The sequence below is a fragment of the Rhinolophus sinicus genome, chromosome 3 (genome assembly GCF_057876585.1).
Source record: "Rhinolophus sinicus isolate RSI-liver-muscle chromosome 3, RSI-T2T, whole genome shotgun sequence".
In the NCBI taxonomy this organism is placed as follows: Eukaryota; Metazoa; Chordata; class Mammalia; order Chiroptera; family Rhinolophidae; genus Rhinolophus; species Rhinolophus sinicus.
This window is the reverse complement of record NC_142503.1, coordinates 201,127,459-201,400,031: the sequence shown is the minus strand read 5'-3', so window position 1 is coordinate 201,400,031 and position 272,573 is coordinate 201,127,459. Positions and strand designations below refer to the sequence as shown.

Sequence of the window (272,573 nt, the reverse complement as noted above, 5' to 3'; positions counted from 1 at the left end):
CAACAACATCTGCCCCGCAAATACCAGCACTTCCTCCTCCCCACAAGCATGTCCCTGACTTGTTTCCACACCGGACTGTCCCCTCCAAGGGGCAGACACCTGCCGGCCAGGTGTTTCACTGGTTGTGTTCCCTGACGGTCTCAGGCATCTACACTCGTGCTGGTCACAAAGGTGGCACAAACCAGGAGCAGAGTGAATGCCTAGCCCCACAAACAAATGATGGCTGTGCACTGTGCCATCCACTGTGCCAGGCCTACACGGAAGGGAAGGGGACAGCTAAGTGCCTGTCATTGCCCACTCGCCCCAAAGTCACACCGACCTCCCATCTCACAACACTGTCCAGTTCTGCCCAGTCCCGACACCCAGGACCACCCATGCCCCTGGGTGTCCCAGGGTCACACTGCTACCAAAGGCTCCTCTGCCCACCTGCTGGCTTGGCCCACACCTTGGGGAAGCACCACATCCAGAGGGCACACCAGCCATCTAGGCATTGCTGATGGCAGCTTCCTGAGCTCAGGCCTCCATCCCCAGGGCTCTGCCGGGGGTGTCCTGGGGCAGGCACTGGCTCGGACCACAGCAAGCAGCTCTGACTGGGCCCGGGGCTGGAGCCCAGAAGGGCCTGTTTGCACAGCTCCCTGAAAGAGTCGGCCTGTCCGCAGGGCGCACAGAGGGACCAGGGGAGCCAGCTCACGCCGACCTTCACCTCCTCCCTCCAGGGCCTTGACCTCCAGCTGCACAAGCACTGCCACCCTCAAGTGACACCTGTTTTTCTTTCCGTGCTCAGTGACAGGATATCTTAGAAAAGACCATCCATATACAACTTCTTTGTGATTTCCCATGGGTGACTGGCCCCAGGCACCACCAGGAGCACACAGGCGGGCTGACCCTGTGGGTTGAGAATGTCCCTCCAGGGCACGGGGCCGAGTCCCCCAGGAGATCCCTCTCTCGCACCCCCAGCACTCACATTGAGACCTGGTCACTTTGTTTCAGGTGAGCTCGCCGGGGGCGGGCAGAGACTGACCATGGCTCCAAGAGGGAGGGCCACAGCCAGGGCATCAGCTGTGCCACCGGGCCCTCCCAGGGAACCGTACGACCCAAAGGTAGCAGGGACTTCAGGAGAGACAACGCTCTCTTTAAAGATAAAAACAAAGGCCTCGTGTCCATTTTGTCAATCAACAGTATAAACGCAGAGTTGCTATAAACTATTAGCCCCAGTTGAAGTTCATTACCAGCATTTGTGTGCAGACCCAAGGCCTGGTTCCTCACCACCAATCTCTAAGAGATGACGTAAGGTGGGAACATCATCAGTCACCTGCTGCACTGGTACTTCTTGAAAAGCAAACCTAAAAATGTTCTCATAGCTGAGAATGGGCTGAAAAAGGAAAGAAAAACATACCAAAGTTAGGAGAAATACACATGTCATGTCACCTGATTCCAAATACATACTTTCAGTACAAGTAAAATCTATAAATGATTGTACTGTCACATGACATGTTCATTCCCCAAAGTCACTGTGCTGTGCACAACCACGTAATGAAAGCCACAGGGTGTGTGGGAAGAGCGGGATAGGGCACAACACTCAGACCTTGAGGCGTGAAGAAAGATAGGCGCCAATCAAAACTTTAGCACCATTTCCCTGTGTTAAGTGGTTGAGCTCCATCCATACAATAAATCAGGCACTTCTCGGAGAAAGACCTGAGGTCTACAGGTTGTGAGGTGCGGGAGGGAGGGCTGTGAGGCAGGTGGGACCCTCGCCCCAGGTGGTGACGGGTTGGGGAAGCTGAGAAGGCTGGGCAGCGCCTGGGACCTGAGAGCGCAGGCAGCTTTCTGCATTCACCTGGTGTTTCTGCAAAGTGTGTTACGTTCAGACTGTTCCCTGATACATCAATCACGGTGGAAGCAAGTCCTGCTTCCAAAAGAAGTGTGATTGCAGAGCTGGCTAGAGGGTCTAGAACCAGCCAAAGATTTTCTCCCTTTTTCCTCTTACTTTTCTTGTTCTTACGGAGTTCGGGATAACCATTTGGGAAGAGATGGCAGAGAAAGGGGGTAATGGAACAAAGAGGAAGAGGAAGGATCAGAGGCAGTCACAACACAGGTGGATACTGGTGGTCAGGCCGGGAAGGGCAGTGGTGAGGGGCGAGGGGACAAGGCCTGGGCTGAGGGCAGCTCCAGCGCTCCGTCATGACACACACTGAAATGTGACTCTGGGTGAGACTAATAAGTAGCTGGGTGATTCAGACAAAAAGCTCCCCCCACCACCCCTCTGCTCTGAACTGGGGCCAGGAAAGCATAGCCAGGTGGATGGGGAGTGGGCGGACTGCAGGGTGGAGGTGAAAGCAGGGAGAGGAGGGAGGGAGGCTGATGGGGCTGAGGAGTGTGCATGGTTGCGGCCCAGCCCGAGTTGCCCCCCCACCCCGGGGGCAACCATTTCTGCAGCCTCATTCCTTCCCTGGCTCAGGAAGATGGGACTGCTAGCCACGTGGCCTGGGACAAAGGCCAGACCCTGACCCTGGTCAGCGCACCGCAGCCTGAGATCCGCTGGCCTTGCAGCATAGAAACACCTCCTGCATACTCTTTAGAAATACCTCAGAAGGTGAGATGGCAGCAGTCCCTGTCACCCAAGGTCCGCCCTGGTGAGGTTGCTGAAAACCACACTCCTTTTGGGCAGAAGCAGTTCTTGGCGGCTCAGGTGCTATGGCCCTCTCCGGGAGTTCAAAGAACTGAGAAAATTGTTCGAACTGGGCTGAAGATTCCTGAAAGCCTTCAAACTGCCCCCAGGCACCGCTGTGTTCCCCTGGGTCCAGACCACCAGAGGTGTAGGTGGAAAAGCCCTCACTGAGCCCAGAGATCTCGGCTTCCCCATCTGATGGAGGAAGGTGGAAGCGCATCCTCACCCACTCCACGTGGGCAACACTCTGTCTCCCAGGCACGTCGCTTGCACCGCTGTCTTCAGAAGCCTGGTGGAGGGAAACCTCGCCTGCAACCTCTGCGAGGTCACTGAGAAACCTGCTTAGAAGGGGCATCTGGCCGGGCGCTCCTGCCAGCTCCTGCGGGCCTTCCATGTCGGCGCTGCCAGGCCCGCACAGACGGGAAGATGCTCAGGAGACATACACGCTGCTGTACTGGAAGGCCCAGGGCTGCACGCGGCCTAGGGGGCCGCCCGCTTGCCCACTGCCCCGGTGCTGATGCCTGGTGTGGGTCCAGCGTCGCTGTGGGACAAACACAAACCACGTACACAGCCTGGTCACCCAGGGAAAGTGACCGAAGTCGCCGCCGGGAGCACAGAGGCTTGTCTTAGAGACTCACTAGAGGCTGTGGGACGGCCCGGCCTGGGAGGTGGACGAGCTGCGGGGTCCTGCTTGGGCCAGGTGGGCAGAGGTCAGGAAGGCCCACTCTGGCCAAAGCGGGGGAGAGTCCGGCACCCGGGGAGGTCAACGCCCATAAGTGCCCTGGCGGGAAGGGCCGGACGGCAGCCGAGAGTCGGGGTCAGGCGCGGAGGCCCCCACGGGGGCCCGGCCTGCGGCTCCCGAGGGGCGGGCTCGGGGGCGCTCGGGGCCCGGCGTCTGGCTCCGGCCGGCACCCACCTTGGCCGCGTCCGCCCTCCGCCTGCCGAAATCGCCCGCTGTCGCTTCGCCTAAGTCCGGCCCGTTGCCCGGCAACGACGCGCACCAGCCCCGCTTCCTGCGTCGCGGCCGTGACGCCAGAGTTCCGGCGCCGCGCGGGGCGTGGCAGCGCCAGGCCCCGCCCCCTGAGCTCCGCGCGCGAAGTGAGTGGCTCGGCGTCCTGCACGCCGGCACCTCCCAGACGCAGCGGGAAGAGGGCCTCCGATTTCATCGTGCGAGTCGTCGTGCCGCAGCCCCGCACGGCCCCAGGCCCGGGAGTGCCCCGACGCCGCGCTGCCCCGCGTCACCCCGCGTCACCCCGCGTCACCCCGCGTCACCCCGCGTCACCCCGCGTCACCCCGCGGCCCTTGTACTGCTGCACCGCTGCACTGTGCTGTCGTGCGGCTGTGATGTCTGTTCCGCAGGCTCCGGGAGGACGGCGACCTCTGCCCTGCAGACTCCAAGAACCAAGTCCTTCCTAACGTGTGGAGAGATGAGGGTCCGCTGCTTGCAGGGGGGATAAGGGGCGCCGCCCCCTCCCTGCCGGACCCCATGTAGTGCCCTGATTGTCGGTCTGGTCACCAGCCCTCCTGCTGCCACTACTCAGGGCAAGGGGCACCAATGAACCAGCCTTGCCCTCCTGCCAGCTCCCCTCCCAGGCATTCCGGGCTTTTCCCCATCAGCCCCCACCCCAGTCTTACGAAATCAACTTTGATGTGTAAGGTTCATTCCAGCCTCCCCAGAAGGGACCATTAGGCCCTGGCGGAAGCCCTGATCCATACCTCGTCCCCCAGGGGGACTACCTTCGTGCTCACATGTCCCCACCCTGTGACCTTGAGCCCTGCCTAGGCCCTGTCCTACTTGCATGAACCACCCACTCTCTCCCTGGTCCTTCTCAGCCGAGCTACTGAAAATACTAATTTTAAATATTACCAGATGAGATCATTCTCTGAAGCCTGGACCACAGCCTCCTGCCCCCTCCCCTGCTTCCTGAGGGGCACAGCAGCCTGCACTGCAGTGTGCGAGCAGTGCAGTCAGGCTGCCAGCACTGCTGGCTCCCTTTTGCCTCACTCAAGACCACTTCGTCCACAGTGGTCCTGCTGTCCACCCACTGCTTGGAGCCGTCCTCCACTCTCCTTGCCCTCCTCAAGTCCAGGGAGTTGGAAAGGGATAGGAGTGTTGTCCTTATGCAGCTGGGGAAACTGAGGCCCAGGCCCAAAGACCTGAGTGAGAAGTGTTGCCAGAGCTGGAACCAGCTCTTCCACAGCTCCCCACGCCCTGTCTGAAACTCAGTGAACAGTGAGGAGGGCATGTGACCCTCAGGGTGCAGGATGAAAAGATTACCTGGTGTGGCAGCTGATGAGTGCCTCCCAGCGAAGGCCATGGCCTGATCCCCAGAATATGTGAATACAGGATCTTCCAAGGTAAAAGGGACCTTACAGACGTGTTTGTATTAAGGCTCTTGAAATGAGAAGATGGTCCTAGGATATGCTGTTGAGCCCAGTGTCATCACAAGGGCCCAGCCCTGGCTGCAGGAGGAGTGGGGGCAGCCCAAGTGACTGACAGGTGGCCTCTGGCTCCTTGGGCCAGCATCTGAGCAGACTAGGCATGACATGGGGCACCAGCCGAGGGCCAGGCCTCCAGGAGGGTGGGCAGAGCAGGGAGCTGTTCAAGGTTAAAAAGTTTTACCAGCTGGGGGGACTGGCCGGAGGGGCAGGTCCTCATTAAAGTGCGGGTGCAGGGGGTGCAAGCCATGACTCCCCAAGGGGCCAGGGAGGGCGTGGGTATGGTGTGGCTCTCCCGGGCACCTCTCAGGAGGGACGCCTCGGTCCATCCCTGAGCCCCAGCCCTGCTGAATAGGGAGAGGACAGCTTGTCTGCCGCCCCTGAGTCAAGCCTCCTGTCCTAGCGTCAGGAGGCAGGAGCAGCCTCCCTCCAGAGCCCCTCAGTGTCCCTGATGAGTGATTGTGAGGGATCCCTCACCCCCAGAAGCACTAGGTGTCCTGCTCCTCTGGGGTCCTCACCACACTCCTTGGGATGAGTTGAGGAGGGCGCTTGTCCCCAGGCTGGGAGTGGGCACTCAGCTTGGGGGAGAGGGGCCAGCATCCCTAGAGCCCTCCCGACCACCTCTGTGCAAAGGGCCTGGTGGGAGGACAGATGGCAGCTGAGGAGGGGCAGGTGCCCAAGCCACCCTGTTGTGCCCTCTACCTGGGCTGGGCCACGGCAGGGATGATGGCAGCAAGAGCTAGTTTTGCTTATGCTGCTGTCTGCTTCAAGGAGGTATCAATCACTGATGCCCTGGGCATTCCTGGGGCAGCCGGCCACGGGGGCTGGGGGGGGGCAGTTGGGGTGTTCTGCGGAGGAGCTGGGCCCGCCAACATGTGGCTGGCAGCCCCTGCTCCTCACCCAGTCCCCACCAGTGCCCTGCACTATAGTACCGGTACCCAGGTACCCAGCCTTGGGAAACTGTGGGCAAGCCTGGGACCCCGGCCAGGGCCAGGGCTGGGTGTGGCACCCGGTGCCCCTGGTTTAGTGGTCCCAGGGAGGACGTGGAGTCTGTGCGAGTCAACTGGAGAGAGTACTGCTGAACCACCGCAGGCCCCCACCCCATGGGGTGGTACATGGAGATGTGTGGGGCCTTGTATGCGCCAGGGATGGCCACAAGTTGGGCCCTTGTCTCCATGCCTCTGGGGGGCACAGCAACTTCTGAGTCATGCCCAACTACTATGGCCTTCACAGTGGGGTATCTATCCCCAGAGGGGGACATCAGGATAGGGCTAGAGCTGGGCATGATGACAGGAGCTCCTGGCAGCATAGAGCTCTGCGGCAGCCTCACTGCCAGGCTTCGGCTGGGGTAGAGACAGTCGGGGGTGGCACAGACGGGCTTCCTAGGTCTCACCCAGGCAGCTTTCTCCCGTCTGACCCTGGGATCTGGGGCCAGGCTGGGACTTCCGAGGCCTATGCAGGCAAAAGAAGGGTTGGGGAGGGAGGAGGAATCCGGCAGAAGTTGGCAGGAACCAGTCTGGCAGGCCCGGGGGGGGGGGGAGGGGGCAAGGGCCAATTTGTGGGCAGTCTCCCTCTGCATCCTACAGCTGGCCATCTGTGGGTTACACTGCCTGGGGGGTCCAGGCCCTTCCAGAGATGAAATGGGGCCCATGGGGGCGAGCGCAACAGGTGATGCTAGCCTTCTGCCTCAGAGCAGGAGGCGAGGGGAAGGGGCAGCCCCTGGGTTGGGGGGTCCCTGCCCACCCCCATCCTGGGGCCCAACTCTCCAGCTTCAGAATAAGCAAGGCTCCTGCAGGACAGTGTAAGCCAGCCCAGCCCTCACCAAGGCCAAGGGCAGAAGTGCCCCTGGGAGGGCACCTGCCCCAGCGTCCCCCAGGCCCTGGCTGGCCAAGGCTCCCAGGGACCACTTAAGTGCACAGGGGCCAGCAGTGTGTGGCTCTGTTACTCGCTCAGTGGCCATGTTAAATCCCCTCTTCCTGGCCTCTGCTTGGGTGGGGCAGCCCACCAGCCACCCTCTCAGGACCCCATGTTCCCCCTCCCCAGAGCTGAGGGGAGCCCCCTGTGCATTGTGCCTGACAATTAGGATATGTCACATTGTCACATGGAGTGAGGCCACTTCATTTTGATGGGGCCCAGGGTCCACGCGGCTTTGCCAAGTTCCCATGGCTAATGGGGCAGGGGGACACAGAGCTGGGTCTGTGTCTGAAGGTCTCTGATTGCACAGGTCTGCCCCTTGTTCCCAGACCACCACAGCCAGACAGGCAGGCTGAAACCCCTGACAGACGGTGGACACACCCAGGGACATAGACAGCTCTCCCCGCCCCCCACTCTGGGTGCCCACAAGGGACCGGCTCCCTTATGGGCAGAGCAGAGCAGGTCTCCAGGGAGGGAGGTGGAAGCAGGGTCTCTGGCCCCAGGTCATGCTGTCCAGCCTGAGAAGAGACAGCAGGGCAGGAGAGGTGAGAGCCACCTGAAGGACAGGGCTGTGCACCGTCATGCCGTGGGTTAGGGACACTGGAGGCTGCCAGGGCCTCTTCCCGGCACTGATGTGAGTGCCTGTCTGACCTGCTGCTGGAAGGCTGCCCGGCCGCAGCCCACTAACGGGAACTGCTGAGCATGAGTCATCCATCGACAGGCTCACCTGGGCCCTGCTGGCTGTGTGCATCCCAGGGAACCCAGGATGGTGTGCACCCGTGTGTGCACATGTGAATGTGTGTGTGTGTGTGTCCTCAGCCTGCTGTGCAGGTCCCGGCACGTGGGCCCGAGGGGGTGCACGTGTGTGTGTGTGTGCCCATCTCTGAGTGCATGGGGACATGGCCAAGTAGATCTGTGTTGGTGTGTGTGTCTGTGTCAAGTCTGTGTGTCTGGGTGGCCCTCCTGTTGCAGCCTGGCCTTCAGGTAAAGGTGTATGTCTCCCTTCATCCATCTCCGCACCATTCCCGGGCAGCCCTGGGAATGGCCCTCCTTGGCAGGGTCCGTGCCCTCCTGGGTGTGTTCTGGCCCAGGCTCCCCACCCCAGTGTCCTTACGCCAGCCTGAGCCTCAGCTAACTGCCTACTTCCACAGAAAGGGAACTCTCTGGGGGCCTACCCACTCCCTGCCCACTCCCCCAGCCCTGCCACCCTCTGCACAACCCCCAAGCTAGAGCCCAGGGTGGCCCCCAACCATCCAGCTCCAGCTCTCACCAAGTCCCCTCTGCCAGCTTCTGGAACATCCTGGGACGGGCCAGCTCCCTCCTCCCGTGGTTGCCCTGGTCTAGGCCTCCTACTCTTGCAGGGCTCCTGACTTCAGCAGTGCCCCCAGGCACACCCCCAGCTGCCTGGTGGTCTTTCCTCAGCTCCCAGTGCCCAGTCTTGCTGCCTCCTGCCCCATGCACCATTGGGCCTAACTTTCAGCGGGTGAATCAGCCTTGGCTCTCTCATGCCCGTCCTCTGCACACGCAAGACCCGGTTGTCTCTGCCCCTCTGTTCCCTCTCTCCCGAGGTCCTAATTTCGACTGTATGCCAGGGGCCTTCCAGGACGGCTTCCCATCCTCCCACCCCCACGGCTGCACCTTGCTACTCCGCAGAGCACATTTCCAGATCGGGAGGCTCCAGGGCAGGGTCAGATCATAATCCACAGCCTCTTTCCTTACTGCCCCTCCCCCAAGGGCGCCCCGCATCCAGTTTGTGGTTAAAATGTCTGTCCCCGGCTTGGGAGGTAAGACTGCGGCGCGCGGATCGAGTCCGGGAGCCTCCGCACCGCCACTGGACACCCCTCCTGGGCAGGGGTCCAAAGTCAACTCTGGACCGGAAATACTGGGCTGGGGGCACGGGGCTGGGCCAAGTTAGGGGCGGGGCGGGCCTGCCGCGGGCACCCGGCCGGGGGCGGGGGTCCGACCAGAGAAAGTACGTGGGCGGGCCTCGGGGGCGTGGCGTAAAGGGCGTGGCCTGGTTCTGGCGGGGAAATTGCCTGGTGGAGGCGGGTCTTGGGCAGGGCCTGGCCGTCTGGGGGCGGGATCAAGAATACTGCAACCAATGGGCTGAATGAGGCCGGCGGCACCGCCCGTTCTCGCTCCGCAGTGGCGGAGCGCGCGCTGGGCGGGCCGGGGCGGGGTCCCAACAGTGGCTGGGTCGCTGGGCGCGGGCTCTGTCCGCAGTCCGAGGCCGGCTGTCAGCGGCAGCGCAGGCCAGCTGAGGTTTACTGCTGCGCCCGCCCGCTCCCCGGGCCCCGGTGCGCAGGGGCCGGACCCACGACTGGACGCGACGGGCCGCCGCCGGCCCGCATCTCCCCGCCGCCGCGATGTGCGACTGCTTCCACATGGTTCTGCCCACCTGGCCTGGAACCCCCGGCAGCGGTGCGCCTCCTCTACGCCTGCAGCCTACTCCCCCGGGTCGGGTGGGCGGCGCAGGGGCGCGCGCAGGACGGGTCTGGGCGCGCAGGGCGAGCTGAGCTGCGGAGCTGGCCGGGGTGGGGGTACCTGGGAGACCGGCCTGTGGTCTCGCGCGCGTCTCTGCGCCTCGGTGGCTGCTCGGTTCTCTGCCTCCCTACTCCTGCGTCTCGCCTTTTACCTGTGCCTGTCTTTCTGCCTTCCACGCCTCTCCGCCGCTCACTTTGTCTCTCCGGATCGCTGATTCATCTCTACCACTCTGTCGCTCCGCGCCTTCTCTGTTACTCACTGTCCCTGTCTGTCTCTCCCTCTCTGTCATTGTCCCCCTGCTGTAATCCTCTGGGAAGTTGTCCTGTCCCTAGAAGCGGCAGCTTGGGGAGGGCAGCATGTGTGGGTGGGGCAAGCTAGCCGAGCGTCGCCACTCCTGCCCTCTGACATGTTTTAGGAGAGAGGAGTTAGAGATACTGGCCTTGGTCCAGGGCTGTTAGGCTGGATGGGGTATGGTCCATGGTGTAGCTACTGTATGGCTGGGTCACTGGTTAGGTGGGGGCTTTGGCAGGACTAGACCTGAGGTCTGGGGCTTGGTGAGGGGCTTGAGTGGGGTCAGAACTCAGGCCACAGGGTCCCCAGTGCTGGGCAAGGGAAGGTGGGTGTTGCCCATGGGGCAGTATCCCTCCCTGTGCACCTCTGGCCACAGAATGGGAACCAGGTGCTCTTTGTGTCTGGCATCTGTCTGGCACTGGGCCTGGTGCCAGGGCCTGATCATCTCAGCATGTTGGAGGGCAGGGTGGGGCAGGACAGGGGCAGTCCTTCCAACTCCAGGTCAGTAATGCGACAGCCTGGCCACACCCAGGCCACCTGGCCAGCTGCCTGCAAGGGGTTGGGGCCGAGCTGCATTGGCGCAGTCTGGACCCCACTCCTTGGGGAAAACAGATCGATGATGATAATGGCGCTACTGATGCAGAGGGGGTGGGGTGCCCCTCATCCTGGGCATGCCCTGCAGCTGCAGCAGGAGCCACCATGGCCTCTACTGTTGCCCATTTGTCTGCTCAGCACTGAGGCCCAGCTGACCTCCTGTTTGGCCCCCCCTTACCCAGATGGGACCCTGATTCTTCCTGGACAGCCAGCAGGAGAATGATGGCCAGTGTTGGTTGGTGGGTCCCCAGCACCCCACCCCAACTGTGCTGGTCCTGGCCCACCTCACTGGGGCCCCTGGGGATGGTGGCACATCACAGGGAGAGGAGATGGGGCCCGAAGGACATGGATTGTTGCTCTGCCTCCAACTCCCATGCTGGCCTCTTCTTCATTCACAGGCTGCCCAGAGACCCCCCCAGACTGCAGGGTGTAGGGTCCATCTCACCCACCCTCCAGCCTCGCAGAGGCCCTTGTTGGGCGCCCCTTCCCAGCTGACGCCCTTATTCTCCGCTTGGACTTAGTGGTTCCCCGGCCTCCTTGTGTCCAGCCTATAGCACCATCTGCTCTTAGAGAAGAAGCTCAGTGTCTCTCCTGGGGCATTGGTAGGAGACCTGCTGGATCAGAGCAGGGGCTGGTACAACATACAGATTCCCAGCCACCTTTGCATGAGGCAGGGAACATGCATTCCTGATAAGTACCCTGAAGATTTCTTTGGTCCAAGCCTTTTCCAGCCACAACTCCTTCCTAGCAGGCCAGGGGGGGCTTCCCACCCTCGTCCTTCTGCCCAGTCCAAGCCTGCCCACCTGTGCCCGCCATGTCAGGTCCTCTGAAGACCCCTCCCAGAGCCTGTCTGCACCTCTACCCCAGGCCTTGGGGACAGAGACTCTCCTGCCTAGCCTTCACGCAGAGGCTGCACCCTGGTGGCTGCGCCGGGAACATACCAGGCATCCACCCAGCCTGGCCCGCTGGAGCACCCCTCCCTCCCAATGGCCTTCCCAAGTGACCCTTCCTTGTCCCTATGTGGGAGAGGAGCTCCACCTGGGTGCACCGCCCCAATGCAGGGTACCAGCCACTTCATCCCATGATGGGCACCAGCTGTCACGTCTTCCTATCCCAGCGCCCGATGGTTCCTTCCAGAGGCAGTGCAGGGTCCTGGGCAGCTAGCCTCCTGACTCCTCCCGGCCTGAGCCCCTGCCTTACACCTGCAAGCTCCTGGCTTGGCCTGAGACCACCCCATCCCCACTTTGAGAAGCCCCCGCTGAGGGGGGGTGCCTGCCACCCATCCATCCCTCTGTGTGTTCCAAGGGCCCTGGGACTTGGGAGATCATACATCAGGGAGCAGGGGCTCACCATTGTTCATTCAGCAAAGGTGAGTCAAGTGTGGCTTCCACCATCAGTTCAGCCTCAGGTACGTGGAGGAGTCAGGGAGGGCTCCCTGGAAGGGACAGCAGCACATACAAGAGGCCTGGAGAGAGGCAGCTGGTGAGCAGCAAGGGGATTAACAGGGTGGGTCTGGGGGTAGGGTGGGAGTTAAGAATGGAGAAGGGCAGTGACCAGGCTATTAGGAGGGAGAGCTGTGGTTTGAGGGCACCAGGGAGCTCCAAATGGTTTTAGGGAAGTTCCTGTGGGAAGAGAGGAGGCTGAATGAGAAGATCTGGGGGCTGAGAGTGGGAGGTAGGGTGAGCCCAGAGGGGCACGGGTGTGGACAGGGAGCCTGAGCTGGACAGTGAGACCTGGAGGCACTCCCTGACCCCATCCCCACTCCAAGATGGGCAGCTGCCCATCTTGGCTATGGGTCTGGTCAGAGCCCTCAGGGGCCTCTCTGTCAGGCCCCACACCCCCACTGCCTCGACCTCCAGGTTTCCTTGTTTTTCTTTTTTTGGAAGCCACAGGCACCGGGAGCCAAAGGTCCGCCTCGTTGGGATGAATATTTAATAGAAGCACTTTCGAAAATGGAAAAGTGGAGCTGGGCCCAGGAGGCCTGAGGGGCTGGCACAGGTGGGAGGTGGTGATCCCTGCGTCTGCACCTCCCCCCACCCCACTGGGCACTGGTTCCTGCCCTGCAGGGAGTCAGGGAGACCCTGCTGACCCAGTGTGCGTATGTGAGGGGTGGCCTTGGGCCCCTCTCCAGAGAGCTTTCTGGAAGGGACCCAGGCAGGCACGTCCTGCCCAGGCGTGATGATAGAACTGTGAGCAGAGCTGCTGATTCCCCAGCAGCCAGCAGAGGCAGGCTGGCAGCGGCCTCCTGGGTCAGGTGGGAGTCCTGGGAACGGTCCTCGAGCCACACTCCTGCCTGGACATGGTGCCAGGTGTGGGTGTCCACTGCTGAAAGGACAGCTGAGGCTCAGAAAGGAGTGGGCCTGGGACAGGAACTTGGTAGGGTCCTCATCTGGGCAGAGTGGAGTGCACCAGCTGGCTCAGGCCCACTGCCTGCTGGAGGGGCTGCCCAAGCACTGGCAGCTGGGTGGGCCGGAGGCTCTGCCCCTCCTTCTGCCCCTGAGCCCCGGATGCTCTTGCTCCCCACAGCTGCCAGCCTGGCTGGGCCCTCGGGGGTAGGAGGGACGGCCTCCCAGGGCACCTGGCTATGGGACCCCTGAGGGTGGGGGGGAGGATAGCTTTCTGGGGCATCTGGCTGTGGGACCCTCAAGGGCAGCCCCCTTCCTGTCGGGCCTTACTCCTGGGTGGTGCTAGCACCCAAGGCCTCCTCGTGACACATCCCTCAAGAATGCCATGCTCCACCCTGGCCCTCTTGCTAGCTGATTGACTGTCAGCTGCCCCTGGTCCTGCCCTGCCCCAGCCAGCAGCCAAGTTCCCATGGTGACTCCAGGCAGGGGCCTGGGTTCCAGGCAGCTTTGAGCTACAACTGCCGGGGCAGAGGGCACTGCAGGCACGTGCTGGACAGCTTGGATCTCAGGACCCCTGGTGCCACAGCTTGGCACATGCCCGGTGACTGCCCCTTCAGCTGGTCCAGCACCTGCTGCCCCCTGGGCCTGGCCACCTGGAGCCAGGGGTCAGGCAGGTGGGGTCCCTGGGAGCTGAGGCAAGTGGGCAGGGCCTTCCTCGGAGCCGTTCCCTGCTGCGGGACTGGAACCAGCCCAGGGCAAGGTGTGATAGGCAGCTCCCTGGCTCTTGCCCCTACAGCATGAGAGTGGTCCTGACCCAGAGCCCAGTGCTTCCAGCCAGTCTGCTTGTGCACCTGCCACTACCCAGCTCCTGGCAGTCTGGGCACCACAGGTACACCAGCCCAGGGCTGCTGGCGCTGGCCGCCTGACGGGAGAGTCCAGGGTCTGAGCTGGGAGGACGCTCCAGGCAGAACAAGTGGCATGTGCTTGTGCCTGCAGTTGGGAGAGGGCATGTGGGGGGCGCAGAGCACGGGGGGGTGTGGGGGTTGGCATGGCTGGAAGAGAGGTCCCCTGACTGTTTGACGTGGGGGCCCCACCAAGGCAATCCCAGTGGTACCGGCCAGCAGGCATGGGGCAATAGGGTTCAGGGATGGGTGTGTGGCTTCCCTGGTTTGGGCACCCAGGCTCAGGAAAGAGGAGGTGTGGTGACCCTCTGTGCCAGCATCTTGCCCCTCCTTCTAGCTAGGCTCAGCCTCTGGCACCTGCTGAGTCAGCCAGCCAGGCCCTGCCCTGGCGGGGCGGTGACAGTCTGCTGGGATGTCAGGCAGTAAACAAAGAGTTCCCAGGTGAGAACTGCCTGGGTAGAGGGAGTGGGTGAAGTCACTGGCCAGCGCACCTGGCCAGCTTCCTGTCTCACTGCAAGTAGAGTCGTTTGTGACCATTAGGTTTTTAGGGCCAGGGGAGGCCAGAACGGATCTGGGGTTCCCTACCTCCTTCCAGGGCACACCCATGGCACACCCCAGGGCCTCTCACTCTGTTTGCTCACCAGTGGCCCCTGCCCGGGCTGGCTGGGGCTTTCTACCTGGGAGCCCTCTGAGTGGCCAGGGGCCCTTCCCTTGCTGTCACCCCCTCCGGCTATTCCTTGCTTCTTGTGTCCAGGGGGGGCCCAACCCCCAGCAGCTCTTTTCCGTGCCTGCTGTCCTCAGCTGCCCCAGGAGCCCCCAGCTCTGCAGCAACCATTGGTGACCCTGGCCTGTGGTGGGCAGGGCTGTGGGTGCGGAGCGTCCCATCACCGCTCCCCCTTGGGCTGGGCCTAGCCCCTCACTGCCCTCAAACCCCAGGATGGGCACCTCAGCTGTGCCAGCCTGCTCAGACCTGCGTGTGGGGTGCAGGTGTTTACAGCCAGCTGGGCCCCACCCCACAGGGCCGTGGGGTGCAGGGCGGGGTGGCCCTGGGACCCAGCAGATCTGCAGCTAGCACAGCCTGTGCAGTCCTGCCAGGGCCTGCAGGACTTGGAGCTCGGAGGGTTTTAGGAGACAGAATCGCACCCCTCGACCCCCTCAGCCCCCCACACCCCCACGCCTGGGGGAAACTGAGTCCTGGGGGCTGGCCGGGGAGGTGACAGCAGGTAGAAGACCAGGTAGTAGGATCTCTGGGGAGCTGGGGACTTGGGGGTGTGTTCCTCTGCCACCAATTATGTGCAGGTGCCTTAAGGGGGGTGAAAATGCTGGTTCCAGGGCCCCCACAGCCGGTACATCAGACACCTGGAGCTTTGTGCTGTGGGGGCTGCTGAGTTTCAGCTGAGAGGTGTGGCCTGGGTCATGCTGCCCTCAAGGGGCACAGGGAGGTGGCCGGTGGCCAAGGCCACTTCGCCCAAGGTCAAGTGGGTGGTCTTGGTCCAGCCCTGCTGTGGCCTTGGTAGTCCTGGCTGTGGAACAGGCTGGCTATGCCCTGGACAGAGGTCTCAGCAGAGCCCGAGGGTCCCTGTTGCCCCGAGGTCCCCCATGGAGCAGGGATCTGTGCCCATCTGAGGTCCCTCTCAGAAGGGCAGCCACAGAGAAATTGAGGCAGAGAACCTGTGCACAGCCTGCCTGGAGGGTCCTGTCTGATATCTGAGTGTGTCTACCTGTCTGTCCACACAGCAGGACTAGGCTGGACTGGACTGGACCGGACCAGGCTGGGCCAGGCGGGTGGTGGTGACTCAGACATCCCCGTGCTGGGCGGGGTTTCCTCCCCAAGTCAGCTGCTCAGGCTGGGGGGGTACTCTGGGAGAGGGGTGGGGTCCCAGCTCGGGCCAGTAAGGAGGCCCACTCCCTCTGGTGGGGCTCTGGGCCAGCCTGGGAGGAAGCCTGAGGGCGGGGCAACAGAGGGAGGGACCTGGGAGGGCAGCTGCTAAGCCACGAGCCGAGCCCGGGCCCTCACTTCTGGGCAAGCAGGCAGGACATCGGCCCCGGTAAGCAGCAGCAGCTGTCCTCTGTACCCACCCTGCACCCCTGCCCCCAACCCCTTCCGGGTTCAGCCTTGGGCACCTGCCACCTCACCACTTAGCAGGCCTGTGGGGGCCAGGTGGGGGGGCTCAGGGCGGGGCACACGGCTGAGCTGGGCATCTCCCTGCTGCTCTGGCCTGCCCCAGCCCAGCCTCCAGTTTATGTTGGAGGGCAGGCTTGTCAGTTCAGCAGCACCATCTCAGTCCCAGGACTGGACCAGGTAGGTCCCAAGGCTGGACCAGGTAGCCTGGAGGCGGGGGGGGGGGGTCCTCAGATGACGGTACCTGCCTTTTTTGGTGCGTCGGGACTCTGGGGGGTGATGGGGGGCAGTTCAAACAAGGCTGCTTATCTGCAGGTGCCAGGTGGGCTGTTGGCCACCCCAGCAGGGGCAGCGCTGTGCTGGGTGTCTGGGGTGCTGGTTCCATCTGGGTGGACAGGACCTTGGGGCCGCTCCTTTCAGCTGCCAGACCCTTTGGAGTTGGTGGGCTGGCATGTCCGCCCTGTGCCTCAGTTTCCCCAGGGACTGAAGGAGGTGCGTTGGGCCCACCTGCTGCCCCTCCCAGCACCTGTGCCCTCAGGCTGGGCAGGGCTCACTCCTTTCCAGGAGGGCTGCCTGCTCCTTCCCTTCCCCCCATCTGCCCCTGCACAAGCTTTCATTATGCACCACTTTGTACTGGGCTCTGAGTACACGGTGAGCAAGGTGTTCTGGGGACCAGAGACCAGGTGGTGGCCAGAAGCAATAGCGGGGTGGCCAAGTTGGTCTGTCAGCTGGTAGAGGAAACATGTGCGGAGTGCAGAGGCCGGGGCGAGGTAGGAAGGCAGGAAGCCTGTGCGTGGAGCTGCGAGGGGCTGGGGCGCAGGCTGCAGCAGTGAGGCTGCATAGGCTGCTAGGGGTGCTGGGCCAGGCTTGGAGGAGCTCCTCTGAGGCCAAACTGACAGACGGACTGACCGACAGCAGCACCAGGGAGCTTTGGAGGGGTGCTGCAGGAGACAGTGCCCCCAAACCTCCTGGTTGCAGCTGGGGCGGCAGTGGGAGTGCCTGCTGGGTGGGTGAGGAACCCTGGGCCCCAGGCCTAGGGGGCCGAGGCTGACTCCCACCTTCCTGGAGCCTAGGAGGCACAGCAGCACCTGGCCAGCCTCCCCATGCCAAAGTTACCTTGAGAAATGTCTGGGAGGGGTGGGCAGACCCTCAGGCACTGCCTGCTGTTGCTTCTGAAAGTCTGAAGGTCTCATGACTTATCAGCCCAGCCTGGCACTTTCCTCATGAATTTCCAGGATGGGCTGACGCCCAAGTGTCCGCATGTGCCCATGTGGGCGCTGGGCTCTAAGCCCGGGAGCTCCACTCCCACGGCTGCCTGGCCAACTGTGCACTCGTGTTTGGGGGAGGGGGGCCCAGGCCCAGACACAGCCCGTGGACACACACGCACATGTACATTGAGGGTGGGCCTCTCCAGCCACCATCTAGGGCCCCCTTTGCTGCTCTCCTCCCTGCCAGTGACATATTCCCCAGTGCCACCATTGCCCTGGTGACATGCAAACTTGCCCCCTACACCTGGCCCCACCTGAAGTCCGGCCCCACCAGGGCCCTAGGGGCAGCCAGTTTGGATGCAAACTTGGGTTTTGCTTAAGCAAAATTGCCCCACCCATGGGTGGCCCTACTCTGGGACCCCCCAAGAACTCCAACTTGGCTGGTGCTGCTGGGAGCGTCCCCAACTTGGTCCAGAGCTCTGTGGGCAACTCATCCTGGGCATAGCCACCTTTCTGCATCCCCTCCACCTGGTCCCCCAGCAAGCCTCCAAGGGTCCTTGGCCCCGCCCCCCTCCAGACTCTTCCTGGAGGCCCCACCCAGAGGACTGCAGGCCCTGGACTACACCTTTGTGGGGGGGGGGGTGCCCAAATCCCGCAGGCCCTCCTCCCCCTGCATTTAAGGCCTGACGAGGTGGTATCTGAGGCAGAGGAAGGGTTAGGGGTCGGTTGGATGGACACGCAGCCCAGCCAGGGGCTGGGCCTCAGTTGGGCCCTGAGCCAGGAGGAGTGGGGCAGGCACTTGGGAAGGCACAAGTGCCAGCAGCCGGACCTGCTGGGCCTGGCTCAGTGTCACCTCCACATCCTCCTCTATAAAGTGGGGCTTGGTGACCTTATTATTATTATTCATTACCTGAGGTGGCTGCTGGGGCTGGGCTGTGTACAGAGCCTGTCTGTGGGGCTACCAGTGTGGGGTGGGCGCACTGGGCCAGCTCAAACAGGCTGATGGGACAGCTCCCCTGCATTAGGGACTGAGGAGTGGCCCCCTCAGGACCTGGGGACTGGCAGCACGGTGCTCTGGGGGGTCCTGGGTTTCCTCCGCCCTCTGCAGGGCACGGGTTGGAGGCTGGCAGAGCTGTCAGCTGCCTTGCCCCATGATAGGCAGGATTTCCTCCTTCCTGTTTGTACATCCCTAGATGAGGCTGGGCTTCTGCCTTAAGGGGCACAGAGGAACCCAGAGCTTGAAGCTACAGCTGGCAATTTTCCAGCAGTGTGGCCTCCCCCAGCCCTCTCTTCTTCCCCACGGGTGGAGGGCCCTGCATGGGGCTGTCTGGGCCTCCCCATCACAGGTTCCCAGCCAGGGTATGCCCTCGCCTCCCAGCTGTCAGCACCGTCCTCACTAGCCCGTGATGCCCAGAAGACTCCTCTGGAGCATATTTGGGGGTGCAGCTTCTCAGGGACTAGGGACCTGCCCGACTCCAGGGGTCTTCCACTGTGGTGCCCCCAGCACACTGCACCCTGCTCACTAGCCTGGTGCAGTCCCTGCCTGGGTCCCAGAGCCTTTCCCTTTTCGACGCTGCCCCTTGGGGACATGCCTGCCTGCCCAAGAGGGCGGTCACTGGCTCTTGTTTTGTTGTCTGACTCAGAGACAAGGCTATGAAAGCTGGAGGGGGTGGGGGCTGGGTTTCTGGGTGGGCTGGGAGCTTCCAGACTGCCCCCACCCCCTGGCCACAGGCAGGCAGGGACCCTCAACTACCCCAGCCAGGTGAAGGGCAGGCAGGGCAGGGCAGGTCCAGTCCTTGCTCCACCCCTTTTGGCTGGGCCAACTTGGGCAAGGGACTTCCCTGTTGCAGCCTCAGTTTCCTCATTGCTTACCCACAGCGCACCCACTTTGGGGATCAGAGATGAGGGTCTGGATAGAATTGGAAGGGAAACCAAGGCCAGAGAGAGTGAGGTTAGCTGGTGGCTTCGGCACAGGAAGCAGGCTTCGTGTGGAACGGGCTCCAGTCTCCACCATTCTCTCCTGCAGGGCAGGAGTCAGGGGCGGGGGGCGGAGACTCACTCCCCGCTCCCCTGCGCAGCCCCTCTGTTCTGGACGGGCAGAGCAGCCCTCTGACATCCATGGGGAAATCCAGGCTCCAAGAGGGGACATGCTTGCTGAGGGTCACACAGCAAATTGACCAGAGAGTAGCAGCCCCGCTGCACTTCTCCAGAACTGGCTTTCCTGCGTTGGCTGCATGGGGACAGGGACATGTCCAGGCCCTGTGCAGAATGCCCACTCATTAGGTCACCAGCAGTACATGTTCCAGAGCTGGTATGAGATCTGCGCAGTTTCTGGGAATATTAGTACAATTTGGGGGAGGGGTGGGGCCTGGAGTGTGTGTGTGTGTGTGTGTGTGTGTGTGTGTGTGTGTGTGTGTGGTGGTTTAAATAAGTGCTTGATTGTTGAGTCACCACAGAACTATTTCAATTGTCTGTTTCTCTCCTGCAGTGTTGGCAGGGTGTTTCTCTAGGAATACATCCAATTCGTCTAAATTTTCAGATTTATTGGTATAAAGTTTGTAATTTCTTCACTTCAATTTTATGTAGAATTTAACTTTTTGTTTTTCTTGAAAAAGGGTACAAATCTTAAGTGTGTAGCTTGTGGCGTTTTCCCAAGGTGGGCACTCTTGTGTAACCAGTCCCAGGCTCGAGAAGCCGGCCCTGCCAGCCTCCCCCAGGCCTCCTGACTAGCGAGCAGGATTGTGCGGGACTGTGAGCCGCGCACAGAGTGGGTGTTGGAGCTCCTGCACCACCAGGCACTTTATGTCAAGGTCATGTTCAAGGACTTGGTCACGTTGCACGCGCAGGTGGTTCATTCGTCGGCCTCACCATGTAGTATTCCACTGGACAAAGCCCACGCATCCCACCGCCAGCTCCGTTGTTTTTCATTCTCCTGTTGATGGACACTGGAGCCTTTCTTGTTTCTGGGCACTGCAGTAGTGCCCGGTGGACGTTTGTGTGCCCACCTCTTGGGGCATGTACTTCTGCATTTGTGCGGGCTGTGCACTCGGGTGTGGAGCTGCAGGGCTCAGCCAGACGTGGGTAGATATTGTCAGGCTGTTTTCCAGAGTGACGGTTCCAGTTCGGCTCAGCCGGCAGCACCGTGTGCAGACGCCCTTCCTGTGGGAGTGGACTGGTGCCTGCTGTGGTGTCATTGGCATTAACCTGATGACTAAGGGTGCTGACTGCCTCTGCAGGTGCGGACTGGCCCGCTGGATGTCTTCCTGTGTGAACCGCCTTCCCAGGGGTTTCCTGCCCGGATGCCTAGCGGGTTGTCCATCTTTCTCTTTGCTGTGCGGGAATTCTTGGTGCCCTCAGGGTAGGAGGCCTTCCCCTGGTCAGTGGGTTGTAAGTTTCTGCCGGGTCCAGGGCGCGATGTCACTCCCTCAGTGGAATCCCTTCCGAACAGAAGCTCTTCATTTTAACATCGAACAGCACTTTATCAGTCATTTCTCTTCAGGCTAGCTTTTTGTGTCCTTGTTAAGAATTGTTTCCCTGCCCCCAGACTCATTTCCACGTATCTTCTGGAAGCTTGATTGTTAAACCATCCACATTGGCTCTATAATCCACATGAAATTAATATTTTCTGTGGCTGATGTAAGAGTCGAGATTAACCTTTCTCCATGTGGACATCCAGTGGACCCAGCAGCAGTTATGTAAAGACCTTCCACCTCCCAAAGCTTGGTATCTGGATGAATCTGCTTCTGAAGCTTTTGTTCTGTTCTGTTGGTTTTAGTTTGCATTTCCTGATGACTAGCAATGTTGACCATCTTTTCTTGTGTTTATTGGTACATCTTTTGAGACGCTTCTGTTTGAATCTTTTGCCCATTTTGGTGTTTTTTTTTTAATGGGGAAGGGGAACAGGACTTTATTGGGGAACAGTGTGGACTTCCAGGACTTTTTTCCAAGTCAAGTTGTTGTCCTTTCAATCTTAGTTGTGGAGGGTGCCGTTCAGCTTCAAGTTGTTGTCCTTTCAGTCTTAGTTGTGGAGGGTGCAGCTCAGCTCCAGGTCCAGTTGCTGTTGCTAGTTATAGGGGGTGCTGCCCACCATCCCTTGCAGGAGTCGAACCGGCAACCTTGTGGTTGAGAGGACGCGCTCCAACCAACTGAGCCATCTGGGAGCTCAGCGGCAGCTCAGCTCAAGGTGCCGTGTTCAATCTTAGTTGCAGGGGGTGCTGCCCACCATCCCTTGCGGGACTTGAGGAATCGAACTGGCAACCTTGTTGTTGAGAGCCTGTGCTCCAACCAACTGAGCCATCCGGGAGGCAGCTCAGCTCAAGGTGCTGTGCTCAATTTTAGTTGCAGGGGGCGGAGCCCACCATCCCTTGTGGGACTCAAGGAGTTGAACCGACAACCTTGTGGTTGAGAGCCCACTGGCCCACGTAGGAATCGAACTGGCAGCCTTCGGAGTTAGGAGCATGGAGCTCTAACAGCCTGAGCCACTGGGTTGGCCCTCTTTTGCCCATTTTTAATTGAGTTTTTTGTCTTTCGTTATCCAGTGGTAGAAGTTGTTCTGGGTGCAAGTTCTTTGTCAGATGATATGTTGCCCTACGAATGTCTTTCAAGATTAGGAGTGTTTAATTATGATGAAATATAATTTATCCAACTTTCTTTTATGTATTCTAAGAAAACTTTGCCTCCCCCAAGGTGGCAAAGAACTTCTCCTATGTTTTCTTCTCATTCTCTAGTTCTAGGTTTCACATCTAGCTCTGTGATTCATTTTGAGTTAATTTCTATGTGTGATGTGACGTAAGGGTCCAGGATTTCCCCCCCCCCCCCAAATAAATATCCAGTTATCCCAGCTCCATTGTTGAAAAGACTGTAATTTGCCTGTTGAAATAATTTGGCTGCTTTGTCAAAAATCCATTGATAACACAAAGTATGAGACTCCTAAGGATTTTATCCCGCTCACTCATCTTTCTGTTTATAACATACTGTCTTGATTCCACTGGGGTCAAAGAAAATGCGCAATATGATTTAAATTATTTTAAATTTATTGAGCCTTTTTTTTTTAAGTGTGTTTTTCTAGGACCCATCAGCTCCAAGTCAAGTAGTTATTTCAATCTAGCTGTGGAGGGCACAGCTCACTGGCCCATGTGGGGATCAAACCGACACCTTGTTGTTAAGAGCACCATACTCTAACCAACTGAGCTAACCAGCTGCCCCTGTTCAGGCATTTTTCAATGTCCCAGCATATAGTCTATCCTGGTGAAGGTCCCATGTGCACTTAAAGTAATGTGTATTCTGCTGTTGTCAGGTAGAGGGATCTTTAAGTATCTCATTGGCTGATAGGTGAGTGTTCTCACATGTTCTATTTTGTGAGGCTGTGGGTTACTGAGAGGGCTGTTAAATCTCCTGCTGGAATTGTGGATTTATCTACTTGTCCTTTCTGTGTCACCAGTGTTCACTTCAGTGTCCCTAAGCTCTGTTAGCAGGTGTACACACACTTAGGTTTGTGTTGGAGGAGGTCATCGAGAGGACAAGACTGCTGGTTGACCCTCGAGCTGGACCCGGGTGCTCAGTCTCGTCACCACCTCCCCCATCCTTGGAATATCTGCCCTCCCCACCGGCCCCACCATGGGAGCCATTTTCAACGCCAGCCTGGAGCAAGCAATGTGCTGTTGAGACTATCTGGGCGGGATCTGGGACTGAGCTCAGTGGAGGCCTCTGCGTAAACTTTAAGATTTGGGTGGGTGGCAGGGAGATGGACTGGTCTTGCAGTTGCACAGACCTGACTCTTATGTAAGTTCCCTTGCTAATGAAGCCTGCCACCTACAAGTCTGGAATGACCTGCTCTTTCCTCAGTCTCTCTCTTGCACTTCCTGTAATTGGGGCCTGTTTCATTTATACCTGGGAAGCTCCCAAGGTTGCAAACTAACAGTTTATTATGTGTCTTTTTTTTTTTATGCATTATCCCCTATTTATCATTATGAAATATTATGATTAGTTTTTGCATGCTATATATTTTTCTTTGCTTCCATTTTTAAACTATATATATTTATAGTCCAATTCTTGTGCGTAGCATATAGCTAGGTCTTGAACTTTTATCTCGTCTGACAATCTCTACCTTTTGATTGGCACTTTTGAACCACTGTGCTGAATGTAATTGCCCATACGGTTGGCTTACATCCTACCATCTTGCTAATTGCTTTCCATTTTATCCCATCTATTCTTTGCTCCTCTTTCCCTCTTTCTTACCTTGTTTTAGGATTAATTAAATATATTTGCATATGTAATCACTCAATAACATAATTATATATACATTACATATATTTGTATATAATGTATTTTTAGTATTCCATTTTATTTCCACTACTGGCTTATTAGCTATGTGTCTTTTTTTAATGGTTGCTTTATGATTTATACTATGTGGTTTTTCCTCATGATAGTACACCGTCCGACATTACACTACTGCTTGTATAACGTGAGAACGTCACAGCAGTAACTTCCCTCCATCATCCCCAACCCCGTTCTTCATACTGCAGTTGTCACACGCTTTACGTCTACGTATGCGAAATTCTACACTTACTGTTTTTGTCTTATGCAGTCAGTTACCTGTTTTCCTTAAGCTCTACTGGAGTATAATTTACAGACCATAACCCCACCCACTGTAAACGTGCAATTCGAACATTTTCAGTAACGCTGCAGAGTGGCACAGCCAGTCCCAGCACCCCCACCCTCCTCAGATTCTCCCGCACCTGTTCATGGTCAGTGCCACTCGCACTCCTCGCCCCAGGCAGTGCCTACCGGGCTCTGGTAAAACGTAGAGACTGTCGTCCAGTACACCTCCTTTTCCTCCCCGCTGTTTCCTATTACTGTCACACGCATACTGCACTTCTGTATCTTACAGTCCCCACAACATGGCATGAGAATTCTTGCTTTATGCGAGGAGCCGACAGGCTCTGGCCTGTGTGCTACGCCCGGCCGGCTGCCGGTTTTGTGGATGATGTTGCACTAGATGCAGTCAGCCTCACTCATTTGCATGCTGTCCACAGCCACACCCGAGCCACCGCCCTGGGAGTGCAATGCACAGACGTGCAATAGCGCCTGTGGGGCTGAAACACTTGATGGCCGGCCTTTGACAAGACGAGTCTGCTGACCCCTGCTTTATAAAACCTCTTGTCTTTTAAAAAGAAGTTAAGGGATGGAATGAGGGAAAAGAAATGTCTGTAGCATATTTTATATTTGCCCACATACTTACCATTTTCTTCATTCTTCATTTTTTCCCTGTGCATTTGAGTTAGTATCTGGTGTCAGGTCCTTTTCTTTAGCATTTCTTGTGAGGCAGATTGGCTAGCAATGGATTCCCCGAGTTTCTTTATTTGCAAATGTCTTTATTTTGCCTTTATTTTTGAAGGATATTTTGCTAGATAGAGAATTCTTGGCTCACGTTTCCTTTCAACAATTTGAATATGTCGTTCTATTTTCTTCTAGCTCCTATGTTGTCAGATGTTAATTGTATTGCTGTGCCCTTACATGTGGTGGGTTGTTTTTCACTTGTTGCCTTCAACGTTTTTCTCTTTCTTGCAGTCATTTTGACTGTGATGTGTGTAGGTCTGGATCTCCTTGTGTTTGTCCTGTTTAGGATTTGTTGAGCTTCTTGGATCTGTAGATTATTTTCAGTCATTATTTCTTCAAACATTTTTCTGCCTCTTTCTCTCTCTCCTTTCCTCCTGAGACATCGACCACACACAGCATTGCTATTCGTAATGTTAGCCCACAGATCTCCGATGCTCTGTCACTTTTCTTCAATCTTTTTCTCTGTTCTTCAAATAGGTTAATTTCTATTAATCTACAAGATTTTCAATTCTTTCTTCTGGCACCTCAGAGCCAGTGTTGAATCCCTGTAGTAAATTTTCACCTCTGGAACTGCCACTGGTATTTTTTATAATTTCTGTTTCTTTACAACAGTTGCCTTCATTGATCCATTTTGTTTTCCACTAATTCTTTAAGCATGGTTTCCTTTAGTTTTTTGAACATGTTTATAATAGTTGCTCTGAGGTCTGTGCTAAATGTAGCCTCTGTGGACATTCAGGAAGTTTCCATCCACTGCTTTGCTCCTTGACGCAGCACACACTCTCCTGCTTCTGTGCCAACCATGGCATGTTTGTTGTGCGCTGGACGTTCTATGTTATACATTGTAGCAGCTTGGGTTCTGATTCCCCTCAGGGTTTGGATTATTGCTTTGTTGGTGTGTTTGTTTAGCAACTTTCTTGGACTAAATCTGTGGAACTTGTCACTTTGTCTGGGCTCCTCCCCATTCTGGCTCACTACCCTCTGACCTGATGTCACAGCCTCCCTAGGCCAGTGGCTGTGGATCCTCCCCTAATGCCTTCATGTGCTCTAAGACCCAGCGTTCAGAATGGGGTGACAGCATCTCCATGGTGCACATGCTCCCCTGGTCCCCCACCCACACGCCCCCACCCCGGGTCTACCATCTGGCCCACCCCCAGACCCCACCCCTGGTTCAGCATCTGGTTCGCCCCCAGACCCCACCCCTGGTTCAGCATCTGGTTCACCCCCAGACCCCACCCCTGGTCCACTGTCTGGTCCACCTTCAGGCCCCACCCGTGGTCTACCCACCTGCACGGCTCCGCTGACTCAGCCTCTCTCTCAGCAGTGTCCGGCCGGCAGCTGCAGCCTGAGGAACCAGATGCAGAAACCGAGGAGGACCATTCTGTGAGTGAGGACGACAGGGGCCCATGCCCACTTCATGCCTCCCCCATCCTCTCCTGGGCCTGGGCAGAGCCCGAGTGGCTGAGGGTAACCTGATTCTCTCCTCCTGCAAGGTGACTGAAGGGCCCGTGGAGGAGATCATTCGGCCACGGCCGCAGGGGTCTTCACCTGTCTATGAATGTGTGACTGAGGGTGCTGGCTTTGAACTCCTGGTAAGCCTGCTGGACAGAGACCCATAGGCTGAGGGAAGACCAAGGTGTGGGGCCACAGGCAGCCACGTCTTCTTCTGTATCACCCTGTGTGCACAACTCACATGCTTGTCTGTTCAGCCACGCCCGCTGCCCTACTGCCGGCTCAGCCATCCTCTCTGACTCCTCTGCCCCCTCCCAGGACCCTCCCTTCAGCTGGCCAAAACACAACCAAGATGGCGCATGTGTGTGTGCAGTGTGTGCATGTGGGGAGCAGCCCTCACGGTCCTGCATGTGGTGGGGCATGAGGTGTGTGTGCACGCCATCTCTGGAGAGGAGATGCAGACGGGGTCCCCACAGCTCAGCAGCTGGGCTCCCTCTGCACGCAGCTGTGCTCTTGGAGTTCTCAACCTTTGAGCTGAGGCCCCTGGCCTCCCAAGACCTTCCCATCCTCTGGGCTGCGGCAGGTGGGTAAGCCTCAATGTCTGTGGTTATAGGAAGACACTTCAGACAGGCAAGGCTCTTCAGGGAGACGGAGATCCTGGTGGAAGCGGGATTCAGGGGACTCACGGACACTGTCCAGGATGAGTCATCCAGAGGTGGGTATGGTGGGAACTGGGGGCCAGGGAGGTGGACGCCTTCACCAGGGCCCCAGCCAGGGGGTTGGAGGCCAGAGCAAAGAGAGAGGAACAGGGAGGCTGGCAGAGTGCCACTGTGCCCTATGGAATGGCAAACCCATCCCTTGTCAGGCCTGAGGGTGGCAGAGGCTCTAGAAGTCTGGCCCAGGCTTCTGCCAAGACCCTATGTGCCCATGATGAAGACTCCTGGCCAGGGGGTTGGACTCCTTCACAAGGCCCCAGCCAGGGGACCTAGGTGCACAGACCTCAGTGTTCTCAGCTGTGCATGGGCACGGCCGCTGCCTGTGGTGTGTGGGCCACAGAAGGTGGTAGCAAGGCGGGCACTGCCTCCTGAGGCAGACTGTCCTGGCATTGGCAGTCCCGGCACTTCTAAGGCTCCACCAGCCCCCAAGGCCCCATCATGTCTGAAGTCAGGCCAGCTGCACTGTTGGTTGTATTTCCCTCAGCATTTATGATGTTCCATGGTTTCAGCAATAGCTGCTTTGTTTGCGATCAAGCTTGGAGCATGTAAAGAATGAACAAGGAGCAATGGAGGAAGGCTCTGACCATTGCCAAGTCCTGCTGTGGACAGGCTGCCCCTGAGTCCTGGCAAGTGGGGGTGGGGACAAGAGGAGGCTACTCCCACCGGAGGCGGCTGCAGCTGGCTTCCTGCAAAGCTTGCACTCAGCAACCCCGGCCATCCTAGCTGGGGGCCCTACCCTTGCCTGCTGTCACCTGGATGATGGGCAGGGCTGTGGGCTTCCTGTCCTCAGGGGAGGTAGCACCCCCAGGACTGATGCCCATCGTAGGACAGGTATGCTTACCATGGACTTTATGTGCTTCTGCTCCGTCCACGCAGGAGGCAACAGACGTGACGCTGAAGACCGAGGTAGAGGCTGGAGCGAGTGGCTACAGTGTCACAGGTGGTGGGGACCAGGGCATCTTTGTGAAGCACGTTTTGAAGGACTCCTCAGCTGCCAGGCTCTTCAGCCTGAGAGAAGGTGCCATGGCCGCCCCATCCCTGGAGTCCCCGTGGTCCCCATGAGGATGGGAGGGACCAGGAGGGGGCCGGGCCATACCTGGAGCTCAGGATAATCACCTGTCATGCTGGGTTTTCCCACCTGTGAAACAGGTGGGCTCCTTCCCACCCAGGGCTGAGTGGAGGGAAGGGCTGGGCAGCGTGGCAGGCATCCTTCCCTTCCATGCACCCCTGTAGAACCCTCCATCCCAGCAGCCATGAGATGGGGTAACTAAGGCCCGAACCCCACTCTGTCTTTGTCCAGGAGATCAGCTACTGAGTGCAACCATATTCTTCGATGACATGAAATATGAAGATGCTCTGAAAATCCTTCAGTACTCAGAGCCGTACAAGGTTCAGTTCCAAGTCAGACGGAAAGTTCCCACCACAGTGGATGTGGACAGGGCTGCCAGTGGAGCTCAGCATGTCCCAAAGCCGACTGAGAAGCAGGTGAGGCAGCTGGCTGGCGCCGAGGCTGGCATGGGCCCCACCCACCCCCCTCTTCCCCTAAGCCCAGGGCCACAGACTTTCTGGACTGGCACCAATAAGTTCACTGTCTTTCTGTTTCAGGGAAAGGACGTCACTGATGGGGGCACAGCCACACCCACGAAGACGATGGAAAGTGATGGGGACCAGGAGAGACTCATCGCCAAGCCCAGGGATGGCAGAGGCAGGAGGCCCCAAAAGGACAGGCTCTCGTGGCCCAAATTTCAAGCCATAAAGAGCAAGGGTGGGCGAGGGCCCCGGAGGTCACACAGTTCCTCGGAGGCTTACGAGCGGGGGAAGGTGCCTGCTGTGGGCCCCACAAGCTCAGACACCGAGGCCGAGTTTCCTCCAGATAAGCAGGAACAGGAGGCAGGGACAGGCAGCCGACGCAGGAGCAGGTTCCTCAACCTGAAGTTCAAAGTGGGCTCAGGGAAGGGCCGATCGCTGGCAGGGCAGCCAGACACAGGGTCCCAAAGTGGCGCTGTCCATTTCAGAGTGCTGGAGGAGGCGGGGTCCTGGGATGCCACCCAAGAGGCCACCTGGGCTGGCGCACGTGGCACAAAGGACAACAGGACAGCAGAGGCGCAACAGGGAACTCCAGCTCTGAGTGTACAGTGGCCCACAGAGCCTGCCCTCTCCTACGAGGCAGACTTGGGGGGTGGGTCCAACATGGCAGCCAGACCCCGGAGGAAGAAAACGGAAAGGCAAGTCCAGGAGGAGACAGTGACCCAAGGGAAAGCCAGGGCAGGCCGAGTGCCCACACAGAGCAGAGGATGCACTAGGGAGGGAATGCAAGTGCTGGACATGGAAACTGCCCCATTGCCTCTGCAAGACAGGGCGGGTGAAGGCCACACACAGGGCCACCAAGCAGACGTCCAGGTCAAGATACGCAATTTAAAGACACCCAAGTTTGGATTTTCCAAACATAAAGTGCTGGGGACAGAAGGAAGCATGGCAGTGCTGGAGCAGGGGCCAAGGCAGGGGAGGTCAGGCACCAAGATCGTGATAAAAGGTGACAACAGCCCAGACAAAAACAAGGACCGAGACCTTGCAGTGCATCAGCCCGACTGGGATAAAATGAGAGCAGAGACATCCATGGCAACAACGAAAGGAGGAGATAAAATAGGTTGGGACCAGAACATAGAGGAAAAGGAAGAAAACATGAAAACACTAAAGTTCAAATTGCCGTCATTTGGATGGCCCCCAGAAAAGGACGCAAAGTCAGTCACAGAAACACAGACAAGAGAAATAGAAAGGGAAAATCAGAGACACACACTTATCAAGGAAGTAAAATTGGACTTTGATATAGAGAGTAGTGATGAAGATGAAGGTAAAGAACAGAGAGGACCATCAAAAATAAAAGAAGACCAGGAGAACGAAGAAGGGAAAGAAAGGGAAATCGCCCCGGGAGACAAGGAGACGGCCTCACGCGACAGCAAGTTCAAAATGCCCAAGTTCAAGATGCCCTCCTTTGGCATGGCGGCACCCAGCAAGGACTTGGGAACATCCATGGACGTGCCCGTGCCCAAGATCACAGGGGAGGCGACCCTTCCCTGCCCGAGCGGCGAGATGCAAGCCCCGGAGGGCAGCGTGCAACTGCCATCCGCTGAAATCGAGCTCCCCGGGGCTGAGGTGGAGGTGGCCCTCCCCGAGGGGGAGGTGAGGCTGGGCGAGCTGAAGGGCAAGGCAGAAGGGGCCAGGTTCAAGGGCCACATGCCCAAGGTGCAGATGCCCAGCATCAAGATGCCCACGGTGGACATCAAGGGCCCCCAGGTGGACATCACGGGACCCAAACTGGACCTGAAGGGTGCCAAAGGCCAGGTGGCAGCCCCCGACGTGGGGGTGTCGCTGCCCAGCGTGGAGGTGGACATCCAGGCGCCGGGCGCCAGGCTGGAGGGCGACGTGGCCCTGGAAGACAAGGAGATGGCCGCCAGGGACAGCAAGTTCAAAATGCCCAAGTTCAAGATGCCCTCCTTCGGCATGGCGGCGCCCGGCAAGCCCACCGACGCCTCGGTGGAGGTGTCCGGGCCACAGGTGCAGGCGGACGTGCGCCTGCCCTCCATCCACACCGACGTCAAGACCTGTGACCTGAGCATAGACCTGCCATCTGCCGACGTGGACGTCAAGCCCGGCGAGCTGGGTGTGAAACTCCCGGAGGGCCATGTACCGGAGGCAGAGCTCCAGGAACGCGACGCCACAACCGGACTCAAAGGGCACCTGCCCAAGGTGCACATGCCCAGCATCAAGATGCCCAAAGTAGACTTCAAGGGCCCCCAGGTGGACATCTCGGGGCCCAAACTCGACCTGAAGGGTGTTAAAGGCGAGGTGACTGCCCCCGACGTGGCGGTGTCGCTGCCCAGCGTGGGGCTGGACATCCAGGCGCCAGGCGCCAAGCTGGAGGGCGACATGGCCCTGGGAGACAAGGAGACGGCCTCACGCGACAGCAAGTTCAAAATGCCCAAGTTCAAGATGCCCTCCTTTGGCATGGCGGCACCCAGCAAGGACTTGGGAACATCCGTGGACGTGCCCGTGCCCAAGATCACAGGGGAGGCGACCCTTCCCTGCCCGAGCGGCGAGATGCAAGCCCCGGAGGGCAGCGTGCAACTGCCATCCGCTGAAATCGAGCTCCCCGGGGCTGAGGTGGAGGTGGCCCTCCCCGAGGGGGAGGTGAGGCTGGGCGAGCTGAAGGGCAAGGCAGAAGGGGCCAGGTTCAAGGGCCACATGCCCAAGGTGCAGATGCCCAGCATCAAGATGCCCAAGGTGGACATCAAGGGCCCCCAGGTGGACATCACGGGACCCAAACTGGACCTGAAGGGTGCCAAAGGCCAGGTGGCAGCCCCCGACGTGGGGGTGTCGCTGCCCAGCGTGGAGGTGGACATCCAGGCGCCGGGCGCCAGGCTGGAGGGCGACGTGGCCCTGGAAGACAAGGAGATGGCCGCCAGGGACAGCAAGTTCAAAATGCCCAAGTTCAAGATGCCCTCCTTCGGCATGGCGGCGCCCGGCAAGCCCACCGACGCCTCGGTGGAGGTGTCCGGGCCACAGGTGCAGGCGGACGTGCGCCTGCCCTCCATCCACACCGACGTCAAGACCTGTGACCTGAGCATAGACCTGCCATCTGCCGACGTGGACGTCAAGCCCGGCGAGCTGGGTGTGAAACTCCCGGAGGGCCATGTACCGGAGGCAGAGCTCCAGGAACGCGACGCCACAACCGGACTCAAAGGGCACCTGCCCAAGGTGCACATGCCCAGCATCAAGATGCCCAAAGTAGACTTCAAGGGCCCCCAGGTGGACATCTCGGGGCCCAAACTCGACCTGAAGGGTGTTAAAGGCGAGGTGACTGCCCCCGACGTGGCGGTGTCGCTGCCCAGCGTGGGGCTGGACATCCAGGCGCCAGGCGCCAAGCTGGAGGGCGACATGGCCCTGGGAGACAAGGAGACGGCCTCACGCGACAGCAAGTTCAAAATGCCCAAGTTCAAGATGCCCTCCTTTGGCATGGCGGCACCCAGCAAGGACTTGGGAACATCCGTGGACGTGCCCGTGCCCAAGATCACAGGGGAGGCGACCCTTCCCTGCCCGAGCGGCGAGATGCAAGCCCCGGAGGGCAGCGTGCAACTGCCATCCGCTGAAATCGAGCTCCCCGGGGCTGAGGTGGAGGTGGCCCTCCCCGAGGGGGAGGTGAGGCTGGGCGAGCTGAAGGGCAAGGCAGAAGGGGCCAGGTTCAAGGGCCACATGCCCAAGGTGCAGATGCCCAGCATCAAGATGCCCAAGGTGGACATCAAGGGCCCCCAGGTGGACATCACGGGACCCAAACTGGACCTGAAGGGTGCCAAAGGCCAGGTGGCAGCCCCCGACGTGGGGGTGTCGCTGCCCAGCGTGGAGGTGGACATCCAGGCGCCGAGCGCCAGGCTGGAGGGCGACGTGGCCCTGGAAGACAAGGAGATGGCCGCCAGGGACAGCAAGTTCAAAATGCCCAAGTTCAAGATGCCCTTCTTCGGCATGGCGGCGCCCGGCAAGCCCACCGACGCCTCGGTGGAGGTGTCCGGGCCACAGGTGCAGGCGGACGTGCGCCTGCCCTCCATCCACACCGACGTCAAGACCTGTGACCTGAGCATAGACCTGCCATCTGCCGACGTGGACGTCAAGCCCGGCGAGCTGGGTGTGAAACTCCCGGAGGGCCATGTACCGGAGGCAGAGCTCCAGGAACGCGACGCCACAACCGGACTCAAAGGGCACCTGCCCAAGGTGCACATGCCCAGCATCAAGATGCCCAAAGTAGACTTCAAGGGCCCCCAGGTGGACATCTCGGGGCCCAAACTCGACCTGAAGGGTGTTAAAGGCGAGGTGACTGCCCCCGACGTGGCGGTGTCGCTGCCCAGCGTGGGGCTGGACATCCAGGCGCCAGGCGCCAAGCTGGAGGGCGACATGGCCCTGGGAGACAAGGAGACGGCCTCACGCGACAGCAAGTTCAAAATGCCCAAGTTCAAGATGCCCTCCTTTGGCATGGCGGCACCCAGCAAGGACTTGGGAACATCCGTGGACGTGCCCGTGCCCAAGATCACAGGGGAGGCGACCCTTCCCTGCCCGAGCGGCGAGATGCAAGCCCCGGAGGGCAGCGTGCAACTGCCATCCGCTGAAATCGAGCTCCCCGGGGCTGAGGTGGAGGTGGCCCTCCCCGAGGGGGAGGTGAGGCTGGGCGAGCTGAAGGGCAAGGCAGAAGGGGCCAGGTTCAAGGGCCACATGCCCAAGGTGCAGATGCCCAGCATCAAGATGCCCAAGGTGGACATCAAGGGCCCCCAGGTGGACATCACGGGACCCAAACTGGACCTGAAGGGTGCCAAAGGCCAGGTGGCAGCCCCCGACGTGGGGGTGTCGCTGCCCAGCGTGGAGGTGGACATCCAGGCGCCGGGCGCCAGGCTGGAGGGCGACGTGGCCCTGGAAGACAAGGAGATGGCCGCCAGGGACAGCAAGTTCAAAATGCCCAAGTTCAAGATGCCCTCCTTCGGCATGGCGGCGCCCGGCAAGCCCACCGACGCCTCGGTGGAGGTGTCCGGGCCACAGGTGCAGGCGGACGTGCGCCTGCCCTCCATCCACACCGACGTCAAGACCTGTGACCTGAGCATAGACCTGCCATCTGCCGACGTGGACGTCAAGCCCGGCGAGCTGGGTGTGAAACTCCCGGAGGGCCATGTACCGGAGGCAGAGCTCCAGGAACGCGACGCCACAACCGGACTCAAAGGGCACCTGCCCAAGGTGCACATGCCCAGCATCAAGATGCCCAAAGTAGACTTCAAGGGCCCCCAGGTGGACATCTCGGGGCCCAAACTCGACCTGAAGGGTGTTAAAGGCGAGGTGACTGCCCCCGACGTGGCGGTGTCGCTGCCCAGCGTGGGGCTGGACATCCAGGCGCCAGGCGCCAAGCTGGAGGGCGACATGGCCCTGGGAGACAAGGAGACGGCCTCACGCGACAGCAAGTTCAAAATGCCCAAGTTCAAGATGCCCTCCTTTGGCATGGCGGCACCCAGCAAGGACTTGGGAACATCCGTGGACGTGCCCGTGCCCAAGATCACAGGGGAGGCGACCCTTCCCTGCCCGAGCGGCGAGATGCAAGCCCCGGAGGGCAGCGTGCAACTGCCATCCGCTGAAATCGAGCTCCCCGGGGCTGAGGTGGAGGTGGCCCTCCCCGAGGGGGAGGTGAGGCTGGGCGAGCTGAAGGGCAAGGCAGAAGGGGCCAGGTTCAAGGGCCACATGCCCAAGGTGCAGATGCCCAGCATCAAGATGCCCAAGGTGGACATCAAGGGCCCCCAGGTGGACATCACGGGACCCAAACTGGACCTGAAGGGTGCCAAAGGCCAGGTGGCAGCCCCCGACGTGGGGGTGTCGCTGCCCAGCGTGGAGGTGGACATCCAGGCGCCGGGCGCCAGGCTGGAGGGCGACGTGGCCCTGGAAGACAAGGAGATGGCCGCCAGGGACAGCAAGTTCAAAATGCCCAAGTTCAAGATGCCCTCCTTCGGCATGGCGGCGCCCGGCAAGCCCACCGACGCCTCGGTGGAGGTGTCCGGGCCACAGGTGCAGGCGGACGTGCGCCTGCCCTCCATCCACACCGACGTCAAGACCTGTGACCTGAGCATAGACCTGCCATCTGCCGACGTGGACGTCAAGCCCGGCGAGCTGGGTGTGAAACTCCCGGAGGGCCATGTACCGGAGGCAGAGCTCCAGGAACGCGACGCCACAACCGGACTCAAAGGGCACCTGCCCAAGGTGCACATGCCCAGCATCAAGATGCCCAAAGTAGACTTCAAGGGCCCCCAGGTGGACATCTCGGGGCTCAAACTCGACCTGAAGGGTGTTAAAGGCGAGGTGACTGCCCCCGACGTGGCGGTGTCGCTGCCCAGCGTGGGGCTGGACATCCAGGCGCCAGGCGCCAAGCTGGAGGGCGACATGGCCCTGGGAGACAAGGAGACGGCCTCACGCGACAGCAAGTTCAAAATGCCCAAGTTCAAGATGCCCTCCTTTGGCATGGCGGCACCCAGCAAGGACTTGGGAACATCCGTGGACGTGCCCGTGCCCAAGATCACAGGGGAGGCGACCCTTCCCTGCCCGAGCGGCGAGATGCAAGCCCCGGAGGGCAGCGTGCAACTGCCATCCGCTGAAATCGAGCTCCCCGGGGCTGAGGTGGAGGTGGCCCTCCCCGAGGGGGAGGTGAGGCTGGGCGAGCTGAAGGGCAAGGCAGAAGGGGCCAGGTTCAAGGGCCACATGCCCAAGGTGCAGATGCCCAGCATCAAGATGCCCAAGGTGGACATCAAGGGCCCCCAGGTGGACATCACGGGACCCAAACTGGACCTGAAGGGTGCCAAAGGCCAGGTGGCAGCCCCCGACGTGGGGGTGTCGCTGCCCAGCGTGGAGGTGGACATCCAGGCGCCGGGCGCCAGGCTGGAGGGCGACGTGGCCCTGGAAGACAAGGAGATGGCCGCCAGGGACAGCAAGTTCAAAATGCCCAAGTTCAAGATGCCCTCCTTCGGCATGGCGGCGCCCGGCAAGCCCACCGACGCCTCGGTGGAGGTGTCCGGGCCACAGGTGCAGGCGGACGTGCGCCTGCCCTCCATCCACACCGACGTCAAGACCTGTGACCTGAGCATAGACCTGCCATCTGCCGACGTGGACGTCAAGCCCGGCGAGCTGGGTGTGAAACTCCCGGAGGGCCATGTACCGGAGGCAGAGCTCCAGGAACGCGACGCCACAACCGGACTCAAAGGGCACCTGCCCAAGGTGCACATGCCCAGCATCAAGATGCCCAAAGTAGACTTCAAGGGCCCCCAGGTGGACATCTCGGGGCCCAAACTCGACCTGAAGGGTGTTAAAGGCGAGGTGACTGCCCCCGACGTGGCGGTGTCGCTGCCCAGCGTGGGGCTGGACATCCAGGCGCCAGGCGCCAAGCTGGAGGGCGACATGGCCCTGGGAGACAAGGAGACGGCCTCACGCGACAGCAAGTTCAAAATGCCCAAGTTCAAGATGCCCTCCTTTGGCATGGCGGCACCCAGCAAGGACTTGGGAACATCCGTGGACGTGCCCGTGCCCAAGATCACAGGGGAGGCGACCCTTCCCTGCCCGAGCGGCGAGATGCAAGCCCCGGAGGGCAGCGTGCAACTGCCATCCGCTGAAATCGAGCTCCCCGGGGCTGAGGTGGAGGTGGCCCTCCCCGAGGGGGAGGTGAGGCTGGGCGAGCTGAAGGGCAAGGCAGAAGGGGCCTGGTTCAAGGGCCACATGCCCAAGGTGCAGATGCCCAGCATCAAGATGCCCAAGGTGGACATCAAGGGCCCCCAGGTGGACATCACGGGACCCAAACTGGACCTGAAGGGTGCCAAAGGCCAGGTGGCAGCCCCCGACGTGGGGGTGTCGCTGCCCAGCGTGGAGGTGGACATCCAGGCGCCGGGCGCCAGGCTGGAGGGCGACGTGGCCCTGGAAGACAAGGAGATGGCCGCCAGGGACAGCAAGTTCAAAATGCCCAAGTTCAAGATGCCCTCCTTCGGCATGGCGGCGCCCGGCAAGCCCACCGACGCCTCGGTGGAGGTGTCCGGGCCACAGGTGCAGGCGGACGTGCGCCTGCCCTCCATCCACACCGACGTCAAGACCTGTGACCTGAGCATAGACCTGCCATCTGCCGACGTGGACGTCAAGCCCGGCGAGCTGGGTGTGAAACTCCCGGAGGGCCATGTACCGGAGGCAGAGCTCCAGGAACGCGACGCCACAACCGGACTCAAAGGGCACCTGCCCAAGGTGCACATGCCCAGCATCAAGATGCCCAAAGTAGACTTCAAGGGCCCCCAGGTGGACATCTCGGGGCCCAAACTCGACCTGAAGGGTGTTAAAGGCGAGGTGACTGCCCCCGACGTGGCGGTGTCGCTGCCCAGCGTGGGGCTGGACATCCAGGCGCCAGGCGCCAAGCTGGAGGGCGACATGGCCCTGGGAGACAAGGAGACGGCCTCACGCGACAGCAAGTTCAAAATGCCCAAGTTCAAGATGCCCTCCTTTGGCATGGCGGCACCCAGCAAGGACTTGGGAACATCCGTGGACGTGCCCGTGCCCAAGATCACAGGGGAGGCGACCCTTCCCTGCCCGAGCGGCGAGATGCAAGCCCCGGAGGGCAGCGTGCAACTGCCATCCGCTGAAATCGAGCTCCCCGGGGCTGAGGTGGAGGTGGCCCTCCCCGAGGGGGAGGTGAGGCTGGGCGAGCTGAAGGGCAAGGCAGAAGGGGCCAGGTTCAAGGGCCACATGCCCAAGGTGCAGATGCCCAGCATCAAGATGCCCACGGTGGACATCAAGGGCCCCCAGGTGGACATCACGGGACCCAAACTGGACCTGAAGGGTGCCAAAGGCCAGGTGGCAGCCCCCGACGTGGGGGTGTCGCTGCCCAGCGTGGAGGTGGACATCCAGGCGCCGGGCGCCAGGCTGGAGGGCGACGTGGCCCTGGAAGACAAGGAGATGGCCGCCAGGGACAGCAAGTTCAAAATGCCCAAGTTCAAGATGCCCTCCTTCGTCATGGCGGCGCCCGGCAAGCCCACCGACGCCTCGGTGGAGGTGTCCGGGCCACAGGTGCAGGCGGACGTGCGCCTGCCCTCCATCCACACCGACGTCAAGACCTGTGACCTGAGCATAGACCTGCCATCTGCCGACGTGGACGTCAAGCCCGGCGAGCTGGGTGTGAAACTCCCGGAGGGCCATGTACCGGAGGCAGAGCTCCAGGAACGCGACGCCACAACCGGACTCAAAGGGCACCTGCCCAAGGTGCACATGCCCAGCATCAAGATGCCCAAAGTAGACTTCAAGGGCCCCCAGGTGGACATCTCGGGGCCCAAACTCGACCTGAAGGGTGTTAAAGGCGAGGTGACTGCCCCCGACGTGGCGGTGTCGCTGCCCAGCGTGGGGCTGGACATCCAGGCGCCAGGCGCCAAGCTGGAGGGCGACATGGCCCTGGGAGACAAGGAGACGGCCTCACGCGACAGCAAGTTCAAAATGCCCAAGTTCAAGATGCCCTCCTTTGGCATGGCGGCACCCAGCAAGGACTTGGGAACATCCGTGGACGTGCCCGTGCCCAAGATCACAGGGGAGGCGACCCTTCCCTGCCCGAGCGGCGAGATGCAAGCCCCGGAGGGCAGCGTGCAACTGCCATCCGCTGAAATCGAGCTCCCCGGGGCTGAGGTGGAGGTGACCCTCCCCGAGGGGGAGGTGAGGCTGGGCGAGCTGAAGGGCAAGGCAGAAGGGGCCAGGTTCAAGGGCCACATGCCCAAGGTGCAGATGCCCAGCATCAAGATGCCCAAGGTGGACATCAAGGGCCCCCAGGTGGACATCACGGGACCCAAACTGGACCTGAAGGGTGCCAAAGGCCAGGTGGCAGCCCCCGACGTGGGGGTGTCGCTGCCCAGCGTGGAGGTGGACATCCAGGCGCCGGGCGCCAGGCTGGAGGGCGACGTGGCCCTGGAAGACAAGGAGATGGCCGCCAGGGACAGCAAGTTCAAAATGCCCAAGTTCAAGATGCCCTCCTTCGGCATGGCGGCGCCCGGCAAGCCCACCGACGCCTCGGTGGAGGTGTCCGGGCCACAGGTGCAGGCGGACGTGCGCCTGCCCTCCATCCACACCGACGTCAAGACCTGTGACCTGAGCATAGACCTGCCATCTGCCGACGTGGACGTCAAGCCCGGCGAGCTGGGTGTGAAACTCCCGGAGGGCCATGTACCGGAGGCAGAGCTCCAGGAACGCGACGCCACAACCGGACTCAAAGGGCACCTGCCCAAGGTGCACATGCCCAGCATCAAGATGCCCAAAGTAGACTTCAAGGGCCCCCAGGTGGACATCTCGGGGCCCAAACTCGACCTGAAGGGTGTTAAAGGCGAGGTGACTGCCCCCGACGTGGCGGTGTCGCTGCCCAGCGTGGGGCTGGACATCCAGGCGCCAGGCGCCAAGCTGGAGGGCGACATGGCCCTGGGAGACAAGGAGACGGCCTCACGCGACAGCAAGTTCAAAATGCCCAAGTTCAAGATGCCCTCCTTTGGCATGGCGGCACCCAGCAAGGACTTGGGAACATCCGTGGACGTGCCCGTGCCCAAGATCACAGGGGAGGCGACCCTTCCCTGCCCGAGCGGCGAGATGCAAGCCCCGGAGGGCAGCGTGCAACTGCCATCCGCTGAAATCGAGCTCCCCGGGGCTGAGGTGGAGGTGGCCCTCCCCGAGGGGGAGGTGAGGCTGGGCGAGCTGAAGGGCAAGGCAGAAGGGGCCAGGTTCAAGGGCCACATGCCCAAGGTGCAGATGCCCAGCATCAAGATGCCCACGGTGGACATCAAGGGCCCCCAGGTGGACATCACGGGACCCAAACTGGACCTGAAGGGTGCCAAAGGCCAGGTGGCAGCCCCCGACGTGGGGGTGTCGCTGCCCAGCGTGGAGGTGGACATCCAGGCGCCGGGCGCCAGGCTGGAGGGCGACGTGGCCCTGGAAGACAAGGAGATGGCCGCCAGGGACAGCAAGTTCAAAATGCCCAAGTTCAAGATGCCCTCCTTCGGCATGGCGGCGCCCGGCAAGCCCACCGACGCCTCGGTGGAGGTGTCCGGGCCACAGGTGCAGGCGGACGTGCGCCTGCCCTCCATCCACACCGACGTCAAGACCTGTGACCTGAGCATAGACCTGCCATCTGCCGACGTGGACGTCAAGCCCGGCGAGCTGGGTGTGAAACTCCCGGAGGGCCATGTACCGGAGGCAGAGCTCCAGGAACGCGACGCCACAACCGGACTCAAAGGGCACCTGCCCAAGGTGCACATGCCCAGCATCAAGATGCCCAAAGTAGACTTCAAGGGCCCCCAGGTGGACATCTCGGGGCCCAAACTCGACCTGAAGGGTGTTAAAGGCGAGGTGACTGCCCCCGACGTGGCGGTGTCGCTGCCCAGCGTGGGGCTGGACATCCAGGCGCCAGGCGCCAAGCTGGAGGGCGACATGGCCCTGGGAGACAAGGAGACGGCCTCACGCGACAGCAAGTTCAAAATGCCCAAGTTCAAGATGCCCTCCTTTGGCATGGCGGCACCCAGCAAGGACTTGGGAACATCCGTGGACGTGCCCGTGCCCAAGATCACAGGGGAGGCGACCCTTCCCTGCCCGAGCGGCGAGATGCAAGCCCCGGAGGGCAGCGTGCAACTGCCATCCGCTGAAATCGAGCTCCCCGGGGCTGAGGTGGAGGTGGCCCTCCCCGAGGGGGAGGTGAGGCTGGGCGAGCTGAAGGGCAAGGCAGAAGGGGCCAGGTTCAAGGGCCACATGCCCAAGGTGCAGATGCCCAGCATCAAGATGCCCACGGTGGACATCAAGGGCCCCCAGGTGGACATCACGGGACCCAAACTGGACCTGAAGGGTGCCAAAGGCCAGGTGGCAGCCCCCGACGTGGGGGTGTCGCTGCCCAGCGTGGAGGTGGACATCCAGGCGCCGGGCGCCAGGCTGGAGGGCGACGTGGCCCTGGAAGACAAGGAGATGGCCGCCAGGGACAGCAAGTTCAAAATGCCCAAGTTCAAGATGCCCTCCTTCGGCATGGCGGCGCCCGGCAAGCCCACCGACGCCTCGGTGGAGGTGTCCGGGCCACAGGTGCAGGCGGACGTGCGCCTGCCCTCCATCCACACCGACGTCAAGACCTGTGACCTGAGCATAGACCTGCCATCTGCCGACGTGGACGTCAAGCCCGGCGAGCTGGGTGTGAAACTCCCGGAGGGCCATGTACCGGAGGCAGAGCTCCAGGAACGCGACGCCACAACCGGACTCAAAGGGCACCTGCCCAAGGTGCACATGCCCAGCATCAAGATGCCCAAAGTAGACTTCAAGGGCCCCCAGGTGGACATCTCGGGGCCCAAACTCGACCTGAAGGGTGTTAAAGGCGAGGTGACTGCCCCCGACGTGGCGGTGTCGCTGCCCAGCGTGGGGCTGGACATCCAGGCGCCAGGCGCCAAGCTGGAGGGCGACATGGCCCTGGGAGACAAGGAGACGGCCTCACGCGACAGCAAGTTCAAAATGCCCAAGTTCAAGATGCCCTCCTTTGGCATGGCGGCACCCAGCAAGGACTTGGGAACATCCGTGGACGTGCCCGTGCCCAAGATCACAGGGGAGGCGACCCTTCCCTGCCCGAGCGGCGAGATGCAAGCCCCGGAGGGCAGCGTGCAACTGCCATCCGCTGAAATCGAGCTCCCCGGGGCTGAGGTGGAGGTGGCCCTCCCCGAGGGGGAGGTGAGGCTGGGCGAGCTGAAGGGCAAGGCAGAAGGGGCCAGGTTCAAGGGCCACATGCCCAAGGTGCAGATGCCCAGCATCAAGATGCCCAAGGTGGACATCAAGGGCCCCCAGGTGGACATCACGGGACCCAAACTGGACCTGAAGGGTGCCAAAGGCCAGGTGGCAGCCCCCGACGTGGGGGTGTCGCTGCCCAGCGTGGAGGTGGACATCCAGGCGCCGGGCGCCAGGCTGGAGGGCGACGTGGCCCTGGAAGACAAGGAGATGGCCGCCAGGGACAGCAAGTTCAAAATGCCCAAGTTCAAGATGCCCTCCTTCGGCATGGCGGCGCCCGGCAAGCCCACCGACGCCTCGGTGGAGGTGTCCGGGCCACAGGTGCAGGCGGACGTGCGCCTGCCCTCCATCCACACCGACGTCAAGACCTGTGACCTGAGCATAGACCTGCCATCTGCCGACGTGGACGTCAAGCCCGGCGAGCTGGGTGTGAAACTCCCGGAGGGCCATGTACCGGAGGCAGAGCTCCAGGAACGCGACGCCACAACCGGACTCAAAGGGCACCTGCCCAAGGTGCACATGCCCAGCATCAAGATGCCCAAAGTAGACTTCAAGGGCCCCCAGGTGGACATCTCGGGGCCCAAACTCGACCTGAAGGGTGTTAAAGGCGAGGTGACTGCCCCCGACGTGGCGGTGTCGCTGCCCAGCGTGGGGCTGGACATCCAGGCGCCAGGCGCCAAGCTGGAGGGCGACATGGCCCTGGGAGACAAGGAGACGGCCTCACGTGACAGCAAGTTCAAAATGCCCAAGTTCAAGATGCCCTCCTTTGGCATGGCGGCACCCAGCAAGGACTTGGGAACATCCGTGGACGTGCCCGTGCCCAAGATCACAGGGGAGGCGACCCTTCCCTGCCCGAGCGGCGAGATGCAAGCCCCGGAGGGCAGCGTGCAACTGCCATCCGCTGAAATCGAGCTCCCCGGGGCTGAGGTGGAGGTGGCCCTCCTCGAGGGGGAGGTGAGGCTGGGCGAGCTGAAGGGCAAGACAGAAAGGTCCAGGTTCAAGGGCCACATGCCCAAGGTGCAGATGCCCAGCATCAAGATGCCCAAGGTGGACATCAAGGGCCCCCAGGTGGACATCACGGGACCCAAACTGGACCCGAAGGGTGCCAAAGGCCAGGTGGCAGCCCCCGACGTGGGGGTGTCGCTGCCCAGCGTGGAGGTGGACATCCAGGCGCTGGGCGCCAGGCTGGAGGGCGACGTGGCCCTGGAAGACAAGGAGATGGCCGCCAGGGACAGCAAGTTCAAAATGCCCAAGTTCAAGATGCCCTCCTTCGGCATGGCGGCGCCCGGCAAGCCCACCGACGCCTCGGTGGAGGTGTCCGGGCCACAGGTGCAGGCGGACGTGCGCCTGCCCTCCATCCACACCGACGTCAAGACCTGTGACCTGAGCATAGACCTGCCATCTGCCGACGTGGACATCAAGCCCGGCGAGCTGGGTGTGAAACTCCCGGAGGGCCATGTACCGGAGGCAGAGCTCCAGGAACGCGACGCCACAACCGGACTCAAAGGGCACCTGCCCAAGGTGCAGATGCCCAGCATCAAGATGCCCAAGGTGGACATCAAGGGCCCCCAGGTGGACATCACGGGACCCAAACTGGACCTGAAGGGTGCCAAAGGCGAGGTGACTGCCCCCGACGTGGCGGTGTCGCTGCCCAGCGTGGAGGTGGACATCCAGGCGCCAGGCGCCAAGCTGGAGGGCGACATGGCCCTGGGAGACAAGGAATTATCTGCTAGACGTATCGCATTGAAGATCCCTGAAGGCAGTGTCCCTCTTCCTTGTTCTTCCCATTGGGCTTCTGTGGTTTCTTCGCAAGTTCACGGTAGTGACCAGGCTCTTGAAGAGACTTATTCTCTCGAGCTCAGTGATCCCAGCATCGGTGTAGGTGACATCTCTGTTTCCACAGTGGACCCTGATGGGGGCCTATCAATTGAAAGAGGTGGAGAAAAAAGCAAAATGAAGAAATTCCGTTTTAAAATGCCCAAGGTCTTTTCCCTTCCAGGGAAATCCTCTAAGACCTTGGTAGGCTTTCATGCAGATTCGGAGGTTTCTCTTCCTGGGAGTGGCTTGGCCACCCCCTTGGAGTTCGGTGGTGGCGGGTCTGTTGGCGAGTGTGAGCCTGTCGGGGAGCCATCCAGGCAGGAGCCGGGGCTCGCCTGGCCCAGTGCGCCTTCAGGCAGTGTTGATCTCCGCGGCCCCCACGCTGAATCCTCCACTGTCCTTTCCTGTGAGGGTGTCACACTTTCAAAGTACCAGGTGACTCTCCCCAGAGCCACCGTCTCTCCAGCGCTACCTCCGGGTACCCTCTCTGATTCCCAGGGAGAGGCTCACATTTCCAGCAAAGAGTGTACTGCAGACCTCTCATCCTGGGAGAGGCTGCCATTGTCCCAAATTGACAGCCATCCTGGCCCAGTGGACCCCTCGGTTTATACATCTTATGGTCAGGTGACTTTTCCTAAATTTCACCGACCAAAGTTTGTGTTTTCACCTCCAGCAGCAGGAGATGTGGCGGTTCCTCCCTGGGCCGTAGGGGGGGCCCTGTCTCCTCCCAGCCCAGTGTTGGGAGTCAGCTCCTCAGCCGAGGAAGTCATGGTATTCCCAAGGCCTGGTACTCAGCTGCCATCTGCAGGTGTGTCCATGTCTGAGGTGACAGAGGAGCCCGTGGGCACTGCCCGAACAGTAGGAATGACTCCAGCCAGGGACCCTGCTGAAGACGCTGACTGTGAAGGGAAAGGCAGTCCCTTGAAAATGCCGCAACTCAGGCTGCCGTCCTTCAGGCGGTCCCCGAAGAAGGAGATGGATCCCCAAGAGGATCCGGCACATCGCCTGGTTGCTGACGTGCGTCCGAAGGGCACCTTGCCTGGGCCTCCTGTTTCCCAGATGGAACCATACTTGGACAGAGAGAGGGGAAGGTTCAAGACACCTGGCTTTGCTGTGCCCAAACTGGCAGGTCCCAAAAGGAGGGCTTCCATGGGAGGGACTGGCCTGCCACAGGGAGACCTGGATCCCTCCCTGTCTAGTTCCCCAGCCGAGGGTGCCTCTCAGGCCACAGTGAGGGCCAGCGGTGAGGGTGGTGTTAGGGCCACTGGCGCAATGGTGGGCTCCCCAGACGGAGCAGGCGTGGACCTCCACCTGCCACAGGTCCACCTTCCCAGTGTGAGCTTTGTCCAACCCGACTTCAGACCCACTGAGCTCCAGGAGGAGGTGAGCCAGTCGATAGGTGAAGTTCCTCTTCCCAAACACAGCCTGTCTCTGGGAGATGGCAGCAAGGGGCATGGGCTTGGGGATGGCTCAGCAAGCCAGCCCCGGGGGCAGGTGACGGACCCCTCAACAGAAGACCCACTCCAGGCATCCAGCAGAACAACAGACACTGCAGCCCCCATAGTAGGAAGTGCAGAGGGAGACGCTACAGTGGGAGACGCGCTGGTGGGCTCTCAGGAGAGCTGGTTTCGAATGCCCTCGCTCCGCCTGCCCGGCTTCTGGCGCTCCTCCAGGGACAGAGGTGTGACTCAGGTGCCAGCGCCTGCTGCCAGCACACCAAGGCCAGGAGAAGCACAAGCTACAGTCAGGAGTCAGGGGGTCCATGTTTCTGGGTCAGAGGTGGAGGCCGCTGTGTCCCCACAGCCCCCAGAGGCAGAAGCAGACATGGCACATGTCCTAAGGCGAACTCTGGACAGCAAAAGCTTGAATCTGCACATGTCTCCTGCCGGGATGTCCGCTGGTGATCTTCCCACTGCCGAGGTCCAGCTCCATCCAGGCCAAGGCTCCCTGTCCCTTCAGATGCCCAGCGGGACACTTTCAGAAACCAAAGCTCCTCCAGGGGACGTGGGCAAGACTCCTGCCAGGGGGTTAGAGAGAGCAGAGCACTGGTCATCCCCCACCGAAGGCCCTCTGAGGCTGAAGGCTTCCAGGACTGACGTGCCGTCCCAGATTTCCATTGTTGACATGGGTCAGTTCTGGGAGGATTCTGTGCTGACTGTCAAATTCCCCACGTTGAAGGTGCCCAGGTTTACCTTCCCAGCCCCTGACTCCACAGCCGATGTCTTCATCCCTGCCGTGAGAGAAGTGTGGTGCCCGGACAACAGCCTCGACCTGGCCCTGCATAAGGAAAGCCCTGGAGTCTGGGATGCCAGCATCCTGAAGACAGGCGCTGGGGTCCCCAGGGAGCCGCCTGTGGTCCTTGACCCCTCCTTGGAAGCTTCCACCATTTCTAAGGTCAGAGTGCACATCCAAGGTACTTGGGTTGAGAGCCAAGAGGTCACCATACAGAATAGGGTGACAGCAGAGTTTGCTGACCTCTCAGAACCCCAGGCATTTTCTACTCAGATCGTGCGGGAATCAGAGATTCCGGCCTCTGAGATCCAGATGCCTTCCTACGGGTTTTCCTTGCTCAAGGGGAAGGTCCCAGAGCGCCCGTCACAGGCTCAGGTGCACGTGGTCACTGAGGACTCTGGGCCGCTGGAAACCTTGCAAGAGGCTCCCCAACAAGTCACCCCAGGAGCCAATCCCAGTTCCGGAGACCACCAGCCCGACAGTGGAGAACCGTTTGAAATGATCTCTTCCAGCCTCAACATGCTGGGACCGCAAACATTTACGTTTGAAGTTCGTTCTGGCCACCAGTTTGCAGACAGCTGTTCCGACGAGGAGCCTGCGGAAATTCTCGAATTCCCACCTGAAGATGGCCAAGAGGCAGCCACACCCCTGGAGGATGAAGACAGGGAGGCAAAAGAGAAACCAGAAAGCAAAAGGTCTGGTCTGTTCCGGTTTTGGCTTCCAAACATTGGGTTTTCTTCCTCTGCCCAGGAGACAAGCGCTGGTGCCACAGAAGATGTGCCAGAACTTGCTCCTGTGCAAGCACAGGAGGTGAAGCCTGCCGTCCACTCCGGGGTGGAGCTGCCAAAGAAGCAGGAGAAGGCAGGCTGGTTCCGATTCCCCAAGTTAGGCTTCTCCTCGTCTCCTACCAAGAAAAGCCAAAGCACTGAGGACAAGGTGGGTCTGGCGGAGCCACAGCTCCAGGAAGAAGCAGTCACCTTTTTTGATGCCCAAGAAAGCTTCTCCCCTGAGGAGAAGGAGGACAGGAAGCCAGCAGAGGCTGTGGCCACCGGGCCGGGCCCCAGAGCCATGGTGACATCTGCAGCCAGGAGGGAATTGGTCCTGCTGGAGCAGGGGCAGAAAAGCCAGTGACGGGCCTGTACCCAGGCCCACAACCAAGTGAGGGATGCAGGTGTGACTTGTCAGGGGAGGACAGGAGGAGGTCGGGAGGCTGAACGTGTGTCCTCCTCAACTCACAGAACGGAGAACCGAGAAGAAACCCTGCGGCCGTGGCAGATGCTCCTATCGTGGGACCAAAATCGTGCCCAGCTCCCCAAACTTTGGAAGCAAAGGAGTGTCCTGACTTCCCACAGGACGCCAAGAACCCATGGGGTTGTGTCTCCCTGAAGACGCTGCTGGACAAGGCCTTATTAACCCCATTTCTGGGGATCCACCCATGACGCCCCAGAGAACACGGCTGTTTCTGTGAGGAAGGGGTAATAATGGCCGTGCGTGTGGACGCAGGGTTTGGTGTCACCCTGTCCTGCCCTGTTGCTGCTTCCTGCCCAGTGTAGGCTCTGCTTGCTGCTTCAGGCAGAGGCTGGCATACCCTCTGGAAACCCTTGCCTGCACGCTCAGACAAAGCCCACTCCTCGGCTGACTGTCCCACCGGCCAGCTTTGGGGGGCTCCGTGTGGCATGCACAGAGGCTGCAAGCGCGGCGCTGACTGTGCTCAGCAGAGGCTGTGAGGACGTCCGTGAGCTGCCAGGAGGTTCCTGCTGGCGATGTGGCCCCTGCATGGCCATCGAGCCCCTCACGTACACGCTGCACAGACTTCCCACTCTGCTGTTCCCTGGATGGGCAATAAAGGAAGTGACACACCCACGGTAGTGGCTGCGAGGGCTTTTGTCTGGGGACACACACACTCCTGGTCCTAATCTCTACTGAGTCACTCTGGAAAACAGTCACGGTGAATCTCAGAGTGGCTTTCACTTAACCATTTGTCGTCTTATGAGCCAGCAGCTGGCAGAGACCAGGAGGAGGAAGGCAGGAGCCCGGGCGATCGGTGTGGCAGGGGACACGAGCACGCATGCCCCCGCCAGCTGGAAGGCAGAGCAGGGCCAGCACAGAGAGGGCCTCAGCCTGCAGGGTCTGTAGGTCTTTGGCCAGGACAGAGGCCCATCTCAAGCTCCCTTCACTGCAGCGCCCTGCTCTGAGCGCCCTCAGCCAAGGACAGCTAAGGGCAGCCAGTCCACCTGGGGTGGAGAATGAGGTCCAAAGGCGTCCCTAAGTGGCTGCGTCTCCTCCTCCCAGTTGCCCCAGACACCCTCCTGGTCCCACGGGCACGCAGTGTTCTGAGGATCCTGGCCCAGTTGGGCTCCTGGTGACATGCCCCTTCTCCCTTCAGGGACATGGCTGCTGTCATAGCTGTGAGTACAGGAGAAGAGCTGGGCTCTGAGCCCCTCTGGAGGACTGAGGGCCCGGAAGGGTGGCAGCCACAGGGAGCGGGACTGTGGGTGGGGAGGAGAGGCTGAGTCCGTCCCCCGAGCCACTGCAGGCAAGACATGTCTGCCTAGGGCTGGCAGGAAGTCACCAAGTTAGGGGCATGGAATCCTCTGGAAAGTGAGCTGACACCAGGGCCCTGAGTGGGGGCGTGAGGGAAGGTCAGTGTGTCCTTCATCCTGCTCTCGTGCTCCACCCCCAGGTTCCAGCCTCCCGGCCTGGCCATGCAGTTCCCTGAGAACACTGCAGTGGGGCCTGCCCAGCTCTGTGAGGTCTTCAGCGCTCTCTGACCCTGGAGTCAACGCCTGCGGTACTGGGCCTTGGTCTGGAGGCCGGAGAGGCAGCGGTCACATCCCATGGGGGCTGCTGAGCAGCACAGACCCCCAATCCCACTGTGTATGAATTAGCTGTGCCATGTGACAAATCACCACAAATTAGCGACTTAAAGACACACATTTATCACTCCCAGTTTCTGTGCTCCAGGAGTCTAAGCACAGCTCAGCTGGTCCTCTTCCCAGGGTCCCACAAGGCTGTGATTGAGTGATGGTGAGGCTGCGGTTTCATCTCCAGACTTGACTGTGGAAGGAGATGCTTCTGAAACTGGCCTTCTTTTTGGCAACATTCAGTGCCATGCAGGCCTCTCTGTGGGAAGTCTCCCAGCCTAGCAGCCACCAGCAGGGGGCGCTCCCAACTGTTACATCTTACATCCCAGAACCACCTCTGTGCAGTCTATTGGTTACTAGCAAGGACAGGTCTCCCTGAGCCTCAAGGGGAGGGGCTCACAAAGGGCAGAATCCCAGGAAGCGGGGAGTGGGTCTCTTGGGAGCAGGCCTTCCCAGCTACCACTGAAGTGTGGCCACTAGACCGGAAGTGTGTGGAAACTTGCCCTGGCTGAGGACCACTGGGCGGTTAGTTGGCTGTGGCCTTTCTACTTGTCCCATTGTGGCCTGGAGCACAGAGCCATCCTGGACAACAGCTGATAGACCTGGGGAGCAGGCTGAGAGCTCCAAGACACATGCAGCTGCAGGACCAACAGTCAGAGAGCACGCCTGCCCAACAGCCCTGGAGGGCAGGCAGGTCCGGGCTGATGTCTGCACCTGGGCAGGGAATGGGAGGCGCCGGGCCTGTCTTGATCTGTGCAGCTCCCAGCAGGCCAGCCCCCACAGGCCCCAGCAGCCTTGCGGCGCTGCATGTCTGGGCAGGGAGGCAGGCTGCGTGTGCGGGGAGCCCCTTCACAGAGAGGATGCTGATGTCTGAGGGGTCCAACGGCAATCTAGCTGCTCTCCTAGGGGCATGGGACTGGGGTGGGGGCTGGGAAAGGGCGCCCAGGAGGTGGGAGAGCAGGACCCTGGCATCCACTTGCTTAGCTCCCTTGGCATCTAGTGCCCCTTGGACCACTGAGCCAAGCCCACGCTCCAGCCTTGCGTGACCTCGGGGCTTCCACCATGGCAGGTGGACTCGCAGCCTGGTCAGCAGCCAGTCGGAGAGACAGTCATCTGATCCAGCATTCCTATTGGAAAGGCTGGAACAGAATTCAGAGCCTGCTTCTGCAGAGCAGGTGCCGAGGTGGTGCCCGGGTAGGGCGAGCTCCAGGGGGGCTGCATCCAACCCCATGCAAGTTTGGCATCCCCTTCCCCAGCTCAATCCTAGGTCTTCACTCCGCCCCACAGTCCTGGGCCCACCCCCAGGCACCAGGCTCCGCCCCACAGTCCTGGGCCCACCCCCAGCCCCTCCGACCCTCCCCACTCCCCCACACACACACCCCCACACCCCAACCCCTGCAGCAGGCCTTGCCCCACAGCCCTGAGTCTCTGTCGGCTACACCAACAACCAACTGCCCAGAATGCACCTGGTGGTCATGGGGAGGCCAGTCCATTTGCTCTTGCTCTCCGCCCCCAGCCAAGGGCTCTGGGCATGAAGGATCCCTCCATAGTCACTCGTGTGCCCACCTGCTGCCCCATCCCTGGGTTTCTGTGGGCTGGGACTGGGCACTGACGAGAGTCACGAGCTCCCATGGCAGACACCCTTCACCACCTTGCCCAGCAGCCATGTGGACATGGGCTCTTTGCAGTGTCAGGAGGCCGAAACTCCAGCCTCAGGCTGGGGGGGGGGGGGTGCAACACTGCTGGGTGCACACAGAGAGATGGGGAGGCATACATACTCCAAAGGCCCCACTTGTGGGCCAAGATTGCAGTTCTGTGGGAGTCGGGGAGAAGCATCCTGGCGGGTTCCCTGGAGGAGGTGAGGTTTAGGGGGCTGTATTTGGAGAGCAGGGGGGAGCAAACAGTTTGCACCTCTGGACATTGGGCAGTCTTGACTCTGACCAGGGCTTGTGAAGCAGAAGCTACTTGGAGCTCAGACTGGGGGACAGATGGGAAGGCCAGTGTCCACTGAGAGCTGTGCAGGCTGGGAGCCGGGAAGGGCTATACCTCAGCCCTGCCACACACAGTCCTGGCCCTGGGCTTGTCCGTCTAGGCCCACAGCATAGCGGGAGCTCCAGTCTCGCTCAAATAGTTGCCGTAGCTGCTCCTGCACGGTGGCCACCCCTGGCTGGGTGCTGGAGTTCCTCTGGCTGACCACCAGGCCCACACCTGAGGTGCTGCTAAAGTAATCTTCCGACCAGTTGGAGGTACCTGTGGGGCATATGAGAAAGCAATGCTGGGCAACTGGACTCATACAGGCCCCTCCAGCCTGGCCAATCCTATGGCCTCAGTCACAGTTTTGGAGACACATGGGCACCACAGCTGCTCTGCTGCCATCGAACTCCACCCATGGCAGCCCCTCCCGACAGGATGGCCAGCTAGCTCTTCATATGGAACTATGCCCACATCATCTGGGGACAGGTGTCCTGACAGTGTTCTGGGACTCGGTGCTAGGATTCCCCTGCTGCCCCTGTGGGGCTGGGTGACAGCAGGGCTGGTGGCCTGTCCTCAGAACTCCAGGGGAGACCCCATAGAGACCCCTCAGCAGCCCCTGTCCTGCAGGATGCACACGGCATATAAGAGCAGTGTCCCCTTCAGCACCCTGGCCTGGCCACGGCCTGGGGGCATGGCCCCTTCTGCGGATTTGTGTGGCCTCTGTGAGTCCCGTCCCCTAACCTGGCACCCTCACAGCTTAGGGCCCTGAGGCTGCCCGGGTCTGAGACCCTGCCCAACCTCCCCCAGCGGCTCACCTATGTAGGCCGCTTTCTCCGTGACCATGAATTTGCTGTGGTTCACCCTGCTGAACGGGATGTTGGAGTGGTTCCCCACGGGCACAATGAAGACTTTCTTTGAGGACAGAGAGGGAGCGTGTCAGGGAGGGAAGGGCCACCCCCCCACCAGCCCAGGGCCGGATCCTCACCACATCCACTGACACGCCGGCCTCGGGGTTGCTGAGGGCTTGCAGGGACCGCAGGTAAGGGAACATGCTGGGGTCCGTGTTGAGGCCACAGCTGACCAGCAGGCGCACCTGCACGCCTCTGCTGAAGGCCGCCGCCCGCAGCGCGTTGTCCAGCACTGGCCAGTACCTGGGGAGGGGAAGGTCAAGGTCCTCGGGCCAGGTCCTGGCAGGAGGGGAGTGTGCCCACTGGCAGAAACTTCCCCACCCTGCAGGCCCCCGGTTGCCACCCAGAACCACCTGGCAGGGCGGCTGAAGCGTGTGGTGGGGAAATACTCCATCACGGAGGCATAGATGAACCTCCGGGCCGCCGCCATCACTGTCAGCAGTGCTTCCAGGTCCCGGGTGCGGCCATAGGGGCAGAGTGCGGGCGGCGACGCCTGTACAGGGAGACAAGGCCCCGAGGGCTTGCCCGTGCTGAGCCGCTTGGCTCCTGGACCTGTGACCCCACCATGCACCCACTGCCCACATCTGGGATCCAGGAGGAGGACAAGAGGCACTGGCTGGAGAACTGGGTGGACAGCAGGGCTGGCCCTGGCTTCTCTGAGCGACAGCCCCCGTGCCAGGCAAGGCTTCTGCACCCGCTCAGGGACGTGCCCTGCTCTGATACCCTGCTCTGTAGGTCAGCCACTGACGCAGCTGGGGGGCCACCCCCGATAGAGGGCATCTGCTGGTGGGCACGAGCCGCCCGCCCCTCAGTCTGCCGCCTTTCCCTGCAGGGCAGCAGAATCGCATGACGAGCTGTTCCTGTCCCTACCTCCCCGGCCTCTTGACCCCACCCGGCAGTGTGCTTGGCGACCCCAGGGCCACAGGACACCTGGCACTGCCCCGGGGCCTGCCGATGACAGCCTGCGCCTCGCCCTAGGGTCACAGCCCCCCACAGCGCTGGCTCCCTGGGCTATGTCCCTGAGGACCCAGCAGTGCTGTGGTGTCTGCAGAGCAGGCCCAGGTGCAGCAGGGTCTGGCCGGCCAGGAGGGCGGGGACACTGCTCGAGCCCTCTTACTGAGAAGTAGGCCGTAGTGGGCACTCCGGCGAAGCGGGCCCAGAGGGGCTGGAAGCGGTTGAAGTGGGATGAGAAGTGTCGAGGCCAGTGTTTAGGGAGCACAGCCTTGGGCGCCCCCAACACCCAGTAGGTCTGGAAGGTCTTCTCCAGGTCCCGGGCCAGGCGGCTACAGTTGTAGATGACTGCGCCAAGCTCCTTCACCTGCAAGAATGGGACAGCGGCTGTGGGAGGAGGCCACTCTGTGCCCTGTGTGGGTCCCCCAAGCCGGGGGCTGGACGGCTGCAGCCCCCACGCGGGTGGTCCGCCCATAGCAGTGTAGCAGAGTGTTGGGGAAGCTCTGGGGTGGGGTGCCCAGTGGGTCCCTGTTTTTCTCGAATATTGTATTCCAACGATCAAAGCAATACATGTTTATTACCCAAAAAATCACAGAAAATGCATACAGACACAAAGAAGGAAGAAAAGATCATTCTTCTCTCGTCACATGCCAACCATGATTACCATTGCCATCATTCTCGGACAGGTTTTTAATGCCTTGCTTTTCCAAAAAGGGACCAGGCTGAAGTGACCAGTTGCAGGAGGTCCCACAGCATGAGCCCAGTGGCTGTGTACAATTCTGTAACTGAAGGGACCAGCCTCCTGTGGGTCCCGCTGTGCTTATGCTATAGAAGTGGCTGCATCAACCAAGCTTCCGTTCAGTGACTAGCTGCAGGGGACATCAGGCAAAGCCCCCAGAGTGTAGGGAGGGGACGAGCGCCAGGTGGGTGTCCCTCTCTGGGCTCTGGTACTCACCTGTGTCAGGGACCGCCAGTCCATGTTGGCACTACCCATGTAGATATGCCGCCCATCCACGACCCAGAATTTGGAGTGCAGAACGCCCCTGGTGAGCTGCCCCATGGGCACGTGTCGCACCTGGGCACCTGGCCGAGAGTCCAGGACAACAGACTGAGCTAGCATCCTGGTGAAACTCAGCTCTTTACAGGTGGGTTGGCTCATTTATCCTCACGATAGCCCTAGTGGGTTGATGCTATTATCATCCCCATTTTCAGGTAGGGAAACTGAGGCATTCACTGGCTTGGGCCTCTCTGCAGCTCCAGTCCAGAGCCTGCCTTTGTAATGATGGTGCCCACTGCCTCTTGCGCCCAGCTGAGCCTCCACCCACAGGTTAGAGCACCTGGGCTCAGCAGGACCCAAGGCCACCCTATGCTGTGCCCCGTGGAAAGGGACACTCCCAGCTCCTTGGAACCAGCCAGCCTTGGTGGAGCTGACTGGCCAGAAGGAAGGAGCTGGCAGCCCTGGACTCCTGCCTCCCATGGTCCTGGGGAAGTGCAGGGTGTTTCCCGGCCTCCCCACAGCAGCCCCGCTGCAGGGTCCCTCTCCATGGCTCCAGCCGTCAGCCACGCCGGCCCTGGCACAGAGGTTACAGGGCAGGCACCTACCTCGGGTAGCCAGGACCTGCAGGTCAGTAGAGTTCCTGGCCAGCGTCGGGTAGCTAGTGGCCACAGCCAGGGAGACGTTCCTGTCCAGGAGCTGCTGCAGCTTCTGCAGAAGGGCCTCCCCCTGCGAACCCAGCCTTGAGTGCCAAGCCCAGGCCAGCCCTCCATACCTTCCAGCAGGAAGGACCCAGCCTTCCCCAGGGGCCACCCAGACTGCCCACAGCTCAGAGTCAGACGTATGTGCTGCCAACTGGCAGTGCGCCTGCAGGGGACCACCTGCAGAGGGGGGCGGGAGAGGGGTGGGCGAGGCACATACCAGATGGGACGACGAGTCGTTGACCCCAATGTCGGCCCCTGTGAGGGACCAGTAGTAGGAAGCCACGTGGATGCTCTCCTGGGCAGTGTCCAGCAGCTGCATCCAGGCCTGGGCCAGGGGCTGGGCAGACGGGCTGCCAGCTGCAAACCGCAGGTCCTGGGGGGTGCTTTCCACGAGGACCAACCTGCAGAGGCAGCAAGTGGGGCCCGAGCCTGGCCTCAGAAGCCATCAGCCTGCCTGCCATTACCTGCTCTGTCCCCACTAGCCAGTCGAGGGGGTATCAGGGTCACTGCCTACGTGGCCCCAAGGCTGAGCCCAGGCCAAATGTGCAGGGAGGCGCAGCCGACCATACTGGGCAAGGCTAGCCTGAGGGGGACGGTGACATCCAGGGAGTGGCCTAAGAGCAGAGCAAATTGGGGACCCAGACCCCACCCCCAGGACCCTCACCTCACTGTCCACTTTCCCCAGGAAACTGCATCTTCCAATAGGAGCTGGCAGACGGCAACTCAGCACACCGAGCAGAACCCAGGGGGACCACAGGCGGTGTCCAGGGGCTGAGACCTGCCCACCCTCCCAGCAGACCTTGCAGGTCACTCACTGGCAGGAGTCCAGCTGCTGCTGCGTGGTCTCCCCTCCAAGGGGCTTCCAGGTCAGGCTGGAGCCACGTCCCCGGGACCTGGTGGGCCCTTCCTTGGGGTGCAGCTGGCCCCAGATGGACAGATGGGGTACTTGCCACAAGAGGTAGATGAGAGTCACGGTGCCAAGCCACAGCATGGCCAGTTTTTTCAGCGCCTGCAACTGGAGAAGGCGTCCCCGGTTGTGTGGGCATGCCCTACTTCCGGGTGGGCCGTGAGGGTCCCTCCAGTGCTGAGACAGAGAGTGTCCCCAGCTCCCAGGGAAGGCCAGCCCTGCTGCTGGGGTGGGGCGAGTGGGCAAGGGAGAGAGGAATGGCACTGCACGCAGCAGGGCCCAAAGCCACCGTGTTGGTAGGATCAGGGGGTCTGGGACCCACTCTGTGTCACATGGTAACTGACTATTCCCCAGGACTCCCCCCACCCACGACAAGGAGGTGGGCAGATGCTGAGCAGCCCGCTGGCTGGGGTGACACTGAGGCTCCCCCATGGCTGGTTTTGTCCCTGCCACCCTGCCCATGGGGCCCTGTGAGGCCTCGGCTCTCAGTCCTACCATGCCCGCCTCTCTGCTCCGTGAGCTGGGGGGTGGCATGGGGCAGGGCCATGCAGGGGCCACCGAAGCTCTCTGTGGAAGCCTCAGCACCTGCATAGAGCAGCCTGGTGTCACCCGCAGCCCCAACCCAGCCCAGAGTGGCCCACGGTGCCCAGGCAGCTGGGTGCCCGGGACACCCCGTGGGGGACCTGCAGACACCTGCTCAACCCCCAGAGGCCTCCCCACTCCTGCCCAAGGTCACACCCCGAGTGTGAGGCTCCACTCAGCTGGTGGTGGGCCCTGACACTGGCAGAGCTCCTGGCCTTTCGTGTGTGTGTGTGTGTGTGTGTGTGTGTGTGTGTGTGTGTGTGTGAGTGGCTGTGTGTTCCCCTCTCTCGGTCTCCCTCTTGGTGGGTTTCTGGTGTCAGAATCTCAGTTCCTTGTTTCAACCACAACTGCAGTGAGTGTGAGAGATGGTTCTGCTTTTGAGTTTGGTCCTTATTACAGGCCTAAAAATAACCGCTTCCCTTCCCAGGCTGGTCCCCTGTCCTGGCTGGGAAGGTGCCACACAGAGAGGGTGGAGAGGCCCAGTATGGGCTGAGTGGGGACCCCCTGATGTTACCAGGGGGGCAATTGTCTGAGTGGGTACCCCGTGATGCTACCAGGGGACCATGGGCTGGGACCATGGGACCCCACAACACTATCGGGGGACTGTGGGCTGAGTGGGGACCCTGTGATGCTGTCCAGGGACTCTCCCTCTGCAGCGGGACTCTGCAGCCAGCTGGGGACAGAGGATTCATCTGCTCAGAATGGTCACTCCCCAAGGAGCCAGAAGGCAGATCGGCTGGGCCTCTGCTGGCGTTGGACCTCTCCCCACAGTGGCCTCAAATGGCACCATATGCAGGGTGTTCCTGAATTCAGTGTGTCCTCCCTGGGGTAGAGAAGAGCCTATGCACGGTGACTGGGTCACCCTGGTCGGGCAGCCTCTGACATGTCCACAAGGGACGGGCACAGCCTCCCCTCTCTTCCTCTGGACTTGGTGGGGAAAGGCCTCTGCGGCCTGGGGCCTGGGACAGGTCAGGAGCGGCCTGCTCAGCCCTCGGTGTCTGGGGTCTGTCAGGGGCTGTCCTCCCATGGGACACACTGGCTGGCCTCAGCGTGGCGAGGGAGGCCACAGGAGCTGGGCCTGGGGGCTGTGTCTGCCCCGAGCCAGCACATTACAGGGTGGTGGGGGCCTGGAAACCAGAACGAGAGAGGGTGACTCTGGCAGAGTCCCTGAGGGCTGGCACCCCTCCCTGCTGGGAAGTCCCCACAGAGGGGAGTCAGGGTGCCTCCCCACCCCCAGAAGGGAGCTCAGGCTCGAGGGTGCTCCCCCAGGCCCTGGCCTCGCTGGCACTTACCTCTGGGGGTCTTGCCTTGACACCCATCTTGGCTCCAGCCCCAGATGTCAGGCCCTCAGCTCTCCGGGTGGACGGGCTCCAGAGGCTGCCTCTACCCGCCCACCCCCACCTGCATCCTCTCTGCAGCCCTGCTTCCCCTTGTGGTCACTTCCTCTTAGTCCTGATGCCTCCCTCTGCTCTCTCAACAGACATCTGAGGCAGGGTGGGCCAGCTTGGGGGTGGGGCTGAGAACTTTCACCTCCAGACAAAAATCATTCTTCCTTCTGCCTCCCAAGGAGGAAGCATTCCAGGCACAGAGTTATGTATCAGTTAGGCCTAAAGCAAGCCACAGGGACCCAACGAACTGTGGCTTGAGGAAGATTGTTTCTTTTTCTCTCACACTAACCAAGTTCAGGGGCTGGCAGCCTAGAGATGGTGTTGGCTCCGCAGCCATGGGAGCCAGGTCCCTCCAGCTCTCAGCTGGTTCCTAGGGTTGACCAGCAGTTTCATGGCCCCACAATGGCTGCTGAAGCTCAGCCATCACCTCCATGTTCCTAGCAGAGTGTTAAGGACGTCCCAGAGGCTTCCTGGAAGTCCCATAGGACACTTCCACTTATATCTCATGATCTAGAACTTAGTCACATGGTAACACCTAGCTGCAAGGAAGGCTGGAAAATGGTAGCAGCGAGGACCTCCATCCTGGAAAATGCAGGTGGGGCCACTCCTTGGCCTGTCTGAAAAGGGAGGCCCAGCTGTAGGTTGCCGTGCTCAGCCCTAGCAAGGGGCTCTGCCTCACCCCTCACCCTCCCACTGGGGCTTCCTGAATATAGGACCCTGCTGCACTGCAGACTTGACCCTTAGAATAGCTCTTTCACTTTAAATGAGTTCTGAGTGTCTGCCCCAGCTTCCCCTTGTAAGTTCTCATTCAGGGCAGGGGCTATAGGGGACCCTGTATAGGGTGCTGGCCTCAGGGTGACCACCTGCCACTCAGGTGGGTAGCAGTTCCCAAGGTCAGGGTCAACAGGGGATCCCTGGGCCAGGGTGGGTGGGCTGGGAAGGGAATAGGGAAGAGTGCCCCCCAGATCCCTCACTTTCTTCCTGGACCCTCTATGCCAATCTGGCCTTGGGGTCATTTCCAGGCCACAACCAGGGTGGTCTCTGCTCTCTGGCTGGGACGCTGATGCCTGAATTTTGCTGGATCAGGGCCAGGGTTTTTTTCATTAACAAACGCATCCTCACTTTCCAGGATAGTTTCAAGTTGTTGTTCAAGTGGCTGCTCAGAGCTCCCATTGCTCCACGTCCCCCACAACACATAGTGACGTCAGACGTTGTAAGTTCGCCAGCCTTGTGGGTATGAATGATGCCCGAATTACCTGATTGTGAAGGACGTGGTGTGTGTTTCTGTGTTTGCCCCTTATGAGGGCCTCCTCTTCCATGAAGCCCTATTTATGTCTTTGGCCCATTTTTAAATTGAGTTGTTGACTTTTTCTTATAGATTTGGAGGATTTACTTAATTTTCTTCATTGTCACACCTGAAACTAATATAATATTGTATGTCAACTGTAAATGAAGAATAAAAAATTATTTAAAAAAATAAAAAAATGGAATAAAATTTTTTAGACTTCATAATGATAAAAAGACTCATCAACCAGGAATACAACAATTCTAAATTATATGCACCTAACAACAAAGCTTCAACATAAATGAAGAAAAACTGACAGAATGAAAGGGGAAATAGAGAAATCCACAATGGCAGTGACAGACTTTAACACAGACCTCACAGTAACTAGTAGAAAAAGTAGAAAAAAAAGTAAAAAATTAATGTGGCTAAAGAAAACTTGAGCACAATTAGTAAAGCTGATCAAATTGACAAGAAAAAAAAAAGGAAGTATAGGGCAGCCAGATGGCTCAGTTTGTTAGAGTGTGAGCTCTTAACAACAGGGTTGCCCGTTCGATTCCCACATGGGCCAGTGAGCTGCGCCCTCCACAACTAGACTGAAGACAATGAGCTGCCGCTGAGCTTCTGGAGAGGTGGCCAGATGGCTCAGCTTGTTAGAGCGCGAGCTCTCAACAAGGTCCCGGTTCAATTCCAGCATCGGATGGTGGGCTGCGCCCCCTGCAACTAAGATTGAAAAACAGCGACTGGATTTGGAGCTGAGCTGCGCCCTCCACAACTAGATTGAAGGACAACAACTTGACTTGGAGCTGATGGGCCCTGGAGAAACACACTGTTCCCCAATATTCCCTAATAAAAAGAAAATTTTTTTAATGGAAGTATACATATTCTTTTCAAGAACATATGGGACAGTTTTCAAAATTGTCCCTATATGGGCCACAGAGCATTCTCTAAACTGGATGAAATAATTTAATGTATTCTGACCACAGTGGAAATAGGCTACAAATCAATAACAAAAGAATAACTGGAAAATTCTCAAATGTTTGGTCATTTCTCAACATACATTGAAAAACTCATGAGTCAAGGAAAAAAATCATAATAGACATGAGAAATTGTTTTACCTGACTGATAATGCAAACACAATATATCAAACTTTATGGGATCAGCTAAAACTATGCTTAGAAGGAAATCTATCGCCTTAAATAGATATATCAGAAAAATAATTCTGGAAATCAATGCTTATCCATCTTGAGAAGGAAGGAAAGAAAGAAAGAGAGAGAGAGAGAGAGAGAGAGAGAGAGAAGAAAGAGAGAAAGAAAGAAAGAAAGAAAGAAAGAAAGAAAGAAAGAAAGAAAGAAGAAAGAAAGAGAGGAGGGAAGGAAGGAGGGAGGGAAGAAAGGAAAAGAGAAAGTCTAAAACAGGGGGAAAAAGAAACCAACAAATAATAAATAAGAACAGAAACTAATGAAACAGAAAAGAAAAGTAAACGCATAATAGAGAAAATCCACAAAATCAAACACCCAGTAAGACTGAACAAGAGAAAGAAGGTACGAATCACCAATACAGGCAGTGAGAAAGAAGGAACAGACCGTACAGATACTTAAAAGATAACAGGAGGGTATTAGGAACAACTTCACTCCATTAAACTCATTTTCTATTCTTCATCACTTTTAAAAATTATTATTACAGTGTAACAATATAACACACACTTGTATATGCAGGGGGTACAGATTTCAAGAGCTCGACCTAATGAATGTAACGTAACGCACCTGTGTGGTCACCATTCAGATGAAGACGCAAGACATTCCCTCAACCACCTTCTCAGCCGACACCTCCTCCAAGAGGTAACCAGGACTGTGACGTGACACACATGCTCACTGCATTTACATGTTAGCTTCTGGCTATGCCTATGGATTCATCGGAAGGTGTGAAGTCAAAGTTCCTCTCTATTGCTGCGTTCTGTTCAGTGCACAGACGTACCAGGAGCGACACCTGCTGTGTTGATGGCCATGGGTGTCCCCAGTGTGGGACTGTGTGATCAGAGCTGCTGAGAGCACGCTTGCACTCTCTGGTGATCTTGTGCCTAGTGGAATCGCTGGGCCAGAGGCAGGGAAATTAAGGCCCTAGTAAACACTGCCAGTTTCCCCCAAATCATCAAACTGCTCTGCTCTCACCAGCCATGACGCAGACCCTGGTTTGAGCGATGCTGGTGGGCGCCATGGTATCTCATGGTTTTAATTTGTATTTCTCCGACGCCAGATGACATGGAGCATCTTTTCATGTAGTTATCTGACCACTCGGATATCCTCCTGCTAACTGCCTGATCATGACATTTGCCCATTTTTTATTGGGTCATCTAGCCTTTTCTGGCTTGTAGCAGTTATTATATATTTTGGAACAAATTATTTGTTAGACTTAAATATACTTAATATTTTTTCCTTTTCACTTCTTAAAGATGTCTTTTGATTAATTGTCTTTGGGGACAAGTGGGGCCAAAGAGGTGAGACCACGTCTGTTGCTCCCTCCAGGCCTCACCTCTAGACGTGGTCCCACACTCCTGACTCCTGAAGGTATCCACTGGGTAGCAGGAGGGCCAGTCAGCAGACTGGTGTGGGGAGCACAGTTGGCACGAGGAGCAAAATTAGTATGGTGGAACACACTGGTGCAGAGAACAGACCTGGTGATGGAACAGAGCTGGTGCGGAGAACAGACCTGGTGTAGGCAAAATGCTGAGGTACAAGCGACTCCTGTTTTGCTGGCTAAGTGACCCCGTGAGCAGGCTCTGGTGGTGGCTTTGTGGGCTCCCAAGCATAGCGGACACTAGCTCCAGCCAGGCGTGTCCCTCGTGATCGCCCGCAGTATGAAGACATGGGGCTGTAGGCACTGGGTGATGTGACATCAGCACACAGTGGTGGTCAGTCCCCTCCACAGCCGTCAGAAGGGGAGAAGATACGGGGAGCCCAGTGCTCAGCACAACGCCCTGCTCTCCTGCTGCCTTTCTGGGCCAGGCACAGCCTGCTAGGGGCGTGCGCTTGGCCCTTGCAGCCTTCAACCACTTGAATACAATTACTTTTCTTTGAGAAGCAAACATCTAGAAATTTCCCTGCTTTGCTTTCCCACCTGGGCTGCCACCTAGTGGCGATCTCTCTGCATTGCAGTGTCCCTTGGTCTTGGGAATCAAATTGGATTTCCCAGCCCAGGAAGGGAGACCCCTTGGGCCAAGCATCGCCTTGCCACACACCACCGGTGGAGAAATGAGGCCAAGGTGAAGACACAGGGATGTTGCCACGTGATAGAATGATTTATTAGAACAAATTCCATGAGAAATCATATAAAATAACCATTTCCTGAAAGACACCCACAGACCACCTGAGGACAAACACAGAGAAGCCTCCACGAAGCCAAATAAGGTACCAATCCCAGGTCAAGGGCTGGGGGTGGGGGCACAAGTTTATGAATAAAAACATTGTGCAGTGAACGTGGGGGGAGGCGGTGCCGATGGAGAAGGGGGCGTGGACAAAGGAAGGGGGCGTGGACAAAGGAAGGGGGCGTGGACAAAGGAGCATGGCCGCTGTGACCAGTTTCCAAGGATGGGCTGTGGGCAGCTATTTGGGGCATGCGGGGGTTGGGAGACTCGGACTAGCACCTCCTCCGAGTGACACAGCAGGCTCGCGGCGTGGGGGCCGGGTGCGGACCCCACTGCCACTCACACACGTAAACATCAGGTGTGGCACAGGGCAGTGCACTGGACGTCACATCAGCTGAATGTAAACAGGGAGCCGCATCACCCCCCCCCCACGGCCTCTGCCCAGTTGGACCCTCCCACAATCGACGACACTTGCACAGATGCCAGGCAGGTGCACAGCGCCCACACCACTCTGGTGGAGGTGGGAACCCCCGCCCCACCTGCCACAGCCACCAGGCTCTTTGGCTCCAGAAACACAGGTCCCCCAGGAGGGGCCACCTCTGCTTGCCTGGTCCGTCCCGCTGACAGAATCCTGAGAAAACGAAACTGCTCCTGGCGCCTGTCCCTACCCCACCCCAAGGGATCAGGGGCCTGCGGGGCCCGAGCTGCATGCAGATGCCCCATTAATGCCCAGTGTCCAGGACGAGGACGATGCATTGTCTCAGGAGCTTCTGGAAACCTGGCTCTCGCCACTTTGGTCTAGCGCTCACCAGCACCCAGCCCAGAACCACTGGAAGCCCAGTGCAGAGGCCCAGCACCTGTCACTGGGTCAGGTCCTGAGTGTGCAGATGTGCCTGGGCCGGCTGTGTGTGTGTGTGCGTGCGCGTGTGCACATGTGTGGCCAGCCCGGCCCATGTTCAGCTGGCCTCCCCTGCAGCCGCTCATGCTCAGTGGGTTTGGCAGTTGTGTTGGCACCAAAGGCTTGAAGCAGTGGGGTTCCTGCCCCAAACGTCTCCACGGCCACAGCCCTGCCCCAGCTACTGGACTCTGGGGCAGCTGGGGGCCACCAGGCTGCTCAGCAGAGCTGGCCGCAGCACCCCGCCCGGCCCACACCCTCAAATCCTGGGGTGTCACAAGCCCCTCCCAGCTCCATGTTTGGCACTGAATGACCCCGCAGCTCAGCCTGTTTGCTTGGCCCCAGACAGCACAAAGGGTCAGGACAGGTGAGCACATGCTGCCCTCCCCCAGACCACGAGGCAGGAAGGGGCCCTTCCAGGCTGGGGAGGCTGCTGAAGTGGAACAAACTGTTCTTTCAATGAAAGCTAAAGACAAAAGTGACAGAGAGGAGGCGGGGATGCGCCTGCAATGCTGGCCCTTGGCAGTGGCCACAACAGCAACTGGGCCAAGAGGCCGGCGGGGCTGGACAACCGGCGGGGATGCTGCCTGGGAGCTGAGAGGGGGCCTGGGCTGGAGGCGCCCGCCCATGGGGTTATGGCACGTGTGGGGTCTCTGGTGAACCGTCCACAGCCAGGAGGGGCCGCAGCGGTGGGTGGGGTGAGCAGGAGGCACCAGACACTCACTCGCACACAGGGAGGCTGCCCCGGCCCCACCACCTAGATCAGGAACCTCTCTGAGTCTGGGAGGAAGTCAGGGAGGAAGGAGGGGTCTGGGAGGCTGGGGGACCCACAGTTGGCCCTCTGTGGGAAGCTCCTCAGTGATAGGGCCGAGGGGGGCGAAGACGGGCTCTGGGCAGCCGGCCGCACCTTCCCGAGCTGGGCCGAGCCTGCAGAGCCCCTGTTTCCGGTCAGCAGGTCCAGGTTCCCGCTGGGGTCCACAATAGCATTGATGACTGGGGGCAGGGAAGGGGAGGCAGGGTTAGGCCTGCCGAGGGTCCTGCCATGCCTCCCACGGCCGCCCCGGGGCCTCCCCGAAACTATGGGCATGAGGCAGGTCTCCCACCAAGGGTCCTCGGGCCCGCCCCCTGCCTGCCTGGACTGGAAGCACCAATGAGGACCCCCAGATCTGGGCCATACCCACCTTCCAGCTGCTTCTGCACACGTCTTAGTTCTTTCAAGATGGAGCTGATTTCCTGGAAGTGAGGCAGGAATAGTAGATGGAACAAATGGAGCCAGACCCCCAGTGGGTTGCCTCACCCCTGGGGCTCTGGAGGCAGGAGTCGGGGTCCCGGGCTTGGGCCAGCTCCCCCACTCCCTCTCGGTAGCCAGATGGGCTGGGGGACCCGAGTCAGGAGGGGCCTGCCTGTCCCAGCAGGGGTCCGGCCCGGCCACCCTCACCTTGTTGGACGTCTTCAGGAGGGGCACCTCGTTCTCGGCGTTGATCCTGGCTTCCAGGTCCTCCCATGCACGCCCTGTGTTCTGAAAGAGGATCCTGCCCACGCGAGGTGGGGGGCAGGCAGAGGACGGTGAGGATGTGCCTGCAGCACAGCACCCTCACAGGCCCTCCGCCCACCACGGCGATGCTCACACCAACCCAGGGGACACTGAGGCCTGGAGCAGGACCTGGGTTGCTGGTACCAGAGTCTGTCTCTGCCTGGCATGGGTCAACGCTGGGAAGGACTGGGGGGAAGCGGAAGTGGGGGTGGGGAGGGGTGCGGCACGGGTCATCCTGGGGGCTCTGGCTCCCCCAGGCTCAGGGTGTGGTTGCCGGGAGCCATGACACGCACATGTGCACACACGTGCCTGTTGGAGCCTGTATGCTATGAGGGTACCAGCCCCACAGGGTCCCGGCTCCAGGCACATGTTCGCATCTGAGGGCAGTTTGGCTGGGCATCCACTAAGCAGTCGGGGCTTGGCAGCCCCTTCCCTTCCCGGCAGGGCATTTAGAGGCCCACTCACTTCATCTTCTCGGCGAGGTGCTCTGTGTTCTCGCGGATGGCATGGGACAGCTGGGACACGGGGTTCAGCATCAGATTATCGAAGATCACCTGTGAGGACCAGGCATCAGCACGGTGCCCAGTGCCCCCCCAGAAAGCCTGCTCCCTCAGCACACCCACCACCCGGCCATCCCAGTCAGCTGAGTGGGTGGGTGGGGTGCCTGCCTCCTCGCGGTTCCGAGGCCGCGTTTTGTTGGCCAGGGGCTCCTCGCGGCAGTCATTCATGTTCTGGTCCAAGTCCTGAGAGCTCAGGGAGCCGGGTGGCACCTTCTGGAAGTTGAGGCTGGCCTCAGGGATACGCTGCACCAGCTGTGGGGTTGGGGGGGTAACTGAGCTGGGGGGTGTCGCCAGGAGGTGGAGCACCTGCCCTAGTAGGATGGGCGGACAGAGCAGACCCCCCAAGCCCGTATGCTCAGGGTCCCTGGACGTCAGCACCCCTGTTGGAGGCAGGTCCCAGACCCCGTGCTCCCAGGGTGGCTGTCTGGGGAGCTGAGCACAGGACGCACAGCAGGACCTTGGTGAGGCCCCCCGGCTCACTGCCCTCTGCTGAGGGGTGCCAGGTGCCACCCCAGGGCCTGGGGGTTGGGGCCGGGCTCACCTCCTCATGGGCCGAGATGGTGGAGGCAGGGATGCTGGGCACGTTGCCGAGGGAGGGGCTTCGGGCGGGCCCTGGTGAGCCCAGCGAGTCACCGTCACCGGCCACGTCGTGGATCTCCTGGGCAAGGATGGCCACATCCTTCACCAGCGTCTGGCTCAACCTGCAGCCACCAGGAAAGAGGGCAGATCCTGTGGGGACCTCCCAGCTGGGCCCCGGAGCGGGGAGGTCATGGAGCCAGGTGGGACTCGATGCCCCCCTCCCCAGGCAGACAGACAAGGCCTCCCAGGAGGCAGCCACTGAGTGAGGGGCAGGGGCGGGGGTTGGCAGCCTCCAGCTTGGCCTGAAGTGCGCCCAACCGGCCGCTGCAGTGCCTCCCACCAGGAGGCCCAGGTTGCTGACGCCCCGGGGCGAGGGGCGTGGCGCTGGGGACAGGGTCTAGGCAGGAAGGGTGGGCAGACACCCTCAGGCTCTGGGCCATCTCTTCTCCTTGTCTGGCCACCAGGGCTAAACATCAGTGCTGCCCTAGAACATGCAGGGCCACACAAAGCCTGCTCTGCAGGCAGGGAAACTGAGGCGGGGGAGAGGGGTCACGGATGAGGGTCAGAAACAGGCAGAGAGTAATGCAGGTCAACCCAGAGAGGCCAGGGGCATCCAAGTGGAGGGCGGCTCCCAGGCCACCTGGAAAAACACAGGCCAGCCGGGGACCGGGAGCAGCATCGAGTACCCCACTGCCCGTAAAGCCCCGGCTGGAGCCCGGAGCCTCTGTCACGGGCCCTCAAAGCACCTCAGGCCCACAACCAGCATGTTCTGCACCCGAGCCTCAGCCCAGGCTTGGGACAGAGGGTCCCTCATCGCTGTCCACTGCTGCTCCCCTTGCTCACAAGGGGACAAGACAAGCTCTACTCTACAGTCGCCCAAAGGACATGGCCAGGTCGTTGTCCTCAGCCGTCCCACCTAAGCCCGGGAGCCTCCCAGCTGGCCCATGGGGCTCGTCCACTCCCGGAGGCACCTCCAGCCCCTGCCTGACATGGCCCCTGGAGCTCTGCCCCCCCCACAGTTGTCCTCAGGCCCCTCAAGACAGGGGGCCCCACCCTTCCTACATGGAGAACATAGGCTGTCCCTCCAAGTCCTGACGACGGAAACTGACCGTTGCCTCAGTGCCTGTCCCCCCTGCCCGGCCCTTCGCTCCCTCTGCCTCCTGTGCCCAGCACACTGGTGTGTGCTCACCCCCTGGGAGCAGAGCCCGGTGCCCTGTGGATGCCCCCTTTCCTCCAGAACCCCACGTTCCGCCTTCCTGTGGCCCCTTAGCCCTCCTCACCGCCGCTCCGCACAGGCAGCTCTGCCCCAACTCCCCTCGCTGCCCTGGGCACTGGCCCGGGGCCTCCTCTCCTCAGGCGCTTGTGTTCTCTGCACAGCCCCATGCTGCCCACGGCCTCGGTCGCCGTGCTTGTGCTGGTGAGGCCCACGTCTCCATCCCTCACACCGGCCACTCTCCCGGAACCACCTGCCCCTGGTCACCTCCTTCCGGGCGCCTCAGAGACTCCAGATCGGCATCCTCACACCAGCCCTGTCCTGCCCAGCAGCCCTGTCCTGCCCAGCAGCCCTGTCCTGCCCACCAGCCCTGTCCTGCCCAGCAGCCCTGTCCTGCCCAGCAGCCCTGTCCTGCCCAGCAGCCCTGTCCTGCTCAGCAGCCCTGTCCTGCCCACCAGCCCTGTCCTGCCCAGCAGCCCTGTCCTGCCCACCAGCCCTGTCCTGCCCACCAGCCCTGTCCTGCCCACCAGCCCTGTCCTGCCCACCAGCCCTGTCCTGCCCACCAGCCCTGTCCTGCCCAGCAGCCCTGTCCTGCCCACCAGCCCTGTCCTGCCCACCAGCCCTGTCCTGCCCAGCAGCCCTGTCCTGCCCAGCAGCCCTGTCCTGCCCACCAGCCCTGTCCTGCCCAGCAGCCCTGTCCTGCCCAGCAGCCCTGTCCTGCCCACCAGCCGCAGCCCTGGCCACCGCTCAGCGAAAGGCCGCCCCTCATCCCCTGCCCTCCTCTCTGTACCATCTCCCAGGACCTGACCCTTCCACTGAGGGACCACATGGGCAAGTCCACGCCATAAAAATCTTGGTGGAGGCCTTCCTCGTACCACAGACCCCCATCCTCCCAGGCATATCTGCATCCCCCCACATCCAGCTGTCCACACCGCCCATCCTTCCTTCCATCCACCCATCAACCTGACCCTCCGTCATCCATCATGCATCCATTAGACAAGTATTCTTGGAGCCCACTCGGGAACCCGTAGCCCCATCCCTGCCGCCCTCAGGGCACTCTCGGCCCCCAGGGAGGCCCCAGCAGATCACGGCTCCCACTGTGAACTGACGGAGCTCACCTGGCGATCTCCGCGATCTCGGCCGTCTGCACAACGAAGCCGTAGGGGTCAGGCTCCTCTTCCTCGTCGTCTGTGTCGCGCAGGCCGGGGGTCCGTGGCCGGGCCCGGGCAGAGCTGCCAGGCCGTGGGGTCTGCGTGGCTGTTGAGGCACGGGAGCGTGTGTGTTTGGGAGAGCTGTGGTGGGAGCCGTACTCTTCCTCGGAGGTGGATGTGCAATCTGAGCCCTGCTGCCGGCGACGCGTGTCTCGGGTGAGTGAATTGGTTCCAGAATCAAGAACAGAACACAGCCTTGCTCAGTACCCACTGCAGCCCAGGGTCCCTATGGGCAAGGGCCCAGTAGCTGCAAAGCGCCAGGGAGTGCAAGTCCACCACCAGCCCAGAGGCACATGCAGGGACATGCAGCCTGGCATTTCCACAGGCCCAGAGCCACGTCCATGAGATGGGAACCAGAGCCTTGGTAGCAGGGGCAGTGGTGCCCGCCCACCCCAAATGGCCAAACCTCCCGACGGGACCTACTGGGTGACTGAGCAAGGCCCTCGCAACATGCCTGGTCTTCTCAGGCCATCCTGAATCCTGGCCCAGCCCTTCTGAGCCCCCCAGGTCCCTGCGGTAGCTGAGAACATGCACAATGGGGGGCGGGGAGTGTCCCACCAAGCAACTGTGGTCCTCAGCCATCCGCACTCTGCCCTTCCTCCAGGGAAGCCATCAGCCCGTCAGCACTCCCTGCCCAGAGTCCCCAGCCACCAGCACGGGGGGCGGGGGTGGGAGGGGGGTTGGGGGACGGGGCAACAGCAAGAAGCTGGGCCAACAGCACCTACACCTCAAACCAATTCACTCCGAGAATGGCTCAGCTCCCAGCAGGGTGAGTCCGGCTCAGTGGACATGGATGTCCACCTTCCCTGGGCAGGAAGCTGGCTCCAGTGGCCACAGCTCCTCGCTGCACACACGGGCAGCAGGCTCCATGGGGCCTCTGCTCGTGGGATGGGGAGATGGACACAGTCGTCCCCTGGCTACAGGATCAGGGCTCAAGAAGTGCCCAACGGAACTGCATGACCACAGCACCCGAGCAGAGAACCCACCCCCAGGCCCTACCCCATATGGACGCCAGGACCCCACGTGGACAGCTCGGTCTGCACACGTGCCACACGCCATCGCGATCCCAGCCGGAAATCCGGACCAACAGGGACAGGGGCAGGCCCACCAGAGAGACAGCAAGGGCCCCTCCATCCTAGGTGTGGTTGGGGTCTTCTGCCCTCACACCAGGATAGCCTGGGGGCTGCGGGAGGCCGCTGCCTCTGCACGCCCACCCATGGGAACAGCGGCTCCTCTTGGTCTGGGATAGGGGCCCTGAGACCGGGCGCTGGGCAACCACACAGGAGCTCAGACCCACTGCCCGGACCAACCGGGCCCCAGCCACCCGCCCACTGCTGGCACTCACTGGGTGAGGAGTATCGCGCACTGCCTGGACGCGCCCTGCTGAAGGGCTGGCGGGGAACCGTGGTGGCACTGGCGGTCTTCCTGGCGGCGGTCCGAGCCTCGGCCACAGTGGGCTTGCGGCCTGCGCAGTACACCTCGACGCTGCGGCCAGAGAAGCTGGCACGGGAGGGGGCCGCGTCTGAGTCACTGGGCCCCGTGAAGGAGCCCGCCCGCTTCCGGGGCATGGCCAGGATGTCCAGGCGTGACAACTTCTTGGCCTGCTCGGCGGCTGGCCGTACCACCGGCTCAGGGTTGGTCAGGGACCCCCGTTCACCATCCACCACTTCCGTGTCCGAGGTGTCTCCCAGTCGGGCCCGCCTCAGCCGGGAGGCCCGCGTGGGCCGTGGGGTGGACAGGCTGTTGGAGCGGGTCAGCGCCTGCTGCACCTTCTGAGCGCTGGCCGAGACTCGGTTCTGCTCTTCCCGGACAGATGGGGACGGTGGTGGGGCAGTGTGTTTTCGGCGAGACGCCAGCCGCCCCGCTCCAGTGGCTGTGGAGGTCTCATTGTCGGAAGTGACTGTGCCTGAGCCAGGTGGGTGGGCAAGGCCAGAGCCTCGCTCGTCGGGCCAGTCCAGGCTCCCCTGGGACCCCTGGCCACGCCGTGCAGCCAAGCGCCGTGACAGCTCTCCACGGCCAGTGTCCGCCGGGCTCACTGGGAGGTGCTGCTTCTGTGACAGCCGTTCCTGGGCACAGCTGAGGGCAGCTCCCCCCAGGTCCTGCGCAGCCGGTGGGGAGGGCAGCTTCTCCTTCTGCAGCCCCGTGAGCTGGGGGCTCGTAGGGCTGGGCCCATTCTTGCCACTGAACAGACTGATAGTGCTGGCCGTGTCCACGTCAGAGCCCCCAGACAGGGAGTCCTCTGGCGGCCCAGGGGTGCCGCCCAGCTCGCCCTCCGCCTCTTCCACAGACTTGGAGAGCAGTCGGGCCCCCAAGGCTGCCAGAACTGTCTCTGTCTCCTTCAAGATCAGCTGGGTGTCCTCGGAGTGGAGGTCCATGCGCGAGGCCCGGGCTGCAGCCAGGTCCTGCAGGAGGGGGTGACTGGGGATTTGCGGGAGCTGGCCAGGTGCAGGGGGAACACTGGCCGGTTCCTTGATGAAGCTCTCCTGCCGGATGAAGGCCAGGGCCTCCTTGGCCTGGGCTGGGGTGGGGCCCTCAGGCTCTGGGGACCGCCCTGTCTGCAGCTGGATGACCACCCTCCCACTGGTGCTGACGTACACACCATCCCTCGCCGGAGTGCTGGGCTGGGCCACCTGCCCTGGGCCGTCCACATCTCCTGGAACCACAGATGTTTTCTGGGGAAAGGCAGCCTCCCGGTTCTGGTCCCCGATGAAGAAAGAGGTGGGGGCAGGGTCCCCGGTGGCTCTTGGTGAACGCCGGCCCCTAGTCCACACCAGTCTCTCCTGGGGGCTCCTGTGTCTCTCTTCCTGCAGGCCCCCATCTGACCCACTGGCATCGCTGAGGCTGTCGGGTTCTAAGTCCTCCTGGCCCAAGAGGTGGCTGGCTGGCTCACTGCCTGGCTCTGGTGGCCCAGGCCCGCTCCTCCGGGTGGCCTCGGGGCCGGCGGGGCTGCCCGCCCTGTCTCTGGGCAGCTGTGGGAGTCGTCGTCTATGGCGCACAGGCAGAGCCCCCTCAAGCTCCCCAGCTGTGCGCCCTGGACCGTCCTCTGTGAAGACAAGGGCAGCCTGGTTAGAGTGGGCAGTGGGGGATAGTGACACTGCTCCAGGCATGGCTGGCACGAGCTCGCACCTGCGTCCCCAGTGAGCGGCCTGAGGCCACGCTGGCCAAGCCCGCTGTCCCCACTGTGCCACTGAAGCCACTTACCTGCCAGGCCCGGGTCTGAGTAGCTGTCAGCCAGGCTGGCCCAGCGGGACACCCACTTTTGACCCCCAGGGGAGCCTGGCACTGGGGGGCCCTGCAGAGAAAAGGCAGAGGTGTGTCAGTGGCAGGAGCCTCACAGGGAGGTGCCGGGGCCAGGAGGGGATGTCCAAGGCAACCACCCCAACACCTGGCCCACACATGCCATCTCTGTACCCACGCCTAAGCCCGGCTCAGTGGCCGAGGTCAGCAGCTGCAGCTCGGGCCAGCCCTGCCCATGGGCAGCACACACCCAAGCACCCAGCTTGACTTGGGGCCTCAGTGCCTGCCCGATGGGCACACTCCTCATGCAACATCTGGCCTGGCCTCATCTGGAGGCTGGAGTCCAGCTGCAGGGAGGACCAGAGCCTGCGTGTGTGTCTCAGGCCTGATGATGCTGTCCTATCCCAAGGGCGGTGCCTGCTACCTGGAGCTCCCCCTGAGGTGCCACGCCCACTGGCCGGGAGGTGAACTCCTGCAGCAGGGCCATCCGCTGGGTCATCCCGTCACCAGACTCGTCTCTGTCCCCTCTGATGACTGGGCGAAAAATGGCCGAGGACACCCTGGAGAGTTCAGGGGACTCGAGTACGCCAAACACCTGCCGGGAGGGACAGCCGGGCCGAGGGTCAGAGTGCCCAGCAGCCGCCCTCTGCTCAGACAGAGACCCCACCCTGAACACCCGGAGGGCAGGGCACCTGACTGGCCAGACTAGGTAGCGGCCAGGACACACAGCCTAGCTGTGCAGCTCTTGTGTTGGGTGGGAAAGTAGCCGCAGCTGGGAGTGAGGCGGGGCCAGCACCGGCAGCCGCACTGACAGCCGCACCTGGTCGATCATCCTGCGGGCCTCCTCCACCTCCTGGTCCTGCGTCTCTGTCTCGATGGTGTAGGTCCCTGCATCACTGAGGCTGTCATCCTCCTCCTGTTTGCGTGCCTTGGTCAGCTGGGGGTCAGTGGGAGGTAGTGGTGGGGTCGAGGGGTCCACGGGACTGGCCCCATGGGGCATCAGGGGGGTGGGTGGCTCTGGGGCTGCCTTCTCAGGGCCAGGCCGGGCGGCCGGGGAGCCCTCCCGCAGGCACTGGACCATGAAGTCCTGGGTCAGACGGGAGCGACGCCCCACGCTGCCGAAGGGGCGGGCGGAGGCCCGGGCAGGGGCCGAGGGGGCGCCCAGCCGCTCCTCTGTCTTCTCGCGCTTGAGCGAGCTGGCCCGCTGTGGCCCCGAGCTGCCCGGCCCCCGAGCAGGGCCCGGGGCTGGGGCTGGGGCACCTGGGCGGTCCCTGTCGGCCAGCCCTGGGCCTCGGCGCTTATCGGCCTTGGGGTCCCCAGGGGGGGTATGGGTGAAGGACTGGGAACGCTTCTTGCGGGGTGTGTCCTCGTCGAAAAACTCGATGACGAAGGCCTGCTGGTTGTGCAGCAGCTCCTGGGGGTCCCGCTTGATCTGCCTCTGCAGCCGCACCTGCTCCCCATTGTCCGCAGGGACCCCGGCTGCTGTGGCTGTCTTGGCCATGGGGTCCTCTGAGTCGCTCTGTGTGCCATCCTCATGCTTGTGGCCTGAGGGCAGGGGGACTCCAACTCATCAGGCCGAGGGAAAGGAAACACAGCAATGCCCAAGAGGGGGACAGGATGCCCCACACCACACGGAACCCAGCACACATGACCGAGACGAGCACCAGGAACACGCTGGTCACCCTGATTGGGCAGGCGGGTCTTGGGCAATTAATTGAAAAAACTGAAATTGATCAAGCTGACCAGGGCCCCCCACTCCTGGGGCGAGCAGACTAGGACAGACGTGGGGCTACATGGCGCCCGGTGGCTCTGCTGGGGCACTCACCCTTCAGGGTGCGGGTGTGGATGGGCAGGTCACTCTTGGTGCTGTGACGGTCATCGACGGGGCCGGCCCGGGGCAGCAGGCTGGGATCGTTGTGCACCAGCCAGTCTGCCACTTTGGTCTCCGCGGAGACCGCCTCCACAGGCGTGGCCTTGCCGGGCGGCCGCCGCCGGCGCAGAGAGAACTTGGTGACGTGGTCCCTGATCTTCACCTGGCCTGGGCTGCAGTCGTCAAACTCGATGGTGAAGGAAGCGTGGCTCTGCACCACCGGTGCCACCCCGCCCCCGCCTGGCTCCCCGTCCTTGGTGGGCACCTCGTGCGTGGGCACCTCAGGGGGCCGCGGTGGCTGTGGGGCCTCTTTCGTAGGGATCTCGAAGTAGCTGGGCTCCCGTCGGAATGAGTAGCCCGGAGGCTCGGTGGGGTCCCGGAAGCCGGCCGTCGACCCAGTGAGGTCCCCATCCTGCTGTGTCAGCTCCTTGGGCCGCTCTGGGGTGGGGGCACACGACCTCAGGAGGGACTGCCGGGGCCGGCAGCTGTCTTCCCCAAAGCGGGCAGCACCAGACCACCCTCCCGAGTTCTGGGGGCCTCACAGACCAGCCTCGGGACCTACCTGGGTACGGCCCCTCCTGATACCGGTCCCCAGGCGGGATGCCACCATCATCCTCACCCCACCAGGAGGGCTGCCCATACAGGGGTGTGCGGTAGGCTGCCGCCTCTGCAGAGGGAGAGGTTGACCCTGGGTCGCATGACCCCAACAGACAGGAGGGGAGACCTGGAGCTGGGGAAGACTGGGGCCTGCAGGGGGCCCAGGCATCACCTCTCAGCTCAGACCTGCAGCCACCCAGGACCCTGGCCAGCCACCAACTGCTCTGAGCCCGATTTCTGCATCAATAGCAGTGACTCTGTGGCCACTGGCTTTCCCCCATCCCCATCTGGGCCTCCCCATCGGGTGGCTGTTCCAGGTGCAGCTCATCCCTAGGGCAGCACTGTCCTCAGCACCCCATCCTGCGCTGGGCAATGCCTGTAGCCCTGACAGAAGAGTAAGAGGCTGGCAACAAGCCCACACCCAGGACCAGCCTCTCTCCAAGGGTCTGCAAACGTTCAGGCCACAAATGCGTGATCCTGGAGGCTGACTGTCACCACAGTCTGACTAGACTACACAAGGTGCAGGGTGCGGGCACACAGCAGGTGTGTATGCAGAGGTGTAACGGTGCAGGTGCACACAGGTGGGTGTGTCTGTAGAGCTGCAAGGGTGAAGGTGTGCATAGCTGTGTGTCTGCTGGGTGCAGGGGTGTAGGCATATGGGTGGGCGTATCTGCAGAGTGTGGAGGCACGTGCACATGTGTTCGCACAGGTAACTGAGCTCATACGTGAGCAGGGTGTGCTCCGGCTGTGGGGCAGTGTGAGCCCAGGAGGCTATGAGGTAGAGCAAGGGCTTCTGTGGATGCAAAAGGACTGCCCTTGGGTGAGGCAAGTCAAGGAGAGCTTGTCGGGAGACGTGTGTGGGGAGGCCCCCGCATACCTGCTCCTGGTTTCCGGTCCCCCCGCTCCAGCCTGGGGTTCGAGGACTCACAGTAAGGCGCGTGCTCTGGCAGCCCCTCGCCCCTCTTGGGCACCGGAGCCTTCACGCTCACCTGCAGCTGGCTGGTGTACTTCTCGTGCTGGGGGCAGCGGGCAGGGGTTAGGGGCGGGCAGCCACCTCAGGAGGACACCCCCACCCAGGGCAGGCCCAACCCACACCCAAGCCTCGGGGCATCCTCAGGACCACAAAGCTTCCAGGAAGGAGCTGGGCTTGTTTGGGGTGGGGGATGGTGAAGTGGGCAGCAATCACCAGAGGGAAGATGGCCACCCCGGGCCCCACCAGAGAGAGGGGTGGGACAGGACTTGGGGCGTAAGGCCAGCCACTCAGGGGCTGTCGGGGCAGCAGGTGGTGCGTGCACATGTGCACATGCACGCATGTGTGTGCACGCCAGGCCCCACCTGGTTGAGCTCTGCCGTCGTCAGAGCCAGGCTTACATTGGCCCTGTGACTCTGGACAGGCCACCCATGTTCCCTGTGCTGCCAGAGGTCCATTCGGTAAATGGGCTGAGGCCAGTCTCCCCTGCTCCCCAACACAGGGCTCCTGGGGAAAGCGCTGGACAGGGTCCCCCACCTGCTATGGCCCCCCACCCAGGACCCTCAAGCCTGCCTGCAGCCTCAGCCAACCCTTCCTGCCTGCTCCTGGCCCCCTCCACTCATGCTGCCCTGATCAGGGTCATCCAGTTCCCAAGAAGCGGATGGGCCCTCTGAGCTCTGGCCACACCCACCATGTGGCTGCAAAGGCCTGGAGGGGAATGGCTACCTCCCCACCTGCCAGACTGGGTGATCTGGTGGGCAGGTCAGGACAGGCCGGCTGGCTTGGCAAGGCCAGGGCAGCCCAGAGGCCTGAGAGGATGGGCAGTGGTGCATGGGGGGCTGTGGGACACAGGGGGCCACAAGCGCTGGCACTGACCCTGAGTGCCTCCTCGGGGACGCGGTGCTGCACGCGCTCCAGCACATACATGTTGGAATGTGGCACGAGTTAAGAAGAACAGGGAGCAGGAGAGGGAGTGGACAGCAGCCTCAGGCCCGGGAGACAAAAGGACCACTCCCAGGCCAGGCAGATGGACGGGGAACTGGTGGGAGACCGTGCCGCCCCGCAGTGTGGACACCAGAAAGCACACACTCCCTCATTCATCAGGCTTATGTCCACAGTTCAGGGACAGCCACTGGGGGTGGGCGGGAGGGCAGAGACTGCTCCAGGTCACAGCACATACATGCCCGAGGGCCAAGGGCACACCCTCCACCCCCCACTCAGCCCAGAGGTTATGGCACATGTTCAGCTCCCGGCTCCCATCCCAGACCATTAATCAGCCCCCGGCTTCTCAAGGTTCCAGGGTAGGGAGGGCCTCAGCCAGCGGCTGGGTCCACACCCACCAGCGTTTGTGCCAACGCGAGTTTGGGCCAACGTGGGCAGAGACAGGATATGCTCTTGTCGTGCATGTGGGCCCCCAGCTGCCCAGGGCGGAGACATGGCCCCCAGTCACCCGTGTTTTGAGCACAGAACGCCACACCTGTGCACCTCCCGGGTCACACAGGGCCTCTGGGCCCCAGGAAGAGCTCACTTGTTTCCCAGGCCCTGTGTGCGCTCAGGCCGGCGATGGCCGTAGGTGTCCACCATGGCTGGAGCCTTGGCCTGGGGGGCGGGGGGCAGGGGATGGAGTGTGGGCTGAAGCCCGAGCCCAGGTTCACCCTCTAACCTCTGTCAGCTGTGACCACTGAGGCCCCACCCACCCCCAGGATAACAGAGCGCCTGTGGCCCTGGTGACAGAGGGAGAGGCCAGGAGGGTAGACAGGGCCAGGAAAGGATATCGTAGCCGAAGCGAATGACGTCGTTGAGCTTCAGCGTGACGTACTTCTGGTCGGGGATGCGCGTCTCGTTCACGAACGTCTATGAAGGAAACGGTGGCAGGCGGCGGTGAGTGGGCACTGACTAGAGCCTCATTCCGTCCTGCTCGGGCCGGCATTGCCCCTCCCACACGTGTGCCCAGCCTCATGTCCCTCCCGAAAGGACAGCAGGACAGACACTGCGGAAGGACTAGCCGAGGGGCTCGAGGTGACAGGCCTCGCCCAATGCCCAGGGACCCTGGCGTTGCTCCTCAAGCAGAAAGCCTTGAGCAGCTTTGTGAAACAGACCCTTCCTTTCATCCACACAGGGATGGGTGCTGGCCCCAGCCCCCCACCAGACCCCACAATGCCCTCGGGAGGGGTGAGGACGGGCAGGCTGTGCCAGGCTGTCAGACATCGCCCCCACACAGGCCTGCAGGGCGTCAAAGCACCAGGGCCTGGAAGCCCTGTTCCCTCCCACGGAGGCTTCTTATCAGCCGCCAGTGAACAGCACACTAGTCTGATGAGGGACCCAGCACGCTGAGGGCTTCCGGGGCAAGCCAGGGTGACAGAGGGACGACAGATGTGGCTCCAGCATGGCAACTATGCCCAGAGTCTTGCAGAAGAAACAAGGACCATGCAGGACTCGTCACAGGCCAGCAGGCCAGTGGGGGCCAACGTCCCAGGCAGGCATCCCAGGCCAGGGTCTACTGTGGCTAGAGACGAGGAGCAGTGCACCTGGGAGAGCCGCAGCCAGGCCAAGCTCGGTTTGGGGCACATTTATGCAAAGTGGGGATCCTTGGGCGCTGAGGAGGGAGCAGAGGACAGCAGCTCCAGTCTGGGGACAGCTGTGAGGCTCTGCAGATCCGCCCTGCCTGCCAGCCTGGGTCCTTGTCTGAGCCTAGTGTCACAGGGGCAGGCAGGAGTGGGCCCCAGCTCTGTGGACATCGCAGACCTTTGAGGAACTTGCCTCTGGGGGGTCGAGGAGCAGGGACCGGCCAGCAGCCCCAGGGACCCTCTCAAAGCCCACATGGCCTGGGGGCCTGGGGCCAGTGGGCATAGGAGAGGCCGGCTTGCCTTGCAGCCCATTCGAAGAGGGTTGCTGCATCTGACAGGAGCACGGAGGGAGGGCAGGGCTCTGGGGGCTGAGCCCAGCAGAGACCCCAGCTGGGAGCACCCAGGAGGGAGAGGGTGGGTGGAGCACGTGTTAGCAGGGCCAGCCTGAGCCTGCTGTGGGACCCCCAGCTGAGGAGGGACAGGGAAGGGCTCTCCTTGGCTCCAGCTAAAGGGGTCAGAGGCTGGTGGCTTTGTTTTCTTATTGAGACAGAATCCCAGGGCAGGCTCCGTCCGCCAAACACAGAAAGAAGCAAGACACCCAGACACACACCTCCGGGACAGACAGACTGACCAGGACTGACCTGGGCCCTGGACAGGGCCACCGCCTTCCTGCCTGATTTCTACCCCAAACACAGGTTCCTCTCGCCTGAGCCCCTCCGTATTTCTGCAGTCAGGGCCTTCCTCCTGGTCACCTCTCTGTCCCCATCACCCCAACCCACAAAAGAGGTAACATACCTTTAGGACAGGAGACCTCAGCACAGCCCCATCTGTCTGGGCAGCCCCACTTCCCAGCCTGCCTCCCTGCCCACCTGAGGGGCCTGTCCCCCAACCCCACCACCCCTTGGAGGCCCTGTCCAGGGGAGCCCCCCTGAGGAGGCCTTGGTGCCTCAGCACCTGAAAGGAGCTGGCTGCCTCCCACCTGAGCACAGGTTCTGCAGGCCCGGTGGGCAGGGGAAGGGCGTGGTCACGGAGGGGCGTGGTCACGGAGGGGTGTGGCCATGGAGGGGAGGGGCCAGCCGCAGAGGCCAGGCACTCACCCCGTTCAAGCTGCCCAGGTCCTTCACCCAGTGCTCGTCCCTGTCCTGGTCGTAGTTGATGACGGCATGCTGCTTGTCCACACTGCGGGACTGGGGGACAAAGACAGCTTTCAGGTGGCCTTCCCAGCGAGGCAGGGCCCAGACAACAGGAGCCCCCATCATCCCCCACCACAATACCAACTGAAGCCCTCGGGCCTCAGAGCCCATCAAATCCAACCTCACACCTCAAGTGTGTGCCCTGGGAAGCCCACCCAGGCCTGACCCGGACACCAGGACACGCTACAGGGGTTTGCCAAGATGCCCTGTGGGTTTCCCTACCCAACCGCTGTGACCCCTCCCTTTGTGACCAGCCCTCCACAGACAATAGGCCCGAGCTCCTCCTCCCCACCAGCTGGTGGCTGCCCCTGGGTCAGCCGTGGGAGGGGCTGGGAACCCTCTGGTCATCTGGGACATGATGTTCAGTCCCAAGGCCAGGCGGGGACAGCCAGGCGGGGGCAGCCAGGTGGGGAAGGGCAGGTGCGGGCGGCCAGACGGGGGTGGTCAGGCAGGGGCAGCCAGGCAGGGCAGGCAGAGCCCAGGGGGAGGATGGAAGGGGCAGGGGCTCAGGGAGAGGTCCCCCCAACTCCTCGCCTGCCCAACCAGCCCCACTGGGGCTCACACAACCCCTCCAAGTGACAGGCATGTGCACACATGCATGAGTGACATGTCTCGGACCCTATAGTTACACGCTTATGTACATAGGACTCACACAGCCTGAGCACACCCTGCTACCCCGCTGCAACGCACACGTGCACACACACAGGTACTTCCACCCTGAGCCTTCTAACTGTCCCCTGGCCATGACTCCACCCGGGACCTCGTCCCCGAGGAAAGTCACCCAACTCCCTCACACGGTTAAGCTGGAGGGCTGCAGCTGAGCCCCCAACCCCACCCCTCCACTGCCAGGGCTTGGGGACAGAGGCAGGGACAGGGTGCTGAGGTCACATTCTACTTGCTTAGGCCCTGCCAGTGTGGCCGCCTCACCCAGCCAAGAGGCCGGCAGTCTCAGCACCAAGCTGCTGACCCACATTATGGAGGGCCGGGATGTCTAGGTGGCAACTGTGTTCCACAACCTGAGAGGCCACAGGCCTGGGGCCCAAACCCGGGAAAGGACAGCAGAACCGGCGAACCCAGGGCGCTGGCCAGCACTGGCCCTGATGACAGGTCGTGAACCTGTGCGCCTGTCAGGCAGTGTCCCCACAGGACCCCAGGCCCACCTCCAGAGCACACGGCAGGAATGACGGGCCGTCAGTCGCTCCCCACTGCCTGGGACATTTACCCCCACGGGACAGTAGCCCAGGACCTGAGTCCCCAAGTCACACCACCAGGCTTCTCAGCTGTCATAGGTGAGTGCCCAGACTCCCTCCCCCGCGCAGCTGGCTGCCACCATGGAGCCCACTTTGTCTCTGATACTCTCCACTTGCCTAGTCCCCTCTCAAGGATGGGAAGTCCCCAGAGACCCGGGCACACGGCGGGACACAGTAAGGGTGGACACGGGCTCTGGCCCAGCCCTGACCCCACCAAGGTCACTCAGCTTCGCTGAGGCACCAGAGCAGGACCAGGAGAGGACGCTGAGCACCCTCCTCTGTGCTCAGCCTCTTCTGGGTCCAGAGGCCCCAAGGTGGCCGGCTTGACTCACAGTGAAGATGCTGCAGGGAGGGACCGGGGGTGGCGTAAGGAGGGGACAAATGGGGGAACAGACCCTCGGTCCTCAAGAAGAGATCACAGGCGCAGGGGTGAGTCAGAGTCAGAAGTCTGTGGGGCCAGCCAGGGCCTCCCTGACAGAGGCCCCCCTGAGTCACTTACCCAGCACCGCCCATGTGAGCCCGCGGAGGCTCAGGTCAGTGGTGCCATCTGCTCCAGGTGCCCTACCCAGGAAGTCCCCCAGACTGATCATGGTGGGAGTCCTGGTGACAACTCACCTGCCTCCTAAAGCAACAGGTCTCTGGCAAGGTGAGTGTGACCTTGAGACCTACTGCCCAATGGCCCCAGGCCTTCCTTCTGCCTGTCTGAAGCTGGCACCACGGACAGACAGCTCCTGGCCACCCTGGACGCCAGGCACCCCCTCCTACATCGGACTCCCGCCTGTCCCCACACAGGCCCACCAGGTGCATACGTCCCCCAGGAGCTGGTCCCAGTGACTCTCCACTGCAGCCCTGCCCACTGGCCCCAGCCTGGGCCTCCCCGACCTGGCGCGTCTGGAGACATTGGCACTCCATTCTCTGGGCCTCAGTGCCCTGCTGCAGGGTGTTTGAGGAGCTTTCACAGGACTCGGCCACAGGGTGGGGTTGACAAACAACTCCCTGGGGTGTCTGGCTGCTCAGGCTCGCCCCACATCAAGCCAGGTGACTGCCCCTCTCAGTACCTCTAAGATCAGGCACTGTGGTTCCTTACAGCCCGCCTGGCAGCCGGGAGGACCGGGCTCAGTGATGGGGCTGGGGGCCCACCTCGTCCTGCACAGGCCAGCTGCCCGCCTCAGCCCTGCCCTGCACACAAGTATCACTGGGCCACAGGGACACTCTGTCTCAGGAAAGCGAACCCCAAGGCCCGGGGGCCAGGCTCTGCACTCCCTGTGGCCATGCATCAGACCTCCAGGGGCCTGCGGCCCGAGCAGGGGAATGCCTCGGGGCTGCTGGCTGCTGCACACCAGGACACAGTGCGTGAGGGCCAGCCACAGCCTCTGCCTGGCCCACGGCAAACGGGGGGGGGGGGGGGGGCAGCAGCAAGGGCATTGTCCCTCGCACCTGGGTGCCACCTTTGCTGACGAGTGACCCCGAGGGGCTTCTGGGCTGACCTTTCCAGCCTGAACAGCTCTCCTCCCTCCCCAGGCCTCAGACCGCCAACTCCTAAACACCCGCCTCTAGGCCGCTCAAGCCAAACCCAGTTCTTCCCTCACCATCCACCTGTCCCTCCAGCCTTCCCCAGAGTGCCACCCGCCAAGCTCCCAGCTGCTCCAGGCACCCCTACCCCAGGGCACCGATGCCCAGCACCCCTCAGCACCCCTTATTCCGTCCACCAACCTCCATCCCTGCGGCCACCTCCCCCCTTCCCGCCCAGCCCCCATCCTGCCCTGCCTGTCCCTCTTCTGCTCAAACTTCCTGGAAGGAAAGGCCGGCCTTGTCCCATGAGCCACAGGCCCCAGAGACCTCTCCAAACCTTCCTCTCCCCACCCCACCCCGGCCAGCTGCCTGCTTCCACGGGTTCTGGAGGTGCCATACCTGGGTCCTCTGCCCAGGACCGCCACCCTGCCTGTGCCCACATTCCCTCTCCTAGCAAGATGGCCCACCTCTGGCTCCCTGGACTTGGCATAGCCCACCCTCCCACTTGTACCCAAAGCCTGGGCTGCCACATCCACCTCTGGCCAGCAGCTAGTCACCAGGCACAGCTCCGGCCAGAGCCCCTCCCCAGACCACGGGTAGGACTCCTGGGGAACAGGCAGGGAGGAGCCCCACCCCCAGCAACCTCCCTCCCTGTCCGACTGCCCCAGCCAGAAGCAGATCCCAGCAAGCCCAGGCACTCAGAGGCTGGAGGCCCGCCCATGAGGGGTGGAGGCAGCCCCCGGGCCTGGGCCTGGGCCTCAGACTCGAGACCGAAAAGGACACAAACCAGGCCCCACGATGCAAGACGAGGGACGGCTGTGACAGATGAGGTACAGCTGTGACAGACGAGGGACGGCTGTGACAGATTTGTAGCCTTCCTCTCCAAACACATGGAGTTTTGGAAAAGGGTCTAATTGTTCATCGTCACTCTATAACGGAACAAAGATGTGCGTCCACACGTCGCGCGTGCTGCCCTCAGTGGGGAACGCCCTGCCGGGCACGCCCTCCTGCCAGCTCACCCAGCATCACCCAGCGGACCCACTGGGCCTGTGATATGTGCAGGGGCTCCCGGGCCACCTACCGGCCGTGGTTTCCAGGTCAGCACGCCAGCCAACAAAGCCCAGCTGTCACACACTCCCACAGTGCAAACCGGGCAGGAGCAGGGACCCCTTGCCATAAACACACACAGGTGTGCGCTCACATGCACATGGGTGCACACATGTGTACACACACATATATGTGTGTGTGCAGGCATGCCCTGCACCAGAGCTCCGGCCACCGGGGCAGGAGCACAGCCAGCAGTCCAGCTCTGGCAGCAGGCAGACCCGAGCCTGTGTCCCCGCTCACACTTGCGTCATTTAACACGTCCTCACTGGCTCCAGCTCTGTGCACTGGAGCCAGGGCACTGTGGTAAGCAGGCGGTGGTGCCGCTGCGGAGTGTGAGGGGGCACACGGCCAGGCTGGCGGCTCTGCCTCCAGAACAGGATGGTCCCCTCACCTCCTCCGGCCCCGAAGTCCAAGCCACGGAGCCTCTTACCCAGACCAGGGCACAAGCCCCCAAGACAGCCCCCAACTCCCAGCCTCACCTCCCCCTCACCACACTGCCTCCTCCCTCTCCCCTGAACAGAGGGCCCCCACCCCAGCCCAGTCCCCACAGCCCTGTCCCATCCCCAGTGCCACCTTCTTAGGCTGGGTGAGGGGCAGGCTGGGGCCCAGCAGATGCCTGGAGGGTGGGGTGACCTCAGGTGGGGGTGGGAGCGGCACATGGGGACACCCGAGGTGTGGGTAAAGAAGAGGGAAGTCGGGGTTTGCCCCAGGATGGCAAACGAGGTACAGCCGTGACAGACGAGGGACGGCTGTGACAGATTTGTAGCCTTCCGCTCCAAACACATGGAGTTTTGGAAAAGGGTCTAATTGTTTGGATGGCTGTTGGGGACGTTCACACTGGTGGGGACCCCAGTGGAGGGTGATGGGCCTCTGGGCAGCCCAGGGAACTGACGCTTGCAGGCGAGAGGAGGCTGGGACAGGGCTGAAGCCACCATGTGAACCATGTGAGCAGAGCAGGTGTGGCCAGCACATCCAGGGAGAGGCACGTGGTGGGGAGAGTGCAGGCAGGTGGATGCGTTCCCACACACTACGCCCACACGACCCCCCTGAACCTCAGCTGCCCACGTGACGGAGGGCTGAGATCACGTGGCTCCTGTCCTCCACCACCAACCAGCCAGAAACTAGGAATCAGACCTCACACACACTCTGCGTAACCTGACCCCCCACAACTAGCAGCCTCTCCCAATACCTGGGAAAGAAGCAAGCAGAGTGAGTGCCTGGTGCAGGGGAGGGAGCCGGGTGGGGGGCAGGAGGAGCTCCCCAAGGCCCCACAGGCTCCCATCATGTGCTGCCTCCTCCAGAGACCCTCCTGGCCACCCTGCTCAACCAGCAGGGCCATCAACAGGCCACACAGATGCAGCATGGAACACAAAGCACCACGTTGGGTCAGGGCCTTCTGATCTGCCTCCAATCAGGGTCACGTCCCACACCACCACTGGGGAGCCACCCGCCCCATCCAGGCCTCAGGGGCCACTCCACAAGGGCTGCGGGGCGCAACCTATGCTCACTGCCTGCTATGAATGCTCTTCACCCTCTTAAGTGGTTTACAAAAATCAAACAAAGACTATTCATGACGCCTGCACTTGACATGAAAGTAGTATTCCAACGTCCGTAAATAAAGCACTGCGGTGTAGCCACACCCACTGGAGCTTCCGCAAGCTGCCAACAGAGCCAGGAGCTGCAATGGAGGTGTGCCGCCCGCACACCCAGCCTTTAAACATTCAGCCCCACCCCTGGCAGAGCCATGGACTCAGTCTCCCCAACTTCAAAGGCATGGAGAAAAGGGAAAAGGGGAGACTGTTCCAGTGAAGAGTCTGGACTCTGGACCCAGCCAAGTTCTCAAGTGGTGTTGGGAGGCCCAACACAACGTGAGTACTTGACTGGGTCCAGAGTCCAGGAAACCAGAGGACGTTGGGGGAGAAACCAGGGCTCTGGATGTGGATGGAGTCTGCTCCTGGGAGGGGGACCAGCATACACTGCCCACGTGAACAGGCATGTGGCTGGGCCGCGGGCACAGGAGCCAGGGTGTGAGCAAGTCTACCTGAGCAGGCCCCTTGGGCAGACTGGGTAGTGCAGCCCACCTAGGACACTGGTTTCCTTCTAAGAGCCCTGCAGTGGGGGTACGGAGCTTGGGGGGCTTGGGGACAGGGACCCTGTGCCATGCGACAGAAGGGGCAAGGTTGCAGGGGGCCCACTCAATCACACTATGACGGGCAGAGAAAAGGACAGCCAAGTTAGGGTAGACCCTACAGGGTCGGCCCACTGCCCCCTCGTTCCCAGGCAGCCAGGCGCATGAGCCCCATAGAAGCCAAACTCACACTCTGAAACCCTGGCCAGAGAGAAAATCCTGACTGCCGAATGCAGGCCCCTCATGCCTGAGAAAGGGCCCCTCAGGGCGCCTCAAAGGGACTGCAGCCACCACGGACAGGCCTGATGGCCGCAGCTGACTCCCCAGCCAACTCACAGCCCAGGTGGGGCCCCCAGAAACAAGGAGGTGGACAGATCCACTTTCCAGCACCTTCCAAAGGGGGGCCCCACCCCTTGAGAACCTGACAGGAGCCTGAGCACCCTCCTGTCAGACCAACGCCTGCGCGCACACTCAGGCCCACTTGAGGCCCCAGAGCCCACCAGTGGGTCCAGGCCCCAGGTGGCTGCATGGAGGCCCCCTCACCGGGAGTCCCGGCAGTGCCCACACTCACCTGTAGCATGAGCTCACACTCGTCACGCCCCACAAAGATGAGCTCTCGTGGTAGCCGGTGGCGGGTGCCACTGCTGCTCACCAGGAACCAGGAGGTGACACTCATCTTGGTGACTGTGGAGCCCGTCTGGCCCTGGGGGGGAAGGAGTCGTCAGAGCAGGCTCCCTGTCCAGGCCAGGCCGAGGGCCCTGGACTCACCAAGGCCCAAGCACCTTCACGGCACCACTGCCTCAGCCACTTGTGGAAACACTGGGCTCCAGCCACATCAGGCCACCTGCCCCACCCAAGTGTGTCTTTCCCCATGGACCCCTCCCCAGCTGAGGTCGCCTGGTCCGCCAGGGTGCACTAGGTTCTCCCTTCTAGGTGCCAGCGGTTGAGTCTGTGGCCATCAGCTGCACTGCATGCATGTGGACCCACCTATGTCCCCGCGACGGGACCAGGAGCAGCTCCCCTCAGTTGGGGTCCCCACAATGCCAGGTCCATGGCACCAAATGCAGGACACAAACTCTGAACCAGAGGCTCTGCTTCCCCCTGCCGGACACTCCAGGACAGGCCCCAGGCACAGGGGCCAGGGGGAGACAGCTGCAGACAGGCCCCCTGAGCCACCAGTACTCCTACCACCGAGAGGAGACCGCAGGTCCCTCAGTGGTCACTGTGGCCATCCTGTAGGGGCCCCTAGGCCAGGACAGGACCGGCAGTCAGGGCATCAGTAGCCCCTCCGATGCCCAGGAAGGCAGTGATGCTTTGGTACCCGAGGTCCTGGGGCACCAGCAAAGGAGGGTCTGAGGGCTGATGTGGTCAGGGGAGCAGGGGAGCACATGGTGGCTTGAGAGGCACCAGAGGGGCAACCTGGGTGATCACAAGAGCCAATGTCACCGCTGGACGAGGCCCTGGGGCAGTCGGAGGCCTATGAGCCTGCTGCTCCGGGACAGCGCCAGCCCAGGGCAGCCAGCGTGCACCCCCTCTCCCAGGTGCCCTGCTGGCTCAGAGCACGCGGAGCTGTCACTACACCAGCGCAGGTGCACACGGCCTCCACACGCACCCAGGGCACCGCCCACAAGCATCCTGGGCCCACTCTCACTGCTGTCACACACACTTGGGGTAAAACTCAACCTGAGGCCACCACAGGCCAGGCGGTATCCTAGCTTCTGGCAGACAGTTGTGACCAAGACACACAGCAGCCCTGGATCACGGGGCACCCCTCCAAACAAAGAATGAGAAGGTTCTGAGAAGGTTCCAGTGACACAGAGAACAACAAAGTGGGGGCAGGGATGGGCAGTGTCAGGAGGGCTCTGTTTATGCAGTGGTCAGGGAAGGCTCCCAGGGAAGGTGCCATCTGAGTGGGCAGTGAACATCTGGGGGTGCATTCCAGAACTGAGGGGACAGCCAGGGCAAAGCCACTGGGTCCTAGGGTCCTGGGAGTCCTGGAGGGAGAAGGAAGTCCCTGGGCACTCAGGCTGTGCTGCACCACTGGGGCAGGGGGTCGGTGCAACATGAAAATGCCAGACCCTCTCCAAAATGATGAAGAGTTTCAAAACAGCGAGAGCAGAGCATTACACAGAGAGCAGGGACCTGTGCACGTGTGTGGGTCACAGCCCGCGAGGTGGCCTGAAGTCCTGAGTCCATGACCTGACTCAGTGTGCAGAACAGGTGGCAGGCTAAGCAGGACACTAGTAAAGAGAGCCAATCGCCAGGGAGAGATAATGGTGCTGGCACCCTGGTGGGAGCAGAGGAGGTGGGGGGCCCGGTCCTGGGGCCTCCCACGGCCTGGAAGCCCTGGCCTCAGCTCCCTTCCAGGCGGGCAGCCGGCAAAGCCAACAGGCCCCACCCATCTGTGAAGGCCAACGTAACCATGTATCCCCTAGCATACCCTCATGTCACCTCAGGCAGGCAGGTGAGAAGACGGAAAAACTGCCCCAGGAGGTAGCTCTAGCTGGTCAGAGCCCCCTCACCCTGGGCCCCCTGCCCTTCCCCGGGGTCCACTGGGGGCAGACACTAGAGACCAAGGGACCAGAAGCCTCCACAGCCTAGACAACCTCGGAAACTCCTCAGCAGACAGTGGGGGAGATGACAGAGCTCTCTTGGAGAGCCCCCACCCCCTCCTTGCGATTGCCAGCCCCCAACTCCCAGCCAGACTCCTCCCGTGTCCCACACTCTGCCATCACCTGCTACCAGCTCCCTTGGGCAGCGGGCACAGAGACTCTACCCAGAGACCACAGTCTCTGCTTGCGGCAAAGGGAGGCCAACCCCCCCAGAGCCCGTCATGCTGCCTGGCAGCCAGACCTCCCTGCCACCGACAGCCTCGCCTGAAACGCCCAGGCCTGGGAGCCGCAGGCTCCCCAAAAGCCTGAGGCCGGTTCCGGGCTGGGCAGCCATCGTTGCTAGGAAGGAGAATAATAAACACCCCAAACTTGTCCCCTCGGCGCCCCAGCTAGAAGAGCCCCCCGCCAGGAGAGCTGGAATCGCCGATGCGTAGGGACTGGGAGCCGCAGGACCGGGGAGGGAAAGGAAGGGGCAGCGGCCCGTGGCTGGAAGGAGCAGACGGAACGGAGGCCGGGAACAGGCCGGGAGAGAAGGCTCTCCCTACAGCGGAGAGACGGCGGCGGCGAAGGGAAATGAGGAGACAGGGAGGAGGAGGAGAAAGGCGGAGGGAGGGACCGCGGGAGGAGGGAGAGACCAGGCCGGGAGGCGGCCGGCGGGAGCGCCGGGCCGCAGAGGGAGGGAGCGGCGGCTGCTCCTGAATCAGCGATGGCCGGGGGCGGCCATGGCCGAACCAGTGCGGGCCTGCGCCCCCTCTCCAGGCGGCGTAGACGCGCTCGCGGCGACCCCTCCCGGCCTGGCGCAGACCTGGGCCGCCTCTGCGGCGCGGGGACCATCCTGGCCAGGTGCGCCAGCGATCGTCACCCCCGCGCCTTTGTCCCGCCCGCCGGAGACCCTACTCCCCTGCCCCTGCCCCTGCCCCCTCCCCGCGCGGCCCTGCGGGAGCGCAGGTGCGGGCTAAGGAGGCCCCGGCAGCCGCAGGCGCCGGCGGCGCGTCTTACCTGCGGCTCGGCCCTCCCGCCCGGCCGGCGAGCGCTGGGCCGGGCCGCCGCCTAGGACCTGCCCGGCGCGGCCCGCACGCGCGCTGAGCCCCGGCCGAGCCCGGGGCAGAGCGGCGACCGCGGCCTCGCGCGGCGGGTCCTTGACGTCTGCGGGCTCCCGCCCCGCCCCGCCCCCGCTCGGTCCGGGCCCGCCCTCCGCTCCTCCCCCGCCCCGCCCCGCCTCCGGAAATTCAGGTTAGGGCGGGCCCGGGCCGCAGGTGAGCACGGTCCCGGGCTCCGGTGCCCACCCTTCACGCCGCCCGGCCCAGCCCATCTCCCCCACCTGCCCTCCCTCTCACAGACCCTCCCCAACCCGGCTCCCTCCCTCTGGGCGGGGCCCCGTCCCTGCGAGCCGGGTCGGACTCGGTGCCCCAGCAGGCCCGCGTCCTGGCCCTGGGCCCGCGGGTTAACGCTCAACCGAGCCCCGGGAGCCCGAGGCTCGAGCCGCGCCTCCAGCACCTAACCTTTGGCTCCGCCCGCCCAAATGAGGGGAAGAAGGTGTGGTGACCCCACACTCCCGCCCCGCCCGGACCCTTACTCCTGCGTCCCGCACCGCCCCCCGGCGCTCTCTCTCCAAGAGTTTTAGGCTGGGCTTGGGCGCGGGGGTCGTGGGCATCGACCGTCCTACCTGTGCGCGGATGTGGGCCGGACCCTGCCGAGGAGCGGGGTGGGTGTAGGGGCCGGGGGGTGCTCAGCGTTCCTGCGGTGAGTTCTCGGAGCTCTGGCCCTATGCTGGGCGCTATGATAGAGGTGTCGGTGTCGCAGGAGCTTGGAGGAAGATTAACGCTAGTGGCGGGTGCGGCGTGGGAGACGTCGCGGCGGAGGGATTGCCCTGCAGGTGGGGAAAGGCCTGAGCTCAGACGTGAAGGTGAGCTGCGAAAGTAATGCGAAGTCCGGAGAAGTGGGTTGAGGAGGGCGCTGTGCCAGGAAATCTGGGCGGCTGGAGCCGCGGAGTGCCTGCCCTGCCCTGTACCCGGGCCTGCTGCCGCCCCCGGCCGCCCTCCGCAATCCGCCGGCGTAGTCAGCGGTTCACCGCAGAGCCCTGGTGCCTGGTCCTGACCTGGGTTTGGGAGCACCTGGAGAGTGGAAACCCACCTGCAGTGGGAAGCCTAGCAGACTGCATGAAGTGGGCGGGCCTCCTGTGCAGCCTCCAGGGCAGGAGCGGTGGTGGGAACACCGACTGCAACGGGACCCGAGCGGTTCAGCTGCGGGGGAGGGGGAGGGCCCCACAGCCAGGTGATCAAAGAGTTTGGACTTCATTCCAAGGACTGTATGGCGCCGAAGGAGGGTTTGGTGCCAGCTGAGGTCTGCTCAGATGAGGGCTGTAGAGAGCTCCCGGGGCCGGAACGTGTGGATGGGAGAACTGGTCTTGGGGGAAGAGGGATGGTCAGATGTCCAACCAGAGGCCCTGGGCTGGAAGAGGGGCCCTGTGGGAGGGAGGAAGTTGGGCTCAGTATTCTTGGTTTGGCCCCCACACCTTGGGGACGGCATCAGTGGCCCCGTGCCCCACCCCCCACTCCCACTGGCCCCCCGGGTAAGTTGGCCTCCAGCCCAGAGGTTGGGGAATTTCCCCAGCTCCCTCCCTGCTGGGCGCAGACCTGTTCTCCCTGAGGCCCCAGGCCCCACCTTCTCAGGGCCTGATTCAGCACCTGCTGGCTTCTCCAGCCCCTTGGTGAATGGCCCTTAAAAAAGTCTTTCTCTCTCTCAGCATCTTTCACCTTCCAGGACCCAGACTTCCTCCACCATTTGGGAAGGGAGGAGGCAAGGAAGATGGCCAGTGGTCACCTGGACCCCGTGCTGTCAATGGGAAACAGGTGAGCAGGCCAGGAGAGCAGGTGTGCAGGGGTCAGTTGAGAGTTTGACACGGGAATGGGGAGACCTGAAGACACTCAGGTGAGCTGGCCAGTAGCATTTGGGAGTTCAGCACAGAGCTGGGGGGGGGGCAGTTTTAGGCGTCATCAGGTGTGGGTGGCACTTGGAGCCATAGGGAGGGGGTTAAAAAGAAGGAGGTAGAGCCAGGAGCCTGCAGGGGAGTCGGAAAGGGGTGAGGCCACAGTCCCCCAAAACTGATCTATACATTGACTGCAATCCAATAAAGAATCTACAGTTTGTCTTTATAACTATGCAATCCATTTGTAAAGTCCATGAGGAAAATAAAAGTGCAGGAATGAATAGGCTGAAAGGACTTGAATGGACAGGTCTCCAAAGAAGATACACAGATGGCCAACAAGGACATGGAATGATGCTCACCATCCTTAGCCATCAGGGAGATGCAAACCAAAACTACATTGAGACCACTTCACACCCACTGGAATGGCTGCCATCAAGAAAAAATGGAGAGCTGGCCCAGTGGTTCAGGTGGTTGGAGCGCCCTGCTCCTAACGCCGAGGTCACCAGTTCGATTCCCACATGGGCCAGTGAGCTGCGCTCTCTACAGCTAGATTGTGAACAACAGCTCTCCCTGGAGCTGGGCTGCCCTGAGCTGCTGCGGGCTCTGGTGTGCCGCCATGAGCAGCTGGTGGCCAGTGTGAGTGGCCGGCGGACGACTGGCGACAGACTGCCTGGGGGGGGGGTCCGCAAGGCTCATAACACCAGCATGATGGGCCAGGGAGCTGTGTCCTACACAACTAGACTGAGAAACAATGGCTTGAAACAGAGTTGGGGCGGGTGGAGACAGAACGGGGGGCGGGGGGGAGAAAAAATGGAAAATGCTAGTGTTGACAAGGATGTGGAAAAATTGGAACCTCATGCGCAGCTGGTGGCAATGTAAATGGTACAGCCACTAAGAGTATGGAGCGTCCTCAAAAACTTAAAAACAGAACGATGTTTTATGGCCCAGCAATCTCACTGTAGGGTGGAATTCCCCCCCCTCCCATTGAAAGCAAGGACGAACAGGTATTTCTGCCCCCGTGTTCATAGCCGACTCACTCACAACAGCCACAAGGTGGCAGCAGCGCAGTGTCCAGTGCTGGCGGGATGGAGGGATGGATGGATGGATAAGAAACATGGACACAGATGCACCTGTAATCAGAGAAATGCGGGTGCGTGCCCCCTGAGATCAGAGTGCCCACCTACAAGACTGGCAAACATTGGAAGTTTTGAAAAGGGATGGGAGGATGGGGAAGACAGTCACCCCGTTACTTGCCGGAGTAAGTCTGAGGTTCTGGGTGAGGAGACGGTGCCCGTCAGCTTTCCAAAGGCACTCGTCCGGCCAGCCTTCCACCTCCCGGGTTCCGTCCTGTGGGAACGTTCGCGTGTATGCACTCTGCATACGTGTGCTTTTCATCACCGCTTTGCTCCTAACAGTGAAGCTAGAAGCAGCCAGAAAGCATGTCCATCCAAAGGCACCAGCGACGGGAGCTGGACATGGCACAACAGCTCCCTGGGCTGGCACAGAACCATCTTGCCACTAAGCGAGCCCACAGCCCCCCACGCCCCTCTACACAGTCAGTCACCGTGGTGGCCTCTGCACATGGCCACTGGACCTTGTTTCCTGTTTGCCCTTGGTTCTGCCTGAGTTGGTTAAACCAGAAGCTGTATTAATGATTACAAAATTGGCTGTGTTCTTCGGGGGAGAGGCAGGAGGGGGCCTGGGCTCTTGGTGCGGAATGTGGGCTGTGAGGCTGTGTCCCCCATCCCTCCTGAAGGGTACGGTGTTGCAGAGCCCTCCCTACACGGGGAATACGAGGTAGGGAGGGCAATGACCACACCCTTTCCACACTCATGCCCCCATTGCCCCTCCCCCGCATTCATGTCCGCAGTGCCACCCCCATGCCTGCACTGCTCCTGGCTGTGGCTGGCAGGACCGCCCTGTGCTGTGGGACGGTGGTGACGAAGAGCACCAGTCGGGAAGCCCCTCAGGCTAGAATGCAGAGCGCCTCTGCTCGGGGTCCAGGCTTGTGATTGCCGTCCTCCCCTACCCATGACCCTGCAGCTCCCGTGATGGACAAGGCGGTGAAGGACTTTGGGGCCACCTCCTCTAGCCCCTGTGGTCCTTCCTCAGAGAACATGGAATGTTCTGGCCACTTGTGCCTCAGCTCTCCACCACACAAGCACCGAGGGCCACCTTCCCCAACGCCTCTCCCTCTGACCCTTCCACTAGAACCAGGTTCCTTCAGCCATTGGTGGAGAGCTCTTGACCTTGGAGAGGGTGTGCGGACCCAGTTTTTGGAAGGAGATGTGAGGGGAAGTCTGCTGTGGGTGGTGGGTGGGAGAGGTGCTTCTGGAGATGCCATTCCTCCCATTTAAGGGAGGAGTGGAGGTCAGAAACCGCCCTCCACTCGCTGCCTTTGCTGGGTGAGGACGTGATGCGTGGTGCTACGGCAGCCATCATGTGACCGAGAGGAGACCAGGAGCAGAGCTGAGAGGCCAGTCCAGACCCTGCCATTGCGGACTCGACCTGCACCAGTGAACACCTTACTCTTATGAAGTCAAACAAGCAAACAGCCCTCACTGTCACGTAAGCTGCTTCGTGTTGAATGTTCTGTTGGTCGCAGCTCTGTGGCAGCATCAGTGTCACTAGTGTGTTCATGTCAGCTACCTCCACACTGTGTCTTGGAATATTGGTAATAAACGTTTGTACGAAAGAAAAATCAACTTCAGTGATATATGTATTTTTTAGATAAAAATGTGTTAGCCCTACCCCCCTCAGCCGTGCCCACTGAGCACTGAGCCTTTGTTCCTGGGGACCGCCTGGGGACCCCCAGTGAGGTGTCTTCTCTTCGGGATGACGTTGGGAAACAGCTCCGTCAGCCGTCCCCCACGGTGGCCCATGAGCTGGAAGACCTGGAGGACACTGGCTGGGGCCAAGCTCTAGAGGGTCTGCTTGCGACGTCCATGCCATCAGCCCTCACAGCTCTCGGCCAGGAGCACATCCTATGAAGGGGCAACAAAGAAAGACACAACAACGTCAATCAAGAAGACTTACTGGCGTTCACCCTTGTATTCTCTGTGTGCAAACTGCCACTGGTGGGTGGTAGCACTGGTGACGGGTGACCACTGCCGTCCTACTAGCAAGTGACCTTCTCAAAGCCCTTCTCCCCAGGTGTTGCTCCACCATCTCTACCCGGACTGGTCCCCGAGGGTTAGCTCAGGAGGGGACAGAAGAAAGTGCCCCTGACAAGTCAGGACACTCGAGAGAGGGTGGCACCTGTACAGCCTGGTTGCCTCCCTGCCGGTCACTTGGATTCTCCTCATGCATCAGAACAGGGCGGTGCAAAGCCACCCCTAGACCTGTGGGCACAGCTCTGGTTAAATGTGAGGTTCGTTATAGGAAGACAATGGCTGGAGACGGGGTCTCCCCATTGGATGCTGAAGCAGTGACACCACAGGTGGCTTTGTTGGATGGCTGATCAAGCACAGATTCATTGTCCCACCCACACACAGGCCGCTGGGATGATGTGCTGCCCTTTCTATCGTCCGTGAGCACGAGCTCGTGACAGAAGGGTCTCTCCAGCCCCAATCCAAGACGTCTTGATATGTCGAAATAGCACTTTTATTCAGCCAAGTGCCTTTTTATTTTGATTCACGTCTCAGATTTATTTTACGGTTTTCAACACTCTACCTTAGTTCTCTGTGTGTAGTTTAACTCATGCACATGTGCTCTTTGTACATTTGAAAATTTTAATAAAAGCCAACAGTTTTTAAAGTGTTTCAACAGCATTTATATACATTATGATGCACAAACTGCCTTCGAGTCCTGGCGTCTGCTCTGTCCCATCCGGGGGCACCGCCAGCCGTGCCTGCCGGCTGCTCCAAGTCAGGGATCTCACCTTACAGTTCCCACATGTCACGGGGCACTTCGGTGTTCACGGCACACCAAACACATACGCTGCCCAGACTTGTTTCTCCTGGTTCTGTGGCTCGAATAGGGAAGTACCATGTTAAACAAAACACAGCAAGGCCTTATGGTCTCACAGGGCCCAAATCAAACAAGGCAGAAACCAGGATTCTCCCACGTAAAGGCAAGGACGGCAGCCGCTGGAGGCAGGCAGGGCCCGGCAAACCCATTGCCAGGTGTCAGGACAAGACAGATGTGCAGCTAGCATGCTGTTTCCCTGGGGGTTCAGACTATTCTGGAAGGGGACTCTGGAGTGGTAAGACTCTCGCCCGGACACCAAGGGAACCGGACAAGCTTAATTAAGGTTCTGGCTCTCTCAGCTCCAATTTTAGGAACACAAGAAAAAAATAAATACTGTATCTTGATACGTTTTCTCTCTTAATAGGGTTCTTACTGAAAGAAATGCAACCTGATGTCTCTCACTATTCTGTTATAAAATTTAAAGCATGCAAAGACACACATATAATTTTAATAATTTCTTACACCAATTAACTCATCCAGTAGATTATTTTTAATGTCTACCAAGCAAACCTATAGCACCGGTTATATTTATTAAACCATTTAATTTTCAATCATAATTATGAAACTCCATGTACCAAGCAGTAAACTCTCAACACAAAGCAAAAACTCCTGCTCCTGGATGTGACAAAAGCAAATATCAGACAAAACCTTGCAGCAAAAGCAACTCTAAAATGTAGACTTAAAAACAGCTGTTTGAAGGTATCTGCGAGCAACCGAGGCAGCCAGGACTCCAGGGGTCAGCACCCTGACAGAGGGTCACACTGACATGAGCCCGGCATTTTCAGCTGCTTTCCTCATGGGGACACCTGCTAATTTGTGGATGGTGCTGGGCTTAGGGGCCAGGTGGGACATGCAGCTCGGAGCTTTCCGCATTCTCACAGGCCCCGGGAGACAAGTGTCGGTGTTGAGGGCTACCACCCACCCTCTGTGTCTCTTTTCCCCTCCAGGTATCTGCCCGTTTCTAAGCTGTTTGGGGTGAAGGTTAAGAAGCCAAGCAGAGGGTGGCAGCTAACAGCCTAAAGGGCCGATGCTGAGGGGTCTGGTGACGTTGTGGGGAGAAGCTGGAGGTCTGGCATCCAGGGGAAGCCATCTGGGAGACACCCAGGCCTTCAGGGGAGGCCCCGGAATGTGACACCCAGCAAACGAAGACAAACCCGTCCCCACCCTACGCAGGTTTTCATGCACAAACGTCCAACATTCACTCAGAAATTACCAGGCATGCCAGGAGACAGGAACAAAAGCAAACAAAAAACTAGAGAAAAAGCAGCAGACACAGAGGACCCAGGTATTGGGGCTATTAGACATGGATTTTTAAATAATTATGATTAAAACATTCCAGGAACAATGACAAGATGGAGAATTTTACCAGAGGCCTGGAATCTGTGAAAAAACAAGCAGATGGAAATGAAGGGCTGGGTGGGTAAGTGTCATAGCTGATGAGCCTCAGCTGACCCTCGCACAGCAGCCGTCAGCACAGTGCTGGGGGTGCTGCGAATCCATGCCTGCACCCCTGCTCCTGGGGACGCTGCTCCTGGCTCTTCCCCAGCATTTGGGGCTGCGGCTGCCACCATGGCTGCCTTCCCATCCCCATCTCACGCCCCACCCTTCTCAGTGCACACCCCAGTCCTGTCTCAGGTGTGCTTCCGGGGCACCCTATAGCCGTGGAGGGTCCCCAGCACCTGGGTCTCCAGACTCTGGGGAGGGCAGGCTGAGAGCTGGCCACTGCAGGCTGCAGGCCAGGCTCTGGGCAGGCCTGACCTGTGGGGGCGGGGAGCTCCGGGGGGAGGGCATGCTGGGGTGGGGAATGAGGGGCCATGGCTCCCCTTACCTGAGGGCAGGGCTCCCCACCTGCCTTGGGACCATGTGGTAGGACGGCAGCTTACTCCCCCAGATCCTGGGATCCTAAGCAAGCAGATGGCGGGGAGGCCTGGCCTCCTTCATCCCTTTTCCCAGACCTGTGGTCTGGCTCCTATGTCTGCCTGGCAGAGAGTGGAAACCCCAAAACACAAACCAGCTCTCTTTGGCCTTCAAGGTCAAGGTACATACCTGAGCCTGGTAGGGACCCACCTGACCCCACCCCTTACCTCCAGCCTCACCATCACCTGTCTTTAAGCACCAGGCCACCACTCTCCCCTCACTGGAGGGGAGCCCTCTGCTGAGGGGCCTGGGCTGCCCCATGGGACCCCTGGCTCCAGGCAGGCAGGGACTGGTCATCAAAATCTCCCCTGGTGAGCTGTTGGGACGGACGGTAGGGCTGGGAGCAGGGTCTGTCCTGCAGGGACCCAGCCCGGGTGGCGAACACAGGCACTGGGGTTGTCCGGGAGGTGCAGAGCACTGCTGGCCTCTGAAACAGACAGCTCTGAGGTTGACTCTATTCCGTACTGCCCGACCCCAACCCCGCTGACAACAGCCGGTGCAAAAAGAGAGGACAGCCAGCCCATTTATGACACAGACCACAGTGACACAACTAGCATACACATGGAAAAGAAGGACCACGAAGGCATTCTCTGAGGATATGCTTGGATACTGGACAACCTAAGGGATTCCAGTAGAAACAACGGCTGTTAACAAAACGTGGTGAGCTGGCAACAGGAGAAAGGTGTGGGACCACCATCTTCTTTCTTCTGTTCCAATAATGAGCTTCCAGGACGGAAAATCTAGAAATCAGTGACAAAGAAACACAAGAAACTGAAGAAGGTACGGCAGGCGCAGGACCTACGAGGGAAGCTATGGAATCGTACAGAACGGCAGGAAATAGGTTTTGAAGGAAGAAAAGCAATGCCAGTTAGAACCCCAGGAGACCTGTCCAGTGGTTAAAATGATCCGAAAACTTACGTGGAGGAATAAATGCTCAAGGAGAGAACAGAAAAGAGTAAGGACGTGCCTCCCGAGGGGCCAGGCCAACCTCTGAAGCTACTGCAACCCAGGAAACAAGCCACCAATGTAGGGAGAGGCAGAGATCCATCGGCCGGACTCGAAGTTCTAGAAATAGTCACCACTGTGCAGGAGAACCTCATTCATGACAGACGAGGAGGGCAACTTCAGTGCGGAAGGGCGGGTGACTGCTGAGCGGTGCAGCACAGCGAGGATAGACTTACACGGCCCGTCAATGTTAAGACCAGATCGATTAAATGGTGAGCTGTGGAAGTCAAAATAATTGGAAAACACTAGGTCAGCACAGATGTTATCTAGGGTGGAGAAGAGCGCCTTAACTCAAGCTGGACCCTAAACTATAAAAGAACGGTAGATACACTTGACTTGATAGAAATATTAAGTTTTGTATGAAAAAAGATACCATAAACAAACTCAATATAAAAATGATAAACTTGGAAAAATATGTATTTGTAAAGCAAGCGACAGACAAATCATGAATATCTATAATATACCAAAGGCTCTTGGAAATTGACAATAAACAGATTTTTAAACACCAGCGAAAGAGGGACAAAGTCGAAGTAAGCAAGCCACAGAAGAGCAGAGACAAATGGTGGACAAACACGTGGGTTCACCGGCTATCAGGAAAATGCCACTGAACCCACCCCTGCCACAGGCTCCACAGTCCACTGCCACACACTGAAGTCAGGCTAGTGCCTAGTGGGCCTGGGCAAAGGGATCAGGGACCCTCAGATGCTGACAGTGGAAATGAGAATCATTACCACACCTTGGGAAGCAGTCTGTCAACCACAAATATGATTAAAGATACAAATGGACATCAGTCCCAATGGAGAATTTCTGCCATAAAAATAAAACCTCTGTTGCAGAAAATATACGTTCAGAGTTGTCTGGTGCAACATTCTTTACAGTGGCACGAGAGGAAAAAACTACAATAAATAAAGCGAATGGTGGTACAGACAAACGGCTCCTTCGTTCGGTGATGCAGGGAAGAGTTTCATACTGGACCACGTGCCTGACGCTGTTTTAAGAGCCAAGACTGGCAACAAATGAAAGCTCCAGCCCTTATGAAAGTTTTATTCTAGTTAAGGAGACAGAAAGTAAGCAAATAAATATATCTAAACATTAGGTAGTGCTTAGTACTAAGATCGAACATCATTCAGGAGAAAAAAGGAAATTAAGCAAGTTTCATTCTATGATAGTATCTAAAAGAATGAACTATTCAGGAGTAAAGCTAACTGAGTCAGTGAAAGCCTTGTAGCTCACAACCACGGAACACTGTGGAAAGGAACTGACGAGGGACTAAGTGAGGGGAGGACACCCTTGTTCATCGACAGGAAGACTCAGCATCGTAAAGATGTCAGTTCTACCCCAAGCAGCCAACAGACCCAACACGATCTCTACAAAAATCCCAACGGCCTTTTCCCACAGAAATAGAAAGGCTAATCAATCCCCAAATTCATACGGAATCGCAAGGGACCCCAAACAGCCGAAACAGTCTTGAAAAACAATGAAGTTGGAGGACTCGCACTTCCCGACTTTGAAACTCACCGCAAAGCCATGGTGATTAAACCAGTGCGGTGCTGGCTTAGGACACATGTGTGGAGCCACGGAAAAGCATACAGAGCCCAGAAATAAACCCTCACGGATATGGTCGAATGATTTTTAACCAAGGTGCCAAGACCATTCACTGGGAAAGCACAGTCTTTTCTACAAATGGTGCTGGGAAAACTGGATACCCACACACAAAAGAATGAAGTTGGACCCTTCCCTGACATCATATACAAAAGTGGATCAAAGACTTAAACTTACAAACTAAAACTTTCAAACTCTTAGAATAAAATCTTCATGACTTGGATTAGGCAATGCTTTCTCAAATATGACACCAGGAGCACAGGTAACGAAAGAAAAAAAATACATAAATTGAACTTCCTCATAATTAGAAAACTTGGTGAATCAAAGGGCATTGTCAAAAGAATGAAAAGGCCACCCACAGAATGGGGAAAAATGTTTGAAAATCACGTATCTGAGAAGGGATTAATATTCAGACTATATGAACAATTCCTGCAACTCAGTAACAACAAAAAAACCAACCCAATTCAGAAATGGGCAAAAGACATTTTTCCAAAGATACAAATGGCCACTAAGCACATGAAAAGATGCTGAACAAAACTACCATGAAATACCCCTTTGTACCCATTATTTAAAGAATGGAAAATAACATATGTTGGTGGAGAAATTGACAAACTTTTCCTAAAATTCACATGGAAATGCAAGAGCCCCCAACTAACCAAAGCAATCTTTAAAAAGAAGAACAAAGTTGGAGAACTCGCACTGCCTAATTTCAAAATTTATGCAAGTCTACAGTAATCAAGACAGTATGCTACTGACGTAATGTAACATGGATAAACAGAACAGAACCAAACGTCCAGAAATCAGCCCTCACATTTATGTGCAATTGATTTCAACAAGAGTGGCAAGACAATTCAACGGGGGGAAGAATAGTCTTTTCAACAAATGGTGCTGGGACGATTGGATTGCTACACTCAAAAGAATGACATTGGACCAAACCTCACACCATGTACAAAAATTAACTCAAAATGGATCAAACACCTAAATGTCAGGGCTAGAGCTACAAAGCTCTAAGAAGAAAACACAGAAGTAGTATCTGACTTTGGATTTGCCAGTGTTTTCTTAAACATGACACCCAAAGCACAAACAACAAAAGGAAAAACAGATAAATTTGACTTCCAAAAATTAAAAATTTTTGTGATTTGAAGGACACTATCAAGAAAGTGGAAAGACAATCCACAAAGTGGGAGAAATTATTTGAAACCTTGTATCTGATAAGAGCCTAATAACCAGGATACATAAAGAACTCTTACAGCACAATAATAATAAAGACAAATCACCTAATTAAAACACAGGCAAAGGATTTGAATAGACATTTCTCTGAAGAAGATGCATAAATGACCAATAAGCACAGGATAAGACACTCAATATTATTAGTCAGTAGGGAAATGCAAATTAAAGCTACAATAAGATGTCATTTCACACCCACAGGATGGCTAGGATCAAATCAAAAGGAGCCCCAGTAACCAGTGCTGGCGAGGGTGTGGACAGTGGAACCCTAGTGCAGTACTGCTGGGAATGGAAAATGGTGCAGGCATTTGGAAAACAGTCTGGCAGTTCCTCAAAAAGTTCAACAGAGTTACGGTATGACCCGGCAATTCTGCTTCTGGATATACAACCAAGAGAAATGAAAACATACGTCCACACAAAACTTGTACCCGAATGTTTGCAGCTATTCATAAAGTTGAAGAGAGAACCACTCCCAATGTCCATGAATGGATGAACGGGTAAGCCTAATGTGGCCTATCCATACAGTGGAATATTATCCAGCCACGAAAAGGAAGGAAGACTGAAACGCCACAACACGAGGCTGGAATCATCATGCTCAGTGAAAGAAGCCAGACACAAAAGACACATATTTTGATTCCAGAAGGAATAGTGGTCACCAGGGGCTGGCGGGAGGGAGGCATGGGGAGTGACTGCTAATGGGTACAGGGCCTCTCTTAGGGGTGGTGAAATGTTCTAGAATTAGACTGTGGTGATGGATGTGGTTGTGAATATACTAAAATCTGCTGCATTACACACTTGTTTAAAGGGGTAAGTTTTATGGTATATGAATTATATCTTAATTTTAAAAGTTTTTAAAAAGAGAATGAAAAGAGAGGAATTACAAACATTGCGTATAAACATCATCCTACAACTACTTTGCAGTAAAGATCTGTGTGTTTGATTCTATATTAATACATATGTATTACACTTCAATACAAAATCAAGGGAAAATAGGACCACAGCACACTTAAATCGACCAAAAGAACATACAAGGACAACCGGAAGTGGCTTTATTCTCAGTAACCCCAAACTAGAACCCCATGTCCAGGGATGGGGGTGGGTTCCATCACCCAAGGAGGCCGCCCCGTGCCCCAAGGTCCATGCATCTCATGGACATATTATTGAGTGAAAAAAGTTGGATGCAGACGAGAATGGACTATGTGAGCCATTCAGATGAAATTCAAAACAGGCAAAGCTGGTGAGTGGGGTGGAGGTTAGAGCAGCAGCGGCCTGGGGGCAGCCCTGACTGAGTGGCACCAGGGTGCCCCCTGGGGGCACGTGAACACGGGTGATTACCGGGGTGTCTGCATGTGTGAACATTATCTAACTGTACACTTAAGATTTGGACACTACTCCTCAATGAAAACATGTTAAAAGAAGAAACAAAGCATGATTTTTAGCGTACACATGAAACAAGCTTTTTTAAGAAACAACACAAAACAGAAAAGCTCGCATGAGCACTTTATCCTGGGAGCAGCCCGGGCGGGGATGAACGGGGTGGGGCCCGGGTACAACGATGGAAGGGAGACTGTGTGAGTCAGGACCTCATCCCAGCTCCCAGGACCTGCCCTCGGCTCGGCGTCCACCGAAGCCTTGGTGTCCGCCTCTCTCTCCCCTGCCTGGCCTGCCCTCTCCCTTCAAACCAGCCACCCGCCCCAACTCACCGAGGCCCTGGGTCCTGGAACCCTCTCCGCCACCCCAGACCACAGTCGGCTTCCCTCCCGCGGCTGCCGGGCACAGGAAGGGGACAGTAATCCGTGCTGTCACCTGCCCCCGCGCTGAAGGCCGCCGAGCCACGCCCACCCGCGTGGGCTGCGAGGGGATCCGACAGCATCTGGGGCCACGCACACAGCGCCTTGGGCACGTGAAGGCGCAGGGGGACGTCCCACTGCAGAGACCCCAGAGGGAGCAGCTTTGGGGAGCGGCTGCAGCAAGTGTTTTGGAGAGAATCCAGCAGAAGGGGGAGCCCTGGCACTGGGGCTCCCTAGGCCTTGGCCGCGAGCTGCCTGGGCTCAGGGCCCACAGGAGAGGAAGAAGCGGCAGAGGGCGGGCCAGGCGCAGGCAGCGAAACCCCCACAGTCCTGGGGTACGTGGAGCCCCGTGGCTCCTGTCCCGGGGCTGCCGCCCCCACGCCAGCCGTGCAGAGGCCCCTGCTGAGTCCTCACCCGACCCTGGCCCGTCATCGCCCCGCCCCACAGACACAGGGCTGCCCTTCCAGGTCCCCGCCCCGCGCTCCGCTGGGCCCCTCCAGTCCCTCACTGGCCGCTGCCTGCACCCACCCCACGGCTTCAACACAGGCGTGTGCCGGCCGCTCCCACAACCTGGTCCCCAACAGGCCTCTTCTGCTCCCGTTTCCACCACAGCCCCAAGCCGGTGCCAGAGCTGAGGTCACCTCCCTGTTACCTCCCAACCATCCCTGTACCCCGGTACCGGGAACTGGGCCCTGCCTCACTGCCCCCTCCTCCCACGCCGGGTCGACCACGCGGGCTTTCACCACTGCGGGGGCGCCGGGACCGGGGCAGCAGCCCCCCAGCTCTCCCCTCAGTACACAAAGTCCCCTTCCCGCATGCAAACCCCACCAGGTCGAGCGGCCGCTTGAACCCCTGCTTCCCATTTCTCCTAGGACCCCCGAGTTCATCACCGGTCACCCCTCTCCTCTCTAGTCTCCGGGAGCCCGGGTCACTGTAGACCTGAGCTTCCCAGCTGCAGACGGGTCTTAGCACGTGCAGTCACCCCCACCGCGACGTCCTTCCACTTCCCCGAGAACACCGCCCATCCTTCTTCTATCGCACCCGATGCCCGCGCCCCCGCAGACACTTAGGTTTCTCCCGCCCTCTTGCCTAGAACCGATGCAGAGGGGGCGCCCCCAGTCTCTGCCCTCTGGGCCTGCGCCCTCCACCCCTGACGGGAACCGAGTCCATCCGCGTCAGGAGTGTTCGAAGTGCTGCATCTCCTCTCAGTTCCGCCCTCGGGGACCTCGGGGGTTTACGCCGCGAAGTCTCAGCGCCGCGCGGAAAGAGGGGAGCCCCGTGAGGGGCGCTATTGCGGCGCGGCACCGCCAGGTGGCGCGCTGGTCGCGGGGACCAGACCAGGTGGCCCCGAGGCCACCCTGGGGATACTGAAAGAGCCCAGCGGCTAGGACAGGGGCCTCTCTCTATGAAGACACCCAGTTCAAAGCTGGCTCTCGTGGCCACAGAGCACCAGCGCGGAGCTGGCCACCGTGTGGCCTGGGGATGACTTCGGACGCCCCCTGTGCAGCTGTCCCAGCCCTCACAGCTTCCCAAATGGACCAAACCATTCTCGGGGGGAACCGTCTCTTGGGAACTTAAAAGCGCTCGGTTTGCCCTGCAGAGCCGGCAGAGACAGCCGTGACCCACCCTCCTAGGGTCCGGGCCACCCGAGCACAAGAACCGAGGCCCTGATGCCTCCCACGCCGGGGCTCCCAGCCCTCCCACCAGCACCCCTGCACTGCTGGCTTGCGCTGTTGCAGCCGTTCCTTCCTCCTCACCTTGTTGCGTCCACACAGCAGCCAGGGGATGCGATCAGAATCCAAGCTCGATCCTGTCCCTTAGCGCATCAAACCCTCCAGCGGTGCCCACTCACTGGGAGTACAAGTCAGTATCTCCGTGGGGGCCGCACGGCCTGTGTGCCTTCCCCATCCTCCCTCAGCTCCACACACCGCTGCCTTGCTGCACCCAACACGCCAACAAGCTATGCCTGTCTCCCTCTGCCCAAATTTCCTCAGGGGACAGGCCAGGCCGGCCAGGCCTCACCTCGGCCTGTCAGCACCTGGCATCCCAAATACTCACTTTTCTATTTGCGTATTGGGTCAGGGACTCTGGGGGTTATCACATACTTGCTCTGAAGGGACACCACTGGGGCCTCTGAGTGCCGCCATGTCAGTGTGGAGGGTTGGGCCCAGGTCCATCTCATAGTGGGGCCAGGGGTCCCTTGAACCTGTCCTAGATTGTCTCCCCAGTTCCTGAATGCACTGAAATTAGACAGACTTGGCCACTGGTGTCATCTTCATTTCGGGTCCCAGCGCTCCTGACATCAGATCTGGGGGCGGGGGGGAGGGGCTGGCTCTCCCACACCAAGCAACTCCCTAATTCTAGATGAACACCGACTGAGTGCCATATTAACCTAACTGTCTACATGAGATGGCATCAGACATCATAGACCAAGGACTCAGTCCCCTGAGACGGTGCCATCGCAGACGCCACCTGCACATGCAGGCTGTCACCTGTGCTTCTGACTATGCAGTGACGATCGGGGTTCCTGTGCTCCCTGCTTGGGTTCAATAATTTGCTAGAGCAACTCACAAAGCTCAGGGAAACACCCATTTCTTACAATGGACACTGATGAACAGCCAGATAAGAGGACCACAGGGTGAGGTCTGGAAGGGTCCCAAGCATAGGAGCTCCCGTCCCCATGGAACAGGCGTGCATTACCCTCCTGACTCATGGATGTGTTTGCCAACCAACAAGTTCATCAAATCTTGTTCAGGGTTTTTATGGAGCTTCATCTCCAGCCCCTAGCCCTGCCCCAGAGGTCCAACCCTCTACTCACGTGGTGTTTCTGGAGACAGAGGCTATCAAGGGACCCCACCCTAAGTCACCTCATTAGCATAAAGGCAGGTATTATCAAAAAGGGCTCCTTACGGATAACAAGACACTCCTGACACTCAGGAAATTCCCACTGTTTTAGGAGCTCTGTGCCCGGAACTGGGGACAAAGACCAAACATCTTTCTTACTATGCCATGGGCAGGAAGGGCCAAGCAGCACTCCAGCCTTTCCAAAACTGTAACCCAACGACACAGTGTATCCTTCAGGAAACTGAAATTAATATCCCATTAAAGACTTGAACAACAGGGATGGTGACTGTGAATAATGGTCCCCAAAGAGGTCCATGTCCTAATCCTTGGAACCCTGGAAGCTGTGTATACAGGACCTCACACAATACATGGGATTTTGCAGATGTGATTAAAGTAAGGGTCAGCCCTACTGACACCTGACCTTGAGCTTCGGGCCTCTAGAACTTCCAGAGAATAAATTTCCACCCAATTTATGTCACTTTGTTACAACAGCCCTAGAGAACTAACACAGAAGCAGTGACCCACTTCTGAGGTATGGAGAGCGGTGGACAGTGTGGCCCTCAGCCCGAGTATGGGCACTGTCCCAGGGCCCATCCATTAGCGTCCCCTGCCCTGGCCCTCCTCCCACCCGGGGAATATGCCCCTCACAGGCGACCTCCCTTCCTTCTCCACCATGCTCCGGGAACCTGAAACCCCAGAATTCCTGCCCAAACAGCACGAGCGTGCTTCCCCTGCTTGTTCAGGCCCCGTCCACAGGTCTGGCCTGGGTGGGACACGATGCTGGTGGGCACACATCCAGGTTCAAGCACGGCCACTTGTGCAACAGAGTGAAATGCTTGGCCTCTCCGATTCCCTCTGGTACAGGCTTGCTTTGTGCCCATGGCCTCCAGGCTAATGGCTCCTGCTTAGTCTTGCACACAGACATGCCAGTCCTTAGAGGGATTCTGCTCCTGGCTTCTTTTACAGAAGGAGCCCTTACCAAAAAGTGCCTCTCCCAATGAGACAGAGAAGTAGGTACAAAAATCGTGATTGTTTATCAAAGATATGCAGGAACCTCATGACCAGACTCACATCAACTAGAGTCAACAGACTAAGAACAAGGAAGTTTCACAATCTTCCTTGGACCCTTGCTGGCACTCCAATGTCTGCGGTGGTCAATCACCTCTTGCCCCTCCCATGTCCCCTTCCCTTGACATAAAAGAAGCCTGAACATACTTTCTTAAGATGTATTTGAGGTACCACAAAGGCTCCAATCTTGCTGCCTCCTCCAGCTGCTGGTGGTGGGTGCAGGTGCTACATTCCTTGGCTTGTGGCTGCAGCACTTCAGCCTCTGCCTCTGTTGTCACATGGCGTCCTCCCGTGTGTGTGTGTGTGTGTGTGTCCAAATTCCCCTCTTCTTATGAGGACACCAGTTGTACAGGGATAAGGCCCACCCTAATAACCTCATCCTAACTTGATGACATATGTAAAGACCCTATTTCCAAATAAGGTCGCATTCATAGGTAGCAGGGCTTAGGATTTCAACACTGTGTTTGGGATACACAATCCAGCCCATAACAATTGCAGACAACAGAATCCACTCAAGCTTGTTTAAGCAGATAGGGATTTATAAGAAGTTATAAGACGACTCACCGAGCAGGCTAAGCTTCTGGGAACAGTGCGCAGACCCCCAATCAGACAGGTCTGGATGAGGGATCTACTGTCCCCACCAAGCCCGGAACCACTGTCTCTGCAGCAGCAGGAAGTTGACACCATTCCAGCCCAGAAGTATGCTGCCTTTGCTGGGAGCAGATCCAGCTGCCCGGCAGATGTCCTGGTATATCAGCCCCTTCACACCAGAAGTCGGATGCCTGCCCTACTGGCGAGGGCAGACAGACCAATGTCATCCTTCTGAATTCTAAGTGGGAAAATGAGGGGCAGGCAGGCCCCAGCTCAGGTGGTTGGTTGCTCCTAACACCCTAACACCTGGGAGGCCGCAGGTTTGAGTCCCACATGGGCCAGTGAGCTGCACCCTCTACAGCTAAGACTGTGAACAACCGCTCTCCTTGGAGCTGGGCTGCTGTGAGCAGCGACCACCGACTGGCACCTGACATGACTGGCAACCGACTGTCTCAGCAGAGTGGAGCGCAAGGCTCATAACACCAGCATGGGCCAGGGAGCTGTGTCCTACACAACTAGACTGAGACACAACGGCTTGAAGGAGGAAAAAAAAAGTGGGAAAGAGGATTCATGATGTGGGAACTATGAAAAGGCAGAAAGGACATTCAGAACTGCTGGGCAGCCACAGAGATAGATGTCCACCACAGCCCTAACTCTGTTCTTTTATAGTTCCCCTCCCCTCCCCCACGCTTAGTGCCCACGCCCCTAGCGGTGCTGCCACAGCCGTGGGCGTGACATGCGTCTGGCCAGTGAGATGCAGCCGGAAGCCCAGTGGGGAGCTCTTCGGGTCCCGCTGCCCACACTGGGTGGCCGCAGGGTGCTTGAGCATGGTTTGTTCATGCCTCCAATACTAAGTAACAGTGCCAGGCACTGATGGACACTCCAAGAAAGACACGGTCCCTATCCTCAGGTCGCCATCGCCCAGCAAGGAGGCGCACAGGGAAGCCCGACAGGTAAGTCCGACAGGCAAGTCAGCGCCGAGTTGTGGCTCATTCACTCAGTCATTCTCGTCCAGCGTGCAGGATGGCGGCCCCGCGGGCAGCCCTGAGGACACAAGTGAGCCGACTGCACAGTCCGGTCCTCCCGGAGCCGACACTGGAACCTCAGTCCACACGTAACTCAATCACCCAGCGCGGCCGAGCGGAACCCGCGGCCCCAGCTCGCGTTTCCGGGGGGACTATGTGGAGCGGGCCGCGCGCCACCCCACGTGACGCCTGAGCGCGCGGGATGGGGGACTGCGCGTGCGCAGTGTGGCCGGCGACTTCCGGGTGAGATGCCGGCGAAGTGGAAGGAGGCTGCTTCCCCGCCGGCTGAGTCGGCGGCCTGTCCCCTCAGTCGCAGGTGCAGGGCACTTTCTCCAGCAGCCCGCCTTCTGGTGCCACCCGTCGCGCTGCAGTGTCAACTCGGGGAGGGCGGGGCGTGACGACGTGTGTCTCTAGAAACCCCCCAGGTGGCATCAGAGAAACGGGCAGGTCTTCCTAGAGGGTGAGGAGGGGGCGTGTAACCTGGGGCCCCAGGTGCCCGGACTTGCGCACCGCAGTGCCCGAGCCCCAGCGCCTTCTCGTCTAGCCGCCCCGCCAGGGACGACGAAGGCGGGCATGAGAGCATCTAGCACGAGGGTCCGCGGCGGGGACGCCCGTCCTTCCAGCGCGGAGGCTCAGGGCGGCGGCTGGGCGGCGAGGCCAATGGCGAGGCTGGTCCTGGGGCCCCGGGGCAGCGTCGGACGGCCTTCCGCGGGCACGGGAAGCGGTGGGGGATGCTGAGCGCACGACTGCCAGGACCTAGCTCTGCCATCGTGAGACCACGCGGGAGCTGGAGGGGGACTGGCCGGGACGAGCGTGTTGGCCCCGGAGGGGGACAGACCCGAGACACATTACGCAGGCGGAAACCACGGGACTTTGTGGGAGTGGGCAGTGCGGTAAGAGCCAAGGGTGACATCCAGGCTCCCAGCCGGAACACAGGCTCATGAGGGCGTTTATCTAGTAAATGGGGGCGGCTGGGTGAGGAAGGGGTTGGTTGGGGGAAATGGCATTTCGTGTGCTCCTGGAAGGTACTGAGGAGGTGTGCGTAGCTGTCGCATATGTGAGTGGTCAGGGGAGCTCGCAGCAGGCAGCATGGGTTCAGGAGGCACCAGCAAAAGATGGCATCTGTCGCAATGGAAGGAGACTCCCTGAGGAATGGGCCTTCACAGACGAGAGTCAGCTGCCAGCCCGAGAGATGCAGTGGAGGTGAGTAGCTGGGGAGGCAGAAAGAACATGGAGGCGCATTGGCAGGAGGGAGTCAGCTGAGCAAAGTGCTGCTGAGAAGTCGAGGAGGGAGTGTGAGATGTGAGAGCTTTGAAACTTCCTTGAGCAGTTTTGGAGGAGTGGGAGAGAAGGGGTGTGGGAGTGGGTGGCACAGTAAATAGCTTTTCCCCTTGAACTAGATGAGCTGAATCTGGAGTTCACATGGAAAATGAACACGCTAAAATAGTCAAGAAAACTGAAAAAAGAAGAGGCATGAGAGCCGTAGTCCTCCCAAAGATTGTAACACGTTCTAAAGCCCCACGCGGTGCAGCCGTGCAGCACGGCTGCAGGGAGAGTGTGGGCAGAGCGAAGTAAGGGGCGGCCACAAACGGCACGGCAGTGGGAACTCCTGCCATGAGGGTTGCTCCCTGGCCAGGGAGGGTGAAGAGGGACAATTTTAGTAAATCTGAAGAATGATAAAGTTAGACCCATAGCCTGGTCACATACCAGTTAAAACTAAAATGATCAATGGTATAAATGTAAAGAAGTGAAACCGTTGAAAAAAAAAGTAAGAAAAAAATGGTGAATTCCTTAACACAGGAATGGAAGTAGAAATGCCCAGGAGGAAAATGGGCAAAAAACACGAGCAGAATCAACCCAAAGGAAAGAAGGGTGACCCATGCACACAGGAAACGCTATTTAACCTCACTCAGTAAGAGAGACGCGGGCTCAGATGATACTGAGGTGCCGTTTTCACCCGTCAACTTTTGAAAAATCCCGGTTTGATAAGCTGGGGAAATGAAGATGGGCGCAAGCGGTCTGACCTGCTCCCAAGTGCTTCCGCACGTGGCGGTCTGTGTCTCATCCCTCCCGGTGCCACGGCCCACCACAAGGTTGTTTGCTTACAACAGCAGAGCTGGGCACCACCCAGGTGTCCGCGTGTAGGGAACCGCCCTGACGTCCTTTTCTAGGAGACAATCCACAGAGGTTTGACCACACTCTGAGACACTGACGCTGTGTACAAAGCAAAGGGCCATGGAAGTGTCCGTGTGTTGATGTGGAAATATGTCTGGTCTGTTTTTAAGTGAAGAAAAGCAACGTGCAGAACAGCATACGTGCTTTGCCACCTTTTGGGGGTAATGATGGGGAGGAATACTGGCTTGTAGTTACAAAAAGAAACACTGGCAAATACCCAAGAAATGAGTAATAGTGGAAACAGAAGTCAGGGACAAGTGGGGTGGGGGCACAGAGCGGGCGGGGGGAGGGCGCAATTCCTGTCTCTATCTTTTAATGACAAAGAATAAAGATAAAAACAATACTTTTGGGAAAAGGCAGTAGAAAGTACACAGAATTAAGCAGTCACGTGAGAAGTCTTGTTGGAAAGAACAGGAAAATGCAAAGAAACACAGATGAAGGAAGAGGCTTCAAATTTAATCCAGTTCATTTGTGTTGGTGCCCAATGATTGGTAATGTGACTCAAGATAAAAAAAGGTCTCCCCACTTTTCATGCTCCAGGCATCAAATTCCCTCCCTACAAGTGACCAAAATGTCCACGTTATCTATTTCTTGAACATCCTTGCAGGAATGTTAGGCATGTGCAAATGTATATTCACATGCTTGTAATTTCCCCTTTTACCTCAGAGAGGGACAGCTATCAGGTTTCTGCACTTTAGAACTTTCACTTACTATCCGAGCGCCTTCACTTCCACGGCTCATAGGATCCTGTGCAACGCAAGGACCATGTTAATCCGGTCTCCCGGGAAGGACACTGACACCTTTTCCAATGCTTTCCCATATCACATGACTCTAGCACCTCCCATGGAAGTGGGAGCTTATCCGCAGGACGTGTCCTAGAGCTTTTGGGTCAAAGCATTTGTGCCTTTGTAATGTGGGTGGCAGTTGTCAAGTGGCCCTCCCAACCAACTGTGTGCCAACTCAGACTCTGCTGGTGACGTATTACAGAGTGGTTGCCCACAGCCTCGTACAGTAAGCACACTCCCTGCACCCATCCCGTTTCCACAGCTCTCTAGCCATCATTCTGGGCACATCTAGACCTTCATCTGTTCTTGTCCTCCCACAACTATTGTAATCTTTATAGTCCATGCATTGAAATGCAAAAATCTTAACTGTAAATTTTGACAAATGGCTACACCGACATAGCACACCCTCTATAAAACTCTAGAAATGTCCACACGTCCCAAAGTCCCTCGTGGCCTTCCCAGTCAGGCGTTCTCCCCCGCACAGGAGCTCTGACAGGTGCGCTCTCTCTGCCCTCGCAGCGGTGACACGCACCCACTGTCGTGTGTATGGCAGCCCCTCCCCTTCACTGTTGCACGCTGTCCATTGCGTGAATCAGTGTGTCAATTCTGCAACTGCTGGACACTTGGGATTCTAGTCTTTGGTCACAAAGCTACTCGGAACATTGTGTGAGGTCCTTTTGCGGACACGTTTCATTTCTCCTGGATGATACCTAGGAGTGGAATCGTTGGGACAAATGACAGGTGCATACTTAACTTCCTGAGAAACTGGCCGCGCCTTTCCAAGGTGGCATGCCATGTCAGAATTCCCCCCAGTGCTTGCTGTGGCCAGTCTTCGAATTTCACGGTGGCTGTGTCGTGATTTGGCACTGTGGCTCTCATTTGCGTCCCCATGATGGATGGTGCTGAGCTCTTTTCCATGTGTCTGTCATGCAGCCTCCTTTAAGAAGTGTCTGTCAGACCTGCTGCCACAAACGCACACATTTCACTGGTTGCAGTTTCGGTTTTTTTCAAGGATGGGTTTCTTTCCAGTTTCTGCCTTTTACTCACTCCATGCCTTCAAATAGATTTTTGAAAGCTATATGTTTTTGTCCAGAGTTTCTCATTGTTACCCATGGCAGGGGCGGGAGGGGGACCAACCCAGCCATGCCAGCATTCCTAGATGTCATACCGTTTATTTGCATCTCTCTCTTTTTTTCAACTTTTTTTTTTATTTAAGTGTTTTTCCAGGACCCATCAGCTCCAAATCAAGTAGTTGTTCAATCTAGTTGTGGAGGCGCAGCTCACAGTGGCCCATTGGGGACCCAACTGGCACCCCTGGTGTTAGGAGCATCACCCAACTGAGCTGACAGGCCGGCCCTTTGATTGCGTTATTGGGAGTGAGGCTGAGCAGAGTTTCACAGTCCTGGAGTCTCCTGCCCTTCCTTTCTTATTGGCTGCACAGTGGAGGGAAGGTCCGCATTCATCCAGGTTTGGGTTTTCCCAAGGAGTTTGGTAGGAAAAGAGGGCAGAGCCTGGAGGCTTGGTCAGGGGAGGGAGTACAGAGCAGGGAGGGGAAGATGGTGAGAAGGTGGCCAGGTCAATGGATTCAAAACCACAAGGCCAAAGGGTGTTTACCGAGAAGCTGCTTGACCAGGCAGACGGGAAATGGAGCTCGTGTCGAGTGAGGGAGACTGAACTTCAGCTTCCAGAGTGGGTGCTGTTACTGGCCATACCTGAGAGCCGGGAGTGGGGGCTACAGGGCTGGGGGATGCTGAGCCCAGGGCAGGGTGTGGGTGCGCTTTCCTGCAGACCTGGATGGAAGGCCTTGGCCTCAGTCACTAGAGGGGGAATGAAGGAGGCAGCGCCTGGAGCCAGAGCCTTTGAGAAGAGGGGAGGAAGGCAGGGTGGCCCCCCCAGGGCACGAGCCTTGAGACAGCTGCGATTTTGTGAGAGGGACCTGGCAGAGATGTCCCCACCTCCCTTCCTGGGCCTGGCTGGTAGGGACAGATAGAAAAAACAGCTTGACTGTGACACTGTAGGGGAAGCAGAGTCTGGGAGGGACAGCCAGGTGGGACACAGCAAGGGACATTCTGGGAAGACTGAGCCCTAGGGCAAGATGTCCATCTCATACCCAGGAAGTCGGCCCTGGGGTGGAGTAGGCGACGATGTGAGATTCAGGTGATAGTGGACTGGGGAGAGCATGGGCAGAACAGGATCGGGCCTGGGCGCGGAGCGGGGTCCCCTGAGCTGTGGCTCTGAATGCCAGGCGGTGTCAGCTGTGCCCAGCTGCCCATGAGTTGCCCAGCACATGGAGGGTGAAAATGGAAATGTCAACAAACGTCACAGAGAAAACTGTAGGAGGCTCAGGTCTAGGCAGAGCCAGGTTGGACCTGGGCCTCCCGGCTCCCAGGCCAGGGTCCTGTGGCCTCCATGTCCCTCTGAAACACCAGTGTCCCCCCAAATTCATATGCTCAAGTCCTAACCCCCAGGACCTCACAATGTGGCTGCATTTGGAAGAGGGTCTTCACAGAGGTGATCAAGGTAAAATGAGGTTGTGGAGTGAGCCTCAATCCAGTCTGAGTGTGTCCTTCTAAGAAGAGAAAAGGACACAGACACAGAGGGACGGCCATGTGAGGACACAGGGAGAAGGCCCGTCCACGCGCCCAGGAGCGAGGCCTCAGGAGGAACCAGCCCTGCAGGCCCCTGACCTGGGACTTCCGGCCTCCAGGACTGGAGAGAATTCGTTTCTGCTGTTCCAGCCGCCCAGGTGTGGTGCCATGTTATGGCCGCTGGAGCAAACAAATACAACCAATAAAGAAATACGGTGTGATATGGTGACTTATAATAAATACATATTGGGTCTTCATCCCCATTCCTGGCACAGAGCTACCCAAACCCTTAGAATTTCGGGTGATATAAGTGACAAAGGTGTCTTCTGTTATGTGAATGAGGTGACTTGGAAAGATCCAAGGTCACATAAGGATGGGGGCTGGTTGCCAGGGGAGCCAACCCTGCGATTAGAGGACTGGAACTCTCCAGGAAGGGGACAGAACCTGGAGGTTGAATGGATCGCCAATGGCCAATCAGTTAATCGTGCGTGCCTGTGTGTGAAGCCTCCATGAAGGCCAGAAGGACGGGCTTCTGGGAGCTTCCAGTCCAGTGGACATGTGGAGCTGGGCGAGAGTGGCCCCTGGAGAGGGCCGGGAAGCCCCTCCCCTGCCCATAACTGGCCGGTCATGTCTTCACCTGGCTGTTCCTGGGCTCTCTCCCACTGACCTGCTGAGTGAACGTCTCCTGAGGTCTCTGAGCCACTCCAGCAAATGAATCAGACCCAGCAGGGGTCATGGGAACCTCCCATCTATAGCCTGTTAGTTTCCTGGTCAGAAGAACAGGTGACAGCCTGGCAGGCGACTGGCCTCTGCAGTGGGGGAGGGGGAGTCCTTAGGCCTGAGCCCTTGACCTGTGGGGTGTGACACCATCTCTGGGGTGATAGTGTCAGAATCGAGCCAAATTGTAGGACGCCCTGCTGGTGTCAGAGAATTGCTTTTTGGATGTGTGGGTCCCGCCTTCTCCCCTCCCCACCACACACAGTGAAATTGGGTCCAGAACCTGAGTTACAAGCTTCTCTTTACACAGACTTCTGTCCACACTGGTGAAAACAACTGTTTGGGTCCAACTTGGGGAGGTGAGTCCTGGCTCCCTCAGATTTCCCGGGATCCCACACCCCCCCCCACTTTACCCTCCTCCACTGACTTCTCTGCGGGGCTACCTGGGGCTGGTGGGCATGCCAGGCACTCAGCTGGCCTCTCTGAACCGCCCCCAGCCCCCAGCAGTTCCAGAGGCAGAGTGGCTGGAAGTCTGGAGCCACCCCAGCCCTCTAGCCAGCTGTCCCCAAGCTGGTCCATTGCCACCAAGGTGCACTCCTCTGCCCTTCACCCAGGGCCCATCGGCGACGCTCCTCAGGCTGCTGGCACCCACAATCCAGCCAGGCCAGCACCAAAGCCCTGGGGACGGCCCCAGGGAGCAGGCCCGTTACATTCTCACCGTCAACAGCAGCACTGCCTGTGTGCTCACAGGGCATTACCCCTTCACCTGGAACCCCGTCTGCCATTGTCCCCACTGCACAAGTGAGAACACTGAGGTGGAAGAGCGACATGACCCGGGACACGGACCAGGCGGCCCCTCCTCGCTGGCGCTGGGGAGCCAGAGGGTGTGGGTGGAACAGGCAGTCCCCACTTTCCCTCCGTACACATTTCCTTCTGCCCATGGCAGGGCTGGAGGAGCTGGGGGGCTGCAAAACACCCTGGACCTTGGGGGCTGCAGGGGACGTAGAAGGAGGTAGTGAAGTCCCACTGGGCGTCACCCTTTCTCCGCCCAGGACTCAGCTTACAGCCGGTCAAGCACGAGGACCTCAACTTGGGGACTGGCCTAGGTTTAGGCGTCAGTCTTCTTGGGACGTACCACAGCCTCAAGGCAGCAGTGAACAGCGGAGGGGAAGGGGAGAAGAGGCAGAGTGATGACAATGACAGTGTCAGTGCAGGGTCTGGGTTTAGAAGGGAACAAGGACGGCACTGAGATGGGAAGGGAAGCCCAGGGAAGTGGGGGAGGCAGGCCTGGGCCATCTCTGTGCCCAGTGTGACATCCCGAGTCTCCTTGGCCTCTGGGTGGTGAAACTCCCTCACCAAGGCAGGCTGTGGCGCTACTCATGAATTTGGGGAAGGGTGTGGGCAGCTGGCTCACCCCACGGCCAGAGGCAGAGCACGTGGGGGAGGCCAGAGGCTACCAGCACTGCTCTGACCCCTCCCTGCTTCCCTGCCTGGCTTCCCCAGGCCCCCAGCCTCACACACTGCCCGTGACCACTCACCCTGTCTTATAACCTTTGCAGTGGCCCTCAGCCTGGACTGCCATCTCTGTGCTGTCCACCCGAGGACCCTGAGAGCCCACCCTACTGGGGCCTTTGGGAGCCCTCTCATCTGGGCAGACCCAGGAGTCCCTGTGGGCTCCTTTGCTGCCCTGTGGCGCCACCATCCCAGGAGGGCAGGTATGACAGTGCAGGGCCCATGCCAGCACTGCCAGGCAGGAGCCAGGGTTCCTGAAGTTGGGACAGGAAGTCCTGGGTTTGCTACCACCTGGCTTTGGGGCTGTGGGCGGGAGCCAGGCCCTTCCAGGTGTCTCAGTTTACCATGCAGCCAAGGGGTGAGGCTGAATGGCTTCTAGGGAGGGTTCTAGGAGGGTTACCCTGCTCAGGAACCCAGGAGCGGGGCTCCCGGCATGAGCTGAGTGTGAGCACAGCTTGGCAGAGCTGGATGGGTGGGATGGGCCCAGAAGCCCCCTCCCCAGGGCAGACCCTCCCTTCCAGGGCATCTCCACCCCTGCCTCATTGGCATGGCAACAGCCTCCTCCCAGTTCTGAGAAGGCACGGCTGAGCATGGGCCCAACTGGGAAGCGAACAGAGCCTCCCTGCAGGACAGCCGCTTGGTGGGAGCCCGGCTGGGTGAGGGAGGTGCCAGGCACCACCTCCCAGAGGCAAAGACTTGCATTTGAGGTCAGGACTGGGAAGGCCTCAAAGGTTGGCCCTTGCAGCGTCAGATCAGCTCAGCCTGATGACCCCTGAGCACGCTTGGCAAGCATTATCCCCCCACCTTGCCTCAGCTCTGCCTGTTGGAGGGTGCTTGGCCAGGACCGGGCTTGGGGAACACATGAGGTGGTCTGCCCATCTGCCCCTCCTCAGGCAGGCCCGCAGGTGAGAGTGGGGCAGGAGGCCTCTGAAGGAGCTGGGGGACAAATCAGGTGTGTGGGGGGAGGACAGGCGAGCGGGCAGGAGAGTTGGGGTGGCTTCTGGAAGATGGGAGCATGAGGACCCAAAACCATGACGCAGGAGGCCTCAGATCCAAGCCCCAGGGCTCGTGGCTGCTTAGCAAGGTCCCCCTCCCCCAAGGCAAGAAGCCATGACGCCTCCCTCTTGGCGCCAGTCTGCATCCTGCCCCTCAACACAAACCTGCCTCCCTGGGACACCCCTCCCACAAACTCAGGGTAGGGTGGGGGGCAACATGGGGAAAGAGGGTGTGCCCTAGCCCATTCCCTCATCGGACACGGCAGGTGGTGGCATCTGGGACAGGGGTCCCAGAGTACCCACCAAGCCCCAGCATCCCAGCCCAACAATGCCCACTCTCTACACACTGTCCCCAGGAATTATCGGGCTATCTCCACATCGGATGGGCTTTATTCACCACTGTCACCATGAAGACGATGATGTGAACACAGGGAAATAGCACTGAGTCCAGACTGCCTCAGCTGGCGCGCTGTGTGCACAGAAAATCTCCCACCAACAGTAAGCGTGAACAACTGACTGTCCTCCAGGTCACCTCCCTGCCCCCCGCCCCCCCCAGGGGCAGGAGGCAGGGTGGGCCCTGGAGAAGCCCACACAGCAGGCACCACTCACAATGCGTCTACATATGCCTCTTCTACATGCTCCCACACAATTAATGTCTTCAATACATACATACGTATGTATATACATACATACGTATGTATGTATATATATATGTATATATGTAGAGAGATATATATATATATATTTCATTTGAACTGTGCCGGTTATCAAATTAAAAACTGACTTCTCTTCACGTGAACTTCACAGTAACGGCTCGCAGAAGACAATGAATCCAGTGTTGATAACTCAGGGCCCACTTCCTGCTCCAGGAAAGTACTTTTCTTCCCCTACGGAAACCCCTGGGGAAAACCAGGGCCACTGCCACATCCCTGGCTGCCCATCGCTGCTGTCGCGGCTCAGCCCTGCCATTTGCGGGATGCATGCAGACGCACGCACGCGCACGAGGACATCCAATCACAGAGTACATCACCGAGTACTGTCATGCGGAGCAGGAAGTCCCATGGCCCGTCCAGCGGTGGGGTCGGGCCAGGACGATCGGAAGTAGAGGTGCCCTTCACCCAGCTCTCTGGTCCGCAGTCAGTCCAGGGCCTCCGAGCTGCCTAGCATGGACAGGCCGCACACACACAGGGAGGGAGAACGGACGAGATGCACCCATCCGTCCACCTGCTGGAGAGTCCCTTCACTCAAGACCAGGCAGGTGAATAAATACGACATCAAGTGTTGTCAGGAGAAGGGAAAATAACTTAAACTTGGCCAGACTCTGTCCTCAGCACCACTTTCAGTCACAGCAGAAATCGCCCTTGTGGTCCAGGAAAACCAGGCGTCCAGGCGGCTCTACCACCTGCAGAACCCCAGAAGTTGGGGCAGCTGCCACTCAGAACCACTGAGGTTCTGGCAGCGAGACTTACTCAGTGAGTAGGTGGGTAAGGCAGGGTGGCCCCAGCCAACTGCAAACACAGTACCTATCACATTGTAGGAGCTTCAGCCTCCCAAGGCTGTGGATGAAGGTGGGGGCTGTGACCCCAGCCCAGAGGCCAACTGCCCTCTCCCCTGACTCCTCCCTGTGCAATGGCCACTTTCACCCATGCCCCACTGTAGGGAAGAGAAAACCTACAACGAGTGGTACATTCCTGGTAGGAGAGCAGCCTCTGGCCCCTGCTCAGGGCTCTGGAAATGACCAGCAGTTCCAGGGATGGACGAGTGACCTTCAGGGTCAGGTCCACTGAGGCCCAGTAGCGGCTTGTGATACTCATGGTCCAGGGCTGCTTTCCTGCCACCCTGTGCACCCCCCCTCTGGGGATGCTCAGAGGCACCCTGGCCCCTGGCTCAGGCAGGGAGGCGGCACGGCCCATCACCCACGGGCAGACATCTGGCAACCTCAGGAGGCTTGGCATTTAAAGAGAATCATCTCCAAATACCAACTTTGTCTGCCTTGAGTTACAGTGCGGTCAGGACCACAACTGCCTCCCACCACAGTGCCTGCAACTCCACAGCCAGTCGGCTTCTGGCTGCTTCTGCTCCTGTCACCCTGGGGTCCCCACTAGGGCCTGTACCCACCCCCGCCCACCAGCTGTGCCTGGATGGCCCCTGGTGTGCCTGGGGCCTCCCCTGCAGGGGATTCTGCTGCCACCATCAGGAGTGGCCTGTTCGGGGAACCAGCCCGCCCCGTCCAGGGCCTCACACCCAGAACTGTGATTCGTGGTCCTTCACGAAGTCGGGCCAGGCTCACAAACATGCCAATGTGGTCAGGGAAGCGCCGGGAGAAAGGATACACTGGCCGTCCTACACCGAGGTGCTTGGGCCACACTTGAGGGCCTTTGAGACAGCCCTGGAACTGGCAGGAAAGGAAGACTGTGTCACAGTCCGGGCACCGCCAGGCCCGAGTGAGATGGAGGGTGGGGGAGGGGTGAAAGGCATGGAGGAGGGCTGCAGGAATCACTCTGAGTCTGAGGCCGCTGGTCCAGGTCCAGGTGGCAGCAGGGTTCTTTCTGCTGGGAGTGTCCAGCTCAGGGACCCTCACACTCCATCCCAGTGCCCCACCTGGGAGGTCTGGCCCCTCTTTTCCCCCCACCCCCACTCCACCGGCGGCATCACACCAGCAGGGACTTGACCAGGCCGCAGTGAAACTTGCGGACGTGGCGGTAGAGGTCCCCGGACTGCGTGAAGCGGCGCTCGCACCAGCGGCAGGCGTGGGGTTTCTCGCGGGTGTGCACCACAGCGTGACGGCTCAGGTTGTGCGAGTACTGGAAGCTCTTGCCGCACTGCGCACACGTGTAGGGCTTCTCACCCGAGTGCGTGCGCTCGTGCCGCTTCAGCGTGTATGCGCACGAGAAGGTCTTCCCGCAGAGCGGGCAGGTGGGCATGGTGCCGTCGGGCGAGAGCCGGGCCCGCGCACTGTCCCGCTCCCGGAAGTGGGCGCTGAGGTGCAGCTGCAGTTCGTGGGCGCTAGGGAATTGCTTGCTGCACAGTGGGCATGTGCAGAGGTGCCCGCCGGGCCCCAGCTCGTCGTCGCTCGCCCCGGGCTCTGCATCCAGCTCCAGTTCCTGGCTGCCCACCCCGCTGACTGGCAGTGGCTCCATGCCCCCTGCCAGGCGCTTGGCTGCAGGAACACAGGGTGGCTGTAGAGGGCTGTGGGGGCCCAGAGGGCCCACGCTGTCCTGTTCCGACAGTGAGTTGCGCTCGTCCTTCACTGGCCGTGGGGCCCCTTGCTGCATCTGACTGCAGGGGGCTGCCTGGAGGACACAGGGTGGGTGGACTGGCTCCCGCCTCTGGCCAGGCTTCAGCGACAGGTCCAGAGCCCGGTCTGACTCTCCTGGGGCCTGCCAGAGAGGAGGCCCCAGCGCTCGTGGAGGGAAGACGGCCTTGACCCCAGCCCCAGGGAGCCTGGCCTTCTGGGCAGCTGGGCAGAGCTCAGGGGTCCAGGCGTGCAGGGGGCAAAGGGGCTGGCCTGACAGCTCTGCCCCAGGGGCGGGGGTCTCCGGATGCAGCCCGTGACCCTTCTCCCTGAGCCTGCCCTTGCAGACCTTGACAATGTCGTACATGTGCAGGTAGCTGGCGGCGGCCAGGACGTCCTCGACCGGCAGGCTGCGCAGGTCCAGGCGTCCCTCGTACATGAAGTCCAGCAGACGGCCAAAAGCGGGCGCAGTGACGATGTCGCCGTTGAGCCGCACCGTGTCGCGGCTGCCCGAGGGCCGGTCCCTGTAGAAGAGATGGAAGTAGACGCTGCACGCGGCCAGCACGGCGCGGTGGGCCGGGAAGCGCGCGTCGCCCACCAACACGGTGCAGTCGCACAAGAAGCCGAGCTCGCGTTGCTGCCTCAGGCGGCCCAGCAGCCGCCCGCCGTGCTCCGGGAACTCCATGCTGCTGCCGTCATCACTTGGGCACAAACGGACGCCTGTGAGCGCGCCTGGAGACGCCGTGGCCGCCGCTGCCCCGGCCGCCCGACGCGCGTTTCCCGGTGCCGGCAGGGCGGAGAGAGGGGCGCCGGGCGCCGCGCGTAACCCTCCGCCCGGAGCCACCCTGGGCACCTGCCCCGAGCAGGAAAAACTCGATCGAAAGTAAACAGAAGCCGCTCCGCCACGGGGGCGGGTCCCGGGACGCGGGCGGAGGGGGCCCGAGCCGCGCGAACCTGCGCGCGTCCCCGTCTGGGGCTCCCCTCCCAGCCCCGGCGCCCCCGAATTTCACTCTGGGCGGCTGTCCGCCGCGTCCCCCGACGCCCGAGTCGCTACGCCGTCGCCGCCCCAGGTCCGCGCCTCCAGCTGTCGCCCGGCCCTCCAGATGCCGCCGCCGCCGCCGCCGCTGCGGGTCCCATTTATGGCAGCGCGGCCGCGGGGAGCGGGCCGGCGGGCGGGGCGGGCAGAGCCGGGCGCCCGCCCCCCGCGCTCACCTCCGCCGCCAGAGCTCCTCTCCGGCCACCGCCCGCGCCACCCGCCCTCCCCGGTGTGGCCCCGGCGCGCGGAGCTACGGACAGCGCGCCCCGGCGGGGAGGGCGCGGGGACCGGGGGGCGCCGGGCGGGGCGCACTCCAACTTGGCCGACCCGGCACCGCCCGCCACTCGCCCCGCCCCGGAGAGAGCGAAACTCGGGGCGGGGGCTGGAGGGGGCGGGTCGAGGCGACTTCCCGGAGCGGCGGAACCGCTGAGGTCACCCTCGCCGCCCTTTCCCTGTCCGCCCCGCCTGACCCGGCCCTGCGCGCGGCCAGCTGGAGCGCTGGGGTGGGAGGGGATGTGGGACACGGCGGGGGAGGGGGGCTCTCTCGCGATACATGCCGCCTCCGTCTCGGTGTCTCCCCCATGGAGTCCCAACTGCGCCCGTCTGCTAAGGGACCCCTTCCAAGGACCGGCATCCGGGGGCGCAGCCGGAACCCCGGCCTCCTGTCACTTCCCGCAGCGCCGGCTCTGGGATGGAGGAGGGAGGTCGTAAATTTGAAAAAGATGACACCCCTTTTCGTTGAAAGCCAGTTTTTAAATTTAAGTTAATTTAGCTGGGACCGTCTTCCAAACACTTAAGCCGGATCTCGACCTTGGAGTCCACAGCAGGGGACTCCCACCCTTTCAACGGACTCTCGCTCAGCGTTTGGGTGGGGAGCTGTTTGTCTGAGAGCCTAGAGGCCAGGGCACGTCCCAGCAGACATGGCACTCTGATGGAGGGAGGCCAAGCCGCTCCAGAACCCAGAGCAGACAGGAAAGTGTTCTGGGAGGAAGAGGCACCTGAAGGGGTGGGGTTGATATTCTGTATGCAGGTATTTCAGGTGGAAAAGCACCCAAGGTGTGAGGGGACACCTAGTCCTAATGCAAGAAGGAACTAGCCCCAGAGAAATAGAGACATGATTTTGGAGGGGTTGCCCCTTACCCCCAAGGGCCGGGGAGCATTTTCCTGGGGCCATCACCTAAGGGGGCTGCCCTTACAGGAGCAGCATTGAGGCTTTGCTAAACACCGCGGGACCACTACTCAGCTCAGCTTCACAACCCCTTAGATGCTAGAATTATCACACCGTATGGGTGGGGCACGTTAGGTAAGGTGACTGCAGGCAGCAAGTCGCTGAACCAAAGTTCGAATTCTGCAGTCCCCTGAATTGCCAGGGTACTGCCCAGCAGCCCCTAAATGGAAGGTGAGCAGGGGAGGAGCAGCCCCAGCCCGGAGTGGGGGCAGAAAGGAGGCCTTAACTAGGGGTTGGGGAGGTGTTGGAGGAGGGGCTGCGTCACAAAGGATGAGACCCCAGTCGGCCAGGTATCCGTGGGCAGAGGGAAGAGGGAGCCCTCCAGCCATTCTCCTCGATGCCCCAGAGGAGGGCGAGCCCTCTGTGAGAACAGAGTCCTGTTCAACGCTGTGGGCGGGTAGGCTGGGCGGGAGGGCTGAGGAGCCTCCAGAGGCCCTGGGGCCACTGCAATTAGATCTGCAGTCTGTGGGAAGGAGAGGCACATTCTTCCACTAAAAAATTATTCCTTGTTTGTCTGAAATTCAAATTTGTCTGGACATCCTGCATTTTTATTTCGTAAATCCAGCAACTGCAGCTCGGAACCCTGGACTCACACTGTCCTTGGCCACTGAGACGGCCCTGGCTCCCAAGGCCCATCCATCTGGGGACCCTTGAGGAGGGCCACACCCCTGCCTCCAGGCCCTCACCCTGCAGGGGGAACTGAATTCAAATGAGGTCCCTGGGAGCCCAGATGGAATTGCCCCCTGGGCCTGGCGGCTTCAGAGCCCTGCCCCTGCCCCCTCCCAACCTTGATAACGACCCTTGATCTCCTTGAACCTTAATACCCTCATCTGCAAAATAAGAAGAAAAACCGCAGGGCCTGGCACAGGTGAGACCCCAGGCCATTCACTGGTCACTCAGGCCCCTCCCCAGAGAGCCCTCCTCTGGCCGTCCCCATTCCTGTCTGTTCCAGCGGGGCACCCCAGAGTGGTCTATCATGACCACCCAGCTAAGCCTCCCCAAGGCCTCATTTCTCTCTCACAGCCTTAGCCTGCTTCACAGCCCTGCCCGTGTGATGTGACCATACTGTGACACGGTTCCCGCCACCAATGGGGTTTCAGTAAGTGTCTGAAGGGAGTGCATGGCTCCCGTGAGGACATCCACAAGCATGCCACCGTCCGATTCCGACTGCTGCCCGTTGCCCAGCTGTGCCCCCAGGCGTGGCCCCTGAGCCTGCGAAGGCAGGGCTCTGGGTGGCGTGAGGCCCTGGCATGGGCAGAGTGCCCTGCATGCCCTGCCTGGCTAGTGGGACAAAGTGCTCCTTGGGCACCTGACACAAGTTGTGGGGCACAGACAGGGACCAAAGCAGGCTAGGACACTGCAGGCGAGAGCCTGGGGCTGGGCCTGGGAGGCCAGCAAGTTAAGGATGAGCCAGGGAGGAGAAACATCCCTGGGGGAGGGGACCGTGGGAGAGAGGCCCTCTGTGCCTCTCCAGTCACAAGGTCTGAGTTAAGCCCCCCTGTCCTGCTGCACCCCGAGAAGGGACTGTCCCAGACAGCCCCAAAATGGCACTCTGGAGCTGGCCACCACATGGCCCTTGGGTCCCCTATCTGGCCCAGCAAGGTCTCAGGCACAGGGATGACAGGAGGTGTCGCAGTGGTGCAGGCAGAGCCTCCCTGGATGCAGTCAGCCAGGCGGCCATCTGGCCTGGGAGCTGCTTGAGGCCCCGCCCTGCAGCTGCTGCCCAGACTAGGCAGCCGGGGGCACTGGCCCAGGAGTCCTGCCTGATGGCCGGCAGCTGCAGAAGGTGACAGGGCTGGAGGCCCCTGTATTCAGGGAGGGGTCAGGCAGCTGCCCTCCCTGGGGCCGGTGCAGCAGTTTTTGTTGGAAACATCTGGCCAAGGGGCTCCCCAGAGGTTCCAGCAGTGGCCAGGGCTGGCCAACAGGGCTCGTGCTCTCCTTGCCATTCTGTTTGGGGGGCGGGAGAGGAGTGTTCTTGGGGAGAGGAGCTCGGCTTTCCCTCCTGGAGTCCAGTGGAGGCGGGGGGAGCACTGCCCACGGGGTACGCCAGTCACAGGGCAGGCTCACACAGAGGCCAAGACAGGACTGGGTGCTGCACAGACGGAGTGGGTGCGGGGCTCACAGCGATTCCCGGGTACCCACTGTGCGCCAGAGCTCCGGACGGAGCATGTGGAGAGGCCCCTGGAGACGAGGGGCTTTGGACCACCTCAGCGCAGCCTCCTGGTCAAGATGCGGGTCAGCAGGCCCGAGAGAAGCCTGGGGAGCCGCCACGTCTTTCATGAGAAGGCACCTTCCTGGTCCCCCAGTCGCCACTCGCTGACACCTCACCATTCTCCTCCCATCTTCTGTCTTCTCCAAAGCATTGCTGAGTCCAGGATGGGGTGTGGATATGGAAACCCCACCTGGGAGAGCAGTGTGTAGGTGGGACAGTCCCAGAGGAGGCCCCAGGCACCCACGGGAGGATTTGTGGGGTGAGCGATGGAGAGACGTCAGACATCTGGGGGTACCCTTAGGTCAGGGATCTGGCCCAAGCAGCACAGACTGGCTGGGCCTGTCACTTGGCCCCTGGAGGCAGGGCCCTACCTGGGGGTACACAGTAAAAACTGAGACAACTGTGCTGGGGTGGGGACACGAGGGCCAAAGGGAGCTGTGTGGAACAGGGGGCCCCTCCCTAAGGAGCAGGTGTCCCCTGAGCAGGGGAGAGAGTCCTTCCCTGAGAAGCATCCTTCTTTCAGTCAGCCTGAGAGGCTGAGACAGAGCCCCAGTTTCCGCTGTAGACGCTGTCCTGGGGGTTCAGCTGGGCTGCACCTGCTTCTGACCCAGATAAAGTGTCTATACACCCCAGGCTGAACTCTGACCTTGGATGAAGAACAAAAATGTCCCCCCCCAAAAAAAAAAATAAAAAGCAGAAACAAACATACCAACCCCAGGAAGAGAGCTCACAGTGGTCTTCATTTCACAGAAGGATTCCTATCAACTTGGAGGCCTCAGGGCTGGGAGGAGGGGCAACCGTAGGAACCTGAGGCTCCCGCGGAGGGCCAGGGCCAAGGCCAGGGCCAGGGCCAGTGAGGGCTCGGGGTGGGGCACAGTCTGCAGTGTCCTGGGAATCTGTAGGAGGAGGGTGCTAGACCCCCTCTGCCTCTGGTCCCTTAGCTGCCCCCCAGTGGACTGTGGGTGCCCAGGGCCCATTGAGACAACAGGGAGGGGCTTGGGTGGCCTCTGCTGTCAAGACCTTTCTCTTGAGCCTGCACCCAACCCTGCTCCCACTCTGGGTGTCTGCTCCCAGCTCAGAGAGGACAGTCCAGGCCAGGTGGATGCCCCTCCACTGGTTCCTGTGCCCTCTTCTCCCTCTGTCACCGTGGGAAGAAGTCCCCATCCTCTTTGTAGCTGCCACGTGTCAGCATCTTCCTTCTGGGGGAGGGGAAGTTTCTGGAAGCCCCCTGCCAAGGAGGCAGGGCTCAGAACCCCTGTCTCTCCAGGGCCTGGCTTTCCCTCTTCTGTCCGCATGTCCCTGATGGCCCATACTTCCAGGCCCACCTCCAACCTGACCTCCCCAGCCTCCTGCACCGGTGGGGCAGGGACCTCTGATTGGGTCTTTCAGGACAATCTTGGCGCCTCTCTCCCTGGACCCAGCAGGGTGCTACCCACTTGGGGCACAGCACATTCTGATATCAAACTAACCTACAGCCCACCCCACCCCCATCCCATGGAGACAGAAGCCCGCATTCGTCCCAGTCGCCGCACTGCGAGGCCGAGAAGTGCGGCTCACCGGACAAGCCGGGAAACTGAGGCCAGAGAGGGCGTGCCCGGGGACTGGCAGAGCAGCGGGCGCTGGGCGGGCGCTGGGCGGGCGGACGGGCCCAGCCCCGGCCCCCGCCCTCTGGGCCCGGGTGGGGGCGCAGGGCCGCGGAGGCGGATGTGGGCGGGCGGCCGGGCGGGGCGCGCGGGGCGGGGACGGGGCGGGCCGGCGGCGGCGGCGGCGGGACGGAGCGGCGGTGGCCGGCCCAGCGCGCGCTCAGCAGGCACCGGAGGACGCGAGCCGCGGCCGCATACGAGCACCGGGCCCGCGGCGCGAGGCCCGCCGGACAGCGCCCGCCGCCGGCCCGCGCCGCCCCAGCCCGCCCCCGGCCCGGCCCGCGGGGATGCGGAGCGGCGCGCGCCGGAGGCCGCGGCCCGGCTAGGCCCGCGCTCGCCCGGACGCGGCGCCCGGTGAGTCCCGCCCGCCGCCGCCGGGGCCCGGATTTCCTCCCCGCTCCGCCGCTTTGTTCCCGGCCGTCCGGGCCGGGGCCCGGGCGGCGCGGCCGGAATGGAGGCGCGGGAGCAGGAAGTGGCCGAGCGCGGCCTGGGCGGGGAGGGCGCGGGCTAGGGGTGCGGGCCGCCGGTCCCGGCCTCCCTCATGACCTTGGAGAAGTGGCCCGCCGGCCGGCGAGGCCCAGGCTGGTTTGGAGGGGCGCGGCCGGGCCCGGACGGGGGCGTCTCTGCGTCGGGGTCTCCCCGGGCGCTCCCTGGGCGCCTGGCCAGCGCTGCCCGGAGCACAGGAGGCTAAGGGGCCTTAGGAGAAGGCTCGCCCCAGCCCTCCTTCCAGTTTGTGGGTGGGCTCTTGGAAGGAGACCTCATCTTCCCATAGACAAAAAGTTGTCCCTGGTGGCGAGGGGCCCAGGCCAGCCCACAAAGGACTACTATCCCTCCTGGGCCCTGAAACTGCTTCCTGGTCTGAGTGGGCTGTGGAGGTGCTGCCCACCCATCCTAGAGGCTGGGGTCTGGAGGGCAGCTAGGGCTTGGGCCCCAGATTGGAGGGTGGGGGCCGATGGTGAGCTCAGTGGGTGGGACTGGTTTCAGAGTACTGCCATGGTGGACAGAGTGGGGGCATGGGCCTGTGATCTCTGGCCACAGGGCCTCTTCCTTCACTCCTGGGCCCCTGGCCTGCCTCTAGGCCACCCCTGACTGCTCTGAGCCCCTGGTTGGAGTGAAGGCCCTGCAGCTTGGTTCCCTGCCCCCCCACAGCTGAAACATACAGTTTACAAACCAATGTTGGGAGGCAGAAGGAGAGTTTCATTTCAGAGCACAGACTACTTTTTAAGAAGTTGTGGCTTTGGTAATGACAACAGTCGCGTAGTGTCTGGTGAAGGCACTCAGTACCGGGCAGCAGGACACAGGTCCCCTTGGTCCCGCCAGTCCTGTGCAGAGAAGCAGCCTGGGTGTTGGGCTGTGTGTGTGTGTGTGTGTGTGTGTGTGTGTGTGTACAGATGTATTTTTACACATGGGCTCTCGACAGCTGTCTGACTCTATCAGCAGCAGGCCCTTCTTGGGCCTGGGTGGGGGTAGGGTAGGGGGACATCCAGAGGCCTTGGAGTCCTGCCCTCTGCCTCCAGGCCACGCCCACTCAGTGTTACCAGAGCCCCCAGTGCCCACTATGCTGGGGCTCAGAGCCCTATTCTCACACCGTCATATCTTCCCGCTGCTGTCCATGGGCCTGCTGAGCACATCGGCACTTTCTTTCTTAGGCAAAGTGTGTCATCCCTGTCCTGGCATCACACACAGGCAGTGAGTGGGGTCTAACCACCCTCCTAAATTTAGCCGCAGACCATCAATGCAAAGCAACCTTCTCTGGGTGCCCAGCCCCTGCCTCAGGAGGCTGGTGAGGTGGTCTGTGGGAGACCATCTTCGTGGCTGTGGGAAGACCCATATTGGGATCCATTCCAGTGGTTCTCAGGGCTCCCTACCTGGCCCGGGTGTCCCAGAGTGGAGTCTCTTGGGCCTGCCCTCCGATTACCCATTTGGAGAGTAGCAGAATACTGGGATGCCCAGAATGGGTGATGTGAGCACTGGGTTTTGAGGGATGTGTAGGAGTTTATCCAGCAGGGGAGCCATGGGGAGGGTCATGCAAGATGAATGGCCAAAGTGTCTACTTGAGAGAGGGCCACTGGTGGGCCATTGCGGGCGGGTGCCAGGACCGCTGTGTTTGTACAGCGCCCTCCATTGACTGCCTCTTGGATGCTCTAATTACAGACCTGTAACCACCCTGGACTGGGTACTCCTTATAGATGGGCCTGTCTGAACCCCTTTGTCCCCAGCGCCCAGTGCTGAGCCTGGCAAACCAGAGGTATCTGGTCTACACTGGCTGAATGAATGAACCAGATTGAGGCCCGCAGGGGCACTGTCGTTTAGGAAGGGCCGGGGGAGGGGTTCAGGTCACCCTGGAGGGCTCTGGGCTCCCATGTACGCCAGCCGTCCATACTTCTGGTGCTGCCTTCTTCCTGTTTGAATGTCTCTCCCAGTCTGGGGCAGGGAGGAGGAGCCTGTGCCCTGCCCTGGGGCCCCCGCCTGTGGGTGGGAAGACTGGATGGAGAATGGGGCGCCCTCACCAGCAGCTTGGGGAGGTTGAGTGGTGTGCGCTGAAGCAGTCGAGCTGCCTGCAGGAGGTGGCCTGCTGGGTCGGCTGGTTAGGGAGGCTGGGATACACTGGGAGGGCCTTTTGGGGATGGAGTGATTTGTACAAAAGCCAGGGGAAGTGGGAATGGGCTGGGTGAGGGACGGAGCTGTGAGGGCCTTTTATTAGGTGTCGTGGTGGGAAGAAAGTGAGGGGCAGCAGTGACTCAGGGCTGAGGGGAGCAGGCCACACGGGAAGGTGCACCCAGGCTGAGGCCCCAGGTGGGGCGAGCCTCCTGGGCTCATCACCAGGTCGGAGGAGTGGCCCCTAAGCGAGACACAGCCTCACACTTCCCTTTGCTTCTTCCAGAGGCTGTGGGTGCTGGCTGGGCTCAGGGAGACCCTACTGAGAGGAGTGTGAGTGACGCCTGGGCCGCCTTGGCCCGTAGCAGCGCACAGCATGACCGACGTGGCCATCGTGAAAGAGGGCTGGCTGCACAAAAGAGGTCAGTGCCCCTGGGGGCGGGACCTGGAGCCGGGGCGGCCTGAGCTGGCCCACAGGCCTCCTTCAGGGGCAGGTGCTTTGGTGGCCTGCTGGATGGGAGGGGCCTCCCTGGGGCTCCCAGACCTGCCCAGGTGAGCCTCCAGGGCCCAGTGTGTCCCACGGTGTGCAGGGCCTGGCCTTGTGGGTCCCCCTGGGTGGGGACATGGGGCCCGAGGCCCGGCCTGTAGCCTGTCTGGCTGGCGGTAGAGTGACCGGCTGGCTGGGCCTGGTTGGCAGGGAGAACTGCTGCTGCCTCCCTCCCCACTTTCCTGGAAGGCAGCAAGGGCGCTGGGGCTGGTCCAAGGCCTAGCTCACTGGTGGCCCAGGGCACTGCCTGAGGGCTCCTGAGGGCAGGGCAGGGCTGCTGGGCCTGGGCTGTGGGACATGTTTGTGTTGGAACTGGCTGACCCTGATGCCCGCCCAGCGGGCCCGCTCCTCACTCACGCAGCCCTGTGCCCAGGGAGGGGCTCGGGCAGGAGCTGTTGGGAGGGGGACTGAGGCTTTGGCCCTTCACCTTCCAGCCCTGCCCCCACCCTCTGTTGCTCAGGGACAGGCAGTGGGGGGATGGACAGGCCTTTCCTCCAGGTGCCCTGGGCGAGTCACTCCCTCCTGCCCAGGACAGGGATTGGTCAGCTATCCCCCTCACTTCCTCTTTTTCCAGACCTGTTCCCTCCCAAAGTTCTGGTGACCCCATGCTCGCCAGACTTCCAGCCACCTCTCACACTCACCCTCCCACAGATGGTGTGTGGGCGTCCCCCTCCCCACCCCAGGATCCCACAGGCTGTTGAGAGAGGGAACCTCAGAGACAGATGGAGCAGACAGGGAGGTGTGGCAAAAGCGGGTGTCAGGAGCTGGGTTTTGTGGGATGCATAGGAGTTCCCCAGACGAACAGGGAAGCTGCAGGAGCTGGGGTGGGAGGCAGAGGAGTGGTGGAGATGAGATGGGGGCTGCAGAGAGCTCGAAGCAGGGGATCGAGGATGTGGTCAGTTGTGTGTTTTTAGAGCTCAGTCTGGCAGCTGTAGGGAGGACTGCACTGGGCCTTGACGGAGGCGAGGCGGCTGCAGGGGCTTGTGGTCATGGGAGCCCTGGCTTCCCCCAGGCCTCCTGCACCCCCTCCCCCAGTGCCTACCCTCTCCTTGCCCCCCCCCTTCCCACTTCCTGTGCTGGAGCACCCCTGCCCCGCCCCCAGTCAGGTCCAGCTCCCGCCCCACCGCCCACCCTGGCCCTTGTTCCTCTCCTCTGCGCCTGGCAGCCACACAAGGACACGGTCTCCCACCTGGGACCAGGACCTCTTAACCTTGGCAAACATTTGTTGACTGAATGTTAGACGAAGGACTGACCCAGAATGCCCTGCGATGCCTGGGTGAGCTGAAGTTGTCAGTCAGGGTATGTGCCTTCTGAAGGGGCGGGCGACCAGAGAGCTGGCTTTGGACTTGATTTGAGTGCCCTGTCATGGGTCCCTCTGCAAAGGGCAAGTCCGTTGAGCTCCTTGGGCCTTGGTGTTCTCATCTATAAAAAGGGGGGGGGGGTGTCGGGAAGGCCTGGAGGAGTACAGAGTGTGGTTTGTGGGGGGCCAAAGTCGGGCTGCAGCCAGGCTCCCCAGCCTCTAGGCCAGGAGAAAGGGTCCTGTGCCCCCACCGTGTCTGCTCTTCCTCCTCTGTCCCCAGCCCAGGCAGTGTGTGCTGTGGGGTGGTGGGGGTGGGGCAGGGGTGCTCCTTGCATAGCCCAGGAGGGGATGTGGCTTGTGCAGGTGGGTGTCGTGCTCCGGCCCGGGCACCATGTCCCACCTGGCTTGCCCGTCCCTGCTTACCAAGGAAGGCCTGTCCTCATGGGTGCCCCTCATTCCCCCAACTCCCCATTCCTGGGGCCCGCCCCTGTGCTGCAGACGTGTTTGACTGCCCCCGGCCCGCTGCCTCCCCCACAAATGCCACTGTCATGTCCTCTGCCGACCTTGCGTCCATCCTTTCACTAGTCTGCTCTTCGCCACAAATGTTTGGGCTCTTCCTGTGTGCTGGACTTTGGGGTGACGGTGAGGGACACAGGTCACGGCGCGGGGAAATGGGTGGTTTTGGGTTAGCTGTTGGGAGGAATCAGGAGCACTCCTGATTTGGGGCTGGTGGGGGAGTGTCAGGGTGACATCCTTGCTTTGCGTACAGCGGCAGGTCCCCGTGCACTCAGCAGACAGGAGGTGAGGGCTGGAAAACTGCTCATGCCTGGCAGCAGGGGGCCCTCACCACGTTTCCTTGTCTCACCCAGCCATTCCCGAAGGTCCCACCTCCCTGCCACTCTCCGAGAAGCTGCCCCAAGCTTCCCTGTCACGTCTTCCTCCTCTGGCTCCTGGCTGTGGCCTCCGGTTTTGTCCTCAGGCTGTGTGCTCTGAGCTAAGTCTGTAGGCCCGAGTCTGGGCAGCTGTTTTGCGGTCCTCCCGGAGGCTGCCATCTCTGCCCACTTTCCCTGTGCCTGATGGGCTGGCAGTGCCTAGGCTACAGCCCAGTTCATGGAGAGCTGCTCTGGCAGAGCCAGTGCTGTGTCCCCAGGCCATGGACAGGCCGGCCGGACCAGGTGGGCTAGGAAAGGGGAGGAGGGCAGCGAGATGAAGGGGCACAGGGTGAAGGAAGGGGCTGTGGGCTCTTGAGAGCAGGTTGGGCCTGGGACGGAGTGGGTACCTACCTGGGCTCATGCAGGCTGACTGCTGGCCGGGAGGGACCCAGCACAGCAGAAGGCCTGGCTGTCCTCAGCAGGCAATGGTCCAGCAAGCGGGGTTCCCCTGGCCCTGGGACCTGCCTGGAAGTGGCACCTGTGCGGTATGTGGGTGTCTGTGCCATGTTTGTGTAGGAGGTGTATCCGAGCCCTGGGTGAATTCCACCCCAGGAGCTGCACGGGGGCGGGTGAGCTGTGTCCACAGCTCAGCGGGTTCTGGTGTGTCTCAGGCCTTGCTGTGCACCCACCCTGAACCTGTTCCTGGCCCAGACCCTCCCCCAGCTCCAGGCCCAGAAAGGGGAGGCCCTTGCCACCCTTGCTGACTAGGTCCCCAGTGTCTGTTCAAGTGGGACGCGGGCTGCTGGGGCCATGGCTCCTGCAGTTGTGGGTATTCCCTGCAGCCCTCATGTGGCTCCGACATGGGGACAGTGTGGTTGCACATTGCTGGCATGACCCCACCCCAACTCTGGCCCTGGGGTCCCTATGGGGAGCGTGGAGTGTGCAGCCTGGCCCCCTTTGGAGGAGGCAGTGGCTTTGCTGAGCAGACCCCAGGGGATGCAGCCTGTGGGTGCCTGTGTAACCCATTTGTGAGCGCAAACTGCTGTGGAGGCCCCACAGGGCTACTCGGTGTCACATGGATGTGCCCTGCAGGGAAGGGCTCAGCGGGAAGCTGGGGAAGGGAGCCTGCTTCCCTCGCCCTGTGCCCCTCCTGCACCTCAGTTTCCCTGCTCTCAGGCAAAGGGCAGCCCTAGATCTCATCCAGGTTGCACGCCTGTGGCTATGGCTTTGGTCCCAGCAGTTTGTTTGTGGGCTCTGCAGCTCGTGCAATGCCCTGCGTCCAGGACTGCCCCCGAGGGTGGCAGCAGGGGCAGTGCCTGGGAGGGCAGGCACCTGTTCCTCCGGCGCGGTCCTGGGCTCCTGGCCGTGGCGTGAGGCCATGCATGTGGCTGTGGCCGAGGCCGGGCTAGCGATGTGGGGCTGTTTCCTGTTTTGTGACTGTGTTGAGTTCTCCCTTCAAAACAAACAACAAAAGAGGAAGCTTGGGCCTTGCGCCGGGGGTGAGGGGTCGCTGCCTGCCCAGCCCTGGTCCCTGGGCCCTTGCCTGGTGGTCCCAAGTGGGCAGCGCTCCAGCCTTCTTCTTGGTTGCTGGGCGCTCTCTGGACACAGCTGCCCTGCACTGGGCCGGACTTGATGGGGGTCACAGAGGGGAGGGCCTGGGGCCCTGGGACAGCCTTTGTTGATACCCCAGCCTCCCTGGGTAGCACAATGCGTGTTGTGCAGAAGGGAAACTGAGGCCTGGAATGAGAGGGGTATGGGTGGCATCGTCCTGAGCCCCGTGCCCAGATGCCGCCACTTTCAGCTCTCGGGAGCCCTGGCTGGGTTGCATCAGGTCTGTTCCTAGAAGTGCCGTGGGAGGGTGAGGGCAGGGAGCTGGCTCTGTCGCGGCTGGCGTCCCCTTTGCCTGGGCACACCCGGCCAGGCTTGGGGCCAGCACCCTCCCCGAGGGCCATCCTGTAACTGAATCTGGCGGCTGTCTCTCTGCCCGCTCCCCAGGGCCACCCCATAGTGGGCAGAGGCCACTGCCCCTGCCCAGTCACCATGCCCGGCCTAGGCCCTGCCCGGTGGCCCCACCACAAGGCCCCCCAACCCAGACCGGGCCCTAGAAAGGTTGGCAGAGAGCCCTGGAGCTCTGGGCTGGGCTCGGCCTGGTCAGGGCGAGCCCTTGGCCAGCTCCCGGGAGCGGCGTGCCCCCACTCAGCCCCTCTCACTTCCTTTCTGCCCTAAAGCAGCTCTAACACACGAAATAACAGCCTGTAGTTCAGACGTGTTGGGGTTGGTGTGGGGGGTTCTTTGGTGCCGCTGCTACCACCTCTGGGGGCTCTGGGTAGAATGCCCAGCTGGGCCCCAGGACTGCAGCCCCCCCACTCATCTCCCGGGGGTCCCGTCTGCCCAGAGGCCTCAGCTGGTGGTCCCTGTTGGTGGTGGGGGTCCCAGGACACTGAGGTGCCTTTGATGGGAGCCCCGTGCCCCTGGGAGACCCACTCGGGCAGGTCACCAGGGCCTGTGCTGGTGAGGGCTGACGCCCCTCTCGGGCTGGGGCATGGGGGCAGCAGACATGGTGGAGGGCATATGGTGAGCCTGAGGCTGGGCGAGATGTGTGGGGGGCAAGGACAGGGATGTGAGATGACAGGGCTGGGGGCTTGGAGGACACAGCCTCCACCAGGTCACAGGAGGGGCTGAGAGCACATCCCCCCACCACGTGGCTCCGGGTTAGGGCAGAAATAAATGAGAGAGGGCGGCTGTGGGGCGGAGGCCCCTTCTGGAGGGCACATCCCATGGCTGGCATGTCTGCACCCCCACCCGTGCTTTCTCCTGGGGGTATTGAGGCTTAAGGCCCACGCCCCCGACAGTGCCTGGAGCCCTTTGCCCCAGCAGGAGAGGCTGGGGCCACTTAGACGCAGGGGCTTGGCTTCCCGCTTCTGAGTGTTTGCAGAGAGGGGCTGTGGGTGGGGCCGCCACCCGTGGGACTCGCACATGTCGCTGTCCTGGCCGCAGGTGCTCACGGCAGCCAGAGCCCTGGGTGGAGCCTGTCCTCCTCAGGGCTGTCCTTAGGGGAGCTGCGCCGTTTGCTCCTGTGCGCCCCCTACTCTCTCCTTGTCCTGCCCGGAAACCCAGCGCCTTTCTTGGCACAGGAGTGACAGGCATGTCCCTAGGGACATTCTGAAAACCCCAAGTCTGTGTTATGTGGCCTCGGGCAGGGGCCACCTGACAGCCTGGGCCAGGATTGGGGCTCTCAGGAGTCCCCTTTCCTGGGGCCTGTGATCTAAGAGTCTAGCAGATGGGGAACCTGGGGGACTGGCAGGCTCAGGGTTCCCCCTGCCTCTCCCGACCCCCCAGGACACCCTTCAGAGGGAGGTGTAGCTGTGGCTGCCCCTGAACCCCAGTCCCAGCCCAGGTCTTTGAAACCCAGCACCCCCGAACCCCACCGTAGTGAGGCCTGGCACACATCCGGTGGGGAGGGCAGGTGACCCAGAGGCTGGCTTGATAGGATGGCACTGAGGCATGGGCTGTGGGGAGAGTGCCCGCATAGCCCACCTAGGGAGGCCAGACAAACCCATGGGGCTGGTGCAGGGAGAGCGGCTGGCGGCACAGCCAGTGGGCACAGCAGGTGGCACCTGGACACTGGGGCTGTGGCCCGAGAGGGTCTCCACATAGGCGGTGACCTGGGTGAGGGCTGTTGGGCTCTGGCGCAGGAGACTCAGCGTAAGGCTGTGGGCACAGGCCAGAGGCCACTGGACCAGGGCGGAGGCTGTGCGGACGGAGCCGGCGGGCAGGACTGGGGGTACCCAGGATGCAGCAGCAGCAGGGTGGGGCCAAGGGTGCCCTCTTTTTCTGGCCTGCAGGGGGGTGGTGACGTGTGGCACCTGAGGAACAGGTAGGGTTTGGGGGAGACAGCCAATGGGTGGGGTGTCCAGGCAGACGTGCTCCAGCTGGGGGTGGTTGGAAGGGGAGGTTGTCCTGAGGCCCAGATCCGGGTGCCATCTGGGGCAGCAGGAAGGAGAGCGGCCCCCCAGCTCACCCACTGTGCTCTGTGCCCCTGACTCGGCCCTCCCTCCTACCTTCCCCACACATGCCTGTTCCCCCTAAGTTGACACTGGGCTGTGGCCTTGGGGCCCGGCCTGCGTGACGGCAGAACCGAAGACCTGTGAAGGGTTGTTTGTGTCAAGGAGCGAGCCCAGCCTGGGCATCAGGGCCTGGGTCCCTGGTCACCACCTGCCTCTCTGTGACCTTGAGAGTTCCCTCACTTGAGCCTCAGTTTCCCCAGGGAGCTGGTGGGTGTAAGGATCCACCATGGGTCGGGGGAAGGTCCGGGGACTCGATGCTGTGTCAGAAAGCATCAGTCCTCTGCTTGGCCCCCACGAGGAACCCGCGAGTGCTGTCCTTGGATTTATACCCACAGACCTGGGCTGTGCTGGGGAGGGCGTGCGGCCCCCCCTTCCCCTGACCCTGTTGGTGGGACAGGGACCATGCCTGGCCCAGGCAGAGGCCCCTCGAGGTGACCCGTGCTGCTGCCTGGTGGGCGACGATGGATGGGCCGCCGTCAGCAGGGCCATTTGCTCGCTGTGCTGGGGAAGGTAAATGGGCGCCGGGCAGCTGTCGGTGCGATGGATGTGTCGTCGGCAGGGAGTGTGCGGTGGCCGCTGCTGTCAGCTGGCGGCGCTCCCCAGGCCTGCTGGGGCTCGCTTTGCTGTGGAGAAACAGCTCGGTGCCGCCTGGCGCCCTGCCAGCCACCGCCTGCCACCGCCACCACTGCTGCGGCAAAGTGTTTATCCAGCAGTTTCCCCGAGAACTGGGGACTTGGGGAGAATGCTCACGGAGCTCAGGGCGTGGTGGCCGGTGGCTGTGGCCCAGGTGCCATGTGCTGGGCACGGGAGGGGCCGAGACTCCTGGCAGCATGGCAGGACTGAGCCCAAGCTGCCCACGTCCCCTAAGTCTGCTGCCTGGGTGCCTGGGACACGTGGCTGGGAGGTGTGGTGACGAACCCTTGGCCTCTGCCCGGTTTGTCTTGCCCCCAAGCCCTGGCTAGGTGGCCTATTAGGTGATGAGGGCTGTGGCAGGTCCAGGCTGCCAGCCAGGAGTCTCCTGCCTTTGGGGGTCCTGCAGCCCCTTATTGGGGTTGCGCTGGCTCCTAGGATGATCAGGACAATGGAAGGGACCCCTGGTTAAGGGCACTGGGGGATGCTGAGAGGGCTGCGAGCTGAGGGGCCCTGGGCGGGAGAGCCCTAGTCTGGACACAGGAGCCTGGCTAAGCCCGTGCTCCCCCACCCCACCCAGCTGCCTCCTGGGACCTGGAGCCCTCATTGTGGGTGTGCTGGCCTGGAGGTTGAGGTGCAGGGGGCACAGCCCCTTCCCTGGTGCCTGGCTGGGAGGAGGTTTCAGAAGGGCAGTGCGGGCCCCTCCGCACCTCAGCCCAAGTCGGGGTTCTGAGAACCCCAAGGGGGCACCACTGAGTTTTCACCTGGCTTGCCTGCTTGCTGGCGGGTGCTGGTGGTCCCTCAGGGTGGGGTGAGCACCGGAGCCCCAGTGCTTTCCAAGGCCTTGGAGTGTTTGCACGGGGCAGGACTGGGGGGCCCTCTGGCATCCAGGGCTGAGCGTCGGGTGTGAGTGGCAGGCAGGGAGGAGACATGCCCTGGGCCTGGTGCCAGCCAGTTCCGAGTGCCCACTGCTGGGGAATCAACCTGGTTGTGGGTGGATGTCTGGTCCTGGGGGAGCAGTGGGGACCCTGTTTAGGGAGCAGTGCCCTGAGGGTAGACGAGTTTCTCTTTTGTCATCTGCCTATGTCTGTGCCTGGAGTGAAGGCTCCCATGGCCAGCACTGCTGATGTGTCTGTCCCCTGCCCATCAGGACTTCAGGGCAGGTGCCTGCCCACAGGCATCCTGTGGCTGAGAGGATGGTGGTGGCTGGGCACGGGTGGCCACCTCCAGCCCTGGGAGTCCGTGGGGCCCTAGGGCCCCTGTCTGTCTGGCCCGATGCCTGCCAGGCATCCTGTCTGGGCTGGACTCATTCAGACACAGGCCACGGCTCAGGCTGCAGCTGGTGCGGCTGATGGCCCCTGAGGGACTGCCTGGCTGGACCTTTGTAGGCGGGAGCATCCGAGACACTGAAGAAAGGGGTCTGTATGTCTGGGACCCTTGGCCCTGGCCTCCCCAGGGCTCCGGCTCCTTCCTGCTGAGCTGCCAGCGGTGAGCAGCCAAGCTAGGCCCCCATTCCTGGCTCTGGGGCTCAGCCCTGGGGGCTGTAGGCAGGGGCAGCGCGGGTGACCCCGGCCCCTCTGACCTTAGCCTCTTCTAGCGAATGTTGCTCCCTTGGGCCCCCCAGTTCTGGATTCTAGAACCTTCCCAACCCTGGAAGTGGGCTTGTGGGGTGCAAGCTGGTGGAAGGCAAGTGCAGGGTCACATGGCTGGGTGTGTTCTGGGTGCCCAGCAGCTCTCGTACCCCCTAACTCACAGTGGGGAAACAGGCCCAGTCTGGTGTGCAGGTCCCACCTAGTGCAGGCACAGTGTGCCGACTGCACACGCAGGGCGCGGCACTGGGGGGCCGGCGGCAGTTGGTGCATCAAGATGGATTTTGGGGGCTGCATGGTGAGGCGCTCATCACTCTCCTCGCTCAGTTAGCGTCCTGGGGAGCGGCAGCTGGCGGGATGGGAGGTACTCCATCAGGGTCCGACAGCTCCAGACTGGCGCGCAGGCGGGTGGGAGCAAGCGGCGGGCGGCTGGCATGCCCCTGGAGCTGGCTCTGCTGGCGCCCACCCGCTGCACAGGCAGGGAAGGGGAACCTAGGAGGCTGGTGGGGCCGTCCCAGGCCAGGGCAGGAGCCAGCGTACGCCTGAGGGTGGCTGGACTGCAGCCTTCCCAGCCGCCCATCCCCAGGGGCCTGGAGGGTGGAACTGGATGAACGCCCGCTAAATGCTCAGTGCTGCTGGGGTGGGAGCAGGTGACTAGCCGCTGCTCAGTCCTTCCTGGGCCTGTGGTGTCTGGGCCAGGTGGTGACCCCACCTGGAGCTGGGGACGCAGCCTGTGGGTGAACTCCCTGGGAAGAGTGCTGGGAGTGGCTGGAGCCCCCATCTCCCCAGTGGCCCTGGGTCACAGCAGTGGGGGCAGGGCCTCAGAGGCCACACCCAAGGGCATTGGGTTAGAAGGGTCCTGCGGGCTCTTTGGTCCTGTCCAGGCCTCAGCTTGGCCCCGAGTCAGCGACCCCACTCCCTCCCTGACACTGCCCAATAGCTCCTGTGAGGAAGGGCTGCCTCATTAGTAAGTTCTCTGCTGTTGTTCAAACTCCTTGCTCGGCAAAATGTAAATGAAACATTTTTTCTGGGTGTCAGTATGAAAAATGACAGTCACTCGAATATCACAGAGGACATCTGCTCAGTTCCCTTGTGAATGCCTGTTTATGGCTGATGTCGCAAAACTTTGGGGGAAACTTTGCCGTGGACCTGGGTGACCTGTGGGTGGGATGCTGGGGTCCAGGGTGGCTGGTCTCGGCCTGAGGACCACATGGCTGCCCCCAGGCCTGGCTTCACCGTGGTACCCATGATGGTGCTCTGTTGTCACACTGACGGTGAGGGCTCTGGCCCGAGTGCCCAGCCCGGGGACGTGCTGCAGGTGGGCAAGCCCAGGAGTCCCACTGAGTGTGGTGCTGCCCTCACCACTGGATGCCAGGCTCCATCCTCAGCCAGGGGTCAGCCATGGTGAGCTGCCCACCTGCCATTGTTATCCCAGTAACTGTTTCGGCCAATATCTGGCTGGGGACAGCTCTTGGCTTTGAAGCCCTGAGTGGGTGGCTGTAGCTGGTACCTGCTGGGGACACGCTGGCTTGGTGCCACCTCCTCTAGGTGGGCCCCCCGGATTGGGCCAGACTCCCGTCAGTTGTGCCCTTCCCCCCTTGTCCAGGTGCCCGCCTGGCCACTTTCCAACACAGGTGGAGGTGGGCTTTTCATCAGAGGTGGGTGCTTTCGCGGGGTGAGCCCCGCCATCCCTCCCACCCTGCCCACCCCCGTGGGAGGTGGTAGTGGTCGCACATTTGGGTGTCCTGGGCGCAGCTGTTGGGGGCTTGTGTGGGGTGGAGACATGGCGTAGCAGCACAGCCCCTCATGGTACTGTGTCCCCAGGGGAGTACATCAAAACCTGGCGGCCCCGGTACTTTCTGCTCAAGAATGACGGCACCTTCATCGGCTACAAGGAGCGGCCGCAGGACGTGGAGCAGCGCGAGTCACCCCTCAACAACTTCTCGGTGGCGCGTAAGTGCCTGCAGGGCCGTGTGGGGACGGGAGCACTGGCTGGGCGGCAGGGCGGCAGGAACCACGCTGAGGTCTTCTGGGCCTCTTTGCCTGGGGCCGGCAGCTGCCAGGAACCAGCCTGGGCAGTGCTGGCTCCGAGTCACCTTGGGGACAGGTTAGCAGCCAGCTCTGTTTGGTGGGGGTCTCTGTGCTGAGTCCCAAGGCTGACTACCCTGGAGTTGTTCTGGGGCGCTCTTGCTCTGGGACCAGAAGGCCTGGCCAATGGGGGACAGCCCAGCGTGGGGCAGCCAAAACCAGGGGCCCCTCCAGCAGGGGTGAGAGGGAGCCCTCCAGGGCCTCTCTGCCAGCCCCTGGGTAGGGAGACAGGAATAGAGTACACAAGGGCACCCAGTGTCTGGGACCTTCGAAACTCCCAAGAAGAGCCTGTGGCTGTCCCCTGGAATTCTCAGAGGCCATGGGCCCTATGGTGGTACGTTTGTTTTGCCATTAGCTGAGGTGGGGGCTGTCCCACCTGAGGGACGGGCAAGGGGGCATGGTTGGCCTGGGGCATCTCACAAAGCTGGGTAAACTGGCACTTTTTCTAAACTATGTGCTGCTGTATCCTCATTGTCTACCTGTGAGGACGACAGGCATGACCCTCCCCATGGGGCTGGCAGGCCAGGCAGGCGGGGAGATGGGCCCTGTCCCGTGCTCTGCCTGGGGGCTGGCCCGTGACAGGCCGGTGGGTGGGTGAGTGACCAGCTCAGCTGAGCCCCAGGTCTATCCTGAGCTGCTGTCTGCAGTACTGGGTGCCGTACCCCCCATGGGGGGTCCGGGCTCCACCCCTGTTTCCTTCTGATGTCCCTACCCTTGGGCCAGCTCTGCCCTCTGCCATTCAGCCCCATACCTCGCCAGACCCCAGGTTCTGGTCCAGGGTCTCAGGAGGATGTAGCACAGCTGGGCTGTGCCCAGGCTGACGGGGAAGGACTCCTGTAGAGGTAGGGCCATCCTGGCACTGTGGCTGCCCTGCCGGGGCATTGCCAATGCGCTCACTGAAGGCCTCTGGAGGTGGGCGGAACGCAGCTGCTGCCACCCAAGGCCCCAGGCAGAGGGGCTTATGGGGAGCGGCTCTTGTGAGCTCTGGCCCCCCACCCCTGCTCCTCATGCCTCTGCAAAGCAACTGGTAGAGTAGGGGCCCCAAGTGAGGAGGAGCCAGGGAGGCAGACACCCCCATCCTGGCATCCTGGCGGCTGTTCAGGCCTTGGCTGGCCTGGGAGCTCCAGGGCTCCAGAAGGAAGCTTGGCCCTGGTGGGGGCTGCCTTGCTGGGGGTGAGACCCCTTGGGAGTGCTCCCCAGGCCGAGCGCATGGGACTGAGGAGGCACATGGGACGGCCAGGGGCTGTCTGAGCGGTGTGTGTGTGTGGGGGGCACGGGGCCTTGAAAGCAGCCCTAGGCTGCTGGCACCGCCAAAGGACAGAGCTGTGCCAGACGGGGAGGTGGTGCTGCCGGGGCCTGCGGCCAGGGGTCGGGATGAGACGCTAGGCCCTGGAATGGGTGTCGGCGTTTGGGTTGCAGAAGCGGGAAGTGGGTGTGCAGGGACCTAGGAGGCTGGCCTGCCCCTACCCCATGTTGACACAGGCCACCCTCCCACATGGCCAGCCCAGGCCTGGCAGACAGCTCCCCGTGCTTGGCTGAGCCTGGCGGGGTGCCCTTCCCGTTGCTGGGGCCAGACACTGGGATGTCAGAGCCCCTTCGCTGGCCCCACTGCCCCCTCCCGCCTCACAGGCTGGGCCAGAATCCAGCCTAGGAGCCCTCAGTGGCCCCCACACTAATGCACGCCCCTCTCCGGGCCTGGCGCATTCCCAGTTCCTTGGCAGCAGGTATGCACACTCCAGGAGTGTGTGCTCAGGGTGTGTGTAATCCCGATGTGTGTGCTCAGGGTGTGTGTGCGCTCGAGTGTGTGTACTCCCAGGCCTGACAACCCCTATACTCCTGTGCAGCCCAGACTCCCAGCTCCCCCAGTGGCAGGGCTGGCATCAGTGGGGTGGGCCACGTGCTCCAGCCGCCTCCAGGCCAGGCGGCCTCCACCCGGGATCAGCCCTGTGAGAGGCGGGGGGCTGGCAGCTTGGTTGGGGAAATAGTGGGGGAGCTGCTTTCCCACGAGGCCCCTACCCCACCAGCCCTTCCCGAGACCCTCTGGCGAGTCGAGGGCCATGGCTTGGCATACAGTGGGGGCTCAGAGACTAAAGGAGCGGTAGGAGGTTGGCCTCACCCAGCCGACACCTGCTGGGGTGTCTCCAGACCAGTGTCTGAGCGGGAATGGGGTCCCAACCCCATTTTATGAGGGAAACTGAGACATGGAGAGAGGAGGGGGTAGGGCTTTCCAGGACGCGGTGGGTGGGGTCTGGGGCACGCCCACGGCGCTCACCTGCCGCCCCCCCTCCCAGAATGCCAGCTGATGAAGACGGAGCGGCCCCGGCCCAACACCTTCATCATCCGCTGCCTGCAATGGACCACGGTCATCGAGCGCACCTTCCACGTGGAGACGCCCGAGGAACGGTATGGGGGTATGCGGGCATGTGCTGTGCCCTCTGCTCATGGCACCCTCGCTCTCCAGTGCTCCCAGGCTCTGGGGTGGGGCCTGGGTCTCAGTGTCCCCAGGGTCCCAGCTCCTAAGTGGCTGTGGCCAGCCCAGGCAGCCTTCTGGGGCTGTGGCCTCACCTGAGCACTCTGCAGGGAGGAGTGGACGACCGCCATCCAGACGGTGGCCGACGGGCTCAAGAGGCAGGAAGAGGAGATGATGGACTTCCGATCAGGCTCGCCCAGTGACAACTCAGGGGCCGAGGAAATGGAGGTGTCCCTGGCCAAGCCCAAGCACCGCGTGGTGAGGCCCGTCCCACCTCCTCAGAGGCACAGCACTCACGGGTCCCCGCGGGCTGGTCTCGGTGCCCTGGGACCCCCTCCATCTCCCTCCTGGGCTCCTTCCCGGTGGACAGCAGTCTGACCATCAGAAGCCCGTGTCAGAAGGAAGGCACGGACGCTGGGGTTTCAGAAGGCCTGGGCGCTGTCACTCCCACCGTGTCCCAAAGCCCAGTGCTGACTTGGGGTACATAGCCCCACATTGTCCCGTGACCTGTGGACTCCCAGCTGCCCTGGCCCCACCTGTGTCAGCCCAAGGTTGGTCGTGGTAGCCCTGGGCCCATCACCCTCTGCCCCCTGACCTGGCCCCTACCCCTGCAGACCATGAACGAGTTTGAGTACCTGAAGCTGCTGGGCAAGGGCACGTTTGGGAAGGTCATCCTGGTGAAGGAGAAGGCCACAGGCCGCTACTACGCCATGAAGATCCTAAAGAAGGAGGTCATTGTGGCCAAGGTCGGTGCAGGGCCGGCACGGGCGGGGCACGGCGCCGGGGGTGGGCAGGGGCTCACTCAGCCTGTCTTCCAGGATGAGGTGGCACACACGCTCACAGAGAACCGCGTCCTCCAGAACTCCCGGCACCCCTTCCTGACGGTGAGTGGTCTCTGCGGTCACCTGGGCCTCTGGGCAGAACTTGGCCAGTGTGCTTGCAGGAGCCAGGCACCGGATCAGGTGGACACTCACCAGCCCGTATCTAGGACGGAAACGGGGTGTCCTGGGCTCCAGCACTCCGGCAGTGGTGGGCAGGGTGGAGGTGCCTGATGCAGGGCTGGTGGGCCATGCTTGCTGACCCCTGTGCAAAAGGGGCAGGTGATCTGGGGTTTCTCTCTGCTCTGAGCCCTAGGCAGCCCCCCAGTACCCGTGCCTGCCCTTCTGCCCACAATCTTCCAGATCGTTCCCTGTGGGGCTCAAGCCAGGGAGGGTCCCTGTTCCTGGGGACTTGGCCCAGGAGGAGTGTGTGCAAAATCCTTAGCCTTTGGGAATAACAGGGAATTAGCTAGAAGTTGGTTTGCCAGGCTCGGCCAGCTCCTCGAAGGCATGGGCAAGCTGGTCAGCAAAGGGCCCCCACTCTCCTAGGGGTCAGGACTCGGGTCCTGGGTGGCGGGGCCAGCCTCCGGGGTCTTGCAGGGCCACAGTCAACCGCATGGCGTGGGGACCCCGCCCCTGCCCAGGACCCCCCCAGGGCCTGTCCCTTCTGCTCGGCACGGTGCTGAGCTTCTCCCTTGTCTGCATTTTCTGTGACCCGGGCTCAGCTCCAGCTGCTCGACTAGATCCAGGGGCAGCATTTGTGGGTGAGACTCTCGTATCCGCCTGCCTTTTTAAAGCAAGGCTGCCTGTGGGGAGGTGGTGGGGCAGCTCTGCATGGAGGTCATGTCCTCCCCTCGTGGGGTCATCGAGGTGCTGCCCACTGCCTTGTCCGGGGAGCCCCCGAGTTCACCGAACTTGCCAGCTTCTAGATGCTCCTGCCGTTCAGAGACTTGCCCCACACCCCACGTTGCTGGTCCTCCGAGCCTGGCCCCTAGGGCAGCATCGCGTCCCTGCCCAGCTGGAGGGCCGCTGTCCCAGCCCTGTGTCCCTCGCAGGCCCTGAAATACTCCTTCCAGACCCACGACCGCCTGTGCTTCGTCATGGAGTACGCCAACGGTGGTGAGGTAGGGCTGCCTGGCGGGCCGGCACGCGGACCCTCCCAGCGCGGGACACTGGGGCGGGGGGGTTCCCGGGCCGCCGCTCAGCCTCCCGTCCTGCAGCTCTTCTTCCACTTGTCGCGGGAGCGGGTGTTCCCCGAGGACCGGGCGCGCTTCTATGGGGCGGAGATCGTGTCGGCCCTGGACTACTTGCACTCGGAGAAGAACGTGGTTTACCGTGACCTCAAGGTGCGCCTGCCGGGTGGGGGCGGGGTCTGAGGGGTGGGGGTGGGCGTTGACCTGAGGCCCCTCCCACAGCTGGAGAACCTCATGCTGGACAAGGACGGACACATCAAGATCACCGACTTCGGGCTCTGCAAGGAGGGCATCAAGGACGGTGCCACCATGAAGACCTTCTGCGGGACCCCCGAGTACCTGGCCCCCGAGGTGCGCCTGCCGCGTGCCCCTGCGGGCCCCGCCCCAGCCCCGTGTCCCCGCCGCCTGTGACCCGTGCCCCGCCCCCAGGTGCTGGAGGACAATGACTACGGCCGCGCCGTGGACTGGTGGGGACTGGGCGTGGTCATGTACGAGATGCTGTGCGGCCGGCTGCCCTTCTACAACCAGGACCACGAGAAGCTGTTCGAGCTCATCCTCATGGAGGAGATTCGCTTCCCGCGCTCGCTCAGCCCTGAGGCCAAGGCCCTGCTCTCGGGGCTGCTCAAGAAGGACCCCAAGCAGCGGTGAGCGTCCTGGGGCAGCCCTGGCGGCTGTGTGTGATGTCCTTAAGCAGGACTGGCCCAGGCAGAGGGGCTGAGCCGGCTGGGCTGACGGGACAGCACTGCTGCCAGCGGCTCCTGCCCACCCAGCATTCTGCGGCGGCTGGGGCTTAGCCAGGGAGCTGTGTGTCCCCACCGCCCGGGACACACATCCCTGCACTGCCCAGGACCGCACTGCGACCTGTCTGGCAGCCCAGCTGCACCCAGTGGGGGAGGGCCCTGGGGGATGGCCTGAGCCCTGGCTGGGCAGGTGGCAGCAGTGTGACTTTGTCCCGTGTCCTCCGCAGGCTGGGCGGGGGCCCCGAGGACGCCAAGGAGATCATGCAGCACCGCTTCTTTGCCAGCATCGCGTGGCAGGACGTGTACGAGAAGAAGGTGCGCGGGCGGGGCCTGCCCCCCACTCACACCCGCACCCACGCATGCGCACACACACACCCACGTACTCACACCCGCACACCCGCCCCCCACTCACCCGCACCCACGCATGCGCACACACACACCCACATACACCCGCACACCTGCCCCCCACTCACACCCGCACACCCACTCACACCCGCACACCCGCCCACCCACTCACACCCGCGCACCTGTTCACCCACCCACCCATGCATTCACACCCGCACACCTGTTCATACACATACCCAGTCACACCTGCACAAACACTGCTGCACACCCAAACATGCACTCCCTCAACACCTGTGCACACCCACCCACATACATACCCAACCATGCACACACACACCCACTCACCCCCACACTCCCACGCATGCGCACACACACACACACCCATGTACTCACACCCACACTCACAGATGCACACTCCCTTCCACCCCTGCACTCACATCTACCCGCTCACAGCCCTGGGGCTCAGAGGCTCTGCACGGCTTGTTCCCTCCTGAACGCGGTGCAGGGTCCCTGCTGCCGGAGGAGCTGCGTGCGTGTGGACTCCCGTGAGCCACACCCCATCAGGTTTGGGCACCAGGTCTCCCTCCTAGTGCTGTGCGCTGAAGGCCAGAGGTGCAGTCAGGGCACTGCCCCTGCCCTCAGTCTCTCGTGCTCCCAGGGAGAGCCCAGGCCTGCTGTCCGGGTGTGCGGGAACGGGACACCACCTGCTCTACCTCGGGAGGGACACCTCCCAGGAGGGAGGCAGCTGCTTCCCACACACAACCCTGTGCCCTGGCCCAGGTACCTGGGTGTGCTGCGCGCCATCACCAAGCACGCATCTGCCTGGTTTCCAGCCCACCCGTCCTGCAGGCCTGTCGCAGGCCACACATGGCTGGCTAGGCCTCTGTCCTCCCTGGGAGTCCCCCCACCCCTACCCCCACTCCCACCCCTACTCCCTGCTCAGCACGTGTCCTGGTGGCCAGCCCTGAGGCCTGGCCCTGCCCTGCGAGGGTTTGACTCCTGCCCAGCCTCAACCGAAGACCCCCTAGCTCAGGAGGGGCAGCCCTAGGCCAGGGTCTGCAGAATTTTGGGGGTGCTCACCGACAGCACAGTCTTCCCGTATGCACATCCCTTTCCAGTTACCCTCAGGTCCTGGGTGTCCTGTGTCATGAGTCCTCTCTGCAGCCAGACTCAGCCGGGCCAAATGGTTGTCCTTGAGCCGTGAACGGGGCTGGATGGACCCCACACTCAGGACTCACCTCCTTCCTGTCCCCCAGATGAGCACTCTGAAGGGCAAGGCCCCAGAGTCCCCATCCTCATCTCCTGGGTGGGAATATGGGCACGGAGACCCCAGGAGCCCTGTGGGTTTGGCAGAGCGTGGACAGAGCAGTTCCTCTGGTGCTCCAGGGCACTTGGCTGGGGCTGGCGTGGGTGGGTCCTGGGCGTGGGCAGTGGCCTACTGCTCCTTGGGCCTCTCCCAGGGCTGTGTCGCAGGCCCGGAGCCCTGCCCTCCAGGTGACTGGCATTGGCCTCTGCTCCCTGGGCCTGTGGGAGGCACGGCTGCCCCATGGGCCTGCTGCACCAGCCAGGTGGGTCGAGGGACAGTGGGATGTGACTGTCCATCATGAACGAGCCCAGTGGAAGCCCCCAGCAATCTGGTCAGGAAGGAGTGTAAATGGCATCTGCTGGGGGAGTGGGGAGCCCGCCCCATACACCTCGTTCCATGTTGCCCTTTTCGTCACCAAGAAAGCCAGAGGAAAGAGATGGGTTCATTGTCTCCTGCCTGGGGGTATGGGGGTCCTGCTGAGCTGTGACAAGGGCCCAGACCACCGCCCTCCCCAGCCGGTCTCCTTTTCAGAGCTTTGTGGGTGGGTGATGGCTTGGACCACCTGGAGACAGCCGTGGGAATGTGGGGCTGTGCTCAGCCCCCAGCGGGTGGCTGGGGCGTGGTGTCCTGGGCCATGCAGAGCCAGCCTATAACTTCCTGTCCCACCCCGCAGCTCTGTCCGCCCTTCAAGCCCCAGGTCACGTCGGAGACAGACACCAGGTATTTTGACGAGGAGTTCACGGCCCAGATGATCACCATCACGCCACCTGACCAAGGTGAGGGGCCACCTCCCGCTGACTGCCCCTCTCCAGACAGGAGAACTCAGGCTGCCCTCACTGAGGCCTGTGGTGCTCACCTTTCCTCGGAAAGGTCCCCTGTGGAGAATGGTGGTCAGGGTGGCTGTCCCTGCTCCCAGCACTGGGGCTTGGGCTCACTGGGTGCAGATGTGGGGTCCGGGAGGCGAGCCCCGACGCCTGGCCTGGGGTCTGAGCTGAGTCTCCCGCCTGCAGACGACAACATGGAGTGCGTGGACAGCGAGCGGAGGCCCCACTTCCCCCAGTTCTCCTACTCGGCCAGCGGCACGGCCTGAGGGCCAGCCCCGCTGTGCTGGTGGGCGCAACGTGGACGGCCACACTCCTCATGGACCAGGAGGAAGCCTGCATGGACCATCTGTATTTAACGTTTTCCTCACTGGCTGCCTTTGGAGGAACCACGCCCTCCTCAGCACGGCTGAGGACATCTGGGGACATCTGGTGCCACAGGCAGGGCTGTGCGTCTTCGAGGCGGCGGCTTCCCAGCCGGCCGGCAATTGGGAGGAAGGTTGTCCTGCGGTTTTTCTTAATTTATTTCATCCAGTTCTCCAGAAAAGGTCTCGGACTTCAGAACGATGAGATTCACGGAGGAGACGTTGAGGACTCCTGCAGCCACGTGCAATTGGGGGTCCGGGTGGGCCCCGCCCATGGCCCCTCGATCCCTCTCGCCAGCTGTCCCTGGCCATCACCTTCTTGGCCCAGCCCGGAGGCACCAGAAGCAGCCCGGGCGAGGCCTGCTGGCCTGGTCCCTTCTCTGTCGGGTGGGGGCATGCAGCAGCCCCAGCCCCCGTGGCCCGAGATGGGGCCTGGGGCAGGCGGGGCGGGGGTTCAACCCTGGAGAGGGAGCAGTTGAAATCTTGCTGTGCATTTGGGGGGGGGGTTCATCTTAGAGAAGAAAGCCCCTCCTTCCCTCCCCTTCTTTCCCTTGGGATGTCTCACCTTGATGGCTTCCCCAGTAGCACTTGACCTTTATACAAGCTTCACTCTCCCCAGCGCGCCAGCCCCTGCCCGGCGCTCCTGCGTCCTCCGCACACTGCGCTGCACCATGGCGTTTTTTTTTTACATTCAACTTTAGTATTTTTACTATTATAATATGAGACTTTCCCTCCAAATTCTTCAATAAAAATGGCTTTTCAACTTTGTGGCTTGTTTTGCTCTTGGGGAGCACCCTGTCCTTTGGGCCCTGAAGCCCGAGGACAGCCTCCAAGGGAAGGTCTCCCTCCCCTAGGTCCCCTAGGAGCTGCCCAAGCAGGGTGCCCTGGCTGTCCCTGTCGGTACCGACTTCACCCAGCCCCATGACCCTGAGGACACCACCCAGGCTGCATGGCCACCTAACCACCAGGAAGGACCTCACAGGGCCCAGAGCTGGCCAAGGGCACGACCTGGGCCACAGCCAGGCCACTGCGACCCGAGGAGACCTGAGAGCGGCGTGCTGGAGGTCACACAGCAACCTTGGACAGTGGGGAGGAGGGCGCCCCCAGTGAAGCAGCCCAGCAGGATGTGCTGCGGGCGCCACCTAGTGGCCCGGAGGGGAGTCAGCAGCGCAGCAAGTAACGCGTGGGTGGGGGCCCCGCCCAGCAAGAACCTCACTTCCTCGTCCCTCAAGCAAGCCCCACCCGCAGGTGTGGCGGATGCCAGGGAGCCTGGACATACGGGGCGGCCCCCACCGCACCCCTTTTGTGAGGGGCGCCCTGAGGAGCATGGGGTGGGGACAGTCCAGGTCTGGGGGCGTATATAAAGCAGCCCCATCCTCTGAGTCCCCCTATCGCCCCAGTTTTGACAGGGTGTGAATTATATCACACCAGTGGCAATGTACACAGCTTTTTTTCTAAACCACAAACGCACACACGATGCTTCGGATGGAAGAGACATCCAGGTTTCACACACATTAAATCGTGCATCAGATGGGCCCTGCGCACTGTTGGGAAAGTAAACGGTGCAGCCTGGCAGACGACACTGTGGTCCCTTGAGAGGTTAAAAATAGAACGACCCTGTGACCCAGCAATCCACTTCTGGGCATATCCCCCAAAGAACTAGAAGGGTCCCAAAGACATATGCCGCCACACTCACAGCGGCACGCGTCACCAGAGCCAAGATGGGAAGCCATCACAATGGATGATGGGTAAGCCAACTGGTCCACCTACACACTGGGACGTCACTCAGCCTTAAAGAGTACGGACACCTTGACACCTGCTATGACACGGATGGACCTTGAGGACATACGCCTAGTGAAATAAGGCAGACACACAGGGACCAAGTCTGTGATCCATTCACCTGAGGTCCCTCGAGGAGCGAGGAGCGGGGTCCACAGAGACAGGAAGCAGATGGTAGCGCCAGGGCTGGGGGAGGGGGGGATGGGGGCTTAGTGTTAATGGGCGCAGAGGTTCCCACGTGCGGGATGACAGGGGTTCTGGGGATAGAGGGAGGTGATCAGTACATAACGGTGTGACTATTGAAGACCACTGAGCTGCACACTTAAAAATGGATAACATAGTAAATTTTGTGTATTTTCATGCAATAAAAAAGACAAAAACATACATTGTAGAAACCAGAAAATACAGCTATACCCTCCCATTATCCCCAAACTTGAAGCAAATGGCTACTGAAAGTGGCAGGAGTGGGGAAGTGCCTTCAAAGCTGGAGCGGGAGTGTCAGGTGGCGGCCCAGCCGGCCAGGCTGAGAGTAATGAGGTGCTCCTCCCCATGGGGCCCCTCGTGATGGGGCAGAGGATGCCTGAGGGGCATTCCTACTGGCCAGGAGAGGCTTCAAGGTCACAGGCATGACACAAGCACGACGTTATTTTGTGTCCCATCTCAGGTGAGTGCACTCATGAGCGAGTGAAGGGTGGGATCCCCCAGTCCTCTCCTGCAGCTGTGTCCAGGGAGAGCAGTGAGAGTGCCAGGAGACAGACACCTCAGAGAGAAAACTCCTGGGTGCCATCCGCCCTGGCCAGCAAGGTCAGCACAGGCAGGGAGGGGCAGGCCATGGCTGGGGCCTGCTGACTCGTGGCCTGGGACTGTGGGGGGGGGGGCAGTGAGGGCCAGCAGGCTGGGGGTCCATGGCCTGGCCTGCAGGGCAGCCGTACCACCTTCCAGTGTCCCACACAAGGCCAGCCTCAGGAGGGACAGGTAGAAACAGAAGTGACTTCAGCACTGGGACTGCCCATTTCTGCGCAGGGTAAATGAGGCTCGGATGGGGCGCTGCCCAGGCCCTGGGGGTTGCGGGCCAGGCCAGCAGCATCTAGAGAAGGCTGACAAGGACGTGGGGTCCCGCTGCGGTGGGAACAACCCTGGGCCAGCCCCCCAGGCACCACCCCTGGAATGTCTGCTCAAAGACAGAATCTACCATTCAGTTCAATACATTCTTAGGCCATCCTGTTGCTTTTAACTAGTTGTGTCTCTATACTTAACGTGAGTTTCTTGTAGGCAACAGAGTTGGTTCTTGGCGTATTGTCCTTGTTTGAAGGCTCTAACAGCCTGTGCCCTCTAATTACAGTGTTCAGACTTACACTGAATTTAACTATAGCTATGGATGAACTTAAATACCATCTTGCTATTATTTTGTTGTGCCCATTTGTCCTTTGTTCCTTTTCCTCTTTTCCTGCTTTATTTTGGGTTTAATAAATATCTTTTTAATCATCCCATTTTATCTCCTTTATTGGCTAATTTATTTCGATTTTTCCAATTTTCCCACTAACGTGCCTTTCCGGTTCCAGGATCCAATCAGGATACCGTGCTGCCTCTGGAGTACCTTTGGAAGGAACGAATGTGGGCCCAGCCGGCTGCTTCAGGATTCACAGTACACACCACAGGCTATCTTCCGAGTGTCATACCACTTCACACACAAGGACCCTAAACAGCAGACTTTCACTGCCAGTCTTTGTGCTACTGTCATGAATTTTATTTCCACATAAGTCAAAACCCCCAAAATACATTATTATTTTAGCTTTCAATAGTTACTTGTCTCTTAAACATTTTGATATTTTTTATTGGTAAAATATATACAGAATTTTACCACTTTAACCAATTTTAAGTGCACAGCTCAGTGGCATTAAGCACATTCATTGTTGTGTGACCACTCCACCATCGGTCTCCAGAACTTTCTCATCGTCCCAATCTGAACCTGTTCCCATTAAACACTAAGTCCCCATTCCCCCTCCCCCGGCCCCGGCCCCACCATCTTCTTCCTGCCTCTGTGGACCTGAATCTTTGCGGGACCTTGTGTAAGTGGATCACACAGCATTTGTCCCTCTGTGTCTGCCTTATTTCCCTTTATATAGTGTCCTCAGGTCCATGTGTGCCATCGCAGGTGTCAGAGTCTGTCCTCTTTAAGGCTGGGTGACGTCCCAGGCTGGGTGACGTCCCAGTGTGTGCATAACTCCACATTAGCTTATTCACTCGTCCGCCATGGGCATTTGGGTTGTTGCCACCTTTGGACCATGTGGATAACACTCTATGAACACTGGTGCACAAATAACTGTTTATGTCCCTGCTTTGTGTACACCCAGAAGGGGGATCGCTGGGACACATGGTAATTCTGCCTAATTTTCTGAGGATCCTTTGTATTGTTCCCATGGTGGCAGCATTAGCAGCCATCCTAGCGGGTGTGAGGTGCTACCAAGTTGTGGTTTCAGTTTGCATTTCCCTGACGAGCGTGACGTTGAGCAAATTTTCATGTGTCTGTTGCCCATGTGTATGTCCTCTTTGGAGAAACGTCTATTCAGGCCCTCTGCCCATTTTTAAAAATTGTTTTGTTGTTGAGTTTTCTAAGTTCTCTATACAGTAATTGTCCTTGAAAAAGATTTTAAAAACAAGAAAAAAACGTCTGTTCTACTCACTCATGTACTGACCAGTCAAGTGCTCTCCACAGCTCTGCAGGGTCCTTTTCTCTGGTATCATTTCTCCTTCTGCCTGCAAATCTTTTAGTATTTCTTGAAATTCTTTCAGCTTTTGTATGTCTGAAAAAGTCTTTATTTCACCTGCAGTTTTGAAAGGTATTTCACTGGGTATAGAATTCTAAATTGATAATTTTCCTTTCAAAACTAAATTTAAAGGTATGTTCCACCTTTGGCTTGCAGTTTCTGAAGAGAAGTCTGTTGCCATAGTTACCTTTATTCTTTGAAATGTCAAGTTGTCTTTTTCTCTGGCTGCTTTTAAGACTTTTATCACAATGCTTTTGAGGAATTCATCAGGCTGTGCTTCCATGTAATTTTCTCCACATTTCCTTGCCCCTGAGCCCCGGGCCCCCACCCACAGGCACATCAGGGGGCTCGAGCGTCTCAGTTCAGTGCATTGGAGCTCTGCTTACTTGTTCCCAGCATTTTCTGTTTCAGTCTGGGCGGTTTCTACTGCCATGTCTTCAAGTTCGCTAACACGTTCTTCTGCAGAGTCTAATCTGCCTTTAGTCTCGTCCCGTCTATTTCCTTTTCCATCTTGACACAGTGTTTTCATCTCTGGAATTCTGTTTGTTTGGGTCATCTTACGTCCTCCTTTCTTCCCTTAACATGCTCTTTTCCTCGGCCTTTCTGAGCCTGTGGAATGTACTTATCACAGCACTTCTGATGTCCTTGTCTCATCTGCCACCTGTGCAACTTCTGGCTCTATCGCTACTGAGCTTCCTTCTCCCTGTGCATTGTATTTCCCTGGTTCTTTGCATGTCTGGTGATTTTTTTCTTATTGGACACTAAACATTGTAAATCTTATCTTATTGGATTAAAAGTTTTATTTTTGAGCTTTGTTCTGGGGTGTTGTTACATTACTTGAAACAATTCTGTCTTTTTCTTTTTTTTTTTAAAGATTTTATTAGGGAAGGGGAACAGGACTATTGGGGAACAGTGTTTATTTCCAGGCCTTTTTTCCAAGTCAAGTTGTCCTTTCAATCTTAGTTGTGGAGGGTGCTGTTCAGCTTCAAGTTGTTGTCCTTTCAATCTTAGTTGTGGAGGGTGCTGTTCAGCTTCAAGTTGTCCTTTCAGTCTTAGTTGTGGAGGGCGCAGCTCAGCTCCAGGTCCAGTTGCCGTTACTAGTTGCAGGGGGCGCTGCCCACCTTCCCTGCGGGAGTCGAACCGGCAACCTTGTGGTTGAGAGGACATGCTCCAACCAACTGAGCCATCAGGGAGCTCAGCGGTAGCTCAGGTCAAGGTGCCGTTTTCAATCTTAGTTGCAGGGGTGCTGCCCACCATCCCCTGCGGGAGTCGAGGAATTGAACTGGCAACCTTGTGGTTGAGAGCCCACTGGCCCATGTGGGAATCGAACCGGCAGCCTTCGGAGTTAGCAGCATGGAGCTCTAACCGCCTGAGCCACCGGGCCGGCCCCTGTTTGGTCTTTTCGAGGTTTGATTTTAAATTCTGTTAAGAAGAAACAGAGCCGTCTTTAGGGGGAAGTGGGCCTCACTACTGAGGCATGCCCATGAGTGCTGAGGCCTCTCCACTTGGGCTGTGGGGTGGTGCCTTGTGCCTCATCTTCTTCCAATGGCCCCAGCTGCGGGCAGTCTCTGCATACACGTGAGCCTTCAGAGGCTTGTTCTTTCTGTGCATCCACTCCAGCATCCAACTGTGCAAACTCTGGCCACCTTGGTCACACTTCTCAGCTCAGTGAGGCCCCTGAGCCCACGTCTCCCAATGTCGCAGTCTGAGAGCTCCCTCTCTCAGCCACACCCTGGGTACATCTCATTTGCAGCCCAGGGTGCACCTCATTTTCTCTCGTCTGTCAGGGTCACTGTCCTGCAGTTTGCTGTCCGATGTCTGGATAGTTTGTATTTTTTAAAAAGTTGTTTACGGGCAGAGCACAAACCTGCTCCTGGCACTTCACCATTGCTGGAAGCCCAACAAATACTTGTCCTACACAAATGTGCTCTGGTGAAATCCCGGCGCTCACGGAACTCACCTCACAGTTAGGAGACAGAGAGCAGTAACAAATACAGATCATGTCAGGTGGTGAGAAGTTAGGAAGGGTAAGGGGGACAGTGACGGAGGGGTGTCATGTTGGGGGCTGAGGCCAGGCGCACCTGGCAGTGACAGATCCAGCTGCTGTGAGGACACACTTGAGGGCAAGGCAGGGGCTGGGAGTCCAGGCAGGTGATGGAGCTGAGCACACCTGACAGCACGAGTTGGGCCAGGCTGAAAGAGCTGACGGGTCCAGCTGGAGCTGGGCCCCAGGGTTGGGAGGGCAGAGGAGTGAGGTAGCAACACAAGTGGAAATGAGGGCGTGGGGTCAAAGTGTGCCAGTGGACACCTAAAGGGATGCCAGGTGAGGAGATGACCCTGATGAGGATGGCCGACAATGGCTTGCTGTTTCTGTGCCCACGGCAGACTGCCCGTCAGCCAGATAACCTCAGGACGCTCGCTCTCAGTTCAGACGACCCCAGGCAGTCACATGCAACCCCTGTCCTAATCGCCTCTCCACAGCCCTCCCTGCTCACTTCAGTGGTTCTGTGCTCAGCCCATGGAGCAAACCGGACCTGGGCCTGGCTCTGCCCCATCACCCAGCTTCCTCTAAGAATCAGTGTCCCCACACCTCCAAACTAGCCATGACCCCACTGCTCACCAAACACCGCCCTAGCCCCATGAGCACAGAAGGCCCCATCCTGCCCCCAGTGCCGAGGTGGCCCTGCAGGGGCCTTTCGTGTGGGAACACGCAAACTACTTGTCCGCAACTGTCTGTGCCTCCTGTGAACACCATCACCTCTCCTGTCGACTCCCTCAAACTTCAGGCCACGCAAAGTGCACTAGTGCATCGTCCCCGCTGGCCACTGCTCTTAGAGGGCAGGGCCTGTCAGTTACAGGGCCCCCACCACACAGGCACCCAAAAAAGCAAGCGGACACAGGGATAGGGGCATTACGGTGCCATTTCAGGGACAGTCTGGTGCACTGGGACAATGGTTACCCACTCTGGAGTCAGACAACCCGGGTTCAAATTCTTTCTCACCATGACTGGCTGGGTGGACTGGTAAGTTTTATAGATGGGAAAACTCAGGCTCTGGCCTCAGTTTTCCCATGTATAAAATGGGGATGAGCGGGCATGCACTTCACATGAAGCCCAGAGGGCATTAAATGAGCTGCCAGGACCCACTGTGGGCTGCCCCTAGCACCAGCTGGCCACTCGTCCAGGGGGCAGCACCCTCGGGACTGTCAACACAAGCAAGTCCTTGCGTCCAAATATAAAGGGATTTATTCACTTCTGCCACCAGGAGTACAAAACATAAAACAGCAAGTCCCCCCCACCCCCCCGCAGCTGTTTTCTGCGTCGATGCCCGTGAGGTCATCCAGGCAAGGCTGCCGTCCACTCCAGGCCCTCAGGCTTCGAACATTGCACAGCTGGCGCACAGCACTTTCTCATGAATGTCACTGCAGCTGCGACATCGCAGGGAGAAGGGAGAAGAGCTGGTGTTAGGGAGCTGAGTTGTGTCCCCCCAAATATGTTGAGGGGCTAACACCCAGGCCCTCAACCTTGTTTGGAGATGGGGCCGTTCACTTCATTTGTGAGGATGAAGTCCCCCTGCGGTAGGGATGGGGGGGCCCTGAGAAAAAGAACTACACGTGACGAGAAAGACACACTCAGAGGAAAGGTGACGTGAGGACACGGAGGTCACCAATGTGCCAGAAAGCACCGGAAGCTAGGAGACGCCTGGGGCAGGTCCTTCCTAGCAGCCTCAGAAGGAACCAGCCTTGCTGCAGCCCTGATATCGCACTTCCGGCACCAGAGCGAGGGAACAAAGGCCGCCTGTCAGTGGTGCTCGTTGGAGCAGCTGTGCTGAGACAGCCGCTGAGCCACCTAGGGCCCCACCTGGGTTTCAAACGGGATGGAAGCCCCCAGAGAAACTGCCCAGGTGTCCAGTTGGAATTTCCTGGACTCCGAAGGTTCACGCTGGGAGCACGAAAATAGGGTCAAGAGGAGGAAATTCAGGGACTCGCAGGGACATTCACCAGGAGGGGTCTTGAAAGGACAGGAAATTGGCAGCATGTTATAGGAAACACAAGGAAGGCTGCTGAGTCTGAGACGTCGGCAAGGAAGTCAGAGCTGCAAGCGACCTGACATTTCAGATAAGCCCGTTGTCCGCAGGTGAGCCGGGAACCAGCCAAAGCTCATGCCAGGACCGCCCGCCAGCAGCCGGGCTGTGAGCCCCGACAAGCCACGCTGGAAGCAGCTGGGGAGAGGCAGGAGGCTGTGGGCACAGCAGGCCCGAGGCCTGGCTCCCAAGCCTGGGGACGCAGCTCAGCTTTGTGACCTGGAGCAAGTTGTTTGTTCATAAAACAGGGCAGAGAGCCCACACCTGGCTGTGGCCATGAGAAATGGGTGTGTGCGTCGTGAGGTCGCACCACAAATCCTGTGAGTAGCTGGGGAGGAAGCAGGAAGTAGAGGCTGGGAGGGAACTGGCAGGGGAAGTCCTGCAAGGACACTGCGGGCAGGAGGAAGTTCCCCGCGACATGGGGCTGGCAGGGTGCCCGCTGCCCCTCAGCCTGCCCTTGTGCTGTGTCCTCACGTGAGGAGGCCGTGGCCATGGCAGGCCCTGCCCCGTTTGCACATAAACAGGAGGACAAGAGTTAAGGCGGTGAAATCAAGTTACACTCGTACCTCGCCCAACAATATCACTCCCCAAATGGGTGGCGTGAGTGCCCCCCAGTCCTGTGTCCCACTCCCTGGGACTGGCCCTGGGGCCTGGGTCCTCCCAGAGCTCCCACCTGCCTGGCTTTCTGTCTTATCAGCCGGCCCACCTAACTTCCTGTGCTTGGCTCTGAAGACTGTCAGGGTGAAGGCAGTTTTAGGCAGCTCCCAGTCTGCTTGGGGGAGCGTCTTTCCTACGAGACACTGCCCAAACTGCCACCTGTCAGCCCAGGGTGGCCACTGGGGTGGGACCAGTGCTCAGTGCGCACACACGCGCACTCAACTAACAGGCCAAGCAAACACTCTGTTTCCTGCTCGACAGCCGTAACCAGGCACACAGGACATGGTGACACCTGAGGCGCACCTGCTCTCACCTATCGGGCTTTCCTCCAATAAGGAGACACCACGTAGGAAAACCATGTGCACAGTCCCAACGTGAGGGCTGAAAGGACCGAATATGACTGTTTAAGACAGATGGCCTCGGCCAAGCACAGAGATGGCAACCTGCGAGACTGACTCCCCTCAGAAACGACCACAATCTTCAAGGGCCCCCAACGCAGCCGGGGCGCCCCACGGTGCGAGCACTTACTCCACGAGGGCGCACGGGGCACAGGCCACGGCTCCACAGCCACTGCAGGTGCGCACACACCGCCCGCACAGGGGGCGTTCGCACTGGCCACACGCTGCCGGCCCGTCCACGACTCGCACGCACGAGGAGCAGGCTCTGGACGCCACTCCGGATGCGTCTGTGAGGGAGAAACGCCACCTGTCAGCCCGGCAGGGACGTGCAGTGCTGAGGCTGCGGGGCCAGCGCCTCCCCACCTGGGGGAGGCCGGCCCTCGCACACCTGGTCTGCCCGGATCATCAGGACAACCCACGAGCAAGGGCAGCAGGGTAGCTCTGTGACTCCAGGCCGTGTCCCTCCCGTTACTGCTCCCCAGACCCCCACACCCTGGATGCAAGGACCAGCTCTTCCCAGGATGCATCAGAACTCTCTTGGCCTTTGTCCTGTGACTGGCATCTATGTCACAGGTTAACAGAGATTCCTGGGCTCTGCCCAGACTCAGGGGTGGGCTGGGGTCTCTATTTTTAACCAGCGACACAGATGACAGTCTGACACGCACACTACACTGCACAGACACCAGACCAGGCCGCTCCCACCCAGACAGGACTCTCAGGAAGCTGCATGGAAAGTGGGCAGGACATCCCAGTGGGTCTCTGCTCCTTTCTGACCCGACTGTAACAAGCCACTTCCCAAGTCCCAGAGCTGGATGTCGGCGGGGGCAGCCTCCACCTGTCAGGGGCCTTCCAGTGTTGCCCCAGCTCCAGACGCTGGGCAGACAGTGTCTCAGATGGGGGGAAGTGCCTGCTGTGGACCTCACTCACCGGCTTCACAGGCCGGGGCTCGCCTCCTGGTCAGCCGGCCGTCTGGTCCGATCAGCATCTGTCCATGTGTGGCCCGCGGGGCCTCTGTGGGGCCGGGCTTCGGGGACTCCGGCAGGTCAACGATGGCGCAGCCTTCCTCCCACATGTGGTCCATGTAGGCCTGGGCCCCGCGAAAAAGCAGCTGCCTGGTCTTCTCTGGGGAGACAGAGCACTCCTCCGGTTAGGCCTTTCGGCACAGAAGCCCTCGCACAGCCATCTCGTCCTCCACGCCGGGTGTGTGAGGCCCCTCCGTGCTGTCCGGTCACCCCTGCCCACGCCACTCCCTGGGGAACTGCACCCACCCTGCCTCCCACCCATCCTGAACCGGGCTCAGCTGCTACTTCCTACAGGAAGGTTTGGGGCCGTGCAGCCCCCCTCGGGCTCCCTCTCCGGTCACTCTGCTCATTTTCCACACAGCTCTCTCAACGCGTGGCCTCGCCTCACGACTGCTCCCCTCCTCCCGTGCCCCACCAGCCAGCGGTGTCCAGCAGAGGAGCTCTGAGCTATGGAGCACGGGCTCACAGGCAGAGGCTCAGAGCTGGGCCTCCAAGCCCAGCCGATGTGCACCTCCTTCACCCATTGCACAGCTGCTGGCAAGACACAGCAACAACTGGCTCCTGAACTTTCCAGACCTCTGCAGGCTCTGGACAACCTGCCCACAGAGCTGAATTGGCAGCTCAGCACCCACAGCAGTGGCTTTCCTTCGGGCCACATGTCACCTGGGGACTTTCACAAGATCAAATGCCCATTGCCAGCCCCAGAAGTGCTTTGTTTGTTATTTCTGTCTTGTCCCAATAGAGCCAGGGTGGGGATCCTGGAAGCTGGTGGCTCTACGTGAAATTGACAGGAATAGTTGCTAGATAACTCGAATGGAGTGGCTAATGACAGCCGGGCCACCAGCTCCTCCTCCTTTGGGCTCTCCTGTGCCCTCCCCAACTCACAATGGGATGGAAATGGGGGGGAGAGGGTGTCACATGGTGAGGCTAATGTTTATCTTCAAGGTCTTGTGGTCAGTGTCATAGCCTTGAGCTTGGAATTTGCTACACAGCAGTTCAAATTGGGCGTCCTGCCCTTACTATGGAACGCCCAGGGAGCCCAGCCCCTCTCCCTGGAAAACCTGCAAGTCATGGGGCCCTGCAACGCCTCCCCGGCGGGCGGTCAAGGGAGAGGGTAAAGAGCCAGACTGCCTTGGTCCCCATTTTTAGTTCTTGCTGCTGGTAGTGTTTATTTCTTTTTGAAATGTCCTGCTGGATTACATATGCAGTTCAGCCACAGGCCCCATGGCTTCACTCATTTTTGTCACCTGCATGGCCTTGGAAAGCATTTGCGTTTGCAACCCGAGTGAGCAAGGAAAGAAAGGCAGAGTAGGTGAGGATGGTGGTAGTTGGGGTGGGGGGAAGAGGCAGAAAACTGGGGTCTCCCGAGGCCGGGCTCTTCCCCACGCCCCTAACACGCAGCAGCACCACTTAATTACAAACGCACAGGTCACTTTCTAACTGCTCTGCGGGTGCAAACTTGTGCTTGTGGCCCCGACCTCTCAGTAAGGTGAGCTTTACCTTACACCTGTCCCAGGGTATCAACCACCCCAAATTGAGGAGCAATATCCGTGCACCTGAAACTCTGTATGAGAGCAGGTGAGGACTCCATGGCTTACTGCCCGCTCATCTCACCCGGAAGCGGATATTGCAGCCACACGAATCCCACTGCACTGTTCTGCTTCCTGGCTCTTGCACATTCTGTTCCACCTGCCTCGACTCCGCCTCTCCCCGCTGCCTAGCTCCTGGTCCCCCTGCAGGATGCCGCTTAGGCTGCTCCTCCACCGGACCTCTGACACCCTTGCAGGCGGTCCTGCAGCGACCTGTGCCAGCCGGAGCCTCTCGGGACACTCCTGCTGCTGCTGGTCGCCCCCCAGAGCCGGGCGCCACAGGAAGGCAGCGTCGCACGCGCAGCCGCAGCGCCTGGCAGGGAGCGCGCGCTCCTCAAACACCTCTCGACGAGACCGGGTACTTCTGCCGGATTATTCCCGCCAGGCCGCCGCAGTCCCCGACCTCGCGCTGCGCCCGGGCACCGCAGTGCCAGTCAGACAGGGGCTATCACGGCTACGACGCGAGGTCGGCACCCCGCAAACCCAAGCCCGGCGGCGGCCCCACGCACAGGCCGCTCGTTTGCAGCGGGAGGGGCACTGCTTGCGGGTGGTGGCGGCGCAGGTGGACACGGACGCACTCGCTCCGCCTGCGCTGCCCCAGCCCTCGCTCCCGGTGGCCCCAGACCTCCCCGCTCCCGGGCGCGGCCTGCGGAGACCGCCTGCCCAGGCCCCGCACTCACCGAAGATCTCCTGCGAGTAGCGCTCGGCGCACATGCCGCGGCCTAGCTCCCTCCAGCCTACTCGGACCTTGAGTTGTAGCGGGGCCGCGTCCCCGAAGGGGCAGCCCCGCTTGGGCATCGCCGCGGGCCGGGGGATCTTAGCGTCCGCCCCGCGCCTCGCCGGGGACGTCACAGCCGCGCGCCATCCCCCGCGCAGGGCGGGGACGGGGCTCGTGCGCCGCGCGGAATAGGCCGAGGGCGAGTGTGGGGGCGGGGCTCGCGGGCTGTGCGGCGCGGGATAGGCCGGGGCAGATACCGGGGGCGGGAGTTGGCGGCGCGGGAAAGGCCTGGGTCGGAGTGGGCGCACCGGGGCGGGGAGTGGGAGGGCGGTTTCGTGAGCTACAGGCGCGGGATAGGCCGGGGTGAGGTCGTGGGCGGGGCTCTTGCGCTGGGGGCGGGTCCTGTGGGAGGTGCGCCTCCTGATAGGCAGGAGGCGACATGGGGACGGGAGTCGTGGTGCAGGAGGGGCGGAGTGTCTCATTTTTTGTGTGGGTTTTTTTTTTTTTTTTGGTCCGTAAACTGTTGAAATTGGTTATAGTTCCTCTTTTACGTCACCAGAGTTGGAGGATGATTTCCTTCCTTCTGATTTTTACTTTGAAGGCATTCCCATCCTCACGGAAGTGGACAGTGGCCAGTGCACGACCCGGGTTGCCCTCGGCGCGTCCGGCGCTGTCACGTCACATCCGGCCCGCGACGGCGGCGCGGGAGCCGCGGGGAGAACACGTGCTCCTAGGGCTCAGATTCCTCCGTCGCCCGGAGGTGCCTGCCCACAGCCTCTCCGTCTGGCGCGGCCTCGTCCTGCAGCCGGCTCTTCCGTCACTGCATTTGCAGTGACCAGAGCTGCTGCTTCGGTTTGACGTGACACGTCGCACGTGACGTCAGTCAGCCGGCTAGCCGCTCCAGGCGGCGGGTACACGGTGCCCTGGGGCGCGGGGGGGTCCTCTGCGGTAGGAGCCCGCCGCCGTGGGGCGCCCACCGGGTCACCTCATGTCGCTGCTCAGTCGCCGGCTTGCCCAGAAGCGTCCAAACCTGTAGAGAAATTTAATGAGTTTGTCTGAGCCAAACTGACTGCCAGTTGCTGGGAAGCAAAATCTCTACGGGTTAAGAAAATGCTTCAGAAAATGCCAGTTTTGCAGCTTATTTTATACCTTACAATCGTAGGTTACAATCAAAGGAGGAGACCTAAGGAGGGTTCATGGAATCCATGCGTGGTAGGTTAAGGGGGCGGAGGAAGCAAAGCGGGGAGATCCCTGGGGTTGGATAAAAAGTAAGATGGAGACACACCCTTCTTTACACTGGGGGGTACAGGGTGGTTAACAGCATTTTACAGCACACAGAGATGGTGATCGGGACTAGAACAACATGAGGGATTCTGTCGTTTCCTGCTGTGGTGTGGTGGGCTGTGCCCCGGGGGATCCGGAAAGGGGATGACTGACATTCCAAGGGTCTGTCATCTTAGATGCAAAAAGATGACAGACAGGCTCACTTAAGGTAGAGTGACCTTTGTCAAGGAAGCTACAGGCCTAGGACGTGACTACCTGCCACGACCCACTTTTAGTTGGGAATTTTTATGTTCAGACCATCCTGTGTGGTCACTTCGGTCTCAGTTTGTATGGCCTGCCAGGCTGGACACCCCCGAGCTTGTCAGGTTTAGCATGCGGCCCCGTTTTCATCCACACCTGCTTTAGGGAACGGACCTGGTGATCGTACAGTCACTTAATCATACACCATTTGGTTTGTTCATCCCAGGAAGAGGTGCAATTCCTGAAAATATTATTTTTAATCTTAGGAATTAGGAATCGCTGGAGAGTTGTTGGTGTTCAGATTGAAAGTGCCCCAGAGCCTTTGAATACTCAGTGAGTGGATAATGGGAAATATGGCACCACAGCCTGCGGGGCTCACACAAGACAATTGTTGTCTCCAGTCCAGGAGGTGGGAAGTCCCAGGTCAGGTGTCAGCACGGTGGGTTCCTCCTGAGGCCTCGCTCCTGGGCGTGTATATGGCTGTCTTCCTGTGTCCTGATCTTTTCTTGTAAGGACACCAGTCAAACGGGATTAGGGCCCACCCATATGACCTCTAAAAGCTCATCATCTGCTGGTTCCTCTAAACATTGAAATACAATGACTATGTTATCCAGCAATCGACTTCTGGATATGCAGAGGAAATGAAATGTCTTGAGGACATGTCTGCACCCCCATGTTCATAGCAGCGTCATTCACAAAGCCATGGAGACAGCAGATGATGGCGTACGTATATACAGTGGAATACTACTCAGCCATGAAACGACATCCTGCCCTTTGCAACAACCCGGACTAACATTGAAGGTGTTATGCTAAGTGCAATAAGCCAGACAGACAAAGAAGAATACAGTCTGATCTCACATGTGGAATCTGAAATCATTGAACTCAGAAGCAGAGACTAGAAGGGGTTGCCCATTGTTGGGGGGAGGGGGCAGTGGGGAGATGTTGGTCAAAGGGCACAAACTTCCAGTTATAAGACAGACAATTTCCAGGGGTCTAAGGCACTGCATTGTGTACTTGGAAGCTCCTAAGAGAGTAGATCTTAAATGTTGTCTCCATAACAACAACAAAATGGTAGTCATTTGTGAGGTGAAGGATGTGTTCACCGACCTTATTGTGGCAAAGATTTCCCAGTATCAAATCACATTGCACACTATATGTCAAATTATATCTTACATATCAATTATATATCTATAAAGCTGGGGAAAACAATTATCTCCTTAAACCCCATCTCCAAATATGGTCACATTCTCAGGGATGAGGAGTTGGGACTTCAACATGAATTTTAGGGGGACACAATTCAAGGGGCACACAAGCCCCATAACAAGTGCCAAGCTCTGTGCTAGGCCCTTGGGGTGGCGTTGAGCAGAGCCAACAGGGCCCCTGCCCTCTGGTGAGACAGAAGGGGAAACCCAGAGTCAGGAGACCTGCCCTGCCCAGGGTGGGGTCACCGCAGGAAAACTGGCTGGCCAGGACCCGCGCTCATGCAAACCATTTCTGCTTGGCATAAGTGACCTGGGAAAGTCAGACATTCTGCAAGTGAATGTTTATCGGACTGACGAAGGAACACACCTTCTGTTTTCCTGTGGGCAGTGCAGCAAACGTCCTCTCCAACAAACGCACAGAAGCTGAGGCTGGCTGGAAATGTGTTCTTTAAAATGCTTAATCAGAGTCGCCTTGGTCCTAACATTTTGAGTAATAGTCGTCTCAGAGTCCCGAAGCTGTGTAGTGTGGTTGGACTACTTTCAGGAATTTTTAAATTGAGTTATAATTTTCTTACAGTGAAATCGTACACATTTATACCCAATAGGATGCCCAGATGGTACGTGTGCAATTCATCCCTCAGACAGATCCGCACGCCTGGGTGACCCCTCACCCCTCCACGCCCCCGGCAGAAGTGACAGGTGATCTGCCCTCAATCCCTATGGGTGGCGTTGCTACCCTAGACCCTCACATGTGCTTGAGTGTCTAGCTACCCGTCTCAGCACGTTGACTTTAAAGCTGTCCATCTTTTCGCGCCCTCAGTGGCCCATTCCTTTTGTGGCTGAATATGTTCTGTGCGTGGGTCATGTGGACCACAGCTCGCTTACCTGTTGACGGACACCTGGGTTGGCGCCAGGTTTTGGCTGTGATGAAGGCAGCTGCTTGGAACATTCTCATATGCAGCTTTGTCTGGACGTCTGTGTTCCTCCACTGTGGGTCAGTGCCTGGGGCTGGAATGGCTGGGGGTGGGCAGATGAATGCTTAATTCTAAGGAATCTGGCAGCTTTCCAAAGTGCTTGGAAACACAGTTTATCAAACATCACCAAATTCCTTATTTATCTTTACCCATGTAGTGAGCTGAGACCATGCAAGCTCGTCTATACGGAGACTGTGTTGTCGGTGCAAAGTGGAGCGAGCACCTTGTTACAACTACTACGGTCCTCCAAACATCTGTTAGTGAGAAAGGGGGCTGTCCGTCCGAGCCCATCACCACCCCTGGCCATGCGGGAGTGACAGTCGGCGCTGGGGAGCAATGATGTCCCCTCGAAGTGGATGTCCTTTCACCCTGTAAAACGTGCAGATATGTGTGAAAGGAAAGGGCATCTGAGCTGCTCCAGGGGATGGGGTGGGGACAGACAGTGAATTCCTCACCAAGGCCTAGTGGGACTGGCCACGTATACCTTCTACAGTCCCAATTACACAGATAAATGATTATGAAGGGCGGTGTCTCTGCTTTCTACATCTGATGGAAGTTTCAAAATAGTTGCCTCCACACCCCTTCCCAGGGTTCCGGCTCCAGCTCCAGGTGCCTGAGGCCCTCACCCCATCTGCACACTGCCACCTGTCACTGGATGTAAAACTGTCCGAATGCAGGGAACTCTGAGCCGCTACCGCACAGCTGTATGTTCCTGTCCTCCAGCCTCTACGAGCCTCCCCACGCCTTCAAGTTGGACATTGTCTCAAGGCTTGGAGCTCTGTCCCCGGGCATGGTCTCATACGGGCCCAGGGAAAAACTTTTGAAATCTGCAGAGGTTCCAGTCCTGTTTTGGTTGACATGCAGCAACATGGTCTGGGGGTGGCTTCTCAAGATTTTGTCCAGAGATGGAGGAGAAAAAGCCATGGCTTGTGTTGGTGGGAGGGGGGCGTTCAGCAGCCACTGCAAAATCTCCCTCTGAAACCTTCCTGCAGCTCTCATGTGTCCCCCACGCACCTTGCAAAGCAGGCTCATAGCTTTTTATGTAGCACGGTCATGGAAGGTGGACCCCCAGTCGTGGAAGCTGGACCCCTGGTCATGGAAGGTGAATCCCCGGTCATGGAAGCTGGTCCCCCTGGAGACAGTGAGGCCAGGGTCCTAAGAGCTCACCCCTGCTTCGGGCCGCTCTCCTTTTATCTCTCTTGTATCGCGGATCAGAGGGAATAATTCTCGGAAAACTCCGAGACAGCTTCTACGTGTGCCTGTTACCCACGGAGCTGTGCAGCTGGTGCCGGAGGCCCAAGGAAGCTGAAGCATAACTGTGTTTTCCTGACTCCCTTCAAGTCGCTGATGTGGTTCGGGCACTGTCTGAGGTGTTTGCTGGCATGGTGAAGTCACTGGATTTTCAGAATGTGGCTGCTTATCCGACACACATCACAGGAGTCAGCGTCCCCATGGGTGAGGGTGGCGGGGCTCATGGCAGCTGGCAACGCTGGCACACACCAATTTCAGCGAACCCAGCCGACATTCTCAGCGCCAAAAGCCCAGTGTAACCCTGGCTGAATCTGGGCTTCCCCATATATAATAATTCCTTCCCTCTTTAAGTTATACCAAAAAGGCAGTTATTTTTCTAAATTGACCCCAAACCCTGGAGTGTGGTTTAAGGAGCACAGTGTACGGTAGGAACATGTCGCTTGGCCAGTGGGGACAAGCTCATTCAATGCGGACATCAGAGCGCCACGTGGAGCGCCCACTGCAATGACAAGGGGCTGCCTTCGCACCACCATCCTGGCAGGGACGGGCTCAGGGCTCTAGAGTGAGATTTGTTTAAATGTTTGGTTTTGGAAAACATATTCACTGCTGCGGTCTCTCTTTCATGGGCTGGTTCTGTTCTGTGGTCTGAGCAAACAAACTTGGCTTTGTGTCACCGAACACGTCCGTCACCCAGGCTGTTGTCACAGTGAAGTGTCAGTGGTGCCTTTTAGTGTTTAAAAGTCAAAACAAAACAACAAGGTCAGAACAAAACATGCACGAGCACTACTGTCCAGTGGCTGTTGGATATGTTTATTGTCAAACTGCTCCAACCGGACATACAACCATGTGATAATTAAAGGTCTGTGTTTCGAGCACCTCGGCTCATTTCAATAACAGGATTTTGAAAATGTGAACAATGCTGGCTTTCGGGTGTTGAAAATCATCGTAGAAATCAACGGGTTGAGCTGAGGGCTCAAGGAAAAATACAAAAGTCCAGGAAACAGTTTTCATATTTGTTTGTTTATGGTGTTGGTTTTGCCTCCGAGGAACAGACGACGGCTGTGGATATGGGAACTGGTACCTGCTGGGCCGCCGGGTCAGCTCTGTCTTGTCTAAAACAACTGAATGATCGACTCCCTTGATTTGCCGACACCAACCCATTTCACTGAAAGGGAAAAGGGTCGTTGAGGCCGGGGTGCCGCAGGGGTGGGGAGAGGGCAGCCGGACACAGGGCACCCACCTGCCACTCCGACATGGTTTTCCACGAAGCGGATGTAGCTCTGGGCCTGCAGGGGCAGATCCTCCCACTTCCTGGCACCTGTGGTGTCTGCTTTCCACCCAGGCAGGGTCTCGTACTCCACCTCCACCTTCTGCAGGATCTCCTGGTTAGCTGGGGACATACGGGGTGACGAGGTCCATCACCGGGGCAGACGCTGGGTAGCTGGGACTCCCAGCACAGGGCCTGTTTGCCTGGGGGCTGAGTGGCGAGGAGGGCAAGGCACCCTGCTTGGTTTCCTCAGGGTCGGGGAGTGGCTCTTGGATACTGGCTATGCCCCTTTCAGACCACGTCCACCCTGCATGCAGATTTGCTACATGCTCTGTTGCTACGTCCACAGGTGACTCAGCTAAGGCACGCCAAGGACCTCGCTGGGAAATGCTAAGGGCTCTGGGCCCCGAGGTGCTAGGAAATCCTGAGGATCTGTCCCGGGACTCCAAGGGTCACAGCAGATGCCAGCCCTCCCTTACTGACGGAAGGTGCTGGAATGAGCCATCCACTCCGAGGGTCACTGAGCCTCAGCTCCTCTGAGTTTGCATACTCCCCGGGGCTCTGGACCCGGGGTCACACCACTGTCCTGCTGCACCCTCCCGAAGGTCAGGGGTCAGTAGGGCCAGGAAACACTGACAGAGAGGACACATACAGCTCCTGCCCATCGTAGCCAGGAGGCACTGGTGGGTCTACACACCCAGGGGGGCGAGGGGTGGCCCAGTCACAGCTGCAGAGGAAGCTACCAGCGGTAGTGGGGTCAGAACGTGACCCCCAGTCCAGGTGCATAAGTAACTGAAACCCAGGAAGACAGTACCACCTTCATGCTTCTGAAAAGCAGGGCTGTGTGGTAACAAACCCCAGCCAGGATGTTTTCTTAGGGAAAATAGTCATCTTCCCATTTGCACAGTTTTAGGCTTTCCAGAGCAATCCATGTCTGCTAACTTGGGTGAGTGTCCAGCTCTCCGGGAGGCAGGCCTTGCTGCCCAGGTCTCTGGCTGAGTGCCGAAGTGCCTCCCACCAACTTACCCAGGCCTGTCCCTCTGAGCGCTTCCCAAACCCTGGACGCACCTGCAGCTGCCCTGAGACCCAGCCAGGCCTCCCCACTGTAGTGAGAACCTGTGATGGGTGGGTCTGTAGACAAGCACTTGCTCTGCACATGAAGTGCAGACCCTTCCCTTGTCTCCAGGGTCCACAGGCCAAGTCCGCCCCATGGAGGCTGAAGCTGCCCACGGAGGAAGCCCCCTCTTGCCCGCACCTGGGAAATAGGGGATCCTCTTCCCGTTCAGCTTGTATGACACGCCGACTTTGATCTCATCCAGGGCATCCAGGATGTCCAGCTTGGTTAAGGCCAGCCTATCCAAAACCAACAGACGGGACAAGTGGAGAAGCTGTCGGCAGTGTGCTCATGGCTCTTCTGGCTTCCTCCCCTCACTTTTCCATTTCAGTGACCAGAAAATAACAGTGAGGCACACAAGAGAACCTGCTGCCCCCAGGGCGGCTCTTGACACATCTGCCCTCCCTCCTAGCCGCATTTAGGGCCTTAGCTCGTTCCCACTGCTCTGCCCACACGCCCCAGGCTGCCGCGTAAACACCGAGCCCGTCCACACCACAGATGCCGACGACGGTGTCCACCTTGGCAGTTCTTCCTCCACCAGGCCCAGAGCCCAGGACCTCACATAAGTGTCTTCCCTTTTCCCGTTTCCTTTCCTCCTCCCTTCATGGGTGGGTCTCCCTGTGCTCCCCAAGCCCGTGGTCACAGTGCGCTTGGAATGCCCGTCAGGTGCTTGGCTATGGCACTTGCATCCCTTGGCCTCCTGTTGACAGACTGGCCCCATGGGCATGGAGGAGGCATGGCTCGCATTTGCACTGAACAGACACTCTGAGGAGGCCCTCACCCTGTGACAGACGTGTGCCTCTCAGCCCTGCCAGGCTCACTGAGCTTGGGAGGAAGCAGCCAGTCCCCCATTCAAACAAAGCCCCTCATTCCCCAGAAGGTCCCGAGCCGCTGGACCTGTAACTGTCACCAAAAGGCAGCCCTGGCTGCCAGGTCAGTCTTGGGAACACCGTGGGGGCCCACCCCACTGCCCCATGGGAGCATGACTTCAGGAAAACAGCTCCATGAGATGAAGGATCCCCTCTTTGGGGTCACCTTCCCACCCCACAGCCATGGAAAGCTGGCTCACAGAGGTGGCAACCTGTGGAGGCCCCTCTGATGGGACAGAGAATGTGGGACAGAGCTCTCTAGGTTCTAACCAGAGCTCCACTCCCACTATTGCCATGCGGTGGGGGGTATGCGGTGAGCTTTAAAGGTAGCCTTTCCCCCTGGGGGTCTGCACCCTTCTTACAAGCCCGGTGTCATCCTGGTATTCGGGGGAAACTGAATGGAGGACAATTACTGCTGGCACAGGCCAAGGCCCTGCAGCTCCCATCAGCCTGACCCTGACCCTGGAGCTCCCATCGGCCCTGACCCTGACCTGGGAGCTCCCATCAGCCTGACCCTGACCTTGGAGCTCCCATTGGCCCTGACCCTGACCTTGGAGCTCCAATCGGCCCTGACCCTGACCCTGGAGCTCCCATCAGCTCAGCCCAGCCCTGCCTACGAACACCACTTCGTTGTCAGTGCTCTTGGTCAGCAGCTCTCCAGCTCACTCTCTGCACACAGAAGCATCTCAAAGTGCCAAGTCATTCCTAGGCTCAGAGAGCCCTGTGGGAGGCCTGCCTGCTTGGCCGGCTCCGGGGGCCTGTCTGGGGTCTCAGAGCTCACAGCATGGCCCCCTTTGGTTCTCGGCCACACACTGTGTTGAACAGAGTCTCCCCTCCCCACAACCCCAGACCTGCACCCTAACAGCCCAGAGGTCTGGACAGCCAGGTTCAGCTGGCCCAGGCCAGTGCCCATGTAGCTGTGTGCTGGGTCCATCAGGACAAGAGCCCTTTGGCTCTGGGTTTACCTACCCCCATCTCTAGATGAACTATTTTAACCTCTTACAGATGCCAAGATGCCCTCTGCCTTCATGATATTGCTCAGGAGAAGACAGGTCCAGGCTGCACGGCCAGCTCTGAGCGCCGGGGACAAGCGCTGTCATGTGGAAGGGTCTAGTTGGGGTGACAACACCCCACAGGGGAGACAGGCCCTGAGCCCTGACCCCCAGCTCCACTTGCTCTGGTAGCGTCCAGGGAGTCTGAGACGGGACCCGGTGTGGACGGCAGTGGAGTGACCATGTGGCAACAAGTACGACGGGTGGCTGCTTACGCGGTAAATCCATTGACCATGTGGGCGTATCTCAGAATCATGAGGTCTAACCAGCCACAGCGCCTCTTCCTGCCCGTGGTCACCCCCCACTCATGGCCGCGGTTCTGCAGCAGGTCTCCGATTTCCTGCGTGAGAACAGAGCAGGTGAAAGAGAGCCGTGCCTGGCCGACTCTGCTCACCAAGCCCTCTGGCCCACCATCCCCCGCGCCTTGCCTCAGGGCAATCTGGAAGCTGCATCCCCTGTCAAATTCACTCCCCATAGGCTGAGGCCCCACCTTGCTGGCCAGAGGGGTCCGGCGGAGGGCGTCCTCCTGAAAGCAGGACTATACCTGGTGGACAGGCACAGGCAGCCTTGCCACCCCCTCCTCCTTAGCTCCCACCTGCAGGGAGGGCAGGGCAGACCCAACCTGTCCTGTAACTTAGCTGGGGGACCAGTGGGGGTGAGTTTATTTCTCCTGGGGTCCCCATCCCTGTTCCTGTGCTCCCTGCCCCGGGAAAGCCACCCACTATCCTTCCCACTCTGAACTTTATACACACCTGCTCAGGACAAAGGCCTCCTGTCCTCGCAGCCACCAGGACACAGGCCAGACTGACAAAGGCAGGCTGGTGGCGTCCTGAGGCCTCCTTTCTGAGCCAGGGAGTCCCTGGGCAGTCCCCCCCCAGGGCTCAGAGGTGACTATGGCACTCCACACGCATGCAACAGCTCCCTGAGGAGTGGGGCGGTGCAGACACGCATGTGCACAGTGCGTTCTCAGTGTAAGCCCACGCGTGCCATGATGCCGGAGCACGCAGCCTTATATACATACATCTCAGTACGCACCACCATGGCGCCTGGTCCCCCATGTCCCCAAGGGGTTCCGCGGGGGCTGGGCACTCACGTTGATCTGCTCGGTGGGGAAGGCGCCGATGCCCACACGTGTGGTGTAAGCCTTCACCACACCATAGACGTCCCCAATGTTCTGGGGGGGGATGCCCAGCCCCGTGCACACACCGCCCACTGTGCAGTTGGATGATGTCACAAACGGGTAGGTTCCTACAAGACAGAACCGGTCAGGGACCATCCGCCACCCCCCACAGGTCACCCCAGCCCACAGGTCCCTCTGGGCAGAGGATAGCAGGCAGATAAGCCCCCTGCATGGCCCCTTGGTGGGGTCTCAAGAGCCAACTAGAGGGACCTCCTGGGGGAGTGGCCCCCACAGGGTCATGAGGGGGAGAAGAGGGAGATTTCCAGACTGGCACCAGGTGGCCTCGGTGCTGGTGTGACCCTGGGGTCGGGGAAGGGGATGCAGGGGCCCGCATGGGACAGCCCGAGCTGTGGCTCTAGCACCCCTGCAGCACTTGCCCTGTCAGGGTCTCTGTTGCTCTCCATCCTCTCATCTCCAGCTCAGCTTCTCCCTTCCCCTCCCGCTGAAGTAAGAACAATGGGCAGCTGCACCATTTCATGGCATGGATGGCAGCGTGTCTGAGGAAGCGACCCTGCCATGCCCCGGGCCCGGCAGACACAGCGGGAGGAGCGTTGGGATCAGCTGGTCGGGACGCACCGAAATCAATGTCCAGCAGGGCTGCGTTGGCACCCTCCACGAGGATTTTCTTGGGGGGGCCGTGGAGCGCCTCGTACATGAAGTAGACACCATCTCGGACCATCGGCCGGATCCGCTCGGCAAAGCCCTGGGAGAAGGAGGAACGCTGCTGCGGGTGGGGGCTGGGCACGGCCCCCCCAGCTCCTGCCTCCTACTGACAGCCTCGCTCAGCCAGCACGATCCTTCCCAGCAAGGGGCCTGGTCTGCAAACATGACCCCATCCGGGTCTTGACCTTGACACTCAGCACTGGCCTTAGTGACTACAACGGGGTGAAGTGTGTCCCCCCAATTCATATATTGAAGGCCTAACCCCCAGGACCTCAGAGTGGGGCTGTATTTGGAGGTAATTCAAGTTCAAATGAGGTCACTAGGGTGGGTCCTAATCCAGTATGACTGGTTTCCCTGTCAGTCCGTCCCTGTTCTCATTTACGGCCCTAGATAAGGGCTGGAGCAGGATCCTAACCTTGGAAACTTCCAGAAGGGCTCTGCGCTGACATCATCCTGTCCCCAACCCCACCTGCCCCTCTCACCTTTACCTACTGTCGCAGATAGGACAGTGCCGGCCTCCCTTCCCCAGCACGTCCTGAGTACCTTCCCCAGAGAGGAAGTGAGGGCTGGGCCAGGCAGGTAAGCCCAGCCTCCTAAGACCTGGCTGACCACAGCCGGCCATGGTCCCCAAGAAGGCCAGCCACCCAGTAATAATGCCCTGCAATGGGTGCGCTCCGTGCGTGTTCAAGGGACGTGGGCTAGTCATCAGAACCACACGCTGCCCGGCCGCCCCAGCTCTACCTTGAGCCTTCTGAGTTGACCTTCAACGTCTATTTCCAAAGTGGGGAACATGGACTGGTGCTGATGGGCCAGGTTCTTGAATCTGCAGAGGTGACAGTGACTGGGACCCCTCGTTTCTGCTGGATCCCCAAGCCCCTCCTCACTAGGGGTGGGGGGCTCCCTGGGGCTGTGGGCAGGCAGGTACCTGGCGGAAAACTCATCGAAGTCCGACAGCAGGTCACAGATGCGCAGGCCGGTGCGGGCCGCTTTGGACGCGTAGGCTGGTCCAATCCCCTTCCGGGTGGTGCCGATGCTGAGAGGGAGCGGCTGTGAGCATGGGAGCCCGCCTGGGAACTTGGGGTCCCTGGCCAGCCCCCCAGACCCGTTTCCACCCCTGGGTGACATGTCTGGCGCCTCCCCAGCAGCAGCATCCAGGGGCTGGGCGGCTATGAGGACCGACCAGCGTCCTCGAATTGCCAGCTCTCAGGGACCCAGGGACTGGGCAGTGGCAGATGGTTCTGGGCCCCAAACTAACCCTCCCCTCATCTCACCACCTCCATCTGGGACCCAGTGCCCATGGGGCCTCCCATCCCGTCTGTATTCTGCCCAAGCGCCCCTCTTGACTGACACTGGGGACACTGCTTCCTTGGACTGGGAGCCAGCTGTGCCCACCCTGCACAGCACATGTGTGTGTGTGCACAGGCATGTGAGTGTGTGCACGAGTGTAAAAACATGAGTGTGCACATGTGTGCATGTGTGTGTGTGCATACTTGTGTTCATGTGAACAATGTGTTAGTGTCAACATGTGTGAGACCATGTGTACATGCAAGCGTGTTAGCATGCACACACGTGTATGTGCACACGTACATGAGTGCACGTGTGTAGTGACATGAGTGCACACATGTGCAAAGTGTGAGTAAGCGCATATGTGCACATGTGTGTACTAGGTCTGACAATTAAGTTTGCGAACTTGTTGCTAGCCTTTTTTGCTATCAGAGGGATTATTCACTATGAATTTGTACCAACTGGACAAACAGTTACCCAAGTTTACTATTTGGAAGTGCTGAAAATGCTGCATGAGAAAGTTAGAGGAAAATGACCTGAACTTTTCGCCAACAATCCATGGCTCTTACATCACGACAATGCACCAGCTCACACGGCACTATCTGTGCGGGAGTTTTTAACCAGTAAACAAGTAACTGTATTGGAACACCCTCCCTGCTCACCTGATCTGGCCCCCAATGACTTCTTTCTTTACCCAAAGATAAAGGAAATATTGAAAGGAAGACATTTTGATGACATTCAGGACATCAAGGGTAATACGATGACAGATCTGATGGCCATTCCAGAAAAAGAGTCCCAAAATTGCTTTGAAGGGTGGACTAGGCGCTGGCATCAGTGCATAACTTCCCAAGGAGAGTATTTCGAAGGTGACTGTAGTGATATTCAGCACTGAGGGATGGAGCACTTTTTCTAGGATGAGTTTGAGAACTTCATCGTCCGACTGCATATGTGCATGTGTTAGTGTGAGTTTGCGTATGTGTGCACGTGTGTGTGCGCCGTGCATGCTCGTCTGTGTCACCCCTTCCTGGCTCTGTGAACCACAGTCCCAGCTCATTGGAACAAATATCCTTGGGGGCAAAGTGTATGAGCGTCAGGTGCTGGTGGGGCAGGATTGGGGCGCGTGTGGGGCTGGGGCTGTGGGTGGGGTCGAGGCTGGCCGGGGATGCCAGCAGCGGCAGTGAGCATGGCACGTAAGCGACAGCACATGCGTTCCTAGGGGTGAGCTGGGGAGAGGCAGTGCATTCGGGCTACAGGGGCCAATGCGGCTGTTCTCCAGACGCTTTGAGGGGATCCAGGTTCCCCTCCTGTCACACTGGATGGCATACACCCCCAGGGCACTACCTAGGGGACTAAGCAGCCAAGAGAACCACTGGTACTCACTTCTTCCCCTCCTGGGCTTGCCGCTGCACCTCCTGGAGCCCGTCCACTGCCTGGTGAAAATCAAACACTGCAGGGCCAGGTGAGGGTGCCGGGAGTGAGAGAAGCAGACAGAGGGTTACAGACCACCCCTGCTGCACCCGGACCGTCGCAGAGCAGTGGGCCAGTTTGAAAGGGGACAAACTGGAATCCGGCCTCTGATCCCCACCAACTCATGTGTGACTGTGAGGCCCCCTGGGCCTCAGTTTTCCCGTCTGCCATGGGGACAGTGGCCCAACCACTTGCCCAGGACGGCCATGTGGAGCTCTGTGGGCTGTGCAGCCAGGGAGGAGGGCCATGGTGGGGTCAGCATGCAGGGGGCGGGCAGGCGGCGCTGCCACTCACCGAGGTGGGCTCGGTCAGAGATGACAAGCCTCTTCTCCCAGTCCTTGAGGCCTGCGGCAACAGGCACAGGTGAGGGCCAGGCGGGCCCCCTACCCAGCTCCCCCCCTCACCCCCTACCCTGCAAGAGGCTTCCATGGTCACCCTGGCATGTGGCAAGTGACAGGTCCCCCCACACCCGGTAGTCTCCCCACTGGGGGTCTCAGGCCCATCCCCCAGGTAGCCCAGCAACACCTCCCCAGGGCCTCTGTCTGGCCACCTGCAGTGTCCCAGGGCCAAGTGCCCACCTTCCATGAACTTGGACCCTGAGGCTGAGCCTCTGCTTCCTCCACGGACCCTCTCGGGTCTCAGGGCTGCTGCTCCGTGGGCAGCCTGACTCTGGACACCCTCTCAGGGTCCGACCACCCGGATGCCCTGCTGGTGGCCTCAGTCACTGCCTACCTGCCTCCTGTACCCAAGGAGCCCCAGGAACCATGTCCTTTCCTGGAGGCAGGGTTGGCCCACCAGAGAAAATGCACAGCAAGGTGCCAGCCAACACGGCCGCTAAAGACACTCAGAGGCTGGGACAGGGCACCCCCACGGGCACTGGGACCTACCTTTCTTCTCATTCTTTTCTGCTTCTTCAAACAAGCCTGGTAAATGGACAACCACTCCGTTGCCTGTAATACACAGACATGAGACTGAACTGTATCACAGACACTGGGCCTCGTATTTAAAATGGCATGGAATCTGCACCCCACGCTCACAGCGGCACCATTCACAACAGCTAAGACGTGGACGCCACCCAGTGTCCACCACAGATGAGTGAGTAAACCAATGGGGTCCAGCCACACACTGGGACGTCACCCAGCCTTAAAGAGGACGGACTCTGACACCTGCGATGGCACACGTGGACCTGAGGACACTATATAAAGGGAAATAAGGCAGACACAGAGGGACAAATGCTGTGTGATCCACTTATATGAGGTCCCTCAAGGATTCAGGTCCACAGAGGCAGGAAGTAGATGGTGGGGCCGGGCCGGGGGAGGAGGGGCTGGGCAGTGAGTGTTTAATGGGGACAGAGGTTCAGATTTGCAGGATGAGAAAGTTCTGGAGACGGATGGTAGGGATGGTCACACAACAGTGAAAGTGCTTAATGCCACTGAGCTGTGCATTTAAAATGGCTAAGATGGTACATTTGTGTTAAGTGTATTTTACCACAATAAGAGAAAGGGCCCAAATGAAACAACCCAGCCTGAAGCATTTACAGAGTAGAGGGGGTGGCGGGGCTGGGTGGGAGGGGGACGACCAGCATGACATGGGGGTCTCTCAGGTGACGACAGTGCTCTAACACTGAGTTGCAATGACGGCTGCACATGAATTCTGCCCCAATGAAGCATCACGATTTATTTCAATGGCCTGACAGTGGGAGAGAGGTGTGACGAAGCCCCAACCCCTCCCAGGGTCCAGCAGGCCCCCAGGAGCTGTGCTGCCCCGTCCACATGAAACTGCAGCAGGACCCACAGGGGCACAGCAGCCCAAGGTCACCCAGCATGCTCGTGTGGGTCCAGGTGAAGCTGAGCAGGGCCCTTTCCTCCAAGACCACAAGGTGCCAGGCTGGGCCACCGTCTCCTGCACTGGTCCCTGCTGGGGCTGGCAGTGGCACAGGCTGGACCAAGGAAAGCAGGGCATGAGTGCAGATGGGAGTGACTCAGAGACTACGCAAGCCACACCAAGCACAAAAGGTCACCTAAATGCCATGCGTCCTGAAATGATCACGTGGGAAGGGCCTGGGGAGTCCAAAAGCTGAGAACAGCTGTGTGAGCTCCGGCAGTCCGCACAGCTAAGCCTGTGTCGGGCACCGTCTGGCGACACTAACCGATGCTCCCTGGTGCCTGCCCGGCTTGACCTGTCCTCAGCTCCCCCGAGACCCAGCAGAGCACCCTCCTTGGCAAGCGGGGCTCCAGCAGACAGGTTGACATTGAGGGGCTTCCTGCAGCAGGACCCTACCCTGCCAGGCCCAGGCTGGGGCCACAGGCTGGGTCCCCAATGTGAACTGCAGGTTGTCACCGCATGTCCTCACCCACTGCTGGGGCCCGAGTCTGCACGCACATGGAGAAGACACACGGCGTCCCTGCTCACCCGACTGCATGCGGCCCCTCACCCAGTCCCCTTCCTGTCTCACTTGCAGGGAGCCAGACCCTGTGCCATCACCGGGCACACTCCTGCCCTGCAGCCTCCACTTCCTGGGCAGTGAGGGAGGGTGCAGAAGGGTCACGAGTGTGGTGAGTCATGGAAAGAGCCAGAAGGAAAAGTACTGGAAGTTCTGAGAGCACGTCCTATGGGCCTGGGGACCAGAGAAAGCATCTCTGAGCAAGGGAGGCTAGGAGCTGAGGCCAGGATGGGCAGTCAGGCCCTGTCAACATGGGGGGGGGGGGGAGAGAAATACACACACAGAGGGAGGGAGGGACAGAGGGAGAGAGAGATAGGAAGAGAGACAGAGAGACAGAGAAGAGAGGGAGAGATCCTCACAGTCCTGGAGGTGACTGTCTGTCAGGGGCACTAAAATGTCACAGGTGCCTGCAGAGAGGGTGAGGGTGAGGGTTGGGGGCAGGGGGCTGCAGAGGGGAGCATTGACCCTCACGCAGGGGACAGGAAAAGCACAGCGCCCCCTCACGGGCTTGGCTCCATTCACACAGCAGAAAGCCAGGCCCATCACACCCCCACACACACGTGCAGGCATGCTCACTCATAGGTGTGCACAAGCGTACACACGTGCAGGCATGCTCACTCATAGGTGTGCACAAGCGTACACACGTGCAGGCATGCTCACTCATAGGTGTGCACAAGTGCACACGCGTGCAGACTTGCTCACTCATAGGTGTGCACAAGTGCACACACATGCAGACTTGCACAGACAGGCACGTACGCAGGCCTGCTCAGTGCCCTCGGGGAGTCTGGGAGCTCCGCCGGCCGCTGCCCCCTCTCCCTCTGGCCCTGGCGCCCCCACCTGCCGCACAGGCTGAGGACAGGCTCCTGGTGGCGCGGGGCGTGATTCCCGCAGAGCGCCTGGCACTCACCAATGAAGGAGACGGCCTTGGTGTTGATGATGCCACTGGGCAGAAGGTGGAAGTCATACTCCTTGCCGTCCACCACCACGGTGTGTCCAGCGTTGTTGCCCCCCTGGGAACAGAAATCTGGCTGAGTGTCCAGGAGCCCGGGCCTGGGCCACCCACCACAGCAGGGGTTCAGGAGACGCCTGTGGGTGGCGGCTCTGTCCCTAGTCCACGCGTGGACCTGGGCAACCTGGCGCAGTGGTCGGCTCTGACGTGCATCTGGGCTGTGCTGGGTGAGCACCGCAGGGGCTGGTTCCAACACCCAGGCTCGTGGGCACATATCAACGTCCAAAGGAGGGGTCTCAGTGCAGGACCCTGAAGGTGGGGCACTCGGAGCCCCGCCCGGGGTCCCTCCTCTGATGTAGGAATGAGGGGCCCAACCCTCCCGGAAAGCATACACTCAGGCCCCAGGGCCCAAGCTGCACGGTGGCAGACAGCTGAGGGGGACAGGTCCCATCACGGGCCGTGGGGCCTGAGCACCTCACCGCCTCGGCTGGGACTCCTCCCTTCGGGCCCACGCCTCCCACGTACGAAGAAAGAAAACACAATTTTGAGGCCAACCTGTTCTGAGGGACACACAGGCCACAGGCTTTCCTCGTGATGGGTCTTGTGCTAACAGTGGGTTGGGGCCAGAGCTGGGGTGGGGGGAGCCCCAGGAAGGCCCAGTGGCAGAGGGATGGCTAGCCTGAAGCCCCACTTCCCACCACTGGAGGGCATTGTGCCCCCCAGGGCATGGATCCCTGGGCCCTCCTCATCCCCCCAGGGAGGGACACAAGCTTGCTGGTGCCCCCTCACTGTGCCTGCTCTGTCCCCAGGACCTTGGAGCCTGGCCCGGCCCGTCCCCACCTTCCTGCCTGTGTCTCCCTGGGCCTCCGTGCTGCCACACCCTGCCATCCTCCTGCCTTGCAGAGGGGTGGTGGGCTGCAGGCTAGTGGGGCCTCTGCCACCCTGCAGGGCCCAGAAAGGTGGGGCTCCACCCCCACCAGGAGCACCTGCTCCTCACGCATGGCTAGTCTCCCAGCTCCACCGAAGCAGCCCAGCCAGGCGGCGCGGGGGCAGCTGAGGGCAGCAAAGGGCAGATGCCAGCAGGCCCGGGCCAGGGGCACTCCCTCCTGGGCCTCTTGCCCACCTCCTACTCCCCCTGCCTGCTCTGCCCTCCAGGCCCTGCTGAAAACCAATTCTACCAGGGGTCCCACTTATGACACGCATGCAGGAGGCCTCTCTGGGCCTGTCCCCAGTGCCACCGACCCAGGGTGTGGAGGCCATGCACGACAGGTCTGCCCACTCAGACTCCTGGGGTCACCGCCATCTGGGTGTCCCACAGCTTGGCTCCCGAGGGTGGGCCTGCTGCTTCCCCAGGCACCCCATGACCAGCAGGGGCTGAGGGGACCTGGGAATTCCAGGTGCTTGGTTGTGGGAACTGCACAAGAAACAGGGGAAGCCGGAGGACAAAGGGGGCAGCAGGGGTGTGGGAACCGAGAAGGGATGCCCCATGAGCCAGGGTCGGCAGTGGCCCCAGGCCTTGGGGACTGAGGATGGAGATGACGCTGGGAGGTGAACCTGGTGGTCCACCCCAGAAGCTGCCGGAGGGGAGATGGAGGGGCTGATGTGGGTGAGGTGTGGGGTGGGGGAGCGAGGCCAGGGACTCAGCCTCGACCATCAGAATGGTCGGTGGTGGGCTGGCCCGGTGGCTCAGGCGGTTAGAGCTCCACGCTCCTAACTCCGAAGGCTGCCGGTTCGATTCCCACATGGGCCAGTGGGCTCTCAACCACAAGGTTGCCAGTTCAACTCCTCGCGGCCCGCAAGGGATGGTGGGCTGCTCCCCCTGCAACTAGCAATGGCAACTGGACCTGGAGCTGAGCTGCGCCCTCCACAACTAAGACTGAAAGGACAACAACTTGAAGCTGAACAGCACCCTCCACAACTGAGATTGAAAGGACAACCACTTGACTTGGAAAAAAGTCCTGGAAGTACACACCGTTTCCCAATAAAGTCCTGTTCCGCTTCCCCAGTAAAATCTTTAAAAAAAAAAAAAAAGATTTTATTGAGGAAGGGGAACAGTGTGTACTTCCAGGACTTTTTTCCAAGTCAAGTGGTTGTCCTTTCAGTCTTAGTTGTGGAGGGCGCAGCTCAGCTCCAGGTCCAGTTGCCGTTGCTAGTTGCAGGAGGCACAGCCCACCATCCCTTTTGTGGGAGTTGAACCGGCAACCTTGTGGTTGAGAGGACGAGCTCCAACCAACTGAGCCATCAGGGAGCTCATCAGCAGCTCAGCTCAAGGTGCCATGTTCAATCTTAGTTGCAGGGGGCGCTGCCCACCATCCCTTGCGGGAGTCGAGGAGTTGAACCGGCAACCTTGTGGTTGAGAGCCCACTGGCCCATGTGGGAATCGAACCGGCAGACTTTGGAGTTAGGAGCATGGAGCTCTAACCGCCTGAGCCACCGGGCCGGCCCCAATAAAATCTTAAAAAAAAAAAAAAAAAGAATGGTCAGTGGCACTACCAGCAGACCCGAGCCCCGCCCTGGGGTGCTGGTTCAGTCCATCAGGAGGCTGGGAATTCAGACAGCCCACACGTGACTGACAGCCCTGGGCTGTGGGATCACTGCCCTCCCAGAGACCCCATCCTTGCTCTGCCCTCGTCTGGGTACATGGGCAGTGAGTCCCCTCAGCGAGGTTCTCTACCCATGGTCACACTACAATCGCCTTTGCCATAGGAGGGGCAGCCCGGGAGGCATGGCATCCACAGACAGATGGGGAAACCGAGGTCCCCAGAAAGGGCGTTTGCAGCAGAGCACAGGCCAGCCTGCCTCCCTGCAGACAGTCCCTCCGGATGCCACACATTTGCCCACCAGAGTCCTGCCTGCCAGGCTGGGGGCCAGAGAAGCCCAGACACCCTGCCTTTCTCTCCTGCTGAGCGCCCAGTGCCAGTGTCTGCTGGCCCGAGGATACACAGGCAGGCATGAAGCGCCTCTGAGCACAGCCCCACCTTTGTTTGGGATAAACATGGGTGCCTAGGAACAGGCACAGGCCATTGTGGACCAGTGGGAATCAAATGACCTCTGCCAGCTGCAGGGCCCAGGCATCAGGCCACAGTCCATTCCCAGGGGCATGAGCCAACCCAATGCTGAGCCCAGGGCCTGCCGACCACCAGAGATCCTGGTCTGCACTCCCCTGGCTGCACACGGGCTATGGCGAGGTGGCAGCTGGGCCATTCCACCCACTGTCCTGTCCTCAGGCTTTGGCCTGGCTGCTGTCTGCAGGCCCAAGGACAGCCAGGCCAGAGGGCATCTGTTGGCTAGGGGTGCGGCTCTGTGCACTCAGGCTGTGGGCTGGTTTGGAAAACCACGTGGAGAGGGCACTTACCCAGGGTCCCCATGAGACATGAAAAGGACTATTCAGGCCTCTGAGGAGTGGCTCTCTCCTCCTGGGCTGCTCTCTGCCTCTGTCCCAGGTAGGCAGGCTCCAGAGGCGGTGTGCCCAGTGCCCTGTGATAGTGAGCCAGGACTGTCCTGGGACCTCGGGGCAGCGCTGATTTCCAGCCCTCAGCCTCCCTGTCTGCTCAGCAGCACCCACTTCCATGCCCCTGGGAGAACGGCCCTGTCAACGGGGGTGGGGCACAGAGGTGGGCCTTAGCACCAGCCCCTCAGGCGTCTCCCCTCTGTGCTGGAGCCTGCGGTCAGGCACAGGTCTAAGCCCCTCCGGGGGCTGAAGCCACCCTCATTGCCCCTGCCCGGGCTGGTCAGTCACTCAAAGTCCCCAGTGGATGCCAGCTGCCTCCCTGGCAGGGATCTAAGATAGGGCAGCTTTCTCACTCCCGGACCCAGTAACAGGACCAAGCCCACTGGGGAATCTGACCAGCTCTGAACTTCCTGGCCCTGTAGGCATCTGAACAGCCCCCCTCCTTGGGGCCAGGGATGGCGGGCCTGGGCTCAGCTTCATGCACAGCTTGTCCCCAGAGACCCTGAGTGGTGACGTTGGGCCATGCAACACACCCGAGTGCTCCCCCACCCCCACCCTACATCTAGAGAGCCTGGCTGCCTTGTGTGGCCTCTGCAATCCTCCTAGGCACCCCAAGGGTCATGCAGCCCTGAGACCCAACCCCAATGTCCCCAAGGGGGTGCCTCTCCACACTCCTCCTTGCCCTCACGTTCAACACCAGCGGGGTTCTCGGGAAGGAGTGTACTCTGTGAGCCTTGTCCCCCACGTGTGTCCACAGCCTTGCTCTCTAATACCGTGTTTCCCCCAAAATAAGACCTATCTGGACAATCAGCTCTAATGTGTCTTTTGGAGAAAACGTTAATATAAGACAGGGTCTTATAGGATAGTAAATATTATAGTAAAATAAGACCGGGTGTAATATTAATGTTTGCTCCAAAAGATGCATTAGAGCTGATTGTCCGGCTAGGTCTTATTTTCGGGGAAACAGGGTATGAGTCCTGTGCCTGGCCCCTTTCACAGCCCTTGCCCCTCGTACCCCGCTATGTGCCTGGAGGCCCCCCACTGCCCTCTGACCTGCCAGGTGCCCCACCCACATGACCCACTCAGGAAGCAGCTCCCCCCTCCACACAGGTATCACACTGCTCAGAACGGCTCCTTAGGTCACACAGCGCCTACTCAGCAGGTTCCCAGGGAGGTGCCCGCCTGGCCTTTCTCCTGTGATGCAGCCCCTTGCTAGTACCCTGTCATCAGCACTGGGGGCTGAGGGGCGTGATCTCCTGTCTAGGGAGGGACCAGCTCTCCCACCTCCGTGTGCAGGATGAGCGGACAAAGGGAGCAGAGAGATAAGCGCAGGGCGGGGCTGACAGCCCCTCAGAGGCCGTGGGTGGTCAGGAGAGGGTAGGTTTCATCAGGATGGTGCATTCCATGCAGCCAGCCTGCGCTCAGGGCGGAGATGCCTGGACCCCTTCTGGTGAAGCTGGCAGCCCCCCAGCGATGCAGGGCTCCACGTGGTCTGGCCCCACCAGCAGGTTCCTGCCACTCATTCATTCAACCCAAATCAGGAGCTGCTCTCCACCGGGTGACCAGTGCCATCTGAGGGTGCAGATGTGGAGGGAAGCCTGCTTCTGGAAGCAACACCAAGCATTCTGGGCCCCTCTGTCCCTAGAGGTCCCTGGACCAGCCTGGGGGACATGGTGACGTGTTTCCCAATAGTCCCCTTGGAGAGAGACCCCAGGGCACCGACAAGCTGCAGGACATGGCCCTCGGTGAGTGAGGCCACTTTGCACATCACCATAGCTCTCCACCACCAGCCTGTGGCCCTTCACAGGGGAACTCGGATGGACACAGCCCTGCCAGAGGGGGTGGTAGCATGAAAGCTCCTGTAGAAACTAAGAAAAACCCAGCAGGGTGCCCTGTACTGAGCCCGGAGGGCACACTGAGCCCTGGTGATGCCCTCACTGCAGTTGGAGGGGTGGGTTCTAAATCCTGCCTCGGTGGTCAGAAGCCTCTGATGAAGGTAACTCTGGACATGGGGGTACTGCTGGAAGTGAGCGACTGGCTACTGTAGACCTGGGGACACCTCCAGGCTGGGGACAGGGTGCAGCGGGGGAGACTGCGACGGCCAGTGAGGTGGGCAGGCCCTTAGCTCCTGCCTGGGCCTGGGGGTAGGGTCAGGCAGCAGGAACGAGGCACAGAAAGGGGGAGCCAGGCAGTGGAGGGGCAGGGACTCCCAGAAGGCATGGTCCTCGTATCCCAGCAGAGAGCACAGAGAACACCAGCATGGGGTGGCCGATGATGGTCTCAGGGTCACTGTGAGGTGGCCACAGCAGGAAGCCCACAAAGAGGAAAGGCGCAGGTGGGCACGGCCACAGCCCAGCCCTGGGGGCAAGCGGGGGGTAAGGAGAGAAGGAAGGTGGCACTGGGGCAGGAGGGTGCCTGTGCTGGGGAGGTACAAGAGCCGCCCACAGCCCCTGAGTGCCGGCTGGGAAGGGCTGCTGTTGAGGGTAAGAAGGCATGGGAGCTGTGGCAGGGACCGGGACACATGACATCAGGTCAGCAGTCAATGGTCCGCGAGGAGGAGAGGCTGCCCTGGAAACGGGTCCTGGAGGCGAAGAGAACGGCAGGAGGAACTGAAGGCCGAAGACCGGATGGTAAGGAAGGTGCTGGGGCTCCTAGGGTGCAGGCCGGCCACAGGCCCCGTACGACTGAGATGCGGGTAAAAGAGAGGGCAGCCGTGGGGGCAGCCGCCATTCAGGATGGCCCCGAGCCCAGGTGACAGGCCAGGTGACCCAGTCACCGGGGCTGGCTGGCTGTAGCCCTTTCAGGCAGCCACCCACATGGGACTCGGCCCCAGCCTGCCCCCCCAGTGGCTGGTTCCACCTGCAGCTCTTTCAAGTGACAGGAGTGGGCAGGGCTGGCCTGCTGACCCAGGTGGCAGAGCAGGGAGAGCTCTGCTCCAGAGCCGTCTCCACAGCCAGGAGAGGCGGTGGTGGCGTCAAGAGGTGGGTTTCAAGAGTAACTAACTGCAAAGTCACTTCGAGGAGGGGAGATGGGCTGACCAGAGCGGGCGGTTTACGCAGAGGGTCATGGGCTCACTGGGGTACACAGGCGGAGGAGGGAGTGCTCTGTGCTGGGGGCAGGAGGGCACAGGGATGGCAGCCGCCTGACCACACGCAGGCCCCTCACGCACACAGCAGGGGTCCTGAGGGGGCCTCTGGCACCTGGGGCTCTCAGGGGTGGGGGTGAGCTTGCTTTCCGTGGCTTAGAACAGAGACAGGGTGGGAGACCCTTGGGAGCACCTCCCAAGGAACCCACTGTCAGCATCCAGCAGGAGTGGTCCCGCTGTTGAGGTTTTCCCCAGCCAAGTGGGCACTGGGCCCACCAGCTTCTCAGGGGGCTCTAAGCCCCAGCCTCCGCACCACAGAACCAGGGCGAAGGAGCTCAGCGGGTGCCCCTACGCCATTTTGGGCTGCAAACCCCAGTAGTTCCAATGCATACACCCCAAAGCCAACCCTTTGCAACCAAGCTCTAGGTCAGCCCACATAGCACATGAAGCTTGGTGGCCCTGGCATGGGGCAGTGGCCCCCAGGGTCCATCAGAACAGAGGGCGCTGAGAGCAGCCTGCAGCTGGCAGAGGCCCTACCCTGGGCCCTCAGGGGACAAAGCCTGTGCCTGCCTCCTCCGTGGTACTGCCAGCCACTGGTCACCCTGGCCGAGAGGTCCGTGCTTCCTCCCTCTCCCTGCGTCCAGCCAGGCCCCTCCTGTCCTTGCTCTGCCTTCTTTCATGTCCTCCCCACAATCATGCCCTCACCTCTGCCCCCTCTTGGTAGACCCCTCAGGGTCACCCCCTCCCAGAGAGGCCTCGCTGGCCCCCAGCGACCCCCGCCCCAGCCCTCTCTGGGTACATGAACCCTTTGCAGAGTCAGCCAGTCCCATCCCAGACAGAATGAGGATGGGTGTCCTGGAGACCCTCAGGGGAGCTGAGGTCCCCACCACCCTCCCCCACTGAAGGGCCCAGCGTCACACCCATGAGACTCCCCACCCACCCCCTGAGGATCGGGTGTCCCCAACTCAGCAACTCTTGTATTTATAGCTCGGCCCTGGCCCACTGCAGGGGTGGGGGCTGGGGCTGGGCAGAGAAGGAGGGGTTCCTGGGGGCGGGAGTGGGGGAGGGGTGTCTCGTGCAGGGAGGCAAGTGGGAGCGCCTGAGTGGGTGTTGGAGTGGGTGGGGGTGGCTGCTGGGAAGGTGTCCGCGGAGGTAAAGACTCCAAGAGGCGTGTCGGAGTCTGGGTGGGAGGACTGGGGGGGTGCTGGGTCTGTCTGGGTGGGGGACCGCCCTGGCGCACCTGGCAGCGGCTGATGATATCGGCGTCCGTGGCCAGCAGGTCCACCACCTTGCCTTTGCCCTCGTCCCCCCACTGTGCGCCCAGCACCACAGTCACCCGGGAGCCGGTGGTCGCCGTCTCCTGCTGCAGCCGCCCCCGTTTGACGCCGCCCGCGCCAGGGGGCCGGTCGTTGGAGGCTCGAGTCGCCGACATGCTGCTTGGCTCGTCCGCTGCGCTGGGCCGCCCGAAAGCCCGCCGGCCCGCGCGCCCCCGCCATTAAAAGGCGCCCGCCGGGGGCGGGGGCGGGCCCCGTGACGCCCGCTGACCTCCGGCCGCTGGTCCCGCCCCCGCCGCCGCCGGGAGCTGAGGTGGGCCGGGCGCTTTGGGGGCACAAAGATTGGCGACGCGCTCCGGGGTCCCTCCCGCGGGACTGGGCAGGGCGCCCCATGAACGTAACCAGGACGTTCGCGGCCCCCGCCCAGGGGCAGGCCTGGGCGCAGCGAACCCACCGCGGGGTCCCAGGAACTGTGGAGGTCCCCTCCCGGGCGGAGTGCGCCTTGCAAAAGAGGAGCTTCGCCTCTGCGCCCCACCTGGGGGGTACGCATGCGGAGGGGCTAAGGGCGCGCACCTGACCCGTAGTGAACCCAGGTTCCCTGAACCGGCGCGCGCGCCCTCTGCTGGCCGCGGGGGGGGAGGGAGGGGGGGAGAGAGAGAGAGAGAGAGAGAGAGAGAGAGAGAGAGAGAGAGAGAGAGAGAGGAGGGGGAGGGGGGAGGGAGGGAGAGGAGGAGGGAGGGAGGGAGAGCACAGCGTGTTCCCCTCTCCCCGCACACGCAGCAGGGGCCGGCGTTGGCATAGGGCACGCTGTGGGGGCGCTCGGTTCTCAAGGGCCTGAGTCCAGGGAGAAGGGACCGACCCGTGCTGTCAGGGTAACCTGGCCGGGCAGGGGAGCTGCCAGGGTCTTCGAAATGCCCCACACCAGACCTTTCCTGCTCAGGCCTGTGGAGGGACTGGGTACCCAGAGAGGTTGTGTGATGGTCTGCTGGGCTCCTGTGTTCTGAGCTGGGCGCACTGGATGGCCCAGCCACATACACACCCCTTCCAAGTGGACTCTGGCTTGGCTAGGCTAGCCCCATACATAGTTGGCAGACGGGGACACCCATGGTCCTCTGGGGGCAACGGTGCCCTCTTAGGCATTCAGGCCAGGGCTGGGAGCCCCACCGCTCTTTCCCACCCTGGGGTTTTGGTGCAGAGCAGCCTGGAGCTCCCAGGCTGCAGAGAGGGAGACCAGATAGTCCCCAGGAGGAAGAAAGTGGACCCCAGGTTTGTCGCACAAAGGTCACTCACAGACAGTTAACGGCTCAAACCCCAGCAGAGGGCTGCACTGCCCAGCTGCTGCCCCTCTGACTCTTCCTTCTCCCTTCCTCCCACCCTGGGCTCCTGGCTCTGACCCTGACACGGTCACTTGGCCCCTCTGTGCCCCAGTCCCTCATCTCTCACGCAGGGGCACCAATAGTTCCATTCCCTCAGCATTGTTGCGGGGTAAACCCCATAATGTAGGTTCCAGGCAAGGTGTGGGGTGCAGGCATCATGTCTGCAGCCTCCTTGGTGATAGCTGGCCCAGTGGGGGCAGTGAGCAGCATCCTGGCCACCAGCCCCTGGGAAGCAGTGGCAGGCTGGGCATGAGGCTGTGGATACCATGCAAGGCCCAGCCAGCTGAGGGTGGGGCATCCAGATGGGGCTGTACCAGGAGCGGGGTGGGGGGTGGGGGTGGGGGTGGGTTGGAGATGGGAGGGAGTTTGGGGCAGTCATTGGGGGTGTGGATGAGGAAGAGGCTGGATTGTCGTAGGAGGGGCTAAGAGGGTTCCAGAGGTTTCTTTGCTTGTCTCCAGATGAAGGAAGCTGGGCCTTTGGTCATGCGAGGCATTTGCTGGATTCACATACGCTGTGGGGGTGCTTCCCTCTGCCCACCTTGGGGCAGTGCTGAAGGCCGGGGTGGGGGTGGAGGGCACTGGCTCTGAGCCCTACTTGGGGAAGACCCAAGGCTCTGTGCCAGCAAGTGTGAAAGGGGCGCCCAGGGGGCCATGGGGGGGTTGGCAGGCTCTGCAGGGCCAAACCTGGCTGCACTGGCTGCCACACCAAGTCCCCCAAGCCTGGTCTATAAATAGTCAGCAGGCCTGGGGGAGTCCCCTTCTATAAACAGCCCTGTCCAGGCCACAGCTGGGGCCCTGCCAGTCACATGGCCCAGCCCGAATTAGAACCCTGCCCCCACACCACCCAGGGTGGTTGCAGTACAAGTCACCAAGCTTGGGGGCCCCCTGTGTGACCTCCAGCAAGCCCTCAGGAGGACATGGACTCGGCCACCAGGGTTTCCGCCCTGTGGTGTCCACACCTCACTGTGGGACCACACTATCCACAGACACCCACACTTAACGCTTGTACCCTTCCACTCAGTGGAACAGCGCATGGCGGGAATGAAAAACACTGCGGTCACTTTGGAAATCCTTTGGCAATTTTTTAAAGAGTTAAACATAAACTTAGCCTATGACCCAGCCGTTCCCTCCCCGTGCGAGTGTCACAGGGCATGTTCACAAAAGCCTCACTGGCAACAGCCAGTGTCCACCGACAGCTGAGTGGCTACCAAACATGCTCTGTCCATATAATGGGTGCTACTCAGCTGTGAAAATGGGGCAGTGCTGACACGCTACAACACGGATGCTCGGAGAACATGCAAATGAAAGGAGCCACAAAAGGCCACATACTGTATGGTTTCACTTATCTGGTATTCACAGAAAGCAGGCCTGTAGAGACAGAAGACAGGTCCGTGGGGGCCAGGGGTGAGGGAGAGTATGAGGGAACCTTTTGGGGATGATGGAAAAGTTCTAACCCAGACCACGGTGAGGATCGCACGACTTTGCAAAGCTGCGGGTCACTGGGTGATGCCCTTACGGGGTAAGTACATGTGAACGGTGCCCCCGGAGCGCAGAGCACATCTCCCCACTGCTGTGGAGCCTGTTTTTCACGTGCTCTGCCCCTGTTCGAGGTGCTCTGCGGGCAGGCCTACCCCCCACCACCATCCCCTCAGGCCCACCCCTCCCTCCACCCACATCACCGCAGCTATTGAGGGCTCAGGCCCCCACCACATTCACAGAACACAACAGCCACAGCTGGGCCAGCTCTGCACTTTATTGGTCCAAGTCCCTCCAGCTTCCAGCATTGGCAGCCAGCCTGGGGCAGGGGCAGGGCTTGGGCAGGCTGCCCCTTGCTGGGTGGGGCTGTGAGGAGAGGTGGCAGCCTCCTGTCCCCTAGGCCTCCTCTCAGCCCTTTGGGGTGGGGGCAGCACCTGTTGCCAAGGTGGCCAGGTTCTGGCATGGCAGCAGGGCAGACACCTCATCACCTTCAGCGTTGGACGTACTGGGGTGGGGGCCAACTCCATGCAGTACCCCAACCGTCTGCTAGCGGGCACCCTGTCCTGCCCACAGCACGGTCGGCCAGCCTGCCCCTACCCAAAGCCCTGGGGTGCTCTCACCCACCCACCCACCCTCCCATCCCCAATTCAGCCACCACAGGACAGCATAAATGCATAAACAATCGTATTTTGGTTAAAACCACGCTGTTCCAGCCCAGCTGAGCAGGTTGGGGGGCAGGGGTGGGGGTCTGGTGGGGGAGTGGGGGCTCCAGCTCTCCCTGGCTCCCATGGCTTCCAGGGAAGGGTCTGTGAGAACCTATCTCCAGAAGAATATGGGTGTTGGCTCACTGGAAAGTGGGTGCAAGCTTAGAGGCGCCCTGGGGATGCAGCCACCTGACGCCCCATATGTACGGGCGGCCAGGCGGGCGCCATGTGCATGCAGATGCAGGCGCGGGCATCAGCTCTGGAAAGCAGAGGGGCTGGGGGCGTGCAGGCGGGCAAGCGGGCGCCAGGCAGGCCGGAACAAATGCACCCGGAAGGCTCCAGGAGGCCCATGTCCCTGGCTGGGTAAGGCACAGAGTTTTGGTTTCCCAGGGCCCAGTCCCAGCCTGGCCCTGCAGGGCACTCAGCAGCACGTCCAGAGCCCACCGGGTCTGTCACTTGGCCTTGGGCTTGGGCCTGAGGCCTGTGGGGAGAGGAAATGACATGGTTAGGAGCAGCCTTGCTAGGGCAGCGCCAGGGCGCCATGTCTGGGTCCCCAGGCCTCGGCTGTCCCTCTGTCACCACCGCCCAGTAGGCTGTGCCATATGTTCTTGTGTCCACTATCCCAGGCCTGTCCTTTGGACGGTAAGGCTCCGCCTGGTGGAAGGGGCCAGGATGAGCCCCAGCAGGTCGGCTCCTGTCCCCCCCTCCCCCCAAGCTGGGTCTCGCCTCTGAGGTGAGCAGGGTCTGCCTCTCCGGTGTCTCAGACCCAGACCCAGGCTGCACTGTCTACGCTCACCAGTCCCCACGGTTACCGCCCCTCCCTGGAGCTCCCTGTCCCTCCGGCAGTGGCCCTCCCGCTGGACTCTTCCCGCCTGCCATTTCTCCAGCTGGGTCCTAAGGGCACGGAGGCCCGGCCCCATTGGCTCCTGCCACCTGCATGGCCTCCCCACTTGTCCATCTAACACCCTCTGTGCTCTTTGGTCCAGTGCCCTTGGGGGTTGTTCCCTCCAAGAGCCCCGCCAGGTGCTGTCCCAGGCCCCTGGGGGTCCTGGGCAGCAGCAGATTTGAGAACCACTGCAAGGAGGCAAGTGGGGCAGAAACAGACGGTCAAACGTCGCTCCCAGGGTAGTCAGTCCCACTGCCCACTGCAGGGCGCCAGGACTAACAGCCAAGAGGAAAGGGCAGGGCAAGGTGGGGAGAGCAGAATGGAGGGGACAAAGGGGGCAGTGTGGGCCCCCAGGAGCATTGCCATGGACCAGTGATGGGTCATCCACACATTAAGACTCACGTCATTAAAAAACAGGAGAAAGGCAGTCTGTGGGAGGGATGGTGGAACAAACCACTGCTCTGCAGCCTCCATGCAAACCAGGAGTCATTCCTGGCTCCACTAATCACAGTGTGAAAATGGACTGGGTGGCGGAGCTGCTGACAGCACCACTTCAACCTGGCGATCGGCATTACCGTCAGTAAGCACAGGACAAACAGCCCCAGCCCCTCCTGAGATGCTCTGGGGGGACACGTGTCACAGGTATAGAATTCCTGCCTCAAAAGGCATCGCAGGCCCAGTGTGTGTGTGGGGGTGGGGTGGGGAGGGCAATGCCCAAAGTGGAGGTGTCGTCACGATCTCAGAGTCACACAACACAGGAAGAGGCTGACGACCAAATCAACGACGACGCAGGTGTGACGGGGACCCCTGGCAGCAGGGGACTATGTGAGAGCAGCAGTCACATGAGCTGGTATGCTCACTGCCTGGCTGTCCTGAGGACAAGGGCCTTTTTCCCAGGAGACCCCTGGGGCAAATTCAGGGGCCATCATGTCTATAAGTAATTCTCAAATCGTTCAGTAAAGCTGTGGGGACAATGTACCAAGTAGGAACAATTTTGCTATGTTTTGCAACTTTTTGCCACTTCAAGGTGAAGGGCGAGTGGTATTTGTTTTAATCTCCACACAAATTTCCTGTTGGGTTGAAGTTTTTCCAAATAAAAAATTGGGGAGAAAAGGAAGTGGGATTGCTTCCTCCTGCCCTCAGCCGCGGGATGGCAGGGCTGGGCAGGGCGCAGCAGAAACTCACGCCCATAGACGGGGCTACACGCCTGGCAGGCTGATTGTCAGCTGCAGTGGCCACACGTGGCTGCTGGCCCTTGAACCCACAGGCCGCACAGCCCAACTGTTGCTCATTCCCAGGGCCCAGAGCAGGGACCCACAAAGCTAAATCCTGGCCCGTAAGGGACATGCCAGCACTGTTTTAAGGGGTACATAGGTGTTTCACACCACAGCCAAGGTCAGCACGTAACTGGGGCCAACCCTGGAGCTGAGAGTAAAGGCTGGGCCAACAGTGAGCATAAACTGTAGACAGAGGTGCCTCCTCTGGTGCCCACAAGACCGCACCTCTGTGCCCTGGGTCCTGAGCCCCCTGCCCGGTTGGTCAGCACACGGCTGTGGCACCAAGCCGGGCCTTGGCCCAGCTGGGCAAGGCTGGAGACGTGTGGGGACAGATGGCCCCATGCTCACAGCGCTCATGATCGCTGGGGGCAGGAGTGGGTCTGTGCACTAGATGGCCCCCACCCAGCACAGGCCGGGTGCAGCGGGGACCTGGACCCATCTGTGTGGTCGCATCCCGGGCCACAGCAAAGGCCCTGACTGTCCTGGCCACAGGCAGGGTCCCGGGAGCTAGTGCTGCTCACTGGGAGACGCCCACGTCTAAACAGACCCACTCACTGTGTCCAAGGCCTGGCCTCCAGAGAGCAGGCCTGCACACCCCGCAGCGGGGCGTTTCGGCCTGCTTGTCCCTGGCAGCCCATCCTTGGGACTGTCCCTGTCCCTCACTGTCACCCTGCAGGCATGCATGGCAACACAAGGGCCAGAAGAGGGCTGGGTTGTGCCCTGTAGACAGACTCAGAGTAAAGGTGCTGCCCTGGGGGCCCGAGGGTCAGTAAAGCCCAGGGTTAGGGACAGGCACCCTCAGCCTGTCCAGCCAGGCCTGGGAGGCCAAGCAGCCCTGCCCCAGGCCCTGGAGCCCTGCTCCCGGAGGGCGCCTGAGTGGACCCTGTCCACCCGCCCTCTCGAGGCCCAACTGCCCAGAGGGTAGCTCTGAGGCTGCACCTGCCACAGCGGAGGCGACCGACACCAGCTAAGCAAGGCTGCTGCCCCCTGGAGGGTGGGGACGAGGGGCCAGGCGAGTCCCACCACAAGCGGCAAAGGCGGGCTGCAGGGAGGCCAGGGGTTAGTGTCAGGACGCCAGCGCGGGCCCTGCCTCCATCACCACCGTTAGTGCAGAGCGCCAGGTGGAGCACCTACCTTACTGGATCACACAGAATCTTTTGGTTTTATTATCATCAGAGTCAGGGGCAACCTCTGCTTTCAAATAAAAGACATGCACTGAACAGCTCATCACTCACTAGCAACCTGCACTTGGACGCTGGGCCAAAACGCAGCCAGCCCCCGGCCCCCGGCCCCCGGCCCCAGGCCCCAGGCGGGGCAGCCTTCCCACTGCAGGCAGGAGCTAGTGGCTTAGGGTGCAGCCATTGGGCGACGACCCTCAAAGCTGCCCCTCCTGGGGCAGAGGCTGCTGCCTCCTCTCCTGCAGGATGTAGGACACCCTGGGAGTCACCCATTCTTGGGGGGAGGGGGGCTGGCTGGCTGACGCAGAGGCCCAGTGACCCGCCCACCTGGGTCCCCTGTTCCGGGGACAAGAGTGATGGGAGGGGCCCCACACTACCTTCCTGGTTCCATGATGGGCGCTTCTTTCTTCGCCGGCCTGTCCCCTTCGAGGCCCGGCTGCGGGCTCTGGGGAGGGCGCCAGACCCTGAGGAGTCAGTCACCGAATCCTCGGAGAAAGACCTGTCCAGGGATGTGTCCAGAGTGGAGTCTGGGGCGGTGTCCTCCTCGTCCCCCTCCCCACCAGGCTCTGTGGCAGGAAGGCTGGCGCCACGGCCGTGGGCAGCTGTGTCCTCCGGTCCCTCGCCTGTGCTGTCGGCCTCAGCCTGGCAGATGCTCCGAGGGGCTGTGGAGTCCTCAGTGTCATGGCTCGAACCCATGGCCCCAGGGGGCTTGTCACTGGAGAACTGAAGAGGCTTCAGGGCCTGAGCATCCCCTAGCACCAGCGGCCAGGCCCCTGCTGATGGCTGGGGGCCCTGGGGGTCCTCCACAGACAGGAAATCGCTGGCATCTATGTACCAGGAAGAGCGTCTCTCCTGGAGTCCAGGGCCGCCCTCCTCCAATGGGCCTCCAGTGGGCTTCGGGCTGGGGGTGGTGGCGTCCGCGAGATCCCAGTACTGATGCTCCCTGGCCACTGTAGTGTCAACACCAGGCCCAGAGGCAGGGCAGCTGGTGCCTCCCACGGGGCCTCCTGTGGGGTCACTGGTGGCCACTGTGGATGGAGCACACGTCACTAGAGGGCAGGGCACCCACAAGCTATTCCGATGGACCCCTGCTGATGATAAGCCCAAGTGGGGGGACTCCCTCCGTGTCAGCTTCTACCTGAATGTCCCTGCTCCTGGCAGCCTTCCTGGTCGTCTCCAAGCCAGGGTTCCCACAGGGTAGGCCCGGCTTGAAATCCTGTCTGTCCACAGTGGGGGACAGCAGGGGAACTGAGTCCCAAGGCAGCAGTATATGCTGTTCCCCATGGCAGCCGCCCCCAGGAGTGGAGGTGCCCCCCCTAAGGCCTCAGGCTGCCTCTCACCACCTCGGCCCCTCTGAGCCCACCCCAGGGGCTGGACAGATGGCTGTCAGACCAGCCGGGAGCTCTGTGTTTCAGAGGAGACACGTGGAAGCATTGTCGGGGCGAGCAGCCTCTCTAGCCCTGCCTCACAACTATCCCCTATCTCAGGGCGGCAGGGGAGATGACAGGGTTCCCCTGTAAGATCAGGGAGGGCGTCCTGGAGGAAGGGCGGCACTGGGCAGCAAGGATGGCACAGGGGGAGGAGAATGGTGAGGAGGAGGGGCTGGGGTCTCACCAGGAGCCTCGTCCCTTGGGGGGTCTGCGGCCACCACCCTGCTGGCGCCTTCGGGGTCCCCTCGGCCACGGGCCGTCTTCCGAAGCCTGAAGCCCTTCCTGATGTCGGCCAGCAGGGCGTCGATGACACATACCTCTTCCTGCTTCCTGCCTCCCTTCCTGACTGAGATGCCCAGAGACACTCAGACACGTTGCTCACAGGGTCCCCGGAACCCACCAGGAGCCCTCGAGAGATGACCCACAGCGGACGGGGGAACCCTGTGTGACTCTGGGGGGACAGTGGCCACAGCACAGAGGGGCCGCCCACCACGGCCCACCCCTCCCCTGGGCCTGGCCTCACCGGGCTTCCCGTCCGCGCCCCGCGGCCTCTGCGCCTCCTCCTGGGCCAGCTGCTGCTTCCTCCTCTCAGCCTTGGCAGCCTGCTCCTGCCGGTCCTTGTTCTCCTGTGCGGGGGTGGGGTGGGGGGAGGGCCGTCACACAGAGCCGTGCCCCAGCGCTCAATGGGTGCACCTGCCGGCCCCGCCTGAGGACGGCCCTGCCCACCTTCAGGGCGCGGACAAAGAGGTCCCGGAAGGTCTTCATGGTGCTGAACGTGTCCTCCAGGGACAGGTGCTGGACATCCTCGCACAGGTAGTGGGCCAGCTCCAGCTTCTTCTGCTCAATGGCCTGGAACACCTCCTCTAGTGCCTGGGAGGCTTCGATGCAGGCCTGGGGGAGGGGGCACGGTCACGGCCCTGTGGGGGCCCATGGCTGCAGGAGGGAGACGGCCACCGGCACAGGACTAGGGGTCTGGACGCTGCAGCCTCCGGGATGAGGGTAGGCCCCTCACCTGCAGGAACCACATTGGCGGAGGGGGGGGGGGCAGAAGAGCAGAGCCGTCCTCCTGCGTGGGTGCCTGCTCTGGCTCGCCCCTCCCCACGCTCACCTGTCCTGCCCATCTCACGGTCCTACCTTGCGGACCCCAGGCCTGGCAGGGGTGGGGACTGGGAGACCACATTCAGCACTGGGAGTCCGTCCCCAGCCCAGGCCCCGCCCAGCACACCTGCCTGGAGGCGGTGGGCGTACTGCTCCTGCACCTCCTGGATGGAGGACGACACCTTCCGCTCCATCTCCAGAAGCTTCTTCAGGTTGGTGCTGGACTCCGAGTGGATTATCTCCAGGTTGATCCTGGAGGCCACAGAGGACCAGGTGGGGTCAGGTGACAGCGACTGTCCAGCCTTGCTGGACACTTGGGCCCTCATCCTGCACACCCGCAGGTTGCCAGAAGCACGTTAGAGCTTTGGGATGGGCCGAGCAGTGTGGGGAGAGGTGCCCGCCTGCCATAGCAGGTGCTGGGCCTGCAGTGTCAGGGACCCCAAGGGCTCAGCCTGTCTTCACCTGACCCTCCTCAAGGTTCAGCAGCTCAGGAACCAGAGAACTGTCCTTGACAGCATGGACCCTGGGCTCAGACAGCCTGGGCTGCTCTCCCAGAGCTTCCCCCTGCGGGTTTTGTGGCCCCACGGATGCAGCCCTGCTTGCTGGGCCTCGGTTCCATCACAGCCTTGCTCACGGGTTAACCTTGAAAGTGGTTGTTAGACCCGCCCCCAGCATGACCAGGGCCAGGTCATTCCCTGTGCCTTCTAGGCCTGTTTCCTCCTCTAAGTCACACAGAACAGGCCACAGTGGACACGAGGTCCTGTCCCAAAGAGAAAGTGGCCAATCTATTGGACATTGGTTTCTGGGGGACCTGGGGTTGTACTGCAGCCGTGAGACCCAGCCTGGCCTGGCCACCCTGCTAGCAGAGACCAAAGGAGGGCACGGGCAGGGTGCATGGGGTAGGAGGTACCTACCCTGCCGCCTGGGACGGCTGCTCCAGGTCCCGCGGCAGCTGCAGGAGGTCTGGGTGGCTCTTCTCCACCTCCTGCAACAGCACGTGTCTGGTGGGACCCGCTGTGGTCACCCCCAGGCCCCAAGGATGCCCGAGTCCCCTGCCTGTTGCCCCCCCCCCCCCAGCAGCTAGAGGCCTCCACACCCTTCCTCTGGGCCTGGATGGGAGCTGGAGAATGGGGCAGGAGAGCCAGGAAGCTTGAAGGGGGGGGGGGGCTCCTGACAGGGACTATGGGAAGAGCGGCCCGAGAGCAGGGAGGCGCCAGCAGGCTGCCCGGCCCGCCAGCCCCACAGCCCCACCTCCAGCACGTGGTGCAGCAGCGTCACGCGGCTCTGCTGGGCCTTGGTCTCTGTGAGCTTCAGCAGCGTGCTCATCTTAAACCCGTCAGCGTCCCCGGTGTGGCTGCCCTGCGAAGGACAGCAGTGAGTCTCACTGACTCTTGGGGGTGGGGCCAGGGCACTGGGGTGCTGCAGCCACTTACATAGTTGAGGAAGTTCCCGATTCTCAGGATCAGCTGGCAGAAAACGGGCAGTTGGTGGCTGGTGAGCAGGCCTGAGGAAGGGGCCAGGCTCAGGCTGGAACCCCCACCGCAGGCGAGCTCGGGGGCTCTAGAAGCAAGCCCCCCAGCATCAGTGCTCACTGAACCCTCACAACCCCGGGGAGCCGATGACCACCGCTCCATTCTGGGGGTGAGGACGCTGAGCAGAACCTTCCAGAACCTGTGGCCAGCCTGGTGCTCAGCTAACTGTCCTGTGGGGTTTCAGGAAAGGTGGCCCTCCCAGCTCTGTGGCCAAGATGGAGTGGACATCTACTGCGTGTGTCCCCAGCAGAAATGAGCTGTAGCTCAGGGACCAGGCCCACTCATATTCCTGCCCCACGGCTGCCGCAAGTGCCTCTGACTCACTCAGTGGTGTGTGTGCAGTGTGTCTGCACATGCACAAATTGTGTGTGTCTGCACAGCGTGTGCCTCAGAGCTGGGGTGGTGGTCTCAGCAATGCTGGCGGTACAAGTAGCTGGGTGGGTACCCCCTGCTACTGCCCCCTCACGGCTTCTGGGCCCCACTCACTGTCACAGGCAGCTAGCACCAGCTGGGCCTTGGGCTGCACCATGTCCAACACGACAGCCGTGCCCTCGCACAACAGCATGCACTCGACCCGCAGCTGGTAGCTGGTGGCACAGCAGGCAGTCAGGGCCCAGGGGTCGAGGCCCACAGCTCCACTCAGCACAGAGCTGGGGGCCCCACACCCGTTGGTGCTCTACGTTCCCAGGCTGGGCCCAGGGGCGCACTGGGCAGGACCTGGGTGAGGCCCAGGAAGGGGCATTTCAGGCCAACACCCAGGTGCCTCAGATGCCCAGTCACCTCCCTGTGGGGCACCGCTCCCTCTTACAGCAGGCGGGTTTGGGCTGGGGTGTCCCAGGAGGGCCTGGGCGATGGCCGCACAGCCCTGCTCTCTCCTGCAGGTCTGAGCCCAGCTGCCGCCCTTGCCCGGGCAGGCCAGTCCCAGCTCACCAGGGAATGCTCAGCAGGAGGAGGTAGAAGTGGTCAGCACTGGCCAACTTGGCTCTGTCCTCCGTGAAGGAGCGAAGGTTTTCGATCTGAGGGGAAGAGGCCCAAGCGTGGGATTCCAGTTTCTGCCCCCCCAGCACCCCCCAGACTGCCTGCTGGTCTCAGCCACTCACATCTGAGCACAGTGGGTGAGAGTGCAGCGGCCCTCCCCTCTTCTCTCCCCGCTGGGAGCCCAGGCCCCCATTTCTCCTGCTGACCTCATGCTTCTCTGGAAGGAGCTTCAGCAGCTGCTTGAGCACCTCCACGTCAAACTTGGTGGTGTCCCCTGCGCGGATCATAGCGGTGACCTCCTCATTGGAGCTGAAGGGGGTGAGAGCACGGGTAGGGTGGGGTGGGGAATGGGACAGGGGCCCTGCCAGCTGGGCGGGGACAGCCCTTGGCTCCTGACACTGCTGGTTACACCAGGGTCTCCTCCCACAGCCATGAAGTTGGGGGCACAGAGTCGGTGAGCCACCTGCCTGGGTCACACAGCAATGAGGCTGGAGCTGAACAACCCACTCCCTGTAGGCTAGAGCACCCTCTGCCTCCTCTTCCAGGGTGGCAGGGAGGGCCCTGCTCAGGACACAGGCTCAGCAGCACCCAGCAGCCCCCTACAGGAGCCAGTGCCTGACACCTGCAGGGAAGGCCTGGGGGCTGAGAGGCAGGGCCAGGTTCTCACTCTGGCTTGGCTGCCTGTCACCTGCCTGTGGCCTTGGGCAGGGGTCCCAGCCTCTCTCTGGGTGTTTCTCCAGGGAGTCTGGACTGGTGGCCTGTGCCCCCAGCTGGGGCAGTCTGTGGATAGTACCCCACCGACCATGTCCTACCCCAGAAACAGGATGTTCACTTTCCAGGAGCGGCCTGAAGAGGGCACTGCCGAGCCCGAGATGGGCGGTTTGGGCAGCTGGAGGAACTCGGGCAGGCGGGGCCGGACCAGAAGGCGGGGCTTGGTGGGAGGGCTGGCCCTGAGACACTGGCCCTGCCCTCATCACGCTCACCACTTAAACTGCTTCAGGAAGATGTTGAGGTTCAGGCTCTTCTTGGAGTCCAGGAAAGTGATCTGGAAAACAGCCCACCCATGGGCTGGTGTCTGGCGGTGGCAGGGAGCCCCCCTTCCTGGTCTGAGCCCCAGCCCCGGCCCAGGCCCCACCTCCTTAGGCTCCTTTCTGGCCGGGGCCGCCACGGACTCCTTGGGCTTGGCCACGGGGAAGCAGAAGAGCCGCTCGATGCTGGAGAAGTCGGGCTCCACCACCGGGGCGTCCGGGCTGCTCAGCGAAGCCCACATGGAGCTGTGCTCTGTGGGTGAGGCAGCCATCAGGCTCCTGCCTGCCAGGGGTCTGAGGGGCGGTGGCTGGGCAGAGAAAATCCCCCATCTGCAGGCGCCCGTGTGCACGGGTATGGATCGCACATACACACGCACGAGTCCAGGCTGGCAGTGACCTTGGCCGTGACCTCTGAGCACAGCCCCCCCAGCCCCCAGGGTGACGAGCACCCAGTCAGGGGCCTGAGCAGTACAGGGAGCGTGGCATCAGACACCCATCGGCCTACAGGGTGTGTGGGAGGGGAGGGGCCTCACAGGTGACCTCTGACCCGGTTCTGCCTCCTGGACTGGACTGCCCAGGGGTGCCAGGTACCAGCACACGTGCTACAGATACCACCTACCATTCTTCCCAGCAGGGCCCAGGACCCCACCTCCAGAGGGAAGCCACCTGTGGGGATCCAGGGCCCCCACCTTGTGCCACATTGGACGGCAGCTTCTGCCAGTTCAGCTTCTTCATGCGCACTGTGGGGGGGTTCACCCTCCGGTGGCTGGGGACCCAGGAGGAGCCCAGGCTGTGGTCTACCTGGGCCACGATGATCTCTTCCATACCACCCACTGTGGGGGGGCCAGAGGTGCTGGGCAGGGGTGGGGGTGGAGGGGGACCCCAGCCCACGATGGGCAGTGGCGGTGGGGGTGGGCACCCCATGTTTGGGAGGGGTGGAGGTGGGGGGGGGAGGGGTCCACCAGGGCCAGGCAATGGTGGGGGTGGGGGTGGTGAGGGGAATGAGGGCCCCGGCAGGGGGGGTGGGGGAGGGGGAGGGGGGAATGAGGTCCTGGGGCCCGGCAGGGGTGGTGGGGGAGGGGGCGGAGGGGGTGTGGAGGATGAGGCCTCTGGGCCTGGCAATGGGGGAGGGGACCAGGTGGTGGAGTGGGGGAGGGGAGGTGCAGGCAGGGGTGGGGTGCAAGTCCGCTGTTCCAGGGCTGTTGGCTGTCCAGCCACCTCTGGGCTTGCTGTCTGGCTGGTGAGCGTCACCACTGGCTGTTGGCTCTCCACGCCTGCCCTTGGGGCATCAGTGTTTTGGGGGCAGCTGCCTCTCCGATTCTGGCCTAGGTCAGCCTGGACACTCTTATGGGCCTTGTCCAGGCAGCTTGGGCGGGGTCGCGCCTTGACAGATAGCAGCCGCTCCACCATCTCCTCCAGAGTGCATTCCTGGTCTGTGGTACGGGTAGCTGAGGTCAGGGCGGAAGGCCAGAGAAGGCAGGTAGGGGCAGCGAGACAGGTGGGCCCCTCCCTCAGGCCGGGGGCAGGTCAGGGGTCAAGGATGGGCACCGCCCACCACAGTCTGAGACCCCAGGGTTTGCCCACCAGCTAGATGGCTCACCGTCACTGGCCAGGAGCACGGCCCGGTTCACCAGGCTCTCCAGGGCTTCCCAGAGCAGCTGGCTGGAGCGGAGGGTGGGCTCCAGGTGCAGGAGGCCCTGCAGCACGGACAGCAGCTGGGCAGATGCCGGGGAGCAGCTCACCTGGGGGGGGGTGGACAAGTGCAGGTCAGTGGCCATCCCCTCCCTGGGATGGCTGACAACTACTGGCCTCAGTTTACCAGAAGCATCCACCCCCGACCCCTCCATGCCTCTCGGGCCCTGGCCATCAGCTTGCGTCAGGGTTCCCCAAGCACTGTACTGGTAACATTTGGGGCTGCATCGCTCTCTGGGTTGGGGGCTGCCCTGTGCATTGTGGGATGTTTAGCAGCATCTCTGGAAGCCAGTAGCATCTCTGCCCAATTGTGAAAATCCAAATATCTCCAGATGTTTCTGGATGCCCCCCTGGGGACATTTGCTCTGGGCTGAGAGCCACTGGGTTCAGTGAAGGATGGAGGTCCCCACCACGGAGGCCTGAGATGGACCGGAATTCAGCCTCCGTCAGTCTCCCACTGGTTCTGAAGTCCCCTTAGGCCACCTGATGGTAGCCAAGCTGCTGGGGCCCAGGACAGCACAGTCACTTCTGGGCAGCCCTGGCCTTGGAACCCTGTCCTCCCGGGTCCTATAGCCCTGGCTCTGTCCCAGGACTGCCCAGACCAGTCCTGGGCTGCCAGTTCCAGGCTCCTGTCTTTCCAGCGCCTGGTCCGTTGCTGCTCCCTGGGGGTCGCGCCAGAGCTGGTCCCACTGCCTCACTATGGTGGGGGTGGGACCAGAGCAGGGAGGCGGCCCCTCCTCCCTGGAGACAGGCCCACCTTGTGGAACAGGGAGGCGAAGACCTCCTGGTGGCTGTTCATGTCCACGCCACCGCACACGTGCAGCAGCTCCTCCTCGTCCTCGGCCTTGGCCTCCTCGAAGGCCTCGAGCTGAATCAGCAGGTCAGCGTCCTCCAGATCCCTGCCAGGGGCGGGTGCCGGGTGGCTGAGCCTGCAGCTCCCACCAGCACCCCCACCCGGACAGACGCACAGACAACCCTGAGCAGGGCTCGTGGCCAGCACACGGCCACCACAGCCAGGTGGCAGCCGAGGTCTGTGGGGCTGGCATCCCTGGTCAGGGGCGGTGGCTCACAGGTCTGAGCCCGGCCCTCTCCGGGCTGCCCAGGAGTTAGCGAGCAGCTCATGCCCCTTGGGAAGGGAAGAGCAAGTTCTCACCCACAGGGAGAGATGCAGCCCAGAGAGGGGAGGGACAATGTGCTGGAAGGGGCACAGGATGAAGGGAGGGCCCCTTCCAGGTGCTGGGAGGGAGGCACCAAGACTACAGCTGAGGGGGTCCACTGTGGAGGGGCAGGGCTTCGCCCTGAGTAGCAGGAACCTGAGTGTTCATTGGACCCAGGATCTGCCAATCATCTCAGCCTGGCCAATGAGCTGCACCCTTGGGTGCTAGCACCCTCTCAGCACTCTGCAGATATTTGCCTGAGGCCAGTTCAGCACCAGCCAGTCACACCAGCCTCACCTCTTCTCCCCAGGGTCCCCCAACCCAGGCTGACTTCCTTAAAGGTGGGGGCCCCACCTTGGACAGTGATCCTGAGGCCCCAGATTGGGGTTCTCAGCTGTGTGGGTACCCAATTAAATTTGAGTTTCAGATAAACAATGAATGGCTTTTAGCGTAAGTCTATCCCATGCAACATCTGGGATATACTTATACCACAAAAATGATCTATAGTCTATTACAACCAATTTAACTGGTTGTCCTGTACGGTATCCGGCAACCCTCGTTTCCAGAGGCAGCTGCCAAGCCCCCGACGGGGAAATTCCAGAGCAGCCTGTATGGTAGGGGTTCTCGCTGGGACCCCGAGGCCCTCCCTGCCCATCTGGAGGCTCTGCTGGGGACCCAAGTGGGAGGTGGGCTTGGCTCTGGGGACTCACCTAAGCCGCGTCAGAACGTCCAGCAGCTGCAGACCTGTGCAGGGAGACGGGGTCAGCGGGCCTTGCAGTCTGCTCAGGCCAGCCCCCCACCCCAGGGTCACTTGTACCTTGTGACACCTTCCCCTGGGCTTGCTCCCACCATCCAGAGCACTCAGCCCGTGGGGGTGGGAGGGAACTCTGCCATTCCCACGGAACACGAGGGATGCAAGGCTCTGAGGGAGACATCTCGCTGGACACACAGTGGTGCCTGTTAAATGGTCACTGCCACAGCTGGCAGGGCTGGGACTGGGAGTCGGGCACCCGCCTTACACTGAGAGCCTTCCAGACCTAACGTCCAGCGTCCTGAAGGACCCGGCCCACCGAAGGGAGCAGGTGGGGGAAGGAGGCTCCCATACTAATGACAGAGCCTTCCTCTGGGGCCTGGGGTGGGGCTGGGGTCAGGAGAGCTCGGGCATCTCTGAGGGGTGTCAGTGCAGGCCAGGCTGGTGGAGGGGCCCCAGCAGCCAGGGGCTAGGGCACTGTTACCAATGAACTCGCCACGCAGTTGGGTGCGGGCACGAAGGTCCTCAGGGCCCAGGATGATGGCATTGATCACGCTGAGCAGGGTGACCACATAGGGCACGTTGTCACTGTTGGAGAGCTCGTTCATGATGACGCTGAAGCGGTACTGCTGGCTGTGCACCGTCTGCGGGCATGAGGGCTCAGCCTGCACCCCAGGCCCCTGCCACCCCACCGTCCCGCCCCGCTCCCCGGCCGCCCCGCCACTCACCTTGTAATGGTCCAGGGCATCCAAGGCCAAGGCGTGGCCCTCGGGTGAGTAGATGCACAGGGCGGCCAGTAGCTCAAACACCTGCTTTTTGACCATCACGTTGGATGTGTCCAGAGCTGCCGAGGGCAGGGGGTCTCAGCGAGGCCCACGTCCCCAGGCCTGGCCTCCCCCTCCTCTCCATCAGCTCTCCTCCCACCTGTGTCTACCTCTGGCCTGAACTCCCACACTTTGCAGGCAGACACGTGGCGGGGCTGTGCACCCATTCACCCCCACACCAGGTGCTGACCTCTCCAGGGGTGCTGACCTGCCTCCCCAACCCCAGGGGCAGCCCCAGTCACCAGGGTCTACCCTTAGTTCTGCCCTTTGGCTCTGTGCCCTTGGCCTCATCAACACACCTGCCCTAGGCCAAGCCCGTGTCTTCCCCAACTCAGTGCCAACAGCCTCCCACCTCGCTCTCTGAGCTGGGAAAGTTTTAGGGGTGTCCCTTGGCTGGCAAAGGACTTTACAGATGGGCACAGCCAGGCCCTGACCGAATCAGACTGCAATGAGATGACTGGTGTCACCCACACGGGCACCTGCCCCACCAGCTAGCCCACCTGTCATTGCCCCTCCCGGAGCCCCGAGCGTGAGGGCCCTGGTCACTGCCATGGAGCAGCACAGCCTGGTGACAAGGGGCACACACTGACCACTGTCTACCAAGGGCCACCTGGGGCCTCTCCCAAGACTGAGGACTAACTCCAGGCATGGCCTAGAGGACTTTCTGGGGGAGGTGACGGTGAGCAGGACTTGCAGGCACACAAAGCAGAGCAGCCTGAGGTGGAGGTGGAGACCTGGGCCACTGTTCAGGAAGAAGTCCCCAGGGGCAGGAGCAGGGGACAGGGTGGGGGGTGGATGACGCCGCTGGTGGATGCTGGCCAGGCCTGAAGGGCTGCTACAAGGCCACTCAGGTGGACTTATTTTTGACCCAGGTGACGTCGGCTGCCACAGTGGCATGGATGGGGGCTGGAAGGCCAGGGACAAGGGAGGGGGTGGGGCCTGAACCAGCACCGGGCTGGGTGGACAACTGAGGCAAAATCACAGAACAGAGGGGGCAACTAGGTGCAGCTGGTGGGGGGACCATGGCTCCAAGGTGAGCTGGCGGTCTCAGACTTGAGGTGAGTGGGAAACTGGCTCCTCCTCCAGGAAGCCCTCCCGCCTCCCGGGGCCTGGAGCCCCCTACTGACTCCCTAAGGCGTGCCATGCACCCTACTGCCCTGCGCACTGCCCACCCTGGGAGAGCTGGCGCACGTAGGCCTGGTTGCTAAGGATGTACTGGATGCCAGGCTGCGAGTTCATGACGGCACGCACGCAGCTGATGCAGGTGAGCTGCAGCAGGGCGTCTGCGATGCGGGCCACGCCGCGGCCTGACAGCCGTGCCAGGGCCTCGAGCAGCAGGTCCAGGCCACTCTGCTCCAGGAACTGCACCATCCAGCCTCCGTCGCTGCTCTCCAGGCGCTTGCGCAGGCCGGAGTAGTTGACCACAGATGGCACCTGCAGCAGCCGGATGCACAGCTCGGGGTCCGCGCTCTCCAGGTTGGCCTCCGTGGGGTCCGTGTCCTGTGGCCCCAGCTTTTCCTTCAGTGCCGCCCATTTGCGCTGCGCACCCTGCTTCACCGACATCTTGCTGAACTGTGGGCCAGAGGGAGGCGGAGGTCAGTCCACCGGTGGAGGCCGTGTTCTCAACCGGGGCATCTCCACCTGCCAATCAGGGATTTGTGTGCTTCCCAACGACACCCGGGCCTCACAATGTGCTGGCAAGCCCTCGTGCCACCAGGGCATCCCCTGTGCCAGGCGCTCCGTGCACCCATCACTGACTGAATCACCATAGCAACGAAGGAGGTAGCAGCACCTCCCTGCTGTATGCATGAGGACCCCAGGCAGCTACACTGGCAGGAACACCACTGACCCAGTGATGATGATGCAACAGAAATGGCATTCTGGGGCTCCCTTATTTCACTCCCAGGGCGCTTTCCCTGCCCAGTGGACAGGATCAGATGGGCACAATGAGTGGGTGGTGGGAGATTCAGGACCCTGGGCACTTCTGGACTGCCCACAGCACCAGGACTGTGGCTGGGGAGGGGGGCTGACTCCAAGGTCATGTCCAACGCCCATCCAATTTCAGACAAATCCAGGGCGCCATGGGTGAGCAGCCCTGCCAGGTCCCAGCTTTTGTGGGTTTCAGCTTGCCAACCTGGGTGCAGGTGGAGGACTAGGTAGTCCCCAGGTCCTCGGCATGTGGAGATTTACCCAGACTCTGCAGCAACAGTTGTGACCCCTGCCCAGAACGTCCCCCCAAAGCATGCCTCTCCCCAAAACAGAACAGCAAGACTAGCAGGCGGAGTCCCTGTGTCATCGCCATGCCTACCAAGTCCCCCATCCTGCGGCTGTTGGCTGTGACGCTGTCCCCAACCACAGTGCCTGGGAACTGGCCCCAAAGGTCAGGGGCGGCCCAGGCTCTCCAGTGACCATGTATGGCTCGGGTCTTATATTTAGCGTCTGAGAAGGGCAGCATGGAGCTGCTGGGAGGGAGCACGAGGGGCAGGGCATGGCGGCACCACCGTGCCTCCTCACACCCAGGGCCTGGCCCCAGCACTGCTCACCCGACTCTCGGCCTCCCACCACCCCTGAGGCAAGCACTGTACACTCTCACTCTACAGGAGGGGGATGAAAGCGGAGCCCAGAGAAGCCAGGCCACATGCCACAGCCCCAGAATTGGAAACAGTTGGGCCACGTGAGACTGGACCCGAGGGGCGCCTGGAGCCCACCAGATGCTGGCCGGCCATCCCGGCTTCACTCTAAGGGCTGCTGGACCTGGTAACTCAGAGGGGAGACCCTGGGGGCCATCAGAGGTCACGCAAGAGACAGAGGCTGAGTGGGGACGAGAGCCCAGGGATAAGACCCCCTCCTGGAGGCCCTGCTCCCCTCTGTCTTGGTGCGGGTTCAGGTGTCCTCCCTTGAGGCTCCGGAGCCCACCCCCGGCCTGCTGGGAGCAGAGAGCAGCCCCTGCTCTGTTTGCTGTGGGTCCTTCAGGAGGCAGCCTAGTTGAGGGGAAGAGAGGGCTCCGACCGGCACGTGCCCAGCTCTGGCCCTCGCCTGCAGACCTTGGCTGAGTCACTGTCCTGTCTGAGCCTCAGGTTCCTCACCTGTGCCTTTGGCATCAGCCTGTTGGGAGCATCCTGAGGCAGTGGGCATGGACGTCCCCAGCAGGCGACAAGAGGGGTGTCGGGTGTCCATCAGCCCTCCCCCAGGACCCTCAGCCTTGGTCCTGTTTGATGGAGAGCCTGGAGCCCTCCCTCTCACTCCGTGGTCAGATCCCCCCTCCCAGGTCTGGCCCCCATGGCCCTCTCGCCCCACACCGTCCACTCACCCAGATGCGCAAGACCTTCCTGCTGCCTCTGCCCACCCATTCCAGGCCCTGCCGCGGGCTGCCCCTCATGCTCTCCTGGCTTCTCATCGCTGCTGACCGCTGAGCTGCCCAGCTGCCAGCCACAGCCCTGGTCCCTTCTGGGCAGGGGAGGAGGCCGCTCCCGGCACCATGAAGAGCACAGCAGACGGGCATCCACACACACTGCCACCCCCGCGGGTACTGCTGCTTAAAGAGGTACCCAGAACCGACCCCCCCTTCCCCGCCTCCATTGGCACGAGTCCCTGTTTCCTTGGCACAAGCTGACTGGACAGGGCATAACCTCTCCCAGGCCAGGCCTCTGGGATCCCAAGTGTCCTCTCCAGCCAAGAGCCCCATGGGTCCCTGGATGCAGAAAAGCCGCGTCTTAGAGAGAGCCAACATCACCTAGAGCTATCCCCAGAGCTATGGGCTCACTCCCCTGAAAGACCCTGCCTATGGGGTCCCCTTGGTCTGGGGTGGTGGTGCATGGGAGCACAGCAGGGGGTGACCGACCCCCCCCACCTATCCATGGAGATCCTGTGCTGTGCACCCTGCTCTGTCCTGGAGCTGAGCAGCACAAGCTGGCTGTGCCCCACCTGGCACCCAGTGGGGCAGCAAGCATGCACGGGGCTCCGCTGGCTGTGGCCAAGGTTGGACAGGGTGTCCAGCCAGGACAGTGAGCTCAGCTGGGGACCCAGCGGCCGAGGTGGGGGTGACTGTTCTCCCTCTAGGATGCCCACCGGGCTGCCCGACCTCCTTCAGTGTCACCAGGGCAGGTCTTGGGCCGAGGACGTCTCCCCACAAGTGTTCTGACTGCTTTTCAGGGTGAGAGACTGAACATACAGACAGACAATGGCCAAACCACATATAAAGATAGAGTCTGACCCACAACCTGCCAGGAAGCTGATCCTTCATCGGCAGGAACCGGCCTAGGAAGCAGCTTGCTCCAGTCAGGCCTCTGTCTCCAGGCACAGCCCGGAAGCCACACACCCTCCCTGTAATGGTCATCCATGCACCGGGCTTGACCGGTAACTGACGGCTTCCCTAACTCTGCCCCCACTTCCAGCGTAAGACCCCCAGCAATCACCTGGAATAGCCCACTTCCTGCTGGCTGCCCAGGTTCCCCACGCCCTCAGGGCATCCCCTGAGCCTTTTTTCTATAAAACTTTCTATGCACAGAACATAGTTTAACAGATCAACATATATCTCACATAATATGTTTACATTACATGCATACGTGTGGATATAGTAACAATTAACATATAAACACACATAAAATGACCAAGCTCTCCCATTCTTTGGCCTGCCCTGAGCAGTGGTGGTGGCTGAGTCCCAACTCCGAATAATCAGCCTTTGCTGCTCGCCTGTGTGTACTGCTCTCAGGAGCAGGGCTGCAGGGAACACCCTTCCCAGGACGCAGCATCCTGGAAGGTAGGGCCTGGATCCTGGGCTTACTCTGTTCTCCATTTGGAAAGCTTGTATCTCAGAGGGCTGCTGTGGGGTTCCCCACGGAGAAAATGGACCTGGTGGGCACACAGTGAGCTCTCAGGAATGCTCGTGGATCTTGTAATATTGTGTGGATGCCAGGTGCTCCACCCTCGGCCCTGTCCAGACCGCGGGCTGTGTCTGTCTCCCAGGTAGGCTTGGTGCCCAGACCAGGCGTGGCAGCAGGGACCTTCCCGGGCCCAGGCTCACCAAAGTGGGGCGTGGCCCGCCCGTCCTGGGCAGGACCTTCTGCGGAGGCGGGGCCACAAACTCAGGAATGTGATGTAGTCTCAGAGCTTCCCCAGCTAAGGGGTGTGGCTGCCCTGCCCTGGGCAGGCTCTGCACAGTAATTTGCATTTGCACAGCTTTTCAGCCAACACCACAGGCCACTGCAGTGCAGGACCATCTGAGGTCCAAGTACGCCGCGGCTGAGGCCAGCTAAAAGGTCGGGGGCGCTTCAGCACTCCCATCTGCCCTCCAGGCAGGTGCCCCTCCACCTGCACCAATGGAACTATGGCGGGCAGGGGCCTTTGCAGGTGAAGACCGCGAGGCTCTGACAGGATTGTTCACCTTTTTCTGCCAATAACGTGGGGTTTCCACCGGGAAGGGGTCATGCCACCCCTTCAGACTGCGACTCCTGAGGGTAGGGTCTCCCTCAGAGCTCCCGTGGGGTCAGCCCTCTGACCTGGCTGTCCTGCTGGCAGGTGCTTACCCAACCCACACAGGGGCTGCCTTCAGGACCTGGAAGAGATGGGGACACTGGTCCAGTGGGCCTCTTGGCCACCTCTGCTTTCCTGCCCTGGCCAGCCTGGCACAGCAATGCTGGCACCTCCACCTGGGTGCCCACGTACCCGGGCAGCTGCACTGACAAGGAGCTAGGAAGGCACTGCCCTTGTCTGGCAGTTGTCTGTCAAGCAGGGAGGGTATGTGTGTGTGCGTGTGTGTGTATGTGTGGCTGGTCCCCCAGATTTCAGAGACCAGCTACCCAGCCCTGCTGTGATGGGGAAACTGAGCCACAGAACCAAGCTGTGTCCTGGGCACAGCTGCTGGGAGGCCCCCACGGGCCTATTGAGCTTTGAGCAGTGTGGCGGGTGGGGAAGCCCAGACTTGAGACTAGAGCTTGGCACCCTTGCGAAGGGGGTGTTGCCTTCTGTTCCTTCATTCCTGCAAGGGTTGGTGGAGGGGTTTTGGGGACCCAGGGCTGAGGGCTGGGGACATGGGCACCTGTGAGAAAGGCTAGCTGCCTGGGGTGGGGAGGCAGCTTCAGGGAGGTCCTGTCAGCATCAGCAGGCTGGGGTGCTTCTGGGTCCAGAGCCAGCGGGGGTGGGGTGCAAAGAGCTTGTCTTCCCTGGGGTGGGCGGGTAAGATGGCAGGAGCAGGATTCCGGAACCGGGTGGCAGGGGCTGCCACACTGTATTTTTAGCTCCTCCAAGAACCCAAATTTTTCCACTGCCTGGCAACGCTTGGATTGAGTTTCCTGGTGGCTTCCTGCAGCTCAAGGGCAGCCCAGGCTCTGCGGGGTGAAGGGAGGCCCTTGGTGCTGAGACCGCCCTTCCGTGACCCCCTATTACTCTCCCTCCCACAATCTTGCGTCCTTTAGAGCCTCTGGTGCCTGTATCATCTTCCCCACCAGGCCACGAGCCCTCAAGGGACCTCCACTGATCAGTGTGGGCTCAAACCAGGTAGGGGGTCCTGTGCAAAGTGAGCCTCAAGGGAATGAGGAAGAATCGAGCATCCACCCATTGCCAGCCCATTCAGAGGTTCGGAGTGCACAGGGCCTGGGGGGGGGGCAGTGTCTTCACTGTCCCCTGGCCCGTCTCATATCCAAGCAGTCCCAGGATGGAGTGGAGGGACCCTGCCTCACAAGCCCTCACTGCTGCCTATGTGGAGGCCCCTGCCCAGCCACTGCAGTCAGCGTCCAGCAGCAGGACCGAAGGGGCCCCCTGGGAGGTGGGCGGGCACCGAGAGATTCATGGCAGTGCCAAGTTAAAACAGAGACGAGGAACAGGGCACCAAGTCACACTGTGTAGAATTTCAACCACATGAAATATGATGTGTCACACAGGACATGTGCCTAAACAGTAGCAGAAGTTGCACTGGGAGGAATATGGTCATTTTCATAATTAGAGAGCGAGAGGACAGTGAGTGAAGAAAACGAACAGCACCTCACAGAGCAAGCTGGGCTCAGAGCAGCCACCCTCAGCTCAGGTCACCAAGGAGCAAGGGGCGGGGCCAGCAGCTGGGCCTTCTCCACAGCTCTGCAGCAAAGCACTGGTGGGCCCCCCCATAGCAGAGACGGCCGGCGGTCTGGGCTGGCTGCTCTGAGAGCTGGGGGACATTACTGGTCAGGGAGCCAGGCCAGGACTCAGCCCACTGAGTCCCTAGGATGTGGAGGCAGGTTGGGCTGATGTCAGACACGCTGTACCCAGGCCTGGCCCTGCCACATCCTCCAGGCCCCACCCTCTTGGGTTAGGAACAGAAGTCGGCAGAGGCAGGGAAGGTGGCCCAAGGACTCAGGCACAGGCCACGCCTACTGGGAGGGGTGGGCAGTGCGGCTGCCCATGCTCACCTGGAGGGGGTCCTCGGAGCACAGCCCTCAGCTGGGCAGTATTTTCTGGGACAGCCCCTCCCCCAGCACATGGTCTAGCTCTGCTTGGAGGACAGGAAGGGTGGAGACACCGGCGCCAGGAAGCCTTGCTTTCGCTTCCACCTGCACTGAGGGCTGGCAGGGCCTGCTCTGCCTTGGCCTCCCGCTGTCACCAGAGGGGCAGTCTCTGTGCCTCAGCCTTCACAGCTGCACAAAGAGGAGGGCTCATGGCGAACTCCCCGAGGGCCTGGCCACCTCTGACACTCCCAGGCTCTTGTCCAGAGCCTGGGGGCCTGAAGCAGGGAGGGTCCACCCCTGCCCCAGCACAAGGGAGCAGCACGGCCACACCCCCATGACAGTGGCCTCTGCCATCGACTGTGCCTGAGTCAGTTCCGATAGCAGACACTGGAGTCAGTGATGTCTACAGATCTGTGGTTAGGGGCTGGGGAGGGTGAGGAACTCGGAGGTCCCGCAGGTGGCCCAGGGGCAGGTGGCCTGGTGGCAGGTGGCCCGGTGGCAGGTGGCCCAGTGGTGTCTGAATATAGTGCTGCTCTAGCACAGGCCCCAGCACCTGCACGGCTCCAAGGCTGCCCCAAGAATGCCCGCTGCCCGGGTTCCCCCTCCCAAGACCAGACGTAGCACAGAGATGCCCCACCCAGGAGACCCCAAGCAAAGGCCCCTCTTAGCCTGGGAGGCCCCTGGGAGCCCAGGGGGGAGCAAGCTCCGATGTGTGCGCTGGTCTAGGCCTCAGTGTCGGGATGGGACCTGCAGGCTGCCCACTGCCTGCCCCAGAGGGCGGCACCCAGCCCTGTCCCGTGTCCCAGCTCAAGCCTGCCTGCCCAGAGCAGTGAAAACAAAGCAGCAGATTGAGGGTGGGGGAGGGGCCCATCCTGCACAACCGGCACTGCCAGGGGCTGTGGTCAGGGCCAGGGGACGGGGGCGGGAAGGGCACAGCTCAGGTTCTGGGTAAGACTAAGCTCTGCCACTGACCAGTGGGGTCCCTGGGACAAACCACAGGACCTCCCAGGCCCGGGGTCCGTCCTCAAATGGGGGTGAGCATGTCAACGCTGACCCCACAGGCTGCCGGGCCCATGTAAGGTTGGGCGGCCCTGCTTAGCGTCCCTGGGCCACCAGCGCCAAAAGCCCAGCCCAACTGGGCGAGCGAGCTCTTCAGCATGTGGCGCCAGGCGCTGGTAGCACTGGTTGCTGGCAGCCCAGGGGCTAGACCCATTCTGGACTCGCATTTCTCACCTGTGAAATGGCCACGATGTTCTCCAAGCAGCTTGGGCTGGCTGCGCTGTGCAGCCCGCCAGGCCCGGCCCTGGCTGCTCCCCACACCTCCTCTCAAAGGCGGCCTCCTGGGTCCCACCTCTGGGCCTTTGTCTTGGCCTTCCTCCCATCCTCCTGCCACCTCCACCAGCAGCACCCTCACTTTTCTGTCCCCACCTCCACAGCCTGGCCCAGCCCCTGGGGGGCAAACTGGAAGTAGCAGGAGGGAGCCATGGGTGCCTCTAAAATGGGCAGGATATGATCTGAGCACCTGGGGCTCCCGTTCTCAGGCCAGTCAGGTCAGTGCATGGGGGGTGCAGGGCGCGGGCACAGGCTGCACCCCAGGAAGAGCAGATGTCTGCCTCCGCGCTGCTGTGCGCGGGTGGCAGTGCAGAGCTGTACTTGGAGCAGAAACAGGGACCGGGGACATGGACTGCGGGGAAGGCAGGCTGCACGCTGAGGCCACATCCCAGGGGATCAGGGACCAGGGACAGATGGGGACACTGAAGCCCTCTTACACAGCCGACCAGGGTCCATGCTGGAACGCATGCCACATCCACCAGCACTTGGCAAGGGCCAAGAGCAAGCTTAGGGGAACCCCTGCCCCACTAGCCAGGTCTGCCAGGACTCCACCTCCCTGGGGGGCAGGCACGACTGGGCACGCAAGTGGCTGGGGCTGGCCTTGCCCAGAGCAGCTGAGTGGGGGCTCGGAGGCCATGCAAGGACACCACCCCCAGGGCTGTGCATGTGGCTGGAAATGGACGCCTGGCCCTCTCCTCCCTGACTACCGTGCCTTGGTCAGCCTCCATGCTAGGCTTTGATGTGAGGTCTCAGCGGCACCAACTGAAAAATGGGAAGCAAAGTTGGCCTCTACCTCTCCAAGTGCATTTCCCAGCTGGCCTCCCACCCACGGAGGCCTGCACCCAACGGTCCTGGTCAGCCAATCCTCCCAACAGCGCTGGCCATGCACCCCCTGCTCAGGAGGCCTCTGCCTTCCCTGTGGGCTCGTGCGAGCTGGTGGCTTCCAGTCCACCTTCCCTACCCTTCCTGTCCCACTTGGGCTCCTGGGTGCTGTAGGGGAGACGGGGTATGGGGACGGCCCGGGCTTCCAGGCACTCCAACAGGGCCAGCCAGTTCTCACCCTGACCCCAGGAAGTCGCCTTCTGTATGCCCAGTGTGGTGTCTGCCACCAGAGGCGACGCACACAGTAGGGGCTTATAAATGCCTTTTGCAAGAATGGTGGCACTGATTCTATAACCCAGCCACTCCGGCCTCAGTTTCCGCATCTGTGAAACAGACGATAATCACCATCCCCCCACCTCACCAGGCGGCCATGAGGGCAGGAGGCTGTAGGCATGCGGCGGGCTGGTTCACTCGCTCATTCAGCACAGACCTGCTCAGGGCACCGGGCAGGAGTGCAGCAGTGGACAGGCCAGGCTCGGGGCTGAGGTACACCTGGCAGCACCACGTTTAGTCACACCAAGGACGGTGCTGTGAGAGGACCAGCAGCAGTTGCCTCTCCTGGGGGGACAGGCCCCCCGCCCCCTTCCTGCCTGGCTGTCACTGCGGAGTTCCCCTTCACCACGGTGGTGTCTCTGTGTGCCAGGCAGGGGGGGCAGCTGTGTGGACAGGCTCCACACCGCCTCAGGACTCAGGCTGTCCAGTGTTCAGAGATAGACGGGGCTGGACCCTCCTTGCTAGGGTGAGGCTGGCTGGAGTGGGGGCCTCCCTAACAGGAGGCCACATGGTTGGACCCTGCTGTCAACCTCCAGTGACGGGGAGCTCACCCCTCCTAGGCATTCGCTCCAGCCTGCTCATCTTGAACATCCAGGCACCCAGGCCTGGCTGTGTCCAGTGGGGACAGCCCTCCAGAGCCATCTCCCCTAGACACACTCCCGTCCACTGTCCTGAAACAGGTGGGCATGCCTTCCCCACCCACTGTGTCCACTGGGCCTTGAACTGGTCACCTATTAGACACCTGCTATGTGCAAGACTACAGTGGGGGAGGGGCCAGGCAGCTGAGTCAGGCCCTGTGGGGGAACTCTGCCTCCTGGGTCCTCCTCTGGGACCCCTCAAAAGCCCGGTCCAGAGCCGGCTGGTGGTGGCATGCCCTGCACCCACAGGCGGCGCCCTGGTATTACCCAGTTACTGTGCATCCTTCCCACAGCCTTCACCCGCTCACTTTTCCCACCCAGAAAATAACACACTTGAATGAAAGGCGGACAGATCTATTTAAGGCAGGAACTTCCAGGTCCCCGAATGTGAGGTGTGTGTAATTAGCTTGAGCCAGACAGCCCATCAGCACCTCCACAACGTGGGGGCCTCCTCACCTAACGGTTAACTCTGCTGGGAGGGAGCGGGGCACAAAGGCTGCCTGGCTGGTCACAGAAGGACAGCCCCACTTGGTCACCTCAGTTCACTCCTCTCAGCAGCACCCCCCTTTCTGCCCGCCGGCTGTGACGACTTGTCCAAAAGCCTGGAGCGGAGAGCTTTTGGGGAACAATGGGCGGACAGGGCCAGTGGTCAGGAAGGGCTCACTGCACCAACAGCTGACCTGGGAGGGGGACAGTGTGAGGCCTCAGACCCCACACCTGGAACCGAGTTCTGATATTAGCTGCAGCACCCATTCCCCAAAAGTCCCCCACCCTGGGTGGCAACACGAAGGGGTTTAAGGTTCTGCGTCTCTGCCTCCTGCACTGCAGGAATACAGGAGGAGGTCCACACCTGAGCCTCTGTCCCCACCCTTCAGAGAGCAGCTAGGGAAACTGAGAACCACAGAAGGCAAGTGTCCTGGCCAGGCCCAACAGGCTGAGGGAGCAGGGGCAGGCCGGTGGGAAGGGACCTTTCCAACTCCAGCTCCCGTGTGTGGGCGTGCCTGCCTGACCTCAGGGGCGTATTCCTTTCCTGGTTGGGGTAGGGTCACGGCCATCTTCCCTCTAACTCCTGCTGTGTTCAGCTGGGACGGGACACTAACGCTGTGGCCACAACTGAGATGGTCACCATGCAGCCTGGAGTCCTGGGTCAAAGAACCTCAGGAGGCCTGGCAGATACCCTGGTTGTGCAGGGAGCAGCTGGGGGCTGGCGGACGCACAGCTGGGCACCCTGGCTTCCCACCTGAGGTCACCATCACTCCTTGGTTTCCTCCCCAGAAAGGGGGTCCAAGAGTGAGACTGGCGGAGCACAGGCCAGCCTCCCAGCCCCACCCAGGAGGAGCTGAGAGCAGTGCTAGGGCTCGCTTCCCCAAGGCACCTGTAGGGGTGCCAGGGCCCCATATGCACCCGCCCGAGCGTGGGCAGCTACAGAACCAGCAGCCCAGGCGGGACCTCAGGCCTGCGCGCCTCGCAGTTCCACTCCAGCCGCGAACGCGAAGTTGAAGTTTATTTTTCCAACTGTGATTGATTTACGGTTGGGATGTGGCAGCTGTGAGGCGGGGAAACTGTGCCGACACCGGGGGGAGAACGCCCGACCTTCGGTCCACCACCCGCACGCAGCGTCTCCTCGCCGGGCCGGCAGTCCCGGGTGGGCGTGGGCGGAGGGGCCCGAGGCGCCCTAGGGTCCCCACAGAAATCCGGGGTCCAGCCGCTCTGCGCCGCGGGGCTGGCTTGCCGCCACTCGGAGAGCACACGCCTCTGCCCCAACCCCACTCCCCACACCCAAGTCCCCACCCCCCGCCGTGACTCAGTTTCCCCACGGCTCCTGGCGGGCTTACCGGGTAGGGGGGGCAGCCGGGGGTGGGGGTGCGGCCGGCGCTCAGTCGGGTCGGATCCGGGGCCCCAGGCAGCCGCTGCACTCCGCGGGCTCCGCACAGCTCCGGCGCGGGCTCAGGCTCGGGCTCCGGCCGGGCGCGGGAGGAAGAGAAGGCACCGCCCCGCCCCGCCCCGCCCCGCCCGCAGGGGGCCACGTGGGGAGCTAGCGTGGGCCCGGGGCGGAGCCCGAGGCGGGGGTCGCCGAGGAGGCTCCGCCCACTCTGACGGGCGCTTTCAGGGGATCTCCCCACGCCTATAAATACCCGGCGGTCTCACGCGGAGTTACACCCCGTCTCAGCGCTGTAGGCCTACGTCCTGTGGGGGTGTGACACACGGGGCGGGGGCCTAGGAAACATCTGGAAGCCATCCTCCTACCTCGGACCTCACTGTCTGCTCCCCTTCCTGGTCTCTGCTGCGCCCTTCCCTACACTTCCTCACGTTCCACCCACCTCTGACAGCGAGCTATCAGACCAGCGGGTGGGACCTGCTGCCCAGGTGCTCATCTCCCTCTGCCCTCACGTGGGACCCCTGCTCCAGACAGCTGATCCCAAGTTCCCACGTCTGAGGTTCCCTCACCTCATGGGAGATTGCTCTTCCCCCACTTGGTCCTCTGGGATAGAGAGCATCATCAAACAGGCCAGTCTGTGCAGCCTCCTCCCAGCAGCCCTCCCTGACTGCCATGGTGGGGTCTCGGTGGTCTTTGGGCAGCCTGGACTCTACAGGGGTGCAGGCAAAAGGACTGAGGGAGCTGCCCCTGCCCCCCACAGCCACGAGTGCTGTGGCCTTGTCTTCTGTCACCTCTTCCTGTCATGCCTCATCAACCACTCTAGACATGGCTGGGCACCGTGCCGTGACTCTCACCTTGCCCAACGTGGGGCCTGCCCATAGTAGGCCCAGGATGCCTGGCTGACTGGCTGGAGAGAGCCAGGTCCCCGGCTCTGGAAGTCCCTCTGACATCTACCCCTCAGTCAGAGCTAACAGCGAGCAGAGTGCACCAGGCTTGGGGGCCCAGGGGTGCATGAGAGGGCATGAGGGGGCCTGTGTCCAGCCCCAATCTGATGGGGGAGACACAACCCTGCCCTGAGGGCTCTGCTTCAGCACTCTTAGAGTGTGACTTGGGCTCAGACGTGACAGGAACTGCTCCACCTCAGTTTCCCCGTCTGTAAAAGAATGACAAGTGACAAGTGCCTCTAGGGGTTGTAACCAGCGTGAGCTGAGCAAACAGCACGCTGGTTTTGTGTTGAATAGTCTCCCCTGAGACCTGTTGTGCACAGACTTGGGGAGGCAGGTGGGGTGGGTAGGGCTTGTGAGGGAGGGGCTTGGAGCAGAGGGAAGGGTGTTGGACATAGTTGCTTCAGACTGGGGTTCTGGCCACTTCCCAGCCTTCTCCAGCTTCTGCCCTGGGGCCAACCTCGTGCCTTCTCCTGCCCCTCCGCTGGGTGGGGACATGTCCCAGAACTGTCCACTCCCAGCCCAGCAGTCCCAGTCCCTAGACGTTTCTATAGCTTAGCCCCAGAACACGAGCAGCTTCTGGCAACAGGCGAGTGCTGAATAGAGGGCCCCTGAGAGCCAGGCGTGCCCAGAAGAGCCAGCCAAGGAGGGTGCTTGTTGACTCCTGGACACCCTCCAGCCTGGGGACATGTGATCGTGGTGCCGCCTCCACCGTTCTTAGAATGCGCCTTAGAGTCCTTACAAGGGGGCTGGCCTCTGCCTGGAAGGCCACCAGCCCTCACCCACGGGCTCCCTGCCCTCTCCTCAACCCCATCCGCAGCTGGTGGGGCCTTCTCCTTGAAGCCTTCCTGCCCTCCACCCCATCCGCAGCTGGGTTTCTCCATGCTCTCCTGAGGTCCTGTCCTGGCACCACCAGGAAATGGGGGTAGGAGGCACCAGCTGGCTGACTCATGGCTGTCCAGAGCTGGCGCCTGGCTGCAGCAGGCTGTGGCCAGGAGGTGTGTTTGTTGATCCAGTGAACGAAGGAATGCAGGGGAAGAAGGTGGGAGTGACCTTCAGGCCTTTGGCCTGGGCTGAGGAGGATGGCCCAGCTGGGAGAGCAGTGTCAGGCTGGGGCCTCCTCGCCCCCCATCCCCCGGCTCTAGCCACCTGGGCCTGGGGGGGGGGGGGCAGAATCGTGAGCCTCCCTCAGAGACTGGAGCGGGATGCCTCGTGGGGCCCTTCTGGGGCACATCAGGTGTGAGGACCCCTGCATGGAGGGGGGAGAGGGAGACTGGACGGATGTCAGTGCCTTCAGGGCTAGCTCCTGTCAGGGTAGATGGGCCTAGGGACTGGCCCAGTCCAGGCTCTCACAGTCCGGCTGGTGCCCTGGGAAGGCACCACAGAGGAGGCACATTTGTGCCAAACACTGAGGGTTGGGTCAGTTCACTGTAGCAGCCGCCTCCACATACGTCCACAGAAACACAGGTGCTGGCCCTAGACGGACACGCATGTGACATGCAGACCTAGTAAGCCTTCAGAGAGCTTGCTGCTGCCTCCTGCTGGGAAGCAGAAACTGGAGATGGGATGAGGCCGGGTAGGTGATGCCAGTGGAACTGTGCCAGGAGCAGTCAGGCAGGCAGGCGTGGGCAGTTCTCAGAAGAGTCTGCTCAGCTCTATGTTTGATGTGGTGGTAAAGCCAGGACAGCCCTGAGTGTAGCAGGCAGGTACTTTCTGACCGAGAGGGGAGCCTGGGGCCCACCCAGGGACCCCATGAAGCAGTCTGGTCTTGGGTTTCATTTCATTTGTCAGCTCAGCACCCAAAATAATTTATATATTTTTTGTTTTAAAATAATTTTCCTTTTGTATCCTGCAGCGGTGTTCTGAGACAACTTCTGATGCTGCTAACACAATCCAGCCATCTACCCACCTACCCACCCATCTATCCGTCCATTCATCTACCCACCCATCCATCAACCATCATCCATCATCCATCATCCATCTATCCATCCATCCACCCATCCATCCATCCATCTACCCATCCATCCATCATCCACCCATCCATCTATCATCCATCCATCCACCCACCCATCCATCCATCATCCATCCATCCATTCATCCATCCATCATCCATTCATCCACCCACCCATCCATCCACCCACCCACTCCAGGGCTAGACCTACCTGATGAGTAAGCACTGGGGCACCCAGTCCTGCCACCAAGCACCTATGGTACCTCAGGCAGTTGTTCTGCTTCCCTGCTTGTTGACAAGGACACCTCCAGACAGGTGGGCTATGGTAGGGTGGCCACTGCAAGCCTGGCCTGGGCCCTAGGCCCCAGCATCCCTGTCTCTCGTTCAGCCTTGCTCTGTGGCCTGGCAGCTTAAAGACTGTGGCCTTATCACTTCTCATGGCAGTTTTTCAGTTTCCCAGATTTCTCCTGCATTTCTCAGTTTAAACTCCCGAGAGCACCTGAGTGCCAGCCTACATGTGCCTGGCAGCAGGAGGTAGCTGTCAGATAGGGCCCATCCCTGGCCTGGGGAGGGGAGTGGGAGCTGGGACCAGACAGCCGCTGTGAGTGGGGACAGTGGGCAGTGGGTCAGGCAGAGGCTGTGATCAGCCAGTAACCTCTGGCCTCTTCATTTGAATGTCAAAGATGCTCCCAGGAGGTTCTTATCATTTGCAGATTCTGTATTTGCAATCTCGCTAAAATGTATTTGTAACCTTAAAACCAACAGTCGCTTCGCTGTCACTTGTGGACATGCGTAGAGTGGCAGAGACACTGATCCCAGCTGAAGTCCAACAAGACAACCTGTACCTTCCTGTTTCATCCCTCACTGCAGATGAGTGGCCCTCTCCTGGCCTGCTAGTGCCGTATTTTTCGTATTTTTGTTGACGACTGTGCTGTTTAAAGTGGCCCCAAGTGTACACTGAGCTGTCTGCAGTGTCCTGAACGCAGGAGGCTGGGATGTGCCTCCCGGAGCAAACCCGTGTGGTAGGTGGGCTCCCCTGAGGCCTGAGCCCCGGGGCTGCTGGTCTGAGCTCTGTCCACGACTCGGCCACGTGCACCAAACTAGGAGTCTCTACTGGAACACACGGCACAGGTCCCGAGTTGGTGGGCTGCTGAGAATGTGTGACCAGGGGCTGGCAGCACCCTCAGCCTGCGTCCCCCAGGAGCAGTAGTTCCTGCTCACTAATTCCGTGTTTGTGGCGACTTGAGCATCGGTGCTGTGGCCTGGGCTAGCTGAGACCCTGTGTGGGTCCTGCAGCTGGAAACAGGGAACATGGGGACACACTCCTTTGCAGGAGCGTGCAGCTATACCCTCCATGTGGTCAGCATGGCCCGTCCAGCTGAGGAGGTGTCACTGCAGAGCCTGGAGTGTTGACAGAGCTGGGTCCGTGGCCTGATGCCCCTCAGGGGCCTCTCTGAGCAGCTGCACCAGTAATCCTGTAGCATCCCCTCCCCCCCACCCCACAGTTAGTGGCTGGCCTCAGGGAGGGCTGGGGCCATGCCTGGACAGGAGTCAGGCTGGGCTGAGGCTGGTGGCCTGGGGCCTCTGCTGACCCACAGAGAGACCGGGGCTGTCCCTCAGCTTCCCAGACTCCCTTGGTCACCTCAGTGGGCCAGTGAGGGTCTAGATGGGTGAGTGGTTTCCTGCTTGGTTCTGCACCGATAACCCAGTGTGATGTGGGCAGAGAGCGGCTCGGCTGGGACTATTTGATGTGCTGCCCGTGTCATCACCACTTCCTACCACGGACTTTGCAGCCTGGTTCTGGGAATGGGGGCGGGATGGGGGTGGGGGCACCCAGATGGGATCCCTGGAGGCCCCTCAGAACTCTGAGGGTGAGGACGGCCTGAGACCCGCAGTGCCCCAAAGCAGCGTCTGCGCCGTACAGCAACTTTCTGCTTACCTGTCCTCAGCCTTGAAGCTGCACACTGGAGGCTGGGCTGGGCAGGGGAGAGGGGAGGGGCCTGAGGGGCAAGGGCGAGCTGGGCTACCCCTGCCAGCCTGCCCCACTTGCTGACTCACAGCAGAGCAGATGGAGGTTTAGGGGTAAAAGCAGCCAAGTAACCATAACCCACATGTGGCTCTTGTACCTACACTGGCCACAGCCCTCCGTGTCTTGTGTCTTTCTCCACCTCTGCCCAAGCCCTTGGCTCTGCAGGGCGCCCCTCACCACAGCCCTTCTCCCCCACACCCCGCACCTCACAACTCCTTCGGCCCTGCCTCCCCGCCTGCCTGCGGGCCCTGGGAAAATGACTCCTCTCCTGCTGTCCCACTGAACTCTTCCCTGCTCTCCTAGCAGAGGCCTGTGTATGTGTCATCTTCCTCCCTCATCAGACTGTGGCCCAGACAGTGTGGCCGAGGGTCAGGGAAGCAACCGTGGTGGTGGCGGTGAGGGGTGGGGGTCAAGAGTGAGCTCTAGGGCCCACCCTGCTCTACGGGGTGCCTCACATACTGTCCCCACTCTGTGCCCAACACACTGCCCTCCGGGTCTCTGTCCCGTGCGTGGGGCCTCGGGCCCCCACTGCACCACTGCCATCTTCCTTCCTTCATGGCTCAGCATCCGTCCCCTTCCCAGGGAGGCCCTATGCGGCCGCCCCAAATGGTGGCACCACCAGTTCCTTTCACCCATCAATTCCTTATTGCCTTGGCCGTATTTGTGAAATTAACTGGAAATCAAGTTCTAATTTGATGAGCGGAGTGGTGAGCGAGCGCGGCCATGGGCCCAGCTGCGGCTCTTGCCAAGTCGGGGAGGCGAGCGCCTGGGGTGGAGGCTCAGTGCACATCAGGGCCCAGGTGGGGGTGCTGAAGGGAGCCCCTCCCCAGTAGGCCCTTCCCTAGTCCCCACAGCCCACAAGGGCCACGTCTGGTGCCATGAAGTGGAAGGACAAGTGCAGCACCAGGATTAATGTTGGCGGCTTCCAGGAGAACGTTCTTCCTCTTTTTGCATTTTTAATTGGATCCACTTTTGTTCTGAACACAAAGCATTTGTAAGTCCCCGACCAGCAGCCTGCGGGTGGGGCAGCGAGATGCCCTTGCTGCTGTAGCTTCTTGCCAGCCTCAGTGCCTGCTCCTCCTTCCCGAGCCCCTGGGAGGCGCACCCCACGCACCAGCCCCCTTTCTCCACTTCAGTGCCAGACCAGGGCCTGGCTGGGAGGGAGCGGTGATGTTTGCTGAGTGAGTCAGCAGGTAGCTCAGTGTCCGGTGGGGGCAGCACGTGGACATACAGTTGGAGCGAGCCCAGAGACCCCACCTCACTGTCCCTGGCGTCCCTTCCAGCGGCTGGGGTTGCGCCAGCCCCCCTCCCGGTGGTGGCTCCGCGTGTGGGAGGCTTCCAGGGCTCCAGTAGCCCAGCAGGCGTGTGGCTGTTCAGTCCTGGCCAGGGGTCCGAGCCGACCCCAGCTAACAGAGTCTGGGCCCTTCTGCCCCTCCCCTTGTGTTGGCAAAAGGATGGTCACGGCCTTTTCCCTAAGCTGCTGACTCAGGCCTCAGTCACCACCCACCTTCTGTAGCGGCAGAGGCAGAGGGGAGTGGCCAGTGGGGGCAGGCAGGCTGTGCACAAGGTGGGGAGGTACAGAGGCCTGGGGCGTGGGTGCAGCCTGACTCCCGCCAAGCAGGGACCTGTGCAGGCAGGGAGAGCTCACTACAGGCTGCATTCCGGAGCTGTGGGCCTGGGTAGGCCCCACAAGAGGCTGGCTATGCCACCACGGACAGCGGGCAGTGTGGCCCAGTGTCCAGCCCAGGGGCCCTGGAGCTGGATGGCCTGGGCCCAGAGCCTGGCTCTGTGCATATGTGCTGCCTGGCCCTAGGCCGGAACCTTGGCTGCAAGGAGCTGGGGCCCCTGTAAAGTGGAGGTGTCCATCTGATGGGGTGAGGTGGGAAGCTCTGCTGTGTGTAAAAGTGAGATGGGGTCACCCAGGCAGGAGGTGAGGCCAAGCCAGCAACAGCCCTTCAATGACCAGCTGAAGTCCAGGGGTGGAGGCGACTCGGCTGCGTTAGACTGGGGGCTGGGGGTGATTAGGGCAGCTCCTCAGGACGTGCCAAGGGGAGGGAGGGTAAGGATCAGCAGATAAGGACATGCAGGGAGAGGCTGGAGGGTGGGATGGGGGCGGGCATGAGAGGGTGTGAGCAGGACCCCTGGCGTGGGGAGAAGCTGGGGCCAGCTGGCAGGATCTGGCTGGGGTCAGAGTGCCTGTGAGTTAGTGTGTGTGTGCGCGCGAGCGTGTGTGTGAGCATGAGAAGGACCGGCTGAGGGTGAGCGTGCACGTGGGAAGTCAGCTTTTGGTCTCCGCAGAGGGGACACGGGCTGGTGCCCAGCAGGGAAGACAGCCAGGTCTCCCGCTGTCCTCTGAGGTTGAGGTAAGCTTAGGCGTATGGGGACAGCTGGCAATTTTCAAAGGTTGGGGACACGCGGGAGCCTGTCTCAACCCCTGTGCTGACTTCCTCTGGGGCCTCATTCCCTGCTCAGCCCGTGAACCCCTAGAGAAAGGCCAGAGCAGCTGGGAGCCCCTGGGGCGGCCCACCCCACAGCCCTTGGCAGGAAACCCCAGGGTGACAGAGCCACCAGGCCTGGAACCCTGGGAACTTGGTTATTTCTCTGGCCCTCTCTGGGCAGCCCAGCTGGTACCTGGCCTTGTGGTTCACAGCTGTGTGGTGTGGGCCATGCCCACGACCTCAGAATGTGCAGCGGGCAGCCCGTGGGCAGAGTGACAAAAGGAGGTGCAGGCGTTGTCCCGGAGGGGTGCTCTGCGTGGTGCATGCACACAGTAGGTGCTCAGCATGTGACACCGGGGCGCCCACTGAGGCTCAGCTCCTTTGACCCTCACATGGCTCTGCCCAGCAGGTGTCGTCACCCCTTCACAGAGCCAGGCTCCAAGGGGCTAAGGGCTTGCTGGAGGCCACACGGGCAGCAGGAGCCATGGCCGGGCCACGTCCAGGTCTCCCTGTGGGAACAAGCCTGCACCTTGGGATAGTATTGCCCGCCCTGGAGAAGACCAACTCCCAGCTCCCCCTGCCCCGCCCCCTGGCTCCTCCACACCTACACCAGGACTGTGGGGTCTTGTCCCCAACCCACAGGTGCAGAAACGGAGGCTCAGAGTGGGGAGCAGCGCTCAGCCAGGGGGACCTGCCAGGAACCTGGACCCACCCAGACTGTGAACATCAGTGTTCCCGCTGGCAGTGGCCCTGGGGTCAGGAGGCCTGGCCTGGGTCTTAGCACCCCACACAAGTGCATGTTCCCCTAAGGTAGCTGTCAGCTGGGGCTGGGGGAGGGGTGGGGGAGGGCCATGGCGGCTCTCATCTTCCAGGGGCTGGAGGAGGGGCTCTGAGAACAGGATTCTGTTTCCAGGGCCCTGCTAGGTGAGAAGGTGTGTGTGCGCCTGTGTGCTGGTGCCCGTGCCTGCTTTCTGGGGCGGGCTCAGTGGCCATGGCGTGGCAGGAGAGGGAGAGAAAGTGAGGGGTGGAGGTGGGGGTGGGGATGGAGAGATGCTGGTGGGGTCTCTCCCAAACTCAGTGTCTTTGGGGGCTCAGGGGAGGGGGTTGAGAGGAGGAGGAGCTCAGAGGATGGAGTTAACCTGCGGGTTAATGTCCCAGCGTGATCCCTGCGTGGGTTCCGCCCTCCTTGGCCTCTGGCCCACATTCCCTTGCTGGTTCCTGCAGCAGGACGCCCTGCTTCTGGAAACTTCTCCTCCCTTGGAGCTCCCTCCTAGGCCTTCCCTCCCACTGCATTCAGCCCTCCCCTGGGCCAAGGCAGTGTCCTGGGAACCACAGCTGAGCCTGACACCAGTTCCGTGCCCCTGTATTGCCCACTCCTTCCCCGCCCGGGACCCCTAGGGGAACCCCTGGATGTGCTGCCGTCCCTACTGTGTGCTGTAGGTGCTGATGCCAGTGGGTGGGTGAGCAGGAGAAGCCTCAGAGGGGTCTATGGGGGAGGGGTGTCCATCCGGGTCCTTTGCAGGGTCAGCCCAGGCTGGGAGACAGGCCACACTGTCCCTCCTAGGCCTGGGGTGGGCAGGTCCTGGCAGAGACTGTCCAGCTTCTCTGACCTGCATTCCCCAAGGGCGGAGGGTGGGGGGAACTCGGGAGGGGGTCCCTGGGGAGCCCTAGGCCCTGCTGGGTGGGGGAGGGCAGACCACAAGCAGCTGTGTGGGACTGAGGAGGCTGCTGTGGTCTGACTCACTCCGGAAAATGAAGGAAGGAGGCTGTTTCCACCATCTGTCTCCTTGGGAAGAGCGGGGGTGGGAGGGCAAAGGGCAGGGCTGCAGGGGAGGCATGCCACCTCAGTCCTGTCCTCTGTCCCTGGGCCTCAAGGCCTCATCCCGCGGTCTTCCTGGCCTCTGCCTTCTGCTGGCTCGTGTGGGGTGGGGGTCTTTCCCCAGAGGGGGATGTCTGATGATCTGCGTAGCACACCCAGGCCACACCAGGGTTCTTGCTAAGGGCTTTTCAGCAACCCCTCTGGGAACCCTCGCCCCAGTTCAGGGACCCCAGCACAGCGCTGGGTGCCAAGTACCAATCCCCACTTCCCCTGATGTGTTGTGGTGGTCCGATGTCCCCTGTCTCCTGGGGCCCTGAGAATCCTGGCTCAGACCCTGTGAGCAGCCCCAGCCTCCCATTCCCACGTCTCTGAGAACTACCACCCTGGGCAGCTGTGGGGTGACTGCGGGGGCTCTGATAGGGTGCTAGCCCCTCCCGCTCCCTCTCTGGCTGGGGTAGCCCCAGGTGACACTGCCTCCCTCACCTCTGGGGCAGTGCAGATGAGGCCGCAATGGCCCAAGACGCCCTGGCCTCCCCGCAGGTCTGTCCCGCGGCTGGGTCAGTGGGTTCCTGCATGTGGCGTATCAGGCATCTTAGTGGTGGGACCTTCTGTCCAGATGGAAGCTTGCACAGACACTCACTGCTCAGAGCAGAGCTGCGCCTGCCTTTCCTGCACCCCCTTCAAGTACATGTGGGCCATGTTCCTCTCTGGGCTCTGGGTTTCTTGTCTAACTGGGACTGGTGGGGGAGGGATGGATTCTGTGCGGCACCCGACACATGTCAGAGCAGCAGGAAGCCACTGGTAGAGGTGCCTGCAGGGCTGGGCCCATTCCTGGTGAGGGGCAGTCCCTAAGACCGGGTGTGGCCGTTGTCCATGGATGCGGAAGTCATTAAGAGCCTTTGGTTACAAGGCTCAGAAACCCCTCTTGGTGGAGGCAAGGAGAGAAAGAGGAATTGACTGACTGAAGTCACAGGGAGGTGGGTGGGGCTGGATCAGCACAGCCTCCCCCCTCCTGTCCCAGCTCTGCCCTGCCAGCCTTGTCCCCACCCAGGCTGGCACCGCGTCTGCCCGCGGCTGCTGGCTCACTGCCCCTTGCCTGGGACCCTTGGAGGAAGGCGAGGTTGATGATGAGACACCCCACCCCGCAGAAGAATCCTGGGATTGCCTCTCATGGACATCGTTACACAGTCCCTGTGGTGGGAGGGCCAGGAGAGAGAGGTGCTGGGAAGGGGAGACCTTGATTCAACAAGGGGGCAGTTCTCCGAAAGAGGGGAGGCGAGAGCTAGTTAGAGAGATGCCTGCTGGAGCTGGGCTGCCTCACAGGAGTCCTTTGATATGTGAAGAGGCGACCACGGTACAAGGCGTGGTTCCCATGGCTCCCATGATTCCCAGGTGGGACAGGTGTATCTGACTCAACACCAGCACTGCAGAGGCCTCTGAAAGGCTGTGGGGAGATGCTAGTGAGCTTGGGCTTGGCCAAGGGGGTGGTCAACTGTCCGGGAGCAGCTCCTTGGTGTTGGGAATTGAGAAGTCACCCCTTGTGTGAAGTCAAAGACCACCGCAGGGCTTTGAAACCTGCAGGTTAAGTCGTGTTACCCCTTCCCACATCAGGGGCACATAGCCTAGGTCCCAGCACAGAGGGCTTCCTCTTGTCTGGGGCACAACAGAGCATTCCCATTTTACAGATACAGAATCTGAACAGAGATAGTGGGATGGGTCAGAGTTAGGGGTCTTCCCATCAGCAGGCACTTCCTTTGCTCCCACCCTGGCTCTGCCATGGGATCCTTAAGGCTACTTAGTGTTAAAACCCTTACAGAATCCAACATCCATCCAACCATCATCCATCTATCCTTCTGTCCGTCTGTCCATCCATCCATCATCCATCATCTAGCCATTATCCATTCAGCCACCCATCGATCCATCATCCATCCGTCCACCCAACCATCCATCCATCCGTCATCCATCTCTCCATCCATCATCCATCTATCCATCCATCTATCCATCCATTATCCATCCGTCCATCTGTCCACCCATCCATCTATCCATCATCCATCCATCCATCCACCCACCCATCCGCCCACACCCAGAACAAGATGTGGAGCGTTTCCAAAACACCAGGATGTTCCCTTGTGCCTCTTTCTGGTCTACAATGTATTGTGGATAACAAATTAATCAGAGAGAAGACTTTGAGGAGAGAAGTTGTGTCTTCTAGCCTGGACACTGAGAGAGGTGTGCCAAGATTGTTCTCATCACCGAGGCCCTGCAGCCAGGTGGGTACTGGAGACAGCAAATCCTTTCCCTGCTCCAGGGCCCTCCAGCCGGGCCTGGGGAGAAGCTGAGGGCTCTGCAGCAGGGGGGACCCAAGGGAGCTCCTGCGGCTGCCCACCCACTAAGATTGACATTCCTCCAGCTCTGGTGTCAACTAGGGTTCACTGGCCAGAGGGACAGAAAGCCTTTGTGCCAGGGGCACCATCTGCCCTGCAGTGGGGGAAGGACGGGTGAACAGGCTGCATTCTTGGAGATGGGATGAGGGTATGACCAGGACACAGGGCCTTTATTTCTGAGCTGCTGGCTGAGTGTCAGCCAGATCTCAGGACCGAGCTGGGATCTCAGCGGCTGTGGGGTAGCACCTCTAACTAGCTCCATGGGCAGTAGCAGGAGAGTGTGGGGTATATTCCAGCTGCAGGGCCAGAGATAGGAGCACAGTCTTGGACAAAACTCAGAACCTGGGGACCCTGGAGCCTGTGGCTGGCTTCAGGGACAGTGTCTCAGTCAGCGTGGCCTGTCATAATAAAATGTCACAGACTGTGTGGCTTTAGTAACAGACATTTGATGTGTGTGTGTGTGTGTGTGTGTGTGTGTGTGTGTGTGTGTATGTGTGTCAGGAGGGGGTGGTCCCAGCCCCCTTGGCAGGATCAGACCCCCTCTGTGGGCCCCGACCTTCTCTGTCTCATTCATGCTGTCAGGTCAGGTTCTCCCTTCAACAGCCACAGGTGCCCACTCGGCTGAGGCTAAGACATCATCTCAGACAGCAGAAGAGGGGTGTGGAGATCTTTGGGGACAGTCTTCTCGGTCCAGGGCACCCCTAGGGCCTGTCCAATGAGTCCTGTCCAGATACATGGGTAATACGGGCCCATCCCCAATCACCTGGGGAAACCACAGAAGGCAGGAAAAGATGGATTCAGGGAACCATAAAACCCAACAGGATCCCAGTGGGAACCCCTGGGACCAAGGTGATCTTGAACTGGGGTGGGTGAGGCAGTGAGGTAAGGCGGGGAGGGGTATCTGGGGGCAGCGATGGGAGGTCGGCCCCACAGCCAGGCTGCAGGGAGGCCAGTGTGGCGGGTACACCTGCTGATGTGAGGGGTTGGTGAGAATAGGGTGGTGGCTGCTCGTGGCCCCACCCTCCCTTCTCTGCCTCCAAGCCCAGGCGGGGGATTCCTAATGGGCGGGGTCTTAAAGGGGAAACCCTGAGGAGAGGGCTTACTGGAAGAGCAGGTGCAGGGACTAGGGCTCTGACACTGACCCCTGTGTGGTTTACCCCACACCAAGCAATTCTCTGACACCAGCAGGGCGTCCTACAATTTGGCTCGATTCTGACACTATCACCCCAGAGATGGTGTCACACCCCACAGGTCAAGGGCTCAAGCCTAAGGACTCCCCCTCCCCCACTGCAGAGGCCAGTCGCGTGCCAGGCTGTCACCTGTTCTTCTGACCAGGAAACTAACAGGCTATAGATGGGAGGTTCCCATGACCCCTGCTGGGTCTGATTCATTTGCTGGAGTGGCTCAGAGACCTCAGGAGAAGTTCACTCAGCAGGTCAGTGGGAGAGAGCCCAGGAACAGCCAGGTGAAGACATGACTGGCCAGTTATGGGCAGGGGAGGGGCTTCCCGGCCCTCTCCAGGGGCCACTCTCACCCAGCTCCACGTGTCCACTGGCCTGGAATCTCCCAGAAGCTCGTCCTTCTGGCCTTCATGGAGGCTTCACACACAGGCACGCACGATTAACTGATTGGCCATTGGCGATCCATTCAACCTTCTAGGCTCTGTCCCCTTCCTGGAGAGTTCCAGTCCTCTAATCGCAGGGTTGGCTCCCCTGGCAACCAGCCCCCATCCTTAGGTGACCTTGGGTCTTTCCAAGTCACCTCATTCACATAACAGAAAACACCTTTGTCACTCTCATCACCCGAAATTCCAAGGGTTTGGGTAGCTCTGTGCCAGGAATGGGAATGAAGACACAATATGTATTTATTGTTAATCACCATATCACAGGGAGGCAGAGCTCTCGCCCTCCTTGAGCTCTGAGGCAGTATGACCAGTGTGAAAACCCCACCAGAACCAGAACCAGAACATGAGTTCTCAAGCAGAATAGCCGATATGCCAGGAGCGGAAGCCCAGGGAAGAGAGGCCACTACTGAGCACACCCACGGGTGAAGCACTGTTATGGGAACAGTAGGACCAGGAGCGTAAAACGAGCACGAAGACATGAAAGTACATTAAAGCAAATGAGGCAGATCTATTTAACCAGATAAAGGAGGACATATCAATAAGAAACAAAGAAATAATCATGATAAGAAGAACCTATTGGAAATATTCGGTCTGGCAATCATAATTGTTGAAACCAAGGCAAGTTGCAGGTGGCTGCAGCTGAACACCTGGGCAAGTTCTCTGGACAGAGGAAGCATGCGGAAGGCAGTGGGGATCCACGACGAGATGAGACGGAGAATACGCGCTCGGACAATGAAGTTCACGACCTCATCTTAGAGAAAGTGCTGCATACCTCACTGCTGAATATCACTATGGTCACCTTTGAAGTCCTCCCCTTGGGAAGCTGTGCACCAATGCCAGTGCCTAGTCCACCCTTCAAAGCAACTTTGGAACTCTTTTTCTGGAATGGCCATCAGAGCTGTTATTGTATTATGCTTGATATCCTGAATGTCACCAAAATGTTTTCCTTTCCATATTTCCTTTATGTTTGGGTAAAGAAAGAAGCCATTGGGGGCCAGATCAGGTGAGTAGGGAGGGTGTTCCAATACAGTTATTTGTTTACTGGCTAAAAACTCCCTCACAGACAGTGCTGTGTGAGCTGGTGCATTGTCGTGATGCAAGAGCCAGAAATTGTTGGTGCAAAGTTCAGGTCGTCTAACTTTTTCACGCAGCCTTTTCAGCACTTCCAAACAGTCAACTTGGTTAACTGTTTGTCCAGTTGGTACAAATTTATAACGAATAATCCCTCTGATATCAAAAAAGGTTAGCAATCATTGCAACAAGTTCGTGAACTTAATTATCAGACTTCATAGGTAAGAAAAGCTGACAAACATGGAAGACAAAGTAGAGGTGCCAACGTGTGGGGCGTTGAGGCCCCAGAGGGGAGGAATCATTTGAAAAACCAGGGAAGATACATTTCCCAGTGTTAAACGGAAACTTTCACAGCTGAAAGCTTTTCTGAAAGGAAGGGTTTATTGAGCCGTGTGCTAGCCAGAAAAAGGCCAGGTCCTGGGGCCTGCTGTCTAAGCCGCCAGCAGCAGGGTTGGATGGAGAGACAAACAGGTCCACCGGCCTGGGGCTAATGGGCTCTTTCATACACCAAGTAGGGGGAAGAGAGATGTAAATTGTTCTGGAAGCATTTACACTGGTGTAGACAAAGGGGGGTAGAAAAGGTGAAGTGGGGCAGTTCTGGGTGGCGGGGTGCAGAGTCCCAGGAAGAAGCATTTGCTCCCTTGGGTTAGTCCAGAAAGTTCTTCTGTAAGAAGAAGGGGAGGCAGCTGGTAGTCAGCGGCCCCTGGCTAATCTTTGGATAATCATGAAAACCGCCACCTGGAAGTCAATTCAGAGTTTCAAGACATGCTCAGGAATGTCATCAGTCTCTGTTGTTTGGGCCGCAGCTGTTAACTGGCTAACCCCTCTGTCTCTTCCTTCCACCCTCTGGCCACTGTCATTTAATTCAGGGAATCTCAGGAGTTTTTCCTTGTCACTGGAATCAATGTACGAAGAACCCATGGGGTTCAGAGGGTGCCAGTGGAAGAAGTTAGGGCGGTCAGGTGTATTTTTGTTTCTGAATATTAAAGACTAAAAGAAAATTCTAAAAGCTTCCAAGAAGAGAGAGGATTGTGTACAAAAGAACAAAAATCAGGTTGACACCAGCGTGTCAACAGCAGCACTGAAACAGGCAAGGGAGTGGCGTATGTCGGGTGCTGGAGAAAGGCTTTGGGGCTAGAAGTGTGTGTCTGCTCACGTCACCTTCCCAGTGCAAAGCTCTCAGCACACAAAGGCCCCCATGAAAAACCCGTCTGGGGAAAGGACTTGGCCAGAAGAGACACGAATGCAGGAGGAAGAAGGGAACTCAAACACTTCCGCTCCAATTACCGTCGTCTGAAAACATCTAAGATGAATGGAAGGAGATGAGATATGTGCTCACCTCACCTGAGTGTGAAGTCCATCCCGTTCATAGGCTGGGAACCACTGAGCACAGAATCAGGCTGCCTGTGAGCTCGGATGGGAAGAAGTCATAGCTTTATGCCCCTAACTGACTGGCCACCAAGGGCCCTGGGAGCTTTTCGCGGCAGGAAACCCTGCATACTGTCCCATCCCCACACGACAGGGGCCATCAAAACTGCTGCTAGATCTTAATTTATTAATGGGAAAGCTCATTTATTACTGTACAGCAAAGGAGACTTTTCATTATGGTGAGAGTATTTCAATATAATGGGTTTCCTCTGCAATTTGCTGCATTTTATTTTATGTGTTTACAAATCATTTCCTGAGAAGGGCTCCACAGGCTGCAGCAGGCAGCCAGAGGTGTCCAAGGACCAAAAAGGTTGAAAGACCCCCCCCATCAACTGCACATAAACAGAGTGTGTGACGTCACATGGTCTGCGTTGTTTTCCCCCTTAGTTTTGCCAAAACAACAGTCGATTGCCACCGAAGCCTGAATTCCTGGCTCTCAGGTCCTGTGCAAAGGTGACTGTTGCTCTAAGTCACTGAAAAATTCTAGAAGGATGTGGCAGAAGTGGCATAGGCCTGACTCGCCCCACAAACACACAAAGCCACCAGCACAGCAAACCGAAGTACCTGGACACTGTGTGCAGTAAAGCCAGGCGTCGTGTGTCCCTCTGTTGGTGGCAGGAACACACCACCACCAGCATCTATAGACCTCCAACCAGGAGGATGCTGAGGGAAGCAACTGGGGCATCCAGTGGGCCTGGGGACTCCACAGCCATCAGCAGGGATGTCCTCAAAAGCCAATGTGAGTGCAGCTGCCAATGCAAGATGGCTGGCATATGCTGTGGACCTGTGCAGGCCTTGTAGTCGGGGACCCCTGGAGCTCTCAGAAGTCACCAGCCAGGCTTCCAGAAAACAAAGTGCTGGGAATAGATCCGGACTGGGGAGCACGGGGACAGCAGAGATGTAGGAAAAGTAAGTCCAGACAAAGGACGGGGGGTGGGCAGCTGGACCGTGGAACATTCCACGATAGCAGCAGGAAAGGGAGCTCTTGGATCATGAACTGGAAAAGGGGTCTAGACCACGCCTCCACTCCAAAGCACAGGAAACCTGGTTTATGAAATATGAGAATGAGCAGTGGACTGTGGTCAGATCTTGTGCAAGAGACACTCGAGGCAGAAAACAGGCGAGGAGCAGCACGGCAGGGACCGCCCACCAGACCCACTGTGTCATTACCTATGCTGCACGACAGCCACCAATCACTCACCATCACAGTTCCTGTGGGCTGGTGTTTGGGGGTGGCTCCTTTGGAAGTTTGGCTTGGGCTGGTCATACAGTCAGATGTTTGATTGGTTTGCTGTCATCTGCAGACCTGACTGGGGCCCACGGACCTGCTTCCAAGGGAACTGACTCGCAGGGTGGGCAGGCTGGGTCCTCCCTGTGTGGACTTCTCTGTGACAGTGTCCTCATGACGTGAGGGCAGCTTTCCCAGGAAATCAAGGACAGGCTCCAGGACCTTTCATGACCCAGCCACAGCAGTCAACGATGTTACATCCCCAAATACTGCTATTCACTCCAATTTAAACTGGGTGGGGCCTACGTGTGCGCAGGATTCCTGGGAGCCCGGTATGAATGAGCTGTCTTGGAGCGTGGCTGTCACACAGACGAAAACACAAACTAATACCTCAAAATCAGAATTAGAAAAACTCAAAAAGGAGGCAATAGTACTTAGAGAATTAGAAATAAAGTGAAAATTATTTCAGAAATTAAGATTAAACCAGAGGGGACCCAAGAGTCAATAAACACAAAAGAAAGCATTCTTGAGAAAGATAATAAGAATTGAACCAAGGATTAGGGAGAAAATAGCAAATATAAAAAATAGACAAGGAAGATTCAGTGGAAACTTCCCCATATGAATGAATGGCCAGTAAGCACATGGAAACATTCTCAACAATAGCAAATGCAAATCAAAACTGCAGTGAGACACCGCTTCACACCCACTAGGGTGCCGATGGTGAAAAAGACAGGAGCAAGAGCTTTGGGGAGGACGTGGAGAAGGGGGTGCTCACACACTGCTGGTGGGGAAGTAAGAGGTGCAGCCCGCCCCCGTCCTGAGGCAGAACCTCAAATGGTAAGCAGTTTCCATGTGATGGGCATTTCCACTCCAGGGATACACCAAAGACAGTCGGAAACTATGTCTACACAAAAACCTATACTGGGACGTTCATGGCAGCATTACTCACAAATAGCCAAAAAGTAGAAAAACCCCAATGGGCATCAACTGATAAGCAAAATACGGCATATTTATACAATGGAATATCACTCAGCGATAAAAAGAAATTAAATACTGACACATGCGGCAACATGAAAAAAACCCTTAAGAATGTTATGCAAAGTGAAAGAAGCCAGACACACAAGGCCAAATATTGTAAGATTCCATTTATACGAAATGTCCAAACAGGGAATTCTATAGAGACAAAGCGTAGACTAGTGGCTGCCAGGGGCTGGGGTTGTTAATAGGTACAAGGCTTCTGTTTTGGGTGGTGACGAAGCTCTAATATTAGATTATGATGGTTTCAATGTGCAACTTTGTAAACATACTAAAAACCAGTGAACTGTATATTTGAAACGGGTTGATTTTATAATATGTAAATTGTATCTCAATCAAGATATTTAAAAAAGAAAGAAAGAAAAGGAGCCAATATATGTATAATAGGAGTTCCTGGAAAAAACAAACAAGAAAGCATCGATCAAAGCAGATACTAAAAATTAAAATCCAAGACAGCTTACCTGGTGTAAAAAGATTTGAGACTGATACATGGAAAGGACACATCCCATACTCAAGGAAATTGACCCGGAATGACCAACCCTGAGACACATTTTTATAAAATTATTGTATATTGAAGGAAAAAAAATCCTGTGGACAGTCAGGCAAATACCCAAGTCGTCTGTCAGGGGAAGAAAATCAGATTGTCTGGAGACTTTTCAAAAGGGCGCCGACCTCGTTCCTGAGGATGGTTTACAAGGCCTGACAATGAAGTTCGTGAACTCATCTAGCAAAAGTGCTCCATCCCTCATTGTTGAATATCACTACGGTCACCTTCCAAGCACTCCCCTTGGGAAGCTGTGCACTGACGCCAGTGCCTAGTCCACCCTTTAAAGCAATTTTGGAACTCTTTCTAGAACGGCCATCAGAGCTATCGTCATATTACGCTTGATGCCCTGAATGTCATCAAAATGTCTTCCTTTCCATATTTCCTTTATCTTCAGGTAAAGAAAGAAGCCACTGGGGGCCAGATCAGGTGAGTAGGGAGGGTGTGCCAATACAGTTATTTGTTTACTGGCTAAAAACTCCCTCACAGACAGTGCCCTGTGAGCTGGTACATTGTCGTGATGCAGGAGCCATGAATCGTTGGTGAAAAGTTCAGGTTGTCTAACTTTTTCACGCAGTCTTTTCAGCACTTCCAAATACTAAATTTGGTTAACTGTTTGTCCATTTGGTACAAATTCATAATGAATAATCCCTCTGATATCAAAAAAGGTTAGCAACATCGTTGCAACAAGTTCACGTACTTAATTGTCAGACATCGTACATGCAATATTGATTAAGGCAAGTGAGTAGTTCCGTAACATATGTTAAATGATAATTTCTAGAAAAGGGTAGTGTTACGACTCTCACACGGATGTAAACATGAGCACTTGTTCCAAACTCATCACACTGTTTACATTAAACATGCACAGGTTTTTGTACGTCGGTTATATCTCAATAAGCTTTAAAAAATTCTCAGCGCTTGCTGAAGAGCAGACTCAGCTCATAACGAAGGATCAGGCAGATGCGTGACTGGGTTGGAGGAAACCGGCAACAGACACATTTATGGATCAGAAATACTGAGGTGTTATAAACTTTTATGGCCGGAAGCTTTTCTGAAAGAAAGGGTTTACTGTGCTAGCCAGAAAAAGGACTAGGTCCTGGGGTGTGCTGTCTAAGCCATCAGCCACAAACAGGTCCACCATCCTGGGGCTGATGGGTTCTGTTATGCAAACACTTTGAGGAAGAAAGATGTGAGTTGTTTGAAAGCATTTACATTGGCCATAGATCAGGGGTGGGAGAAGGGGAGGCAGGGCTAGTTCCAGTCTGTGCAGAGGCCAAGGAAGACACTTTGCTCTTCAGCACCGGTGTAGGTGACAGCTGGGAAAGAGCCTGCCAGCAGGACGGTGTGTGTGCGTGTGTGTGCGTGTGTGTGTACGTGAGTGTGAGTGCGTGTGTGTGTGCGTGTGTACGTGTGAGTGCGTGAGTGTGAGTGCGTGTGCATGTGTGTGGTGTTTGGTGGTCGGCTATTCTCTTTAGATAATTGCCTAAATAGCCTCCTGGAGACGAATCCAAAATTTCACCCCACACTCAGGAATGTTATCAGTCTTGGTTGGTTTCTGCTCACAGCTGTTACCTGGTTAACCCCTCTTTTCTCTTCCTTCCACCCTCCAGCCTGCTGTTATTAATTCAGGACATCTCAGAAATTTCCTCTTTCAAGGTGAACTCAGAAAAGGAGGCACACTGGGTTTCCCTTGGATGGTGGTGGTGGGTCCCTCTGCAGACAGAGTTCTTCAGTGTGCGGGTAGACAGGTGTTATTTTGAGTTGCTATCTGCTGTCTGCAGGCTGAGAAGCGCTGAGCAACCGGGAGCCGTTTGCATCCCTGGTGTGCACACGGTGGCCTGGAACCTGCGCCCTGCTGAGAGGAGCTGTGACCTGGAGAAGAAACGGCCCATTCCAGCTCTGACCGCCAGGGGCCTCCTGGGGCTGCCGTGCTGCGTCGCAGAGAGCCCAGGCCCAGGCTGTTCTCCCAGAAGGGCAAGCGCTTCGGGGCCCTGGGCCTCTGCTGTCCTGTTCCCGGGTCCTGGTTGCTGGACACCCCCTCACCTGGCCGACCCTCACCTTTCCATCTGGGAGGACGCGTGCCGCCTTCGTCCTGCAGGTCTGGGCTCAGCAGAGGAGGCTGAGAATCCCCGCTCCACCTGACCATGCGAGCTGACTCCTAATCCTCGCTCTCGCCTTGCCTGGAACCTTCCACCCCTCAGCCCGGCCTTCCCACAGCGGGGGCTCAGCAGCCCCGCCCCGCTGGGTGCCCAGCCCACCCCTCGCGGGAGCTGCCCTCAGGCCTTTCTCTTCCTCCACCGTCCTCAGCTCAGGCCCATGGGGTTCAGGCTCTGCATCGTCTGCTGTTGACCGTAAACAAACGGCTCAGTACATCTCTGCCAAAATGGGTTCATTTGGGAACAACAAAGAATTGTAACTCGGGACGTGTGGCCCAATGGCAACCCACTGGCAAGTCCAGAGCACAAAGCAGAGGAAAGTTCTTTTATAGCTGAAGGGGAGGTTCAGAGTGGGTGTTGCAAAGTCCACTGGAGGAAATTGGGAGTTGGAAGTGCTGGGGCTTCCCATTGGCTGAGCTGTAATCGTCTTTCATTGGCTGAGTGGTTGCTGGGAGGAGAAGCTCCTCCTTCTTCTTCCTGCTGGAGAAGTGGAGGAGAAAACATGCTCCTGTTGGAGATGGAAAGTAAGTCTGTTCCAGTTTCGGGTAATTGAGATGAGTGGTGGGGGTGAGAGCGCCCCCTACAGGCCCTCCCCACCCCAATTTACATGGGGTTTCTGTTGATCAATCTTCCCACTCCTGCCTTTTGATGAGGTTCACACCTGCTCTGTCAGAAGAATCCAGAGTCCCCCTTCAAAAGTTCCCTCTTTCCAAGCTCCTGGGTTGTGAAAATAAATGAAAAAGAAAATCAAGTCCTGAGGGGGTGCCCCACTGTGGACGGCGGCAGTGGCTCCCCTGTTGGCCCTGCCCACGTGTGGGGATGGACCCTGTAGCTGCCCCTCGACTCCACGTGGGCAGCATGTAGCAGTGGCCTCTCCCTTTTCGTTTTCTTTCAGGGTCTGTGCCTCTAGTTCCATGATAGGTCGGCATAGTCAGCAGGACTCCAAGCTGGGGATCGGGGTGGGAGGCCCAGGGCTGGAAGGCTGTGAGCCTCTGGGGACCGAGCCTCCTGCGCTGTCCCCCGAGACAGCTCTGCGGTCGCAGCTGGGTGAGCCTGTCTGTCACCCCAGGTCACCCTCCCCACATCCTGAGTCTTTCCGGTGAAGCCTCCAGCCTGGGAGGACCTGCCACGGGTGCGCCCCAATCCGAGGTCCCAGGACCTGCCCCTGCTCCTGACCCTGGACTGTCAGGGTTTCCCGCCGGCAAGACGTGACTCAGTGGCCCAAATGGTAGGTTCCCCGTGGAGGGTCCTGGGACGCCGAGGCCTCAAAACATGTAAGGGAAATCCTGGAAAACGCCCGGCCCTGTGGATAGAGCCGTGGACACGTGGGCAGATGGTGCTCCCCACACAGGTGCTGGAGGCGTTCCGGAGCTCTGCGAGTGCGAGGATAATCAGAGACGCCTGCTCAGGTTCCTGTAAACAGGACAGCACAGCACAATACAACGTAACACAGCATAGCACAATACTACACAGCATGACACAGCACACCACAGGTGACACGGCACACCACAGGTGACATGACACACCACAGTGTGACATGGCAAACCACAGTGTGACACGGCACACCGCAGGTGACACGGCACACCGCAGGTGACACGGCACACCACAGTGTGACACGGCAAACCACAGTGTGACACAGCACCCCACAGGTGACCTGACCTGGTCCCCACACCGGACCAGAGCTTCAAGGCCTCTTGATGTCCCCAGTCCTTTCAGACCCCATGGCTCTGCCCCAGGGTGGGGCCCGTGAAGAGAGGGCTGGCCAGTGCTCCTCAACCAGCCAAGCCCCTCAACCAGGAGATGGGGGTGGGGTTGCGCAGCCTCGGAGGTCCTGGTGTTGCTGAGCCGGGACCCAGGTTTTGGGTTCCCAGATCACTCCAGCCACCCTGCGCTCTCCTGGGAAGGGGCAGATTGCTCCCAGGCCGCCGGCCTCCGGTCCTTTAGGGGACGAGGCGCGCCCTCTGGTGGCAAGAGGCGGCATCACCCATCACCCTCCTTTGTCTTCCCTGATGGGTGGACCCTAATCAGGGAGGTGGGGGATGTCTCCAAACTCGGGTCGCCCTGGAATACCTCTCGGGGCTGGGTGGGCACACACAGTTTTGGGGGAGTGAATTCCAGCACCTCGATTTCCACAGGCGCCCGTGATGGAGGGGTAGCATCACCCACTGTCATCTCCCCACCTGGAGCATCCATCTCTGGTCGGCTTTGCCCACCTGGTGATGCCAGCACTAGCTGGCAGATGGCTGTGCAAGCCAGCTGACCACAACAGTCATTTTTGACACTGTGTGATTTTTGGAATTGCCTTTTGTCCCCAGGTACTGACTTAGGTGAAAAAAGTTGCTTGGTACTAAAATCTTCAAACCCCCCAAAGTTGGGGTAAGTTTGATGCTGACCATGAGCTTTTAACAATAAGTGATATTCATCTGTGGATGCAGGACTTAAGTGGAAAAAAGTCCCATGCATTTCATGGAGAGATGCATTTCCAATGAAAATTTACTTTTTCTAACAACTTTTTATAAAACATAAAATGTGAAGTATTTATATCTAAATCTGTGGTTTTGATTAATTGTAAGCTAATAGTTGTAAAAAATAACTGAACCCAGCAGAAAAAATGGAAGATAATTAAAAGCCTTCTGAAGTAAAGAATAAAAAGTGACATTTCAGCTTATACACTTATTTTAATTGCTGGAATTTATGGTGGGTGGCCAATGAAAGTCTTTCAAGCACAAAATGTATTACATTAGAATGAAATTCTGTGAACAAAGCGTAATGAAAATACAGGTAAAGGGGAAAATTTATGCCTGTTAAAGAGCTGTCTTATAATTGATAATGAAATTAGATTTTGTTGGATATATTTAAAAGGTGGATCCAAGATTTACCTTCAAAATGTTAATATTAGCTGCTGATATATATGTAAAAACAATATAAATGGAGCCATTTTAAAATGGGGCCAGAGCCACCCCAGAGGAACTGTCTTGAAAGTGTCTTCTGCCTCAAACCTTTGGAATAGGTATTAGAACCGGCAAAGTAACCTTTGGACTGGGCCTAGGGCAACATTGTATCTCAAACAACTGTTTGCAAAGACAACAAGAAAGCAGATATCATGACTCCTGACTGAAAATGTAAAACATTCTTTGGAATAAACATCAAGGTGTTATGTTACCTTCACTTACAGCAATGCCTTCCTTGTATGGATGGAATTGTCCTGCTTCCCCGTCTCATAAATACACCTGGACTTTGTCGCCTCATCAGAACACTATTCTTATTGATCTCAGATAAACGTTGGTTGCTTTTCCCTTTGGCAATACCATGGGTGAATCTCACGTGCTGAGTGAAAGAAGTCCTACAGACAAGAGGACATACCATATAATTCCTTTTATGTGGAGTTCTAGAACAGGCAACACCAACTATGGTGGCAAAACTCCTGTCAGGGGTTGCCCCTGGGGGTGAGGGTGGGAACAGGGATTTACTGGGAGGGGGCGGGAGGGAATGTTCTAGAGTGATGGTGATTCTACATCTTGGAAGGGGTTGGCTTACACTGGTGTATGTGTTTGTTAGAACTCGTTGATAGGCACACTTAAGATAATCTGTCACCTCCCTACCCAGTCTGTCCCTCACCCCTGACAACCATGAATGCACTCTCTGTCCCTCCAGGTCCCCTAGTCTGGACGTCCCTATGAATGGACCCATACAGTAGGTTGACCTCTGTGACGGCGTCCGCTTGTCACTCAGCATCGTGGTTTCAGGTTCGTCCTGCAGTGTGGTCAGGGCTTCATCCCCTTTCATGATACTCACCAGGGGCCTGCTATCCTCAAAAGAAACAAGACACTCGTAAGTGAATATCGCAGTCTAGGTGACAACCTGTCTGCTGAGGTGCTGGAGGAGAGTGGGCCGATGTCTGCCGCTTATTTTGAAATGTGTTAAAGTAAGACAGCTGGTGGGGAGAGGGGACAAACCTGGGCTGTGTGGGAACAGAGAACTCTAGAGGGTGGTCCATGGGTCCCCCGTGCAGTTCTTTTAACTTTGCTAATAAATGATGAGGGAAATGGTTGAAGAGTCCTGTGGAGGGAGCCCTGGGCTGTGGATGTTGGCGTGGTCCTGCTTCCCGGCCACTTTCTGCTCTTTTATAGTTTAGAAGTGACACGTGTTCCTTAAAAAAGTCCAGACAGTAGTGTAACCAGTGTACCACTCAAATGTCACTCAAATGGGGTAGGGGACAGAGAGGGAGGGATGAGGGTCTGGTTGTGGACCTCATTTTCTTTGTACTTCCAGCTCCTCCAAGAAAAGCATAGCTTCACTCCTTCCTACCTCCTGTTGGAATCACTTACGGCTATCCCTTGTCCTCGGAGAGCCTCTTTGGCTACTCGACGTGTAGTGCCCTCGCCATCAAATTCAGCAAGGGAGTTCTTTAACTCAGAAGCCGGCGTGCGGCTCTTCTTAGCTTAGTAATGGCAGCTGACACTTCCTGAGCGCCGTCTGCATGCTGCATTTATTGATGGCGCCATCAAGTTTAATCTTCAGAACACTGGGGTGTGCAGGTGACAGTGTGGCTCCTGCAGATGAGGAAGCAGAGCCAACAGCCTGCAGGCTGCAGAACTGGTCGGGTGGACACGGCTCTGTCAAGCTGACAAGCACTTAGAACTTTAAAAAGAACTAGGCATTGTTAGTTCCTGCATGTTCTGGGGGATGCTGCCTGCACTGCACCCCTTTCAGGAACCTGCTGAGATTTTCTGGGGGCTCCCAATGCTCTTTTTGTTTGTTTGGCATTTGAAAGGAATGCACTTTCTTTGTTGAATGTGCAGTCCTGCATAACCATTAATTTATGGTGGGTAACCGTTCTATTAATGTTCTCTTCCCCTTTACTCCTGTGTTGATCTGGCAGTTGCTGCGTGAGGTGTGTTGGTCTCCCACTGTGACTGTCACCTAAGCAAATTTTCCCTGGGTTTCTAGCAGCCTTTCTCCATGTGTTTTGGAGCCAAAGGTTAAGAACTGTGATGTGGTCTCAGTGGGTGTTTCAGTCTGGCCCTGGTGGAGCTCTACCATGGTCTCTGTCAAGCCTACTTTCTAATTTCTACATTTAATTTCCTACATGACTGTGTTGGATTTTGCTCCTTAAAGATTTTAGAAAACAAAATCAATCATCCCAGTCTGTTAGACCAGTGACAGGAAATGTGAAGACCGGGAAGCAGTAAAGCACAGAGAGTGAGATGCCTGAGCTGAGTTGGGGTCCTCCCACGCTGAGACCTGCTGTCTTCTGCCCAGAACCACTTGGCTGGCTCTCGTCTCATGAATAATCAGCTGGGACTTCTTCTTGGGTTCAGTTCCCAAACCCCATGGGGCTGGGACTTTTGATTTTATGACTCCAGGGCTCACTGCTGCCAAGTCCAGGTTACCTGTGTCCCCCTGAGCCTTCACGGGTGGCTGTGGGGATGTTCCCTGGGAAGGGATGCTGTGGCTGGATCCTGGGAGACACACATCAGGTAATGTTTCCCATCAGCAGCCCTGACATAGTGACGGGGAGAACAGTCAGCCACGGCTGTGATGAGCAGCTTTACGTCCTCGTGTTTCGGGGAAGTCACAGGCACAGGGAAGAGATACCAGGAACTCAGAACTTACCAAGCTGACTCCAAGTTGTGTCCTGGGATGGATGGCAGCCTGCTACCTGCAATGGTTAATTTTATGTGTGAACTTGACTGGGCCATAGGGTGCCCAGTTATTTGGTTAGATAGTATTCTGGCTATATCTGTGAGGGTGTTTGTGGATGAGGCTACTATTTAAATCAGCAGACTGAGTAAAGCAGATTGCGCTCCCCACCACAGCTGTGGGTGGGCCTTGCCCAAACAATTGAAGACCGGAAAGGCTGTGTAAGAAGGAACACTCCCACTGCCTGACTATCTTTGGACTGAGATAGAGAGGTCTGCGCCTGCCTTTGGACTCAGACTAGAACTTATACTGTGGCTCTCCTGGCTCCCAGGACTTAGAACATCATTGCCCCTCCTCCGTCTTCAGCTTGCTGACTGCAGATCGTGGAACTTGTCAGGTTCCATAGTTGCGTGAGCCAGTTCCTTACAGTAAGTCTGCAGACTCTGATAGTTTTCAAGAAAGAGTGCAATGCAGGCGGGAATGGGTGCTCTCGGAGAAAGTGCCTCCATGCTGGGTGAGTTGGGTGGGGCAGGGTCCCAGAGAGTCAGCAGGGTGGAGCCCCTGAGCTCACCAGGCTAATCAGATTCAGATTTGACCGGAAGCGTAGGGGGCGGGCTCAACACAGGAAAGATGGCGCCCGCCTGCCGGCTGCCTGGGAGGAGAACCTTCTCACAGGGAAATGGTGACTGTCCTCCAACTCTTGCCTGAAGCCACACACTTCAGTCTGCCCCCCACGGGTCTCCAATGTCACCGTCCCTGCGCTGGAGCCCAAGGTGAGTGCCTGCGAGCGAGTGAGTCTGTGCGCGGCTGTTTAAGAAGACGCCTGGGTTTCCCACCGCCTTCCGTCCCACCCAGATGGTCGGAATCCCCGCTGTTTTTCACAACCAGGTGTGTGGGGGCTCCTCTTCCTGGCACCAGTACTCAGGTCTGGGGAGGCTGGTGTGGGGCTGGGATCCCTCGCTCCCCCCGGGGGTGGGGGGAACCTCCTCTGCCAAGATATCCGTCCTGATTCTTAGCCCCACACAGAGGTTTGGGGCTCATTCTGGGTCTCTGCCCCTCCTACCAGTCTCCACGTGGCTTCTTTATATCCTTAATTATAAAACTTCTGTTCAGCCAGACTTCAGATGCTTCTCCAGGTTGTTTGTTCTGTAATTTAGGTGTAATTTTGATGTGTTCACAGGATGAGGCAAGCACAGTGTTTATTTACTTCATCTTGGATCTCTCACCTCTTTTCTTTTTTTTTTTCAGTAATGTATTTCTGCCTGGTGTTCAGTTGTCCAGTATGACCAGGTATTCAGTTGACCAAGCAAGACCTCAAGTCTTTGTTCATATCAGGAAAATTTTCCTCATTTTTTTAAGTTTAAAAGTTTTTATTTTTAAAATTTATTTTCTTTTGAAATAAAAACTGCATGTATCCAAGGTATACAATGCATATGCATAATGAAATGATCACTGCAGGCAAGCCAGGCGACATCTCCCTCTCCTCACAGTTACCATGGGGAGCATCTGCTCGCAGCCTCTTTCCAGAGTCCAATACAGTATTAGTAAGTATAGCCCCTTACTATCCTACAAGGAAATTTTCTTTAAAAATATTTCCCCCCGTTTCTTCTCATCCTCCCCACTGTGTCCTCCTAGGGCATCTACTATATGCTTTCTGGATCTTCAGTTACTTTATCTTCTCTTTCTAGAAAGGTTTGCTTGGCTCCAAGTAACCAACCCCAAGTGCGAGTGGTTTAAGCCACATGGACACTTGTCATCTTACCTTGTGGACATTTTCCACTTGTTTATCAAGAAGCTGGAGGACGGTGGTCCCAGGGTGGGGTCAGTGGCTCAACAGTATCTGCTGGGACTGAGGCTTTTGTGTCCTCCCTTTGCTCTGCCGTTTTCAGTGTGCAGGCTTGTTGCTTCTTGATTTCACGCTGGCTGCCAGAGGTCCAGGCTCAGGTTCACAAACACTGTTTAAAGGAAGGAAGCAAGGAGGTAGGTCGGTGGGGTGTGATTTTCCACACTAACCTTTTGTATTTTATGAGAGAGGAAAGTTCTTGCCCAGAAGTTCCTCAGCAGATCGCTTGCATGTCCTGTGGAAACCCTCACTTCAAGGGAGACTGGGAGAATCAGTATTGACTTTTTCCTGCTCTCGAGTGGGAGTGGGGCAAGGTAGAAAAGAACTAAGGGCCGCAGCTAACTTGTTTTCTGTCTCCGACTTTCTAACTCGTATCCTGGATAGACTTGACAACTGCATTTGCCAGATTTCTCATTCAGTTTTCATTCACGTCTACTCTGCTAGGTAGGCCTCCCATGGGCCTTCCTCTGACGGCCACGTCTGATTTCCAGCGACTGCCCAGGGTTCTCCACCCCTTTTCCCCAGCAGCCTGGGCTGGTTCTGAGTAGCTGGTGATCTTGGAGCACTTGCTTTCTGTGTTCTGTCTTATCTCTACTTCCTCACGAGTTGATCTGCTTACAATCCTGGTGATTCTCTTTCATTTCATTGCTTCTCCTCAATTATATATATTGGGAGTTCTTAGCTGTGTGTTTATATTTGTAACTAAAGGACTAGATTGATCAGAATTTGTCACTAGCAGTGTGGCTGCCAGGTAGGGTGTTTTCTGTTGCCCAGAATCGTGACCTGGCCCTTTGGCTGCAAACAGGGCTGGATCATGGCCCAACCCCTTATGTGTTGGCTGTTGGTACCGTGCGGGGTCTCTGCACCTGAAGCCTGTGCTTGGCCTCGTATTGGAGCAGGACTGCCCCTCGTTGGTCCCCAGCCCCCTTCTCCTTCTATCCTCTGGAGCCCAGATAGCCAGGTCTCACTCGGCTCAGCTAATAAGCACGACAGGGAGGACCTAGGGCTCTGGGCTCCCCTGGGACTTTGAAAGCCCTGTTGGAGGAAGTGACTCAGTCCCAAAATTATAGCAAGTGAAGCCTAGGTAGGAGGAAGGAAAGACTGTTCCATGCAGGGAACAGCAAGGCAGGATGCTCTGAGGCCAGAGAAGAGCTTGTTTTGAGAGCTGCCAGAGAGGTGTAAGGGTCAGTGGGCCAGGCTGGCCAGGGCAGGTGGCTTTGTTCTCCCTCAAAGGCACAGATGGGTTTTAAGCAGGGTGGTGCCAATTTAAGAAGATCCCTCTGTCTGCCTGTAGCAGGAGGGAGAAGATGGTGGGGTGTCCCCAGGAGGTGGCCCAGGGGTACCAGGTGGTGGGGTGACCACGGAGCAGGCAGAGAGTGCTGGCCATGGGACTGATGCCCCTGGGGAGCTGGCCTCTCTCTGGGCCTCCAGGCCCCACCTGTGACAGGAAGGCTGTGTGGTGGTCTTTCGGCGCCCCCAGCTCAGAAATCTCTGGAAGGGCTGTTTGCCTGCCCGCCTTTTCACAGGCATTGGTGGGGCCCGGGGCAGTGGGGGCAAATGGCAGTGATCCTGTCAGCCGGGGGGGGGAGGGGACATGGCATTAGGGGCTCTGTCCTGAGCCCCCCCACGGAAATCCACAGACCCATCTGCACCGGGGGTGAGGACCCACACACCCTGGGTGACAGTGGCTAAGGGGTTGGCATGCCATGGTGCGTGCAGCCCCCGCACTGACCCCAGAATCGTGTCTGGGTGCGAGGTAGGTGGGGCCGGGGCTGCCAGGCTGCCAGGGCTGGGTGAGGCTACCTCAGTGGGCAACGGGGGGCAGAGGTTCCGGGTTCTGCGCCTCCTGCCTGCAGGACAGTTCGCCCACAGCTGGAGTGGGGGTGTCCCTAACTAGCGTTGGGGAGAGACGGGGTGGGCAGGGGCACTGTCTCAGGTCAAGAGGTCGGTGCTGGGTCGAGGGAGTGGGCAGCCCTGGTGTCATGCAGGGACTCAGCTCCCGCATGGCCATATGGTTACTGCTGAGACTCTGTCCACACACCTGGCTTCCGGTGGGTGGGCTCCAGTGGGTCAGCCTCCACCCCCTCCAGGCCACACGCGCGACCCCCTAATCTCCGACCCTGTACTCGCTGGAAGTCGTGCCGGCACTGGCCACGCGAGGGCGCCCGAATTCCACCCACAGACGGTCTTGGCTTGGGAGGAGCATTGGCGGCGGGAGCGCGCCCCCAGAACCCCTACTGGTGGGGCTTCGGATCTGAAAACCCGGTTCTCTCGGGGCGCCCTGATCGGCTGGGACCGGGAGCGGCCCCCTGACGCTGGGCTGGGCCGGGGTCCCCCAGCTCGTGTATAATGAGTGCCACCGCCTGGAGGCAGGAGGCCAGGAGGGCTTCCTGGCGGAGGCAGCATCTCAGGCAGCCACCCACGTGGGGCTGGGGACGCACCTGAGATGTGGGTTTGTGTGGGCTGAGTGGTGCAGTGCTTACGAGGGACCGACCTGTGGGCAGCCGTGCAGTCAGCCCAGCCCAGCGCGGAGGTAGGTGGTCCATCTGCGGAATTTTCACCGGGAGGCCGCGGCCCCTCCCCCTCCCAGGCCGCTCCCCTCACGCCAGCAGCTGGGGGCAGGTCCCACCTCCTTCCCAGGGCTGGAGTTGAATAATGGATGCTGCGCAAACAGAAGTGTCAGCGCGGGCTCGGTGTGGGGACACTCATCCTTGTTAATATTTATTAAACCCGCGCCGGGTCCTTGTGAAGCCTCATAAATATTAATTCCCAATTAAACATTTATATGAAGGAGATTGCTTCTCCTCCTCCTCAAAGACTTGTTTGAAGCTGGGGCTGGTGGTGGCGACTGGGGAGGGGGCGTCCCCAGGCAGGGTCTGGGGGCCTGGAAGCAGTCGCCAGGGCTTGCAGTGGAGGGGCTCCCCTCTGTGGCCTGGGCACCAGCTAGCACCAGGCGTGTGCCTGCTCTCCGTGCCCAAGTCCCACGGAGTGGTCCCTGCTGATGGGTCATGACACCTGCAAAGTCCCCAATGGTCTTTGCAGGTGTCATGTGTCTCGAGTCTGGCTGCAAAGTCAGTGTCTGTGAAATGGGCCAGTCATGCACACGTTGGTGAGATTTAGCTGGCAGAGGGGTGGGAAGGGTCATGCAGGCTGCCCCTCAGGCCCAGGCTGGCCTGCCCTCCAGCGGGCTCACTGCTGATGGGGGGGGACACAGCAGGGGTCTCCAGGCGGCCTCCAGCTGTGCTTCACTCTTTCTGTCTTTCTTTTGTGGGTTTTGGGTGTCGATTGGGAGGGTGGTCACTGGCGGTCCTCAGTGCCTGTGCGTGGTCAGCCCTGTTCATGCTGCCTTCCTCCTTCTCCCATCCCCCTCTCAGAATCCTTGAATAGGTTCAGACTCTTGTGCAAAGGTGGGGGCAGGGCTTTGTGTGTGTTTTTGTACAGCTGCCATCTGTAGGGCTCCATGGGGCAGACCCCAGACTCTACTCACCATGGGGGGGGTCCTGCAGCTCCCTACCTTTATCCGTCTGGGGGTCAGGACCCTGCAATTTGCAGGGCTGAGGCTTTCTAGAATCCCCCAGCTGCGTGCGGGACACGCCAGCTCGCTCTCTAAACTGATGATGCCATATGACCCCCCCGTCAATGCATGAAAGTGCCCCTTTCCCCAGATCCTTGCCAATGTGGGGGCGGGAGTGACAGTTCAGCGGTTGTCAGGTGCGTTTCTCTGATGACTGGTGAACTTGGGTCTCCCTGGGTGGGTGGCCTGTTAGAGTCGCTCCCTATGCAGGCCGCCCCATGGCTTCCCTCACATTTTCTTTTCCTTTTGTTTACGCCTTTAGTCCATCTGGAACCAGCCTTTTACACGGTGTAATGTGGGGCTCCAGCCTTCTCTTTCCCCAAGTCGTGAGCCATATTCCCCACACTGCGCCCCCTGAGCTGTGGGAGGCCTGTGACTACCCTGTGTCCCCAAGGCCAGCTTGCTCCTTCATTGGCACAATGCTGGCCTGTCATTTCTTTTATGTGTAGTGACCATGGCTTTCTGGTTTGTCTTCCTTCTGGGGGAGTGAGCCCTTTCTCTGCTTTTTTTCCAACAGGCATCCCCATTCTGGGACCACAGTTTCCTAAAAACGCCTGCAGGAACTTCGGTTTGTGTGACACTACTCTGGAAGCTAACTGAGGACACCTGCGGTGGTGCTGGTCCGAGTGCCCACGTGTGGCCGTGGCACCTTCTGTCAGTCACTGTCTGTGTCCTGCATGGTTTCCCAACACTCACTGTGCCCAGTCTGCTGTCTGGTGACTTAATTCCTGGCCGATTGTGGCCTCGGGTGCTCTCGGGAGCATCTCTTCTGGCTGGTTATTGCTGGCAGGGTCAGCTTTATCCTTAACTCTGACTGGTTCTCAAAGTTGGCTGATGCAGCTATACTTTCCGCGTAGGCAGCCACATTATCCACGCGTCGGGAGGGTTTTTCTCTTCCTTTCCAGGCCTCACACCCCCGCCTTCATTTCTTTCCTTGCGTTTCCCAGGATCATGTTACGCAGTGGTGACAAGGGACGTGCCTGGTCCTGAAGAGACTGTGTCTTAGTTTCTCTCTTATGCCTGATGTTCCTAAGGGTTTTATCAAGTTAAGGCTGTCCTCTTGGATTGGAAACCTTCTGAGAGTTTTCAGAAATTATGAGTGAACTTTATACAGTCCCTTATGTGTACGTTGGGACCATTCCTATGGGTGTTTTGTGTATTTTAGTCCTTTTGGGGGACTCGGCGAGTCACAGCGCTGGTGACCTATGGCGAGCCATTTGTGCCCCTTGGAGAGTCTCCGCAGGGCCAGGTGTTGTGACTATTTTTCACACGCCTTGCCGAGTGCCACTTAGCACAGGTGCCTGTTGCTTTTGTGCTCTCGTTCTGACTGCTACTCTGCTGAGGCCTGCACCTCTCCAGTCACGGGCCGCCACGCTCCGCGTAGGCACACGAGGAAAGCCAGAGCCAACCCTGGGGTGGCCTCACTCGCAGGAAGGGCCCCTCCGAGTCCCTTTCCATCCGAATCGTCCACAGCTCTGTTTTCCCTGTGAAGTCTGGGTGACACGGCACCTCTGAGGAGTGCCGCCCTGGCTTGGGCTCTCCTTCCCAGCTGTCACTGATACTGGTGCTCATGGATCTTCCCAGAACAGTCGCGATCATGCCAGGAGAAGGCGGTCCTTCAGTGCTTTCTTGACAGACTGACCGGGCCCTGTCGGTTACCAGGAATGTGCAGGGCTGAAAGTACAGGTGTGCAGGTGACCCCCGCTGGGGACGCAGCCTGTCCTGTGTCCTGTCCCACCCCAGCCAGGTGCTGAGCTCAGTTCTGTACTGACCCTGCAGGGGACACAGACCCTGCCAGGGAAAGGGGCGCAGTCCCCGAACACTGCCCCCCTTTGGATGTCCGCTGCGCATTAGCGGTCCGGGGCCACTGCTCTTCTGACCAACTGGTGACAAACGAGGGCTTCCCATGACCCCCCAGGCATGATAATTCACTTAGACCAACTCACAGAGCCCAGGAAGGTGCTGCCCCCTGGCAGCAGCTTTACTCTAAAGGGTGCCGTCCGGGGTCAGCCCACACAGGGACCAGGGGCCAGGCCTGAGTGGCCACCCTGCTCACTGTGGACTCAGGACATCACCCTCTGGGCAGGTCCTGAGAAGCTCCATCCAGGGGACTGGAAGTCAGCGTGAGACACCCACAACTTGGAGGGGGGAGGGGCATAGGCTGTCCCTTTCAGATGGCCCCCCTTTATTTAGCACCTGTCTCTGTCTCCTTCAGAGTTAAAAAGCTCATCATTGTGGAATGGGGGTGATCCTCCAGTGGGCTTTTGGGGTTCTTACCTCAGCGGGCAGGCCCTCTGCCCCCTCCAGGGCTGTTCTCTCTGAGACCGAGGGAGGGGCATTCTGGGGTGAAACTTAGGGGTCATAATGGGGCTCAGTAAGGTCATTCTCAGCCCACCTCCTACACGAGGGTGGTCCCAGGTGGCAGGTGGCTGGGCAAGGAGGCAGAACCCCCTGGACCACAGGGCCGGTCAGTCCCTCAGGCCGCGGCCCCAGCAGAACCGCTGCCCATTCGGGGTGGAGGCCGGGGCATACCCAGCCCTGGATGACGCTGCCTGCTCTCCTGGCTGGGTGCTGACCTCTCTGGCTTCCAGGGGTCGGCTGACAATGGGGGTGGGGCCCAGCCTGGTTTATTATTCAGTGATTCAAATGAGATTGCAAAAGGCTTTTTATTGATTGCATATAAAAGTTATGAAGCCCCATCGATGCTGAACACAGGCAAATCACTGGGCTGTAAAAGCTCGTGCGGCGGCGGTTTTCCAAGCGCTCTGGGCCGTGAGCGCCTGCCTGGGAATAAAGGTCAGTGGGCAAGACAGATGGACGCGCTGCCCCGCAATGGCCGGGGTGTGCGGGTGAAAGTGAGCACCGCCCTGCACAGCCACCGTTCCTGCTCTTTGGGGGGTGTCTTGAGTGTGCTTCTGGGTATATAATATTAATTTAGTCATAAAATAAAAGGCAGTAGCTCGGAGAGCAGCCGGGTGAACCATTAAACTCCCAGTGTGAAGTATTGTGGTCCTGGTTTCTGGAGGGGTGGGGGAAGGAGGTGCTGGGGCGGGTCCCCCCACAGGATGTGAACCTTACACACGGCCTCAGTTCTCCCACCCACCCGCACATGGGGACCACAGGGAGCTGGCTGGGCGAGCCCCATGCACCCCCAGGGGGTGACAGCTGTGGCTGGGTGGGTGAGCACCCCCAAGAGGGGCCCTACCAGGACGGTATCAGCTTAGGAGAGAGGCTGGAGGTGCGCCTGGGTGGGACGGGGGCTCCAGGTCCTGTGTGTGGCAGACGAGGGAGCAGCTGGAGGTTTCTACTGGGAGGCTCGGGGGCACCACAGACATACCCCATGAGACAAGTGTCAGCAGTTCCCACCTGTTCCCCAGGGCCCCAGGTCAGACCTTCCCTGACCCTCCCCTGCATCTGGGCTGTGCTTACCAGGTGGGGGACGGGTGGGGGAGAAAGAAGCAGCTGGCAGGCCCCTGCATTGGTCAGGGGGGCAGAGGAACGCTGCGGTAACAGACACCCCCTGTCCCCAGCACAGCCTGCTTCCCACGGTGAGGCAGGGCGGCCTCCTTGCAGGGACCCAGGGGCGCCTGCCGAGAGGGGCCCCGCCTGGAACCTGCTTCCCCTTTCGTGGGTGCCCGAGGGGGAGAAGTCCCAGCCCAGGAGCATTGGGCTGCCCGCCCATGAGGTCCTGCTTGGCCCTTCTGAGCTGACCCCGTGCAAGGGTCCCAAGGGCTATAGACCTGTGTGTGCGGCTCCTTCCTTCCTGGGCCTGGGCTGCCCTGGTGGGTGTGCCCACCCAGGCCAGGCTGGGTGCTGCGCAGAGGTGCCGGCGGACAGGTGGGTGGCAGGCGGCTGGGATGGTGCCATGGTGAATCGTGTCCCTCCAGACTCCTATGTTGAAGCCTAACCACTGTGTGGCAGTCCTTGAGATAAGAAGAAATTAAGCTTAGATGACGTCATCATGGCGTTGGCCTCGGTCCACTCACAGCAGGGCCTGGGCAGCCCTCAGAGAACCGGGCAACCCCAGCCCTGGCGGAGGCTGGCCAAATGTGTGAGGTGGGGTACTGGGCAGGAGACGGAGGGAGGGTCCCACCTGCGTACAGGGCCCAGCCCCTCCCCTCAGGGTTGCCCTGCATGGACATGCCCAGGTTGTCCCTGGCACTGCTCAGTCTCCACCTCTCAGCCTGCTGTGGAGCCCCCAGGCCAGGGGCTGCCCGGCGGGGGCACAGTGGGTTTGCAGCCACCCCGCTGCTCGCAGAGCCCAATGGGACAATCCACACCAGTGGTCTTGTGTCTGACTTGCCAGTGCCTGCAACCAGGCCGCCAGGAGGGGAGATGGATTGGGCTGAATTTGCCGAGAACCAGGCGGACAATTTCTCGGTGATGGCCAGTGGGGGAACGGCCAAGGCCAGGGCTCCAGAGAAGGCTTTGTCCCCTACCCAGGCAGGAGGCCACACGTGGGAATGAATAGTGACAGATACCCAGCAGCCCCCTTGCCCACGTCTTCGGCTCACTTTTTCACCTGGGTTGCATGCCTTTCTTCTGTTTACACTGCTTCTTATAGTTCTTTGTATCTCCTGGACCCCAATTTGTTATTACGTGCTCTCATGGCAGAGGTTTTCTCTGAGTCTGTGTCTGTTTCTCACTCTGTGTGGTACACTGTTAACAGAGGTTTCACATTTAATCCAGACAAATGCATCAATATGTCCCTTTATTGTTTGTTAATTTTGTGCCTGGAAGAAGTCGTTAGTTTCACCAGTATCCTAAGCAAATCCTCCCCATGTTTTCTTCTAGGCGTTTTATCGTTTTGCTTCTCACATTTCGGTCTGTAATCCATCTGAATTTCGTGTGTGTGCGCGCGCGCGTGCGCAATGTTTCAAGCATTCAAAACGATTTGAATGGTTTCCATGTGGGAAGCCAGTGCTCCCAGTGCCATCAGTTAAACAAACCGACCTTTGTATCTCCACTGCCAACACAGTAGCTGCATGGAGCTATTTAAATTTGAGTTAATTAACATCAAGTAAAATGTAAAACGTAATTGCCCAGACCAGTTGTTCACAATCCGAGTGCTCAGTGGTCGCATATGACTGATAAACAGTTATGAAAGTGCGTAAGAACAGGGAAGACGTGAGAGCCACAGTCAAGCAGTTTCATTGCGTGAAAACACATGGTCACACACATCCATTTTGAGAGCCTGTGGAACATTTACAGAAACTGGCCGGACTTCAAAAACACCAAAGCGTGGGTCCTGCAGGCCACATTCTCTGAACAAACTAGTCAACACAGAAATCAATAACAGAGGTGATACCCAAGCCCATAGTTTTGAAATGAAAAACACTTCTAGCTAATTCATCTTCAAAGATGAAATCATGAAGGAAATGAGAAAATGCTTAGATCTGTCAACTGTGGTCGATGGCTTCAATTCAATGCCAACAGGAATCCCCAATGAGGGGTGTGGTGAAGGAGGAAACTTTATTCCGTGCCAATAGCTCACAGCTGTGAGAACAGCACGGCTGCGGAGCAGCTCTATAGTGTTACAGCTCAGTTATGGAGCATCATGGCTGCGAAGCAGCCCTGGGATGAGGCGGCCCTGGAATCAGTGTCTGGGACACCCAGTTTTCAGTGGAAAGGAAAGGGCGCTCTCCAAGCTGCAGGGGAGCTGACGTATAGACAGAAGTCCCTTCCTCTTGTCCCTGGTTGGTCCATCCTGATGCAAATGAAGACACCAAATCCTCACAGTGTGATTGGTCGAAAAAGCACTGTCCTGACTGATCATATTGGAGCCACTCTTATTGGTCAGTGAAGATGCTGATGGGGTGGAGGGTGGGGGGAAGATAGCTGTGCAGCTCTGATTGGATGGAGAAAGTCTCAATCCTATTGGTTGAAATACAATTCCAGGAACCCTTTTATAAGGGCTGGCTCAGCCAGCAGGAGCACAGTGCAGGCAGACAGTTCAGTGCAGGGTTCTCCCTGAAGTGGGGTTTGCATGAGGGGCCCCTGTATAGAAATGGCCGCTGGGCTCTTGTGCAGGGTGGCATGCAGGGTCTCAGCTCCCGCTCCCCACATAAGAACGCAGGACATGGTGAGGTCAAAAAGGAACACCCACGGAGCCACAGATAGGGGAGTCATACCACTATAGTCTCACTGGCGGCTGGGTTGGAGACACAGGAAGCAAGAGCTACACTGTCTGCAACCTGCCGTCCGCTTCTCTGCCAACCAACCAACCTCACGTGCTAGCTGCAATCCGCTCTTGCTAGCTCAGCCACCATCTTCTTGCTAGCCCCCATTTGCTGCTAGCGTAGCCACAGCAGTTATATTAGTGGCCAATGGCTCACTGGTTACAGCTGACGGCCAACTAGCCACAGCTGATGGCCATGCAATCACAGTTGATGGCCATTTACTACCTGAGCCAGCACCTTTCCAACTGAGGCCGAGGGCCTGGAAACTGCACTCCTGGCTCTGTCGCCACAGTTCTGTTTTTAAATTTGAGCCCAGTGAGCCGCCAGGAGTCCTTCTTGATAGACACCTTCTTTCTCAGGGTCCACGGATCTGAACATTAACTGCTTATCAAAACTTGTGGGGAGCAGTGGGAACAACAGAGAGGCCTGTCTGGTTTATCTGAAAATCCAGTTTTTGGTTTGTTGTTTCTATTTCTTGATTCTTTGTTCTGTATCCCGTTGATTGCTGTTCATACCTTTGTGGTTTCCTTCTTTTACTTTTTAAAGTTTATGCTTTATTATTTTTCTACTTCTTGAGTTGGATTCTTAACTCATGAATTTGAATTATTCATCTATTATAGCATTTGAAGTTTTTGGTGACGTATTTCCCCTTAAGTATCGCTTAGCTGCTCCTCATCAGACGACGTGCCTAATCAGGCTTTTCACTTCGCTCTGATTCCTATTAGAGTTTATGATAGTCAGTCACTGAGTTACATTAAAGTTTCCCACTCTGTCAATTCTTCATGGTACTACTGTACATTTTTGAATATATATATATATATATATATATATATATATATGTATATATATATATGTATATATATATGTGTATATATTATATTTGAGGCTGTGCTCACCATTCTATAATAATTCTTTTAATCCTTACTAATGCCTTTTCCTTGAAATCTATTTTTTTTAAAGACTTTATTGGGGAACAGGGAAGGGGAACAGGACTTTATTGGGGAACAGTGTGTACTTGCAGGACTTTTTCCAAGTCAAGTTGTTCTTTCAATCTTAGTTGTGGAGGGCGCAGCTCAGCTCCAGGTCCAGTTGCCATTGCTAGTTGCAGGGGGCGCTGCCCACCATCCCTTGTGGGAGTCGAGGAAGGGAGTCAAGGCCTGCAACATTGTGGTTGAGAGCCCACTGGCCCATGTGAGAATCGAACCGGCAACCTTCAGCATTAGGAGCACGGAGCTCCAACCACCTGAGCCCCCTTTGAAATTTATTTTGCCTGATATTAATAAAGCTTTATAAACTGTAAGAAAATAAATTAATATTTGCTAAATTTATTTTTTCTTCCTTTTTGAAACTACATTTTGTGAGTGTCTCTTTTCAGAGTATCCAGCTAGGTTTGATTTTGTCAGTCTCCATTTTAGCTGCAAGTTCAGTTCATTTACATTTTTTTAAAATTTATTGGGGTGACAATTGTTAGTAAAATTACATAGATTTCAGGTGAAGTTCATTTACATTTATTGACACATTTTGATTTATCTCTACAATTTTATTTTGTGATTTCTGTTTCTTGTGACTTTTTCTTTGCTTCTCTCCCCCTCCTTTTCTCCTTCATCTCCTTGATGAATTTTTATTTATTGTTTTTTCTTCTTTCTCAGAGTGGGGATGTTTTAGTTTCTATTGAGATTCTCTTTCTATTCTTTTTTTTTTTTAATTTTTATTGGGGAATATTGGGGAACAGTGTGTTTTTCAGGACCCATCAGTTCCAAGTCAAGTCGCTGTTTTTTATTTCATTCTAGTTGTGGGGGGGCACAGCTCAGCGCCAAGTTAAGTCATTGTTTGTTTGTTTTTTCCAATCTAGTTGTGGAGACGTTTTCAATCTAGTTGTGGAGGGCGCAGCTCTCTGGCCCATGTGGGAACTGAACCGGTGACCTGGGTGTTATGAGCACTGCGGCACTGCGCTCTAACCAACTGAGCCAACTGGCCTGCCCCTCTTTCTATTCTTTTACTACTAGTTACTCAAGACTTTTAAAACATGTGTACTTGGCTTAACACAATCTAAATTCAGTAAAAATCTCCATGGTCCTCTAGAATATTAAAAGGATTTTAGGGTGTTTTAACTCCAATTCTACTGTTTTGTTTTACATGTTATTCAGAGCTATTTTTAAAATAATTTTTATATCATAAAATTGGTCATTATTACTATTAAATAACAATCTTGTTTCGATTCATATACATGTTTTGTCCTTTGGCCCACCATTGTTTCTGGGATCTCACCCTTTTCTCTGGTTTAATTTTTTTTTCTCTCTCTGAAGACTCTCCTTTAGTGATTCTTTCAGGGAGGAAATGTGAACGTTAACTTTCTAGTTTTTGCTTGTTGAAAGGTTTTTCTATAGTCTCCCCAACCGGTGATTTGGCTGGGTATAAAATTCTAAGTTGACACATATGTCCTCTCAGTGATGTGAAGACATCTCCCCACTCTCTCCTGGTTGAGAAATCTTGCTGTTAGTTTAATTGTAGTCCCATTGTAGGTTATCTGCTCTTGTGGGTTGAGTCATGTCCCCTTAAAATCCATATGTTGAAGTCCCAATCCCTAGCACTTCAGAATGTGCTTATTTGTAGATAGGATCTTTGAAGAGGTGACTAAGTTAAAATGAGGCCATTAGGATGGGCCCTGATCCAATATGGCTGGTGTCCTTATAAGAAGAGGAAGAGATACCAGGGATGTGTGTGCACACACAGAGTAAGGTTGTACAAGGACAGTGCAAGAAGACAGCCACCTGCTCTCCAAGGATAGAGGCCTAGGAGAAACCAAACCTGCCCACACCTTTATCTTGCTCTTCCAGCCTCCAGAACTCTGAGAAAACACATTTCTATTGTTTAAGCCCCCAGTCTGTGGTCTTTTGTTATGGTAGATGCATCACTCCTGTCTCTGCCTCTGTCTTCATGTGGCATCTTCCCTGTGTGTGTTTTTGTGTCCAAATTCCCCTCTTCTTAGAAGGACCCCAGTCATGTTGGATTAGGGCTCACCCTACTCCATCTGATGAGAGAAGGTGAGTTAAGGTGACCTTACCTTAACTAAATACATCTGCAAAAACTCTATTTTCAAATAACGTAACATTTTGGGGTACTGGAGGTCAACAAATCCCCCCCCCCCCTTTTTTTTTGACTGGGGACAGAATTTAACCCATAGCATCAAGGTTTTAAATTTTATTTGCAGAAATGTCTGCAAACTGGTCCCATGATTTTAAGCATTTTTTCTGCTCCAGTTGTTATTTTCTTGTCATTTCTTATTTTGTGTATTTGAACTTTCTCCTTTTTTATGATCAGGTTAGTTAGCAGTTTGCCTATTTTGTTAATTAAAAAATTCAGGATTTTGATTTATTAGGTCAAGGGTTTTTCTATTCTCTACCTCATTAATTTCTACTTTTATCTTTATTATTTCATTCATTGAGAGGCCTTTTGGTTTATTCTGTGGTTCTTTTTCTAGTTATTTGAGCTGGGAATTTTATTCCTCTCCTCATTCTTTCATGTTTACTGATAAAAGTGTTCAGAGTTATGAATTTTCCTTTGATCACTGCTTTAAATATATCCCATACAGCCTAATATGTAGTACTTTCACTATCATTATTTTTAAAAGAAAGTAATTTCAGTTTCTATTTCCACTTTCAGCAAAGAATTGTTTAAATAAATTTCAAAACAAATTTTCCAGGTGGAATGCAATTAAAAAAAATTGTCAGTGATTTCTAGTTTTATTATGTTGTGATTAGAGATAGTTGATTGCAACATTAATCAACTTTTTGTGACCTGGTGTATGATAAACTTTTGTGACTGTTCTATGCATGATTGAGAAACTGCATTTGGTGTTCTCCAGGCTTAAAGTGTGTGTGTGTGTGTGTGTATACACGTGCATGTGTGTGAGGGTGCACATGTGTTCATGTATCTACAAGCTCTGCCTATTGGTCATGTGGTTAGGTGTTCTGTATTCTTATGTGACAGTGTGGAGTGTGTCACCCAGACCTCCCTTCCAGAAAGAGCTTGTGGCTCAGCTGTGAGGAGAGCAGCTGCCTCATGGCCTCCAGCTGCAGTGCTTTGGGACCTACTGTGTGTTTGAGCCGAAGCCGTATTCCTCCCGGGTGCCCTGATAATGGCAGTCCAGATGGGGTGCTGGGACCTGGCCAGTGTTGCCTGCCATGTGACGCCTCTGGAGTGCAGCCTTTGCTTTGCAACTCCGGACAGGTGGTAGGACAGGTATGTGATGTCTCCCAGTCTGAGGCCCTTCCTGTCCAATGCTGGATCCCCTCATTGTCTTTAGCAGGTGCCCCCCACTACACCTCCTGTATTCCTGACTTCATCTCCTGCCTGCATCCTGGAGGACCTGATCTGACACACATTCCTTCATTCTTGTTCACTTGAGATCTGTCTTGTTCTATTGGGCTGTGGTGACATGTCCTGTCACGTATCTGTGACTCCTTGTAATTTCAAGTTTTTGCTTCATAAGGTGGCTGCTGTGTTATTTGTTGCATAACTTGTATTTTTGTTGGGAATTGTGTCTTTCTGCGTTAAAAAGTCCTTCTTTGCCAGGTTTCAGGTTTTCCATCTCCACATCTACTTTAAAAAAAAAAAAATTTTTTTATTGGGGAATATTCGGGAACAGTGTGTTTCTCCAGGGCCTATCAGCTCCAAGTCATTGTCCTTCAATCTAGTTGTAGAGGGCACAGCTCAGCTCCAAGTCCAGTTACTGTTTTCAATCTTAGTTGCAGGGGGCGCAGCCCACCATCCCATGTGGGAATTGAACCAGCAACCTTGTTGTTGAGAGCTCGCACTCTAACCAACTGAGCCATCTAGCCGCCCCTCTGGAAGCTCAGCGGCAGCTCGTTGCCTTCAATCTAGTTGTGGTGGGTGCAGCTCACTGGCCCATGTGGGAATCGAACCGGCAACCCTGTTGTTCAGAGCTCACGCTCTAACCAACTGAGCCATCCGGCCGCCCCTCGACTTCTGCTTTGATGTCATGATTCCCACCACCTTCCTATGGCTTCCACATGTCCAGTGTACCTTTCATTTAATCAACCTCTTCAGTGTCAGCTTCTGGGTCACTGCATCTTACGTGACTCTTGGGCACAGCTCATAGCTAGATGTGGCTTGTAGCCAAATTGAAAGTTTTTTCTTTTAATAGATGAGTCAACCCCACCAGCATTTATTAATATGACTTGCATGTTTGTCAGCTGTTATAATGTTTTATAATTATGTGCGTGTTTTCACATTTGATACATGATGTGTTGTCAGCTCTTTTTGTTGTTTTTTAAGAGTTTGCATTTTTATTCTCACAGTTACCTCTGAACTTAGGCTTTTTATGTGCTCTTAGTTTCCTGTTTTCTGATTTAAACTTTCAGTGTCGGGTTGTCAGTTTTTAATGGAACTGACTCCCGCCTGTGCCACAGCCAATGAGCTGATTCTGCATTCTGCTGCTTCCCTCTTGCCCTCCGATTTGCAAAGTGGCATTTTGTTACTGTGTCACAACTCGTAATATTAGTAGTTTCCTGCCCTCCTCCCCAACCTTAGTCCTTTTGCTGAAGTCTTGTCATCATTTGCGTTGCCTGAAGGTAATCTCCCAGAAGATTCCTCAAGGTGGCCCCATGGTTCCATGTTCTTTTCCATTTGGACCTGTTTCTACAGCCTTGACACTTGAAGCGCACTTTGAGTGAATACGATACATTCCTGATTTTATACTTAGTTGTTTCATCCTGAAAGGAAGCATGGGGTCTCTGGGTTAGAGGAAGGCCAATAATATTTTTAAAAGATTTTTATTAAAACATAGCTAACAAACAATATTATATTAGTTTCAGGGGTACATCATAATTATTCAACATTTATGTACCTAAAGAAGTGATCACCTGATAAATCCAGCAGCCATCTGACACCATCCCAGCTGTCACAATGTTATTGACTATATTCCCCATGCTGCACGTTACATCCCCGTGACTTATTTGTCATGGAGATTTGAACTTCTCATTCCCCGTCACCTTTTGCCCCTTTTAATTTTTCAATTACAGTTGGCATTCAGTATTATTTAATATTAATTTCATGTGTACAGCATAGTGGTTAGATATTTATACAATTTAAGAAGTGATCCCCCTGACTAGTCTAGTACCCACCTGGCACTATACATAGTTATTACCATATCAATGACTGTATTCCCTGTGCTGTACTTTACATCCCCGTGACTATTTTGTAACTACCAATTTGTGTTTCTTAATCCCTTCCCCTTTTTCACCCACACCCCCAAACCCCCTTTCATCTGACAGCCATCAAAGTGTTCTTTGTATTTGTGAGTTTGTTTCTGTTTTGTTTATTTAGTTTGTTCTTTAGATTCCATATATAAACAAAATCACATTGCATCTGTCTTTCTCTGTCTGACATACTCCACTCAGCACAATACCCTCCAGGTCCATCCATGCCGCTGCAGATGGCGAGAACCCATGCCCTTCCCTGGACGAGCAATATTCCATTGTATATGTCCCACCTCCTGTTTATTCATTGATCCATCAACAGACACCCAGGCTGCCTCCACATCTTGGCCATGTAAACAATGCTGCGATGAACATATGGATGCACACGTCCCCTCGAAGTAGCATTTGGGTTTCTTCAGATAAATACCCTGAAGTGGGATTACTGGGTCCTTCTTCGTCTTTCGTTATAGCCTTTGTTTTAAAGTCTATTTTGTCTGGTATAAGTATTGCTACCCTAGCTTTTTTGTCTGTTTCCATTTTCATGAAATATCTTTTCCTCATCCCTTTACTTTCAGTCTGTGTGTGCCTTTCGATCTGAAGTGAGTCTCTTGTAGCAGCATATGTAAGGGTTTTGTTTTCTTATCCATTCAGCCCTCCTATGTCTTTTGATTGGAGCATTAGGCCATTTACATTGAAAGTAATTGTTCATAGATATGTAACTATTGCCATTTTATTATTCATATTATTGATATATTTTTTTCATCTTAAATCCTTCTAAGATTCGTTGAAATACTGGTTTGGTGGTGGTACACCCCTTTAGCTTTTTCTTGTCTGGAAGCTCTTTATCTTTCCTTTGATTCTAAATGATAGCTGTGCTGGGTAGAGTAATCTTGGTTGTTGGTCCTTGCTTTTCAGCACTTTGAATATTTCCTGCCAAACCCTTCTTGCCTGCAAAGTTTCTGTTGAGAAATCAGCTGACAGTCTTATAGGAGTTTCCTTGTAGGTAAGTCAGTGCCTTTCTCTTGCTGCTTTTAAGATTCTTTCTTTGCCTTTAGCCTTTGGCATTTTAATTATAAAGTGTCTTGGTGTGGGCCTGTTTGGGTTCATCTTGTTTGGGACTCTCTGCACTTCCTGGGCTTGTATGTCTATTTCCTTCACCAGGTTAGGAAAGTTGTCAGTCATTATTTCTTCAAATAGGTTCTCAATTCCTTGCTTTCTCTCTTCTCCTTCTGTTACCCCTATATTTGAATGTGGTTACACTTGGTGTTGTCCCAGAGGCCCCTTAAACTATCCTCATTTTTAAAAAAATATTTTTTCTTTTGCTGTTCCAGTTGGATGTTTTCTGCTACCTTCTCTTCCAAATCACTGATTTGATCCTGTGCTTCATCTAGTCTGCTGGTGATTCCTTCTAATGCATTCTTCACTTCAGTTATTGCTTTCTTCACTTCTGACTGGTTCTTTTTAATGGTATCTATGTCTTTTTTTAATGCTGGCTATCTCTCTCTTGAACTTCTCACTAAGTTCCTTGAGCATCTTTATAACTATTGTTTTGAACTCTGTATCTGGTAGGTTGCTTGCCTCCATTTTGTTTAGTTCTTTTTCCGGAGTTTTCTTCTGTCCTTTCATTTGGGATGTATTTCTTTGTTTCCTCATTTTGGCTTCCCTCCTGTGTTTATTTCTATGTATTAGATAGATCTGCTATATCTCCCAGTCTTGGCCAGGTAGCCTTATGTAGTTGGTGCCCTGTAGGGCCCAGGCACAGTCTCCCTGCTCACCTGCTCTGAGTGCTCCGGGAGTGTCCCTTGTGTGTGCCCTCCTGTTATAGTTGAGCCTTGATTGCTATTGGCATGTCAGTGGATGGGATTGACCCTCAGGCTGATTGGCCCTAGGCATTGGCCACGTCCATAGCTTACAGGCTGCTGTGCGGGGGACGTACCCCCACAGAGTGGGATTCACCCCAGTGGGCTCTGGTGCCTGTTGAGACTGCCTTTGGGTGTGCCACTTGTGGGGCTAGTTGGGTGTTGCTCTGCTGTGGTCTGAAGCTGACCTCCAAGTATGTTGGTTCTGGGGCTTCTTGAGATGAGCTCTGGTGCAGGCCCAGGTCAGCCACCTTCTGTAACTGACTGCAGACTACCTGGTAGGAGCTACAAAGCAATCCATGATTGTTTACTGCCTGTGCTAACCCTGGAGGCATGTAGGAGAGGTCACGCTGTGAATCATGCAGATGGCAGCCCCAGTACCTGGCCTAGCTTTGTAAAAAGCTAGGACACCTGCAGGCCTGATGCCACCTGCCAGCTCCCATAAGGTTCAGCATTGATAGAGCCTCATGTGGTATACAAGTTGGGTGAAGCAGGGTCTCAAAGAATCACTAGAGTGAAAAGAACTGTGGTCACCAGGTTAATGTAGACTCTGGTTTGGTGCCAGTGCTGAGCCTGGAGCTACTCAGAGCACACCGAGGCCAGTTGCCACCCACCTGGGTCCTGTGGACTCTGATAGTTTTCCAGAAAGAGTGCCATGTGAGTCTGGCTTCTCACGAGAAAGTGTCTCTGGCATTGGGGGAGTTGGGTAGTGCGGGGTCCCAGTGAGTCCACAGGGCAGAGCAGTGGAACTGACCAGGCCAATCAGATTCAGATTTGGTTGTAAGCGTAGAGGGTGGGCTCGATACACAATAGATGGCACCCGCCTATTGACTGCACCAGAGGAGGGTCTCCTCACAGGGAAAATGGTGACTGTCCCCCAGCCTTCGCCTGAAGCCACACACCTCTGTCTGACCCCATATGTCTCCAACAACCCCCAAGTCACCATCCCTCTGCTGGAGCCCCAGGTGAGTGTCTGCAAGCTGGCCGTTTAAGAGGATGTCTGGGTTTCCCGCAGTCTTATGTCCCACCCGGATGGTCAGAATCCCCACTGTTTTTCACAGCCAGATGCTGTGGGGTCTCTTTTTCCAGGCAGCAGTACTCTGGGCTGGGGAGACTGGTGTGGGACTGGGGTCCGTTGCTCCTCCAGGGGGAAACTCTGCAGCCGAGATATCCCTTCTGATTCTCAACCTCCACACGCAGGTGTGGGGACCATTTTGTGTCTCTGCCCCGTTTACCAGTCTCAATATAGCTTCTTCCTTATATTCTTAGTTGTAAACCTTCTGTTCAGCCAGACTTCAGATGGTTCTCCAGGTGGCTTGTTCTATAATTTAGCTGTAATTTTAATGTGTTCACAGAAGGACATGGGCACAGCGTTTATCTACCCTGCCATCTTGGATCTCTCCCAATGACTTGTTTACAGACAATGTCAGCATTGGTTCCTGTAGTCCATTCTCTACCTGGGGCAACGCGAGCCCTGCCTGTGTGAAAAGGGGCTTTGTGCCCCTGGAAGAGGACTCCAAGATTATGAATCTTTATTGAGGAACTGCTATAACTGTCCCCCCTCAACAACTCCATGGGACAGAGGGAGAGAAACCTGATCTTTTAAATGTAGACAGATTCTCTCTGAGAGAAGGGAAGGTCCCTGGTTTCAACCCTTTGGGATGGGATGAAGTAGCTCTGGGTTTTATCCCATTTTAACATCTTAGCACAGAGCTAGGGAGGTAAACCTGGGCTCCTCTCGCCTGGGTATTTCACCATCTTAACCTCCAAGGCTGCCTTTCAGGCATCATTTTTTGTAATTTTTTTTTTTTTTTACTTTAATTAAATGTATTGGGGTGACACTGGTTAATGACATGATATAAATTTCAGGTGTGCAACTTTATAATATGAGGTGTGACCAAATAATACAGCGAATGTTTAAATTTAAAAAAAAAAATTACAGTAAAAGACACATTGCCATTAATCCCCCTCAGAATACTCCCCCTCACTCTGAACACACTTATCCCGTCATTCTTGCCCCTTTCTGAAGCTGTTCTGGAAGTCCTCTTTTGTGAGCGTCTTTAGTTGCACTGTCATGGCTTCATCAATGCCCTGGATAATTTTGACTTTAGGGAAGAGCCAGAAGTCACACAGTCCCAGGTTCAGTGAATAAGGTGGATGAGGACACACTGTAATGTTTTTATTTGACAGAAATTGCTGTACCAGAAGCGATGTGTGACACGGAGCCTTTCCATTGTGATCGCAAAATACAGTGAATGCTGCTGCCGAGTGCCATCCAACAGAAAGGCAGGGATCTTCAATATGGGAAGTGGCATGTTGACCCTTAGTAACAGTGTGTGACAAGTTTCAACTTGTTCAGTGCAGTCAGTTGGGTGTGAGCTACGTTTGGGAGAAGGTGTGTTTTAAAGTGTGCCATGAATTATCCTCCATCATGACAATGTTCTGTATCACACATCACTTCTGGTACGGCAATTTCTGTGAAATGAAAACATTACAGTGTGTCCTCATCCACCTTATTCACCAGATCTGGCTCCGTGTGATTTCTGGCTCTTCCCCAAAGTCAAAATGATTCAGGACATTGAGGCAGCTACAACAACTAAAGACACGCATGAAAGAGGACTTCCAGAACTGCTTCAGAAAGTGGCAAGAATATGGGGCTGGCCCGGTGGCTCAGGTGGTTGGTTAGAGCTCCATGCTCCTAACTCCGAAGGCTGCCGGTTCTATTCCCACATGGGCCAGTGGGCTCTCAACCACAAGGTTGCCAGTTCAATTCCTCAAGTCCCGCAAGGGATGTTGGGCTCCGCCCCCTGCAACTAAGATTGAACACGGCACCTTGAGCTGAGCTGCCGCTGAGCTCCCGGTGGCTCAGTTGGTTGGAGCGCGTCCTCTCAACCACAAGGTTGCCGGTTCGACTCCCACAAGGGATGGTGGGCTGTGCCCCCTGCAACTGGAAAACGGCAACTGGACCTGGAGCTGAGCTGCGCCCTCCACAACTAAGATCGAAAGGACAACAACTTGACTTGGAAAAAAGGCCTGGAAGTACACACTGTTCCCCAATAAAGTCCTGTTCCCCTTCCCCAATTAAAAAAAAAAAAAAGAAAGTGGCAAGAATAATGGGTTGAGTGTGTTTGAAGCAAGGGGGAGTCTTTTGAGGGGGATTAATGGCAATGTGTATTTTACTGTAGTATTTTTTAAAATTTAATAATTGACTGTATTGTTTGATCACACCTCATACACATATGTAATTATAGTTGACATTCAGTATTGTTCTACATCAGCTTCAGGGGTACAGCGCAGGGGTCAGGCAGCTACACTGTCCATAAAGTGATCCCCCCATAAGTCCAGTGCCCATCTGACACCCCACATAATCTTTACAACATTATTAATTATATTTCCCAAGCTGTATTTCACATCCCCATGACTATATTGTGACTACCGACTTGTACTTTCTAATCCAGGGGTGTCCAAACTTTTTTCAACGTTTTTCACCAAGGGCCATATGCGGCAAAATACACAAACAGTCGGGCCACTCACTCGAGGTGAAGTACGTATTGCCTCACCTGGTTTATTTAAGTAAACTAAATATATTTTTGGAATTTGCTGCGGGCCAATTAACAATGGATCATGGGCCGCAGTTTGGACCCCCCTGGTCTAATCCCTTCACCTTCTCCCCCATCCCCCAACTGCCCTTCTGTCTGGCAACCATCAGTTTGTTCTCTGTATCTATGAGTCTATTCCTGTTCTGTTTGCTTGTTTATTCTGTTCTTTAGAGTCTACATATAAGTGAGAGCACATGGTGTTTGTGTTTCTCTGTCTGACTTACTTCGCTTAGCATAATATCCTCTAGGTCCACCCATGTTGTTGCACATGGTAGGATGTCATTGTTTTTTATGGCAGACGCTTGGGGAAGTTTTCATGTATATTTCTTGATTGTGAGTGATCTTAACCTTTTCACTTGTTTAAGAATCTGTTGAATTTATTTTCTATAACTATTCATCTTGCTTGACTATTTTCTTCTCCTGATTTGTGGGCCCTTCTCTCTCATTGATTTTTAGAAAGCCTTTACCTAGTAGATGAAGTGTATGTGCCTCGGAAAGTGTCCCACGTTCCTAGGTTGTGTGCTGACCTTGCTGATGGAGCCGGTGTCATTGCTTTGACTGCAGGGCGAGTGACTTACACTCGTGGGGACAGAGGAGATCTGAGAACAGGAAGGCAGGACTCAGGGACATTTGCCTCCCTTCGGGAGCCGTGGGTGGAGATGATGGGGAAGAGGCAGCAAGAGGGGCTGAGAGGGGCCCCCGCAGGACACAAGGAGGAAGGCAGCAAGGTGTGGGAGGGGCTCCCGCTGGCATCTGTCGTTCTGCTTCAGAGATGAAAGGAGGGGTGGTGACAAGTGTAAATGTGAGTGCATATCTGTGCAGCTTCAGGGAGTGTGGGGCCATTTGCATAAATATTGTTTGCAAAAAGCAATTAGCGGTTCATTTACATGCAACAAAGTAGCAATTTGCACTTTTTCAGGAACAATTTCTCTGCCTATGTGCACAATTTGATGCCTTGCAATTGGCCTTCTAACGGTAGGGCATGACAGTTTTTTATTTCTGGTTCTTCTCTTGGTTTCCTGGGATATAAATTTTCTCTTTTAAAAAGGGAAGTGCCAAATTAAGCGCAGAAGTTCTCCAGACTGGCATGCCCTGTGCTCTTACCCTCCCAGAGGCAGATGCTCTCCAACTGGAGACTGTTGCCACTTTCCTTCTGTGGCTGCAGAGTTCTAAGAATAGTGAGTGGGGTCATCTGGCCCCTGGGTAGAGAGAGGGCCTTTCTCGGGGTGCAGAGCACCCCGGTAATCTACCAAGGCATGTTCAGGACCTGGTCCAGCGGGCGCAGGCAGGGCCCAGACCCCTCCCCTCCCGGTGCAGGGCGTGCTGGGCTGCTTCTCCCGCATCTCAGCCTTTCCACACGCTGCCCCGCCGCTCTTTGCTGGTGAACGCCTGCTGCTCTGACTGTCTTCAGCCTCCACCTTCCCTGAAGCCTTCCCTCCATACTGTACAAATGATTTCCTTCACCTCTTAAAAAATCAGTCCACACGCGTGTGTGCAGCTTTCTCATCTGGGCAGTGCCCCGCACTTTGGGTCAGGCTGCAAGGAACAAGGGTCTGCCCTAAACTAGGATCAATGACTGTGGGGTCTTAGTTCAAAGAGACAAGGCACGTCCTGGCATCCAGTGACCCTGGGGAGAATGTGGAGCTCCCGGGTCCAGCCCACAGCAAAGAACCCCAGCCAGCATGGCCTGCCCTCCCTGCTCTTACTGAAGACAGACTGAAGGGTCCTCTCCAACGCGTTAGCTTTCCCCTGTAAAGAAAAAAATCGCACTGGACACTCTTCAACCAGCAAGGAGGCTTTTATTCCAGACGTGGCCATGGGGAGGGAGGCTGGGCTCAACTCCGAATAGGACGGAGACAGTGGGCAGGGCACAGGGTGAGCGGGAAATTACCCAGAGGGACCAGGTGAGCTATGGAGGCTGGACGCTGTGCTCCAACGGGACTCGCCAGGCCCAGGAGGAGACTTATTCAAAAAGAGGGGCCTGGAATAGAATTACCATATGACCCAGCAATCCCTCTCCTGGGTATCTACCCAAAAAATCTGAAAACATTTATACGTAAAGACACATGTGCTCCAATGTTCATTGCAGCTTTGTTTACGGTGGCCAAGACATGGAAACAACCAAAATGTCCTTCGATAGATGAATGGATGAAGAAGTTGTGGTATACATACACAATGGAATACTATTCGGCGGTAAGAAAAGATGATATAGGAACATTTGTGACAACATGGATGGATCTTGAGAGTGTAATGCTAAGCGAAATAAGTCAGACAGAAAAAGCAGAGAACCATATGATTTCTCTGATATGTGGTATATAAACCAAAAACAACAAAAGAACAAGACAAACAAATGAGAAACAGAAACTCATAGACACAGACAATATTTTAGTGGTTTCCAGAGGGCAAAGGGGTGGGGGGTGGTAGATGAGGGTAAGGGGGATCAAATATATGGTGATGGAAGGAGAACTGACTCTGGGTGGTGAACACACAATGGGATTTATAGAGGATGTATTACAGAACTGTACGCCTGAAATCTATGTAATTTCACTAACAATTGTCACCCCAATAAATTAAAAAAAAAAAAAGGGGGGCCTGACTAAAGTTTGGTCAAAGAGGTTCCTTGTCGCCCCCAAGGGTGATGGCAAACAACGCAGCAGGTGCCCTCATGGGGAGGTGCCTCTGCAGAGGTGACCTCACAGCCAGGCATCCCCCAATTTCCCAGGAAAGTCCCCTCCACAGAGATGTAACGCTCCATGCGGACAGAGAAGCAGAAATGATGGAACAGCAGAGAGGGCCTAAGGCAAGTCCAGTGGCATCCTCAGGGAGAAACGGGACAGCTGGCATTTCAGAGAAACAACGAGAGGCCTAGGAACAAACAGAAAACCATTAAGAACAAGCCAAAGGTCCCAATCGACGGGCTGGGGGTGTTACGGGACCCCAATATTTGGGTTTGTCTGCCTCACGCACTGGCCAAAAGAAATGCACGAGCTGGAGTTTGCAGTGGAGAAAGGTTTATTGGGGACAGATCTAGAAGTTTCTGTAACCATTTCCCAGGATTCCAGGAGGAGACAATAAGGGGAGGGGGGGCAGGGTTAACAGGAAGAGCAATTTTTCATGGCCGATTCAAGAGCTAAGTTCAGGCATCGCCTCACTGGGAGAGCCCCCAGGTGTCAGGTAGGATAAATACAAATGACCGCAGACTGCCCCTGACACATGGGCATGCAATGTGACCACTGATGACACTGAGAAAATCCCAAAGGCTTCCGATGTTGGGTCAAGGGAGGGGACACTGGATTATTGAAAAGGAACTTGGATCAGACTCACCCCTGTCTGTCTTCTCAGTGTTGGGAGCAACAAGACAGCAAAGTCTTCCCAGGTCTGAGGGGAAATCCTCAGACAATCCGTTATTTAACTGCAAATAGAAAACAAAGATGTTTAGCTCCCAACGGGCCCGACTCTCTGAAGGAATTGCTAGAAGATGCCTGTCGGAGGAGGGCGAGGGACCCAGGAGCTGAGGGGATGGCAGTTGTTGCCGCCACTGTCCGGCCGCTCGCTGAGTTCTGGGAGGATTACCTACTTGTTCTCACGGCCTCACTCTGGGCCCTGGGGCTGCTGTCCCATTTCCCAGGTGGGGTTGGACGTACCAAATGTCAGCACATGGTGACAGCCAAACACGTGTTGACTGTAAACAAATATTAACACTTGGAACTAAGGTCCCACGTGGGACCCCCATGGGTGGCTGAGGGAGAGGAGAGGAGAGGAGAGGAGAGGAGACTGGTCTCGTCTTGTTTGGGGGTCATGTAGATCCCAACTCGCTCTCAGGAAAATGCAAGCTGGAGTGTTTTCTAAGCCTGTGGGCAGTCAGGAGAAGGTGGGAAGTTTGACAAAAACATTTCAGAGCCAGTTGAGGAACAATGGAATAAGACAGATCTTTTCTCTAAAATAAGGTGAGGGGGGGAATAACAAACAAAATAGAAAATATGAAGATTTTATTTGCTCAGAAATTGCAATAAATGTCAAAGTTTAAAAGATTCTCAGACTGAATAGAAACAAATAACAATTCTAACTAAAATATTGCTTACAAAAAGCATATTCAAAGTAACTCAGGGAATTATAACCGTCCGCTCTGAAAAGCTCCCAGCCCACCCAGCACACCCTCTCACGTGCTGTGTAGCACCCACAGGACGTGATACCTTTGCTTAGGTAGAAGTCTGTCCCCATCCCCCAGTCCTGGGGTCCCAGAGAGCAGGACCAGTGCGTGTAATGGAGCCGATATCAGGACAATTTCCTGGAGGGGAAAGGCGGGACCCCTCCACCTCATGTCGGCCTTAGAACAGCCCTGCCCCGCTCGCACCTGGGCACCTGGCGGGCGGGGGTAGCTATTATTGCAGTACGCAGATGAAGAGGGACAGGTTCCTTGGGGTGAGGGTCCCAGCGCTACTGGCCGGGGCTCTGTGCCCTCAGACTTCGCTCCACACCCACCATCCAGGATCCCAGTGCAGCATCCTGGCTCCATCCTGAGGACGCTGGTGGGAGCTGTGCCACTTGTCAGCCCTGAGTAAGGGACAGGTGACTGCCTTGAACATCTGAAGTTTTCTTTCAAATCTCAGCAGCATCAGACACCTGTGTTCCAAAGTCAGACACACCAACCTGGGCCCAGGCAGCCTGCTGTCTGCTGTCCCCGAGGCGAGAGCAGCTCGGCCAGCAGGATCCTTCTCAGCTGTCACATGTATTCAAATAGCCAGACTTCACATGTCTAAAATGTGACAATACTATACACATGACGCTGCAAATTGCTTTTTTCATTTGATTCTGTGACAGATAACCCTTCAAGTCCGTACCCACAGACTCGACTCCTTCTGTTCCACAGAGTAGAGTTTTCCAACACAAGGAGACGCTAAAATTTATTCAGCTCCTCCTGGTTTATACACATTCTGGTTGTTTCCATTTGGGGCTGGTACAAACTGTTGCAGTAAACATTCCTGCATACCTGTCCTTACAGAGTGAAGGGTTTCTGTGCAACCGCAGCTTCGAGAAGCCACCGAGTCGGGCCAGGGACATGCCCAGCCTCAGCTTTCCTCAGGTGCTGTGCGTTTCCTTTCCGGAGGGTCAGCATCGACGTCGCCAGCGTTGCGTGGGGCTTCCCGTCTTTGCACGCCAGGAGCAGACGTGATCGGCTGTTTAAAGCTTTGGTGTTTCATTTTTGTTTGGATTTGCAGCTTCTCAGCATTGGAGGGTGCAAGCATCTTTTATATTCACGCTTGCGCTTACACTTTTGTGAATTACCCATTTGTCCTTTGTCTTTCCAATTTGCTGGAAATGTTTGTGCATATGAAGAATTAAACTGTGTCTGTTTACATGATTGGCAAGTGTTTTCCCTCCATCTGCTGTTTGTCTTTTGACTTAGATAGTAATATATTTTATTTTGCCATCGAGTATTTTAAAGTTTTATATGGTTGAATCTTTATGTCTTGGACTTCCTGTCTTGCTTAGATGGTTCACCCTCCCCTAAAATGATGCAAATGAAGTCATACATTTTTTTCTATTAAGAATTTTGCTTTGCACTTTGGCCTTTTAGAACATACTGCGTTTGTTTGAGTATCGATTTGAGGTAGAGGATGAAATGTGTTTTCTTTCCTATGGCCGGTGAGCTGGGCCAGCACCGTGGTGAGGTGAGCCCTGTCCTATGGCCGTCAGGGCGGGGAGGCCCCTTCTCTGGCACCCAGTCTTGGAGCACGTGGGCTGCACTCTGCGGCCTTGTTGACCAGGTCAGCACGGCCTCATGGCAAACCCTAACACTCGCAAAAGGTCCTGGCAATCGTTGTGTGTGCGTTCTTTGTAACCAAACTTTAAAATAATTGTATTGAGTTACTGGAGAGAGCCATTTGGTTGGGATGACAGCGTCTCTGCAGATTTCTTTGGGAAGGATGGCATTTCAGTGGCGGTTGGACATGTCATCCAGAAGCTCAGTGCTTCTCTGTGCATATGGACTCATTTTATGTCTTTCAGTGAAGTCGCTTGCCTGTTGTCTGCTTTGTGTGTCTCTCCCGTTGAGTCTGGTCGTCTCTAGTTCATGGATTTTGCAGCCAGTGTGAGTGAGGCTCCATTTCCAGCTGTCCAGCTGGTTGCCAGGGCTGAAGAGCCCCCTGCAGTCCCCCAGGATCTAGATGCCTGCTCTCTCACCTGCGAGTAGCCACCAGCTGTGGCCCACTTGGCGAATTCGGAGCCGTGAAGATGACAGCCACCTCCTCCGAGGTTTTGGCCCTCCTGGCTCCCATTCAGTGATGGGCCAATTTGGGGGTACAAAGGTTCAGGCCCTGTCCCGGTCTGGGACCACTCTGAAGGGCCATTGCTGTGGGGTTGGGTTGTTCTCTGTCACCTCAGTGTTCCCAACAAGTTCTTCCCAGCCCAATCTTGCTGCTCATGGCTGCTCACAGATCTTGTTCCCTAGAGGACCCTTCTGCGTGTTCCTGAATACTCTTGCCCACAAATCTCAAAGCTCAGTGTCTGTTTCTCAGAAGCTGGACCTGGAGGTGATCCCAGGAAGCAGATGTTAACACAGGATTTGGGGCCAGACTGACTACCAGTGGGTCAGCTGGCAGTGGCCCCGTTGCTGGTAGCTGGGGGACAGGTGATGGCCCCTGCCATGTCAGGGACACTTCCACCATGGGGCTGGGGTGTGACATCAGGGAAGGAAAGGCACAAGTTGGAGTCCCATCTCGGGGCCTTGCCTCCCCTAGCTGAGGTTGCTGTGTCCCTCATGGGTCAGTGTCCTCGGATGCCGAAGCAAAGTCCCTCTGACCTGGCAGCCTGGATGGCAAACATTTATTCTCTCACGGTCTAGAGGCTGGGAGTCTGTGGTCAAGGTGTCAGCAGGGTAGGCTCCTTCTCAGGCTGTGGGGATACCTGCCCCAGGCCTGTCCTCTGGTCTGTGGGGCACCCGCCCCAGGCCTGTCCCCTTGTCTGTGGGGACCCACCCCAGGCCTGTACCCCGCTGTGCTGGTTGCCAGGGGTCTTTGCTGTCCGTGGTTTGTAGAAGCATCACTCTGTTAACTGCTTCCATCGTCACGTGGCATTGTACCTGTCTGCATGTGTGTCTTCACATGTCTCCTTTTTGTAAGGACACAGTTATATTGGGTTAGGGCCCACCTGGAGGGCCTCAGTTTTAACGAGATTACCTCTGGAAAGGCCCGACTCCAAAGGTCGCATTCGGGGGTGGGGGCTCCACCATGCCTGTTTCTTTGCTTAAACCCTTAACATCTTGCTGTTAAGGGACATCTGCAAGGGACATCCGACTCTCAGAGCTCCCATTGAATGGCACCACCATTCAACTTCCGCTCGGCCCGCTGCCAGTAAATTTCAGCCTCAGGGTCTTTCCCAGGGAACCTGACTTCAGCTACTACAAAAAGGGTATGTTGTCTTATATCTAGTCGTCTTACAAAATTCTATCACAAATTCTAATTTTTATAGGGTGTCTTGTGCTCAATGCATATCACCATATTATCCTACAATAAAGATAATTTTACCTCTTTTTCCCATAGCTGTACTGTTTGTTTTATTTTATTGACTTTTTCCATTAGATAGAATTGCCAAACCAATGGTGAATAATAGTTGTAATAGTGAGAACTCCATCTTGTTTCTGATTTGAAGAGGTGCAGATTTTTGATGTTGTCTTTAGACAGTCTGTACCATATTAAGGTAGTTTGCTTCTTCTTTTAAAAAGGAATGGGGGGGATCAAATATATGGTGATGGAAGGAGAACTGACTCTGGGTGGTGAACACACAATGGGATTTATAGATGATGTAATACATAATTGTACACCTGAAATCTATGTAATTTTTACTAACAATTGTCACCCCAATAAATTAAAAAAAATAAAAAAGGAATGGATATTCAATTTTATGAAATGCATTTTATCTCTTGACAAAAAACTGGGGTTTCCTCCTTTATTTGTTGGTATAATAAATTGGTGATTGAATTCCTAAGCTGTTCTTGCATTTGTAATAAATTCTACTAGTTCATGTTTTCTTATCTTCTTAATACATTATATTGTATTAAATATGCTGATATTTTCTTTGAAATTTTTACATGAATATTTGTAAATAAAATTTCTTATTTCTTTCCCTTGCCATTCTAAAAAGGCTTTAGCACTAATGTAATGCTGACTTTCAAAAATGAATTTGGGAGTTTTCTGTATTTTTTTTTTTTTTTAAGATTTTATTGGGGAAGGGGAACAGGACTTTATTGGGGAATAGTGTGTACTTCCAGGACTTTTTTCCAAGTCAAGTTGATGTCCTTTCAGTCTTAGTTGTGGAGGGTGCCGTTCAGCTTCAAGTTGTTGTCCTTTCAGTCTTAGTTGTGGAGGGCGCAGCTCAGCTCCAGGTCCCGTTGCCATTTTCTAGTTGCAGGGGGCACAGCCCACCATCCCTTGCGGGAGTCGAACCCACAACCTTGTGGTTGAGAGTGGTTGAGAGCCCACGCTCCAACCAACTGAGCCATCTGGGAGCTCAGCGGCAGTTCAGCTCAAGGTGCCGTGTTCAATCTTAGTTGCAGGGGGCGCTGCCCACCATCCCTTGCAGGACTCGAGGAGTTGAACCAGCAACCTTGTGGTTGAGAGCCCACTGGCCCATGCGGGAACCGAACCGGCAGCCTTCGGAGTTAGGAGCATGGAGCTCCAACCGCCTGAGCCACCGGGCCGGCCCTGTATGTTTTTCTTAGATTAGAATGATTTCAATAACAGGCAATTAATTCCCTGACTTTTGAGGGTTAAATAGAACCCATCTCTAAAAATGCAGAGTCTTGTGCCTTTTAAAATGGTGGATGTTTACTAATCTTTCCAATTTATTCTGTAGTTTTCCCATTGGTCACCTCCTCAATTGGCAAAGTCTCTTTTGTTTTGGCCAAAGCCTCAAGTGTAATACCCCCAGATGTGTTCAAATTAGTCAGCCTTCTGGATAATGGACGGGCGGCATTTCCACTCTTGCCCGAGTTAGGTGGGGGCTGAATTTCCTAAGTGGGCTGGCTCCCCTTGGTTGACTTGGGGTACTCAATAGTAGAACCCCAAGTGTGTTCTCCAAGGGAAGGGCTGCTGCCACAGACATATGGCTGGTCCTCAGCGTGTGCTTGGAAGGGGCTGCAGACAGAACGACAATTCCCAGAAGACAAATTACAAATGGTAACAAGCACAAGAGACTCACAACCTCATGATGACCAGGAGACCCACGTTTACACATCAGGGAGCTTGTTTTTCCACGTACGACGGACAGAACTTGAAAGCAACGGACCTGTCTCAGTGTTGGGGAGGGTGTCTGCAACACGGACGTGAATGGGACTTGTATGTTCTTAGATACCAGTTTGGCAACTGGTTCTCTGTCAACACTTAAAACGTGCACACCCCATGGCCCAGCCGTTACTTTTCTGAGAATTTTTCTAAGAAATACCCGCACAAGCGTACGCGTACAAGGATGTTCTCTCAGTAGTACTTGAAATAGCAGA

At 58.6% G+C, this 272,573-nt stretch overlaps 10 protein-coding genes and 3 long non-coding RNA genes across 36 annotated transcripts in view; 5 read left to right on the top strand and 8 right to left on the bottom strand.

The window, feature by feature from the left end:
• The window catches only part of CLBA1 (clathrin binding box of aftiphilin containing 1), a 6,692-nt gene extending 2,792 nt beyond the window's left edge, over window positions 1–3,900 (bottom strand). The window contains exons 1-4 of one of the 6 annotated variants that reach the window (XM_088797582.1): window positions 3,585–3,900; window positions 3,112–3,209; window positions 2,895–2,957; window positions 1,230–1,372 (exon numbers count right to left, since the gene is read on the bottom strand). In XM_088797582.1, the coding sequence (XP_088653708.1) occupies window positions 1,230–1,372; window positions 2,895–2,957; window positions 3,112–3,209; window positions 3,585–3,834 (554 nt within the window). In that variant the 5' untranslated portion in view covers window positions 3,835–3,900. Of the gene's footprint in view, window positions 1–1,229; window positions 1,373–2,585; window positions 3,210–3,306 lie in introns of all 6 variants that reach the window. The other 5 variants (XM_088797579.1, XM_074326738.2, XM_088797583.1 and 2 more) reach the window with 5 other exon arrangements.
• Window positions 3,901–9,213: 5,313 nt separating this feature from the next.
• On the top strand, window positions 9,214–46,703 carry AHNAK2 (AHNAK nucleoprotein 2). 5 transcript variants are annotated; one of them, XM_088797574.1, is made up of 7 exons: window positions 9,214–9,442; window positions 25,627–25,685; window positions 25,796–25,894; window positions 26,368–26,469; window positions 27,347–27,488; window positions 27,771–27,955; window positions 28,076–46,703. In XM_088797574.1, exons 1-7 carry the CDS (start codon window positions 9,388–9,390, stop codon window positions 45,971–45,973), a joined length of 18,540 nt encoding a protein of 6,179 aa, XP_088653700.1. In that variant the 5' UTR covers window positions 9,214–9,387; the 3' UTR covers window positions 45,974–46,703. The 5 variants fall into 5 exon arrangements, with proteins under 5 accessions (XP_088653700.1, XP_088653699.1, XP_088653704.1 ...); XM_088797573.1 differs by having other exon boundaries at window positions 9,272–9,442; window positions 25,624–25,685; XM_088797578.1 differs by lacking the exon at window positions 9,214–9,442 and adding an exon at window positions 15,617–15,685.
• Window positions 46,704–47,757: 1,054 nt separating this feature from the next.
• Window positions 47,758–56,187, bottom strand: PLD4 (phospholipase D family member 4). 2 transcript variants are annotated; one of them, XM_019747315.3, is made up of 11 exons: window positions 56,019–56,187; window positions 54,640–54,729; window positions 54,053–54,252; window positions 53,455–53,638; window positions 53,142–53,262; window positions 52,495–52,622; window positions 51,706–51,906; window positions 50,942–51,081; window positions 50,666–50,831; window positions 50,496–50,592; window positions 47,758–49,956 (listed from the first exon to the last, which is right to left on the bottom strand). In XM_019747315.3, the coding sequence occupies exons 1-11, from the start codon at window positions 56,043–56,045 to the stop codon at window positions 49,754–49,756; spliced, it is 1,557 nt and encodes a 518-aa protein (XP_019602874.2). In that variant the 5' UTR covers window positions 56,046–56,187; the 3' UTR covers window positions 47,758–49,753. The 2 variants fall into 2 exon arrangements, with proteins under 2 accessions (XP_019602874.2, XP_019602875.1); XM_019747316.3 differs by lacking the exon at window positions 54,640–54,729.
• A 4,486-nt stretch (window positions 56,188–60,673) lies between these two features.
• Window positions 60,674–87,599, bottom strand: CEP170B (centrosomal protein 170B). Of its 5 annotated transcripts, none has more exons than XM_088797568.1 (19): window positions 87,462–87,599; window positions 83,755–83,886; window positions 77,091–77,180; window positions 75,202–75,280; window positions 74,303–74,361; window positions 73,334–73,472; window positions 72,422–72,526; window positions 71,815–72,297; window positions 70,810–71,534; window positions 70,414–70,584; window positions 69,954–70,044; window positions 68,098–69,795; window positions 66,660–66,930; window positions 64,291–64,450; window positions 63,858–64,001; window positions 63,655–63,743; window positions 63,094–63,187; window positions 62,837–62,888; window positions 60,674–62,648 (listed from the first exon to the last, which is right to left on the bottom strand). In XM_088797568.1, exons 2-19 carry the CDS (start codon window positions 83,857–83,859, stop codon window positions 62,413–62,415), a joined length of 4,791 nt encoding a protein of 1,596 aa, XP_088653694.1. In that variant the 5' UTR covers window positions 83,860–83,886; window positions 87,462–87,599; the 3' UTR covers window positions 60,674–62,412. The 5 variants fall into 5 exon arrangements, with proteins under 5 accessions (XP_088653694.1, XP_088653693.1, XP_088653695.1 ...); XM_088797567.1 differs by lacking the exon at window positions 87,462–87,599 and adding an exon at window positions 86,795–86,953; XM_088797569.1 differs by lacking the exon at window positions 87,462–87,599 and adding an exon at window positions 86,795–86,953 and having other exon boundaries at window positions 66,660–66,903.
• LOC141570489 (uncharacterized) lies at window positions 87,532–91,429 on the top strand. The gene is made up of 2 exons (XR_016020957.1): window positions 87,532–87,671; window positions 87,935–91,429. It is a non-coding gene; the product is annotated as an uncharacterized LOC141570489 (long non-coding RNA).
• LOC141570490 (uncharacterized) lies at window positions 91,426–105,493 on the bottom strand. The gene is made up of 2 exons (XR_012494482.2): window positions 104,711–105,493; window positions 91,426–91,708 (listed from the first exon to the last, which is right to left on the bottom strand). It is a non-coding gene; the product is annotated as an uncharacterized LOC141570490 (long non-coding RNA).
• Window positions 105,494–106,829: 1,336 nt separating this feature from the next.
• LOC148758719 (uncharacterized) lies at window positions 106,830–111,531 on the top strand. Its single transcript, XR_016020958.1, has 2 exons — window positions 106,830–106,965; window positions 107,163–111,531. It is a non-coding gene; the product is annotated as an uncharacterized LOC148758719 (long non-coding RNA).
• A 3,375-nt stretch (window positions 111,532–114,906) lies between these two features.
• On the bottom strand, window positions 114,907–119,121 carry ZBTB42 (zinc finger and BTB domain containing 42). Of its 3 annotated transcripts, none has more exons than XM_074326794.2 (2): window positions 118,982–119,121; window positions 114,907–118,293 (listed from the first exon to the last, which is right to left on the bottom strand). In XM_074326794.2, the coding sequence occupies exon 2, from the start codon at window positions 118,206–118,208 to the stop codon at window positions 117,186–117,188; it is 1,023 nt and encodes a 340-aa protein (XP_074182895.1). In that variant the 5' UTR covers window positions 118,209–118,293; window positions 118,982–119,121; the 3' UTR covers window positions 114,907–117,185. The 3 variants fall into 3 exon arrangements, with proteins under 3 accessions (XP_074182895.1, XP_019602770.2, XP_019602769.2); XM_019747211.3 differs by lacking the exon at window positions 118,982–119,121 and having other exon boundaries at window positions 114,907–117,914; window positions 118,119–118,975; XM_019747210.3 differs by lacking the exon at window positions 118,982–119,121 and having other exon boundaries at window positions 114,907–118,975.
• Window positions 119,122–124,003: 4,882 nt separating this feature from the next.
• Window positions 124,004–146,400, top strand: AKT1 (AKT serine/threonine kinase 1). 2 transcript variants are annotated; one of them, XM_074326798.2, is made up of 14 exons: window positions 124,004–124,242; window positions 126,773–126,908; window positions 137,316–137,444; window positions 139,871–139,982; window positions 140,160–140,307; window positions 140,664–140,795; window positions 140,868–140,933; window positions 141,923–141,991; window positions 142,088–142,213; window positions 142,283–142,411; window positions 142,490–142,704; window positions 143,028–143,115; window positions 145,125–145,227; window positions 145,462–146,400. In XM_074326798.2, the coding sequence occupies exons 2-14, from the start codon at window positions 126,863–126,865 to the stop codon at window positions 145,539–145,541; spliced, it is 1,443 nt and encodes a 480-aa protein (XP_074182899.1). In that variant the 5' UTR covers window positions 124,004–124,242; window positions 126,773–126,862; the 3' UTR covers window positions 145,542–146,400. The 2 variants fall into 2 exon arrangements, with proteins under 2 accessions (XP_074182899.1, XP_088653690.1); XM_088797564.1 differs by lacking the exon at window positions 124,004–124,242 and adding an exon at window positions 126,064–126,136.
• Window positions 146,401–153,410: 7,010 nt separating this feature from the next.
• On the bottom strand, window positions 153,411–158,860 carry SIVA1 (SIVA1 apoptosis inducing factor). The gene is made up of 4 exons (XM_019747212.3): window positions 158,613–158,860; window positions 156,249–156,443; window positions 155,452–155,608; window positions 153,411–153,610 (listed from the first exon to the last, which is right to left on the bottom strand). Exons 1-4 carry the CDS (start codon window positions 158,728–158,730, stop codon window positions 153,553–153,555), a joined length of 528 nt encoding a protein of 175 aa, XP_019602771.3. The 5' UTR covers window positions 158,731–158,860; the 3' UTR covers window positions 153,411–153,552.
• LOC109455603 (uncharacterized) lies at window positions 156,455–164,585 on the top strand. 4 transcript variants are annotated; one of them, XR_012494484.2, is made up of 4 exons: window positions 156,455–157,655; window positions 158,130–158,398; window positions 159,252–162,075; window positions 162,197–164,585. XR_012494484.2 is itself a non-coding variant. In XM_088797565.1 (3 exons), the coding sequence occupies exons 1-3, from the start codon at window positions 157,568–157,570 to the stop codon at window positions 159,483–159,485; spliced, it is 591 nt and encodes a 196-aa protein (XP_088653691.1). In that variant the 5' UTR covers window positions 156,455–157,567; the 3' UTR covers window positions 159,486–164,585. The 4 variants fall into 4 exon arrangements, 1 of the variants encoding a protein (XP_088653691.1); XR_012494485.2 differs by having other exon boundaries at window positions 159,252–162,370; window positions 162,508–164,585; XR_012494486.2 differs by having other exon boundaries at window positions 157,860–158,398; window positions 159,252–164,585.
• On the bottom strand, window positions 164,393–184,213 carry ADSS1 (adenylosuccinate synthase 1). The gene is made up of 13 exons (XM_074326799.2): window positions 183,666–184,213; window positions 175,848–175,950; window positions 173,385–173,447; window positions 172,792–172,842; window positions 172,411–172,477; window positions 170,672–170,779; window positions 170,488–170,569; window positions 169,660–169,786; window positions 168,997–169,151; window positions 168,119–168,243; window positions 166,124–166,221; window positions 164,842–164,991; window positions 164,393–164,766 (listed from the first exon to the last, which is right to left on the bottom strand). Exons 1-13 carry the CDS (start codon window positions 183,855–183,857, stop codon window positions 164,714–164,716), a joined length of 1,374 nt encoding a protein of 457 aa, XP_074182900.2. The 5' UTR covers window positions 183,858–184,213; the 3' UTR covers window positions 164,393–164,713.
• A 2,597-nt stretch (window positions 184,214–186,810) lies between these two features.
• Window positions 186,811–213,619, bottom strand: INF2 (inverted formin 2). 4 transcript variants are annotated; one of them, XM_074326804.2, is made up of 23 exons: window positions 213,465–213,619; window positions 202,259–202,658; window positions 200,991–201,106; window positions 200,747–200,906; window positions 200,222–200,255; window positions 199,112–199,253; window positions 198,263–198,404; window positions 197,352–198,095; window positions 196,770–196,915; window positions 196,618–196,679; window positions 195,841–195,943; window positions 195,587–195,672; window positions 195,143–195,243; window positions 194,558–194,628; window positions 194,376–194,483; window positions 194,039–194,109; window positions 193,256–193,376; window positions 192,753–192,917; window positions 192,550–192,652; window positions 192,211–192,372; window positions 190,974–191,624; window positions 190,553–190,609; window positions 186,811–187,736 (listed from the first exon to the last, which is right to left on the bottom strand). In XM_074326804.2, exons 2-22 carry the CDS (start codon window positions 202,647–202,649, stop codon window positions 190,554–190,556), a joined length of 3,735 nt encoding a protein of 1,244 aa, XP_074182905.2. In that variant the 5' UTR covers window positions 202,650–202,658; window positions 213,465–213,619; the 3' UTR covers window positions 186,811–187,736; window position 190,553. The 4 variants fall into 4 exon arrangements, with proteins under 4 accessions (XP_074182905.2, XP_074182903.2, XP_074182906.2 ...); XM_074326802.2 differs by lacking the exon at window positions 213,465–213,619 and adding an exon at window positions 204,397–204,595; XM_074326805.2 differs by lacking the exon at window positions 190,553–190,609 and having other exon boundaries at window positions 213,465–213,595.
• Window positions 213,620–272,573: the final 58,954 nt, after the last annotated feature.

What these genes read in the sequence shown, in the direction of transcription:
- AHNAK2 (XM_088797573.1), top strand. Translation starts at nt 9,388, where the DNA reads ATGTGCGACTGCTTCCACATGGTTCTGCCCACCTGGCCTGGAACCCCC. An exon ending in GCCTGGAACCCCCGGCAGCG is followed by an intron (nt 9,443 to 25,623) that starts GTGCGCCTCCTC and finishes CCTCTCTCTCAG; the next exon opens with CAGTGTCCGGCCGGCAGCTG. An exon ending in GTGCTGGCTTTGAACTCCTG is followed by an intron (nt 25,895 to 26,367) that starts GTAAGCCTGCTG and finishes CTGTGGTTATAG; the next exon opens with GAAGACACTTCAGACAGGCA.
- PLD4 (XM_019747315.3), bottom strand. Translation starts at nt 56,045, where the DNA reads ATGGGTGTCAAGGCAAGACCCCCAGAG. An exon ending in GGAGCAGAGAGGCGGGCATG is followed by an intron (nt 54,253 to 54,639) that starts GTAGGACTGAGA and finishes CGCCTTCTCCAG; the next exon opens with TTGCAGGCGCTGAAAAAACT. An exon ending in ACGACTCGTCGTCCCATCTG is followed by an intron (nt 53,263 to 53,454) that starts GTATGTGCCTCG and finishes CTGGGTTCGCAG; the next exon opens with GGGGAGGCCCTTCTGCAGAA.
- CEP170B (XM_088797568.1), bottom strand. Translation starts at nt 83,859, where the DNA reads ATGAGTGTCACCTCCTGGTTCCTGGTGAGCAGCAGTGGCACCCGCCAC. An exon ending in TGCGCGATACTCCTCACCCA is followed by an intron (nt 66,931 to 68,097) that starts GTGAGTGCCAGC and finishes GTTCTGTTCTTG; the next exon opens with ATTCTGGAACCAATTCACTC. An exon ending in TCCTGAAGACGTCCAACAAG is followed by an intron (nt 62,889 to 63,093) that starts GTGAGGGTGGCC and finishes CCTCACTTCCAG; the next exon opens with GAAATCAGCTCCATCTTGAA.
- ZBTB42 (XM_019747210.3), bottom strand. Translation starts at nt 118,454, where the DNA reads ATGGAGTTCCCGGAGCACGGCGGGCGGCTGCTGGGCCGCCTGAGGCAG.
- AKT1 (XM_074326798.2), top strand. Translation starts at nt 126,863, where the DNA reads ATGACCGACGTGGCCATCGTGAAAGAGGGCTGGCTGCACAAAAGAG. An exon ending in CCAAGCCCAAGCACCGCGTG is followed by an intron (nt 140,308 to 140,663) that starts GTGAGGCCCGTC and finishes CTACCCCTGCAG; the next exon opens with ACCATGAACGAGTTTGAGTA. An exon ending in AGTACGCCAACGGTGGTGAG is followed by an intron (nt 141,992 to 142,087) that starts GTAGGGCTGCCT and finishes CCCGTCCTGCAG; the next exon opens with CTCTTCTTCCACTTGTCGCG.
- LOC109455603 (XM_088797565.1), top strand. Translation starts at nt 157,568, where the DNA reads ATGGCTTCACTCATTTTTGTCACCTGCATGGCCTTGGAAAGCATTTGC. An exon ending in AGGAAAGAAAGGCAGAGTAG is followed by an intron (nt 157,656 to 158,129) that starts GTGAGGATGGTG and finishes ACACCCTTGCAG; the next exon opens with GCGGTCCTGCAGCGACCTGT. An exon ending in TATCACGGCTACGACGCGAG is followed by an intron (nt 158,399 to 159,251) that starts GTCGGCACCCCG and finishes TTTACTTTGAAG; the next exon opens with GCATTCCCATCCTCACGGAA.
- SIVA1 (XM_019747212.3), bottom strand. Translation starts at nt 158,730, where the DNA reads ATGCCCAAGCGGGGCTGCCCCTTCGGGGACGCGGCCCCGCTACAACTC. An exon ending in CTACTCGCAGGAGATCTTCG is followed by an intron (nt 156,444 to 158,612) that starts GTGAGTGCGGGG and finishes CTGTCTCCCCAG; the next exon opens with AGAAGACCAGGCAGCTGCTT. An exon ending in AGCCCCGGCCTGTGAAGCCG is followed by an intron (nt 155,609 to 156,248) that starts GTGAGTGAGGTC and finishes TCTCCCTCACAG; the next exon opens with ACGCATCCGGAGTGGCGTCC.
- ADSS1 (XM_074326799.2), bottom strand. Translation starts at nt 183,857, where the DNA reads ATGTCGGCGACTCGAGCCTCCAACGACCGGCCCCCTGGCGCGGGCGGC. An exon ending in TTCGATGAGTTTTCCGCCAG is followed by an intron (nt 170,570 to 170,671) that starts GTACCTGCCTGC and finishes TCACCTCTGCAG; the next exon opens with ATTCAAGAACCTGGCCCATC. An exon ending in ATGGTCAATGGATTTACCGC is followed by an intron (nt 166,222 to 168,118) that starts GTAAGCAGCCAC and finishes GGTTTTGGATAG; the next exon opens with GCTGGCCTTAACCAAGCTGG.
- INF2 (XM_074326802.2), bottom strand. Translation starts at nt 204,588, where the DNA reads ATGCCCGTCTGCTGTGCTCTTCATGGTGCCGGGAGCGGCCTCCTCCCC. An exon ending in GGAAGGTCTTGCGCATCTGG is followed by an intron (nt 202,659 to 204,396) that starts GTGAGTGGACGG and finishes TCTGGCCCACAG; the next exon opens with TTCAGCAAGATGTCGGTGAA. An exon ending in CAGCCGTCCCAGGCGGCAGG is followed by an intron (nt 193,377 to 194,038) that starts GTAGGTACCTCC and finishes TGTGGCCTCCAG; the next exon opens with GATCAACCTGGAGATAATCC.